This window comes from Amblyomma maculatum, chromosome 2, assembly GCF_055883805.1.
Source record: "Amblyomma maculatum isolate TAMU_Amacu chromosome 2, ASM5588380v1, whole genome shotgun sequence".
Taxonomy (NCBI): Eukaryota; Metazoa; Arthropoda; class Arachnida; order Ixodida; family Ixodidae; genus Amblyomma; species Amblyomma maculatum.
In genome coordinates, this window is record NC_139345.1 from 190,816,550 (window position 1) to 191,104,907 (window position 288,358).

The 288,358-nt window shown below is 47.6% G+C and overlaps 3 protein-coding genes and 3 pseudogenes across 3 annotated transcripts; 4 read left to right on the forward strand and 2 right to left on the reverse strand.

Annotated features, from left to right (window-relative positions):
• The first annotated feature begins 5,853 nt into the window (after nucleotides 1-5,853).
• LOC146200768 (uncharacterized) lies at nucleotides 5,854-231,768 on the forward strand. The gene is made up of 2 exons (XM_084592424.1): nucleotides 5,854-6,394; nucleotides 231,578-231,768. The coding sequence occupies exons 1-2, from the start codon at nucleotides 5,965-5,967 to the stop codon at nucleotides 231,766-231,768; spliced, it is 621 nt and encodes a 206-aa protein (XP_084448550.1). The 5' UTR covers nucleotides 5,854-5,964.
• Nucleotides 8,243-22,018, forward strand: LOC146200769 (ATP-dependent translocase ABCB1-like). Its single transcript, XM_084595903.1, has 7 exons — nucleotides 8,243-8,390; nucleotides 9,532-9,734; nucleotides 10,716-10,807; nucleotides 14,683-14,839; nucleotides 15,088-15,285; nucleotides 18,141-18,518; nucleotides 21,418-22,018. The coding sequence occupies exons 1-7, from the start codon at nucleotides 8,243-8,245 to the stop codon at nucleotides 21,685-21,687; spliced, it is 1,446 nt and encodes a 481-aa protein (XP_084452029.1). The 3' UTR covers nucleotides 21,688-22,018.
• On the forward strand, nucleotides 76,765-77,926 carry LOC146200770 (uncharacterized; annotated as a pseudogene).
• Nucleotides 86,685-91,498, reverse strand: LOC146200771 (uncharacterized; annotated as a pseudogene).
• LOC146200772 (uncharacterized) lies at nucleotides 130,228-132,111 on the forward strand (annotated as a pseudogene).
• Nucleotides 143,311-145,304, reverse strand: LOC146200773 (uncharacterized). Its single transcript, XM_084595594.1, has one exon. The coding sequence runs from the start codon at nucleotides 145,154-145,156 to the stop codon at nucleotides 143,897-143,899; it is 1,260 nt and encodes a 419-aa protein (XP_084451720.1). The 5' UTR covers nucleotides 145,157-145,304; the 3' UTR covers nucleotides 143,311-143,896.
• Nucleotides 231,769-288,358: the final 56,590 nt, after the last annotated feature.

The following is a 288,358-nucleotide window of genomic DNA, read 5'->3' on the forward strand; positions in this document are numbered from 1 at the left end:
TTACGGAGCATATTATTTAATTCCAGGTTGTAGCTTCCCTATCATCCCTTGACTATTTTTCCACACTAATTAGCACGGCTTCCTTTAAGGCAACTCTTGAGAATTCCAGCTTCTGAATCCCAATTGCGTATTCAACCCTTATTCCAAGTGAGAACATTTTTTTACCCAAGACGAGACGCCCAAGTCAAACATTCATTTTTTTGCAGGAAAACGTTGTTTAGATTGGCCACCTTTTTGTATGTTGACTACCCGAAACGAGAGTAATTTTGACAGGTTCAGCTCTATATGTGACATCGGTCACGGGGCGCAAAACGATTAGAGCCTGTCTTAATCATCATCATCATTCTCATCAGCCTGACTATACCCACTGCAGGGCGAAGGCCTCTCCCACATTTCTCCACTTAACCCGGTTCTGTGCTAGCTGCATCCACTTGACCCCCACGAACGTCTTAACCTCATCCGCCCACCTAAATTTCTGCCGCTCCCTGCTACGCTTTCCTTCTCTTGGAATCCAGTTTGTTACCCTAAGAGACCATCGATTATCCTCTCTTCGCACTACATGTTCTGCCGATGCCCATTTCTTCTTAATTTCCACTAGAATGCCCGTAACTTGAGTTATTTGTCTGACCCACTCTGCACGCTTCCTATCTCTTAATGTTACCGCTACCATTTTTCGTTCCATAGCCCTCTGGGTTGTCCTCAACTTAAGTAGAACTCGCTTGGTTAGCCACCACGTTTCAGCCCCATAGTGAGTACTGGTAAGATGCAACTGTTGTATACTTTCCTCTTGAGCGATACCGGTAAGCTGCTAGTCATAATCTGCGAGTGCTTGCCAAATGCGCTCCATCCCAATCTTATTCTTCTTGTTATTTCCTTTTCATGGTCCGGATCTGCGGTTACTACCTGTCCTAAGTACACATAATCGCCTACTACTTCCAGTACTTCGCTACCTAATGTAAACTGTTGTTCCTTCCCGAGGCTGTTGAACATTACCTTAGTCTTCTGCATATTGATTTTCAAGCCTACTGCTGATAGTCAAGTTCGACTCGTCGAAGGCTGGCATTGATAACCGGCCCCTGGCTACCGGCGCATGCGTCGCGCCTTTTCCCCCTCTCGTTTTATCCCTTCTTTCTTTCCAATGCTTTTCTATATATTCGCAAGCCGAGAATAAACGTGCGGTCATTCGCCGGGCGACGCTGTCTGCGGTGGTAGTTTATTGACGCTGTGGCCGGTGGGCCATACGCGTAACACCTACCTTTCTACTTTTCCTGTCTTGGTCATCAATCATTATTTGCAGTTCATCCCCGAGTTGATTAGCAAGGCAATGTCATCAGCAAATCGCAGATTACTGAGGTATTCTCCATCTACCCTTATCCCTAACTGCTCCCATTCCAAGCCTATGAATACTTCCTCTAAGCAAGCTGTGAATAATACTAGGGAGATTGTGTCTCCTTGCCTAACACCTTTCCTTATGGGAATTTTGTTACTTCCTTTATGCAGAACCATGGTTGCTGTGCAGCCACTATATATATATATCTTCCAGCACTTTCACGTACGGCTCGTCTACCGCCTGATTTCGCAATGCCTGCATCACCGCCGATGTTTCAACTGAGCCAATGCTTTTTCGTAATCAATGAATACTATGTATAAGGGCTGGTTATATTCCAAGCATTTTTCTATCACCTGATTGATGGTATGGATATGATCGATAGTAGAGTACCGTTTCCGAAACCCTGCTTGGATCCTTTGCTTGATTGCAATCTAAGGTTTTGTCCTGATTCTATTAGCGATTACTTTAGTAAATACCTTATACGTAACAGACAGTAAGCTGATCGGTCTGTAATAATTAAGGTCCTTAGAGTCCCCTTTCTTATGAATGAGGATAATATTTGCATTCTTCTATAGTTCCGATACCATCGATGACACCAGGCACTGCGTATACAGGGTGGCCAGTTTTTCTAGCACGATATCCCCCCCGCCTTTTAGCAAATCTTTAGTTATCTGATCCTCTCCAGCTGATTTCCCCCTTTTCATAATTTCTAATGCTTTCTTGACCTGTGTAACGGGGCAAACGTTTTTCGCACAACCCCACTCGACGGCACGGGAGCCACAGCAAGACCAGTGATCCAAGTGTAGTGCACATCACGGTGGCGACTGTTGTACTGGCCTTTTCGGGAGTCCTGAGGTGCAGAGAGCTTGGCGCGAGCAATTCGTCGGGCATCATTAGCGCTAGTGACAGCATCACTGGCGTACATACTGATGGCATCTGCCGCATGTAGTGAGGTGTGGAATGGCAGTAACGGGTGTCGGCCGAATAGCAGGTAAAATGGAGAGTGTCCAGCGGTAGAATGGTTAGACGAGTTGTAGCTGAACGTCACAATGGTTAGATGAACGTCCAATCATGGTGGCCGTCAGCCACATGCATGGACAGTATGCCTGCGTGTGTACGGGTTAGACGTTTCATAATGCCGTTACTCTGGAGGTGATAGGCAGTGTGAATTTATGGCAGACTTAGCACGAACGGAAAATTTCGTCAACCACTCGTGAGAGAAGGCAACGGCCACTGTCAGCAGTTCACGAGGGGTACCAGGATGAAGAATCATGGTTTCTAGAAGGAAATCAACGCCGTCGGTGCCGGAGCCGGTCGACATGGCTCGGGTGATAGCGTACCGAGGCGGAAACAGGAAGGGCCCAAGAAGGTCAACGCCAACGTGGTAAAACGGATCAGTCAGTATGGGGATCGGTTGCAAGTAACCTGAAGGCAAAATTGTGGGTTTCGTCCGACGCTGACACCGCTCATATGCAGCAACGTAGTACTGGACGAAGTGGTTGAGGCCTGGCCAGTAGAAACGTCGGCGCAGGCTATCGCAAGTGCGGGAGACACCCAGGTGTCCAGCCGCGGGTGCATCATGGAACTGTTCAAGGTTGGTGGAGCGCAGATTTTGGGCAACGCGAGAAAAAAGTTCAGCGCCATCTAAAAGCATATTACGTCTGTATAGGCTGTTCTCGTGTAGTACAAGCAAGGCGAGTGATGGGTCAGGGCGGTCGGTGGTAAGACAGAGGATAAGGGAATGTAGGGAAGAATCTAATCGCTGTTCGTTGGCAATAATAGAAAAGGCCGAGATAGACAGGACGCATGCGTCATAGCCAGAGTCGAAAGGGCTAGGGGAATCGAAGGGATGACGGGATAAGCAGTCTGCATCTTGGTGAAGTCGGCCGGACTTGTAATGACGGAAAAGGTATATTCTTGCAATAGTGTTTTCTTAGAAAAGCCTCGTCGTTTTCATTTCCAACTTAGTGTGCATCTCCAAACAAGACAGGGCTATGTAAAATGACGAGGCAGCAATGGGTGCAAAATCGTAAGGCCATGTATGAGCAACTTTTATGATTGATTGCTCGGACGCACCGAACGAAACCTCGCTCTTTGCGCTCGTCACCTGAATGCGCCTCTACCCAGCTGAGCGGTACACTCCTTATCTTCTAATAATGCTCCCGTAAGGATTCCACGAACATATCAGGCACGTGCCGTGCTGGGAAAGATATCGCAGTCTTCACAACCTAGCTGGACACAGCAGTAGACTCTTCTTAATCATCTGCTCGTTCGCAAAAATCATCAGCGCGTGCTACTGATGCGTTGTCCATGTTTAGCATAGAAGCCGTTGCGCGAAGCTTTTGCCCCCCCCCCCCAAAAAAAAAGAGACACGCGAATGAACCTTGCGCCGATACTGTCTGATCGTCCCATCATGAGATAGCAGTCCATGAACGGATCGCAGATGACTGTCCCTACTGTTTTGTAGAAGGAAACAGAAGGAACCGTTTCATGGTTCAGCCATGCCTTTTTGTCAATACCTCAATACCTTAGAAACAAACTTCATGTGGTCAAAGTTACGAAAATGCTTCGAGTAGAATGTTTCCTTTGGTCGGCTTGAATTTATCTCTCTTCTCAGCAACACCACATTGCGCTGCGAGCTTTTATTACAATGGACGATCACATCGTCGCGTCCACAGCTGTTCGTGCATCCGAAAACATGCAGAGCTGGGTTGTATATCAGGTGCACAGCACTAAGTTGACGTGTTTTGTACATCTGCAGCGTACGCAAAACGAGGAACAGCGCACGCCGAAAACCCCCTCCGTTGGCTCTGAATGCCTCCGGCTCTTAACGGTGACGTCACGACGGACGGAGAAGCGAGGTTTCTCCCTCCGCTTTCCTCCTCTGTAGCTGTCACGCGGGGCGCGGGCAATTTGAATTGCGCGCTTTTAGTCGATAATTGCGCAGGTGTTTTATGTATAATCGAACAAATAACTTCAAAGGCATGATCAACAAATAATCTACTTCAAAAGCCTATAGTATTGGTGCATTTGAAAACAGCTGCAGTGTCCCTTTAAGGCTCCATGTGGCCGGAAATTCGAAAGCATTGCCAGTTTCGTAGCCAGTTCCGTTATCTCGTTCTGCATTTTGTTGCCTTTTCGAAGTTTGCAATTTTTCTTAAATCTTTATGTATTTTACACTTTCTGATTTTTATTTTGTATTTTCTTCTCTAGTTTAATTCTGCTTTTACACTTAAACTTTGTTTTATTCCCAATAATATGTATTGCCACCACTATGTGACAACCGGTAAAAAAAAAAGTAGAGACTTGGAACAATGGTTCGCGGCATTGCTTCTTCATTATCTTAAATTTTTTCATTTTTAACTTCTTGTTACTCTTTTGTACTATTCTTAATTTTAAATTTTATTATACTGATGTATTTCTTGGGTTGTGCCGAAGGCTGCCGCGTGCCTGCGTTCCTGTGCCAAAGACAGCCGCGCGTGCCTGCGTTCCTGTGCTGAAGGCAACCGCGTGACTGCGTTCCTGTCGCTCACGCTTATCTCCCTATTCTGTAACCCTCTCAGCACGAGAGGTTTAAAATCTCAGCTCTGGGCAATAAATGTTGTTGTTCACTGCCGACCAGCGTTCGTGTTGCAGCGCGTGTTCGCGCTGGCTTTACTACAGTGGCGACGAGTTCGAAAATTACCCATACGGTAAAATTTGAAGCCGACAGCCTGGCGCAACGTGAAGCACCGACGAGAGCTATGACCAGCCTGCAGCTCCCGACTTTCGACGACACATCAGATAAGTGGAAAGCGTACCATACAAGGGCTGAAGCATATTTTGAAGCCAATGCTATTACCGACCCAAGACGGCAGCGAGCCATGCTTGTGGCAGCACTCAGCACGCAGACTGTTCAAGTGTTAGCGGGACAAATTGCACCTCGGACGCCGAATTTCCTCACTGATCACGAAACAGTCCCAGCTTTAAACAGCTACTACGACCCGAAGCGTCACGAGATAGCGGAGAGCTATAAATGGTTCACCCGTTGTCAACAAGAGGGTGAGGCAATGCAGGCATTTCTGGTCGAAATACGGCGCATAGCAGACGGCTGCAATTTTGGGACAGCGCTAGACCGAATGCTGAGAGATAGAATTGTTTGCGGTGTACGCTCAACTAACCTACGCAAGCAGTTACTGGCGAAGAAAGACTTGATGCTGGAGGAGGCTGAAACGCTGGCAATAGCAGCAGAAACAGCCGAGAATGATGCAAACGATATTAATGCAGAATAACCGACGGTGCTAAGAATGCAAGCCAGTCATCGTTCTTCATCGCGAGATAATCATACCAGCGGCGCAGTGCAAGAGTGCGGACGATGTGGAAGCGCAACACACGGTGACAACGCCTGCCGCTGGGCTAACGCACGATGTTTCTGCTGCAGGCAACGCGGTCATTTGGCAAATAAATGTTGCAAGGCCAGAACAGATGAAAATGCTCTTCGGCGAACTGCGCGTGTCAAGGCACTGACAGTTGAAACACCGTCTGGCAACGAGAGCACGGATGAGGCACACGTCTGGACGTTAATTTCGGAAAGTAAAAACGGGTTGGAACCACCGTTTCGCCGCACATTTCGGTGGGGGGAAATAGATCTGGAAATGGAAGTGGACACAGGATCCCCGGTGTGCGTCATATCACGGAACGTTTACGACCGACACCGAACGCACTGGCCACGCTTGAAAACGCCATATGTGAAGTTGTCATGTTACACGGGACAACTGCCGGTGCTTGGCGAACTCGAACTTCCGGTGCGATACAAAAATGTGTCGGTAACCTGTACAGTTATTGTGCTTGACTGTTCAGGACCGAGCCTGTGCGGTCGCGATCTGATTGCGGCACTTGGCAGGACGGGCGTTCCGATGACAGAACTCACTGCGCCGGATTTGGCAACAAGAAACGCGCCAAGCGACCACATGGTGAACAGACTGCTCGTTGAGTATAAAGATGTCTTTTCTACAGACCAGGAGCTCATCAAGGGACCGCCAGCCATCCTAAAGCTCAAGGAGACTGCGACGCCGAAGTTCTGTAAGGCCAGATCACTTCATTACGCCTTCCGTGATAAGGTCTCGTGAAATTGATCGGCTATTGTACTTTGGTGTCTTATCACCCGGTGCAACATTCAGAATGGGCTACGCCCATCGTAGTTGTCCTGAAAAAAGATGGCACCGTAAGAATATGCGGAGACTTTAAATTCACGTTTAACCCGGCTTGTGATATATAGCATTACCCACTTCCAGTGGTCGAAGACATATTCGCGAACTTGAATGGAGGTGAATACTTTAGTACCTTAAATTTGAAGGACGCGTACAAGTGCCCCTTGACAAAGTGTCACGCAGACTTCGGCGAATTCCTGACCTGTGAATGGTGTGCCACTATCGGACACGATTCTGCGTGGCACGCCAAACCGGCAAAACATGTTCCTTAGGCATCGGATTGTACTAGCTTCTGCCCCAGCTATATTCAAAAGAAAGATGAACGCTGTAGTCAGCGGGCTACCAGGCGTCCGAGCCTACCTTAATGATGCGTTAGTGTCCGAAGGCACAAGAACGCAGGCACGCGGCTGCCTTCGGCACAACCCAATAAATACATTTCTCCTCCTTTAAAATTGAAACCGCTGTACCGTTTTGTTTTTATTCTGATGGATCGTCTGAGCGTGGGCTGCAAGGGTTCAGTCAATTCCGACGGAACCAGTGGGCGCTCCGTTGTTGCTGAAGATGGTACTTCACTCTGGTCCGCTGCTGATACTTGAGGGCTTTGTTCTTGCTCCGATTCAGTGGTCCTGGGTGTATGCACTGGTGGCAGATCCGCACTGGTCGCCTTGTTAGGACCGCCTTCCAACTGCGCGCTTGCCGTGGCTTCTACAAACGCAGTCCCTGGCATAAACTCTTGACGGCGGCGGACTTGGTCGACGTGGCGCTGCACTACTCCGGTTGGCGTATTCACTGTTATCATTCTCGCCCCCGACGTGGTCTGTACTCCCAGGCACCCATCTTTGGCCGGCGCCGTAGTTCCGCACGTATACGCAGCTGTCTGGCGTGATGGTCCAGTCGTGAGCGTCCGCCAACGAGTCCGCATCTCTGGGTGGCAGACATGTGTCTAGCCGGGAACGTAGCTGATAGCCGAGAAGCATCTCGGAAGGTGACCCTCCTTCTCTTTGGGGGGTCCGCCTGTAGCTGAATAACAAACGCATGAGGTTGTCTTCCAGCTGTCCGTCTCCCATTTTCCGCAACCCGTCCTTCACGGTCCGAACCGCTCTTTCTGCTGCTCCGTTAGACTGGGGGTGAAAAGGCGCAGTGCGCAGGTGCACGATATTGTTTCTAGATACGAAAGTGGCGAATTCCTGACTTGTGAATTGTTTGCCATTATCGGACACGATTGTGCGTGGCACGCCAAACCGGCAGAACATGCTCCTTAGGCATCGGATCGTACTGGCGGTATTCGCGTGCTTCAAAGGTGCTGCTTCAATCCACTTCGTGTGGGCATCAACCACTATCAGTATCATCTTGCCGCCTAACGACCCTGCAAAATCGATGTGAATACGAGACCACCGGTCCGCGGTCTTCGGCCAACTCACTAGTGGGGCTGCCATAGGCAATGGCAGGTTTTGCGCGCAGTTGCGGCACTGCGCAGACAAGGTTTGAATGTCCCTGTCCAGGCCTGGCCACCAAAACAATGAACGCGCGACTGATTTCATTGCCGAGGAGCCCTGATAGGTTTGATGTAGCAGCTGCAACATCCGTTCCTGCGCTTTCCGCGGTATCACCACTCTGTTGCCCCAGTAGATAAGACGGTGAGCCCACGATAGCTCCAGCTGACGATCAAAAAACGGCAACAAGTCTCGCCATTCTTTTAGTCGTTTTAGGCCATCCATGCAACATGTACTGCGTGACACTGGCTAACCTCGAGTCTTTGGCCGTCAGCTCTTGCAATTCGCGCGTCGTCACTATACCTTCTTCCAGGGATTCCAATGAAAGGACATACTCCGGCGGTTCACCCTCGGTCCCCGGTTCCGTAGTCGGCGCTGGTAGCCTGCAGAGGGCATCTGCTGTCAGCAGCTGTTTCCCTGGCACGTACTGTAACTTGTACTGGTAGCCACCCAAGAATAGTGCCCACCGTTGAATTCGCGTGGCATCCATCGGCGGCGTTTGGCGGTCAGGCCTGAGCAGTCCCAGCAGTGGTTGATGGTCGGTCACCAGGGTAAACTGCCGACCCAGAAGATAGTCACGAAAACGAGAAACGCCAAAGATGAGGACTAGTGCTGAGTGAACCCCTGCAGCCCACGCTCAGACGATCCATCAGAATAGGAAAACCGCTACAGCGGTTTCAATTTTAAGGGAGGAGAAATGTTGTATTTATTCGGTTGTGCCGAAGGCAGCCGCGTGCCTGCGTTCCTGCGCCAAAGACAGCCGCGCGTGCCTGCGTTCCTGTGCTGAAGGCAGCCGCGTGACTGCGTTCCTGTCGCTCACGCTTCTTTCCCTCTCCTGTAACCCTCTCAGCACGAGAGGTTTTAAATCTCGGCTCTGGGCAATAAATGTTGTTGTTCACTGCCGACCAGCGTTCGTGTTGCAGCGGGTGTTCGCGCTGGTTTTACTACATATACGATTAACGTTTCAGCTTGTTTTCATCTAATAATTTATCCTATGTTGTGATACGTGATTGGGAGCATTTCCGGCTGTAACATTTCACGGACAACTTCCGCTCTTAGTTTTGATGCCTTTGTGAGCCCTATAATTCTTTAACAGGCCATATTCTTTGTGAATGCCCCATATACAGTGCGTAAAGACAGTGTCTCTGGTGTAAGCTGAAGTGTCTAGATGGACACCCACTCTATGAAATCAAGAACCTAGGTCACCGGCCGCGGCGATAATCGACGGTGAAAGCCTCCCAGGTACTTTTCCGCTTCATGAAAACCACGGGCCTGATCGATAGGCTTCAAGTTTGCTGTTATGTGACGTGATATGCCACTGACATGATGCGATTTGACGTGATATGGCGGTGATGTGACTATACCGACTTGACCCATCCGTCTTTTAACCAAGTTTTATCCACTCATCCCCTTCCCCCAGTGCAGTGTAGCAAACCGATTTCTTCAACAGGTTAACCTCCCTGCCTTTCCTCTTCCTGCTCTTCCTCCTCCTTCCTCTTTAATTTCTCCCTGTTCCCAGGGCACGTGCAGCAAGCTGGCAATGCTGCGCAGGCGTGCTCGGCCCTGGTGGCGGGCCTGGTTATGTCCTTCTATTGGGACTGGCACCTCGGCTTCCTCGTGCTCGCCTTCGTGCCCCTGCTCTTGCTCGCCACCTACCTGGAGAGCCGTATGTTGCGCGGGAAGCTGGTCGCCACCAAGCAGGCACTCGAAAACTCCACGAAGGTACGCCACTGACGTGTAATGGGACCGCGGATTAGGGTGGAAAGGACTATCTTACATTGTTGCCATGCCCATACTATGGCACTTTGGTTGAAGGGCATGGCGTAACTCCAAGCTTCAGCGCTGAGGTTAGTGCCGAATTCCTCCAATTGCCTGCTTCACAGCAAGGAGGAATATAAAGGGATTTTTTTGAACAAAGATCAGAATATTCTACACCTTCAACTACAAACACAAACTCGATATTAGGCGGTTGTTGGAAAGCAACAGGGCTCATGAAAAAGAAGCATGAGTGTAGAATAATAATAATATCATTAATAATCATAATATTAATATAATACTTGGTTCCCAGGAATTGAAAGACGCAGTACCTGTCACACTTGTTTCTGTGGACACCTGACCCGCGCCGTAAGAGAAGGGAGGAAGGTGGGAGTAAAAGTGGAAAAAGAGAAAGAGGAGCCGTAGTGGAGGGCTTCGGAGTAATTTAGACCACCTGAGGATCTCTAACGTGCGCTGGAATCGCACAGCACAAGAAAACATTTTCTGAAGACGCTGGCGGACCTTTCTTCTGACGTACTAAATGCCTTGTAAATTCAAACCTTCAAGGGACGATTCAGTTAAGTGTCCACGACTGTGCGCTTTCTCTGGGCACGTCATTTTACGCCTAGGGCAACCAGGAAAAATGATTTTGGCTTACTGTTTCCTCATATGTTTTATGCAGAATTTTTTTTAGTTGTCCTTCATCTACGCACTGCTCTTTTATTGGCTGGAACACGGAGGAAGTTCAGAACTTCGTAGCGCCACATTACCATAGGTAATCACACTGTTGAATGAAATCCAGTTATTAGGATATTTTAGTGCGTCCTTGAGCGACTCATGCAGATGAAGCTGGTCTTTTGGATGAACTGAGCGAATAGAACATTCTTCTGGATGATTGGTTCGTATTGGAACAGTGTGAGACAGACAGAGGATGTCCTCCCAACGCAGGTCGCAGTGGAAGCAATCCACACGGTAGCATCTCTGCACCAGGAGGAAGTCTTCTGCGCAAACTACGTGCTGTCACTGGCAGAGCCGCAGAGGTATGGAATAAAGCGTCGCTATCTGAAATAAACCGTTATAGACTGTGCGCCTTTCAGGAGTCTGCTGTGCTCAAGAAAAATCTGAGAGCTTGATTGCGAAGCCCGTTGATGTTAACTACTCTGATATTTTGTTCTCATACACGCGCTTCAAAGTTTTGTGCTTGGGATGCGAAGCGGGAAGAAAACAGCCTTCAATCAAGGTGTGATGTCGTATGCTGTGGTGACGCGCCTGGCGCGTTGTGCTGATCGCAGGATCATGATGCGCAAGGCCATCGTGCGCGGCTTCACGTTCGGCGTTGCACAATGCATCCCGTCCATGGCTTACGCGACGTCGCTCCTGTATGGCAGTTTCCTCATCGGACACTGTGACCTCCAGTTCGGGAACCTCTTCAAGTAAGGACCCACTCTACTATACCGCCGAATGCGTCGTTCTGGCCATTCATAAAACAAATGAAACTGCTAACTTCCCGATACTCGCCGCCTAAAAAGGGACTAACATATTTTAATCTAACGTGAAATGGAGATACATGTCTACCATGGCTTACGTCTTAGATGCGCATTATTGTAGATTGTTCCACACATCACAGTTTTCACGTATTTAAGGAATCTATTGCACAAAAATTCAGTAGGTGCGAACAGGCCCAGGTGCGCAGAAAGTCAATGTCAGCCTCATTTTTGAGCAACCAAGGGACAGGGCAAACTAAACCTTTCCCTTCGTGCTTCACTGTGATATATAGGACTCGAACGGATGCTTCCGTATCATGGGTTACGAAGTCGCACTAAGCAAGCTAAGTATCTTTTGAATTATTCTGGGTAAATAAAATATTAACACCCATGTTTAGGACGTTTTGTTAATAAGATAGATCAGGTGTATTTCTTTTCGGTCGTGCTCTTTGAAGCCTTTTATTGTGAAAGCATTTCTAGTGTCATGAGTGGCGTCACCTGAGATTGCCAGCCCGGAGGGTCACCAAAGGGGGTCCTCACGGGATGATAATGAAGAAAAACATAGTTTCCGTGGCAGGACCTAAACTACAATCCGTCGATGTGCCAGCCGAGCACGCTAACTACTACTCTACACTGACTTCCTTCGCATGAGTACATAAATCTCCTTGTCTAGCGCAAGGACGCTATTGGCCTCGAGATCGAGCAGAGTCGCCACCTTGCGGCTCAGCGGCGAAACCTACTCAGTGTGGATGCGTTTTCTCGTCGCGTGCCAGCCCGCAGTGATTTACGCGCGCGCATGCGGTGTGTACAGGAGTGTTTTTGTTTGTTTCGCAGTTCCTGTGTGCTTTTGCTTGCCTATATGCCTCTTGCAAGATAAATATGAACAGTCTATAACCCCACGCTTCATTAAATATATATATATATATATATATATATATATATATATATATATATATATATATATATATATATATATATATATATATATATACTTGTCCGTATCGAGCATGTCATGCTTGGGTAAGGACATCATCCATCGCGGTCTTCGGCAGTTGAGATCCTTTGACATGCAATGTCTCAAACGAAGTAGTTCTGTCGTTACCGCCGTGTGAAAGCAAAACAGGTCGTTGCCATCAATAAAAGTTAATGCAAACGCTCAGAAATCGCATATTCCCGTTTCTGCTCGGAATACCGCAGCTACTGTATGCCACCGCAGACTGCTTCATATAGCAGAATGCAGTTTGAACAGACCACTCTATGCCTACTGTGCCGTCTGTATGCACGATAGATTTGTGTGAGTACTTCTGTTTTTTTTTTTTTTTTGCTTTTAAACCTCTGTCGCGGTGTCTCAATGGTAAGGGCGCTCCAAAGCTGATTTCGAGAACGGGGGATTCAATCACAACCGTTTCGGAAGGCGTCCTCTGCTGTGGGATTTGACTGCACAATAAACAATCCCACATGGTAAATGTGGCGTTATTAATGAAAAAAAAAAAACGACACCAAAACCAGCCTCTGCAATCATCCGTCATAGCCGATGCCGCTTTCATGCGTTAAACCCGGGCCAATATGCATTTGTTTTCTTTTCTTTTTTTTGTGTTGTTGAAGGCTTCTGTGCATCCGTAAAAGTTTTAGTGAGTACATTTTGCTTCAGAGAAATGCTCGAATATTTGGGAAACATATTCCTTGCACCTAATTGTTACCCTAAATATTACATAATACATCTAGATCAATGTACTTTTCTGGTAGCCTATTATAATCATCCCTTTTCGTCCAAGTGCTGTCTTCCGACAAAACGCATTTCTGACGAGGGGAGTACAACAGCTTCATGCGGGCTTAGATACATTTTTATAGTCGCAGGATAAGATGACCTCCATTGCTTTCGGAATAGTTTTATATCCGGCACCTGTTTTGGAAGCAACCCTAATATTTTACTTCGCATAAGATTTAGTGACTGCTAAATAATTAGTGACAAAGAAATTTTCAGCCTGTAAAATTGCTTCCCAGAACGTGACAGTGCCCACGCGCAGTTTATAATGATGTCTTCGCAGCGAGTAATTCGTAGCTTGCACTTTAACGTTACTGAAAATTATTCGCTGATAATTGTAAATTCTGTCAAGTGTGTAAAAGTTCTCTCACACGGTGAAATTTATTCGCTTTGCAAAACAAAAAAATTATACTAAGTTACCGTTATCTATTAACATCACACACATCAGAACTCCCTTATACTTTCCTGGGTTTAAGGAAATCATTTACAGTTAGTGGCGCATGCATTAATACACTATCACATTCTATGACAGTGGCTGCAAAAAGCATCTCGGCAAATTCAATCCACTCAGCGCTGTACACGTGAACAATCGGCTTTCCTGTGCGGCGAGGTTTCCTGTATAGTGTCGGCGTGATCTCATTTTTGGGGAATACTTGTGCGCGGTTGTCTGCGCCAGAGTTGATGTGCACTCAGTCTAAAGCAACTCGCCATGCAGTGCGCTGTCAATGCTACATTTCACCTGCTTAATCCTCGAGTCAAGTACGATATAATGAACCAGGCTTTCTCGATTCAATCTAAAGTATTGCCGGTCCTTGTATCTTCGTGGGATTGACTATAAATTCGCCGGTCTCACTCGCATGAGACACGCGCAAACTGTTTAAAAGTCGATAAGAAAAAAAAAACTGTCATTAGGCAGGCTCAAGCATTAGGCGCGTGAGCGCGGTACTGCGCAAGAAACGTGCAAAGTAAATCTAGAAGACTGGTGGTTGCGTTCTTATTGTTTTCCTAAAATCCGCTCTTCTTCTGCTGCATTGGCGAAATCTTTGTTTTTTTTTCTGCAATATTGCAGAAATACTGCAGAAGACATGTTTTCATCACCAACAAATCCGCCGTAAACTCGGACGCAGACCTACGCAGCGTGCGTTTCTGCGAGCGCCGCCGGCTGCCGATCCACACTACCGGAGTGACGGTGGTGCCACCTCAAGGTCGATCTCGCGGTGAATAGGTAGTTGAAAGAAATGAGAATCAATAAAAGTAATGAGAATGAGGTAAACATCAAGTAAAAGTGATGAAAAACAGAATACATTAGAATGACATGTATATACATCGCTACGACACCAGGAACAACGCTTACTCTTTCGGATCTCTCTAGCGAAGGTTCTGCAGGTACGTCAAAATATTTAGTAAACGCACTCACAGCGCACAGCTTCGGACAGCAGTTGTCCTTTAAATTCTGCGGTTGTTCTCGTCAATGCGTTAAACCTGAGCACATCCTGGTGGAATGAACGGTAGAATGAGTGGGTATGTTACAATTTAAGCATGTGTGGATTTCGGTATTCTTGCCGCAGACACCTTTGGCCTTTTAGGAAAAATGGCTGAAGCCGGCACCCCGATTCCAGTGAGTAGCCCATACGATTTCAGCGTTCATCTGTATCCCTTTGCGCAGAGTTGTGGAGGGCGTGATTCTCGGCACGGCCATCGTGGGCCAGGCGATGTCCTACTCGCCTGACTACCACAAGGCCAAGGCGGCCGCCCAGAAGCTATTCCGCCTCATCGAGAGAGTGCCGGCCATCGACTTCCTCGACACGAGCGGACTCACGCTGGTTGGTACTACCGCCCCTTTCTCGGCTTCCTCTATGCAGTCGCTTCCTGCAGGTGTGATGCCTTGTAGGATGCCGAGTGGTCGTGGCTCACGAGAGACTGCCCACAAATAATGTGTGTCTGCTCCTCTGGGATCTGTAACTAGTGTACATATTCAAGAAGCTAGGCCACTCTTGTTATTGGGGTCGCCCCTATTACTATGGAGTGTGAGCTCTGCTTTGAACCTACAGTCAAGTCTTTATTATTGCAGGAAACGGTCCGAGGCTTCGTGACGCTGAACGAGGTGTCCTTCGCGTACCCGAACGAGCCGGAGATGAAGATCATCGACCGCGTTACGTTCTCTGTGGAGCCAGGCCAGCACGTGGCCATTGTGGGTGCGCCGGGCTCCGGTCGTACCACGACATTTCACCTTATTGAGCGCTTCTATGACGTCGCCGATGGCGAGATCGTAAGTTGCATATGGCTGCAATAGAACCTGCATAGCATTGTACATTAAAAGCCTAAACGGAAAAGTCATTTGTAGACTGGATGAGTTGACATTCCCATTAGTTCTTCAAACTGAAACTATTACTGCAGTTAAGAACAAATGAGCGTTATTCAATGGAAATGTACAAGTGTAAATTGTTTTACACGAAAGGAAAAGTGCTGTATCTGTCACACATCTCCGTGAAAACCTTAACCGCCCGTAAGGGGAGGGAGAAAGGTGTGAGTAAAAGTAGAGAGAAAGTTATACCGTAGTGAAGTACCGTAGTTGTACCGGACAGTGAAAAATTTGGGTCCCTTGGGGATCTTCAAAGAGCGCCGACATTGATCATCATCGGACGCCTTTGCGCTTCTCCTCCACCAAAGCACAGCCGCCATGGCTTGGTTTGAACCCAGGAACTCTGGTTCAGCAGGCGAGCATTTTGACCACTGAGCCCGCGCCGGTGCTGTGAACTGATCTTTTTTCAGAGCTTGCGAATGTTCCAACCATTTATGCTGAAGGCTATAAAGTGCTACACACTATTAGTTCACCTGGATTGGCAAATTATGCCACCTGTTCTCTGTATGATTGCTACACTCATGAATGCAGATATCAGCGTCGAAATATTCAGGACTGCCTTAGATGCTGGAAGCATGCACTGAGCGCTATACTTTGAGTAGCGGGGGAACTGTGGGATGCCGTCATCTGCTCCTTTGTAGTGTCGATGATGTGGCCAGCGATATAATGTGATCATCAGCAGTCGCACTGGAGCAGAATTAAATGTTCAAATTGGCTGGGGTTTACTGGCTTGAAGAAGTTCTCCTTGAAGTATTCTCCTTTCAGTTTTGTCTTCAAATCAAGTTTCTTTCGACATATACTGACCCAATACGGGATTATATTTCTCTCCTATGAGCAAGTGGCAATGACATACCAATGTAGTTATAACCTATTCTAGTTAGGACGTAGTATTTTGCACACGTATTTTCTTGACGATGATGAACCCCATGCTTACATTGAGTAAATTATAGTTCCGTTTCTTATGACGAGACAGCAGACTCCTTATTTATCTTAGTCTGACAAATATCATCGGATTTATGCACTCATTCATGCGGGCAAGTGAATGGTGCAGGTGAGCAAGGAAATAAATTTCTTCAGTGAATATTGATCAGAATCGCGTCATCTTGTTTTGCAATTTCGTCAGTGCGCCAGCTTTTGTTGCAAGCGAACTGCTGGGTACTGGAGCAGCTAACGTTTGGTGCAAATATTTTAAAAACGTTTTCGTCTGCTTACGAGCGTAACGAGATGGACTACTTCGGCCTTGGAAACACTTCGCGATAAGCAGCGGCAAGCAAGTCCCATCAAGCTGAGTTCTCAAATGCTTCGCATTCAGGCATGTCGTTCTCCGTTCGCGAAAAGCAATCATTGATTTGCCCCTCTGTTGTCTATCTATAGTATTTTATTTGTTTATTTATTACCGAATACTGAAGGCATCAGCGCTGCCCAAGCAAGAGAAGGAAAAAATTACATATTTTGGCTCGGCACGACAGCACGCACACACGCAAAGGACTACACGTATGCTGGAGATAAAAGTGCTTGAGGTGTCACTGAGAAATAGTTGCATCGTGTGGCCGATGGTTAGTACCAGGTCTTGCAACAGACGACTTTAGGATGCTGCAAGCAGAATCGTTGCGGACACTTCGCAGTTTGCTTACCTCCAACATTCGATACGGCGTGCGGCTGCTTGAGTGGCTATCAACTTTAGCCACGGAGCTGCCGCTTGAAAAAGAAAAAAGTAGGAATGGCGGAGCTAGTACAGTTTGGCGGTGTTTGTACTATTGGGAGACAAAACAATATGCCGGTGGTTAAATTTCGTCAGCTTCTTGAGGCAAACTTCTTATTGCTTCTAGAACTAATTGCTTGGATTTTCCTACTTTTTCTGCTGCTAACATGGTGAGGCATTGTCACGGCTCTAGAGACCAACGCTTGGTTGCGCTGGCGTCAGTCCAGGCTAGGCGTAGTCGAGTGTTCTGGTTCAGCATGCTGATGTTATACGTGCGTTTAGACGCCGGAGATATAGCATGTCCTCCGAATTCCGCCACTTTCACCATAATCTACCCCTTCTACGGCATCCTCTATGAGGCCTTACCGGGTAGCCACCTTCCGGTATAGCATTAGGCCCATCCCCCATCTGTACTTTGCCATCTGCCAAAGAGGCAGGTGGGAGATTGCGCTGCGGGCGTGCACTACTGCTTTAAACTGATGAATACCTTAAGAACCTGCGCTCTAAACGAACGAACAAGGATTCGTTTCATGCTGGACTAGCTCTGTCAAGTCTCTAATTTCGCATCATCTTTTTGATTTTTGTCTAGAAAGAAGGCAGGTATCCTGATTACTTACAAATTAACAATCAAAATAATTTTACTGGACGTTCTACTACAAATGATACAGCAACGTGTTCGTCAGGTGCGGTTTTGGCGAGCTCCAGTATGCACAACCAGCTACAGAAAGACTCAGAATGAATGAAAGACTTCCAGAATGAGGCCCGGGAAGCTGACCGCTTAATATGCTCAAGGTCAATGCTCAAGGTTAAAATCACGAGAAGAAAGCTAGTTACTTAAAACTGCTTCGCGGTATCACGTTATCTTCTTCCCGCACCTTTTACAACTAATGCTGACAAAGCCACAGGCAAGACGAGGGCGACCTAACTAGCATGTTGGCCGTGTCGTATCTTTGTCTTGTCTTTGGCAGTCTTCAGCCAGCGCTGAGAACCAACTAGCTTGCTCCTCCACGCAATTAAGACGATAAGCGTGCCTCAAGCATGGATCGCCGGCTTGTCGCAGCTCATCGACCACCTCTCGACCAAAACAATGCGGCTGTCGTGGATGCGCGAGCTGCTGGGCTACGTGAGCTCGCAGACCCTCCTGCGCAGTTACAACATCGCCGACAACATAGCGTACGGCGACAACACGCGCGACGTGTCGCGGGAAGAAGTTGTGGCGGCCGCGCGCCGAGCTCACGCGCACGACTTCATCGAGCAGCTGCCGCAGGGATACGACACTGCGCTGCAGCTTGAGGGAGGCGCGGAGCAGCCCACCTCACCTGCGGTGCTCAACGAGAGCCAGGCCAAGCGGGTGGCGCTGGCCCGTGCGCTGGTGCGCGACCCACGCATCCTGCTCGTCGACGATGTCGTGAAGGGACTCGACGAACAAGAGCAGCAGGTGAGCCTATTTGCACGGGTACCATTCGTTCTTGGTTCCTGCCGTAAGAGGAGCTGAAGTTGTTCGAAATGTAACTGCTTCTTTCGGGGGCGCCAACATAGCTACCCTCTGGAACAATAAGGACTAAGTGAGATAAACTGCGGACAAAGCAATGTTGGCCTGGAACGATAGATTATTGGTTGTGTAGGGTAAACAACAGCGCTTGGAGAGTTTTATTAATCTACAAACAAGGTTCATAAATGTAATAGTGCAGACAACGAAGCCGCGCGTCGTTTTTGCGAACTATATCGACATCAAATGCGCGCCGTGAACCTCAGATGCTACACCACAGCAAGCGTTTGTTTCAGGTAGTTATCACGCAGCCTTTTTGTCTATAGTACAGGTTCGGAACTGTGTAAATAAGGAAAATTCAATAAAACATCAGTTTTCTCAGAAACACAATGCGTCCTTCCCAGCCATTAGATGTCTGCGCAGCTAGACGATATTCCTCAGTCAAATTTCACTATCACCAGAAAGCAACCTTGATGCATGTCCTTTTGGCAGGGACGCTTTGCCGCTCTTAAGTGGATCCTGAACTCTGTGTTAAGAGGCTGCGTAGTCTTAATCGTCCTGACTTGTTTCACGTGGAAAACGTTTCCCCATGGCGAGTCGTGAGAGATGCGTGGCCTGCTAGATGCAAGAGGAGATGCCAACGCAGACGGTTAGCTTTGGAGTGTTCCGGAGGCGCCCGACGCAGGTCATGGGCTGACGTACGGAATGCCATGCTAGAAAAAGTAAGGTTAACGTTAGCGGTTTAGCTTAAGAAACTTGTTACAAACCTTCACGTTAACCTTGAAGAATGCAGTGCACAAAAATGTAGTCGAGTGTAACGCCTGCAGCTAACCGTTCATGGAGAGACAATCCAATTCCTGAACTGGTGCCACATCTGCATGAGATCACTCCAAGTTCTGAAGATGCCATTTGCCTCTTCACGGCTTGCATGGGAAATAAACACTTTATTCTTGTACGATAACATTGAACATTTACAAAGCGCAGCGCAGTAAAATCTTGTATCACGAATGTACCGGTGCCGACAAAGATAACCGGAACACGCCATTTCCTTCTAAAACTTTCCACGCGTTGCATTATTGAAATTGGCAGTCGTTGTATGTGCGAACCGGTAGTAAGTGCCAGTACACTTTCACCAGTACACCAGCGCAGAAGGCGTGCATTTGATTCCGAACGAAAAAAAAAACGCGCTCCGTTTACTTATGTCCGCACCTGTACCCAGGCAGAAAGAGCACAGTGTAGCTGAGCCATTTTCAATGCCACCGCTTATGGGCATAGGTGATCTGTGGCCAAAATGTTGTGAATTAAAATGCGCTACCAGACGACGTTTTAAGGCCCGTTGTCTCGCTGACGTTACCATCGGATTCACGTACAATTCAATCCCGAGGCACCTGTATATCTGACTGCTTCAATGCACTGTCAGCTAGTGCTATAATAAAAAAATTAAAGAATGTTAAATAGATACGCTCGTTTCCTGAATTGGTGAAAGTAGCTCATCACAACAAACAAGCTTTTGAGACAAGCTTTTCATTGTTTCAGCAAGTCTTATTACTGTATTTTTCCTCTACATTTTTAGCTACAACAAAAACCTACTGATTACTGTGCTGGAAGTGAATTAGTGATGCTTATCTGATCAGTGCTTCAGACGGTTTTTACTTTTGGAGGGTGAGTCCTGGGGAGTTGCAAACAGCGTTAATTCCAAACCCTTTGTGTAACTGCAGCCCACCAATAAATAACTCCGTAGGTTGTCGCTGTGCAAAATTGCAGGTCCTCGTTACTTGTGTTTAAAAAGACACCCCTTTTAGGTTTCTATGACAGTTCGCGTTGGCACTAGAGAAACTTAACGGGTAAACGTTTGCTCCACATCTTATAACATTCAAAGATGGCTGCACAGTGATCGACAGAAACAAGCCCTTTTGATTGCTGTGATGAAAGCGTAGAGAAAGCTTTGAAACAAATTTCTTTTTCGCTTGTATCGGCAGCTTTCACAGTTTCTAAGAACATGCGTATTATCCCGATGTCACAGCGATAGACCCAGAGTTTGACTTTATGTTCTGTGCACAGCGATATATGTTGCCAGTGATGCTGGGTCTGCAAATATGGTTGTTGTACGATATACCGTAGTGAAAGTGTGTCCCGATGTGACTATATGCTGCCAGTTAACGATGGGAAGGCCGCCTCGTTATTAGGAAATGCCTGTAGCCTTTAGACAAGTTTTGTATATTTTTGTCCCAAATAAACGTTTGTACTAATACTACCAAATGCTTGGCTACAATAAACATGTTTCGCTTCGGAAGCCGGGTAGCAAACTGGAAGCGCTTTGTAGCGCTTGCGCAACCAAACGACCCGCAAGAACACCTTCCGTGCAGAAAGCAGTGGTCGTTTCCGACTGTGTTCCTGACAACTACAATGACTGATTAGGCGGTGCGAAGTTCGTACGTAGGTCGGGACGCTTATGATTCCAAGTATTCCTGTTGGATGCCTGAGGCGTTTATGCTGCTACACTGGCAATGCAGCCTCGGAGATCCAAGGCTGAGATTGCTGAAGCAGCGAATGTTTTGGTTCCACGTGAACGCAATGGCTTGACCTAAAGTGTTTAGTTTGCACTCAGAAGCAGTATTCACAAGGAAACTGTAGATTTCTTTCCTTATTGCTATTGTCTGCCAAGCTTTTGATCCAAGCAGGACTTTGGGACAGGGCAGTTAGGTGATGAGAGGCGGCATGAGCAGAGTGTGGGCAGTCCTACAATCATAGCAACACGTTATCTGTTCAGTTCTCTAGTGCAGTGACCATTGCAGCCAAGAACTCTCGGCCCTTCTAAGTGCACGTCCAATGCCCTTTTTTGGAACAGGTGGTGCGCAACGCCTTTAAGGAGGCGAGCACAGGGCGCACCTGCCTCATCGTGGCGTCCAAGCTGTCCGTCATCAAGGACGTCGATCGCATCTTCGTCATGCAGCGTGGCAAGGTAGTCGAGAAGGGCTCGCACGGGGAACTCATGCGGCGCCAGGGCGTCTACTACAAGCTCTACACCGAGGAGGAGGGAGAGCCGCCAGCAGAGGGCGCCATGTCTGGTGGGTCCCAGAGCACCGACATCGGCAGTAGCCCCAGATCTCCCACATAGATTCGCTCGACTCGGTCATCCGGGCGCGGTCAATTCGTCGCACACGCTCCTTTGGACCCACTAACTGCGTCATACGGCGGCGCTTAGGAGGCGTGTCTTCCCGACAACGGAACGCTGCAAACTCCTGCCGTCGATTACCGCGATTGACGCCCAACAGGTCCAAATGGTCCACGGAATGCCGCGTGCTGGCGTGTCAAGGCGATGACTACTCACTGTGTCAGTGCCCTCATTGTGCATGTCATCCCATCTTGCACATTTATCTCATACCACTGATACCAACTGACTAAGCGCATAAAATGTACTTTATAGAATCACTTGTTCACCGCCGGTCTACGAGATGTTTGAAATGATGCTGTTTCGAGAACTATCAGGACAGACGCACAAGCATGCTGGTATACAGGCAGCGCTGTAGAGCTACACAATCAGAATAACTATAATTAGGCACAAGAGCGTTTGGTAGCCCTATGTTATCGCCTTACGTAATGTGGGATGTCCGTCGTCTTTTTATTCTTATTTCCGCAAAGCATCCTACGCTCCATAGTTGGCATGGGAAAAGACTGTTAGTTTCGGCCTTAAGTATTCGTATAAATAGTTTGATGTTTTGCAATACACTCTATATGCGGTATGGCTTTAAGTTTGAGTTTGACAGTGATTTATGCAGTTAGCGCTCAGTGCTAAAATGTTCATAAATATTCATAAATGTTCAATGAAATTCTGATGCGCGCTTGTCAGTGCTTCATTTTGCAGCTTTGCTTAGAACAAAAATGGCAACCGCATATGTTTTCACTTACACTTTCTATATTGCCAATTTCACACAAGTCCGAAAAAACATAAAAAAAGAGGAAGCCTTACTATAGAATGCATTAAAACTACCTTCAGGAAATCAGCCGAATCAGTAAGATCCGCGCCTTAACTTCGTTCGCTCTAGGTAAAGGCCTGTCCAAAATATTTATTTATTTATTACACACTACCAGTCCTTTCCAGGGCTAAGGTAGGAGTCAGAACAACGTATGCATAGTAAAAAAAAATACCTAGAGAAGCAGGTAACACAAACCCATAACCATAATATGATTGCTAGATACTACACAAATGATCATAAAGCAGAGATGAAAATGTATCGCGATATACTACAGACACCACTTCGGCAGGTAGCCGATTCTAGTCATGGGCGGTAAGCGGAGAAAAGGCGTATTTAAAGGTCCACGGAAACGGCCCCCAAGAAGCCACTGATAAACGTGTTCATGTGTAGAACACAAACTTTTGAGCATTAACGCAAAGTATAACTCCTTGGATCAAAGCCAGCGATTTATTATTAATTTTTAAAAACAGCGTTTTTTGAAATTCGCGGGCAGAGAGAATGTCGCTTGGCGGTGTCGCATGGAACTATTTCCTTGACCGGTGACGTCACGGGTCAGTTGACTGGTAAGGCTTGAAAGAAGCTGACATTCGCTGCGGTCACTGCAACCATGACGTCAAGGACACACTTCCCGTAGCCGCGAAAGTCGTCTGCTCGTGCGCTGCTCGAACTCTGTGCGGGCTGTTACACAGCTCGCTGCCCTTATCGGTTAGGTGACCATTGCCCATTAAGTGCAACAACCGATGCGACGCAGAGATCGGCAGAATGAAGCTGCATTTACAAATATCTTATTTATATAACGTTGTTTTATGGGTGTAAGGTCCGGCGCGTTGCCGTTTTTTTTTTTTTTTTTTTTGGTACACTTGGCTGTGAAGGAATGTCTCGGCGGGGTGCCGTAGTGTGAACTGCGCGTCTGGTCTCTTTTCAAACACTTATTTCCTAGAAGGAGACCATTTCCTAGAAGGAGACGCAGGCTCTTCGTTCGGACTCCCGCCACACGTGTCCCTTTGTTACGGGAGACGGGAGAGACCCTCCGCTTCCCTTGAGCCGGACCTCATTAACGCGGCCCCCCGCGGTCCCGTCGCCCGAGTGAGAACGGCCGGGGGCCATTATTCCGGCGAGAGGGGTCTGGCTTTTGTTCCGCTGCATAATGTGTAGCTTGCTAGTGCACGACTGTCAGTAAGCGAAACGGTCGGACAGGCTGCGACGAGTGGCCCACATACGAGGGAAAGAGCTACAGTTACTGTGTTTTTATGTTTTTACGTGTGGAAAGGGGCGCGCTCTCGACTCACCTCTGGAGCGCGGGACGGCCCCCGAGTGTCTTTTGCTGGAGCTACTCCTTGCGTTAGGACGCCCACGCTGGCGAGCGCTTTGAGTAGATAGTGGTTGCTTTGGAGCTGGGGCAAGAGGCGCCAGCTTGACTGCGGGGACGCGGAGTCCCTTGTCGCTCTGTTTAACGGTCGGCGCGGCCGACCGCGGCTAGGTTTCTTTTGTTAGTCTCTTGTATCACCTCTTGTTCTTTTGTATAAAGTTCTCCGGTTGTTTACCAAGTTGCTCCACCAACTTACTGGCTCGCTCCACCATCCAGTCACCCATCAACATCCGAACCAAAAACTTTACTGACGCAGTCGCGACAGGATTGGTGTGCTGCAGCTCAACCGAGAGACAAGGTGCGTGAAGCACCGGGCGTCGATACGCCGAAGACAACGAACAGGTACAAGAGGGTGCGTCAAGGCGCCGAAGACGAGGACGTCAACGAGCAGCGATCTGAGCGACACAGAAGCTTGCAAGCGCAAGTGGACGCGGCCGTCGACGGACGCGAGCGGAGCCCTCGAGTAGCGACAACAGCGGACGACTTCAAGCGGCGCCACTCTGACGATCGACGCCAATCCAGTCCGAAAAGAGGACCCGGCGGGCAGCGCAGAGTGAGTGCCCTGGTCCGTTTGTTTTCTTGGCGTTCACTGTTTGATGTGGCTGGTGCAGTTAATGCTGACCAGATTTAGGCATCTTAACCCCGACAATGCACTGACAATGGATGGTGATGGTGACGGGGGGACGGTGGCGACAAGGGCAGCACAGAGGCGCCGAGACCTCAGTGTGGCCGAAACATTGAAAAGGAGCTAGAGTTGTATGAAAAGAAGATAAGGGCTTTAGAGCTCCAGATGCAACTCATACTGGCTAACGGGCAAAGTGCGGCGCCTTCGGAGAACGATCGTCTGAGGCAGTACGCTAAGCTACTCGCCGGCGCGTTCCCCAAATTACCAGCGGATGGTGAAGTGCCGGTCTGGTTTGAGTCGGTGGAATGCTCGCTCGAGGCTTACAGCGTTCCGAAGGAACACTGGGCACAGCTCGTGTTCCCGATGCTGGCCTAGCGAGTGACCTACTTGTCAACTCAGTTCACCGCCGAGCAGCACCGGGACTACGACAAGCTGAAGGCGCTGGTCCTAGAGGAGCTAAAACTTTCAGCCGCAGAGTACAAAAGGCGGTTTTCTGGGGCCACCAAGCACCGCGAAGAAACCTGGAAGGCATTTGTCACCCGCCTCCAGAGTTATCTAAATTTTTATTTAAAGTCTCGATGCGTGTCATGATTCGATGAACTTGTAAGGTTATTGGTAGCCGATCAGCTCAAGGCGGGGCTGTCAGAGGAAGCCAACAAATATGTAAAGCGGCGCGAAGGAGAGAAGTGGCTGAAGGCGGACGAGATAGCCGCGCTGCTACAATTATATGAGGAAGCCGCTGAAAAGGGCAGCGCTCAGAGGAAGAACGACAGCTGTAAAGCCCCTGACACACGTCCAGGGGCCAGAACCGATTCCGCACTTTTGCAGAATTCAGGGTCGGAGCGAGCAGAGAGAACTGGAGGCAGGACAGGGGGAGAAAGGAAAAGGCCATCGCGATCGAGTGGCTGTTTCCGATGCGGGAGCTGGAGACATTGGGTTGCGAATTGCCCATACAGTGGCGAGAACCCAGCCGACAAGCGAGATGATCCGCCACGCGAGGATAAGTTAACAGCAGGCGTGTCGACCCACGATGAGCAAACCACGCGTCCTGCTCTCAGGGACATTAAACTCAGCTGTCGGGAAGCTGTTATCAGCGCCATGGTAGACACTGGCGCTGACATCACTGTCTAGCGTGAGAGCATGGTGCCTGAGGAGTTTGTAACCGCGCGGGGGACAATCGATCTCATTTCTGCTTTCGGAGAGAAGGTAGAGGCGAAGCTGGCCATCGTCCCGTTGAGTTTGTATCGTGGTAATTCGTTATTCAAAGCCGTGGAATATTCGACACCGGTGAAGTGCGCGCTCACCGACAAGCTCACGCATACAGATTGCCAAATCTCCGCAGATGCCTGGGAACAGCTGCAGGACTCGGGCGAAATTGGCAGCGAGAGTCGCGTGCAGGCAGTGGTAACGGTGCCGACACCGGATGAAATACCAGATGAATCTGGGCTAGATGCTGGCGCGGAGCCCGTCTTAGTGTCAGAGAATAAAATGCTGCCGGATCAGACAGTTGACATTAATGCGGTGTAGGAATCACAAGATGACAACGTGATTACTGAGCGTAGCGGGGTGCCGAGGTTTCGGGAGGAGCAGCACGAGGATGAGACCCTGCGTCGGGCCTGGCAGAATGCTAGGCAAGGGAAGGCTGACATGTCAATTGTAGAGGGAGTCTTGTGTGATAGAGACCAGGTGTTAGGTCAGGGGGTGCAGCAGTTAGTACTGCCAAAATCACGACGCGAGGCCGCACTGAGCCTGGCAGTTGAGTCTTATTGGGGCGGACACATTGGCTTTCGGAAAACTAAAGCTCGCCTAAGGTTAAGTTTCTATTAGCCTGGCATGGAGGTGGACATCCACAAACAATGCGACAGCTGGCACCGTTGTAAAGTTCGGTCCGACCGCTGGCAAACCGACAGGGTACCGATAGCGCCTCCCCCACGCAAACAGACCTGGACAGGAGATATCGAGGTACCTGGCGAGCTAGCGGAGGGCATCACTGACTACTTGAAAAACCTTAAAGCGCAGCTCGAGATCGCGGCCGACATCGCGGAGCTAACGAGCAGCAAACAGCAAGAGGGGTACAGTTCTCACTACAACAAGCCCGCGATGGCGAAAACCTTTCGTGAAGGTGAGGTGGTTCTTGTCTTTGATGACAAGAGGTGAGGGAAATTGTACCAGAAGTGGCTCGAGCCGGCGGCAGTGAAAAACAGATACCGCGAGCACTCATATTATTTAGAGGTGAGGGACGGTCGCCGCATGCTAGTGCATGCAAATAAGTTACGTCCCTACATCGGCAGGGTAGACTCAGTGAGAGTCGTATTTCAGGATTACAGCGACTTTGGTGAAGTCGAGTATACTCCGCAAGGGTATGTTCTCAATTTTGCAGATATCGCTCTGTCACTGACACGCCTAACGGGGAAAGGCTCAGGGAATAAGATACCGTGGCCAGATGATGCGGACAGAGCCTTCAGCGCCTTAAAGAGGGCTCTATGCGAGGGTGTTTTGGTGACTACTACGGACCCGCGAAAGCCGTATCTGCTTTTAACGAACGCGTCGGCAGTAGCTGCCGGTGCCTGTTTGGCGCTGCTTTCTGACGACGACACGGAGGCACCCATAGCCTTCGCAAGTCACACGTTCGCTCTAATGCGATGGGCTGCAATCGAAAGGGAGGTTTACGCCGTAACATCGGCGTTAAAGAAGTTTGAGACGTGGGTGTTTGCAGCCACCGTACCCGTTTTCACCGATAGCAATACTCTCTCATTCTTTTCGGGTAGCATGCGCCAAAGCGCGAAGCTTACTTGCCTTGTCTGAAAGCCTTGTCTGAAACACCCGACGCTTGTTGGAACAGGCCACCGGCTGACATCCCGCAGTGACCGCTGGGGACAGTGGGCCAGGGAATGGTGCGCGAGCAGCAAACTGGAATCATTGGATTCGAAGTGTGCACGCCAAGGCCGAACTCAGTAATCCTGTGGACCATCTGTGTGTGTTTATTTTTTTTTTTCACATCATGTGTTTGTGGATGTATGTGATGAAGGGTCGCGCATGCCATGCTCACCGGCTTCCATGGCTGGCGTGAGCTTCAGGACGCAACCGCCACTTCCGGAACCTTTTTCTTGTTGTTTTGTCTCGGCTTATCTTGCAATAGATCACCCGAGTCTTGGGGGGAAGGTGTAAGCTCCGGCGCGTTGCCATTTCTTTTTTTTTTGGTACACTTGGCTGTGCAGAAATGTCTCGGCGGGGTGTCGTAGTGTGAACTGCGCGTCTGGTCTCTTTTCAAACACTTATTTCCTAGAAGGAGACCATTAGCTCAAGAGCGCAGGCTCTTCGTTCGGACTCCCGCCACACGTGTCCCTTTGTTACGGGAGACGGGAGAGACCCTCCGCTTCCGTCGAGCCGGACCTCATTAACGCGGCCCCCAGCGGTCCCGTCGCCCGAGTGAGAACGGCCGGGGGCCATTAATCCCGCGAGAGGGGTCTGGCTTTCGTCCCGCTGCATAATGTGTAGCTTGCTAGTGCACGACTGTCAGTAAGCGAAACGGTCGGACATGCTGCGACGAGTGGCCCACATACGCGGGAAAGAGCTACAGTTAATGTGATTTTATATTTTTACGTGTGGAAATGGGCGCGCTCTCGGCTCACCTCTGGAGCGCGGGACTGACCCCGAGTGTCTTTTGCTGGAGCTACTCCTTGCGTTAGGACGCTCGCGCTGGCGAGCGCTGGGAGCAGCTAGTGGTTGCTTTGGAGCTGAGGCAAGAGGCGCCAGCTTGACTGCGGGGACGCGGAGTCTCTTGTCGCTCTGTTTAACGGTCGGCGTGGCCGACCGCGGCTAGTTTTTTTTTTGTTAGTCTCTTGTATCACCTCTTGTTCTTTTGTATAAAGTTCTCCGGTTGTTTACCAAGTTGCTCCAACTTACTGGCTTGCTCCACCATCCAGTCACCCATCAACATCCGAACCAAAAACTTTACTAGGGGTATCGGAGTGTCGTCCCACGAGGCGTCAACAGCACGGTCCAGCACCGCACGATGGCAGCACCTCTTCGACCGCCGTAAACACCGCCGCTGTGGCCCCTCCTCCCGCATACCGTTCGCGAACGAAACAGCGGATCGTTAGCACCGATGTCCGAAATAAAGCGCGCTAAAATTTGTTGGCGTCTGGAATACTGAGCCGAATATCAAGTATGAAGCCCTCGTGAGGATCGCTGACCAGCAGCAAATTGCTGGTAAGAGCGATAGCCGTGATACAAGCTAGTTTCTGCTCAAGCCAGCTGCCGCTGGTGCATTTCGGTTGATCCGATCTACTCGTACTAGCTCTGCGATTAATGCGTCGGCAGAGTTAATCCTATAATTATTTTACTATGGCAGGATAGGAGTCACTATAAGGCGGTTTCATAAGTAGACGATTCACGACAGCATTGATCATGTTCCAAAGCGTCGAACGCCGCGGCTTCGAAGCGAAACAATTTAGGCCTAGCGACGACTAGGGACGGTCACGCACGGCGCCGTCGTTCGCCGCGCTCGCATGTTCCACCCCCGCGGTAATTGTGTAACGTACCTCAGCCTGCTCGCGGCATCCCGTGCTGCAAGCGTTGCAAACTCGTGTACTTTCATAGCTAAGGCCGCGTATTTTTTGACGTTCTGCTCAGCAACAAGCCGTTCAAACGATACTGTAGGCAAGACAAGGCATCAGTACGCAGTCACTGCGCTGTCGGCCGTAATCGAAGACGTCGGGCGGCACCATAATCTATACATCGATCTTTAAACGTGATACAGTGGGCAAATGAATAACTTCGTGAAGCAGACCCGCTCGTACGTTTCGCGCGCTTGGGCGCCGACGAGTAGCTTCCGTCAACAGACGCCGTCATAACCTCGGTTAACGACGCAAACCGAGGTCGTCAAGCTCGGTTTGCGGTAACAGCGGTTAGTGGTGCAACCATGGTTTGGTCCGCCGTGTAACATAGGATAACCACGGGTTCGCGGTTACACTAACCGTCGCTGCGCGATCTGGCGAACTCCACAGGCGTGTGCGATCGAGGACGGGTTGGCGCGAGTACGCCAGCGAGCGAGCGCGCGGCAACCGGAAGTTCGTCGAAGTGACGTATGTCTGGCCGGAGCTTTGAACTTGCTTGTATTCTTTGTTTTTTTTTATGGCTCCCTTCGGCGCACGAGTTTAGAGGGAAAATTGGAAGGGTCATTTTTAATCGCCGATATATCTGGTGTTGCAGAAGCTACATCGAAAATTTTTGCGGGAGAATGATGGGTGGTTCAATAACTATCAGTGTTATGGCGTTGTTTACCCTTCTTTGTGACCCCTTTCAGGGGACCTTTAACGCTTTCTTTAGCAGTAATTAATTCTTTAAAATGTCGAGTGTGTTTATTACGAGTTATACGAGATGTGCACTCTTTGATGTAACATTGGTAATCAATCTCAACAGTTTCATTCATTATGTCATGAAAGAGACAGATGTTTGTGCTTTCGTCTAGCAGAAAGGAACTTTAAATTTACTCTACTGTACAATGGAGTTACTGAATCTTTTCTCCTGGAACGGGAAAAATTTGAAACCTAATGCGCTTCCCTGTACATGCTCCAATTCCTGTACTAAGACGTTGCTTTTCCAGTCCCACACATCACATGCATACTCTAGTAATGGGCGCAACAACGTTTTGTATGCGGTTAGTTTTATTGCACTTGAAACAAACTTTAATGTGCTCATGAGGTAGCCTAACTTCTTATTAGTTTTACCAAACAATGCAAATGGTGCGTAGCCTCCCCCTAAGGTTCGACGTAATGGTCACCCCAAAGTATCGAACTTCATTTGTGTGTCGGAGCGTGTTTCCTTGTACCGACTACCCAAACTCCAGGGTGTGTGATATCCTCATGCATGCCAATGTATTGGGGTTTAATGACATTTGCCACAATTTAAACCACTCATTGATTTTATCCAAGCATTGATTTAGTCTAATTTGTTCATCTGCACTCTAAATAGTAGTGTAAATGATGCAATGGTCTACAAGCAATATTATTTAAATCACTTGTCCGTCACAATATTATTGATGTATAACAGGAACAATAAAAGTCCGAGTATTCAACCTTGCGGTACATCTGCTGTACTTCGTATGTGGTTCTTTGGATGAATACGAACGGTCGTCAATAAGCTTTCATTCCATTGTAACAGTGAACTATTAAGAACGCGCCATATCAAGTAAGTTTTCTGTGGTTCACTTTGTCGAAGGCCTTCGAGAAAAATGTCAACCGGTTCCTTGAGGTTAGTAATTTCACAAAAATCGTGCATTGCTTCAACTAATTGTGTTACGGTTGATACGCCCTATTGAAGTACATGATGATGATATATCGTGTTGTTACCACTGCCGAATATGCCTAGAAATGATCTACTCTAATAAATTTGCAAGCTGTGCAAGTCACAGCGATTGGCCTATACTTAACGCTAGTTTTTGGTCACCTCCTTTAGGTAGCGATATTGTCTTACTGACTTTCAAATCATCTGGAAGACATCCCGTTGTGAGAGATTTCTCGAAAATTAATAATAGATAACTCGCTGTCAACTCTACATATCTTTTCAAAAATTTGGAGGACGTTTAAGCTTCGCCTTCAAGAGTGGAACGCGATAGCGTTATTGCACCTCGTCGAGAAAACTTATTAAACGCAAGGGTATTGCGGCATCCTCGCACCGGTACCCGCGCGGCCCGAAGGGGAGAAGCAGGTGAGCGAAAATAGTGATCTAAAGAAAGGAAAGACGCTTGATTCTTCAACCCGTGAGGGTGCACGGCGAAACGTCAGGGGCGAGTGGCGCGCCACGTGTCGGGGTAGCACCGCACATTGCGAGGAGGGGTTCTGTGTTTGCCGCAAGATGGCTCTGCATGTGCGCAGAGCGCAGAAGAAATGTAGCGGAAACGTACTTCGCTACTCGTGTAACTGCGACTTCTGTAAGTAACATGCTCACAATTACCGATATACACCGCAGTATAACGTTCTACGACATGTTTCTAAGGCAACATCGCATTCACTAGAAGCGCTTTTTTACCGCTTGCAAGCATCGCTTCTTCGAGCATTATCGTCAGCAGTTCGCACGATGTGCAGTTGATATCGAGAGTTTCAAGAGAGGTTATTTGCCTTTAATGCCACAACTCGACGAAAAGACTACACGTGTGCTAGAGACCCCCATCACGGAGGACGAAGTGAAATGCGCTATTGGGAATTTGAACCCCGGCAAATCGCCTGGCCCTGATAGACTTAGCGCCGCATTTTATAAAGCTTTCCAGGATTTTCTCTCGCCGGTACTAGAAAAAGTGTATAATGAAGCATATGACCTTAATGTGCTGCCGCCGTCCTTTGCATCTTCTCATACTGTGCTAATTCCCAAAACGGAGGACCGAGGTCAATTACGCAGTGTTACCTCTTACCGGCCGATTAGTTTAACCAATGTCGACTATAAAATTTTTATGAAAATAATAGCTAAAAGACTGCAAACAGTTATTAAAGATATTGTTGGAGACCACCAAACATGCGGTATTAAAGACAGGTCCATTTTTACGAACATTCACATCGCGAGGGCCATTCTTGAATGTTGCGATGCTGGTGGACTTGGAGTAGCAATGCTCCAAATAGATCTTGAAAAGGCTTTTGATAGAGTGCCCCACGACTTGCTTTTGTGTATATTAGACTATGTCAAGGTCGGATGCGTCATCAGAGAAGGAGTGGCTATGGCTTACAGTGCTTGTACAACTAGACTAATTGTGAACAAATCTGTCGGTGACAGTATTGCTGTCCAACGCTCAGTTCGTCAAGGTTGCCCCCTTTCACCTCTTCTCTTTTGTGTCTATCTTGAACCCTTATGTTTAAGCATTATCAAGCATGAGAAAATGCGGGGCTTCAAGCTGCATCAAGCAGAAGTGAAGCTTTTGGCTTATGCCGATGATGTCGCGATGTTTTGTGTAGACTACGAAGGCATCGTAGAAGTTGTGAAAACTGTAAAAGATTTTTGCGCTGTAAGCGGCAGTGCTGTTAACTGGGGCAAGTGCCTGGGCTTCTGGCACGGTGACTGGCCAGCGACCCCAGGCATTTTTGCTAACATGAAATTCGTTACCAACCCTGTCAGCTACCTTGGTGCCCCTCTTGAATCGTATCGGGACAGTGACCCATACTGGAAAAACCAAGTCGGTAAATTGAAAGATAGAGTGGACAAATGGAATGGATGGAAGTGGTCGGTGTTTGCGAAGGCCACGATTTGTAATTTGTTTTTAGTGACAAAAGTTTGGTACGTGCTTCAAGTGTTATATTGTTCAAGAGCTAATGTCCAAAAGATGCATCGTATCTTTGCCGTCTTTGTGTGGGGGTCTTCGTGGGAACGGACAAGTCGGACAAATCTCTTCCGCCGGGTGAAGGACGGCGGGCTTGGTTTGGCACATCTGTTTCTGCGCCAGTTAGTCAATCGTTTCATGTTTTTGAGGAATGTGAAAAATCCATTTCTTCGTACGGTCTGTCAGTTACGCCTGGGTCAAGCTCTCCCGGGAATTGTCGTTTCTTCTGACCGCATGTCAGGAGGTGTCCACGGGTATCTAAGGGAAGTGGTCTTGGCGTACAGGTTCTTGATGGTGCGGTTTACTTTAGACTATTTGTGGAGTGTAAACCGGAAAAAAACTGTATAAAGACTTGTGCGATGTGGTGCTTCCAGAACCGTTGTACAGAGCTGTGTACTCGTCTACCGGGGGCAAAAATGTTCTTAAAAGAGTGAAGAGGATGATGGTGCCGGCAGGGATGAAAACGTTCTTTTTTAAGCTGCACACTGGAACATTGGAGGTAAAGAAATGGAAGGAACAGAAAGGGCTTTTTGTACCCTGGGGTGTCAACTGCATAATATGCAGGAAAGAGGAGACGATTGAACACGTGTTTCTCGAATGCTGGGACGCCGTATTTTTATGGGACGTGCTCCAGAGGACGCTTAAAAAGGAACTACCCATAAGCCCACATGGTATTCGATTCTTGCCAGTAGAAGCGAACAATGATACACCGTTGGATCTTTTGATGCTACTGGCTCTCACACACAGCATATGGAAAAGCAGAATGGCTGTAGAGCATGGTGACGTCGATGCACGTTCAGCGAGACAGCTCTTTAGAGAGAGCATACGGGCATATGTGGATGAACAGAAAGCGTTAAAACTAGAGTCAGAATGGTTGGTTAGTTTTGAAGGGTTGTCACATATGAGGGATTTTTAATCCGACAACTTCAGCTAAGGAAGGCCGAAGCTTTAAGTCAATGCTTGATCTTTTATTTTGTCATGTTATTGATGTCACATGTGTCTTTTTTGTGTACGTCCTCGGTCAGGAAATAAAGAAAAAAAAACTCGTGGCTGAGTGGTATCGTCTCCGTCTTACACTCCGGATACCCTGGTTCGATTCCCACCCAGCCCATCTTGGAAGTTGCTTTTTATTTATGAAGTGCATGCCGGGATTTATCGCTCATGGCCAACGCCGCCGACGCCGACGACACCGGCTTTTCTGCGACACGAGCTCCTTAACGCTACCGCGTTAAAAATGCATTCGGAATATCGTCAGCGCTGAACGAGTTTTTTACACTGATGTGAAGTATTAACTTGGCAATGTTTTCCACTGAGAGTTCCAGATTTGCTATGCAGGAATGTTTAACGGCACTGCAAGATCGACTGGTTGGTATCATCGCTTCTAATGACACTTCCAAAGTAATCTTTTATTCGACTGACGATCTCTAGCTATTCAGTTACCATGCCTTTAACTGTGCTTCCGTAATTGGCTCCTTCGTTGGTGCCAAGTGCCCCCAGACACCTTTGCGGTAAATCACGAAGTATCTTTTGCAGTGTTCCTTTTCGCTTGGACTAATTTATCATTAGCTTAAGTTCCTGGCTAAGTGCAGTTATTTCGTCAGAGATATCCGCGCTAGGTTTTCTTCAGTATTTCGTTTTCCATATTCTTAGATTTATTTTTAGCTGTAGACTATTCATTGTCCAAGGATCCGAGGATTTAGAAAACGCTTTGCTCTAACGTTTACTGGAACATAACGGGATATGTATATTGGAACCAAAGTTTTGAGGTACATCCAAAGCTCATTTATGCCGACAGTCTTTAGGGCATACTTCTTCAAAAGGAGCAAAGTGATAGCCAACTCTTCAACTATTGCGGTGTAATCAGGCTGACCAAAGTCCCTATAGAACGAGACAGATTTCTTTTACGAAATTATTGATGGGCATAAAAAACTAACTATTCTGTGATCACATATTCCAGGCAGCACATGTACTTCGTAAGGTCTCGAAATTATGCTGTCAGTAAGGAAGACAAGATCTAGAATTGCACTGCAACTGCCTTGAATACTCGTATTGTCACTATTTGGCTCAGTTCGTGGTGAAAGCATAATTCAAAAAGCGCACGGGATACCTCTTGGTATCGCGGACCTGCAATAATTTCATCTCAGTACGCTAAAGAACAGGCTTATCTTGTGCACGTAGTGCTAATAGAAAGTCATTTAGTTTTTCTACAAATGTAGGTTTGGTACCAGATGGGAGATAGACGGCTGCAATTATTATTTAAATACAGCATTGGATTATTTTGCTCTACACCGATTCTGTTCCAGTAATGGCAGAGGGTCTTATACGATCAATAAAAATAACGACACCATCGCCTCTGCCAGCCCAATCTGTTCTTAGAACATTGCAACGAGGAGGACAAATTTCATGGTCTAAGATGTCCGGGTTTAGGACGGTCAAATATTTCGGGTCAAATTACTCCCTTATTAGTATATTTCTAATAAGGGAGTAATTACTCATTGACATCCACACAAGTGCAGCCATACGGCTACCGAGAAAAGCTATACAATGTTCTAATAAACTTCGTTGTTAAAGAAAAATTCGTCCTGATCCGGGGATCGAACCCGACACCACCGCCTGCCTGAGTTTAGCCAAGTTTCTGTAACTACCACTATGTCGGGGTCAAATTCAATCAAAATTCAATCAAAAGTCAGATACCTTAATCACTATGCTACGCGCGTTAATATTAAGCAAGTCAAACCTTTTATTACTTGGATGTAAGCCCTGTCTTAGGCATGGTAACGTGGGCTGTTCACTCGCGTGCATCTTAGTACACAGGATAGCATTGGTTGGCGGTATCATCACAAGCGTACAAGACAATCTAAGGTTATCGAAAATCAAGAATGCTTTTGTCCGTTTTGTTTTGTTGCGGAAACAGCACTACGCTAGTCGCTGAGCCATTTCGCGGAGCTCCAGATGAGCCAAGCTGTGTATGCGCGAGGAGCGAGGTACGTCACACGGAGCATATCTGGAGAGCCGCGTCAGAGTAACACCCTCTAGACTAAAGGGTGTTGGTCGGAGCCGCCGCCGACTCTTCCGCTGCGCGAGGGACTCAAGATAGGCCACCGCCGCGTCAGCTGCGCATCCGCCAGGATGGAAGGACGTCACACGGTACACAGCTGACGCGCCGGGGCCACCGCCGACTCTATCGCGGCGCGATGACTCAGAGGTGCCGCCGCCGCCGCGTTCGCCGCAGATGTTGCTTCCGCAATTTTACTCGGGATGGCCATTGGTCAAACCATAGCCAATTTTCGTTTTCGTTTCTCTGAACTGCGATTCTAGATTGTTTCTGTTTCGAATTATATCAGAGAAATCTTCATAGATAGAAATATCCGTCCCCTTTAACGTCTTTGCTATACGGAGTATCTCTGTTTTCGGAAAGGCTCCCAAGTCGTAGGATAATGGGCTCATCTTGTTGTGGCACCACAGGGACGAGGACAGATACGGAGAAACCCTTATGGAAATCCCATATCGGCTCCAGATATGGAACATATGCTGCCAGATAAAATTTATAAGGCAGCAAATAAGACCTTATCTGGGCCAGATAAGGTCATATATGTGGAAAATGTTGCCCTTATATGGCTCAGATTTGGCCATATCATGCAACATATCCATATCTGAATGGGTAACGGGACCTTATATGGCTTGATCAGGGGCATATCTCGTATCCTCGCGACCTTATGTGGCCTGATAAAGGGCATATATGGCATCGTCATGACCTTATATAGACAGACCAGGGCCATATATGCCTGGCATCAACAGAACTTATAACCTATATAACCTTATAACCTTATATAACCTTATAACCTTATCAACAGAATATAACCTCATCGGATCCTTAATTATGTAGGCGCCATAGATATTGTATATTAGCTACATATGGCCTTTGTTTACCTTCTGCAAATATCCAATATTGGCATCATGGGGTCTAGCTTCAATTTTTCTACACTTAGCATGGCCTGCATGTTATAGTGTTAATTGTATCCAATTTAGAAAATAGCTACGACTCCTAATATTTCAAATATTCTGCAGATTTCGCTGCACTATAATTATTACACCATGTGTTCCTTAATGTAGGAGGGCGCTGGGTTATAGCTACATGCTCCTCTTTCCGCCTGCTAACTCGCATTTTCATTTAAAATGCGGCCGCAGTCCGGTGCACAAAAGCATGGTCGGTTAAGTTGAGCGATTCAAAATATCAAGAAAATGATGGCAGTTCAGTATACGGCCCCCTCCGCGCTGTCAGACGGTGACTCACCCTCAGAGACAGCTGGCGGTTGCTTCGTCGAGGGCCAGTGGCTAGACAGTGACTCCTCCTCTCCCGCGTTCCCCTCTTCCCTCTCAGACAGCGGCGGCCCCTGCGTCGCTGGCTCGCATTTCATCTCTCCTCGCTGCCACGCTCTATACCGCGTAGGCCGCGAGCTCTCCGTTTTGTATGTGCTTGCTTCTTTCCCCTCCTCCTTTCAACTCCGTGCGCCTAAGCACTTGGTATCTCGTTCCTTTTCGGTGGCAGACATCGGCGTTCGGTGCGGCTGGCGGGCGTGCTGCATATTGTGTATGCTGGTGTGTGTGTGCGTGCCAGCGCCTGTTCGCTATTAGCTGTGTGCATGTAACAAAAATGCGACAGCAAACCTACAAGAGCTTCAGTCTGACCATCCGCACAGAGGAAATTACTGTGTCCTACAGCGGGTGGAAGCTGCCTCTCCAGCCTTGGCAGCGAACCTGATGGTCGATGGAGCTTTTCGGGGCTTCTGCCCTGGGTGGCCCGGCCAAATCTTCACCATTGTGTTGGATCGCACCCTCATCGTGCCGCCTCATCTTCACGCCCGATCACCAAAACCGTGAGCGTGAGACTTCTTGTCGGGAACTAGCACTTGCCAGCCTCAGGATATTGTTCACTTTATTATTTTCATGGAAAATTAATTTTCCAATCAGTAAATTGGATGGTAATTGCCAGTATGTGATATTTTTCCGTACATTTCGTTGCGAATTTGTCTTTCGCTCCAGCAATTTTGACAAATTTCAGTGGGTGGATAGGGTCCTTCGTTGTTTATTATTATTATTTGCACTACCTAAGTAGCTTCATGCTTGATTTGGTTTAGGGGCAGAGCTGTCGCTGTCATGACAAATGCCATCGGACATGCCTTTTTTGTTGTCTCTCCGAAAGCAACCACGAGTTAGGCGCGTTCGCTCAATTTTGCACTGCAGTCTCTGTTTAAGGTATCAGTACTTCCTGCAGCCTATATGTACTTTGCTGAGGTTTAGGTATTATCAGCAGTCCCAGCAGTGTGTGTTTTATCGCCCTACGGTTTAGCGGTACCTTTTCCGGGTGTCGACAAACCTTTAAATTCTATTTTAATAGTCTAGTTCTATTATTAGCCGTTTATTTTATTTAGCTTCGCAAGTAAACCAGCTCAAACTAAAAGCATTTACTGGTTAAAGCTCTGCGTGTAAAAGAGTAGAATAAAATGTAATATCTAATTTAATAGGTTAATGTATTTCACTTTAGCTTCTCATGTAGACATTATTCTATTCAGATATCTCATTAGTTTGTTATAGTATTGCGTAAATGAGTAGAATCTTAATATTTACTAACGGATGAGCATGTCTTAGACCCTAGGTATACACACGTAATTCAGGATCATCTTTGAGCGATTCCATACAGGCAGGGAAAAAAGAAAACCTGCGGTTTGAAAGCTATTTTTCTGTAAGGTTTGAAATAAGAGGGGAAATTCAGGTTTTCCTTGGCAAACTTGGCTGAGCGTGCGTTTAGCGGGAATACTAAAATTATTTTGTGTGTGTTGTAATAAAGTGTTATGTTGATATATGCAGATATATAGATCTATAGTTCAAAACCTACCTGCCATGCGGGCTAGGTCTTTAAATCAGGAATTGGGTAGATAAGGCATATATGACCAGATATGCCTTATCTGGTACTCGAAATCAGGAATTGGGCAGATCAGGCATATACAACCTGATATGCCTTATCTGGTACTCGAAATCAGGAATTGGGCAGATAGGCCTTATCTGGCCTAGATCTGTCCTAATATACCATATCTGCCCAATTCCTGATATACCTGATCTGGATTTTTTTATAACTCCAGATATGGCATTTCCGTAAGGGAAGACAGGTCTGTCTTTCTCCGTACCTGTCTTCGTCCCTGTGGTGCCACAGGACGCATACTTACCAACTTGCCCAGTTTCCACTCTCGGATAATGGGACTCTGGTAGTCAGTATAGCTGTAACGAAGTAGATGTGTGCCATCCATGACGCAAGGTTTCAACTTTTCCTGTTCCCTTTCTTTATTCTTTAATACTTCGAATGACCAGATTATTTTGATGACTTCAGTGTTCGAGGTTACCGATCTGTCTTACTGAGCCGGCTACGGTTGATCGTAGATATGCAATTTCCATCCCTTTGAACATTTTTTGACTGCTCGATCAACTGGGACATTGTTGTTTCTGCGCGAGCAAGTTTGCCCTTCATCTGCGATATATCAGCCTTGATTTTGTTCTGCTATTCTCGAAGAATTGGCAGTGTTCAACCGTATTTGAATCTGGACCGGCATTTCTTTCGACTAAGCTAGAGCACAGCAACAAGAAAGAGAGAGAGAAATATTTATATTGTGCAAAAAAGTAATGTAGAGCTCCCGTGGTTGGATCCTCATTCCAGGACTCCAGCGGTCTTTGGTTCTCGACTGGTCGGCGTACAACCAGCCAAAGCTGGTCTTTCGATTCCGAACTGGACAGCGAAGCCTGCCACAGCTCCGGCGTGGCGTTGTGAATTATAGGCACTGAATCTGTTTTCTGGCAGGCCCATGTAATGTAGTAAAGTGTCGGCTTCTGTCTACACTAGAGATATGTGTCTGTGTACGGTCGGATGTATCTTGCTGTATAAAGACAGGTATGAATAAGAATTTGTTTGCAGCTGCAGACAAGATACCGACTGCTCCCTGTTTAAAAACGTGTGGGGCGGAGGATACCGTCTGCTGGTCCCCAGGAAGAGCGCAAAATATCTGAGTAGGTATGGGTCATTGCCTTGGTCACCTAGGCCTCTGGCCTCCCTCGGTTTGCATAACATCTAGCTATGAGATTGGCCTGGATGTTGCCGACAATGCCGTCGTGCCCCAGAGCGCAAACTATGAGTTGTTTTTCGTCGCTTATCCCACTGGCCTTCAAGATGGCGGCCACTTTTTTGCCAATCCTGCCGTTGGTGAGTGCCCGGCAAGGGAACCCTGTAAGCACCCGGACCTATTGCCTTCAGCGACCGCGAGAACAACAGTGGCCTCCTCGGCTTCAGACATGGTGCAACTCCGCAGCGAGGCGCTAATTTTTTCCTTTAGCTGGAAATCTATAACAGTGACCACCGCATCTCTTTCGTTTGAGTACATTGCCTAATCTACATAGACGGGGTTCTTCTTATTCTGATAAGTCTTGGTCAAGGCTTCCACCCTGGCCCTACGCCTGCCCTGATGAGCGACAGGATGCATGTTCTTGTGAACGGGCGCTACTTGAAACGAACAAAGGATCGCAGCCGGTATGTCTATTGTGGCGATGATAGCCCATTCTCCAGAGGAGAGCTCGTCCCGCATAGTGCGTTGTAGCGTCATCTTGTGAGACAAGCTGCGCGTCCTTGTGCTCTTGGTATGTGCTTGTTAAGCCAAGGGCCATTAAATTTGCGTTTGTCGTTCTTATTCGCAGCGCCAGCGCTGTCTTGTACGCCTTCCTGAGAATAGCTTCCACTTGCTCTTTCTCTGTTTGACTCAGGTATTGATAGGGAGCCTGTACGTGGTTCTGCTTACCACAAGCGCTAGCACTAACTCGAAAATGTCTTCCTCCTTCATCCCCTTTCTTCTATAGGTCACTCGCCTAATCACTCGTTATCTGGGCTGCAGATCCAGATAGCAATCTTAGCGTGGTCCGACATCTGATTAGACTGAATTCACATTCCCAACGCTCAGCACGTGCACTTCTGGTATGCACAGCAACAAGAGAGAAACATCCCAACATTCACCGGCACTGTTAGCTTGGCACCACCAATGTACTGTGACTGTCATCTCTGAAAGATTTAAAGGAATTCTTTCCACCTACCAGGGCGAAGGTGAGCGGGCTCGTCATTCCGGTCGCTGCGGTGCCGGGAAGTCCACTGCACGGGAAGCGTCGACCTCGAAGGAACCGCCCCCTTTGTTTATAACACTGATGTCAATGTTGGCAGTGCTCTTGTTTCCGCAGCGTAGTCTATGGTGTTCGGTAGTCCAGTGCGCAGTTGGTACATGTCAGTAGCGTTGAATATTCTAGGTGAACTAGCATTTCTTGAGTCAGCCTTATCACCTTATCACTCCAAACTTCCTAGCCGCAACCACCGACCTCGCCTTCTGCCACCCCCTGTGCATAGTGTGATGCAAGCAGTGCGGAATCGCTGCGCTGCTTGAGTTCAATGCAAAAGCCCCACATTGTGCAAAGCATATGCCTAGATATACTCAAACTACATTATGCATATAGGCGTTCCCGCTTGTCGAGGCGTGGTTACAGTACCGCCTTTATTCCCTTCCGCTTTCAATGTGCTTTGCACTCAGCCCCAGCCACAATGCAGTCGATGGCTGGAACTAGCACACAGAGAAACTTTCAGTTAAGGCTTTGAACTTTTTTCTGGCGGCGCAACATTAGGTTGAAAATATTGATTACAAATAAGATTTGACCCACCACAAGCTCAGCAATGGTGCAGGAATTGCAAAGTCAGGGTGTAGATCACTAATGTGCGAAACATGATGTAGTTAATGCCAAAATGAAGGACCAAGGCTGGAGAACGACACAACACGAGCGCTATTGCGCGACTAACGTCCCACGTCCGGTTTATGAGGTCCGCGCCAGGTCCGCGGAAAGGAGCGGGCGAAAATGGCGTTTGATTTTTCTCGCACCGCGGGCCACGGACCTGGCGGCGTTCGTGAACGGAGGAGGCGCGTTTGCGCCCGATTAAAGCGTATAAGCTAGGCGTTCCCGCTTGTCGAGGCGTGGTGACAGTACCGCCTTTATTCCCGTCCGCTTTCAATGTGCTTTGCACTCAGCCCCAGTCACAATGCAGTCGATGGCTGAAACTAGCACACAGAGAAACTTTCAGTTAAGGCTTGGAACTTTTTTCTGGCGGCGCAACATTAGGTTGGAGATATTGATTACAAATAAGCATTTGACCCACCACAAGCTTAACTTGACAGAAACACACATGGTTTATACACGAAAGATACACGGTGACATCAAGAAAAGCGTAGGATACGATGCATTTACGGGAGGGCTGAGTAACATGATACATGGTGAAAAAGCTGAAATTATTAGTCGCAAGCGCGGAAAACGAAACAAAAACAAACAAAAAGAGGGGAATAAGAAATTGGTTGGTTTGTTGGGTTTAACGTCCCAAAGTAACTCAGGCTATGAGAGACGCTGTAGTGGAGGACTCTAGAAATTTCGACCACCTGGGGTTTTTTAACGTGCACTGACATCGCACAGCACAAGGACGCCTTTGCTTTTCGCCTCCAGGAGAATAAAATTCGGTCCACATGTTGTTCAGTTATGCCAGTTATTTTGCTTTTATAAAAATTAACGGCACGCTTATGCATTTATTTCTGTCTTTAGAAACAATTACCAGCACTAATTCACTAAGGAATGTCATAATGCTTTTAGAAAAGGAATTACTAGGATCACAGTTGTCGTGATTACTATATAATTTCGTACTGTGTACAGCCTGTAATAGGAAATACGTCCATGATTTATTCTACGTCTTGTATTCTACTGAAATTAAAGCCTTCGACATGCGCGTAGCTTATAAAGGTTTCTACTGCTGAGTGTATAATGTTCGCTAACCGTTAGCCTTTTGTTTATTGTGTTGTAAATGCAGCCTCTACCTCTATAAATTAAACCATGTATCACTTTCTGTCCTGCATATTAGTTTGAAATTGTCGCATTTATTTTAATTTGTGTTACGTGGCTTTGACACTTCCCAAGTAGCACACATTACGTGGCCCACCTGGGGCCCGTATGAGCAAGTTGGGCATGGGTAACTACGATAACACCCATGAGGGCCCCATTTAGGGATCAAGCGGGCAAGCCCGAATTGGGCTAGCCCCTGCCTTTTATATACGGGCATCATATAGGCGTGGAAAGGGTTAACTAAGTACATATTCCCACATCTGGCCCCCAACGGTCACGCTTGGGAGATTTTAGGGCCGATGAAAAGAAAATTAAGGCTTTGTGTAGAAAAAGCCTGGGCTAATCTAATTTGGGCTGCCCATTCAAAAGCGCAATAGGTCCCGCATGGACCGCGGCGGGGCTAAATACGGGTACGCCCGCGCATTGCCTACATGGGATCCTTGAGGGATTCTCGAGGGAAGGTGAAACGGAAATGTAGGTTTTATGCAGAAAATTCCTGGGCTGCCCCAAATGGGGCTGCCCACCAAAAACCTAGATAATTTCCGTATGACCTGCAGCGGGGCAGGAAAGGGCTCTACCCCTCTTCTGCCCGCGTCGGTCTCTTGCGGGGAACTTTAGGGCACATCCGATGCAAATGTGAACCTAAAGCGAATAGTAGATGGGCTAGCCCAAATGGGGCTGCCCACTCAAAAACTGAATAGGTCCTGCATTATTTGCATCAGGGCTGAAAAGCTCGCATGCGTCCACGCTGCCCACGCGGGTATTTCTTGGGTTAATTGCGGGAAAATGCAACATATATTCGTGCTCCATGCGGTAAAAAAAAGATAAGCCCAATTGGGGCTGCTCATGAAAGGCCACAGTGGGCCCCAAATTGGCCGTAGGCGGGCTGACCGCTTTTAAACGCCTTCACCCTATCTTTCAGGCATCATTTTATTTGTGTAATTCATCTTATACCGGCCGCTAATGGCACCTTCTAGATTTTTCACAACACTGTTTTATGCATATTCATGCAATGAATAAAGACTATCTAAGTTTACTCTAAAAACTACGTTAATTATGCAGTATTGGCAGAAAATATGCAGCAGTAACTGTTCTGCTTTACGAGTATGCACCAAACTGCCCCAAATGTTTCCTGCGCCATTTTTACTATTACAGAGTATCCCCTGATGGGGCTGGGATAGGCAGGTCACCGCCGCTTGCGGTGGGGGCTAGCCTGCCACTGAATTTGGATCTGTCGTTGGCCGTCACTGCACCCGCCACAGCTTCGGTGGTTGACGACGACTATAGTTGCGGCGCGCGTATTTCTCTCCCTCTTTCTTTTCTTTCTTCTCTATTTTCTCTTCTGTCTGCACGAGGCAGCGGAGGTGGCTCAGCTACAGAGCCAGTAGCAGGCCCGAGAAGTTTCTTTTCTTACTTCCTACAGCCACAACAACAGCATTATTATTCTACGCACACTACTGAAATAAATATTCAGACCAGCATTTAGGGGGTGATGTTGGCCAGCCCACATTATTGTAGTGTTGGAAATAAATTTCTCTTATGTTACTCAGTGTCAAATACAATTCAGGTAAAGAAATAGCGCTGAATGTTTTGCACTTTTTGATTAATGCAACTTGGGCAGCCCCAAAAATGCCAGATTCAACCCATGAGCGCAGCACATGCGCCAGTTCGAAACGAACTGGTCTCCGTAAAGCCCGCGCTGATATATTTCGGGGATTGCAGGGAATAATCGACTTAAAAATAAACCTTGATCAATGGGGCGGCACTGCATTCATAAACGCAGGACCCATTAATGATTCTGGTATGCTGCCCTCACTCGGCTATCTGGGCTGAATGCGGGCAGGCCTATTTGGGTTATCCACGCGGGTGCAGATTGGGACCAATCGCGGTGAAATTGGGCAGCCCACGCGGTGCCCCTCTGGGTACGTATTGCAAATCCCGCATGGTGCCCGTATAGGCTGCCCCCACGGGCCAAACGCGGGCCCCCAAGTCATAGCCCGCTTTGTGCTACCTGGGTTAGTTAATACGTGTGATTGATATGATGCTCATACTGAGGTGCCTCAAATAACACTGCTTTGTATCCGGCATTTTGTTATTGTTTTTTTTCCTCTTTAAACTTTTCATTCCAGTTTGTATGTATTACATGTATGTATTATACTCTCCTGCGACTAACTAACATAAAATAAATAAATAAAACTAAAAAATTTCAGTTTGCGCATAAAGGGGATTACACTTTTTTCTTACACACCGGCTTACGTTCAGGACACATAATCTCGCTTATGTTTACATTCCCGACAAGAGTCAGTAAAAGGCTGTAAATTTACGCAACGTCCTGTCTGACCTATTTAGGCCTTGCAAATAGTAAGCAAGGCCTAAATCTTATCTGTACTCACCTATGGGGCTGAAACGTGGAGGCTAACCAAGAGAGTTCTACTTAAGTTGAGGACCACTCAGAGGGCTATGGAACGAAAAATGGTAGGTGTATAAGAGGTAGGAAGCGTGCAGAGTGGGTCAGAGAAATAACTCAGGTTACCGACATCCTAATGAAAATTAAGAAGAAATGGGCACGGGCAGGACATGTAGTGCGAAGAGAGGATAACCGATGGTCGCTTAGGGTAACGAACTGGATTCCAAGGGAAGGAAAGCGTAGAAGGGGGCGGCAGAAAGTTAGGTGGGCGGATGAGGTTAAGAAGTTCGCAGGGGTCAAGTGGATGCAGCTAGCACAGAACCGGGTTAAGTGGAGAAATATGGGAGAGGCCTTCGCCCTGCAGTGGGCAAAGTCAGGCTGATGATGATGATAGTTTGCACGGGTTGAATCGCGAAGCATGGCACTCCTTAGACCTTTTCGTGTTTTTAGTTCGTCCTCTCTGATTACCTATTATTCTGCTTACCAGATGGCACACGTTCTTGAGCTTGTTTGGAGCCAAAGAAATTACCTGAACTCCAGAAAGCCTGATCACGTTGCTATTATTGCGTGAAATCAGGTGCTTGTATGACATCACCTTTTTCCTAACCTGGTGCATTGCAGTCTTTGTTGCGATGCCTTTTACCCAGCAGATAGGTTTTTCGCATGAAAAACTGATTGCGCTGTCAGTATAGCCTGACGACTTTTTTCGGTTCACCGGTTCGTGACATCGTTCAGCCATGTCAGTTGTGCAGGCCTTTACCAAGACTGACCGTAGGCATGACAGTACAATGCCATTTTTTAAGACTTTCGAGTGGCCGGAGGCGCTATGTAGTAAGGGTTTGACTGATCGAGGATGATAGCGCCAACAAACATCGGTCTGGTCGAAAGATAGCAGCCCGCCTAGAAACTACAATTTAATTCCCACTAGTAATTCAAAACTGAATACGAGATCATGCCCACGTTCTCGGAAGACCTTTAAAAGATTCACAATGTTGTCTGTGAAGCATGCGTCACCCCCAAACACCAGGTAATCATCCACGTATCCAGGGCCGGCCTTACCCCAGCCCACACCACTCCCCACCCCCTCTGGTCATTCTTTTTCCTCCACCTATATTCGCGGCTGAAATGTATTGCGATAGCAATAATGCGCCAGGTTTCAGCCCGTCGCGTCGTCCCGGAAAGGGCCACATTTGACTTTGAATAGCTCTGAAGAAAAAGGACGGTCGATCACCGGCAACTAATGCTTTCGCTCCACATTTTGGTTCAGCAGCATTGAACCTTTTGCATTTATATGTGGGCTGGTACCACACGCTCTCGCGTCATAATCCTAAAGAATGAGCTTAAGTGTTCCCGATAATGCAGCACCTTACACTGATAGGGCTTGATAGGAGAATAATGTAGCAGGCAAAACAAGCTTCCGCCGTTGCTATCGCAATTCAGCTAGAGTTAACCAGAGTTAAGCCACACCTAATGTTTTTTCTTGGCAGTTTCCAGGAAGGAGCGTAATAGTACAACAAAACTCTTTGACATTGCATGAGAGCGAGCGATATATTAGGATTACAGATGTATTCGGCGGAAAAACACCGGAAATAAAGCGGAAAGCTCTGATTTTTTTTGTTTCTTCGGTTCACAATAATCTATGGGAATGTAATGATTGAGTTCGATGCGTCGAAGCCGGAGGTAAACGTTTATTAAAACAAGCATACAAGAACGTATATAGCCAAATAAGAAAAGAAAGATTTGATGTTGGGAAAGGTTGAGGGCCACCGGAGAAGGGGTAGGCAGCGAACGCGGTGGTTAAATGGCATCCTCGAGGCGCTGAAGGTGAAATTATGTGATGTTAGAAAGATAGAGACCGAAAAGCGTGGCGTGATATGGTCTATAGTGTCACGAAGAGTCGGACACGACTGAACGACTGAACTTAACGGAACACACTCGATGATCTTATCGGCACGTGGTAGAAATACGGTATAGGGGACCCAAGCATCGCAGGTGGCGCTGCGGCGGCAGTGATAAGCGCCCTTTCCGGCCAACGCCATGCAATTGGTCGGGCAGAGTGAATACCTCGCCTGTAGACTTTCGTGTCTTTGCGGCTTCTGCACGCGGAAGCAACGCGCTTGGCGCGCACGCGTTTTTTGTCGCTTGCGTTGTTGAAAGCTGCTTGCGCGCGCGTGCGCCCTAACCGCAGTCAACTCGCTTTGCGCGCGCTTTTGGAAAGCTGTCTTGCGCGCGCACGCTCCCGCTTCTACTTTTCAAACTCGCTCTTGGACGAAGTGTTATTTGAAGCGAGTGTGCAGCAATGTACACGCTTCGATGTGGTTTTGAGAAAATAGCCCACAGATGTGGCTATTTTCGAAGCGCAAATGTCAAAAAGGGAGAGCTGTTAGTCAGCCATGTGCATTATGTTGAGCAGATTGTAGAAGACAATACTGTTATCGTGAAGTCTAAGTGTGTGTCGCGGGTCAGCGACCCCATCGTCTACGACGTTGGATTTAAGGCCAGTATTTAATTTTTATTATACCCATTTAATTAAGGCCCACATTTGTAAGGAGCATGCAGCCATTTTATGCGCTGTTTGCTTTAATTTCTGATGAGCTTGCAGATGTAATCTAGTTGGTGCCTATGAACTTAATAAAAGATACGTGGGTTCGTTCGTATCTTAGGCGCGCCTTTCGTTATATGCCAAAATGTTAATTTTGATGCCTATTTTCGTGCAATTGTACACTCAGAACATTTTATACGTATCTTCCACCTAAATAGAATCTGAATTAACATGTATACAAAGAAACATCAACCCTTCTGCTGCAAACGAGATATTTTCGCGTTTTGATTTCGTGAATCGCATTCAGCTCCTAGTAACTGGTCCCGCAATTTATCGAGTAATTTCAATCGCACAGAATAAATGAGACCGTTTTGGACAATATCTAGAAAAACAAATTTTCGCTGCGTGGGTATTACTTCATTGTTACTATAGCATTTATATTGGTATATAACTGTTTTATTCGATCACTCGCCCCGCCGCGGTGGCTTACGCGTTAGGGACTGCTGGTCATGGTGACGCGGGTTTGATCCCGGCCGCTGCTCGCTGAAGGCGAACTGCTTGGAGGTCTTTAGAGATATACGTGCTCGTTAAATAACCAGAAAAGGCGGGGGGGGGGGATTGAAAGTTTTACAGTTCTCCAATACAGCACCCCTCGTAGCCTTGTCGCACTGAAGTGTACGTTAAACACTGTAAACCTAAACGAACATGTTCACTGAATTGTATCCTTGCTTAGAGGTCATTTTATATATCCTGCCTTGGAGCTTCAGTTTCTACTTTCTAAAGAAGAAACTATCTGCGTCTGAGCATGAGTTGCGAGGCAGCATCCTTGTTCTATTTTGTTAGTTTTTCTCCTTACGGCGTGGGTTCGAAATGAACCAAACGGCCCGTCTCTGTTATGTGACATGTTTCCTTGCAGCTAGCATGGGCATGCCCTGGAAAGCGCCAGCTTGCGAATTCCCATGAAAAGTGTACCTGTAAGGCAGGAATTCAGGGGCGCTGCAAGCATGCTGCTGCAGTGTGCTGTTTCATAAACTTCCATGAAGATGAGTCCTGCACAAGCCAGGCGCAACAATGGGGCAGCACAGTGGCAAAAATCCGAAGCCCTCTTTAGAGAGCATCTGGGCTTTAATGAAATGGGTATAATAAAAATGAAATACTTGCCTCAAATCCCACGTCGTACACGATGTGGTCGCTGACCTGCGACGCACACCTAGCCTTCACGATAAAAGCATTGTCGTGTACAATCTGCTCAACAGAATGCACATAGTTGACTAACAGCTCTCCCTTTTTTACATTTGCGCTGCGAAAATAGCCACCGCTGTCGGCTATTTTCATAAAACCACATCGAAGTGTGTACATTGCTGCACACTCGCTTCAAACACCGCTTTGTCCAAGCGCGAGTTTGAAAAGTAAAAGCAGGAGCGCGCGTGCAAGACAGCTTTCAGCACGGAAATCTAAGCGCGCCAAAAGCGCGCGCAAAGCGTGTAGACTGCGGTCAGGTTTAGCAACGCGAGCGACAGAGAACGCGCGCAAAGCGACTTGCTGTCGCGTGCAGAAGCCGAAAAGACACGAACGTCTACAGGCGAGCTGTTGTGATAGCCAACAACACAACAATACACTTCCCCACATTTCGAGTGTCGCGGAAGCACTCCTGCCATGCTTTAAACTCAGCTGTGACACCTGTTTGCACGCCTTCGAATTCAGCCACGGCGGCGGGCCGGTGCGAGCACTCACAAAGAGAGGTAATGCGAGTGACGCGAGCAGCACACGAAGCCGCCAAAACACGTTCGGTCAAGCGCCGCGTCAGCGCCGCGCCCGACCGATGCTTCAAAATTTTGCCGCTTGCGGAGGAGCGCGCGCTGCAGTCGCGCAGCCAAACTTGAGGTTGGGTTCCCTATACGGAATAACCACATCAGCATGTTATCACGTTATCACACCCCTTCCCCTCAGTTAATGCCGTAGCGCTGCACAGGTCGTCGTACACGGGTAGACCGTCTAAGAACCAGTGGTGCCTCAGCGCTGGGCAGTTCGGGTTCTGTATTTGTAGTCGGTAGGAATCTAAAGAAATAACCGGTTGCAGTAGCTGGAGTTGCCGCGGTTACGACACCTATGCCTTTCGCAGATGGTCCCGATGACGTCTATGCACATTTCCTTTAGACGTCTGAACTTTGGAATGACGTGGACAAGACGGCGGAACACCCGAGCGGCTAGCTATGTATAGCCCTCGGCTAAAATTTCGCACGTACATAGCATTCCCACAGTCAAAAACCATTGACAGCACACGTTGACACAAGTCCGTGCTTTCCATGTCGGGGTAAAACCTTCACAGGGCAGAGCGGAAGTTTCGTCCGAACGGGAACTCTGCTGGTGCCTTTCCGGTCTCAGATTGAGGGGTGGAGTGCTGCTTGAACAAGAAGCGAAAAACTTTACATGTCAGCATATTTTGTCTCTGCATCTTGAGTGCACACCTGAGCTCGCGAACCATCCTTTCGGCTCATCCATTGCTTCAGCTCTGGGCAGCAGCAGAATATGCAACAAGGAAGATCCGGAGGAAAGTCACGAGTGCGAACCCCAATGCGCTCTCTGTGGAGGAGCACATGAGACTGGAGCCACCGGCTGCCGAAGCAAGCTCAAGGAGATATCCCAAAGAAGACAAAGGAGCATCCAAAGTCACGTCAGAGCCGCCCAGAAGCGAGGGGCATCATGAAGAAGTATCAGAGGTGGTTCAGTTCGGACGGGGAGGAGGAGACATCGCGTGAGCGGTCCAGGTCCCAGTCCAGGTCGGAGGCCAACGCGGAACACAAGAAGCCAGCGAAGAAAAACAAGCCAGGCGCCTGGGAGAAGAAGAAAGAAGAGAAGAAAGAAGACCTTGATCAGGTGAGCTGGCCAGCATTGCCCTCCCAAAAACAGCTAGAAGAGGAAAGAACAGAAATTCTAGCCGAGCTGAAAGGGATAAGAAAGGAGAACGCAATGATTAAGCAACGATTAGATCACATGCACAACCAAATTAACATTACACAAAACAAGTTCGAAAACTCCACACCATCGGTTAATCAGACACCCCCTTTGACTGCCGAAGACGTAGGAAGAATAGTAGAGGAAAGCTAGCACAGCTGCTCCCACACATCATTGAGCAAATCACAAAGAAAGCCATGGAACAACTCACAGGCTATATAGAGCAAAAGTTTCAGGCGATGCAAATCGAGATGACCAAACTGATTAGGAAGCAAACAGCAGCCACCACAGTAAGAGAAAGGGCTGAGAAGCCGTATCCCAGGCCCGGACTGACCAGCTTGCAATCTGAGACCGATCATGACTAGACACCAGAAGGCGAAGCAAGACCGCCTAGAGATTTAGCAGTGGAATTGTAGAAGCATCAGACGCAAGAACGGGATGCTGTCACAGCTGCTGGCCTCACAAGCGGAACCACCGGCTGTGATAGCCTTACATGAGGTTGGCAGTTCCCCTTCAATTAGCGAGTACGAGGTCTTTGCTGCCGATGACGAAAGCTGGAAGGTGGCGACAATGGTGGAGACGACCATTACAACAATTCGGCATGACAAATATGAAGGGATTGAAACACCCCATATCCTTGTGGAGGTGGTCCAAAAGAGTGACAGAAACAGGGCACGTTTATCCTAAATGTGTACAGCCCCCCCTCCCAACGAAAGGTCGACTTCGACAGGCTTCTCGGAGAAACATTAAACATGGTAAGAGGAAATCAGCTAATTATATTAAGCGACTTTATTTCAAAAGACCTGGCCTGGGGATACACGCGACAGGACGAGAGGCCGCATTATTAGAGAGCTAATAGACAGACATGAATTAACACTGGCAACGGACCCGGGAGTGCCCACGAGAACGGGCAACAGTGTGAGCAAGGACTCTACCCCGGACCTTGCGATGGTCAAGAACTGCGGCGATGTTGAGTGGATAAACATGCCTAACGATCTGGGCAGTGCTCACTTTATAGCGAGCACGACCATCCACACCTACAAGATCAGGCGTCAGGTTGGCGCAGCCAGGATTACCAACTGGCACAAGTTTAGAGAAGCGCAGGAGGAGGACCAAGGCGAGATTGAGGATCTTGATAGCTGGTGCGGGTCGCTGCGGAAAAACAAGCAGAGATTTACGCAAGAACTGACACGCACAAATGAGACACCAGAAATAGACGCCCATCTACTCCACCTGTGGGAAGCGAGAAGGGGACTGTTAAGAGGATGGAAGAAACAGAGGCACAATCGAAAGCTTAGGAAGAAAATCGTGGAGATCACAAAGGAGGCGGCGGAGTACGCTAAACAACTGACGAGAGCCAACTGGGGCAAATTCTGCGACTCTCTGCAGGGGACGCTCAGCACTTCCAAAACATGGCGAATCCTAAAAGCCATCATGGACCCCACCAAGACCAAGCGAGAGGGGCAGAAGTCACTGGAGCGGTTGCTACACACATTCCCAGGCACGAAGGAAGATGTGATCAAGGCCGTCCACGACAATGCTATGGAATAGAGCTAGAGGATCCATATCCATACGCATAAGATTACAAAGGCGACACAAATCCGAAAATAGACGAGCCGATCATGGAGGAAGCAGTCTGAACGGCAATAGCAAGTGCCACTCGAAACACAGCGGCTGGTGGCGACAAGATCACTAATGGCATAATTCGGAACATGAGCAACACCAATATCAAAGCACTGGCGCATTTCATGAACAAGCATTGGGAAGCAGGAACGGTGACATCGCAGTGGAAACACTCGGTGGTCATCATGATCCAGAAACCCGGGAAAAAATTGGCAGTAGAGAATTTGCGGCTCACCTCTTTAGCTTCGTGCCTGGGAAAGGTTTTCGAGAGAGTTGTCAATAATAGACTGCAAAATTACTTAGATGATAGCGCTAAGATGCCGGACACTGTGTTTGGCTTCAGAGAAAAGATATCAGCCCAGGACGTTCTCCTGCAGATCAAAGAAGAGGTCTTGGGTATCCCACGCTCGGCAGAACACGTAGTTTCGGCAGTGGACGTTAAAGGTGCATTTGATAATGTTAGTCACAAGGCGATCTTAGATGGTCTGGTAGAACCGAATTGTGGAACCAGAGTCTACGAGTACGTTAGGAGCTTTCTGAGTAACCGGACGGCCGAAATCAAGACTCGTAATATAGAAACAGAGACCTTCTCGCCACCCAACAAAGGGACACCTCAAGGAGCAGTCATTTCGCCCACGCTGTTCAACGTGGCAATGATTGGCCTGGCCAGGCGCCTCGAGAAGGTGGAGGACATACAGCACGCTATGTATGCTGATGACGTCCCCATCTGGACGACCACAGGATCACTCGGGGAGAAGGAAGCGAAATTGCAAGAAGCAGAATCTGTCATCGAAAAATATCTAAAGCAGAGCGGCTTGGAGTGCTCATCAAGAAAATCAGAACTGATCAGATTCTGGCGATGGAAGGGCAACCGCTTTGCTCCCAGAGATCAAGTCCACAAGCTCGAGATCTGGCTGCAAGGGGAGACAGTACCCCAAAAGACAACCGTGAGGATCCTGGGGATGTGGCTCCAATCGAATCAAAGGTGTCAACACACACTTAATCTGCTCAAGACCTCGTACCAGCAGGTCGCCCGAATGATAGCACAGGTGACCAGCAAAAAGATGGGGATGAAGGAGCCCGACACACTCAAACTTGTCCGGAGCCTCGTTATTAGCAGAGTAGCGTATGCTCTGCCCTACTTCAATATGACCAAAGGAGAAGAAGACAGAGCGGACGCCATCATCAAAATGGCGATCAAGACCGCACTCAAGCTCCCCAAGAACACACCGAACCACAAGCTAGCAGCTCTGGGTCTGCACAATACAATACAAGAATTAGTAGAAGCCCAAATCAAGTCACAGCTAAACAGACTTCTACAAACGAGGACGGGAAGACGGGCGTTGGAAAGACTGGGATATACCACACATACAGGCTTATAACAAGACAAGAGAGGTATCGCGGGAAGTCAGAAATTGGTATCGAGTTCGGCCCATACCAAGAAACATGGACCCCCACCTACACCCGGGAAGGAGGCAGGCAAGGGCACAGTACTATGAAAAAAATATTAGGCCAACAATACACGTCAGGGTTCACCGCGCAGCCTTATACGAAACCAACGCAAAGAGGGCGATAGCCACAGTCACAGACTGCGAAAGCCGGGAGGTAGTTAGCGCCTCGATCTAAAACTGTACAGTCGCGGAGGCAGAGGAAGTGGCTATCGCACTGGCCATTAGGCAAGGAAGAGAAACGGGAGAGAGTCTGACGATACTGTTAGACACTCAATCCGCGTGCAGCAATTTTCAACGGGGTAAATTATCTAAGGTAGCGCACCAAATGCTTACTTCCACAAGCGAGCCAACAAAACAATACACTCAAACACTAGTGTAGATTCCGGGGCATGCAGGGATCACGGGGAATTTGTACGCAGACAGGGTAGCCCGAGGAACCTACCGTGCGTCGAACAGTCTCGCGACAGAGGACCTGATTCCGCTTGACCCTGACTACACCACAATACTACAGCACTACAGAGGCTTGCGGAAAGTATATCTGGAGCCGCATAAAAAGCTCAGCAACGAGGAGGCCATAAATCTGAGGCGGCTACAGACGGGCACCTTCATTAATTTACACATACTACACATGATGCATCCCACGACATTCAGAGACGAGTGCCCGTGGTGCGGGAAGACCCCTACTCTGTACCACATAACATGGGAATGAAGCTGACATCAACTACAAAAAATTGAAAACCCAAATGAAAGACAGTGGGAGGTTCGCTGGCCAGCTCTGACCCGGAGGCTCAGATCTACCTGGACACAAGAGCTCGCAAACTGGCGAAAGCCAGTGGTGCCCTGGACTGGGGGCGCCAACCGCTCGTCAGCCTCGGTTGAAGAGGCGAAGAAAAAGGTCCCCGAGCAGTTAATAAAGTTCACTCACTCACTCACTGGCCGCTACGTGTACCCCCTGACCTCCCCTCCCCCTTCCTCGTGTTCTCCGGTTGCTGCGTGTGCTCCTCTCGCCACCAGTCGCTGCTGCGTGTAACCCCCCCCCTCTCCCCCCTCTTCCTGTGTGGCAGCAATGGGGCTATGGTTGCCGAAGCGCCGGCTTGACGTCAGCTGATAACGGTGCATGCATCCCACGCCGAAACGCAGAGCTACGTTGACATCACTCGTTAGCGGAAACAGCGGCATCCGTTGTTGTGGCTGCCGAAAGAAGGAAAAGAAAATGCACGGGGCTGCTACTGCCTCTGTAGCTGAGCCACCTCCTCTGCCTTGTGCAGACAGAAGAGAGAAATTCGAAAAAAAATTTGGAGGAAGCTTAAGCTTTGCCTTCAAGAATGAAACGCGATAGCGTTATGGCGCCCCGTTTCGCACCGTCTACTCATTTGCTTGTCGCGCTTTTGAGTGACACAAAGACGTAGTTCACATGATACAACATTCGTTAGCTTGTCCGAAGTTACTTATTTTTATTTATTAATCCATCCGGGACGTAGAAGCGCTGCCAGCCACCTTCCCGAAACGCGCGGGCCTCAAGTTGCAGTCGTAGTTCGTCGGCAACACTGTTGCCGATCCGAGCTGGCGCCATGAAGATCTCGGAGGCCATGCCCTGTCAATCTCATTGCGTGCGCCACGCGCATGCTGGCGCTACATGCACGCCAAGCGAAGAGGAAGTACAGCGGAAAAGTAATTTGCCACTCGCTTAACTGCGTGTTCAGTAATTCTGTAATTTACATGCTCATAATTATTATTTTACGCCACAATCCACTTCTCTAAGGGACATACAACACCGGAATCAATAGACGCGCCTTTGTCCATTTCAAACCATCTAGCTGGCGTGACGGAGGGCCCAGGGCAGGGCGTTTTGAATAGAGTAAAGAAGATGCTCGTGAGGCCATCTGCTAAAACGTTTCTTTTCAAACTTCACTCTAATACGCTCCCTGTTAAAACCTTGCTGAATGATAAAGGTATCTTCGTGCCATTGACAACAAACTGCCTATTGTGCAAAAAACCGGAAGCAATTGAGCACGTTTCCTTACAATGTTGGGATATTGTCTTCATATGGGACGTCCTCCAACGGACAATTAAAAAGGAGCTTCCCTTAACTCCTTATGGTATCAGATTCCTACCAGTGCACAAAGATGATGCACCTTATGATTTAATATGCTTCTTGGCCTCAATAGTTTGCGGAAAACACGATTCCAGGTGCGTCACGCAGATAAAAATACAAGATCTGCGCGTGAAAACTTCATTGAAAGTGCGTTGTATATACGCGAAACTTTCAGAATGCAGCAGGATCCACCTCAATGGCATTGTCTGTTCGATGAGTTGGTGCACTTGAAAGATTTTAGCCGCGTACGCGTTAGCTGAAGTGTAGTTGAGGTGTTTTATCTTGTGTATTTTCGGTGTTTCACGGCAATAAAGAAAAAAAAGCTGGCGTGACAGAGTGGTTAGCGTGCTCGTCTCGCAACCCGGAGGCTCGCGTTCGATTCCTCAGGTCGGCGATTTTTCCAACTCGTTTTTATTTATTAATACTTCTGGATTTTGCGCTCACGGCCAACGCGGGACGACGCGGGATGGCGGCCGCCAACGACAACACCGACGTTTCTGCGACATGGGGCCCTTAACGCTATCGCGTTAAGAAGAAAAAGAAGAGGAAGAGAAAGACGCGTGCCTAACAGCCGTCATCCATGCTATCTCTTCGCCGCGCAACGTTTCTATGGGCCCACGCGCCGCCCACCGCGACCTCCCGATCCACAAAGCTTTCTTCATGACAGTCAAGAACAGTTAGTGGAGTGTTTCTTGAAGGAAAATATGCAAAAAATAAAAACTTGTCAGTGATTGTACACACATGTCTTGTTCGAATTATTTGCCTCAATGTATCGAAAAGCTGAAACACCTACTGTGCTGCGCTCAAATTTTGCATTAGGAAGTAACGCAATCGTCGGCAATTTTTCAGTAGCAAATTACGAGCGCTGCGACGGAGAACAACAACGAGAGAGTAATGACAAGGACAGGCGCTGTATTACTGCAATTTTTCAGTAGCCTACCAGCTACCTTTGTTTACCTTGCCTTGTCAGATGGAAGGAAGGATGCACTAGGTGCGATCCTACTGTGAGGGTTTGGACCTCAACCTGCGACCATCATCATCCTACGGCTACCCCAGGCAAGGCTTCCCGCACCATAAGGTTTGGGTTTTTTTTGTTTCGTTGAGCGGGCTTTTCCCAGCCAAGGGGCTCATGCAATCCGGCCTGTACCCACCGGGGCGGGGTCGCAGTATATATTGTCAAGGAAGCCAGTGAAACTGGTTCAGCAGGTTTAATTAAAGCTAAGTAAAAGTACCGGCAAGATCAGGCACGGAACCGACTCGCGGGCGAGCACCGAGAGCGAAGAAGAGCGCGTGCCAGTCTCCCGAGCTCGCCACATGGCGGCGCCAGTAAGATAACATTGTGGCAATATGCACCACATCCGCACCACCCCGGTGGGTCGAAGCCTGACGCGAGAAAGTCTCTGAATATCTCACTTCTAGTTTTACGTTTTCTTCTTTGAAGATCACCATGGGGTGTCCCCATTCTTCAAAAAACTTCTCCCTAAGTGGCACCTCTCTCTCTCTCTCTCTCTCTCCAGGTGGAACCGTAGTTCTTTTCTGATTTTGGCCTTCAGTTAATGGAGGCTCGGAGTCTTGTTGTTCGAGTAGGCCGCTTTGCAGCGGGCCAACCACACCTGATAGTTGACCTCTGCCAGTGTAAAGACAAACTGCTTGCGCCCTTCCTTTGGAAGCGGGTTGTAGTAGCGCACGATGGGGTATGGGATCCCGGGGAGGCTGAACATATCTCTCAGACGCTCTAAAAGTGCTGCGGGAATTTGCCAGTCAAGAAAGATGTTCTCCGCTGTCTCTCGGGTCAAGAGGGGAGGGGTGATCATATTGATTATATCTTTCAGGTGCATGGTTCGTGAGTCAACGTCAGACGAGTTTTCTTTAGGTACTCTAAGTCCGCGGCTGCGGTTCGGTAAAATGATAGGGGTGACCCTGCATGCGGGTTGCTGTGGTGTAGGGCCTTCTCAGTGAATGTTCGCAGCCGTGTCGACAGATAGTACGAAACCATCGTTTTTGTTAGCGACATGTTGCATTAGACGGCTTTGAATGTCCATTTGATGTGCACAGCTCTTGCGAGAATATCCAAATCGGGCAGCCCCAGGCCACCTTTGAATCTGAGCAGGCAGACAATGGCTCGCTTTACCTTATCGGGGGCTCCCTGCCATAAAAAGCGGTATATGTTTTTGGAGCTGTTTTTTGCTTGTCTGGGGGAATGTCAAGAATGCTGGCCACAAAGCTAAGGGTAGAAATCAGCATTGTCTTGATGATGGTGGCCTGCGCACTCAGGGGACATTTTAGAGCAACAAGATTGTGGGTTTTGATGTTTAGTTGTTCTTCAGCCCTATTCCAATTTCTAGGCGTTGGTCCAGCGGAATCGAAGAAATATCCGAGGATTCGTGTCTCGCGAGCAACAGAGATCGACTGGATAGCGGTAGGGCAGGGGGCCGTGTTCAAGGCCATAACAGTGGACATCTTGTGATTGAGGCGAGCCCCAGTCGCTTGGCAGTACTTCGCAGTTAGTTCAAGTAGTCTCTCCCCTGATGCTGTGTTTGGCACCATCACAGAAACTGTCATCCGCGTAGGGGAACACTGGAGTGCAGGGAGAGCCCACTGGCAATGGTGTTTTGCGGATGCGCCATCACTAACAATATTTTGCATTAGGGGTTCAATCACTATGACATGGAGCAACGGGGAGAGGGGGCAACCTTGTCGGACACCCCTTTCTACGGGGAAGGGCACTGAGATGCGCCCCTGTACAATGACTGCTGCTTGTGGTGCGGCATAAAGCGCCTTGCGCATATTATTGTATTGTACGGGATTGCGCACGAGCTCAAGTGTCCTAAACAGGCACTCGTGACTCTGGCGGTCGAATGCCTTCTCTTGATCCAGGGAGCAAAGAAAGCCATTGAGGCTGCGCGATTCCATCCATGTCAAGATGTATCTCAGAGCCAACCCAGGTAGCACAGAACGTGGGGCCCCAGTAGGTCCGATGTAGGCAAGTGGGGCTGGGGCAACCATCATAAAACCTGCATCGGTCCCCGATGGGGCAAATGTGGGCAAGCCCCATTTGGGCTTGCCCCTGCTCCTCCTGCATGGGTCCCATAGCGGCGTTTCTTGGGCTAATGCAGAGCACATTCCTGCATCCAGACCACAAGGGTTCCTTGCCGGATATTTGAGGGCAATCCAACCTAAATGTGGGCTTTTTATGGGAAAGCCCTCATAGATCCGAAGTGAGGCCGCCCCCATTAAATCTTTGTGGGACCAACATCGGCCGTAGTGGGGCAAGAAAACGGACATACCCACATGCTGCCCAAATCGGCCCCTTGTAGGTTACTTGAGGGCAGGTGAAATATGAATAAGGGCTCAATTTGGGCAAGCCCTCGTGAAGCCCAAATGAGGCAGCCTTAGCTAAACCGCTTTAGGTCCCACATAGGCTGTAATGGGGCTGGAAGGCGGGCGTGCCCGCATGGTACCAAAATCGGTCCTTTGTGGGGGCTTTGAAGGCCCGTGCAACAGCAGGTGGGCTCTAGGTTCAAAAACAACGTCCAGCCCAACTGGGGCTGCCCACATAAAACTGCTTTATATCCCACATGGGCTGTAATGGGGCTGGAAGGCGGGAGGGCCCGCATGATACCAAAATTGGTCCCTTGTGGGGAATTTGAAGGCACGTGCAATAGCAAGTGGGCTTTAGGTTCAAAACCAACACCCAGCCCAAGTGGGGCTGCCCACACAAAACCGCTGTAGGTCCCACATCGGTCGTAATGGGGCTAGAAGGCGTGCGTGCAATTGCGTAATCGTTGTTTCCAACTTTTATTTGCATTAGATGCTGCCCTAAATTACTGTTATAGATGATTTGTATAACAGTTGTGGCCATGTTTAGTCGATTAGAAATTTACATGGCTTTAGTTCTCGCGCTCGTGCAAATTGCGCTACATATACTAAAACAAACTGATTGCTATCTGTTGCCTCTTATGTGGTTGCTTTGGACAGCCTGCAACTCGCGGTACAATATTACTGTTCAGAACACACATCTCCATAGCCTGAACAAGATGTACATGAAGTCATTTCAGCTAGATGAATGTTATGAATTATTGTAAAATTTAATATCGTGGCTGTTTAGAAAGTGCAGACAACTATAATGTAATTACTTAATTATGTGCCTAAATATTGATTTGGAAAACTTAGACTAGGGCTTTCCATCAATTTCCTACGTCGGATCCCTATGAGAATAATGTGGCAAGCCCAAGTGTGGCTAGCGCTATAGAACCCGCATTGGTCCTATGTCATTTTCTGAGGGGCTAACTGAAATAAAAAAAAATGTTCCTCCAAAGCGGCTGCCCAAATCGGTCCAAAGTAGGACCATCGCGGGGAGTTGGCGGGATGTGCCCTTTTAACAATGCCGGAAAAATGTGGGCAGCCCCGCAAGGGCTGCCTGCATCGGCCCCTAGTGGGGCCAATTGGGGCTTTGTCGACAGCCCGCTTCGGGCCTACGTCGGCCCCTCTTGCAGCACCCACATTGAGCCCACCGGGGCTGTCCTGCATTGCCTACATCGGGCCCACCGGGGCCCACCCTTCATAGCCCACTTTGTGCTACCTGGGAAGCCATGGAGTTCTACCGAGCGGCCTGGGACACAGCAAGCCTGGCGCGGGCGTACTATTGACGATAGAGCAGGCGTCAGGCGTAAGGAGAGACATTTGGCAATTGCCTTGTAGTCCGTATTTAGAAGGGTTATTGGCCTCCAAGCTTTAAGGTCACTGCTCCTGGAGGTGTCTTTGCACAGGAGTGTGAGGCCTTCGTTCATATATGGAGTTAGTTCCCTTCGCTCTAGAGCGTCGTTTGCTAAGTTGGTGAAAGCGGTCTTAAGCGACGGCCAAAACTTTATGTAAAAGGCTGGCGGGAATCCGTCCATACCCGGGCTTCTGTTTGGCTTCATCGTTTTAGGGCTGTGTGTAGCTCTTCAGACAACAGCCATGTGTCGTCAAGGTTAAGTGCGTCAGTTGCTGCCTGCAGCTGGAACGATGTGGGGGTGCAGGGCTCAGCAGCATAAAGTTCGATGTAGAAATCGCGTGCTAAACTCAATACCTGCTCAGGGTTCGTAACAATATGACCGGTGAATGGATCTTCGACTGCAGATAGGGTTTCGTTCTTTCTGGCAAGGCGACGGCGTAGCAGATGACGGGAACAACATGCCTCAGTTTCCCATCGTTCAGCGCGTGCTGTTGCGCGAAGTCTGTCAAAGCGCCGATTTAGAAGACGATGGAGCTCCTTACGCATGGTGGCCAACGTCGCGGGGATGCTTGGTCCCTGAGAAAATGGGGCCGATAGCGCGATGATGGCCCGAGACTATTCGTATTTCTTCTCTCTCTTCCCGCACCATCTTTTTCCCCCGCTCTTGGAGGCAAATCTTGATGAAGGTTTTCATATCACAGCTTTCTGAATCCATGCAATTGTGACAGAGAGGTTGGTTCGGCATTTCTATTTCAGTGTCAGAGCTGCTTTCGCTTATTGGTGGAGGGTATTTCACAAACGCACGCTTCGTCAAAGGCGCGTCGGTGGAAGGTTCCGATGATGTTGATGGTGCTGATTTTTTGGTTTTCGTTTTTCTGGGACTGGGCTTGCGTTTGGGGCGCGCTATCCGTGTCCCTGTCTTCATCTTCTTCAGTTTCAACCGATCGGTCTTTTGTTGCAGCAGCGACGCCGGCTGCACACTCTTGCTCCTCTACCGTGGCGGCCACCGAGGGCACCTGGCAGTGTCCAGTTTTAGTTATCTTTTCGAGGCTCTGTTCGGGCGCTGTAGATGGTGCGGCAATGTCCGTAACCGTATTCCCGGCAGCGGACGTTGGGGGCACCTCGTGGTTCTCTAATTCTTCAGATGGCGGAGCCGCAGCCGTCGCCTCCTTGCTATCTTCCTCGGTGATGGCGTTTGTAGACGCGTCACCCTGCGTCCGGGTTTCTTTCGAGTTCTCAGGGGTTTCCAGCGCGATTGCTGGTGCGGGCTGCTCCCAATAATCGGCTGGCTGTTCATTCACTTCTTCATTCCCTAACACAGACGCAAATGTCCTCTTCTTACATTCCTTTACAGTGTGGTCCTCACCACACTTAGGGCACACGGCATCACACATTGCATACCCATGCGTACCGGAACGCTCACAATGTGGCGTGTTGCAACTCGCGTCCATGTGGCCTTCGCATCCGCACTTGCGACATACCCTCTTGACCAGCTACCTTCGCTTTCCTAGCCCGAAACCGGAGTAGGCAGCTAATTAGGCTAATACATACAGCAGATCCATTCAAATGTCCTGGCAGGACAATACATAACACGAATGCGATAGTTGTTGTTATGCATGGGCCTGCTAATGGCTCTGTAGCTGAGCAACCTCCGCTGAATCTTTTTAACGCCATTCAAAGCTTCTTAATAGAAACAAAACGTATACCTTGTTAATATGCTTTGAAGTTTTAGTCTGTACATATAAATCTTACTATTCTCCTACTGCGTGCGTTAGTATTTACTCTCTTATATTTTGGTTTTTCATATTTACAATTCCTTCTCTATTCCCTAGCACATATTTTATTTATTTTTGCGATGTAGTCATACATCTCAAAATCTAATATCTCTGCACCCCAATTCTTGGCCGATCCCCCTGTGTGGGTATGTGCCATCACATTAGAGGAAAACAACAACAACAACAGCCGCCGTCCACCACTGAAGCGGTGGCGGGTGCAATGACGGCCTACAACAGATGAAAATTCGGTGGCAGGCTAGCCCCCGCCGTAAGCTGCGGTGACCTGCCTGCCCCAGCCCCATCAGGGCAGGGAATGTGACACCCACCAAGACTTCCGGTACCGCCTTGCGTGGAGTGCGGACGCGCTTCACGTCGGCTCCGTGCGAAGACGGCGAAACTCGCCAGTAGCCCGAACCAGTGGCCTAGTTTTCGCCATCAAGAGCCCTGTGAAGGTGAGCGCCACGCCCATACCAATTTTCGTCCTGATTTGACCAGTTTCCGGGCCAACACGGCCCATTTCGCCTTGAGCCGCCGCGTCGCCCGAGCTAGGCCTCGCTCCGCTGGGAGCTAGGCCTACTCCGAACGCGACCTCCAAGCACAAAGCCATCGTGATGGTGCAAGTGCCAGGCGAAGCTATTGACCCTCGGGACTTCAATCCGTGGGACTGGGCTCACATCCTCAGCGTTCCCGCCCGCACCCAGGAGCAACAGCAGATTCACCAGATCTCCGCCATGCAGACCGATCAGGCAGACAAGCGTACCACAGACGCTGGAGCGGCATCATCTGCCACCCCAAACACTATCAAGGCCCAGGCATCCGAGCAGCTGCGCGCCGCCCGCGCTGCCGCAGAAAGGTCGCGACAGCAGCCGCCACTACCGATTGAAGATTACAAGGTGATTTTCCGCTCCCGTGGAGGGTTTTACCTCACCTTAGTACCGCCACGACAGCTGCGCGTCTCGATCTTGAACGCCACTGCTTCACTCGAGGAGCCCACCCGCACCCAGCTACGCGTTCATCCCACCAATAACACGTGTGCAATGAGCACGCCACACCAGACCGACGCACTTATGCTGGTACAAATCGCAAAATTAATTACCAAGACACCGACTACGCCGTAGCAGCCTACATCGCTCGCACGGACGGCGCGGTGAGAGGAGTAATCTCGAACGCTTACTGGAAAAAAACCCGAAGGAGCTACTCGAGGATCTCGTGAACAGCAATCTCCGTGCTCCAATAGTGGACGCTCTATGCATGGGTGCCACTCGATCAATATTAATTACTTTTAGAGAAGGACCGGTTCCTCGCACAGTTGTTTACGGCGGGGGACTCCACAGGTGCACCCCTTACAGACCTTAAAATTTGGAGGAAGCTTAAGCTTTGCCTTTAAGAATGAAACGCGACAGCGTTATTGCGCGCCGTTTCGCACCGTCTACTCATTTGCTTGTCGCGCTTTTGAGTGACACAAAGACGTAGTTCACATGATACAACACTCGTTAACTTGTCCGAAGTTACTTATTTTTATTTATTAATCCTTCCGGGACGTAGAAGCGCTGCCAGCCACCTTCCCGAAACGCGCGGGCCTCAAGTTTCAGTCGTAGTTCGTCGGCAACATTGTTGCCGACCCGAGCTGGCGCCATGAAGATCTCGGAGGCCATTCATTCATTCATAAACCTTTATTCATGAGGATGACCTGAGGCCTAGAGGGGAAGGGGGTGGGTTAGGTGAGGTTGAGGGCGCCAGACTCCGACATGAAGTCTAGCAGGGCACTAAGCTTGCGCTTGGCGTTGGTATTGGGGGCTGTCCAGTCTTCGTAGCTCTGAATGTGGTGAGCAGATGTGTAGCGTGCGCGGAGGCCAGCCGTGCCAGGACAGGTCCAGACCAAGGGCTGCAGGTCAACGGATTCAGCAGGGCAGTTGGGGCAGCTGATCTTGGTTCGGCGCCATTCACTCAGGATGTGCGGTGTGTACGCTGCACCGGCTCGCGCCTTGTGAGTTAGAACTTGGGCTGGACGAGAGAGGCCGGAAGGGATCGGAGGATTAATACCGGGGACAAGGTCCCGCAACAAACCCCTCCGCTCATGTTTAAGCCGCGTGATGACAGAGTCCGGTATGATGAAGGAGACGGGAGAACAGTAAGGGTGGTCCGAGTTGGACGGGCCCACATCAAGGCTATGCCGGCGGTCTTCCTCTAGCTGCGCGCCAGCGGCCTCGTGGGCCATTCTGTTCCCAGTCCCTTGTGCGTGATGTCCAGGTGTCCAATGTATTCGTACCGAGACTTGTGAGGTCTCTCGCAGGTATCGGCAGCGCTCTTTGATGCTGTGTTGTACAGAGGTCTTGTAAGAACGGGCTTTCAGGGTTTTTATAGCCTCTTGGCTGTCGGTGTAGATGTGGATGAAACGATCTGTTCCTTTGGTGCAGTGTTGAAGGGCCTCGTCGATGGCTGTTAATTCGAGTTCAGTTGCGGACCAGTACCTGCGACCACTGTGGCTAGTGGCGTGCAGCTGTGAACCCTCTTGGTAGTAAGCAGTGGTTGCAAACGTGATGCCGGTGTCATCGTCATGATATAGGGCGGCGTCGGTATAAATGCGGAGACCGATGTGCTGGTCTTGTGTATCAATTATGTGGCGTTGTCGGTGATCTCTTCCTGGTCCTTTGGTGTTGGTTGGAATGGGTTTTGGATCTGTTACCAATGTTTCTGTCCATGGTGCTGTAAGGTGGCCCAATATGGGCAAGTGTAGGTTAGCTTCGTCAAAGATTCGAGTGAGGAGGCGATGCCCGTTGGGTGTGTGACGCAGGCGAGTTTCATGATTGGCTCGGTGCGTAGCAATAAGTGCATCCACTGGTGGGAGCTGAGCGAATCTGTGGAGCTCCGTGATGCGCGTGTGTACGGGTAGACCAGTTATAACCCTCAAGGCAGAGTTATAAAGTAAGCCAAGTGTCTTGTAATTGGCTGCGGTCAAGTCAAAGTAAGGGGCACCGTAGCGGAGCTTAGCGAGCAGAATAGCGACGGTGAGGCGACGCGCTACCTCCGTCCCTGCGCCCCCACTCTTGCTGCTGAGCCGTTTGATTAAGTAGAGCTTGGCCTCCATTGAGATTTTAGCTGAAGGATCCAATCCTTAGCAGTACCATGCTGATTAATGGGAACGCCAAGTATCCGGAGATAACCTTCGGGGGGTAGTGCGATGTTTTGACCGCCGAAGTGAAGGTTGACGTCCACGCCGCCAGGCGGTGGATGTATGACCAGAAATTTAGTTTTTTCTGGGGATGGACGCATGCCTGTAGAATGAAGTTCAATCTCGATTGTATCTAGTGCTAGTTGCAGCGTCTCCGTTTGTTCTCGAGCCGTATTACGGTACGTGGTGCAGAGCGTGATGTCGTCCGCATATATTGTGAACCATAGGCCATCAATTTTGTCTAGTTGCCATGCGATTTTCGCCATGACGATGTTAAATAAGGTGGGGGAAATGACTGAGCCCTGAGGCACGCCCGTGCGGTTTGTAAAATGTTGTGCCGTGTGATTGGTATCGATTTGAATTTCATAGGTTCTATTGCTCAGGAAGGATTTCACAAAGTTGATGACGCGGGCTCCAACTCCAGTGTGGATTAGCGCGTCGACAATGGCTTGATGGCTGATGGTATCGAACGCCTTGTGTAAATCGACAGCTACGAGTATGTCAGGACGGCCTTTGCACCATCGGCGTGCTCTGTTCAGGTTGGTGTTTAGAAGATAAAGGCTGTCCTGTGTTCCTAGCTGAGGGCGGAAGCCAGTCTGGAACGGGTGAAAGTAATTTGAGGTCTCAAGGTAATGTGTAAGTCGATTGGTGACCATGCGTTCCATTAGGTTACAGACGGTTGATGTTAGAGAGATTGGTCGCAAGTTGGCAAGTTGCGTGGGGTGTTTTCTAGGCTTGGGAATGGGGACGACTACCGAGTGTTTCCAATGTGGTGGTAGGCAGCCCGTATCCCAGTGGTGGTGGATGAGGTCAAGCAATTTTTCCTTAGTAGGTGTGCTCGAGTTCCGGAGCATGCTCCAAGTGATGCCATCTTTGCCGGGAGCGCTGTTCTTTTTAACTTGTGAAAGAGCATATTCGAATTCAAATGTGTTAAAGGGGGCGTTAATGCCAGTAGAGTCTGTGGATGGATCAGGTGCATAGGTGTCAGGTGGGGGTGGTGAGGCGGGTTGCGGAAAGAAAGTGCGGGCTGCCTCCTGTTCAAGCTCGGTAGCAGTCTGACTAGTGCGGAGGAGAAGGGTTTCTCCGGTATTTGCGGATTTGCTCTTGCCGTTCATGGCCCGGAATACTCTCCACAGCTTGCTGGTGTTGGTCTTATAGGATAAAGGGCTACAAAAGTCAAGCCATCGACTTCTGCTAAGGCGTTTGCTATAGCGGCGTGCCTCAGCAGTGAGGCGACGAAGTTTTAGAAGCTTTTTGTATAATCTTCCAGATTGGAGATAATCGATTTCGGCTTGTTTTCTGCTTTCCCATAGATTAAGCAAGTGAGGGTCGGGCACAGGAACGTCTTCTGTTACTTGTGTGATTGCAGTGGCTGAATCACGGGCGCGTTGAAGGAGTGTTTCGACTGGCAGTTCGGCGAGATGATCGTCTAAAGCCTGTCGGAAGTTTTTCCAATTGATGGTACGAGTATTTCGTTTGCGGCGGCGTAGATTGGACTGGAGCTGTATCCATATAGGGTAATGATCACTGCCCATTGTTTCAGGGCCACATCGCCAATCTTGGATAATGTTGTTGGAGTGCCAGGTCAGATCCGGAGACGTATCATGTTGACCAGGATGCATGCCTCGTCGTGTCGGATAATCGGTGTCATTGCCAAGGTATAGTCCCGCTACCTCTGTGGATGTGATGTGCAGACGCGTTCCGAGAAGACTGGAGCGTCTGTAACCCCATGTTTGATGCTGCGCGTTGAAGTCCCCGCCAATGAGCATCTCGTCTTTAGGATGAGCGTCGCGAAGTTTCCGTATCCAGACAAAACTGACTTCGTGAGGCTTTGCGTGGGGTCTGACGTATGCGCTGACAACTACAAGATGTTTGCGGTTGTATCGCACTCGCGCTGCTACGATTTCTTGGTGCGGTGAGCAGAACGCGGATGTGTCAAGTTGGGCATGGGGAGTATTTTTATGAATAAATATAGCAGCCTGAGCGCGGATTACAGGGGCGTTTTGGTAACGAGGCGTATGCATAATACTTGGAGAATAAAGTGCCTTATAGTGACGGATTCCAGGGGATGTTCCGTTTGTTTCTTGAAGAAGGAGAATTGGGGGGCAGCCTATGCGCTCAAACAAGAGATTGAGTTCGTGCGCACAGGTTGCTAGGCTTCGGCAGTTCCACTGAAGGACATCAGGTACGATTTCGATTGAGGCGGTAGCCATGTTAATCGGTGGGGCGAGGCGGAAGTTTATCGACCGCAGCTATGTTGGGACGCTTTGGAGCGGGAGGGCCGTTTTCTAGAGCGTCTAGGCGTTGTGCGAGGTGAGCCTGGTCATTCCGTATAAGCTGTTGTTCTGCTGTGAGTTGCGTTTGAGCATTATTCAGTTGCTTAAGTTGGCTGCTAATAGTGTCGAGGACGGTAAGCTACGTCATGACAGTTGCAAGTTGTGCTAAAATCTTTTCTTGTGCGGCTTGCTGTGCTTCGTAAGCGTCAACTCGTTTCGTGAGAGCGGCCAGTGCTGCAGATACTGTGTCGACTGATGTGGTGGTGGGCGAATCACAATTGATCTGCGTTGCGGAAAGAGGTGCTGCCTGGTTTTGCGGTGCGCTAGGAGGCGCTGTCTGATTTTGCGGGGCGTCTGGCACTGGAGAGGCTGTTGAAGAAAACTGAGAAGGTGGGGGTGTGCCAGTCAAAGGGGCAGATTTTTTAAACCATACTGAGGCTTGACGAAGTTTCGCCTCATTGTCTTTGACCTGTTTGGCCTCGAGGAGCTGTTGGAACGCTAACTGCTTGTCCAGCATGAGGGAACGCGCGCGTTCGAGATCAGCTTGTGCTTTGGCGAGTGCCTTGTCTAGATCAGACGCGACCTGTAGATCCAATGGTTGTAATTTCTGTTGCGAGTTGCTTGAGGCGGATTCTTCGCTGTTTTTTTTACTGTTATGTGACGCTTTGAGAGTTTTTTGGGTGAGTTGTAGTTGTGATGTAGAACAGGTAATCTCAGATGAGCCGGTGTCATTGCCGAGGTTATTGCTGTGTGACCGGGCCTGCGTCGGCGGCGGGACTGACGATTTCTTAGAGGGGCATGTTGTGCTGGTAGCAAGATGACCCTGTACTTTACACCTAACACAGTATGGCAAGGTGCAGGCCGCGTCTCCAGTATGTGCAGTTCCCCAACGGCCGCATACAGCGGCGTTCGGACCGAACGCTTGCATGTGTCCTGCTTCGTGACAATGAAGGCACACAACAGGTCGATGTTCGAACGGGTATGCCTTTACAGGACAGTTGTAATAATAAACACGTTTCGGTATGCTCGGGGCTTCCATTGTAATTAGGGCAGTGTTCGATTTCCCAAGCATGCGTGCGGCAAGTATGGTTCCATGCGGCGAAAAAATATTGGCAATCAAATCTTTGCTGGAGCTGCCTGGCTCGATGGAATGCAACACAAAGCGTACAGTGTTTTTAGGCGGTGCCATGTAGCTGGTAACTCCAACTCAGCCTCATGTGGGGTCGCAAAGCGTCCGAAGATGGCGGGTTTTGTTTACAGCATGCTCCGATTCTTTCACGATTGCCGTTATTGTATTGCTGCGACTGTCACGTCGGTACACTGCAAGTTTGGCAAGGCTGGGGTCTATGGCGTGCTGGTTGAGTAATGTTGCTAGTCGGGCACGTGGGAATGATGAGATGTCGGCGTTCCGTGGGTTTAATAACTACCACATGGTAAGGCATGTCTCTCAACATTTGAAAATTGGCTTGCTTACGTTGCTGCAGAAGACGTTTCTTGCCGGGCACAGTCTGCCACTGGTGCGGGTTGTTGGCCTTTGTGTCGTCATCTACGTAGGAGCTCCATTTCGCCTGTAGATCGGTGCGGTAGGTGGTAACTGTTTGCAGGTTCTCGGGCGTCAAGTAGCTGGCGTTCGTACTGGCACAGGGGGGTTGCTGGGCGTCAGTGTCCATCGGGTCAGTGAACTCTGCATCAGCCGAGACATCCGGCATAGCGTTGTAGTGAGGGCTGCTAGGCCTAACTGGCCTAGCGTCGTCTTTTTCGAGCGTGCGGCTGTATATGTAAAAAGCCGTCTAAAACATACCCGGGATTGCTGCCGATGTCAGTTGAGCACAAGAACTCTGTTATTAGTTCCGGGTTAAGAGTTAGAGATGCCATGCCCTGTCAATCTCATTGCGTGCGCCACACGCATGATGGCGCTACATGCATGCCAAGCGAAGAGGAAGTACAGCGGAAAAGTAATTTGCCACTCGCTTAACCGCGTGTTCAGTAATTCTGTAATTTACATGCTCATAATTATTATTATATGCCACAGTCCACTTCTCTAAGGGACATAAAGCACCGCACTCAGTAGACGCGCCTTTGTCCATTTCAAACCATCTAGCTGGCGTAACGGAGGGCCCAGGGCAGGGCGTTTTGAAAAGAGTAAAGGAGATGCCCGGGAGGCCATCTGCTAAAACGTTCCTTTTCAAACTTCACTCTAATACGCTCCCTGTTAAAACCTGGCTTAATGATAAAGGTATCTTCGTGCCATTGACAACAAATTGCCTATTGTGCAAAAAACCGGAAGCAATTGAGCACGTTTCCTTACAATGTTGGGATACTGTCTTCATATGGACGTCCTCCAACGGACAATTAAAAAGGAACTTCCCTTAACTCCTTATGGTATCAGATTCCTACCAGTGCACAAAGATGATGCACTTTATAATTTAAATAAGCTTCTTGGCCTCCATAGTTTGTGGAAAACACGAATCCAGGTGCGTCACTCAGATATAAATACAAGATCTGCGCGGTGTATATACGCGAAACTTTCAGAATGCAGCAGGATCCACTACAATGGCATTGTCTGTTTAATGAATCGGTGCACTTCAAAGATTTTAGCCTCGTACGCGTTAGCTGAAGTGTAGTTGACGTGTTTTATCTTGTGTATTTTTTGTGTTTCACAGCAATAAAGAAAAAAAAAAAAGCTGGCGTGACGGAGTGGTTAACGTGCTCGTCTCGCAACCCGGAGGCTCACGTTCGATTCCTCAGGTCGGTGATATTTCCTACTCGTTTTTATTTAATAATGCTTCTGGATTTTGCGCTCACGGCCAACGCCGGACGACGCGGAATGGCGGCCGCCAACGACAACACCGACTTTTCTGCGACACAGGGCCCTTAACGCTATCGCGTTAAAAAGAAAAAAGTGCAGGAAGAGAAAGACACGTGCCTCAACAGCTGTCATTCATGCTATCTCTTCGCCGCGCAACGTTTCTATGGGCCCACGCGCCGCCCCCCGCGACCTCCCGATCCACAAAGCTTCCTTCATGACAGTCAAGAACTGTTAGTGGAGTGTTTCGTGAAGGAAAATATGCGAAAAATAAAAACTTGTCAGTGATTGTACACACATGCCTTGTTCGAATTATTTGCCTCAATGTATCGAAAAGCTGAAGCATCTACTGTGGTGCGCTCAAATTTTGCATTAGGAAGTAACGCAATCGTCGGCAATTTTACAATAGCCTACCAGCTACCTTTGCTTACTTTGCCTTGTCAGATGGAAGGAAGGGTGCACTAGGTGCGATCCTTCTGTGAGGGTTTAGACCTCGACCTGCGACCATCATCATCCTACGGCTACCCCAGGCAAGGCTTCCCGCACCATAAGGTTAGGGTTTTTTTTTTTGTTTCGGTGAGCGGGCTTTTCCCAGCCAAGGGGCTCATGCAATCCGGCCTGTTCCCACCGGGGCGGGGTCGCAGTATATATTGTCACAGAAGCCAGTGAAACTGGTTCAGCAGGTTTACTTAAAGCTAAGTAAAAGTACCGGCAAGATCAGGCACGGAACCGACTGGCGGGCGAGCACCGAGAGCGAAGAAGACGAGCGCGTGCCAGTCTCCCGAGCTCGCCACATGGCGGCGCCAGTAAGATAACATTGCGGCAATATGCACCACGTCCGCACCACCCCGGTGGGTCGAAGACTGACGCGAGAAAGTCCTTGAATATCTCACTTCTAGTTTTACGTTTTCTTCTTTGAAGATCACCATGGGGTGTCCCCATTCTTCAAAAAACTTCTCCCTAAGTGGCACCTCTCTCTCTCTCTCTCTCTCCAGGTGGAACCAGAGTTCTTTTCTGATTTTGGCCTTCAGTTAATGGAGGCTTGGAGTCTTGTTGTTCGAGTAGGCCGCTTTGCAGCGGGCCAACCACACCTGATAGTTGACCTCTGCCAGTGTAGAGGCAAACTGCTTGCGCCCTTCCTTTGGAAGCGGGTTGTAGTAGCGCACGGTGGAGTATGGGATCCCGGGGAGGCTGAACATATCTCTCAGACGCTCTAAAAGTGCTGCGGGAATTTGCCAGTCAAGAAAGATGTGCTCCGCTGTCTCTCGGGTCAAGCAGAAGGGACACAGGTCAATAATTCTCGACGTTGCAGGGACGAAGGCACGCCTTCTGATTGGTAAGATGTCTTTTGCGAACCTCCACATCAGGGATGCTCGGCGTGCATCAAGGAAGTGGACGGTTATATACTGTTAACTGGATCTTTCTGCACGTAGCATGTAGCTTGATAGGCGGGCAGAGAGGGGAGGGGTGATCATATTTATAATATCTTTCAGGTGCATGGTTCGTGAGTCAACGTCAGACGAGTTTTCTTTCAGGTACTCTAAGTCCGCGGCTGCGGTTCGGTAAAATGATAGGGGTGTCCCTGCATGCGGGTTGTGGTGTAGGGCCTTCTCAGTGAATGTTCGCAGCCGTGTCGACAGATAGTACGAAACCATCGTTTTTGTTAGCGGCATGTTGCATTAGACGGCTTTGAATGTCCATTTGATGTGCACAGCTCTTGCGAGAATATCCAAATCGGGCAGCCCCAGGCCACCTTTGAATCTGAGCAGGCAGACAATGGCTCGCTTTACCTTATCGGGGGCTCCCTGCCACAAAAAGCGGTATATGTTTTTGGAGCTATTTTTTGCTTGTCTGGGGGAATGTCAGGAATGCTGGCCACAAAGCTAAGGGTAGAAATCAGCATTGTCTTGATGATGGTGGCTTGCGCACTCAGTGGACATTTTAGAGCAACAAGATTGTGGGTTTTGATGCTTATTTGCTCTTCAGCCTTATTCCAATTTCTAGGCGTTGATCCAGCGGAATCGAAGAAATATCCGAGGAATCGTGTCTCGCGAGTAACAGAGATCGACTGGATAGCGGTGAGGGGGTCGTGTTCAAGGCCATAACAGTGGACATCTTGTAATCGAGGCGAGCCCCACTTGCTTGGCGGTACTTCGTAGTTAGTTCAAGTAGTCTCTCCACTGATGCTGTGTCTGGCACCATCACAGAAACGTCATCCGCGTAGGCGAACACTGGAGTGCAGGGAGAGCCCACTGGCAATGGTGTTTTGCGGATGCCGCCATCACTAATAATCTTTTGCAGGAGGGGTTCAGTCGCTATGACATAGAGCAACGGGGAGAGGGGGTAACCTTGTCGGACACCCCTTTCTACGGGGAAGGGCACTGAGATGCGCCCCTGTACAAGGACTGCTGCTTGTGGTGCGGCATAAAGCGCCTTGCACATATTAATGTATTGTACAGGATTGCGCACGAGCTCAAGTGTCCTAAACAGGTATTCGTGACTCAGGCGGTCGAATGCCCTCTCTTAATCCAGGGAGCAAAGAAAGCCATTGAGGCTGCGCGATTTCATCCATGTCAAAATGTATCTCAGAGCCAAGCCATGGAGTTCTACCGAGCGGCCTGGGACACTGCAAGCCTGGTGCGGGCCTACTATTGACTAGAAAGCAGGCGTCAGGCGTAAGGAGAGAAATTTGGCAATTGCCTTGTAGTCCGTATTTAGAAGGGTTATTTGGCCTCCAAGCTTTAAGGTCACCCTCTCCTGGAGGTGTCCTTGCACAGGAGTGTGAGGCCTTCGTTCATACATGGAGTTAGTTCCCCTCGCTCTAGGGCGTCGTTTGCTAAGTTGGCGAAAGCGGTGTTTAGCGACGGCCAAAACTTTATGTAAAAGGCTGGCGGGAGTCCGTCCATACCCGGGCTTCTGTTTGGCTTCATCTGTTTTAGGGCTGTGTGTAGCTCTTCAGACGACAGCCATGTGTCGTCCAGGTTAGGTGCGTCAGTTTCTGCCTGCAGCTGGAACGATGTGGGGGTGCAGGGCTCAGCAGCATAAAGTTCGAAGTAGAAATCGCGTGCTAAACTCAATACCTGCTCAGGGTCCGTAACAATATGGCCGGTGAGTGGATCTTCGACTGCAGAGAAGGTTTCGTTCTTTCTGGAAAGGCGACGGCGTAGCAGATGTCGGGAACAACATGCCTCAGTTTCCCATCATTCAGCGCGTGCTGTTGCGCGAAGTCTGTCAAAGCGCCGATTTAGAAGACGATGGAGCTCCTTACGCAGGTGGCCAACGTCGCGGGGATGCTTGGTCCCTGAGAAAATGGGGCCGATAGCGCGATGATGGCATCCGAGACTATTCGGATTTCTTCTCTCTCTTCCCGCGCCATCTTCTTCCCCCACTCTTGGAGCAAATCTTGATGAAGGTTTTCATCTTCTGAATCCATGCAAATGTGACAGGGAGGTTGGCTCGACATTTCTGTTTCATGTCAGAGCTGCTTTCGCTTATTGGTGGAGGGTTTTTAAGAAACGCACGCTTCGTCAATGGCGCGTCGGCCGAAGGTTGCGATGATGTTGATGGCACTGATTTTTGTTTTTCTTTTTTCCGGGACTGCGCTTGCATTTTTGGCGCGCTGTCGTCGTATCCGTGTCCCTCTCTTTATCTTCTTCAGTTTCAACCGATCGGTCTTTTGTTGTGGCAGCGACGCCGGCTGCACACTCTTGCTCCTCTACCGTGGCGGCCACCGAGGGCACCTGGCAGTGTCCAGTTTCAGTTATCTTTTCGAGGTTCTGTTCGGGCGCTGTAGATGGTGCGGCAATGTCCGTAACCGCTTTCCCGGCAGCGGACGTTGGGGGCACCTCGTGGTCCTCTAATGCTTCAGATGGCGCAGCCGCAGCCGTCGCCTCCTTGCTATCTTCCTCGGTGATGGCGTTTGTAGACGCGTCACCCTGCGTGCCGGCTTCTTTCGGGTTCTCAGGGGTTGCCAGCGCGATTGCTGGTGCGGGCTGCTCCCAATAATCGGCTGGCTGTTCATTCACGTCTTCATTCCCTAACACAGACGCAAATTTCCTCTTCTTACATTCCTTTACAGCGTGGTCCTCGCCACACTTAGGGCACACGGCATCACCCATTTCATACCCATGCGCACCGCAACGCTCGCACTGTGGCATGTTGCAACTCGCATCCATGTGGCCTTCGCATCCGCACTTGCGACATACCCTCTTGACCAGCTACCTTTGCTTACCTAGCCTCAGACTGGAGTAGGCAGCTAATTAGGCTAATACATACTTCAGATCCATTCAAATGTCCTGGCTGGACTATACATAACACGAACGCGATAGCTGTTGTTATGCATGGGCCTGCTAATGGCTCTTTAGCTGAGCCACCTGCGCTGCCTGATTTAGCAGAGCTGATTGATTTATATGAAGGGAAAGGCGCGGTAACTGTCTCACTTGTTTTCTGTGGACACCTCAACCGCGCCGTAAGGGAAGGGAGGAACGTGGAAGGAGCCGTAGTGGAGGGCTACGGAGTAATTTCGACCACCTGGGGATCTTTAACATGCGCTGACATCGCACAGCACACGGACGCCTGATCGAACTGATCGATTTAAACTGATCGATTTATAGGAAGGGAAAGGCGCGGTAACTGTCTCGCTTGTTATCTGTGGAGACCTCAACCGCGCCGTAAGGGAGAGAAGAAGGTGGGAGTGAAAGTGGAAAGTGAGAAAGAGGGGCCGTAGTGGAGGTCTACGGAGTAATTTCGACCACCTGGGGATCTTTAACGTGCGCTGACGTCGCACAGCACCAACAGCACACGGACGCCTCTTCGTTTCGCTTTCATCGAAACGCAGCCGCCGAGGTCGGGTTCGAACCCGGGTACTCCAGCGCAGTAGTCGGGCGTCTTACCACTGCACCACCCCGGCGGGGCACACGGACGCCTCGTGCAGACAGAAGAGAAAATAGAGAAGAATGAAATGGAAGAGGGAAAGAAAGACGCGCGCCGCAACAACAGCCGTCGTCCGCCACTGAAGCGGTGGCGGGTGCAATGGCGGTCTACAACAGAAGAAAATTCGGTGGCAGGCTGGCCTCCGCCGTAAGCGGCGGTGACCTGCCTACCCCAGCCCCATCAGGGCAGGGAATGCGATACCCACCAACATTAAGATGCCATGCTAAAAAACACGTGAAGCTGCAAAGTAGTTCTGTGCCTGCTCTAGCGAGAAAATAGTCAGCTAAGTTTACAGTGTGGTCAGCAAAGAAACTATAACCTCTCAGGTATTGCCTACATCCCGTTCTCACTCGCTTCACTCGCTAGCGGCGTCAGCGGCATCAGTCGATAATAATAATAATAATAATAATAATAATAATAATAATAATAATAATAATAATAATAATAATAATAATAATAATAATAATAATAATAATAATAATAATTGGTTCACAGGAAAGTAAAGGCGCAGTAGCTGTCATATTTGGGTCTGTGGACACCTGAACGGCGCCGTGGAAGTTAAAGTTGCAAGAGAGAAAGAGGAGCCGTAGTGGAGGGCTATGGAGTGAGATGTTGCTGGGTGCACCCAAAAGCCGCCGAAAAAGGCCAATAACAGCAGATGTCGACGTGGCAGCATCTTCACTCCTCGGCGCCACCTGGCGAGATGGTCGAAATTGCTTCTCACCCCTCAACGCCTATCCTACTACCGACCCGTTTCCCCTGAGTGCACACTCTGTGGAGAGTTGCACGCCACTTTGGACCACATTCTTTTCGGCTGCCCTGCCGATCCTCCCCCGCAGGGACAGCCCGCGATCGGATCATGGGAGGAATGGGAGGCCCTCCTTATGTCGCAGGACCTAGACATACAACTTTGCTGTGTGGACCGGGGTGCCAGTGCCATGGCCCTACGTGACCTGGACACATGCGCGTAATGTGAGGGCCGTGCGGTGGCCCTGGGCAACCCCTCCTAGACAGCTTTCAAGGCCTGCGCGCTCTGACGTGACGTCACTTCCTGCCGGCCTACTCCCTGCGTCCCGGCGCCGGGGACCAGTCAGCCGCGCGCCATATATGCTTTGTGCCGTGTGCGAGCGGGCTGCTGTTCTGCGCGTGTTTTCTTGCCCTATTTGGTTGCTGTGCGCCCATATTTTGCGGCATATGCTGGTTTTGACATGCCGAACAAGTGTTGTGTACCGCCATGTTCAAGCAATTACCGAACAGGGGAAAAGCCCAAGTGTTTTCCTTCCCGAAGGACGAAGTGCAACGCACGAAGTGGCTGCGGGCGATACCGAGGAAGAATTTTATTCCTACAGAGAATAACAAGGTAAGAGATTTGTTTGTTACACTGCGCTTCTAGGCTACGTTTGAAGCGCAATCCGATTATTCTTTTTTATCGAACGAGAACAGTATACAGCAGGTATTTCGCTCTAGCAGTCGCATATTATCAGTATGCCTTCGCTTTTGTTTGCATGCAGGTATGCGCACTGCACTTTGAGGAGTCATGTCTTGAACGGAAGACTTCGCACACGGATCCCAGGACCGGGCGAGTGCTTGAGGTTTCATTGAAAGTACCCCGGCTTCGAAAAGGATCAGTGCCTGCTCTCTTTCCTGGATGCCCATCCTACTTGTCAAAGCAACACGCCTGCCCTTCCAGAATATCACCAGATAGCAAGCGAACACGCGCGCCGAGAAGCATCAGACCTTGCTCGTGCGATTTCTGAATCCGCAGCTTCCTAGCACAGTGAAGAAATTAAGCGTAGTTTTTTCTCGCTTCCTGAACTGAAAGAACGATTGAAGACAGTATGTGTACCTGATGTGTGGGCAGTCATTCATCGCCCTAACTGTGCGCTGTTCTTGAACATAGTGAACGAGAGTGCACCTGTTTTGCAGTCATCCGTGACCATCTCCGTTGATATGGAGTTAAGCGTTTGTTTCCCGGGCAAACGTTTGAAGCGTTTTGGAAATTACTTGGTGCCAAATATGGTCATGGATGTCAATGTTCTCCTGGAACTATTGAATCAAATGCAACGCATTGAGAGCGACGAGTGTCCCTCTGATGGCCTTCCAGATATTTTTTGTGCTCTTCTGGAAAAAAATTGAGGTACACAACACAGACAGCAAAAGGGATATGATTAGATTTTTGAAAGAACAGGTGACATTGCTTGTAAAGGAACGCATCCAATATTCATCAGAGATTATGGTGCTTGCTTGTATTTTGCCCACCATATCCCCTCACGCATACAAGTTCCTTAGGTCATCTTGTGTTCTTGTCTTGCCACATCCGAGTACAATAAAAAATGTGTGCTCTTCATTTCAGTTGTCACCGCAAAATGAATCTGGGGATGGTAATTTTCTGAAATACATTGCCCACAGATCCAAACAACTGAAGCAATATGAAAAAGATATTGTTCTGATGGTAGATGAAATCCATATCCAACCATTTTTTTATTATAAAGGTGGCAATATCAGTGGAGCAGCGGCAAACTCCAGTGTGGCCGCTACATCCGCGCATGTGTTTATGTTGCAGAGCATGCTCAGCTCTTTTCGAGAAGTTGCACACATTCTTCCTGTGCGAACGCTGAATGCCGAGTCTCTGCACAAAGTGCTGAAGGAAGTCATCCTCGGGCTTGAAAAAATTGGATTCAGAGTGCTAGCTGTTGTGTCGGATAACAATTCGATCAACAGGAAAGCCCTTAGTATGTTTTCAAGTCCCCCCAAGCTGAAAATAGCTTATCCGAATCCGGCTGACGCATCACGGCCTTTATTTTATGTTGTTGATGCCGTGCATCTGCTCAAGTGCATTAGAAACAAATGGATAAATAAAAAAAATCCTGGAACTAACCTTTATTTCCCACTGTTTGACCTTTCAAATAACACAGTGCATCATGACGCCATACAGTGGGCTTCTTTCAAGGAACTACGTGAGCTTCATAAGCACGAAGCTTCGCAGCTCCTAAAATACAGCTACCACCTCTCCTCAAAAGCACTGAACCCCAGCAACTTAGACAGACAGAATGTCAAGCTCGCTTTACAGGTATTCAATGAATTTGTGGCTGAAGCATTAGATGCCCACAGTGACTTGCCAGCATTTCAACATGCTAAGCAGACTGCAAATTTTGTTAGAGTAATCGTTAGATGGTGGAAAATTATAAATGTTAAAACACCGCACAAAGGGTATCACCATCGGGATGTTTACGAGCAGCCAGCTTCATCAAGGACAGATGACCCTAAGCTGACCTTGGGTGCCTTGGTGACTTGGTTGGACGTGTGGGAGTTTTATAAGCATGACAATGGTACACTCACAAGAGCAACTCTTACTGCTTGGAGGCATTCAGCCTACGCTTTGCTGGAGTTCACAAAGTACTGTACTGTTGAACTTGGTTATAAGTACGTACTTCTTGGAAAGGTGCAGACAGATGGTCTCGAACACAGGTTCGGTCAGTACAGGCAAATGGCAGGAGGCCACTATCAAATTAGCATCCGACAACTTTATGAATGTGAAGGCAGGCTGCGACTGCAGAGCACCCTTCCGGCATTAAGCGATGATGATCTACTAGACACTGCTTCTTCACAAAGTGCCCCACATAAAGCGTCTTTCGACATTACCGTAGAGTCTGAAGACTTAGACAAGTTGAGTTCACGTGTTGCTGTGTTTGGCTACGTTGCAGGATTTTGCGCGCACTCTGTCTTGAAAGTTTTGAAGTGCGACACCTGCAAGGAAAAGCTTGTTGTTGAGAGAGATGACGAGAGAGACACGGATATGTACTCAGTAACAGCGAACCTCAGTCGAGGGGGCTTAAAATTTCCCAGTGCGTGTGTTGTTACCAGCGTTATGCACGCCGAAGTTGAAGTAAAAAAATTGCTGCAGCCCGAAAATGCCACGAACTTCTTACAGATGTCTAATCACAGGGACATTGTGAAGCACCTTGTGATTGAAAGCCTGCCAGAGATCGAAGAACTGTGCACATGTGAAAACGGCCATGAGCCTGAACTTGTAATTAACATGGCAGCAAAATGTGCTACAAATATAATACTGAACAATTATTGTAAAGACAGGAACGATACTGCCACTGCTGCTGCAAAAGCTGATGCAAAAGCACGCAAATAAAGACAGTCACCAAAAAGTGATAATGAAAGCAATTGTTGTCTGTTGATTGTGTTTCATCATGAGTGTCGAAAATAAATTTTGTCCCCATTTGTAAAGCTTTTAAGCATTTTGCATTTATAAAGCCCATATGTTTACCTGGAGCGAACGTCACGACATGCTATTTGTCAAACGTTCTCATTCTTTTCTATTTTTTATTTTAACTCTTCCTACATCTCAACAATAATGTGCTACATCTACACGTGACTTCTTGCGCACCAACCACGCGTAGCTTCGTGGAAAGCCTGAGCGCGGCTACGCAGCAAGCGCCAGCCAGCAGGGGAGATTTGGAAGCGACGCGTCGCCTGGGACGGGCAGTGGTGACGTAGCTGACGTCGAGGCACGTGACGCGCAGGCCTGCAACAAGTCTAGGAGGTTTTGCCCTGGTCCCTTGAAGGGTCCAAACTCGCTCGTTTAATAAAGTTTTTTCCGCCTCCTCCTACTACATTGTGGAGGGTTGGTTGGTTGGTTGGTGAACCAACCAATCAACTAACGACGGGGCTGGTACAGGTGGGTTACCGCCGCTTGCGGCGGAGGTTAGCCTGGCACCGAATTTTTTATCTGTTGTAAGCCGTTATTGCGCACGCCACCGCTGGTGGCGGACGACGGCTGTTGTCGCGGCGCGCGTCTTTCTCTCCCTCTTCCCTTTCTTTCTTCTCTATTTTCTGTTCTGTCTGCACGAGGCAGCGGAGGTGCGAAACGAAGAGGCGTCCGTGTGCTGTGCGATGTCAGCGCACGTTAAAGGTCCGCAGGTGGTCGAAATTACTCCGTAGCCCTCCACTACGGCTCCTCTTTCACTCTTTCCACTTTCACTCCCACCTTCCTACCTTCCCTTACGGTGCGGTTGCGGTGTCCACAGAAAACAGGTGAGACAGTTACCGCGCCTTTCCCTTCCTATAAATAAATCAGTTTTTAAATAAATCAATAAATCAGGCAGCGGAGGTGGCTCAGCTACAGAGCCAGTTGCAGACCCGTGCATTTTCATTTCCTTCTTCTTACAGCCACAACAACAACTTTAACGTGCGCTGACATCGCACAGCACACGGACGCCTCTTCGTTTTGCCTCCATCGAAACGCAGCCGCCGAGGCCGACTACGGACCCGGGTACTCCGGCACAGTAGTCGGGCGTCTTACCACTGCACCACCCCGGCGTCCGATAAATCACAAACGATGAGAAGTAAATGATAGGAGAGGAAAGGTAGGCTTCCGCCATTCTCCTCTTAAGTGACATCTTAGTGGTGGCGGTGGTGGCAAAACTATTTGAGCCACGTTGGTGGCTCGGCGAGAGTGGGTAAAGGGGAAGGGGAGGGTCATTATGGTGAAAGACCCTCAGGCCGCTCTAGATTTAGTCCTAGGCGACATTCAAGACCCAGTACTCGATGCGGAGCTTAGCTCCGGTTGTGAGCTGCCAGAGCGGCCTCCCATCGTCCTCTGATTCTGCTCCTTTTAAAAGGACTTTAGGTTTATTAGGGAAATGTTAGTAGGTGCGCCTAAAGGATGTTGAGAAAAAGTTTATTTACACAAGAGAGGTGCGTATGGCTGTGGCGCTGGGTGCACTGACCCTATTCCGGGACGCCATTCGCCGCCGCCGCTGCCCGAACTCTCTGGACCAGGGCACGCTGGGCCTCCATGTCCGAGCTGGACAGAGCCGCCTCCCAGCCCTCCATAGTTGCCCGTTTTATACCTTTTTTATTTGTATTTTGCTGGCAGGTCCATACTATTTGGTATAGGTCAGCATACCGCCCGCAGAATTTGCACCTACCTGTGAATGTTGGGTCCATGTGTTTTACTGTGGTGAGGTTTAGAAAACACCCGGTTTGGTAGCACTCCTTATATCTGTCACTTCCTTTGCCGGGTCCAGGGAATGCCCTCCTGTAGAGGCGTAAATGATTTGTAATCTCCGCTTAAGGTATGAGTGGGGTGGTGTCGTTGAATGGATAGAACCGGAGGAACGCTCGTGCAGCCGCGTGAGCGGTCTGTTTCCCCTCCACCCCCTGGTTACCGGGCACCAATAAATGTGGTTTTTATTAGTAGCCGATTCTGAACTGCTTGTATGTGCCAATAATATTCTGCGGGTGATGGCGCTATCCTACCACGCAAGTAATTTCATCAGGCCTGTGGCGAGTCTGACATTATGTACGCTGCGTTGGAGTTGGTCGCGGCCAGTGCAATCGCCACTTCCTCCAACATTAGTGCGTAGTTAGTTTTTACCGATATCCCGTTCCCCTGCTTTCCTTCTTGCACAACAGCAATGGTGCAGATGCTGTCCTCGCTGGGACTCGCTACATCCACGTAATATGTGGCTGTCTTACTGCCATAGTTATTTTGTATACATTGTGCCCTGGCTTCACCCCTCAGCTGATTATACTCCCAATTAAATTTCTGGTGAGCGGCCCAACCGTCAAAGTATTTTTCCACACATCTGGGATGTCCACTCCGTGTCATGAGTTCGGCACTTGGGCACACAGGTCGGTGGACTCACTCATGGTCGACTCACTCGGGCTCATTCAGGCTCACACTCAGATCATGATCTGAGTCGTGAGTGCACACTCATACTCAGATCATGATCTGAGTCGTTAGTGAGTCTGGACTCACACTCAGATCGTGATCTGAGCCGTGAGCCCGGTTTCACTCAAATTACGATCTGAGTTTGAGTCCAGACTCACACTCAGATCATGATCTGAGTCGTGAGTCCGGACTCACATTTCGATCGTGATCGGAGTCATCAGTGAGCCCGGACTCGCATTCAGATTATGATCTAAGTCTTGCAGAGTCCGGCCTAGAGAGTTCCTATGAAATCAAATGAAATCTTGATCAGAGGTTGAAAAATCATGATCTTCAGTGATCGAGTGAGTAATGGGCACAAGTCGCTAATTAGATCCTAGCAGACTCGAATTGCCTGTGTAATTCTAATAATGTGTAAGCTTCTTGGTGAGCTGATAATGTAGAGCAATTTCGTTTTTCGTTACGCAATTATTTGGACTCTGGCGATTAATGCAGGTAATTTGTTCTTAATGGAGTGTTGTATTGCGGTGGCTATATATATCTTTCTTTGCTGTTTATATACATCGGAATATCTCGCGAATGAAATCACGGTTTAGCTGCTCATTGGTGCACAGCGATGTGAACGAGCCAGCCTAGTCGTGCATAGCCATAGGCCGGCAAAATCATGTGTGCTCACGCAGGCTCACTCAGAAAAATTTGTTCTATTTGCGGGCTCACTCTCACTCAGACTCACTCAGACACACAAGGCCGGACTCACTCACATCATTAACTCAAACATACGTAAACTGGCGACTCACTCGGGCTCACTCAGACTCATGAACTCAAACTCACGCATGAGGACGACACACTAGCGCTCACTCAGACTCATAGCTAATCTGGACTGACTCACTCATTACAACTCTCGACTCATTTGAACTCATTCATCTCGACTAATTTTTGACGCGTGACTCATCTTCAATCACTCACCTCGACTCACAACTTATCTGAACTCACTCATCATGAACTCACTCATTTCAATTCACGACTCATCTGAACTCACTCATCTCGACTCACACATTTTTGGCTCGCGACTCATCTGAAATCAGACTCATCAGGACTCACTCATTTGAACTCAAGACCCATTTGAGCTTACTCATTTCGACATCATCGGGACTCACTCATCACGGACTCACTCATTTCCACTCTCGACAAGCAGAGTGACGGTCCTAAAGCTTGTATAGGTAAGAGAAAGCAAGTACAGAGAAAAACGCGGGATATAAATAGAAAAAAAGTGTAACATTACGTGATTAAGCTGTTTTCTTCAGTAATGAACGAGTTGAAAGGTTACCGGAAAAGGAAAAAATATTCTAGGGATTATCTCTTTTAAGTTGATTATAGTACGAAAGCACGTTCTTTTTTAGCTATAGCACGGGCCAAATTTTGGAAATGGCTATGACCGATTGCCGTCATGTCGGGCAAGGTCAATAATGGTTGGATACGGATTGTAAAAGTGAAACTTCGAAGGTTGCCCGAGTCAAATTCTGGAAATGGTCATGCCCAACATTATAGGTAACCATAGTGTCGAGGATGGTCAATGCAATTAGGAATTGATCACTTCTGATGTAAATTGGCCACAATCAAATTTCGAGGGTTTGTAAACCGTACGTGACCCGAACCAAATTTTGGAGGTCACCATCGTGTTCGCCGTAATCGAATTATGTTGTACGTTCATTTTGGTCCGAAATCGACAGATGTCAATCTACTGGGGTGAGTGAACCAAATTTGAGGGTGAGACCGGTCAAATTTGGAGGCCACCACCTTGTTCGCAATAGTCATATTAAATTGGACAGATTTTTGCCCAAATCAGTTGAGGTCAAATTTCGGCGGTGGGTGGACAAAATTTAAGGGGGCCCTGGAGGTCACCATGATGGTCGCCGTAGCCGAATTATGTTGGACAGCGTAAGACGCCCGACTACTGTCCGGAATACCCGGGTTCGAACCCGACCTCGGCGGCTGCGTTTCGATGGAGGTGAAACGAAGTGGCGTCCGTGTGCTGTGCGATGTCAGCGCACGTTAAATATCCCCAGGTGGTCGAAATTTCCGGAGTCCTCCACTACGGTGTCTCTCATAGCCTCAGTCGCTTTGGGACGTTAAACCCCACAAACCAACCAACCAACCAACCAACCAACCAGCTTTTAGACCAAAGCAACCGAAGCAAAATTCACTCCTCCCCCCTCCCTTCAAAACAATTTTCAGGGCCCTAAGTGTTTTGGATACATTCTTCTTCATCGGTTCTTATAATTCCCCCATGAACACTTTTCTTCTGAGTATGCCCTGCTTGGCAGGTTGGGATCACTGATTTACTGCATTTTCATTTGTTTAATTGTCCGCCTCTCTTCCTTCTTTTACTTATTCTCCTGTCTAGCACATTTTTCCTATGCTAGTACTTCAGAACTTCTGGAAATCTCTAGAGAATTATTCCGATATAGATTTATTTGATCAGCTCCGTTGGGAATGCCTGTCCTTTTTCCAGAAATACGTGGAAGCGCAGAACCTGCAGGAGATGTTGACTCATCATATACCTCGCATTGTAGCTTTCTCTACTGCAGCCGCGTTTTGATTTTCTTTATCACTGGCCTCCGGTTCGATGTCATTCCTACCTAAGGAAGCTTTCTATCTTTCCTTACCCTGCTTTCATTCCCTCCGTTCCCGGCTTTTCTTCGTCGTAAGCAAAAGCGCATTTAAACCTTCCTCGTGATGCTCATCCTGCCCAAAGAAGAGATGCCCCCTGGTCGAAACTTTCGCTTGGTTTGAGACATAAGACCACCCCTCAATACGTGTTCAGTTCTCTTTCATACTCTCTAGTTATCGTATTCCTCTCGATTTATACCTACACACATGGTACTAATTTTGTGCAATGTGTGACCTTTCTCTCGAAGAGTTCCGTCGTCGGTCTTGCATAACCGACACTGGAGAGTAATGCGCACTGAAGAAATCATTGTGCGTTCACTTTTTTCTCGGTTTCTATGCGGACAGCTCTCTGCCTGTGCCTTGTTCCAGCGCTCTGAATTCGACAAGCCTATGCTGCACGCGGTATAAGCAAGGCAAGGGATTCGGAGCTTCCCTTCAGATGTCAGTACTGGAAATTTTTTAAGGACCGATAAGAAGTGTCACCATAAAATTATCAGCGGCCCTTTCAAATATTCTCACTGAAGGCTCCCTTTGAAGATACTGGTGTACTACCTCAATATCAAAATGAAAGGAGACAACACGAAAAGGGTGTCAAGTAGGGCAGGGGCCTGCACTTGGATTTATTTAATTTATTTTACCCCTAGGGTACGGTGTACATTAGAGAAGGGAGGGTTCAATACAACTCGAAAGGTCTGAAATAACTTGCAAGAATAAACGATGCAAATGAAAAAAGAATGCATGATATTGAGCTACAGCTGATGATAAGCAGGGAAAAATAAAATACAAAGTACACGATGGTAACTTTACATACGTAATGAATAAGCAGTTCAACCTTCTTCTTTAACTTCTTGCTAACATGTTAAGACGCAAACAAAAATGTGGATTGAAAACGTGAATAAGAATGAAAATAAACGTTCGAAATACATCAATGCAAAGCATTTTCAAGTGCGCTTCTCAACTTATTGGGATTAGTTATAGTTGTCATAAAGGCGATAACTTGTTCCAGTTCTTGTTAGTTCTGGAAAAAAGGAGATAGAACCCATGACAGTGTTAAAATATTATAGGCTAGCTTTCTGATTATGGTCTCGCCGCGAAGAAACAAACGGTGCTGAGGTAATATACAGCGTGTGTAGATTCTACTTAAGAGCTCACTCGGCCTGAAGAGATCTTTAAAAGAAGGCGGCATACATTTCACATATACTTCATAAATGGTTTCATTCACAACATGAACCGCTCAATAAGAGTGGATGCACCTTCTGGCGGGAATAGTGTACAGCTAACATACGTTATTTTATCGGACATTGCACTTATTTTTCACGAAGTTCACACAAATTTCACCTTACTCGTATTTCACAAAACGGCGTTTACATCCCAGTAAAGAAGATAGGCTGGCGTAGCAACACAAGCATTGTGACTGGCGGCAGATAGGTAAGCTAGTTTCGTGGAGTGTTAAAGAGGTCGACTAATGACACGCAGTTTTGAACATTGCGAAGAAGTGAGAAGTAGCGGTTTCGTTTACAACGTGCCCTCCTAATTCCTTAAATCCACAGGCACGGCCGAAAACAATTTTTCCCGTAGCAGAAAAAGAACCTTTTTTAAAATTCTAGGCCCCATAGTATCTCAACCGCGTTATTTTCTATCACGCACTACCTTTTGTTCCACATGTGCATCTCTCCACGCAGCAGTAAAGGAAGAAGCATCTGAAGCTTCTGGACGCCGCCGGTTGCTCCTGTAGAAGCCCAAGAAATCGAAATGGCTGACAGGCAGCATACTTCAGGATAATCCCCGGCGCAGGCATAAGTCCTCCTCTCGCTCCCACAGTGGACCCACAGGCTCAAAGGTTCCCCGTTGCTGCTGTCGGTGCGGAAGCCGAGAAAGCCCAGGCCGGGGTGCAGGCACCACCGCCACAACTGCAGGCCGCAGACACCAAGGGCGCTCTGCAGCGGGCTAGGCCTTCTAAGCGGAAGACTCGGGGCCGGGACGAAGCAGCGGCAGACAAGCATCCCAAAGCTGCGCTCAGTGCTGAGAGCAACGAGTTATTTGACGACCGGCTGCCGGTGTCAGCCAGAGACGTACCTGTCGCACAATCCGATTGCCGCTGCAGGTCAGGCCGCAAGAGGAGTGAGTTGGTTCTTCTTCGCACGCGCGTACGTGAAATATAATGCTTCCAATCATACGATTGCATACACGTGTTAGTAGTGCCGTGCCTGTAAAATTACAATGTGTTCTCTATTAAATTTGCTTGTTTTCTCTACGGATTCACGCGAACGTTTTTATATCTGCTCCTGAGTACAAATCTAATTACGTCTCCCTACCCGCAGCCAACCCCGAGTCTTGGTCGCGGCAGACTATTGCGTCCTTCTTCCACAGCCTACCGCCCTCTTCCGCCCCTGTGGCGATATCAACTCCCAGTGCGTGGCCAGCAGTCCCTGTGGGCACCCAGGATGATTGGTCCTGTTGCGTGGCGCAGCCACATTTCGCCTGCCGGTCCCAGCCTAGTAGTGGTGCATGACTACTTGTGGCCACCCGCACCGGAGGATGACGAAAGTGGCTTATCCCGGGGCCTCATTTTTGTCACCTGCGTACTTATTTTGGTGGGCATCTTTTTGATTTTGTTCTTCCTGGCCACCAGCCAGAGCAATAGGAAGAAGGGACGAATCCCGCCAGCAGCGGAACACATCACGCTGGACAGCGACGAAGCGGAGCTAGAAAGAGTACTTGCCGCCATCGACACGGCCTTCTCGGTGCCCGCTGGCCTTCACATTGCAGTGAACTTGTCAGGGCATTACGCATTTTAGTTTCATTAATATAATATGTGTTTCATAAATTATAAACACACTGTCCTCGGTTGTCAATAAAATATTTGATACCGATTCATCTTAATTATTTTCAAGACACGCTTTACAGTGCTAGTTTCGAGTACAACTTAATCTGACCATCGCATTTATTTTGTTTTTAAAGCAAAGATCAATAATCGCAATCGTGTCACACCTTCATACCAAATCTACAGCATTTGTGTAATCTCTTGAAGCATGCTAGCATCGTTTGCAGCGCACCTCTTGCGGAAATAAACGGACAGCAAACTTCTTTCCGGCAATGTCGCATTTTGTGGTCACATAAAACCAGAATGAAACTTTTTGCAGCAAGAATTAGGAAGGCTGACGTCCTTTATGCGAGATACATTTCCATAAACTGCATTGAAAGATCTCAAAGCCGACAATCACTAAAGTCCTGTTAATAATTTAGCAAACACATCCGGACGAAACAGGTATTTCCTGACCCACTGTCCTGTATGCCTAGTGGCAAATAAATATTAAACGGTAAATCTAGCAGTGTATTGCGTTCATGTTAGTGATATTGCCCGTAGCCCTGTTTGCATATTTCTAAACTTATCCTCTAAACCTTAGAGCTCTCGGGAAGATAAACGCGTGCTATTCGTTGTAAGCTTGGCTCACGGGTCAACTGTGGAATGCTGATCTTCCGGACAAAATTCAATCCTCTAAAATAAAAGAGACATCACTTAGCGTCTGAATACAACTGTAAACCATATAATATCAGGAATGCGTCAGAGTTCTGTCTGCGTTTATTTCATTTATTTTTGAGGCACTAACTAGAGACCAAATTGCCAACCTTCGCTGGAACATGAAAAAAGTAAGAGAGTTCCAGAAACCCATCTACTTCTGCTTTATTGATTATGCGAAAGCACTTGACTGCGTAGATCACAGCAGATTGTGGCAAGCTCTCCAAGAGATGGGAGTTCCAATTCACCTCATCTGTCTCCTCAGGAACCTGTATGAAGGGCAAGAGGCCACAGTCAGAACTGGACATGGTCTTACTGATTGGTTTCCAATTGAGAAAGGAGTGAGGCAAGGCTGCATACTGCCGCCCTGCCTATTTAACCTATATGCAGGGTGCATCATGAGGAAGGCCGGTCTGGACGAGTCTTCAGCTGGAGTGAAGATTGCTGGAAAACGTTTCAACAACCTTAGATATGCGGATGACACCACTTTAATGGCAGAAAGTGAAGTGGAACTCAAGAGGCTTCTGATGCGCGTACAAGAAGAGAGTGAGAAGTTAGGGCTTAAACTGAACATTAAAAAGACAAAGATCATGGCGTCTTGCCCTATCAGGTCCTGGAGCATCAATGAACAAGAAGTGGATGCTGTGACAGATTTTCTGTTCTTGGGCTCCAAGATTACCTCGGAAGGAGACTGCAGCCATGAAATTAGGAGACGCCTGCTTCTGGGAAAGAGAGCAATGGTTAGCCTTGACCGCCTAGTAAAGAGCAGAGACATTAGTCTGCCAACCAAGATCCGTATAACTCGTGCTATGGTCTTTCCAGTTGTGATGTATGGATGCGAGAGTTGGACTGTGAAAAAGGCTGACCGCCGAAAAATTGACGCGTTTGAATTGTGGTGCTGGCGAAGACTCTTGAGAGTTCCTTGGACTGCCAGAAGATCAAATCAGTCGATATTGTCGACCATAAACCCTGACTGCTCATTGGAGGGTCAAATTTTAAAGTTAAAGCTCAGCTACTTTGGTCATCTGATGAGAAGAGAGGAGTCGCTGGAGAAAGATTTGATATTGGGATATGTTGAGGGTCGCCGGAGAAGGGGTAGGCAGTGAACGCGATGGTTAGATGGCATCCTCGAGGCACTGCAGATGAAGTTATGTGATGTTAGGAAGATAGTGAGAGACCGGAAAGCGTGGCGTGACATGGTCCATAGGGTCACGAAGAGTCGGACACGACTGAACGACTGAACTGAACTGATCAGGGAGAAAGGCTATGAAGACTGGAGCGGCTAGAATAAAAAATACAAAAATACTGGCATCAATGGTTCATTAATAACTCAAAAATGTTTACAAGCTATATTACGTTCCTAATTACACAATGTTAGTGAACACATCACGAAAAAACCGCTGATTGACAACTGAAGTTAGCGATACCTCTGGAGCAATACTTCTGGAACAATTTCTGGAGGCGCGCGAAGCTGTTGTGATGCTGTCGTATCGTCGGGAATGACTTCATAGTTGAACGAATGAAAAAAATTTTTCAGCCAAAAGGGAATTCGGCCGACGTGGATGGGGCCCACAGTCCAGGGCCCCAGTGGCCTTGGTCGTCTTGCGCGCTTTGTCGATCAGTTTCAGCATGCCATCAGGTGTCGGGCAGGAGAGCGGAGCCTCCCACTGCTCCGGGGTTGATGTGGTGTTTATTGGCGCTACCTGTGTTTCTTTACACGCCCATGTAACATGGTAGAGTGTGGGGGTTCACCGCATAGTTGGAATTTATTGTCATATGTCGTGGGGTGGATTTTACTGAGTAGACTGAGGGTGGGGTATGTATTAGGCTGTAGCTGTCTCCAGGCAACCGACTGCTCTCTAGTAAGGTTTTCGTGGGGAGGTGGGTACATCCTCCTTAATGCTCTTTGATGTTCAAGGATGGCTCCATAGCGTCTAGTGACTGCGTCCAGTTCCCAGTCGTTGTGCGCCTCCCGGTTGCCGTATGCTCGGGCATTGGAGTCGGCACGTTGGTTACCATTGACAGTCTCATGGCCTGGTGTCCACGTTATGAAGCATCTCGAAAACGTAATTTTTCTTCCCTTTAGTATGCGAATGGTCACAGTGGATATGCGTCCGCTGCTATACCTTCTGTATGCTTCTTGCGAGTCCGTAATTATTAGTGCAGTAGCCTTCTCACCCTGGTCGGTGATAACGAGAGCGATTGCTGCTTCCACAGCCTTGAGAATGTTGTTGCTCTTGATCGAGTCGCAGTTGATTTCCCTAAGCTGTTGATCAACCACGATGGCTACCGCTCCGTATTGTTCCTTGTATGTGGTCGCGTCAACGTACAATAGTATTTTTTCTCCGGCGTGAAGGCCTAGGCAGTGCTCCGCTTTATGAAGAGCACAGGACAGATCGAAAGGCTATGATTTTTTTTTATGTTACGTGATATCTGTGACGTGATGTGATGTGACATGTCTGTGATGTGACTGTACTGTCTTCACCCATCCCTCTCTCACCCACAACTTTTATACCCACCTACCCCTCTTCCCCGAGCAGGGTAGCAAACCAGTTCCTTTACCAGCTAACCTCCCTGCCTTTCCTCCTCCTCTTCCTCCTCCTCCTCCTCCTCCTCCTCCCCTGCGAAGCTTCTTTCGTGTGCCTCTGATCTTGCCTCTCTTTTGGCCTTGTATATTTTCGGATGCACGTTTTTTCGGAATCGGGTTGACCTTAATGATCTCTCTTTTCTCCTTCGGTATGCTCCCCGTGCTATTTATTTCTGTGCAAGCATCTCTAATGCACAGTATATTAAGCGTGTTCCTTCCCGCTTGCGTCTGCATGAGTCTCATTTTCTGCGCGAGAAGGTGGGCCTCGATGTGCTCTTGCACTGTGTTGTTTATACCTAGTTTAGAGAATATTTCTGTCTACGTGTTGACCGGTAGTCCAAGAGCGCATTTGTATGCTTTACTCGGGACTGCTTCCAGTTGTTGCTTTTCCTGTTCGAGCGCAATTTGCTAGGGGACACTATATACAATGCGACTTATAACGAGGGCCTGAACCAGCCTACATGTGTCCTCCTCGGACATTCTTCGTCTTCTGTCGGAGATTCTTGCGATTATTCGCGTGATCTGGGCTGCGGTATTTGCTAGCCGCCTGATTGTTTGACCTATACGGCAGTTGCTTTGTATCCGCACGCCTAGCAATTTGATTTGCAACACTTCCGGAATCTTCTTCGCCCCAATGTAGACGTCGATGGAGTTGTGCAGATTGTACCCTCTTCTGTAGACTCTGGGCACCTCATGCACTCTGAGCACCTCATATTTCTCCGGGGGACATTCAAATCCGCAATGTCGGGCGTATGCGTGGACAGTATCTGCTGCTCTCTGCAGACAGTCTTGTTTTTCTCCTAAGGATCCTCTGGTCACCCAGATCGTTATATCATCAGCGTAGATAGCATGCCTGGCTCCTTCAATATCTTCGAGGTTTTTTGCTAAGTCGATCATAACCATGTTAGAGAGCATAGGGGATATCGCTGAGCCTCGCGGTTATCCCTTTTTGGGGGTGTGGAAGGTGTCTGCCCTGATGCCTCCTATTCCAATGGTGGCTGTTCTGTTACTCAGGAAGGCTTTCACGTAGCTGTGTATTCTCTGCCCGCAATCTAAGCTGCAGAGCCCGTCTATCACTGCCCTGTGACTGACGTTGTCGAATGCCGCTTTAAGGTCGAGCGCGAGCACGATGTTTTCTCCGTATTTCTGGACAGTGTTAAGAACCTCCTCCTTGATCTACAGGAGAACGTCCTGTGCTGAGAGGTGTTTTCGGTATCCGAACATAGCGTGCGTTATGAGGTCGTTTTCCTCCAGGCGGGTCTGCAACCTCTGAAGCGCACTTCTTTCGTATACCTTTCCCAAACATGACGTTAATGTAAAGGGTCGTAGATTTTCCAGGCTGAGAGTTGCTCCGGATTTAGGAATAATTACTATTACCGCACGAGATCAGTCTTTCGGGATGGTCCCCTGCTCCCAGTGTGTGTTAATGAATTCAGTAAATTTGTTGATTGAATTCTCGTCCAGGTACCTCATTATGGCGTTTTTAATGCCATCCTTGCCTGGCGTGGTGTCTTTTGTGGCAGACAGCACAGTGTGTCTGACTTCTTTTATGGTAATGGGTTTGTCTAGAGCGGGATTTGCTTCGCCCGTGTACGGCGAGCTGTAGTCGGCGTCCGTTTTGTCGCCGACGTATCGCTGCTTGATGTTCGACTCTAGCAGTTCCCGGTCTGTACCTTGGAATTGGTGCGCTATCCTTGGATCGTCTTATGGTTTTCGCATTTGATCTTACTTGGGTGTATGAGAGCCCTGAGCAAAGCCCACGTCTCTTCCACGGCTAGGGTGCCCTGTAGCTCGTTGCATTTCTGGCCCCAGTCCCGTTTTGAGAGCTCCGTCGCATGTTTTGTGACCTCGGCGATCTTATGCGTAAGCTTTCTATTGTGCTGCTGTCTTTTCAATCTCTTTAGCAACCCCCTCCTAGCATCTCAGAGGTATAAGAGATGTTTATCTACTTTGGGCGTGTTGGTGGTAACGTTTCTAGTCACATTTTCTCAGTTCGATTTGATACCCGCGACTCAGTCCTTAATGTACGTGATTTGTTTATCTTCGGACTCCACCCTAGTGCTCTATAGGCTTCCCAGTGTGTGAGTCTAGCTTGGCCATATTTTTTCCTGATAGGAATAGTTTCTATCTGGATGCGCAATATCTCCCCGCCGTTTTCTCATCTCGCCGGCCTTATTCCTTTGACGAACGCTAATTTTGCGACCGAACCGCGGTTGTTCCTATTTCCCACTAGCGTTGGCTGGATATGATCTGTGATTAGGCTGAGCCTTCTGCGATCAGCTTCTCTGGCTATATCCTTGCCTTTCTGAGTTTCTCTGATATAACCACAGCTTTTATGCCAGGAATTAAAGTTCCCCAGGATGAGAAGACCTCTCTTTCCTGCTGCTTGTTCTACCTTGCCCAGGAGGTTACTGAAGCCAGCGTTCCTTTGGCTGGGCGGGCTGTATACGTCAAGCAGGAAGATGCTTTCTTGGCTTCTCTTTTGGGCACTAACTTCGATAAGAGCGTGGTCAATGTCCGTTCCGTCGATATCGTGTCTTATTGCGGTGACAGTTTTGGCAACCAGCGTGGCGACCTTGCTTTCCCCCTGCCCCTCATATGCTGACTAGACCGGGAGAGTGGGTGAGCAGCCGGTTTCCTCTCGGACGATTATGTCTGGTGGTACTCTGCAATTTGTGATGTGTTGCTTAAGAACACCCTGCTCTTTGCGGATCCCGCGGCAGTTCTTCTGCCATATTTCAAGGGTTTCCAACTTGACTGAGCTCTTACTGTTCCTCGACATGCTCGGCCAATGGCCTATTATAGGGTTTCCCTCTGGATGTCACGCTCGTAAATTGTACTAGGCGTTCTCTATCTCCAAGCACCTCGGTTTGGATGTTAGAAATGAGTTACTAAGATTTGCTAGAGGAGGTGCTCATGGCTGCCATGGCAGTTGCGAATTCTTGCCGCTCTATGGTGGCTGGCTGAGTTTCATCTGTTTGCGCGTAGGTGTCGGTCTGCCCTGTTCTCTGGGCCTTGAGCTCTTCTATAAGGTCGTTAAGGTTTCGTCTCAGTTCAGCATTTTTCGCCTTGAGTGTCTGAATGATGTCCTTTAGTTCTTGCACTTCAGTCGGTTGCTCACTAGCATTTTTATGAAATGTGTCTGCGCATTCGTGTTCTTTGGAGCAGTGGGAGGAGTGGAGAAAAGCTGAGCTGCTCAGCTCAACTTACTCTGTTTCTCCTTTTTTGTCTTCTGTTGCTTCTTTTTTGTTTCTGGGGCATCCCTGGTCCTTGATATCGAGCGTGACACCGATGTGGACCCGGATGGCGAAGTAGAATCTGTGCTTAACAAGCGCTTCCGCCCGTGCCGCCGTCGCCCTTCTGCTGTCGGTTTCTTCTTTAGTTCTGGTTCGTGGACGACTCGGTTTTCTTAGGCGTAGCTTGCACTCCTTTGCCCCTGTGAGACGGGCTTCCTCGCACAGCGTACACCTTGACTCACACGAATGGCCGTCCTCGATGGCTGGCTCACCGCAGTTCAAACAGAGAATGGCGTCAGGTGTAGGGCATACGTCTGCCCTGTGCCTAGGCTAGAAGCATATGTAGCAAACTTGCCGCGAGGATCAGTAGAGGTAGCAACGCGTCTCGCCGCCATTGTAATAAAAGTAGCGGGGGGCAATCTCGTCTTCGAATGTTACGACGGCGCTTTGAGATTTTACAAGCATTCTTGCATAAAGGATATTCACTCCTTGAGTACGTACCCTAAGATGGGATATCAATTTGGTAGATGTTGTCCCAACGTCCAGGCAGTGGATCACTCCTTTGCATGAATTGTCCTGTGCGGCAACGTAAGCCGTCACAGCGTAGTCTTTTGAACTGAAGCGTACACTCGGAGTGTTCAGTACAACGCTTGCAGTCTCCTTGCTTGGCGTGCTGATTATGGCGATGTTAGATTCGTTGCGCAGACGTATAAATAGGTTTCCTTCGTTACAGATGTCTGGGTTTCCACATGCTTTGGTTATAGCCCGGGTCATCTGATTCGTGCTCAACTGGCTGATGTTGAGTGCATTCTTTGGTCTAATAATGACTTTGAAATTGGCTTTCGGCAGTGAAGGTAGCTTGTCTCTGCGAATAAGATTCTTATTTTGTGGAGAATCGTATTCCTCTTGGTGAAGGTGTCACTGTTGATCGCGGCGTCAGCCTACGCTCGACGGAACTCCGCAGCGGCCGTCTGCTTTCCTGCCCAACGATGCCTCAATATGCCGTCCCCACAGAAAGGGGGGCCTTGCCATCGATCATCCTTGCCCACCCGGGCAATCCTGGCTTTTTTATGGGTACGGGCACTGCCAACGTGGACGAATGGCTACGCAAGTACACCTATAATTGCTGGGACCCCACCCTCATGCTAGCGAATGTTGCTTTTTACCTCAATGACACTGCGCTCGCCTGGTACGAGGCTCATGAAGACCAGCTGACCACTTGGGATACTTGCAAAGAGAAGCTCCGCAAACTCTTTGGAAAACCCCTTGGTCGAGAGCTTACCGCACAGCGAACCCTCAAGACCCGTCTCCAGACAGCTACCGAATCATACGTGGCCTAAATCCAGGACGTCCTCGCCCCTTGCTACAAAGTGGATCGCAACATGTCCGAGTCCGAAACAGTTGGTCATGTCTTGAAGGGCATCGCAGAGGATGCATCCAATCTGCTTGTGTACAAAGACTGCAGTACAGTTGATACCATCATCGAAGAATGCCGCTGTTTTGAAGATAAAGAAAGCCGTCGTATAGCCCATTTATTTGCCCGCCTTCCTAATACTGCTCCGACTTCGTCGTGCTAAGATTTGCTGCCCCAACACCAGCCAACGTCGACCGAAAATGTGACAAGTATCGTCCGCCACGAACTTGAGGCCATCGCTCCCGCTACCTTGCCACATTTGGCAGACGGCCACCACCGTGACGTTCTCCTAATTCCGGCCGTTGTCCGCCAATAGCTCGCCGCCTTGGGACTCAACTCCGTTGCTGCCGTCAGCCCGCTCCTTGTCGCCGACGTTCGCTCAGTTTATCCTGGCCGACCTTCTTATGATAACGACGTTCACACAGTTTATTGTGGCTGCCTTGCTTATAACCCCGACATTCGCAACCTTTATTCCGTCCTACCTGCCTATGTTACCCAGCATCGACGTAATCAAGACGAATGGCGCTCATCCTATAACCGACCTATTTGTTTTACCTGCTCCTGCGTCAGCCATATCGCCCATTATTGCTGGAATCATTGGTTTCAGCCACAACGGTCCCGCTTACCACCCTCCTCTATCTACGATGACCACTCTCGTCCCTTCTCACCTCGTCACGACCCTTCAAACACAGCCGTCGAAACCGTGTTTTCACGCCTCAACCGATCACCCTCCCCCCACCACCGTCAGCCCCGTTCACCCCAACGCCGTCGCTTTTCATCTCTCAGTTGCTATGGCCGCTCCCCGACGCTGAAACGTCTAGAGGTGATACTGCAGTAGGGACCACGATCTCCAATCCTCGTATAGCTCTTCGCGCGTGCCGCAATTTGCTCACCGCGCTCGTGGATGGCACAGCCGTTCAAGCGCTTATTGATACCGGCGCGCAAGTTTCTGTTATGAGCCCAAACTCCGTTCTCGTTTGCGAAAAGTGCTAACCCCTGGCCCTGTACAGGTTATACGTGTTACAAATGGAGCAACGTCAAAGGTTATTGGCTTGTGCTCTGCCCGCGTAACAATTTCTGACCGCCATACTACCGTCCCCTTCAGAGTTCTGCAGCTTTGTCCTCACGACTTTATTCTTGGGCTCGACTTTCTTTTGACTATGCAGCCATCATAGACTATGCTACAAGTGTCGTTGAACTTAACCTTCCCACTCCTTTCGACCCACCCTCTCCTGTTCGGCACCGCCTTTGTAGTGTCGACTTCGTCCGTCTACCACGTGAAGCCACAACATACCTCACCTTCTGCTCTGTACTCCATATACCCGATGAACTATATATCGTTACCCCAACCCCTGATTGGCTTGGTTTGTTTGGTTTGTGGGGTGTAACGTCTCAAAGCAACTCAGGCTTTGAGAGACGGCTTAGTGGAAGACTCCGGGAATTTCGTCCACCTGGGGTTCTTTTACGTGCACTGACATCGCACAGCACACGGGCGCCTTGCTTTTCGCCTCCATCGAAAAGCAGCCGCCGAGGTCGTGATTCTATCCCGCCTCCTCGGGAACAGCAGTCCAGCGTCGTAACCACTGCGCCACCCCGGCGGGGGCCCACCCTTTGATGTTCTCCTCACACGAAGTGTTGCTCTTGCTCATACCGTCGTCACTATGATCGCGAACCAAACATGCCTCCCTGTTCCTGAACTTTGCGTCGCAAGTCCAGCCTCTCCCTCAGGGCATCTCGCTCGTCACTCTGTGTCCGATAAATGAATGTGATCTTTCTGCTGTAACCACCGATTTACCGTCCTCTGCTAACTGCTCAATCTTTGAAGTTTCCAGGCTCCAAGACTAAGCTAAGATGATCGCTAGAGATCTTTCTCGTCCACAAGCTCAAACACTTTGCCATCTGCTGGCATCTTTAAGAGACATTTTTTATTTTGATCAGCGCCCATTGTCTCGAACTGCTCTTGTGCAACATCGCATACACACCGGCGACGCTGCTCCTATTCATCGCCGTCCTTATCACGTATCCGGTGCTGAACGCCAGACAATTCAAAACGAGGTTGACAAGATGCTTGCTCAGGATATCATCAAACCCTCGACGAGCCCGTGGCGTCCCCAGTCGTTCTGGTCAAAAAGAAAGACGGCAGCCTACGCTTTTGTGTAGATTATCGCCATCTCACAAGTATCACTAAAAAAGATGTGCACCCTCTTCCCAGAATCGATGATGCCTTAGATTGCCTTCATGGACCTTTCTTCCATCGATTTACGGTCCGGGTATTGGCAGATCGCTGTTGACGAGCAGGACCATGAAAAATCTTTTGTTACACCAGACAGCTAGTACCGCTTTAAAGTCATAGCACCGGCGACCTTTGAACGAATGATGCACTCTTTTCTTCGCGGATGTAAATGGACAACCTGCCTGTGCTACCTCGACGACGACGTAGTTTTCTCGCCGACCTTTTCTTCGCACCTTGAACGCCTTACCACTATACTCAATCTACTCCGTACAGCCGGCCTCCAGCTCAATCATCGAAATGCCAATTTGGTCGCAGCTAACGCCCCATTCTAGGACACATGGTTGAAGCTTCCGAAGTACGACTTGATCCTGCTCTAATTCAAGCCGTCAAAGACTCCGCGTCCCCAGTCTTCAAAAAATGTGCGCAGCTTTGTCGGAATCTGCTCTTAATGTCGCCGCTTTATCAAAGAGTTTGCCCGTATCGCTCGTCCTCTCACCGACCTACTTAAGAAAGACACCGCTTTCACGTGGGGCCCTGACCAGCAAGGTGCGTTTTCAAAGCTTTTAAGCTTACTGACATCTGCCCCCGTGTTGGCTCATTTCGATCCCTCACCTTCCACTGAAGTTCGAAAAGACGCCTGCGGATATGGCATCGTTGCAGTGCTGGCTCATCGCCAACATGGCAATGACGGCATCATGGCATATGCTAGCCGCCACCTCTCCAACGCAGAACGCAATTATTCGATTACTGAGCGCCTGTCTCGCTCTTGTATGAGCTGTCGCTAAATTCCGACCTTACTTATTCGGCCATTCTTTCTCAGTTGTCACTGACCACCACGCGCTTTGTAGCTTGTTATCTCTGAGAGATCCCTTCGGTCGTCTTGGTCGCTGGGCTTTGCGCCTTCAATAATACTCCTGCAACTTCGTTTACAAGTCGGTGCGCCTTCATCAAGATACCGATTGTTTGTCTCGCTATGATGTAGAGAACCCTGATCTTGGTGACTCAGAGGAGATTCCCTGTGTCTTCGCCCTCTTCAATCTCGCCAACATAGCAGGCGAGCAGCGCAACGACCATCTTTAAGAGCCATCATTGAAGGCCTGGCATCTGGAAGAACAGATTCTTCTCTGCAGCTTTTTTGTTGTACAGGATGGTGTCCTCTATCGCTGTAACTTTCATAATGATGGTTCTCCCCTCCTGTTGGTGATTCCCAAAAAGTTCCGCTGCTCTTTTATTGAAGAACTCCACGACCTGCCCACAGCTGGCCATCTCGATGTGTCTCGCACATATGACCGGGTACAGCGTCGGTTTTTGGGGCCGGGACTATACCGCAGCAAGCAGCACTACATCGCAGCCTGCGACACGTGCCAGCGGAGGAAAAAACTAACGCGGTCACCAGCTGGCCTTCTCCAAACTATTGACGTGCACCTGGAACCATTTTATCTTGTTGGGCTTGATCTTCATGGCCCTTCGCGACGTCACGGTCGGGTCACAAATAGAGCACAGTGGCAAGCTATTATGCAACACGCTATGCCATCACCCGAGCTTAAACCACGAGCTGTGCTACGGATTTCACTGACTTTCTGTTACACAGCGTCATTCTCCATCACGGCGCTCCTCGTCAGTTAATCACCGACCGCGGTCGCTACTTTTTGTCCCTACTTATTGAAGATATCCTGCGTTCATGTTCTGCGAAGTATAAGCTCGCGACCGCGCACCATCTCCAAACCAACGGCCTTACCGAGCGCTTCAACCGTACACTTACGGACATGCTATCTATATATGTATGAAAGGAAGAAGTGGAGATTTCCGAACGCCTGAAGCTAGCGCTCTTCCATTTTTTCTGAATTTTCTATCGCTGTGAGTTATTTGTGACCTCGTCATCCTTCGGGATGGCGGGCGCACGACCCCTGCACCCACCCGCCACCATCGAACATGCTGCTTCGTACTCGACGGGTCACCTCAACGTCGCGGACGTGGAGCTTCCAGACTCGGCAGATGACTCCACAGTGACTGAGATGGATTCTGACATCTGACAGCAGCTACACGCCTGTACAGTCGCGTCGCCTGAAAAGAAAGCTGCGCCGAACATCAATTATGAGTGAGACATCAAAGAAGAATGCTGAAAAGCAAGGGATCTTTTCTGTGGCCTTCGTACCAACAACGGCAACGGCGAATCTGAATGTTATAAACAGACAGCACCTGACCCAGTTTTTCGACCAGCTGTTTCCCGGTGAAGTTGACGAAGTCAGAATTAATCCCTGGAAGAATGTCCTGACAGTGGATGTCAAATCCCAGGCTACAGTGGACAAGCTGAAAGGAATTGGAGCGCTTGGCAACATGCCGGTCCGTTCCTTTCTTGCACATGGGAAAAAGACTACTGCGGGTGTAATCACCGACGTTGACCCTGATATCAGTGAAAGCGATCTCTGCACGCTGATCAAATCTACGGCGCGCATTGCGGATGTTCATCGTTTCGGCCGCTCAAAGTGCGTTAAATTAGTCTTTGAAATTGAATCCCTCCCGTCCCACGTTAAAGTGGGCTAAGTGAGACACCCAGTTCGGATGTACGTTCCAAGACCTGTTCAGTGCCAAAAATGCCACAAGATCGGACATGTGAGTGCCGTTTGTTGAAACGAGGTATCCTGCCGTTGATGCGGCGGTACGCATCCTCATGGCACATGCCAGACGGAGACTATCAAGTGTGTGAACTGCTCGGGTGCACATGAAGCAACGGCTAAGGACTGTCCTAAAATTAGGAACGAAAGACGTATGCTAAAGCAGATGGTGCGAGACAACTCGACTCACCAAGAAGCGGCTGCATCTATTCGTCGTAGCAAACACCGTTCCCGACGCCGACACAAGGAATCGGAAGGCAAGCCTAGCCTGGATAAGTCAACTTCAAAGTTAACATCAGCTCAGGTGCCACAACAGATTGAGTCTAATCCCGTTAAGAATACTCTTGCGGTAATGTCACAGGCAATGTCACAGGCCAAGGATCAGACAGAAGCTGTTGTATTACCTGCCGCATCTGATGTTGAGTGGTCTGCTCTACCATCAAAGGCCATCGCCAGGCCTCATCCCAGTTTGGTTGCCACACGTACTGAAAATTCCGACAGCCTCTACAGCCAGCAGGTGAAAGAAATGCTGAAACAGCTGGTTCGTTCAATGTGGGTGCTGCTCTCCAGCATCAACGCGCAAACAGCAAAGTTTGCTGTTTAGTTTTTTGACGCATTTTAGCCGCTCTTGGCGGCATTGCAATAATTCACAATGGCGCAACAAACTAACACCACCTCTGTGACGATGCCCTTGTGCCGCAGTGTAGTGATTCAATGGAATCCCCGAGGCCTGCGTGGTCGGCTGAGTGACTTCCGGCAGCGGGTACAGAAGTACCGCTTTCCCGTGATTGTGATCTATCAGCCCAACATGCCGGCTGCTTTCCGCCTTTCTGGATATGTTCTGCTGTGGTCTCGAGAAGCAGACGAAACAAGCAAAGTGCTGGTGTGTGTACGCCCGGACATTGCGCACGTCTGCCATGCTCTGCAGAGGCACAGCACGAACCACTACATTTGTTTGACATTAACCCTGAAAGGACGAGTATGTTCTGTAATTAGCGCCTATATTCCACCGAGAGATGGCTTGGACAAGTCATATCTATTTTCAACGATCCAGTGCTGTACAGCTCATCGTATTATTGTGGGGGACTTTAATGCTCACGACCCTCAGTGGGGTAGTGTCATAATGAGCAATCGAGAAAGAGACCTGGCAGACTTTATGCATACGCAAGATCTCGTCAATATAAACGACGGCTCACCGACGTTTCTACGCGGAACAACCTACAGCAGCTGCTTGGATGTGGCGTTTGTTTCCAGAAGCCTCCATCCCTCTGTTTCTTGGTGTAGTGATGTGGAAACACATGGGAGTGATCACATACCAACGTACGTATGCATCAAGTGGTTTGCACCTGTCACTTCGCCTCGTGTGCAATACACAGACTGGGCCGCCTTTAGGGCATCGATGGAGATTTCTAACGTGGACCTCTGGTCACCATCTCAAATAGAGGGCCTCATTACTTCCTCTCTAAGTGAGAACACTCGCTATGTTTGTGTGCCGATGTCAGTGTCCAGCATCGACGTGGAATTCGAGCGACTTCGCGCGATCCGTCGGCGAGCTGAAAGTACAGGAGAACCAAATCCGCGCAAGATCTCACACTTTCTCGCAAAGCGAAACGACACGTTCTACGCCACCTGGAGAGATTAGGACGACAACGTTGGAGGCAGTTCTGCTCATCACTGGATCCCCGTAAGCCCCTGTCGCGTATCTGGCATGTTGCAAGAAGCTTGCGCACACCTCCGCGAGAAAGGCACCCTTTTCGTGCCTGGCCCTTTATCAAAGCCGCAATGAAGTTGACGTAGCTGAAGATGTTTGTTGGTTATGGGCACGAACCAGGCACAGTTACCAATTTCAGAGGTTTTCGCGCCACCTTTGCCGAATGATCAATACGACGTGCCCTTTACAATACCTGAATTAGACGCCGCTCTTGCTTCTTGTCAGCATTCATCTGCACCTGGTCCTGACGGGATTACTTATACAACCTTATCAAACCTAGGAAAGGATGGCAGAACTGCACTACTTAATTATTGCAATGATATATGGGCTTCTAGTACTGTTCCTGAACACTGGAAGATTAGCCGCCTGGTTGCTCTTTTGAAGCCTGGAAAGGCTTCTCTATAACTTATATCATACCGGCCAGTTGCCCTAGCCAGCTGTGTTGGAAAAGTTATGGAGCGAATGGTGCTGACAAGACTGCAGTGGTATCTAGAAAGTAATGGTCTTTATCCGAATATGATGACTGGATTTCGCCGCGCACGCTCTTCCATTGATAGCGTCATCGACCTTGTGGCGACAGTAGAACACGAAAAGCGTCACCGTCGACTAGTAGCTGTTGTCTTTTTAATATAAAGGGAGCTTACGACAACATCCTACATGATGCTATTCTTGATGCACTTGACGACGTGGGAGTTGGTGGCCGGCTTTACAGATGGACTGTAAGCTATCTCAGTGTCCGCTATGTTTACATTACTACGCCTGAAGGAGATACTACCTGCTTTCAGGTTGGTCATGGAGTTCCACAGGAAGGAGTCCTCAGCCCAACTTTATTTAACTTTACGGTAATTGGCCTGGTGAGTGAACTGCCAGCTAACATCCACATAAGTGCATATGCTGACGACATCTGCATCTGGGCCTCTGGTTCGACGCGCCCACAACTACGTGCGAGATGGCAACGAGCTGTGTCATCGACATCGATGTACTTACGGCGTCAAGGTTTATACTTAGCGGCAGAAAAGTGTGCAGTGATTGCGTTTATGGGGAAATGTGTCAGCCGCTACCCGATTACCCTTCATGGAGTCGTAATACCATAAGTCTCCAGGCACAGAGTCTTGGGAGTAATTATTGACCACCAAATATCTTGGTCGAAACATGTTACTATGGTGAAGAAAAGGCTAATTAATTTTTGCCATGTACTTCGTTACATAGCTGGCTTCAAATGGGGTCCAACTGAGCGCTCCTTAACACGGCTTTACAAGACCCTGTTTGCTGGCTACATCCGGTACAGTCTTCCTGTACTCTCTAGTATGAGCATTTCATGCTTGCGGACTTTAGAGAGCGTACAATCGCAGGCACTGAAAATATGCCTTGGACTGCCTAGATGCACCTCTAACAAATGTACAATTGAAGAGGCACGTGCTCGCCCATTATCGATATAGTTGTCACACGAACCACTTCGTGTATATTTACGAGCACTTACAAGACACAGTTTTCACCCACTGAGCAAGATTCTGGATGAAAGGCCGGTCTACAGTTTTACAAGTGTACTCCGCTGCCATCAGTCGCAAGTACCGACAGGATATGCCCTCCCATATCGTCCCGCCCAACCATCTTGGACGATGGATAAACCTTTGGTGCACCTTCGTGTTCCGGAATACTAAAGAAATTAGTGGTACCAATTAGTCGACTCAAACTTACTCTGGCGCACATTTGGTCAAAATATCCTCATTATATTCACGTACACACCGATGGATCTGTGTCAGCACAGGCATCCGCTGCAGCTGTGGTCATACCAACTCTGAAAACGACTCTGCATTTCCTTTTGGGACATACGTCTACATCAATCGCTGCTGAACTTGTAGCCATTCGGGAAGCTATTCGCTACACGTGTGGTGAACAGCCTCAAAAATGGCGTTTATTCACGGACTCAAAAACGGAATTACAAATTTTGGAGCACTTCTTATGTCACACTGCCTATCAGTCCCTGGCACTAAACATTATGGAGCTCCGCTCATCTACCCAGCTGCAAGGCCACAGGATAATGTTTCAATGGATCCCTGCCCACTGCGGGCTCCATGTGAATGAACAGGCCGATGTTGAAGCGAAAAACGCACTCATCAATGGCCTCCAAACAGCTGTGCCTTTTTTAAGAGGTGACACGACGTGCCTTCTTACGAGTTGTATGAATAATGCTACAGCAGCCTACTGGGCCCAGACAGACGCCCGACACATTCGTCTAAGAAGGCTCGATAAAACATTAAAAGTTTATGTTCCGCGTGATATTCCGCGTCATCAGGCACGCTTACTACATACACTTCGTTTAAACGTGGCTTTCACGCACAAGTGCTTACATTTATTTGTACAGATGGACTCGCCGGAATGTTCAACTTGCGGCATCCCAGAGTCTGTGGACCATATATTATTGGTGTGCCCAGCGTATGCGCGCGAAAGAGGTGTGCTAGCGGCTTCCTTGAAGCGTTTAGACAAGAGGCCTCTGTCGGAGGAACTGCTGCTGGGCGCTTGGCAGGACAAGGGGAAGGGTGTCCAGACAGTGCGTGCTCTTTGTCGTTTTTGGTGCGCCAGCGGACTTGATTCGCGCTTGTAAAACAAGCTGCTCTGTCTGTATATGTCTTTCGTATGCATTCTCCCACATCGTCACCCATCATGACCTTCTTTCTTCTCTCCTTTCCCATCCCCAGTGCAGAGTAACAGGCCAGATTTTAAATATTTCGGCCAACCTCTTTGCCTTTTCCTTTCAATAAATACATCTATCTATCTATCTATCTAGGAATGTATCACCTGATTACCACGACTGGGATCTCGCGCTGCCATATGTGGCTTTTGCTTTCAATTCTTCCAAGAACGAATTGACGGATTATTCACCCTTCTTCCTGCTCTGTGGCAGGTACCCCGCTTTACCTTTGGACACGCTGGTTTCGCCTGCTGTACGCCCCATAACTACCTACGCACGTGACGCCATTGCGCAAGCCCCTGAAGCACGCCAAGTAGCCCGTAGTCGGCTCCCCGCCTCTGATACTTCTCAGAAGTTTGCCTACGATAGGCGACATCACCCCGTAACCTATGACACTGGGTATTTGGTTCTTTTATGGTCTCCTGCACACCGCATTGGTCTCTCGGAGAAACGTTTGTTCCCCTATACTGGCCCTTATCGGGTGGTCACTAATGTGACGTATAAAACTGGCCCTCTTGTGCCGGCGTCTTCCTCTTCTCGCCCCTCTACTGACATTGTCCATGTTTCATGCCTGAAGGCATACGAACTCATGACATCTTTGCAGTTTAGCGCCAGGATGGCACTTACACCTGCGGGGGGGGGGGGGGCTATGTTGCTGGATGACGACGACGAAGTGCCTCCTTCTCTTGCCTAGCGGAAGGGACAAGGTGATGACGACGAAGCGGGACTGGTTCCGTGTTGCTGCTCGCTGCTATGCCACTTCAAGCTGTGCTGTAAATATACTGTAAATATATCGAGTTTCCACGTAACTATTTTTAAAATGAATTAGTTTATTATTTCGCGAACAGTTTGCTGTTGCGCAATGGTGCATTATCTGCTGACCTCATAACGGCACGTCGTCGCTATTCGCGATGGCGGCTACACTCTTACATGCATGCCGTGGACTGTGGTCGCTGAGTATTGTAGCGAAACCTACACCGCGGTTGGTTTTCGAGCCATCGGCGTGGCCGTGTTCACGGGGGAGACGAAGAAGAATAAGGAAAAGAACAAGAAGAAAACGAAGAAGAAGGAGTAAAACAGAAGACAGACGCTCGGTAATTGGTAGAGGCGAAAGACAACAGTTAGTTGCTAGGACAAAAGGTTCATTCAAATGTTGTGGCGGCGATGTGCCTCGGAGTTCGGCGTAGAGGCGACGTCATACCGCCAGAAGTCTTCTACATCTGAATGAGAATGATCAACGACGAGAGGCAAGGATGCTCATACGTGAAGTGGCTCCCCTATGGAATATATAAAGCTGAATTCATATATTAAATTACTATGTGCCAAACTCATGCCCATACTTTGAAGCCGAACCTAAGCGTAGCCATGCAGATTGCTTTCGCTTAACTCTAGATTAAACCACAAGATAATGTTCTTGGCGCCAGACAAGCGTTCGAGCACTGTGCAAAGCGCACGCAACTAATCCGAAAATGAGATACACTGATGCAGCAAAATACCCGGGAAGACAAGCCCACTTAATGAGCGTCATGAATTCCCCATTTACAGAAAAGACCTCTGCAACTAATCCAATAAATGACACTGACGTAGCCGAAAAGCCGCAATTGCCTTAGCAGTCTCGACGAGCAAAGAACATGTCATTCTCCCTGATTCACAGTCTGCATGCAGAAAATACCAAAAGAGAAGAATTTCCAGCATAGCCCTTGAAATCCTCCGTCGGACCACAACTTCCACCTCCCAGACTCCTACATCATACGGACTCCGGGTCACACTCACTTGGAAGGAAACGAGGCCGCCAACACCTCAGCCCGAGGATATGCTAACCGGGCACTACTTCGAGAGAGATTTTGGAGAACACAGGATGTACCCAAGAAATATACTGACATCCTCCTGCATTACAGACTTGACAGAAGAAAATATTTCCCACCCCACAAGAAACTAACAAAAAAAAAAGCAGTCACTTTCCGAAAAATTCAAACCAACAGCAACGTCCCACGGCACCTTACTACACATAATCTCGCCCAGAACCTAAAAATTTAAATGCGCATTTTGCAACGTACCAAACACCCTATAATATATGATGTGGGGATGCAATTGAGGGAAGAAATGGTACTATAACCCCATGCCCTTAACTGAAGAGCAGTGGGAGACAGCTGCCAAGCCCCAGCCTGGATGATCAGCCTAGTCTGGTCAACCGGACCCGAGAAATGGCTCGGGTGCACGGCTTCCTGGACTGAGGAGGCTGCCCACTTCGGGCTGAATATTTAACGACTGCTCCGACTAAATATTTGTCTCTCTCCCTCTCCGCAAAAAAAAAAACAAACATTTCATTGCGGATTCTTTTTTTTTTCCTTGAGGAGCATTCACTATAAAATGCCATATTGGTGATCCTTGGACAACTGGACTTGTTTTGGGCTTCCGTCTCGAGATTTCACAGGAGCGCATACAGAAATCGAAGTGCAAAATAAACATTTATGTTCATTTCACTCAAATTTGAAAAGGCTTTCTTGTTTTTAATTCTTGATTAATTTAGCTGGGACACTGCATGCGTATGTCAAACTTTGCCTTTTTAGCCTTGCATAAACAAGTCCTGATTAAGGAGCCCATCCAACTCCTGTATCATGGTACACAAGACCTATCAGAACTCCGATAACTCCTAATATACATCCCACGTGTGATATAGAGGAGTGAACGGACTCTTGAAAGGAGAAACAGGACCTATATGCATATCCTGAGTGTCCACCTACTAGTCCTGCATGCTCCTTTATGGGTCCTTTATGCCCCATTTCGGCTTCTGCATACTCCCATATCATTTCATAGAGGACCTATTAAAACCCAGAATAGGTTTTTACAATAGGGTTCCGAGGAGGCCTAAATCGATGGGCCTATGCTGTGGTATTCAGCATAGAATCAGAAGCATAATTTTCGTTTGTCCTGAGAGTTAGCTTGCTTAACAATAAGTGCTCCCGCATATAAAAAGCGACATCTCCAACGTTTCATGCCGCTATGTGCGCCGCGAAAGGAGGGACGGATTAGCGCTGCGTTGCTGATTGCTGAGCTACTTCCCGTCGTTGTAAAAACTAAGAGGGAAACCCAAACATGCATACGTAAGCTCGAGAGCATAGCTTGCGACATAGAAGGAGCAGACAAAACTTTTGAACGAAGCCGTACCTCTTAAGATGTTGTATGCGCGTGCTAGTAGGATTAATTTATTTTCGGCTCGTACAGGTTTTGTGCAAAACTGTATCCAGTCTAGCCACGGCCAGCGCACGAAAACATGCGCCGCCGCCGCTTTACTCCGTCATTGCAAAACCCAATGAGATTCGAATTCGCTTCACTGCCCGCTCCAACAAGAGCCTCCTAGCCGTCGCCGTCCCAAGCAGCACACCAACAATGGACCAGCGCTGGCGTTACATTGGTAAAAAACGGCACGAAAGTCGGACCGTCATTGGCATTTAGGCCAAAAGAGACTTTTTCCAACCTTGGGCCGACGTTCATGCCACGATTGGACCGCTCTCCAGCCTACATTTGTCCGACATTATGCCATGATTGAACCACTGTACTGCCCATATATTCATGTTGGCCCGCCGTTCACCCATGATTGAACCACTGTACTGCCCATATATTCATGTTGGCCCGCCGTTCACCCATGATTAGACCAGTGTTATGCCGATGTGATAACATTGGCCCGACATTCATGCCATGATTGAACCTGCATTCAGCCAGTCTACCAAAAGTGGACATGCCACAATTAGACAATTGTTTAGCCTATCTGTTAAAGCTGGCCCAGAATTCAGGCCATGAATTTTCAGTGCATTCCAGCTAATATTTGCATTATACAAGCCACATGCTTTACTACTGCCAAACTGCACCCTTTATATGCACATGCATAAAATGAGGCGCAACAAAAATCAAAGTGTTATCATTTATTTAAAAATAACATATTGTTAGGGTTTATTTAAAGAGCGATTCTGCACCTTAGCCTGATGTGCTAAGTAACAGATGGTGAGCTTCTTCTTCTTTCTCTATCCCGGAGAGCCTCTTTTTGCACTTCCTTCTCCTCTTCTGTGCGCATCCCTGACATTTCCCCCTTGGCAGACGAAGCCCCTGGGCTGTCAGAGTCCCGAGCGAGAGTGGCAGCGCTTCATTCTTGCGACATGAACTACCTGTGTACATTCTTGCGACATGAACTACCTGTGAACTACATGAACTACTTCCTCTTTGCATCATATCACGGACCTGTTCGTCAATTATCTTACGTTCTGAAGGTGAAACACGGTATGGTGTCTGTCTAATCGGGTGTGCAGATCCAGTGTCGATCATGTGATGGGTGCGGGAAGGCGGAATCGGTGGTGGCTGATCTCGAGCAAAGTCGAACACGTCCGCATGTTTCATAAGAACCTCCATCAATATTCGCTGGTCGTTGGTGGGTAGCGATTCATTTATCATAGACTTAAACTGGGAATCAGCATGATCGGGACGTCTAGTTGAACGAGCAACGCCTTCATTGAACGCGGCGATGTGCATAGAAAGGCGTTCTTCAAAGTCGGCGAGTTTGAAACCACGCGGCAATACGGCGGGTTCATTGGTATGGTTGACAGTCCAAAGCGTGGTACGGCCCTCGTTCACTCGAACAACGCTGCGGGGCACCAACACACTCTCTTTGGCACCGGAAAGGGAAGTGGGTTCCACCAGAGCGTCGAAGGCATTGGGAACCGCACCCGAAGACACAACTGGGACGAAGATGGCGGACATATCGCCGGAATGACGGTATCTTCGAAGACAGAAAACACTTGGACCGCCCGCGGCGATTCTTCTATGAGGGCCGATCGAAGGCTGGGGCTTATTGATATCTCGCCACTGTTGAAGTCGAGAGTTGCGCCACACTGCTGTAAAAAGTCAACTCCTAGAATAACGTCGTGCGTAAAGCGAGGGAGCACCGTAAATTCAGTTCTAAACTCGTGTCCAGCCATCGCTACATTTACATAACAAATACCAAGCGGAACCAACGATTCTCCCCCTACACCTCGAAATATGACAGTTCTATCCCAGCCAAACATAATTTTGCGGCCGAGACGGTTCTTAAAATCTAAGCTCATCACGGAAACTGTAGCACCAGTATCCACTAAGGCCATAACACAAACACCATCCACTGACACTTCCAAGCGGTTCTTCAGCATAACGACCGGTAGAGGAATTGGCAATATCGATGACCTGGCGACCGCACCTCCATCGGCCGCACACGCTAGTTTCCCGGTGGCGGAGAAGAACGGCGGGGAGAAGGCGATTGTCGGGAGCGGCGGGCAGGAGGAGTCAGGCTGCGATCAGAAACTGGCGAGTCGTTGCGTGGTGGTACGTAGCGGTAGGAGCCCGAAGGAGGGGGATAGGTCGGGTCATGGACTTCTGGGCTCACAGTAGAACGGCGATTTGTCCATTGGCACTGGTAGCGTGGTGGCGGGTACCGGCGGCGGCAGAAGCTGGATATGTGGCCAAGCATACCACAGCGGTAACAGACGGGTGGTTCACGAGCACGGTCCAAATAATAGCCCTCGGTAACAGGATCGCAGCGATCAGCAAAGTCCAGCGGCTGGGGTTGTTGCGGAGGAGGTGGCGCCCTGTAGTGGGAACGAGCTAGGGGAGCAGGGCCATATGAGTCGTTTCGGTGGTCACGGACGGGAGGAGGAGCGGTAGAACACCAAGAAGAGCGCTGGCACACTGGGTAGAGGCAACTCATGAGCAGCCTCAGGTGCCAGCAGGGCCCTGCAGGGCAGCACTGGAGGTGTGGGCCGGGTGAGGCAGTGAGGGTGCCGTACTGGACGTCGCCGAAGCACAGGGGTTCGGTGTGGTTGCCAGGCTGGCGGCAGAACTTGTATTTAGTGTTTCGGCAAGCGCCGCTTTCTACCGCCACCACGGTCCACTGACCCTGGCAACCACTTCTTAATAAAGCCGTGCGCTTCAGCAACATCCACGCCTGTCTTTTGGCAGATGACATCTGCACAAGATAAATGGACATTTTAGGCCAACAGGAACACTTTGTTGGCTCACAGAAATCAAGCTTATTTCACTGAAAGAAGAACAGAAGAATAAAAGGTAGTGCAAAAGGACGAGGAACCAGCCCAGCAACAAGTTTTATTGAAAAAAAAAACAGAAGAGGACACACAAGTAAATGTTACACGAAATGGGCCTCATAATTCAAGGACTATAGGCAACCAAATGCAACTTTAGAAAAAGCTCTCGCAAGAAAGCTCTTCTAACCAACTGTATATAGCTACTATGACACTATGGTCCACCTTTCAAGGACTAGAGGGGGAACACAAATAGCTGGCCAGTGCAACATGACTGCAATGCTGCGAGAAAAGATGGACTTGAGTGGTTTGAGGGCTTTTTCAAAATACATCTGCTGTTCATTCTTTAGATGCCCACTGAGGAAAACTGCAACCAGCCCCACAAACAATTGCAGTAACAAAATATTCATCTGTTATAAAAAAGAAGTCGTAAGCTGGGTAAAGTGGTAACAGATTTTACAGATGGAAACAAAGTGCAGCAAAGCCTGTTACATGTGCTTTCGCTCATGTTTTAAAATTAAAAGCTACTGTAATTAATAAAAAAATATACCTGTGACCACGCTGCACAATCTAAGGCCGATAAAGGAAAGTTTTCCTTTCCGGCCGTGCAGACTGTACAGGCGTTGTACGGACACCCCCATGATGGCCGTCATGGCGTTGGCCGCCACCTCCTTTAGCCCTTTTCCCCCCAGGCGGAGCAGCTGCTATCGCTGAAAAGAAAGAAAATCATAGTTGCGCAAATGCTATTAGACATAAAATAACAAGTACTGTTAGTTTATTTCTGAATAGAATAACTGAGATAACTGTGTGACCAATTGTCAGCAGCTCATACAATTGTGCCTGCTATTTAATGCATCATTCTTGTATGATGCAACAGCTCTCTACCACTGCAAACAAAGACATTTTTTTTTCTAATTTGCTAGGAGCAGACAAATTTAGGTGCTGAGCAAAAGTGGTCGCTCTTATCATGTTATAACTTGAGGCTTTTAGCAGATATGTGTGCTGGATGTATTTGGGCTGCAGTCCCTAAGGAATTCGGGCTAAGAGCATGCTGTAGAAGAGGGGTTTGCAAATTTTAACCATCTGGAATTCTTAACGTGCACTGACATCACACAGCACACGTGCACCTTGCTTTTCACCTCCATGGAAAAGTGGTTGCTGCAGCCAGGTTTGAACTCTTTTTGGGTTCAGCAGTTTAGTGACTGAGCCGCTGCCACGGGGCCCATTATCCCGAAACTGAGCATGATCTAATATTATGTACCCCAAGCACATGAATAAAGCTGCATGCCTAGCAGCCACTTTTCTTTAAGCAGTCTTAACATTCCTGTTTTTGGCAGCAGATCAAGTAATGAAAGAAAGCATGATATGGGCAAGAGAGGAAAAAGTGGGGATAAAAAACAGCTCGAAAACAAGGACTTGACACCACAACATAAACAAAACACAGGGCTGTGAACTCATGGGCTGTGCATGAGCTCCTACATGAAGACAGCATACAGTTCCGTGACCTAAGAATTTCAATTTTGAAAGGGCACATATGTTGGATGTATAATCCTAGATCACAAAAGGCACTCCTCCCCTATAGTAGTGCTCATTGGAAGGTAGTAAAATGAGCAGTTGCCATGAATTGCCTCAATTACACGTTGGAAAAATCATGTTGTCATCAAATATCTCAGAGCGTTAAAATACAAGCACAGCGTTTGCACATGTCCGGCTCTCCTCCAGATACTTAGCAGTTGCAGACAGCCTGCTAAAAAAGAAAAAGATCAGTAAAAAGCAAGATAAGCAAGATCAGAGGCTGACAACACAAGTCATTCCGTGCATTCGCAAAGTATCCCATAATTTAAGAAGGTTGCAAAAAGATACAATGTAAACATGCTCTTCTCTGCATCAAGTAAGCTCTAAAAAATTTGTCCAATGATGATGAAAGAGCAAAAGCCGCATTGTAGTATCAAGCACCAACTCTGGTTCACCCGGTGCACTACAAAGGTAGTTTACAGTGTTCCACTCACTTGTAATAGAGTTTACATTGGTCAAACAGGACACTGTTTTAATGAGAGAGCCAGGGAGCAATATGATTAAGTCAAAGACGGTAAAGGGAGTAATCTTGCCGCTGAATGCAGAAACTGTAAGTGTAAGCTAATTTTTCGAAAAACCAAGTTTCTTGGGTGCGAGAAAGATCAGACCGGAAGAGATATTGTTGAGGTATATCATATCAGAAAAGCGGGAGATCAATGTGTCAGCCCCCCTCATTGTTTCTGTATGATAATGAAATGGCCTTTCAGGACAAACACGGTGGACTACCACATGGCAATAACAGCACCATACTTAAGCTTGTTTTTATTTTATATAAAATTTAGTTGGAAGTTCGTCCTGTTGTGTGTTTCTTCATGTCCTCATTTTTTTCGTGCTGTGAGCACTATACGTTGATGAATCAACATCAACGGGCCCAAACATCAGTGTTGTTGCACAGTTTGGTGGTATAGTGTCAAAAGCGGTTTGAGACCATATACAAGACCATGTAGTAGTATCAATTCCTGAAATGAAAATGTAATTGCCAAAAGCCCTGCGCACGAGCAATTGTAATGCTTCCTGAAGCAAAACTGAAAGTTTATGCATTAGACATGCAGGAGTGTCGCTGCAGATGTGACACCCACTGCGGACATGTTGCAGTGCTCAGTTCAAACTGCAGGCACTTTTGCATCAGATTTACATGGAAAGAAAAGGACAGTAATAGCCAAATGTGTAGACGTTACTTTCTTAGAGCAATAAAGAGAAATAAAGCACAGTTCGAATTTAGTGCCATGGTCACTGCAACAAGCCTCAGCAAACGTTGCCATCCTCACTGAGCTTCCACGCCTCTTATAATAATTTCCATTTTCAAGTGAAAAAGTGTGTAATTTCCTCATGCTGCAGTGCTTTTGAAACTTGTTTATTGAAAACAAGTATGGCACGATTGATGGAATTGAACTCCCCACTGCCACTAACCACCAAATCGCAATTAAATTAAAGATTTAATAACTGAGTTTAGTTAACCATGTAATTACTAAAGTTTAGCCGTACATTGTGCCTGTTGCATCAGGAAATGCGTTCCTACAATCTATTTTTTCTAGCCTCCCCTTATTCAGAATTTTTGAAAATGTTCACTGAAGCACCCAGTAATCTGTATATGCAGCTTTCATGCACAAGATATTTACATTAATAAAACATGCAGAAGTGACAACATACTCAAGCAAATCAGTAAGAATTATGAATATGATCAGCATGTTATCCACAGAGCATGGCATGCACCTTTTTCACAAACATCTGAATTACTTTATATTGCAAACCCTGACTAGGTAATCATTTTTCTCAGTTAAGAATTATTAAAAAGCATTAGATTACCAGTGCAGCTGCCACACCATCATCTTGCAAGGCAGCGTCGGCTGCCTCCAGCTCCTCTGTAGTGTAGGCGGGCAGAGCAAGGGCGGGAGGAGGTGCTGGTGGGGAGACTGGCTGCGCAGTGCCTGGGCCTGGCTCTCGGTCCGACCGCAGCAGCAGGCTATCTTCAATGCGCTGCACGCGCTGGATCAGCTCCCGCTGCTGCTGTCGGACCTCAAGCAAAATCCTCAGCACCCTGAGCACTGCAGCTGTAATTGAAGCAATTAATAATAAATTCAGTGAGAGTACAGCTTCCTAAGGCCGATAGCATCACTTATGCCCTAGGCACCAATAAAACAGTATGAGTGTAAACAGCAAGAAGCAACATGCTGCTTATGCTCCTAACTTTCTACAGCTTTCACAGAGACACTCATAACACATGCATCTATTCCTTGCCAGCCTAATGTAAAAGTTATAAATGTCATCACACTGATGAACACTTAGGTCAAACAGAGCTCCTCTACGTGTGACAGATAGCAAAAGAGCTGCGATATTGTTCTGCAAATGCCTCCTCAGTGTGGGCTTCTGCCAATGGTTATGGCACTTCAGAGGCATTTCCACTGCTACTGCATTGCAGAAAGGATTAATGTATTCTTCTACTCTCATGAGAAGCACATGCTAATAGGGAGTCAGAAAGCAGAGCAGGCCTTCGCCTGTAATTTAGCTTTGCATCATTTGAAAAGTGTTTTTCATGGCAAGATGATATTAGAAAAATTCTGGAGGTAGGAGTCTGTTCTGTGTAACTACCAGTACTTTTGGGAGCTAATGCATTACACTTGCTGCAGCAAAGATCTCTATTGCACTGTTGTCCTTGGCTGATAAACAAAATGCAACAAAAAGGTGAATCATGTGTCAAGTTCCACATCAGAGGACAAAGTAAAGATTAAATCCAAGATGAGCCCACCACCATGTGGACGTAAATAAATACAGGAAATATATAAGATACAATAACATTAGCTCTTGGGCCAGTTGGTGCATGTTGAACATAATTACAGGGGTGCCAGCGGAAACACAAAGGTGCGTACACAAGAACGAAGAGGTAGCTACAGACGGATGCTGGACTATCAACTGTGGTTTATTGAAGAAGCATTGCCACACAAAAATACACATCCGACACATGCGCATCTGCAGCACCACCGCAGATGCGCATGCGTCAGATGTGTGTTTTTGTGCTGTAGCTACCTCTTCGTTCTTGTGTACGCATCTTTGTGTTTCCGCTGGCACCCCTATAATATGTTCAATATTTCAGATAGGCTTTCTTCATACATCTCTGCACTATCGAACTGCAGACACTGCACACAGTTGCCTATTGCTTATGACAAAAAGGAACAACACAGAATTCTGAAAAAGGAACGCTAAGAAAAATTTGCCACAGTAATTCATCACATTCCAATGCAAAATGCAGTGCATAAAGGGTGATGCACAGTAACATGTTTCAAAGGCTAGGAGCTACACTATAGTCATCTGCAATATCACTAAACAGAAAATTTAGTTCTGATCAGACCTCTAAGCAGGTAATCTTGTTTTGCATACCTTTTACAAAGTAACTGCGCAAGCTGCAAGGTACCACTCCTAGGCTTTCTTTTTGTTTATGCACTAATCAGGGGTTCTCAAACTGGGTTCTGCAGAGCTCAGGGGTTCCACGAGCTTCTACTGCCAAAGAGCAAAAGTATGCCTATGCCGCACTGATGCCGAAGCAGGGGGCAGCCAATAACCTGTGAGCTGCTGCGTGATTCTATGCACAGTCCAGCTGGGTTGGACACGAGAATTGAATGTAGTGCTGGTCTTGTGACTAGTTTACTGTTTCTAGTTTTGCCATCTGGATTTTGCTTATAGTTTCCAGTATAAGTGAGAGGTAGGCATTGAATAAAAAGGTAGTTGCCAAAAGCAAGAATACAAACAAGTGCTTACAAAAGTGAACTAAACAACAAAAAAACCAGGGTGGGTTCATGATCAAGCAACACCAGATGAATGCGATTTGAGAAGGAGGTGGGGGGGGGGCAAATATATTGCATGCCAACTGGGATTTGCGAAGACTCCCTTTTAATATCTCCTGTTCCACGAACATGCTGGCAACATTTAAATGAAGTATTCCATCACAATGGCATAAAGCAGACATATGCCTCAAACGATGCCCAAATATTAATCCACAAGCTAACTGGCTGGAAAATCAGCTTGAAACAACTGCCTCTTTCAAACAGCAAACTTTTGCCAGCATATATGTCAAACATGATCATCTAGTGACTCATTGTTGGCATCTGTCAGCAAGATAAACATGACGTCATACATGGCATACAGTCCTATGTGAGACGCTCTGAGAGTATTAGAATAAATAGTGCAAGCATTTTTGTGTGCACTAAATGAAAGCATTTTGTGGTAAACACTGTTCAGCTTATTGCCACTTTAAGTTGAAGTATGCAAATAAAAATGGAATTTTAAGTCAGAAAATGTGGCACCATCTCTATAAAGCGGGCTGTTTTTTGCCGACCAACAGACATTTCTTGCTAGGCACAGGCGAATGTTTGAGAAATAAAAAAGGTCGTAATTATTGCTTATCACACATAAATCTTGCAGTATGCAAGAAAAGATGAATGGCAGCGGATGCTGCAGAAGGTGGTTAGACTGCTGAGATCTTTCCTAAATGAGAGCGTGCCACCCTGTTGGTTTTGGGTACCTTATAAGGGAGTGCACAGGGGCTGCATGATGTCCAAATTAATTTTCTTCCACATTTTACACTCCATCTGAGGCACTGCATTCGCTTCCAGCTAATGAACTTTTAAGATACTATCAAAGACAACAAAAGTTAAAATATGAGCCCCTTTGACCTGTATGCCCCTGGAAGTGAATAAATTATTCTGCAAGAAGAAAAAGCACAGAACATGGGACCACTGCACGCAGTACATTAATGGTGATGGCTTTCTGGTGATCGTAGGCAGAGAGAGGCAGCAGCAATGCCAGGATCCAAAAGATGACAACAAAAGTTACTAACTACAGCAGCCAGTGCAGTATGAATGACAAAAGCTGAAAGCGAATCGAAATACTAGGTTGTATGTTTTAGCATTACTTTGGTTCAGTAGGGACTGTCTTTGAAGAATACCAGTAAACATTTTCAGAGTTATCACTTTCAAAGAACATAATTTCAGTCTGATCGTGAACTCCGTGTAATACCTTCCTAAATATTTATTCTCTAGATATTTCTGGCAATGCCAACTTCAGTTCACTAGCATAGGATATACTGAGGAAAATAAAATTTGCTGCTTTTTTTAAGGCTAAACAGGTCTAACCTCTAGCTGAGAGCATTACTTGATAGCAGAGAAATAGGAGTAAAAATCAGACAGGGAAAAATTGGTAAGACAGGACAAACATTTGTCCCATCCTCTCACATTGTCCCCATGTTTGGCTAGCATTCCTGTTTTTTTTGCTCTAGGTTATTTTACATTAAAAAAAGAAAACAAAGTGAAAATTTCACCTTCAACAGTCCCACTTTCATTGGCAGCCTCCTCGGAGCTCAGGGCTGCACTTTCCCTGCCGACAGCTTCAGAAAGTGTCACTGCTGGCACTTCAGCGCCTTCATTCAGAGGTGCTGGAACACGAACATCATTAGTGGTAATGCAGGAGGCACAAAAAATAATAAACAAACTGTCCAGATTAAAGGTAGAACGAGAGGAAGAAGATGGTTTACACGGTATGAACGAGCACTGAACAAGGGTAAGTGGAGTACGCCTCAGTTCGCAGGTCGATCCAACGTTTCGATAAGTGGACTTGTCTTCGTATAGGCGGAGACAAATTCACTTGTCGAGACTTTGGCTCGACCTGCAAACTGAGGTGTACCCCATTTACCCTGTTCAGTGCTCCTTCATACTGTCCAGATTAAAGTGAGGTGGTGCTTTTGTTTGACCATTCTTTGCCAGGTAACAGTAAAAGGCACCTATTTCAAATTCCAAGTTGTGTTAATTTATGCAACCCAGAAAGACAGCAATTCCTAAAATAGACCTCCCAGCTTGAGTCGCATGGAACAGTGGCGCCCGTGCACACGCATCAATCATGCACACTATAGCAGAAGAGTGACTAGGATAAAAATTCCCCCGTCTGTCAAATATATCCCAGCAGCACTGTTTCACTTTTGTTAAATTCACAACATTCTGCCGCTGCCATCAAGAGCCATGGTCCATGCAAGCATTTTTGAAACACAGCAGTGCCATTTGTGAAGAGGCATTACTGCTACTGTACTGCAATGTGAAAAGGGCTATGCAGGCATCATATTATAGCAATTCTTCAACACTCCTGACATTGTGCACAAAGCAAAGTACTTGATGTAGCCATGGAAAATGATCAATGTTAATAAGTTTTTACCTCTCAAGTACAGACAACCATATTTCTGGCATTCATCACAAAAAACTACTGTGATGCAGGAGGTTTTTGGCAGTATATAGTATCATTCAATAATTCGAAAATTTTTCTTGATCCCTTGAAGGCCAAATTAACAAGATATTACTACTTTTTTCCTTATTCAAGGAGCCAAAATCACTCAATACTTAATGAGCATGTGACACGTGTACATCTGGCCATGCTTGCCTAACTCAAGAAATTTAATCATTCCAATTTCAAGCAGTCTACTAGAAATTTCAACACTGCATCTTTACCTCTTGAGTAAACTAAAATTACCCTAGAACTGCGGGCAACTGGCAGTTTGCCAAGAAATGGTTACTGACATCTGTATACTGACATGAGAATATACGGTAAATGTGTTCTATTTCTCTGAGAGTGCAATGAGCTACAGTTTTTTTTTTTTGCAGCTCTTGCAAGCACCTACTGCCATATATTCACAATCTGAACTAAAATCAAGCTTATAGATTAAATGTCGATGACAATTCATAACATACGAGGTGATGGCAGCTCCACTTCCACGGGCCAATCTTCATGGCCCTCGTTTCCTAAAGAAAGAATTGCACATTAGTATCATCTTCAGTATGCAAATAATTTTTTGTTAATTATAACTCCAGGAATTATAATTACCAGAAACTGCCGACGTCTCCACAGCAGATGTGAATTCATATTTTCGCATCTTTTTTTCGGCGCTCTTGTAAGAGCCTGCAAAGAATTAATATGAAATGAATGAAATTTGTACTACACCTGCACTACACCCATGGTGATTAGACAACACAGGAACTGGTTGAGGATTTATATATTGGACCAAGATAACTGCGTAGGCAAAAAAAGTTTTCTAAGTGACAGGGAGATTGCCTTTCTTGAGAATTCTTGGAGGTTGCATACATATCTGAGTGGGCTTTAGTGTTGTGTTATATGGTTTATCTGCATCAACACTTTCACACCTTTGAGTGTTTCTTTATATACCAAATCATTGGTAAAGAAAACCCTTAATTGTAAGTCAGCGCTTGTCCCGTGTTTTCCTTTCTCTGATCCCTGTTTCTTTTCTTACGCTGTAGTATCATGACCATAGGTTGGTATACAGCTAGTTGGTATAGCTGTGCCAACTAGCATGGCCAACTCAATGTTTTGCTAGGTTTACCTGTTGTAGAACTGGCCATGTTGACTGAAATTTCTGGCAAAGCTCACTGCTCATAAACGTTAAAGTTTGAACATTGAAGTGCTGTTTATTTCATTTTCTTAAATGGTTAAGGCACAGACAAGTGCAACTACTTAGGCCATTGCCTCAACGAAGTGGTTTTCGATCAGCCTATGACAGATCAAGCAACCATCTGCTGATCAGCTTGATTGGCATTGCGGGTCTGAAAGCACTAGACTGCTGATAGTGCTGCTGTAGCTGCCGGTATGACGCGGCAGATTGCCGCATAATAAGCTATATGTAAGACATCTATTGCCCAGCCCAACTGATCATGCCTTTATGCCGGCAAAAACACATATTACATTTATTGTTTGCTTGGTAGCAATGTTCGTCAAGCACTCCCCTAAGATGCACACTGCTAATATGGCTAGTCATGTATAAAAATAAAAGAAATCTGTTCTTTGACATATTACCTCATTGCTGACGCTCTGCTGTCTGTCATGACATCTTGTCAGCATTTAATTATGGCGGTCACTCTTAATGGAAGGGGCTTCCTGATCACAATTACATATCGCATTTTTTAAAATATGCAACAACCCCGGTCATCGAAACTTGGAAGTAGGATCATAGACTTCCATAGAAGCACAAACATGCAATTGGTTGAACGACCTGCCCTTCTTTATAAATTTCATTGATATCATTCCTCAACGCTTGGCCATAACACATACACATCCGAAAGTGCATGATACTGCTGTATGTAAAAGAAGTTCTAGGCTACTTTGCCGAATTGACGCCTGTTCAGCTGCCGTTGTAACTGCAGTCACCAGTCAGTTCAGCCAACAGACTCCATCCATGTTTGAATGCCATTGAAACACTCATGTGGCAGAGGCATTCTTTTATATTTACAATTAAAACGTGTTTCCAATTTCTAGGGTTTAAAAACTATGCAACACATGGCTACGGAGGAGATGGCAGAGAGCCTTCTTCCCAGGCGGTGTTATAGAGGTTGAGAAGGTACTCTTTTGCGTTATCTTTTGCGTTAGCAAAGTAAGTGATTCCATCTTCACCAGGAGCCGACCGAGTGGCGTTAGCAAGAAGTGCAGCTTCAAGCTCGTGTAGTGTAAAAGGGGCATCAAGGTCAATGCTTGCACAGAAGGACAACATTGTGAAAGAACACTAATTTACATCAAGTGGGATAGTTTAACAAGCACTGATACTATATTGCACAAGCACATTCTGCACTGCTTCATTTCACTGCATGCACGTAACACAGGGACTCGTCCCAGCAGCAAAGTGCCTGACGCTTAGCTGCTGCAGCACGCTTACTTAAAACTGGAAGAAAAAAAAAACTGAACCGCATTAAACTTTTCTGTCTTAACTGTAATTATTTTGCATGTTGACTCTAGCAGTTACGCTGAAAACTGTAGGACTTCAAGAATAAGGCACTAGTATGTTTCAAAAGTCGCCTTCGATCGGCTTACAGAGAACAGTTCATTCCTCTTTGTTTTTTGATAACTGGGTAAGTGGCTGCTAAATTACAACTTCTTAGTCGTAATTTAGTCACATAGAGTTGAAGGCTAAAAGAATTTCTTAAAGAGCTCTTTACGATTGCTAGCCAGATCATCATCATCTTTACATAGTCTACAATGTGACTATACTTACGGCAAGAGGCAACCACTGTCACTGGGCACCGTGTCCATTGGTGCGCGCTGGCATTTCTATCAGCCTGGCTCTTTGCCAGGCGAATCACTGCCGTTGGGCTGGCCATAGGCCAGAAGCAATGGCTGTCGCCATCAAGCCAGCCCACCGGCACAGCTGCCAAGCTGTCCTCCTCATCTGGGAACTTCACCAATGCGAATGGTTTCGACATGCTGCGTGGAGAAAACAGGACAAAATATTAATAGAGAAGTGTAAAAAACTTTTTGCAGCCCAGTGTCTAAGCCCTACAGCCAAGAGAATTATTGTGATATTCTCTAAGTACTCCTGTTAGGCTAGCCATAAACTATAGTGCCCCTCTACAAATGACGTCGCTACTCTCACATCCACCTCGTTCTGTGCCGCACCACACTCCTGAACTTTCATCAAAAGCAAGTTGACAGTTACGTGTGTCACAAGTGCTTGCAATCTGGGATTTATTTAAGCAATCTTTCTGCCTGTCGTCATGCGAACGAAATGCACATATCACAGCCAGCATCATAGCATAGAACTTGAATATTGCACTGAGTGCATTTTACCAGGAGCACGGGGATGAAAAAAAAAAGCAAAATGCAAGAAAAGGCCAAACGAGCAAGAGAGACAGGAAACACATTGCTTGAGATTTTCACCCAGTATTTCATGTCACATGTATCCTAACCATGAAAATCAGGTGAAAATTTCCTGCTCGTTTCGTGCTGGCTGGGAGCTACTGGTTTGTACTGGTGTCTGCTGAAACCAGCAGACGACCCGACGATCTTCAGTTGGCTTGAAGGTGTACAAAAGCATGCATTTGAGTTTATGCAGTCCCATACAAAAGCTTGTTGCATACAGTTACCGCATTTTTACGAATTTCACTAAAAAAAAAATAACGGAAACTATGTACCAATATTTAAAACATGGTTCTGGTAAGTCTAGGTTACATTATAAGAATTATAGTGGGCTGAAATACAATGGTAGACGATCAAAGAACAGGCAATTTTCCAAACAAGCTAAGCATATGTCTTGTTTTTTTTTTTCTCTCGAGCAGTAGCCACATAGTGGAATATCGCTATGAGGTATTCCAAGCGTCAGGGACACAAGAAGTTTTATCATTTAGAAGAAACATTTCCTTTATTATAGCATAGTGCACGTTACTGTTTACTTCTGCTGTCTGCTAGCGCAGCAGACGACGCACGCGTCTTATGACAAATCGGCATTAACTCTCTAAGTGCAGCGAATACAATTATGTACAAGAAGTTATTTTTTAAATAATGTAAATAATTTTTATTATGTCACGTATTTCTTGCATTACAGTTTGACAATTGCAGGTTTCTAGCACCTATGACCACGTCCTACGGCTTGAGCCATAGACTTGAGCCACTTGAGCCTCCACAAGCCAAAAGTGGCTGTCCTGAAGTCTACGCAGTGTAATATCTTGAGGGAGTGCCGAATTTGGCGACAGATGTTCGTGCCTGTGTACCAATGCGTGTTTACGAGCGCGATGCACCGCGAGTATTTTGCGCTTTTAACATGTTTGGTATGAATTATTTTAGAGCATTTCTACGTAAATTTGAGCGATATGACAATCTGGCAAGACGCAAAAATGTAAAACGACTCTTCTACAAGGCCTAGCACCGCGCTGCAATTGTGAGTAAAAGCTTATTTCTCTCTCGTGTTGTGGGTCTTCACGACTTGTGTAACGCGTTAGGGCTCAGGTCCGGCGGTTTTGCTAAGACTCATTTAAATGAATGGAAAACAGCAACGCAAACGGGCACAGCGGTTCTCAGGCACGTAAGCCCGGCAATGATGACCGCCGCTGATCAAAATCGAGTGAACTACCAAGTGAGGTGATCACTTTTGTTGGCCCGTAGTTCTGCCTAAGTATATTTGACTTATCTGTGACCCGTAAAAACACATGTCCGATTGGATTGTTGCTACCTGGCAGATTTGCGAGGACTAATTTATGACACTGGGGAAGACCAACAGTAACGCAAGCATGTCCGGCAGGGATGGCCACTACTGATGAAAACGGAGTGAACTACCGAAGTGAGGTGGTATGACCCCGTAATTCCAAATGGGCCGTATTTTTGTACGCAAGTAAAAAAAAAAGAAAAAATAATAATAAAACGTGACCTTAAAAGACTCTGATTGTTAGTGCTGCCCGTGAAGCGGTACTATAATAGTTACGTTTAAACTACGAAGCAAGCCTGGAGTTAGTGCTGCCCGTGAAGCGGTACTATAAGAGTTACGTTTAAACTACGAAGCAAGCCTGGAGATATATAAACAGGCAAGAAAGAAAAAAAAAAGCAGGAGCTCCGGCCGAGCTAATGCGCTACGCCGCAGTAGCAGTAGAGTACGATGTTCGTTTTCAAAACTAAGTTATGCTTGCCTTTACTGGTAATGGTTATAGTTCGAGGAGCTACATCGCAGTGCAGCTTTGCGAGAAAAAAGCTCAGCATGCTCAGAGGAAAGTTACTTTCGCCGGCAGTTTCGCGGGAGGCAGAACGCGCAGTACTGATATTAATGCTATAGTCGATATATTTAATTTATTTTCACCGCTTACCTTGGTACAAAAAGGAGTACTGCGCTCAGAGCGGCAAGGACGAGAACAGAGCAAAGCACAGACAAAGGGATTTTGTGAATACTTCTATGTTAATACGTCAATGTAGCACATCTAAAACAATCCAGAAAATCTTTTTTTTTCTTCAGTGCTTTGCTGTTGCTGTTCTGCATATGGCAATTTGTTATGATGAGAGCATTGTTGTTTTCGTTGTGTTGCTACCTTAAACTGCACTCTCACATCAAAAATTGTTACAAGTTGTTTTTTTGAAAATGGATTTTTATGAAAATTTTAGATGCTAATCACAAGCAACTCTTCCGGGTGTGATAACCTTCAATGAAATGTGTACTATTGTGTAACATGTTTCAGATTTGCAAAGTAATGTAGGGAGGGGCTTCGTTATGACAGACAACAAAGGAGCCAATAGCCATTGAAACAAAGGAAAGCATAAGGGATTTTTTTTTTACCATTCTCCTATGCCTCCCTCTGTGTCTGTTGGCTTCTTTGTTATCTATTGTTTAGATTGGCAGCACGAACATTGCATCAGGCACTGCGTTTGAAACTAGAAGCTTGGTGGAAAGCTGAATATTTCCCTAATCTGCTTATTGGTGCCTGTTTCGACATGCACTGTGGAAGCTATGTCTTGGACTTGGTCATGGTGTCTGTGATGCCACCTGAATCCAATGTACAGAAAGGTTATTACAGACTTGCTTGCAGAGTACTGGTGACCGTGAACTCTTGCTAGCTTTCCGGTAATGTGCACCACAATAATTTTAATGGCATACACTGTGTAGCAGCATTTGGATACTCGATCTGTTGCATACACTGCGATACTATGTGGGCTGTTCTCAGAAGCAATTAGGTAATATAATCCTTGCGACACTTGCTGCAGTGTCACACAAGTGCCCCACTTCATCACTTGGTTATTGACTGCACTGTTTACAGTAATGCCAATCGAAGCCCAAGTAGGCTAGCTTTCAATGATAATTCGTTTTTGGATGTCTTGATACTACTATAGCTACTGCAGCGTATAGGTGTGTCTTGTGTGGCATTCCATACAAGACAAAAGCATTCAGCACTGAGCAGCCAGGTCTGGCTAACGGTGTGTATACCTGTAACCTCACTGGTAGCACCAGCACTTACGGCCTCATGCTAAGGCCATGTACTTACACTGCTCCTAGAAATGGTGTTCTCAGTGTTGAGTGAACACAGTTGGTATGTGTGGGTTTAGGTTCAATATGCACTAGTGCACACAATGTGTGACCCACCTTCACCCTTTCTCAAGTTCTGGTGGAGCACCATTCATGAAAAATGTTCATTAAAGGCTATGTGATTATACAGTCAAGCCCACTTATAACAATCGCACTGATGTTGTTCGTTGTATCCAAAGTTCATGTGAAGTGGACTCCCCTTATTTCAGCCAAGAGAATGCAAACTTCTACAAAAGTGGCATTTGTTTTTTTTTCCAAGAGTCGTTTTTGGACATCTGTTTATTCAAATCGGACACTATCAAGCTGCCTTCTAAGCTTTGCATCGTGATCATATGCTCCTGCCCGAAACAGTCTGCGGACCAGCTGCTTGATGAACGCGGAATAGCGATAGCTAATGAGGCGCTTATGCTATTTCGTAGTTTGCCTCCCAACTCTTCGATTCTCCACAAGATAGCAGTGCCCAAGCTACTACAGTGCATGTGTGCACAGGACATACTACACATCTGTTTTCTTGTGTGCCGCCTCCACGTGGCAGCAGTGCAGAAGCTCGAGATTCGACTCTGTCGATGACACACACGCCGGTCTTGGTGGGCGAGCACCGCATACCTCGACTATTATTCATAACTCAAATCGGAGATGGTGGTTTTTGACTGGTCCTTTTACGTGATTGCCACTCATTTGCTTTTACATTAGGTTCTTTACCCATCCAGGGTACACGTGCACCGACAGACCTTGTAACCTGTCCTATGGTAGGTGGACACTAGATGCGCCAATACCTGGGATGTGCTCGTTGTTCTCCGCATTCGCAGCAAGCGTGCGGCTTTCAACTGCAGTGGTGTGGCGGGTCACCAGGCTTCCCCTTTCTTTTTATTGTAACAAAGTGGTATGGTCACGGTTGTTCATTTAATCTGAGACAGTTTCGTAGCCCTAATGCATATTTTGACTGAGCGTTCATTATAAGTGCATCTGTTATAAGTAGACTTGACTGTACTACACTTGACCTGATCCCGTGTGGATTCTCACCACATGTGTGGTTCATGAGTGGCTGCTTTCAAAATGTAAATAACAGTAGCATGGTGTTGCTAGCATGTTTTTCGGAACAAGTCCTTTTCTGTGCAGCTAACTTCATGGCGCCATCTGATTTGGAGCTGGAGCACACCTGCGGTAGTACCACAATCTCAAACTAAGGGGTGGCCAAGCGAACTGCAGAGCTTATGTAGGCATAAGTAATAATAAAGCATGATTCATGAAATAAAACCTCTGCCGTCATCATTGTTTTGGTTGTATGGCCCAAGGTAGCTGCTGCACCATGATTCCTAGGCCAAAAGGACCCCATGAAAACAATGCACCAAAGTCTGACTTTCTGCAGCTCACGACAGAAACCCAGCTGCTACACATTCCATCAGCTACTGTTACTAGTTGCTGCTGGTGGTTCTAATACTTCTCGAACCAGTAGGATGCCAGCAGGAAACGAGTGGGAAAATTTTTACCGTGGTTTGCGATAGAAAACTCAGTTAAGTGGGAGGGGACAAAAAGTTACTTTCTTGCTTTTAGCAACTGTACTGTGCTGTTAAGTTTTTTTTTCATGTTTATTGAATACATGTTTTCTTCCAGTTGTCACCTCCCCCCCCTCCCCACTTCAGCAGTAATGCCCTTGAGGTGCTGCAGGCACCTGTATAAATAAATTAACGAATAAATGAATAGATAAATAAATAAACTCCTTCTGGAACAGATAACTGGCAGGTTTTGCATTGCTTCTGGCAGCGCTGAAAAAGAATTGTGTTCGCTCATCTGTTCTGCTCACATTTGTCTCATCATACAAGGACTCGCAACGAAACAAAGCACTGCCGTGGAAACATTCGTCATTCAAGCACAAGACATGTAGGCTGGTTTCTATGACAGCGCATATATTAAATAGCGATTAGCGTTACAAACGCGAAAATTGCGATGAAAAGCTGTCGACTACTTCGCACTTGCCTGTCATCGCAACCATGACAAGCAGTAGTAGCATAACATTCGTTTAGCGCCAAAAATTATAGGCTTGTTATAATATCCATCCACACACCCGATATAAACGAAACCTCTCAGAAGCGATGCACAGAGACGCTTAATCAAAATACAACCAATGATGTCTACGGACAGATAAGGGCTACTTGCGAGTCGGGCTCATTGTTTCTCGTGGCATTAAGTTCACGAGTAATTAGCTGTTAATTGACCACTAATATGCAAGGGGATGAAGATCAACATGCATACTTACGTAAAAAGTTCCTTCGTGCTCCTGTGGGTCACCCAGACGAGTCGCCACGCCAAAGTTCAGCCTAAAACAAAGCAAGCGCTTCCGTAGCCGACGGAGACGAACCACGAAATGACCGGGGGAATAATGGGATAACGGGTTTGCGCGCTAAAGGGATGCCCAGGGATGCCTACAGGGATAGTGCGTAAAGCAGTGGAGAACAGCTCTTTGAAGCTGAGTGCTGACAACGGCACCATGATTTTTTTTTATGTTCTTACTGCACTTCAATTTTTTTTAAAGAGCTACACATCGTGTTTTTTTTTTTGCAAGTTACGAAAGCAAACACACGCGTGTTTACCTAATGCCGTAGTGCTGAAGTAGATGAAGTTGTAAACGAATGGATGTTATAAAGGAAATATGCAATATTTATGCTCATGGGTAAAATTGCTGTGGCTATATCTAATTTACGTACCGCTCGTAACGTTAAATCATTTTACTTTTTTCTGCACAATGTTGGCTTTCTTTCATGACAACTGTTTACTGTTTGCAAGCCTTTTTTTTTTTTTTCTTCTGCACAGTGTTGGCGCTTTTTCGTGACAACTTGCATCCGGGTATTTCTTTTTCTTTCTCTCTCTCTCTCTCCATGCGTCCGGATCGAGGAGGTTCTTTGCATAGTGTAAGAGAGTAGTGCTTCGAAGCCTGGGCCGCGAAAAAGCTCGGCTGGTGTGCTCGGAAGAGGCCGCCAGAGTCAGTGGACGGAGCAGCGGCAGGCGCGCTGAAATTTTGTAACCTCAATTAGCATTCAGGCACCTCTAAAATGATATATGCTTCTTTTCGTTATGTAAAAACCTAATTCTGAGCTGGTATAAATTTTCACACTGCCTTCTGCGCAAATAAACTGTATTTGCTATTCCTGTATGGGAAACGTCTGTGCTCGAGCAGAAGACGCCTGGCGCGCGCGGGGCATCGGAAGCGCATACAGTGATATGCAATTAAAGTTCCATCCCGTTATAGTGCGCCGCCAACAGTCTTTCTTGTACTTTTTGTATCGGCATCAGATGTTTCGTAGACAGCTTATACCTACGGCGTATATGTATACTCATACGTGCTTGCCGATAGTTGATATGCATCCCAAGCTTACATCAATCACATGCGCAGTCGTTTTCCTGCGCTTCATCGCTTATACTTTCTTTGTATCTTACGTGGTGTTTTAGAAGTATCCTGGTATAGATGGATGCTGCTTTTCACAAACGAAAACTCTGAAATCAATTATTACACCATTTAACATGTGCCGTAACACGATATACGCGTGAAAGCAGCGCCAAACCGCAAATTCTATATGTTCTCAGCTCAGTACCGTTATATAAGCAGTTGCTCTAGCTGTTAAAGTATACATTGAAATCTAGCCAAGCGCGAAGGAGACAGTTGTTTCGAGAATTAGGGGTCTAATTGTTGAGTGGAATGCGAAAGTAGTAGTTTCATGCAAGCGAACATCATACGCGTCGAAATGAAGCGCCTGTGGCAGGTTCGCCCAGTTAGAAGCGCCAGCAAAACGAGCGACCCTCAGCACCGGCACTGCCCTTGGCGGCCGCTCCGTGCGGAACAGTACAGTTATGGTGACCATAGTTCAGTGCACTGGCGCCCACACTAAGTGGCTGCTTCAGCTCCGCACGGCGCCTTCGGAGCACCTCTTTCTTCCAACGTGGTTCCGAGCGCGCGGTCGCTTGTCATCGCTGTGTTTTTGTGGCGTAGAGGTGCGGCCTGTATCCATCTGTTGTCTTTTTGTGCACCTGTTTCGGTCCTCGTCTCTCACCGCTGAGCGTTGCGTTTCGTCATGAGCGCAAAAAGGCGTAAGTACCGCATCGTCGAGAAAGAATACCGGGAGATCTTGCAAGAGCTCGGTATTCCGGGGCGGCCGGTCGATTCTGCGTCGTCACGCTTAGAACGCGGGGACAGAAAACAATCGCAGAGTGAAGCACCGTTACTCGACGTTCGCACCCTGCCACCGTCCGAAGCAACCACGCGTCGGAGAATCGGAGTCTGCGCCGACGACGCTTGCACCAGTAGAAGCGGGCCACCTGCAGATCCACCAGCACCATTTGTGCGCGAGTGTGATAATGCATCAGGGAGCAGCACATTGAGCACAGCCAGCAGGCTAAGTGATGAGGCTTCAAGCTCAGACCTTTCTATGGATGATTCATATGCTGCAGAACATTCACGAAATGATCATGCCACAAGCTCGGAAGAGTCAAGTGATGAGACATCTAGCAGTCCAGCGGCTGAGAATGTGGGTCAGCCTGATGAAAATTTTCTTCATAGTCTCTCGGCGACTGAGGAGTTGGCTATCATAGCTAACAAGCACATCACACATGCTTTGCTTAATGATATGCTCGACTTTTGCCGTCGTCGCGGGATTCCGGAGCTCCCAAAAGATGCAAGGACCGTGCTGCGGACGCAAAGGAGATCACAGCTGGAGCAGAATGACACATTTGCTCATTTCGGCCTTGCCAAAGGCATCCAGCAAGCGATTGGGCAAGGAGCTGTGCCCGAGAACATCAGGCTGCATGCTAACATAGATGGCCTGCCGTTGTATAAAAGCAGCCAGACTGATTTGTGGCCAATACTTTGCCGCATAACGAACTTCAAGAACTCTGCACCATTTATGGTCAGTGTGTACTGTGGTGCAGGGAAGCCACCTTGTCTGGAGCAATTTCTCGCTCCATTCCTAGACGAAGTCTACAGTCTGAGCAGCAGCGGTTTACTTGTGAAAGGGACTAGTGCCACTGTGACACTGACAGCTGTGATCTGCGATGCCCCAGCAAGGAGCTTTTTAAAGGCAATTATAGGACACGGAGGCTACCATGCTTGTGAAAGATGCAGCCAAAAGGGTCGCTATTTGGAAAACAGGCTAACATTTCCTGACCATCATGCACCGCAGCGAAGTGATGTATCATTTCGTGCACAAGAAGATAAGCGGCACCACACTGGTGTTTCCCCTTTCACCAAGTTGGATATTGATATGGTGGCATGCTTTCCTACGGAATACATGCACCTTGTCTGTCTGGGTGTAATGCGGCGGCTGTTAAGAAATTAGGTCTCGCAAGGGCACGCTGCCCGACTGAGCAGAGATGAGCGAAGTGAACTCAACAACAGGTTGCGAGAAACAGCTAAAGCCTTTCCAAGTTCCTTCCAGCGAAAACCCAGAGGAACAGAGGAGTTGGATCGTTGGAAAGCGACTGAATTCAGAACATTTCTGCTCTACCTAGGACCTGTTGTTCTGAAATCTCTCTTGCCCAAAGAAAAGTATGAACACTTCCTACAGTTACATGTGGCTTTGCGAATACTCGCTGCACCTGAATACCATGTAGTTCTGAACAGCTTTGCCCGGGACTTGCTGAGGTATTTTGTTCAGCAGTTCGGTGTACTATATGGGGTGAAGCAGCTGGTGTACAACGTACACAGTTTGGTGCACTTGGCAGAGCAGTGTCTTCAGCATGGGCCTGTGGATGATTTCAGTGCTTTTCCTTTCGAAAGTTACTTAGGAGAGGTTAAGAAGAAGCTGAGAACTACGAACAAGCCACTGGCACAGCTCAGCCGCAGAATGTCAGAAGCGAGGGAGTGCACACAGACTTGTACAAGAGTTGACCGACATGTGAAAGTGGGCGACTGCTTCTTAATAGACAACTGTGCTGTTCTCATTGTTGAAGTGCATGAAGATAATGTCAAGGCTGGCATCTTGCCAAATGGCAGAGATTTCTTCAAAACACCAATTGAGAGCTCTCGGCTACACATAAGGCGTTACAGCGCTCTCAGTCAAGAGGCTAAGATGTGGCCTCTCTCGTATATCAGGAACCAAGTTCAATGCTTGAAGCTTAAATACAAGCGAGGGCACATTATTTTTCCTCTTCTCCACTTGCAGTGAAATCTCTTATTGCTGTTGGTTTGCTTTCATGCCCAAAAGCAACTTAGGCTATGAGAACCACCATAGAGGAAGTTTGTTTTGGTTTGTGGGTTTAACGTCCCAAAGCGACTCAGGCTATGAGAGACGCCACAGTGGAGAACTCCGGAAATTTCGACCACCTGGGGTTCTTTAACGTGCACTGACATCGCACAGCACACGGACGCCTTGCTTTTCGGCTCCATCGAAAAGCGGCCGCCGATACCGAGATTCGATCCTGCATCCTTGGGAACAGTAGTCAAGCGCCGTAACCACTGCGCCATCCCGGCGGGTACCATACAGGAATTGTCTGGGAAGCTCTTCCACTTTGGGGTTCTTTGATATGCACTGACATCACACACTACATGGGCTCCTTGCTTTTTGCGTCCATTGAAAAAAGGCCGCAAGATAAAACTCACTTCCTTGGGTTCAGCAGCCAAGCGCCCTAACCATTAAGTCACTGCGACGGGTCAGATGGCTATTTCAGCATGAAAAAATATGTACCTCTATCAAGAGGGAACAGCATGGTATGCCTCCGTGTCTTTTGCCTTCATCGAAATGCTGCTGAGAATCGGACTGCAGCCTCATATTCAGATGCAGGCCACAGTTATTGGTGCCAAGGACAGCAACTTGTAGATCATCATTTCTTACAGCCTCACATTGGAGCTTGGACTTCGAAGATAACGGCTCTTTTCAGAGCCACCCAAACGTGCTGGCAGGGCTGCAGTTGGGCCTTCGACTGCTCCCCATTTCCACCAAAATCTCTCATTCTATTTAATAAAATAGACATACAGAATAAAACAATGAAGGATTGAGCACACAAGGCTATATTAATGTGGATTGATAAGTTTTGGGTGAGAGAAATTGGTATATGCGACATAACTGCATGAAGTGGTGCACAATGGACATTATTACAAAACATTAATGTAATAGGAGGATGTAACTTAATAGACCTCATAGCTCTAGTGTCCCTTTGAGATGTTAAACTTCACAGATCACAAATTTGTTCACCTGTTTGATATATTACTCCATTTTCATGACAGGTTACTTTCACTGAAGATAGGGCTTTTATATGCTAGATTGCATACAGATATTTACAGGCATTTCTGGCAGCATGTGCTCTCACAACTAAAGTGCAGTGAAGATGTATAGGGTGACACATTGCATTTCATTCCTAAAAACTGCAAGAATAACATTAAAATAACACTGGCTTCTGCAAATAAAGGGAAAATCGACTGATCATAAGAATATAACATTGATTCAAAAATAGAGGGGTTTGGCATTTATCACATTACCACAACCAAATAAGTCCTGTGCTCTGACATCAACCAGTTTGGCTCCGTGCTCCACGTACAAAGCATATTGTGCACAAAAGGATAAGTGAAGTTAACTGGTCATTGATGATGGTCAAGTGGAAATGTCAGCTTCCTTCCTCTAAACTGTGAATAGTCGTAACACTCCCAAACCAGCATTCATTTTTGACTACAGCCCCATCAGCAACCATGGTTAATGAAGTTCCTGGCTGGACAGTATCCCAGGATACCTAAGGCTTTTTTTTCCACTGCTTTTTCGCTACAGGAAACACTCGTGAAGGAACTCTTTTCAAGTGTGTATTTTTGTCAGTCTCATTTGCACGCTTTAAAAAGTTGAGAGGGCTCATATTTCCTTTTGTACCATACACATTGCTGTGGAAGGAAATGACGTGTTCATGAAGTTATCGTAGTCATGCAAGTTTCTTTGGCCATACGTTTTTGGTCCTGAAAGGGTCATAAACCCCCGTGCCCAGTATAATAGATGTGTTTGCAGTGACCAGGAAAGCAGATCTGAACTGCTGTAATGACACACATGTGGGTCATGCAACACTTCAGTTTGCAATAGTACTCACCATTTAATCAAATATTTATTTCGGCTTTTTTTTTTAAACTTAGGTCATTCAAGGGTACTGCCTGATTGCCACAGATGCAATGCTAAAAATTATGAGTAACAACCTCAGAACCTAATGATCGGTTAATCAGGAGTCAATCATTTCAACTGTGAAGAAAACAAATAGCTTTCAATTACGGCTGAGAAACTCCATTTGTCTTTCTAACTGTCATGCCTAGCTACCTTGAAAAGAAAGTCTGCAGATTCACAGTACTTAAAAAATGCTCACATTCAGTTATGTGGGCCAGCTGCATAATGAAAGTCTCAAATAAATAACGTGATGAGTCAGAAAATAAAAAATGTCCATGTTCCTAGCACTGTTTTAATATAATGCCCAACCAACTCTCTCAACAAGCCACTTTGCAGAAAATAAAGTTTAGTACAAAAAGATTCATCGTCGTCATCGTCCTCATCGTCATCAGCCTGACTATACCCACTGCAGGGCAAAGGCCTCTCCCATATTTCTCCAATTAACCCGGTTCTGTGCAAGCTACATCCACTTGACCCCTGCGAACTTCTTAACCTCATCCGCCCACCTAACTTTCTGCCACCCTCTGCTACGCTTTCCTTCCCTTGGAATCTAGTTTGTTACCCTAAGCGACCACCGGTTATCCTCTCATAGCACTACGTGTCCTGCCCATGCCCATTTCTTCTTCGTAATTTCCACTAGAATGTCAGTAACTTGAGTTATTTCTCTGACCCACTTTGCAGCTTCCTATCTCTTAATGTTACCCCTACCATTTTTCGTCCCATAGCCCTCTGAGTTGTCCTCAACTTAAGTTGAACCCTTTTGGTTAGCCTCCACGTTTCAGCCCCATAGGTGAGTACAGGTAAGATGCAACTGTTGTGTACTTTCCTCTTGAGCAATACCGGTAAGCTGCTAGTCATAATCTGCGAGTGCTTACCAAATGCGCTCCATCCCAATCTTATTCTTCTTGTTATTTCCTTTTCATGGTCTGGATCTGCAGTTACTACCTGTCCTAAGTAGACATAATCGCCTACCACTTCCAGTGCTTCGCTACCTAACGTAAACTGCTGTTCCTTCCCGAGGCTGTTGAACATTACCTTAGTGTTCTGCATATTGATTTTTAAGCTTACCTTTCTACTTGTCTAGGTCATCGATCTTTATTTGCAGTTCATCCCCCAAGTTACTTTAGCAAGGCAATGTCATCAGCAAATCGCAAATTACAGAGATATTCTCCATCTACCCTTATCCCTAACTGCTCCCATTACAAATCTCTGAACACTTCCTCTAAGCAAGCTGTCAATAGTACTGGGGAGATCGTGTCTCCTTGCCTAACACCTTTCTTTGTGCAGAACTATGGTTGCTGTGCAGCCACTATATATAGTATCTTCCAGCACTTTGACGTACGGCTCGTCTACCTCCTGATTTCGCAATGCCTGCATCACCGCCGAGGTTTCAACTGAGTCAAATGCTTTTTCATAATCAATGAATGCTATGTATGAGGTCTGGTTATATTCCGAGCATTTTTCTATCACCTGGTTGATGATATCGATATGATCAATAGTAGAGTACCGTTTCCGAAAACCTGCTTGATCCTTTGCTTGATTGCAGTCTGAGGTTGTCTGATTCTATTAGCGATTATCTTAGTAAATACCTTATACGTAACAGACAGTAAGCTGATTGGTCTGTAATGTTTAAGGTCCTTAGAGTCCCCTTTCTTATGAATGAGGATAATGTTTGCATTCTTCCATGGTTCCGGTACCGTCGATGACACCAGGCACTTCACCAGGATAGTCACCAACTATTGTGTCCTCTGCCATCGCACAAGTACTGCTAAGGGCTTGGAGGATTGATTGCCGTCATATCCTTAGCGGACGTGGCAACGTTCCCCAAACTGCTTTCTGTTGACCAAATCATGCACTCATGGACTCCTCGTCCCTGCGTTGAAGATTCGTTAAAAACAGTGATCTAAATTGTTAAATCCTCACTTGTTTTATGGGTGACCAGTTTTTCTAGCACGATATCCCCACGCCCTTTAACAAATCTGTAGTTATCTGATCCTCTCCAGCTGATTTCCCCCTTTTCATAGTTTCTAATGCTTTCTTGACCTCGTCCTTCATCACTGAAGGAATGTCTGACTATTTTTCCCTACCGCCAATCTCATAACGGTCCTGACTACTTTGGCTACTGTAAAGATCTATATAGAACTCCTTGGCTACTTTGACTATCTTGTCCTATTCGTGATGACGTTGCCCGCCTTGTCCCTTATCGCATGCATCTGGCTTTTGCCTATGCCCAATTTCTTTTTTACCGCTTTAAGGCTCCCCCCATTCTTCACAGCTTGCACAATTTTCTTTATGTTATACTTCCTTATATCGGCCACCTTGCGCTTATTGATTAGCTTTGATATCTCGGCCAATTCTATCTGGTTTGTTGGATTTGAAGCTTTCATATTCTGGCATTTCTTAATCAAATCTTTCATCTCCTTAGACAGCTTAACGGTATCCTCTCTAACTATCCTGCCGCCTAATTCTACAGCGCACTCAGTAATGATATCTCTGAAGTCACTGTTCATTGCTTCCAGGGTAATGTCGCCATCCTCGGTTAGAGCTGAATATCTATTCTATAGCGAGATCCTGAACTCTTCTGCCCTCACCGCTAATTCGTTGGTGGGTTTCTTTCTTACTAATCTGCTGCGTTCCTTATTCACATTTAGGCTAATTCGGGACCTCACCATCCTGTGGTCACTGCATCTCACTTTCCCAATTGCCTCTACATCTTGCATAATGGTGGGGGTTGAACATAGTATGAAGTGAATTTCATTTTTAGTCTCCCCATTTGGACTTTTCCATGTCCATTTCTGGTTCTTCCGTTTGCTGAAGAAGGTATTCATGATTCTTAAGTTATTGTGCTCTGCAAACTCAACTAGTAACTCCCCCCTGCTATTCCTAGAGCCAATGCCATAGTCACCTACTGCCTGGTCTTCTGCCTGCTTTTTCCCTACTTTGGCATTGAAGTCGCCCATTAGTACAGTATACTGCGTCTTTACTTTTTGCATTGCCGATTCTACATCTTCATAAAAGCTTTCAACTGCCTGGTCATCATAACTACATGTGGGTGCATAGGCCTGTACAACCTTCAGTTTATACCGCTTATTAAGCTACTATGCCTGCCACCCTCTCATTAATACTATAGAATTCATCTATATTGCCCGCTATGCACTTATTGACAAGGAAACCTACTCCTAGATCTCGCCCCTCCGGTAAACCTCGATAACACAGTACATGCCCATCCTTCAGTACGGTATATGCCTCATTCGGCCTCCTAACCTCACTAAGCCCTATGACATCCTATTGCTGCATACTCTCTAGTTCCTCTAACAGCACTGCTAGACTTGCTTCACTAGCTGGGGTTCTAACGTTAAACGTTTCCAGGGTCAGTTTCTAATGGCGGCCTGTCCAGCGGAGCCAGAAATTCTTAGCACCCCCTGCTGCGTCACAGGTCTGACCGCCGCCGTGGTCAATTGTTTCGCAGTCGCTGGGGACTGAGGGCCGGGGTTTTATAGTAATTCAAGTAATACATAAATAGAGGTTCTTGGGGAGCCCTATAAACACTCCAAGGAACCCTCAGGCTCCATGGAAACAATTTATAGAATATATTAGGTTAAAGGAACTAAAGCAGTGCCCCGTAAACCAGCATCCTGCTATAACTAGAGTGAAATAAGCTTGTAACTGCTGTACTATGCCATAAACAAGAATGCGATCAAGAGGAGTTACACAAAGGCAATCAATGATGAATAATACAAGGCAAAAGATGACCTGCCAATCTTTAGCTTGCTGAAATTTCTAGCCTACGCGAGAAAGTGCACTGGTCTTGCATGTAAAACGTGCTTTCCAGCTCAGTGCTCTTTAGGAACTTTTTAGCATTTCGGTAAGGAAACCACAATACTAGTTACAGCACCTTAAAGGTTATTGATTTCGTGAAGGATGCTCCAACGAATATTTACTCAATGTGAAAAATATTAAAATAACGGTTGCATTTTAATGCAATACCCTGAAGTGAGCAACTGCAAATAAGACCATGTGCAAATAAATATATGGTGAATATATGCCACCAATTCATGACTTATGCAAATGATAGTATGTATGAGTGCAGAGGTGCAAACATTATAGTACACATTAAATAAAGCTTAAGACATGCGCTTGAACATGATGATCTAAGTGGAAAACTGTATAGTTTATATAATGAAATTTATTATTGGCACCATTCCTGGCACGGTTATGCAAACTGCAGGGGCATATAGACTCTTGGTGTTGTGCAGCTGGCCAAGTCTTGTGATATCCATTGCTACTGTATGCTTGCATCATTCCAGATTTCATTTAATTACCTATAATGTTTGCACCTCTGCACTCATACATACTATCATTTGCATAAGTCATGAATTGGTGGCATATATTCACCATATATTTATTTGCACATGGTCTTATTTGCAGTTGCTCACTTCGGGGTATTGCATTAAAATGCAACCGTTATTTTAATATTTTTCACATTGAGTAAATATTCGTTGGAGCATCCTTCACGAAATCAATAACCTTTAAGGTGCTGTAACTAGTATTGTGGTTTCCTTACCGAAATGCTAAAAAGTTCCTAAAGAGCACTGAGCTGGAAAGCACGTTTTACATGCAAGACCAGTGCACTTTCTCGCGCAGGCTAGAAATTTCAGCAAGCTAAAGATTGGCAGGTCATCTTTTGGCTTGTATTATTCATCATTGATTGCCTTTGTGTAACTCCTCTTGATCGCATTCTTGTTTATGGCATAGTACAGCAGTTACAAGCTTATTTCACTCTAGTTATAGCAGGATGCTGGTTTACGGGGCACTGCTTTAGTTCCTTTAACCTAATATATTCTATAAATTGTTTCCATGGAGCCTGAGGGTTCCTTGGAGTGTTTATAGGGCTCCCCAAGAACCTCTATTTATGTATTACTTGAATTACTATAAAACCCCGGCCCTCAGTCCCCAGCGACTGCGAAACAATTGACCACGGCGGCGGTCAGACCTGTGACGCAGCAGGGGGTGCTAAGAATTTCTGGCTCCGCTGGACAGGCCGCCATTAGAAACTGACCCTGGAAACGTTTAACGTTAGAACCCCAGCTAGTGAAGCAAGTCTAGCAGTGCTGTTAGAGGAACTAGAGAGTATGCAGCAATAGGATGTCATAGGGCTTAGTGAGGTTAGGAGGCCGAATGAGGCATATACCGTACTGAAGGATGGGCATGTACTGTGTTATCGAGGTTTACCGGAGGGGCGAGATCTAGGAGTAGGTTTCCTTGTCAATAAGTGCATAGCGGGCAATATAGATGAATTCTATAGTATTAATGAGAGGGTGGCAGGCATAGTAGCTTAATAAGCGGTATAAACTGAAGGTTGTACAGGCCTATGCACCCACATGTAGTTATGATGACCAGGCAGTTGAAAGCTTTTATGAAGATGTAGAATCGGCAATGCAAAAAGTAAAGACGCAGTATACTGTACTAATGGGCGACTTCAATGCCAAAGTAGGGAAAAAGCAGGCAGAAGACCAGGCAGTAGGTGACTATGGCATTGGCTCTAGGAATAGCAGGGGGGAGTTACTAGTTGAGTTTGCAGAGCACAATAACTTAAGAATCATGAATACCTTCTTCAGCAAACGGAAGAACCAGAAATGGACATGGAAAAGTCCAAATGGGGAGACTAAAAATGAAATTCACTTCATACTATGTTCAACCCCCACCATTATGCAAGATGTAGAGGCAATTGGGAAAGTGAGATGCAGTGACCACAGGATGGTGAGGTCCCGAATTAGCCTAAATGTGAATAAGGAACGCAGCAGATTAGTAAGAAAGAAACCCACCAACGAATTAGCGGTGAGGGCAGAAGAGTTCAGGATCTCGCTATAGAATAGATATTCAGCTCTAACCGAGGATGGCGACATTACCCTGGAAGCAATGAACAGTGACTTCAGAGATATCATTACTGAGTGCGCTGTAGAATTAGGCGGCAGGATAGTTAGAGAGGATACCGTTAAGCTGTCTAAGGAGATGAAAGATTTGATTAAGAAATGCCAGAATATGAAAGCTTCAAATCCAACAAACCAGAGAGAATTGGCCGAGATATCAAAGCTAATCAATAAGCGCAAGGTGGCCGATATAAGGAAGTATAACATAAAGAAAATTGTGCAAGCTGTGAAGAATGGGGGAAGCCTTAAAGCGGTAAAAAAGAAATTGGGCATAGGCAAAAGCCAGATGCATGCGATAAGGGACAAGGCGGGCAACGTCATCACGAATAGGACAAGATAGTCAAAGTAGCCAAGGAGTTCTATATAGATCTTTACAGTAGCCGAAGTAGTCAGGACCGTTATGAGATTGGCGGTAGGGAAAAATAGTCAGACATTCCTTCAGTGATGAAGGACGAGGTCAAGAAAGCATTAGAAACTATGAAAAGGGGGAAATCAGCTGGAGAGGATCAGATAACTACAGATTTGTTAAAGGGCGTGGGGATATCGTGCTAGAAAAACTGGTCACCCATAAAACAAGTGAGGATTTAACAATTTAGATCACTGTTTTTAACGAATCTTCAACGCAGGGACGAGGAGTCCATGAGTGCATGATTTGGTCAACAGAAAGCAGTTTGGGGAACGTTGCCACGTCCGCTAAGGATATGACGGCAATCAATCCTCCAAGCCCTTAGCAGTACTTGTGCGATGGCAGAGGACACAATAGTTGGTGACTATCCTGGTGAAGTGCCTGGTGTCATCGACGGTACCGGAACCATGGAAGAATGCAAACATTATCCTCATTCATAAGAAAGGGGACTCTAAGGACCTTAAACATTACAGACCAATCAGCTTACTGTCTGTTACGTATAAGGTATTTACTAAGATAATCGCTAATAGAATCAGACAACCTCAGACTGCAATCAAGCAAAGGATCAAGCAGGTTTTCGGAAACGGTACTCTACTATTGATCATATCGATACCATCAACCAGGTGATAGAAAAATGCTCGGAATATAACCAGACCTCATACATAGCATTCATTGATTATGAAAAAGCATTTGACTCAGTTGAAACCTCGGCGGTGATGCAGGCATTGCGAAATCAGGAGGTAGACGAGCCGTACGTCAAAGTGCTGGAAGATACTATATATAGTGGCTGCACAGCAACCATAGTTCTGCACAAAGAAAGGTGTTAGGCAAGGAGACACGATCTCCCCAGTACTATTGACAGCTTGCTTAGAGGAAGTGTTCAGAGATTTGTAATGGGAGCAGTTAGGGATAAGGGTAGATGGAGAATATCTCTGTAATTTGCGATTTGCTGATGACATTGCCTTGCTAAAGTAACTTGGGGGATGAACTGCAAATAAAGATCGATGACCTAGACAAGTAGAAAGGTAAGCTTAAAAATCAATATGCAGAACACTAAGGTAATGTTCAACAGCCTCGGGAAGGAACAGCAGTTTACGTTAGGTAGCGAAGCACTGGAAGTGGTAGGCGATTATGTCTACTTAGGACAGGTAGTAACTGCAGATCCAGACCATGAAAAGGAAATAACAAGAAGAATAAGATTGGGATGGAGCGCATTTGGTAAGCACTCGCAGATTATGACTAGCAGCTTACCGGTATTGCTCAAGAGGAAAGTACACAACAGTTGCATCTTACCTGTACTCACCTATGGGGCTGAAACGTGGAGGCTAACCAAAAGGGTTCAACTTAAGTTGAGGACAACTCAGAGGGCTATGGGACGAAAAATGGTAGGGGTAACATTAAGAGATAGGAAGCTGCAAAGTGGGTCAGAGAAATAACTCAAGTTACTGACATTCTAGTGGAAATTACGAAGAAGAAATGGGCATGGGCAGGACACGTAGTGCTATGAGAGGATAACCGGTGGTCGCTTAGGGTAACAAACTAGATTCCAAGGGAAGGAAAGCGTAGCAGAGGGTGGCAGAAAGTTAGGTGGGCGGATGAGGTTAAGAAGTTCGCAGGGGTCAAGTGGATGTAGCTTGCACAGAACCGGGTTAATTGGAGAAATATGGGAGAGGCCTTTGCCCTGCAGTGGGTATAGTCAGGCTGATGACGATGAGGACGATGACGACGATGAATCTTTTTGTACTAAACTTTATTTTCTGCAAAGTGGCTTGGTGAGAGAGTTGGTTGGGCATTATATTAAAACAGTGCTAGGAACATGGACATTTTTTATTTTCTGACTCATCACGTTATTTATTTGAGACTTTCATTATGCAGCTGGCCCACATAACTGAATGTGAGCATTTTTTAAGTACTGTGAATCTGCAGACTTTCTTTTCAAGGTAGCTAGGCATGACAGTTAGAAAGACAAATGGAGTTTCTCAGCCGTAATTGAAAGCTATTTGTTTTCTTCACAGTTGAAATGATTGACTCCTGATTAACCGATCATTAGGTTCTGAGGTTGTTACTCATAATTTTTAGCATTGCATCTGTGGCAATCAGGCAGTACCCTTGAATGACCTAAGTTTAAAAAAAAAAGCCGAAATAAATATTTGATTAAATGGTGAGTACTATTGCAAACTGAAGTGTTGCATGACCCACATGTGAGTCATTACAGCAGTTCAGATCTGCTTTCCTGGTCACTGCAAACACATCTATTATACTGGGCACGGGGGTTTATGACCCTCTCAGGACCAAAAACGTATGGCCAAAGAAACTTGCATGACTACGATAACTTCATGAACACGTCCTTTCCTTCCACAGCAATGTGTATGGTACAAAAGGAAATATGAGCCCTCTCAACTTTTTAAAGCGTGCAAATGAGACTGACAAAAATACACACTTGCAAAAAAGGGCTCCTTCACGAGTGTTTCCTGTAGCGAAAAAGCAGTGGAAAAAAAAAAGCCTTAAGTATCCTGGGATACTGTCCAGCCAGGAACTTCATTAACCATGGTTGCTGATGGGGCTGTAGTCAGAAATGAATGCTGGTTTGGGAGTGTTACGACTATTCACAGCTTAGAGGAAGGAAGCTGACATTTCCACTTGACCATCATCAATGACCAGTTAACTTCACTTATCCTTTTGTGCACAATATGCTTTGTATGTGGAGCACGGAGCCAAACTGGTTGATGTCAGAGCACAGGACTTATTTGGCATGTGGTAATGTGATAAATGCCAAACCCCTCTATTTTTGAATCAATGTTATATTCTTATGATCAGTCGATTTTCCCTTTATTTGCAGAAGCCAGTGTTATTTTAATGTTATTCTTGCAGTTTTTAGGAATGAAATGCAATGTGTCACCCTATACATCTTCACTGCACTTTAGTTGTGAGAGCACATGCTGCCAGAAATGCCTGTAAATATCTGTATGCAATCTAGCATATAAAAGCCCTATCTTCAGTGAAAGTAACCTGTCATGAAAATGGAGTAATATATCAAACAGGTGAACAAATTTGTGATCTGTGAAGTTTAACATCTCAAAGGGACACTAGAGCTATGAGGTCTATTAAGTTACATCCTCCTATTACATTAATTTTTTGTAATAATGTCCATTGTGCACCACTTCATGCAGTTATGCCGCATATACCAATTTCTCTCACCCAAAACTTATCAATCCACATTAATATAGCCTTGTGTGCTCAATCCTTCATTGTTTTATTCTGTATGTCTATTTTATTAAATAGAATGAGAGATTTTGGTGGAAATGGGGAGCAGTCGAAGGCCCAACTGCAGCCCTGCCAGCACGTTTGGGTGGCTCTGAAAAGAGCCGTTATCTTCGAAGTCCAAGCTCCAATGTGAGGCTGTAAGAAATGATGATCTACAAGTTGCTGTCCTTGGCACCAATAACTGTGGCCTGCATCTGAATATGAGGCTGCAGTCCGATTCTCAGCAGCATTTCGATGAAGGCAAAAGACACGGAGGCATACCATGCTGTTCCCTCTTGATAGAGGTACATATTTTTTCATGCTGAAATAGCCATCTGACCCGTCGCAGTGACTTAATGGTTAGGGCGCTTGGCTGCTGAACCCAAGGAAGTGAGTTTTATCTTGCGGCCTTTTTTCAATGGACGCAAAAAGCAAGGAGCCCATGTAGTGTGTGATGTCAGTGCATATCAAAGAACCCCAAAGTGGAAGAGCTTCCCAGACAATTCCTGTATGGTACCCGCCGGGATGGCGCAGTGGTTACGGCGCTTGACTACTGTTCCCAAGGATGCAGGATCGAATCTCGGTATCGGCGGCCGCTTTTCGATGGAGCCGAAAAGCAAGGCGTCCGTGTGCTGTGCGATGTCAGTGCACGTTAAAGAACCCCAGGTGGTCGAAATTTCCGGAGTTCTCCACTGTGGCGTCTCTCATAGCCTGAGTCGCTTTGGGACGTTAAACCCACAAACCAAAACAAACTTCCTCTATGGTGGTTCTCATAGCCTAAGTTGCTTTTGGGCATGAAAGCAAACCAACAGCAATAAGAGATTTCACTGCAAGTGGAGAAGAGGAAAAATAATGTGCCCTCGCTTGTATTTAAGCTTCAAGCATTGAACTTGGTTCCTGATATACGAGAGAGGCCACATCTTAGCCTCTTGACTGAGAGCGCTGTAACGCCTTATGTGTAGCCGAGAGCTCTCAATTGGTGTTTTGAAGAAATCTCTGCCATTTGGCAAGATGCCAGCCTTGACATTATCTTCATGCACTTCAACAATGAGAACAGCACAGTTGTCTATTAAGAAGCAGTCGCCCACTTTCACATGTCGGTCAACTCTTGTACAAGTCTGTGTGCACTCCCTTGCTTCTGACATTCTGCGGCTGAGCTGTGCCAGTGGCTTGTTCGTAGTTCTCAGCTTCTTCTTAACCTTTCCTAAGTAACTTTCGAAAGGAAAAGCACTGAAATCATCCACAGGCCCATGCTGAAGACACTGCTCTGCCAAGTGCACCAAACTGTGTACGTTGTACACCAGCTGCTTCACCCCATATAGTACACCGAACTGCTGAACAAAATACCTCAGCAAGTCCCGGGCAAAGCTGTTCAGAACTACATGGTATTCAGGTGCAGCGAGTATTCGCAAAGCCACATGTAACTGTAGGAAGTGTTCATACTTTTCTTTGGGCAAGAGAGATTTCAGAACAACAGGTCCTAGGTAGAGCAGAAATGTTCTGAATTCAGTCGCTTTCCAACGATCCAACTCCTCTGTTCCTCTGGGTTTTCGCTGGAAGGAACTTGGAAAGGCTTTAGCTGTTTCTCGCAACCTGTTGTTGAGTTCACTTAGCTCATCTCTGCTCAGTCGGGCAGCGTGCCCTTGCGAGACCCAATTTCTTAACAGCCGCCGCATTACACCCAGACAGACAAGGTGCATGTATTCCGTAGGAAAGCATGCCACCATATCAATATCCAACTTGGTGAAAGGGGAAACACCAGTGTGGTGCCGCTTATCTTCTTGTGCACGAAATGATACATCACTTCGCTGCGGTGCATGAAGGTCAGGAAATGTCAGCCTGTTTTCCACATAGCGACCCTTTTGGCTGCATCTTTCACAAGCATGGTAGCCTCCGTGTCCTATAATTGCCTTTACAAAGCTCCTTGCTGGGGCATCGCAGATCACAGCTGTCAGTGTCACAGTGGCACTAGTCCCTTTCACAAGTAAACCGCTGCTGCTCAGACTGTAGACTTCGTCTAGGAATGGAGCGAGAAATTGCTCCAGACAAGGTGGCTTCCCTGCACCACAGTACACACTGACCATAAATGGTGCAGAGTTCTTGAAGTTCGTTATGCGGCAAAGTATTGGCCACAAACCAGTCTGGCTGCTTTTATACAACGGCAGGCCATCTATGTTAGCATGCAGCCTGATGTTCTCGGGCACAGGTCCTTGCCCAATCGCTTGCTGGATGCCTTTGGCAAGGCCGAAATGAGCAAATGTGTCTTTCTGCTCCAGCTGTGATCTCCTTTGCGTCCGCAGCACGGTCCTTGCATCTTTTGGGAGCTCCGGAATCCCGCGACGACGGCAAAAGTCGAGCATATCATTAAGCAAAGCATGTGTGATGTGCTTGTTAGCTATGATAGCCAACTCCTCAGTCGCCGAGAGACTATGAAGAAAATTTTCATCAGGCTGACCCACATTCTCAGCCGCTGGACTGCTAGATGTCTCATCACTTGACTCTTCCGAGCTTGTGGCATGATCATTTCGTGAATGTTCTGCAGCATATGAATCATCCATAGAAAGGTCTGAGCTTGAAGCCTCATCACTTAGCCTGCTGGCTGTGCTCAATGTGCTGCTCCCTGATGCATTATCACACTCGCGCACAAATGGTGCTGGTGGATCTGCAGGTGGCCCGCTTCTACTGGTGCAAGCGTCGTCGGCGCAGACTCCGATTCTCCGACGCGTGGTTGCTTCGGACGGTGGCAGGGTGCGAACGTCGAGTAACGGTGCTTCACTCTGCGATTGTTTTCTGTCCCCGCGTTCTAAGCGTGACGACGCAGAATCGACCGGCCGCCCCGGAATACCGAGCTCTTGCAAGATCTCCCGGTATTCTTTCTCGACGATGCGGTACTTACGCCTTTTTGCGCTCATGACGAAACGCAACGCTCAGCGGTGAGAGACGAGGACCGAAACAGGTGCACAAAAAGACAACAGATGGATACGGGCCGCACCTCTACGCCACAAAAACACAGCGATGACAAGCGACCGCGCGCTCGGAACCACGTTGGAAGAAAGAGGTGCTCCGAAGGCGCCGTGCGGAGCCGAAGCAGCCACTTAGTGTGGGCGCCAGTGCACTGAACTATGGTCACCATAACTGTACTGTTCCGCACGGAGCGGCCGCCAAGGGCAGTGCCGGTGCTGAGGGTCGCTCGTTTTGCTGGCGCTTCTAACTGGGCGAACCTGCCACAGGCGCTTCATTTCGACGCGTATGATGTTCGCTTGCATGAAACTACTACTTTCGCATTCCACTCAACAATTAGACCCCTAATTCTCGAAACAACTGTCTCCTTCGCGCTTGGCTAGATTTCAATGTATACTTTAACAGCTAGAGCAACTGCTTATATAACGGTACTGAGCTGAGAACATATAGAATTTGCGGTTTGGCGCTGCTTTCACGCGTATATCGTGTTACGGCACATGTTAAATGGTGTAATAATTGATTTCAGAGTTTTCGTTTGTGAAAAGCAGCATCCATCTATACCAGGATACTTCTAAAACACCACGTAAGATACAAAAAAAGTATAAGCGATGAAGCGCAGGAAAACGACTGCGCATGTGATTGATGTAAGCTTGGGATGCATATCAACTATCGGCAAGCACGTATGAGTATACATATACGCCGTAGGTATAAGCTGTCTACGAAACATCTGATGCCGATACAAAAAGTACAAGAAAGACTGTTGGCGGCGCACTATAACGGGATGGCACTTTAATTGCATATCACTGTATGCGCTTCCGATGCCCCGCGCGCCCCAGGCGTCTTCTGCTCGAGCACAGACGTTTCCCATACAGGAATAGCAAATACAGTTTATTTGCGCAGAAGGCAGTGTGAAAATTTATACCAGCTCAGAATTAGGTGTTTACATAACGAAAAGAAGCATATATCATGTTAGAGGTGCCTGAATGCTAACTGAGGTTACAAAATTTCAGCGCGCCTGCCGCTGCTCCGTCCACTGACTCTGGCGGCCTCTTCCGAGCACACCAGCCGAGCTTTTTCGCGGCCCAGGCTTCGAAGCACTACTCTCTTACACTATGCAAAGAACCTCCTCGATCCGGACGCATGGAGAGAGAGAGAGAGAGAAAGAAAAAGAAATACCCGGATGCAAGTTGTCACGAAAAAGCGCCAACACTGTGCAGAAGAAGAAAAAAAAAAGGCTTGCAAACAGTAAACAGTTGTCATGAAAGAAAGCCAACATTGTGCACAAAAAAGTAAAATGATTTAACGTTACGAGCGGTACGTAAATTAGATATAGCCACAGCAATTTTACCCATGAGCATAAATAATGCATATTTCCTTTATAACATCCATTCGTTTACAACTTCTTCTACTTCAGCACTACGGCATTAGGTAAACACGCGTGTGTTTGCTTTCGTAACTTGCAAAAAAAAAAAAAAACACGATGTGTAGCTCTTTAAAAAAAAATTGAAGTGCAGTAAGAACATAAAAACAAATCATGGTGCCGTTGTCAGCACTCAGCTTCAAAGAGCTGTTCTCCACTGCTTAACGCACTATCCCTGTAGGCATCCCTGGGCATCCCTTTAGCGCGCAAACCCGTTATCCCATTATTCCCCCGGTCATTTCGTGGTTCGTCTCCGTCGGCTACGGAAGCGCTTGCTTTGTTTTAGGCTGAACTTTGGCGTGGCGACTCGTCTGGGTGACCCACCGGAGCACGAAGGAACTTTTTACGTAAGTATGCATGTTGATCTTCATCCCCTTGCATATTAGTGGTCAATTAACAGCTAATTACTCGTGAACTTAATGCCACGAGAAACAATGAGCCCGACTCGCAAGTAGCCCTTATCTGTCCGTAGACATCATTGGTTGTATTTTGATTAAGCGTCTCTGTGCATCGCTTCTGAGAGGTTTCGTTTATATCGGGTGTGTGGATGGATATTATAACAAGCCTATAATTTTTGGCGCTAAACGAATGTTATGCTACTACTGCTTGTCATGGTTGCGATGACAGGCAAGTGCGAAGTAGTCGACAGCTTTTCATCGCAATTTTCGCGTTTGTAACGCTAATCGCTATTTAATATATGCGCTGTCATAGAAACCAGCCTACATGTCTTGTGCTTGAATGACGAATGTTTCCACGGCAGTGCTTTGTTTCGTTGCGAGTCCTTGTATGATGAGACAAATGTGAGCAGAACAGATGAGCGAACACAATTCTTTTTCAGCGCTGCCAGAAGCAATGCAAAACCTGCCAGTTATCTGTTCCAGAAGGAGTTTATTTATTTATCTATTCATTTATTCGTTAATTTATTTATACAGGTGCCTGCAACACCTCAAGGGCATTACTGCTGAAGTGGGGAGGGGGGGGAGGTGACAACTGGAAGAAAACATGTATTCAATAAACATGAAAAAAAAAAACTTAACAGCACAGTACAGTTGCTAAAAGCAAGAAAGTAACTTTTTGTCCCCTCCCACTTAACTGAGTTTTCTATCGCAAACCACGGTAAAAATTTTCCCACTCGTTTCCTGCTGGCATCCTACTGGTTCGAGAAGTATTAGAACCACCAGCAGCAACTAGTAACAGTAGCTGATGGAATGTGTAGCAGCTGGGTTTCTGTCGTGAGCTGCAGAAAGTCAGACTTTGGTGCATTGTTTTCATGGGGTCCTTTTGGCCTAGGAATCATGGTGCAGCAGCTACCTTGGGCCATACAACCAAAACAATGATGACGGCAGAGGTTTTATTTCATGAATCATGCTTTATTATTACTTATGCCTACATAAGCTCTGCAGTTCGCTTGGCCACCCCTTAGTTTGAGATTGTGGTACTACCGCAGGTGTGCTCCAGCTCCAAATCAGATGGCGCCATGAAGTTAGCTGCACAGAAAAGGACTTGTTCCGAAAAACATGCTAGCAACACCATGCTACTGTTATTTACATTTTGAAAGCAGCCACTCATGAACCACACATCTGGTGAGAATCCACACGGGATCAGGTCAAGTGTAGTACAGTCAAGTCTACTTATAACAGATGCACTTATAATGAACGCTCACTCGTTATGAACGAGGGTCGGGGTACCGTCAAAATATGCATTAGGGCTACGAAACTGTCTCAGATTAAATGAACAACCGTGACCATACCACTTTGTTACAATAAAAAGAAAGGGGAAGCCTGGTGACCCGCCACACCACTGCAGTTGAAAGCCGCACGCTTGCTGCGAATGCGGAGAACAACGAGCACATCCCAGGTATTGGCGCATCTAGTGTCCACCTACCATAGGACAGGTTACAAGGTCTGTCGGTGCACGTGTACCCTGGATGGGTAAAGAACCTAATGTAAAAGCAAATGAGTGGCAATCACGTAAAAGGACCAGTCAAAAACCACCATCTCCGATTTGAGTTATGAATAATAGTCGAGGTATGCGGTGCTCGCCCACCAAGACCGGCGTGTGTGTCATTGACAGAGTCGAATCTCGAGCTTCTGCACTGCTGCCACGTGGAGGCGGCACACAAGAAAACAGATGTGTAGTATGTCCTGTGCACACATGCACTGTAGTAGCTTGGGCACTGCTATCTTGTGGAGAATCGAAGAGTTGGGAGGCAAACTACGAAATAGCATAAGCGCCTCATTAGCTATCGCTATTCCGCGTTGATCAAGCAGCTGGTCCGCAGACTGTTTCGGGCAGGAGCATATGATCACGATGCAAAGCTTAGAAGGCAGCTTGATAGTGTCCGATTTGAATCAACAGATGTCCAAAAACGACTCTTGGAAAAAGAAAACAAATGCCACTTTTGTAGAAGTTTGCATTCTTTTGGCTGAAATAAGGGGAGTCCACTTCACATGAACTTTGGATACAACGAACAACATCAGTGCGATTGTTATAAGTGGGCTTGACTGTATAATCACATAGCCTTTAATGAACATTTTTCATGAATGGTGCTCCACCAGAACTTGAGAAAGGGTGAAGGTGGGTCACACATTGTGTGCACTAGTGCATATTGAACCTAAACCCACACATACCAACTGTGTTCACTCAACACTGAGAACACCATTTCTAGGAGCAGTGTAAGTACATGGCCTTAGCATGAGGCCGTAAGTGCTGGTGCTACCAGTGAGGTTACAGGTATACACACCGTTAGCCAGACCTGGCTGCTCAGTGCTGAATGCTTTTGTCTTGTATGGAATGCCACACAAGACACACCTATACGCTGCAGTAGCTATAGTAGTATCAAGACATCCAAAAACGAATTATCATTGAAAGCTAGCCTACTTGGGCTTCGATTGGCATTACTGTAAACAGTGCAGTCAATAACCAAGTGATGAAGTGGGGCACTTGTGTGACACTGCAGCAAGTGTCGCAAGGATTATATTACCTAATTGCTTCTGAGAACAGCCCACATAGTATCGCAGTGTATGCAACAGATCGAGCATCCAAATGCTGCTACACAGTGTATGCCATTAAAATTATTGTGGTGCACATTACCGGAAAGCTAGCAAGAGTTCACGGTCACCAGTACTCTGCAAGCAAGTCTGTAATAACCTTTCTGTACATTGGATTCAGGTGGCATCACAGACACCATGACCAAGTCCAAGACATAGCTTCCACAGTGCATGTCGAAACAGGCACCAATAAGCAGATTAGGGAAATATTCAGCTTTCCACCAAGCTTCTAGTTTCAAACGCAGTGCCTGATGCAATGTTCGTGCTGCCAATCTAAACAATAGATAACAAAGAAGCCAACAGACACAGAGGGAGGCATAGGAGAATGGTAAAAAAATATCCCTTATGCTTTCCTTTGTTTCAATGGCTGTTGGCTCCTTTGTTGTCTGTCATAACGAAGCCCCTCCCTACATTACTTTGCAAATCTGAAACATGTTACACAATAGTACACATTTCATTGAAGGTTATCACACCCGGAAGAGTTGCTTGTGATTAGCATCTAAAATTTTCATAAAAATCCATTTTCAAAAAAACAACTTGTAACAATTTTTGATGTGAGAGTGCAGTTTAAGGTAGCAACACAACGAAAACAACAATGCTCTCATCATAACAAATTGCCATATGCAGAACAGCAACAGCAAAGCACTGAAGAAAAAAAAAAGATTTTCTGGATTGTTTTAGATGTGCTACATTGACGTATTAACATAGAAGTATTCACAAAATCCCTTTGTCTGTGCTTTGCTCTGTTCTCGTCCTTGCCGCTCTGAGCGCAGTACTCCTTTTTGTACCAAGGTAAGCGGTGAAAATAAATTAAATATATCGACTATAGCATTAATATCAGTACTGCGCGTTCTGCCTCCCGCGAAACTGCCGGCGAAAGTAACTTTCCTCTGAGCATGCTGAGCTTTTTTCTCGCAAAGCTGCACTGCGATGTAGCTCCTCGAACTATAACCATTACCAGTAAAGGCAAGCATAACTTAGTTTTGAAAACGAACATCGTACTCTACTGCTACTGCGGCGTAGCGCATTAGCTCGGCCGGAGCTCCTGCTTTTTTTTTCTTTCTTGCCTGTTTATATATCTCCAGGCTTGCTTCGTAGTTTAAACGTAACTCTTATAGTACCGCTTCACGGGCAGCACTAACTCCAGGCTTGCTTCGTAGTTTAAACGTAACTATTATAGTACCGCTTCACGGGCAGCACTAACAATCAGAGTCTTTTAAGGTCACGTTTTATTATTATTTTTTCTTTTTTTTTTACTTGCGTACAAAAATACGGCCCATTTGGAATTACGGGGTCATACCACCTCACTTCGGTAGTTCACTCCGTTTTCATCAGTAGTGGCCATCACTGCCGGACATGCTTGCGTTACTGTTGGTCTTCCCCAGTGTCATAAATTAGTCCTCGCAAATCTGCCAGGTAGCAACAGTCCAATCGGACATGTGTTTTTACGGGTCACAGATAAGTCAAATATACTTAGGCAGAACTACGGGCCAACAAAAGTGATCACCTCACTTGGTAGTTCACTCGATTTTGATCAGCGGCGGTCATCATTGCCGGGCTTACGTGCCTGAGAACCGCTGTGCCCGTTTGCGTTGCTGTTTTCCATTCATTTAAATGAGTCTTAGCAAAACCGCCGGACCTGAGCCCTAACGCGTTACACAAGTCGTGAAGACCCACAACACGAGAGAGAAATAAGCTTTTACTCACAATTGCAGCGCGGTGCTAGGCCTTGTAGAAGAGTCGTTTTACATTTTTGCGTCTTGCCAGATTGTCATATCGCTCAAATTTACGTAGAAATGCTCTAAAATAATTCATACCAAACATGTTAAAAGCGCAAAAAACCGGTCGCCTTATGATGGCCCCGGATGGCATCTTAACTGTGCACGAACGCACATGTCCATCTCGTCCATTAAAGACCTCTACCACGCGAGCAGTCTGCCACATATGCTTCGGCGCCTTTTCTTGATGCACGATAACCAAGTCGTCTACTGTGATCGCACTCGCAGGGCTGGAAGCGGACAAGTGGACCGAGCGTAACTGAAGCAGGTACTCCTTCAGCCATCGCTTCCAAAACGAGTCCATGACCGTTTGTCGGTATTTACACCTTCGACCTAAGTCAATTGCACTGGCCGAAGGAACGGAGGCTGCTTTCGCTTCGGGCAAGGCGATCAACCGTTTCCCAGTGAGCAGATGGGAAGACGTGAGAACCGATGTTTCTTCTGGTGCTGAGGAGACGTAGGCTAGTGGCCGAGAATTAATCGTAGCCTCGACGTCTGCAAGCACTACGCGCTTCGACGCGGCTCCGCTAGTTAATGAGCTGATCACACTGGCCAGGGATATTGCCATCTTGTTAGCTGCGTTCAATTTAATTCCCAGGATCTTCTGTTCACCGTTCGAAGATGTACTTTCGTCGTCCCCAAACGCCGCGCGGACTGCATCGGAATTCGAGGACCATTTCCTTAAGCGTATGTCGGCGTCGCTCATTATGTCGATGGCTTCAGTGGCCATTTTCAACGCCTCGTTTACTGTAGCCGCCCCCGTCACTAGATCGTCCACGTAAAAGGAGTCCTTCATGAGGCTCGCCGTTTTCGAAACTTCCTTTGTCGTGCATTCAAGGTGGTGGAGGAGGGCAGCGGTCAGCAAATACGGGCTGGTTGTTGTACCGAACGGTAGCCGAGTCATTCTCCATTCTTCGATATCCGGCAATGCTGACGGGTCAAGCGGCGGGCTACTGTACCAGAAGGACCGCAGGGCGTCTTTATCCTCAGGCCGCACGCTTATCTGCAGAAATGCTTTTTCGATGTCTGCTACGAGAGCGACCTTGTGTAGGCGGAACCGCAAGAGAATCTGCACCAAATCACTGACGAGGTTAGGTCCTTTTTCCAAGTGGTCGTTTAGTGACCGTTTCTTCGGAGCGTGTGATGATGCGCCGAACACGACACGCAGCTTCGTTGTAGTTGCCTCACTACGTACGACTGGCTGATGTGGCATGTAATAAACTTTCCCAGATGCTACTTCTTCGGTCACCCGCTCCGCATGCCCTGCCTCGAAATAACTCCTGATGGCGCCGTCGTATTGCTAAGCGAGTTCTGGATTGCGGCATAGTCGCTTTGTCAGGTTGTCGAGTCGCCGAATTGCCATATTTTTGTTGTCGTTGAGTTCTTTGGATGCGTCTTTCCATGGCAAGGCAACTTCATAGCGCTGACCTTTCTTTTCCAACTTTACCTTGCTCAGTGCTCTTTCGTCGTGTGTCTCTGGGGAATCTTTTATGTCGATGGCGTCTAGTTCCCGGAAATTCTGCAGCGTAGTGTGGACCTTGTCTGCAGTTTCCAAGCCTATTCTTAGTATGCAAACATTGTTTGCGATTGCGAGGCTTGAAGTCGCACTGAACGGTCCCTGAATCGTCCAACCAAACTTTGTATTCACCGCTGCTAATCCTTTATTTTCGTTGCATCTTCGCCCCTCTCCAGTTTGAAATTTCCAAAGGTGGCCGGCTCCAATTAGTAATCCAATACCTGGCACTGAAGACATGCCCGGATGGATCGGTCTGTCTGCGAGCAGTGCTCCTCGAACTTCCATATTTTGCACAAAACTGTGATCTGTGGGCACCTGCTTGACGTCCTTGCATATGAAGGGCACCTCAATAGCCTCTATTACTATTTCGTGATCTCCGTATTGGCTTCGGAGGCGAACTTCTACCAGCCGGCAGCTTTGGACTTGCGCGGCCGCAGCACCAAAAGTGTTTAGGCGGAAGTCGGCCTTTCCTAATACCTTCAAATCAAGTGCTTTTGAGATATCTGCTCGAATGAACGTTTTTTGACTTCCACCGTCCATTACGCCCCGGATGTAGCCGTATTTGGTGCTCCCCAACGCAAAGACACGGAAAGTATGCAGTGCCGTCTCTTGCGTTTCTTCTGTTTTGGCGTCTGCATGCACATTAGTGGCGGTGATCTTTGTTGGTACGTCAGTTTTGATCGCTGCCCAGTTGGGGTTTCACATTGAGGTAGCGTGCCTTTTCTCACAATTCCCGCATTTTATCTTTCGTCTGCAGTCTTTTGCTCGGTGTCCCCACCTTGTGCATCGAAAGCACCTTTTCGTCCTGGCAAGTTTTTCGATTTTTTCTTTGCTCGTCAGTGCAGCCGTACAGATCTCTGTATCGTGCCTGTTCGAATCGATTTTTCTGCCTTCTCTGATTGTGCATAAAGAACAGCGGCACTCGGAGTCGGCTGCCTGGCGCGTTTGCCGAGGTTTTCCTTGTAAGAAGGCGTCTCAAAGGCGGGACCTTGCCTACATCGCTCTCGACACTCGGTTTCTACCAGCAGAAAATGTAGTACCTCCTCTAGCCTTCTCTCTGATCTGTCTGCTGCCTGCGTCGAGGCGGACTGCTGCGCTGGTGACGCGGGACTACTATCGGGCGGCGACAATACATCTGTCTTGGTCGCTCGGCTTACCAGGCGGAGAAACTCCACCACCATGTCTCGCGGCAGCGCCGTCAGGATAATATCGCCAAGCATTGCGTAGTAAGCATGCTTGGTCACTCCGAGAGCCGTTAACCCGCAAATGTGGGCTTGAACATGATCGTAGAGCAGGCGGAGTCCTCTGACATCTCCTGATGACGATACGGGCGGTAGCGTCCTTAATTCGGTCAGGTGTTCTTGTTCGATTAGCCCCTTGTCTCCGAAACAGCGCTGCAGTATCTGTATAGCGTCTTCATAGCAGGCCTCAGTCGCTTATAACCCTTCAACTTCCGACGCGGCAGGCCCAGTGAGGAGGCTCTTTAAGTAATGAAATTTCTCCGCTTTGAACAGGGCCTGATTATCATGCACCGCTTCGCGGAAACATTCCCAAAACGATTGCCAGTTAGCAAGCTCAACTTTGAAAGACTGGAGCTGCAGCTTCGGAAGCCTGATTGCAGTGAGTCTGGGCGTCGGCACGGACGTTTGCGTCGATTCGGCGTTCTGTTCAGACGCAGTCTGTTGTGAAGCTGCGATTCGAGCCCTCAGTTGGCCGATGAGGTTGATGGCCCGGTCGTCGTATTCGACGCTTTCTGTAAACTCGGTCTCGAACGCTTCCTCCGGTAGATAGTTCAACTCGTCGTTGATCTTCCGCAGCTCATCGTTGCTCACTTCCAGTCTGTGAAGCAGAGCTGTCAACTGTTGGACGTTGGCTGTCGGCAGTGCTGTTGTGGCCTCGTTGATGATAATCGTGTTCTGCCCTCGTCGACTTCGCCTCTTCGCTTTGAGATTTTCCATTTTGGACCGTCGCGGTCTTTTCGGATTTCGCCACTATCTTCTCATCCCGGGTTTCGGCACCATGTAGTAGTTGTTGATTTGATATTAGACTGAACTTTGTAACTACAACTTTGAACTTTAGGGGATTCGAATAAAAGTGAAGAAATCACACGCGGACAAAAACTGTTTAACGGTAACAAAAACGATATATTCAGCAAAGTTTACACGCGTCTTTCTCCGACGAAGGGTGCGTTCCACACTCTCTCGTCCCCTCTTCTCTCCGCCAGTCGTTCCCAGCAGCACTCGCACCCTGCACGTGCGCACAGCCTCCTCGTCGCCGGCCCAGGCCCCTCCTTCTCCTCAGCGGGGTGCCACGCCGACCCTTGTTCCCAATCGCGCGTTCCCCGGTCGTTCCGGGAAAGTGGACCATGCCTATACCTAGGAACGCGCTGACCTTTGCTGGCTGCTCTTTCGGGAGCAAGAGCTCGGTATTTCTTCTCTTTCTTTATAAATTCTTTACATAGCATTCATTGATTACGAAAAAGCATTTGACTCAGTTGAAACTTCGGCTGTGATGCGGGCGTTGCGAAGTCAGGGGGTAGACGAGCCGTACGTGAAAGTGCTGGGAGATATATATAGTGGCTGCACAGCAACCATAGTTCTGCATAAAGAAAGTAACAAAATTCAAATAAAGAAAGGTGTTAGGCAAGAAGACGCAATCTCCCCAGTACTATTCACAGCTTGATTAGAGAAAGTATTCAGAGATCTAGAATGGAAGCAGTTAGGGATAAGGTTAGATGGAGAATACCTCAGCAATTTGCAGTTTGCTGATGACATTGCCTTGCTGCGCAACTCGAGGGATGAACTGCAAATAACGATTGATGACCTAGACAGGAAAAGTAGAAAGTAGAAAGGTAGGCTTAAAAATCAATATGCAGAAGACTAAGGTAATGTTCAACAGCCTCAGGAAGGAACAGCAGCTTACGTTAGGTAGCGAAGCACTGGAAGTAGTAGGCGAATATGTCTACTTAGGACAGGTAGTAACAGCAGATCCGGACCATGAAAAGGAAATAACAAGAAGAACAAGATTGGGATGGAGCGCATTTGGCAAGCACTCGCAGATTATGACTAGCAGCTTACCGGTATCGCTTAAAAGGAAAGTATACAACAGTTGCATCTTACCTGTACTCACCTATGGGGCTGAAACTTGGAGGCTAACCAAGGGGGTCTACTTAAGTTGAGGACAACTCAGAGGGCTATGGAACGAAAAATGGTAGAGGTAACATTAAGAGATATGAAGTGTGCAGAGTGGGTCAGAGAAATAACTCAAGTTACTGACATTCTAGTGAAAATTAAGAAGAAGTGGGCATGGGCAGGTCATGTAGTGCGAAGAGAGGATAACGGATGGTCGCTTAGGGTAATAAACTGGATTCCAAGGAAAGGAAAGCGTAGCAGGGGGCGGCAGAAAGTTAGGTGGGCGGATGAAGTTAGGAAGTTCACAGGGGTCAAATGGATGCAGCTAGCACAGAACCGGGTTAATTGGAGAAATATGGGAGCGGCCTTCGCCCTGCAGTGGGTAATAACAGGCTGATGATGATGATTATGATGATGATGATGATGCTTCCTCGTTGATGCGATATCCGAGGATTGTAAACCACGTAGGTTACCAACTAGAAATCACTGTTTATACACAGAAATTCGTCGAATTCTATTTTTCGGCGGTGACACCCTTTAAATCTAGCATATAGCAAGTTTCTGACTTTTTATTTTGTTCATGAGAATACATATTTTTTTCTGCCTCCATACAGTGAGACGTAACGGAGCGGCGAGCTTCGCTCTGAAGGTTGCCTAGAAAAAACGTGTTTCGGCTTTGCCTTCCTTTATCGTTCCTTTACGGCAATGTAAACAAGATACCAGCAATTCAAATTGTTTTCGTATTTCAAAGCGACGTTAGCGTGCTAAACGGTTGAGTGCCATATCTAACAAAGACGCATGAAATAAAGATGATTTTGTCACATAACATGACAATGACCCAAACGGCTGCGCAGCGATTTCACACTTACTAACAGCTTCAAAATAAAAGATACTCGTCTTCTGGGTGCAGAAGTCGCGATAGCTGACTAGTGTGCTTTATTCTAGTTTTCATACAAATAGCGAAATGGTTTGTTGTGTCCCGCACTGGTTGCTTAGTGGTTACGGCTCTTCACGAAGACGAAGCGAAGGGCACCCGTGTAGTTTGCGATGTCAGCGCATGTTAAAGAAGCCCAGATGGCTGAAGTTTTTGGACCACTTCGTTACGGCTACCTCGAATTTGATGCCACTTTGGTGCTCCAAACCCAATACTCCATATGGAAACTGGATTGTTATGCTCCGGCCAGCATTCCGATACTGCTGTTTCTTTGGCATGTACGACAAGTACGTGTTGGATTTAAAACGATGTTTCATGCGTGATATACAGGGGTGAAAGTTTTACAGTCGCTATGATATTTCAGGCATTAAAAGGAACGATCATATTACGGCGGTGTTTTTAAATAAAGCACAACAAAACTTTCCTGATGTAATCTAAGCAACTCAGATACCCAGAGAGCGATAATTGTTTTATGTCACAGGCGCACCACCAGGCAGGCGACAACACAAAGTAAACGATGAGGTTTGTTCTGGCTCGCCGTAGTGATTAAAAGCACATTGGGAGTGGAATTATATGTGAGCCGTAAACAATAGTGATGCTCGTAATTGTTCAAAAACGTTCTCTCGGCTGTAGCGTGCCGAAGGGACAGCAATAGCGCAGGCTGGGTGCTGAGGGTCAGCACAATTTAAGTGACGTTCAAGGTAAGTTGCATAAATTGCGCGTTAACTGTAACTCTAAGACCTTGCAGATAAACTTGCTCCAAATCAAAAGTTCGGTCAGGATATATTGCGCAATATTCTCTAGCGCTCGAAGATTGTCTAATCGTAGTTACCCTGATGGCGCGGCCATAAAGATGCCGCAGCTCTGCAGTCCCCAAGTAAAAGGCAGTGCGGCGCCTAACTACTCGGCAAAAAATGGTCGCTCCTGAGAACGGTTAAAGAACGTGGTCTTTATATGAATGTGCATCTGAGAAGAAGGCTGAGAATCTCGTCTTTCCTGCTGTGCGTCAATGCCGGGTTGATGTCAAATGTGGGCTGACGGAATTGGTCCGGTGGGTCTTCCAGGGTTTGGTCTTGGAAGGCGAATACATATTTGAGGTCCGCTAATTCGTCGAGAAAAGCGATCGTCGTGCCCTTGTTGAGATGCCGGTATTCTTCGGTGAACATTGTTACCAGCACCTGAGTTTGACCTCTCCGGAATTTTGCAATGCCTCTTGCGATGCCGACACCTCTTTCCAAGAGCAATTGGTTATTTCCTTCGACGATGCCCTCAGCGGTTTCGATGTTTGCGCTACCTACGCAGACTGCGACGCTTGATCGAGGTGGTACGGTCAATTCTTCATCGAGGACGTTTAGAACGATGTGTCGCGTCGAAGTCGTCGTAGCAGAAATGGCTTTGTCTGCAGAGAGTTTAATGAGCTTGGATCGGAGGTGGATGACAGCCCTATGTTCATTTTGGAAGTCCATGCCTAAAATCACGTCGCGGGAGCACTGCTGCAAGACCACAAAGCTGGTGGGGTCAGTGCGCCCATTTACGGTTATTCTTGAAGTACATCGTCCCGATGGAGTAATCAGGTGGCGACCTGCGGTGAGAATCAGCGGGTCATCCCGAGCCGTTGTAATTTTCCTGAGATGCGAGGCTAACGGTCCACTCATGACTGAATAGTCAGCTCCGGTGTCTACTAGGGCAGTGACTCTGTGACCGTCGACATCAACTTCAAGATCACTTGTTCGCGTCCTCGCTTGCACGTGGGCCTTGACGTTCGATCTCGGCTCCATCGTTTCTTCAGGTCATGGCCTGGGCATACCGTTGTTACTTCGCTAGGCGGCGGTGTCGACTTGCACTCTGGTCGTGTTGTCGTCGATGTCATCGTGTAGAGCGGCGGTGAAAGGGCTGTGTCGTCGTTAGTGGTCGTCGGGGGCGAGGATGTTCGTCTTTTCGCCGTTGAGCAACCTCACCTCCAAAGGTTGCTCTAATCAATTTCTCCTCCGCCGCTCACAGACCTTCCGCGCACACTCTCATCGTAGTTACGGCTTGGCGGCGCAAAGCGGGCCCTGTACGGCGATGGAGACCTGAACCGACCGCTTGGTGGCGCAATCTCACCGCTAGTCAAATAGTTGTCGATTTCTTGCGGTCGTTCACCTGGACGTGGTCGTGGAACATCGACTGCAAATCCGCGGAGACCGATTCGTCGCTACGGGCAGTGGCGCAGAATGTAGCCGGCCTCACCGCAGTGGAAGCATAATGGCCGGTTGTTTGCTGTCCTCCAGGCGTTGCACTTCCTGGGGCTTGGGGGTCGTTGGTAGGCTTGGCGGGCGGGGCCAAAGGGCGGCTTTCAGGTTCAGGACGGTAGCGGCGAGGGCTTGGAAAGTCATCACGTCGGAGCGCAGGGCGACGTAATGCAGCAGCGTAGTTTGTCACTGTTGCCTCTTGTGCTGGAACAGTCGCAGTCGTCGCTTGAGGAACGCTCAGCGCCTGCTGGACTTCTTCACGGACGACGTCCGCGAACGTCGCCACCTAGGGTTGTTGCGATGATGGCATCAATCGGCGGAGCTCCTTTCGTACGATCTCCCGGATGAGGTCCCGAAGGTTCTCTCCGCTTTCAGATGCGCTGGGGTAGTAGCTTGAGTAGTCTGGCTGAAGCGGTCGCTCGTAATGGCGCATCCGGGTGTCCAACGTCTTCTCGATGGTAGACGCTTCCGTTTCAAATTCCACCACGGTTTTTGACTAGTTTCGGACACCTGCAAAAAGCGATTCCTTAACGCCTCGCATTAAAAATTTGACTCTCTCACCTTCGGTCATGTTAGGGTTGGCGAGGCGAAAGAGGCGCTTCCTCTCCTCTATGTAGACACGGACGGGCTCGGTTGGGAATTGAAGTCTTGATTGAGGGCCTGAGCTCTTTGCTTTCGGACAGAACTTGCAAAGGCAATCAAAAACGTTTTCTTGAAAATCCCCCGATCCTTCATAGTTTCCTCATGATTTTCCAACCAAACTCGGGCACGTCCTTGAAGAACAAAGTAGACTTGCCAGAGTTTCGCGGCGTCATTCCAGCCGTTGATTTCTACCACATGGTTGAGAAGGTCCATCCAGTCTTCCGCATCTTCACTGGGCAGTCCTTGGAAGATGGGGGCTCCCGGGGCTGCACGAAGACGACTGGTGCTGTTGACTAGGCCATTTCCAAAGTTGATGTCTTCCGGAGTCGAACGGGGTCAGGCAGCAGACCGTGTTCGGGTTGTAGGCCTTGGAGTCGGCGGCTGGCTCGGTGGTCTGTAGGCTGGTCTTCCAGGGCGATTGAAAAAGGCTGAGGTCTTCGCCTGAAGGATCAAGAACAGCCACCAGATGTCACGTGGTGGTGACCAAGGTCGCTGACACAAATGAAGAGCCGGTGATTGTAGTGAAGAAACTCTTTATTGGGCTGACTTGCGCTCGCAAACGAACTAAACAACTCGGCGGCGGCGATAGCAACAAACGTGCCCGTCGATTGTCGAACAAAGATTGCCCGTCATTCTAGTCAACGCTCAATTTAAAGGCGGCTCAGAACAATCTAGAAAACGTCGCAAACTGCTGCCAGCACAAGCTGAAACATAGTAGAAAGACACACGAGCGGCCGGAATCTTCGAGACAGATTTCGGTGCGTCTTCCGCTAAACGGAACTGATAAAGGTGCGACTCGCGCGACATCGAGCATTAACAAACAAAGAATACAGAACTGATACGCGATTCAGCCAGAGTGATAAGGCCGTGTGCCGGCGGCTGTTAGAAAACAACAAGTAAAATTTAGAAGGTTTGGCGGCAATATGCCTATTTTCGACGTTAGCCCCTACAAACGCGCTGCTCTGCCAAATATGGCTCGGGTTTAGAATGTTGTTGTAGTTGTCTTGGGTTTTTCGGCCCATAAGCAAACTAAGTCTATCAGTTTTGCAAAAAAATGGGAAAATGAGTGTGTTAAAAACTAATTTGGTTAAAAAGTCTCCTTTTAAAAACTTGGGTTGTGTTAGATTCAATGGCGCTTAAGCTGCAAACACCATGATGTGCCTAGCACAAGGTTTCAGTTTCTCTTAGTGAAGTATGTCTCCTTTTTCTACGGTTTGCGTAAATCATTTGCTTCCCTTATGAAACTGAAAACACAACATAAATCAACAAGTCCATCACCTTTTAAAATCAGTTTAGGGTGAAAAGGAATGTATTCTTTGCAAAATTTTGCAAAAAGTTTTTTTATAATCCTTTCAAGACTTGCGCATGTGAATAAAATGGGGTTAATAGTTAGTTCCTCTACGCATTTTTCGCATCGTGGTTTCTCTTCTTTTTTCAACAAAACTTGTGTGTCAGGTGTGTGTGTCCAATGCGTAGACGGCATAGGATTACTTCTATAAAATGTTCCTGATGCCGGCACGACCTCCATTCTCCCAAAATGGGCTTTACTAAGTGTAGTTTATTTCCCACTTCACTGTCCCAGGCAGACTGCCATTTTTCTTTTAATTTGAGATGTACAAGTTTCGTACAGTCTTTGTAACGAATGCTTATACTCTTTATTTGCATGTCGCGGGCTTTAGCAGCACATGTGTCTGCTCTCTCATTCCCTTTAATGCCCACGTGACTCGGGACCCAGCAGAATTTTACGTTGTTTCCTTGACCTATCATCATCATCATCAGCCTGACTATACCCACTGTAGGGCGAAGGCCTCTCTCATATTTCTCCACTTAACCCGGTTCTGTGCTGGTTGCATCCACTTTACCCCTGCGAACTTCTTAATCTCATACGCCCACCTAACTTTCTGCCGCCCCCTGCTGCGCACTCCTGGCCATGCTGGTGGCCAGGAAAGCGCAGGTGGAAAGGTGGTGACGAGTTGACCACCCTAGTGCAGTAATTGGCCGCAACCTCTCATGATAAGCTCCACAGAACCCCGGCCCTCAGTCACCAGCGGCTGCCGAACAACTGACCACGGCGGTGGTCAGACCTGTGACGCAGCAGGGGGTGCTAAGAATCTCTGGTTCCGCTGGACAGGCCGCCATTGGAAACTGACCCTGGTAACGTTTATTGCTAGAACCCTAGCTAGTGAAGCTAGTTTAGCAGTGCTGTTAGAGGAACTAGAGGGTATGAAATGGGATGTCATGGGGCTTAGTGAGGTTAGAAGGCCGAATGAGGCATATACTGTACTGAAGGATGGGCATGTACTGTGTTATTTAGGTTTACCAGCGAGGCGACAACTAGGAGCAGGTTTCCTTGACAATAAGTATATAGCGGGTAATATAGATGAATTCTATAGTATTGATAAGAGGGTGGCAGGCATCGTAATTAGGCTTATTAAGTGGTATAAACTGAAGGTTGTACAGGCCTCGAGATATGGCTGTTGTTATAGTGTGTATTATGTTGCCAAGTAAAGGAGCGGCTGCATTTCTGAAATTTAGAGCTGTGAGAACACTTAGGGAGTCTGTAAATATAATGCTGTTTATGACATTCTCTTTTAATATTTTCTCTACGGCAACAGAAATGGCATGGGATTCAGCAGGGAAAATAGATGCACAGTGTGGAAGTCTTATGATTTCCACAGAATGTCCTTGCACAACTGCACTTCCAGTGTACACAGCAGTTTTAGATCCATTGGTATAAACGTCTGTGTAGTTTTTGCACTTTTCCTGCATATTTAGGAATTCCTGAATGATGTGCTCTTGTGGGGTTTTAGTTTTTGGAAACTGTGTGAGGTTTTGGAAACTGTGTCTGTCACAGATTGCAGGAAGACTGTACCATGGAGGTAGACGGCTGTTGTTCTGTGCGACATCAGGCAAGGTGTCCAGGATCTGCAGCTCACTGCGCATGATCACTGGCCTTGCTGCTTTGGGTTTATTTGTGAAAATTAATTGAGAGGGGCAAGTTGTGACAACTGGATAACAGAGGTGCTTTTTTTCTTTTTCTGTGACCTTATTCTTAGAATGTAAGCACATGTGAGGGCTATTCGTCTGTCTTCCAGTGAAGGCTCATTTGTTTCTACATACAGGCTGCTTACAGGAGATGTTCTGTATGCCCCTCATGCAAGGCGCAGGCCTAAGTTATGTACAGGGTCCAGTTTTTTTAGATAGGAAGGCCTAGCTGAGCCGTACACTATACTCCCATAGTCCACGCGGGAGCGTACAACAGAACGGTATACATGTAAAAAACTTGCCCTGTCGGAACCCCAATGTTTCCGCGAAAGAACTTTCAGTATGTTAAGAGATTTTGAGGCTTTTTTTTTTAGTGTGTTTATGCGAGGTAGAAATGTGAGTTTTTTATCGAAAGTAATGCCTAGGAATTTGTGCTCTTTTTTTACTGGTAATTCGGTTCTATTTAAGTGCAAGACAGGGTTGTTCTGAATACCCCGTTTGAGTGAAAACATAACTGCCACCGTCTTGTGTGGGGAAAACTGAACCCCATTTGTGTCGGCCCATGCCACTAGTTTATTTATTGTTATTTGTATTTGTCTCTCACATGTTGATATATTGGAAGAGGTGTAGGCTATCTGGAGGCCATCTACGAAAAGTGAACACATAATGCAATTTGGGATTTCATTGGTAATAGAATTGATTTTTACGACAAAAAGCTTTGTGCTTACAATGCACCACTGAGGTACCCCATTCTCCTGAATGAAGCTTCTTGACAAGGTGGTACCGAGGCACACTTGGAATGAACGATGTGAAAAAAAGTCTTTTAAAACACTGAGCATTCGACCACGGATGCCAAAGCTGCTAGATCACGTAGGATGCCGAATCTCCAAGTTGTATCATATGCCTTTTCTAGATCGAAGAAAACAGCGAGACAATGCTGTCTATGTATAAACGATTCGCGGACAGTGTTTTCGAGGCGCACTAAGTAGTCTGTAGTTGAGCATCCTTTTTTAAAACCGCACTGATGAATATTAAGAAGTTTACATGATTCTAAAATAAAGGTTAATCTAGTGTTTAAAATACTTTCAAAAACTTTTGCTAAACAACTAGTTAGGGCTATAGGCCTGTAACTCCCAGGACAGGTCGGCGGCTTGCCGGGTTTTAGGAACGGCACAATTATGGCTCTTTTCCAAGCCTCCGGTATTTTAGCTAGTACCCAGATTTTGTTAAAAACCTCAGAAGCGCTTCTACAGACGCTTCTTATAGATGGGCGAGCATCTCATAATGAATCTCATCAGGACCAGGTGCAGTTTTTTTACCGCGAGCGAGAACATCCTTCAATTCTTGCAGCGTAATCAACCTATTGTATGGTGTGTTCGTGCTGCCCCTCGTCGGAAGCCTATATTTTTCAACCCTGTCCTCGTACTTTAAGAATGTTTCTGCATAGTGTGCAGAACTCGAAATTTTGTGCAAATGCTCCCCTAGTATATTAACTTGCTCTTCGATGCTTGTCTGTGTATTAGGAGCTCTGAGGATTGGAATTGTGAATGGGGAGAAGCTGCCATTTAGTTTATGAATTTGTTCCCACGTTTTTTTTTTATGTTGTGGAGCTGTTTATAGATGTGACATACTTCTGCCATGATTTGTTTTCGGCATTACGACGAATATATGGAGCTTTAGCTCTTGCTTTTTTAAAAACTGTCAGACTTTCATGGGTTGGGTATCTCCGAAAAATACCCCAGGCTTTATTTTGTTCTTTGTTGGCCTCTTTACAGTCCTGTGTCGACTTTGTGGTTTTGGTGCACTACTCCTGTGGATTGGGGAATAGATAGACGTGCTGCCACAAGAATGCATACTGTAAACATTTAATTCATTTTGTCTATATCACTTTTATCTAAAGCTATTTCATTTAGACTGGCTTGCTGTCTGAACAAAGTCCAGTCAGCTAAATGCAGTTTCCACCGCCTGGGGTTTGTTGGGATGACTGATGGTGAGAATGATAAGCTTATCATGACAGGAAAATGGTCGCTTCCGTATGGATTATTTAAAACTTCCCATTTAAAATCGGTAAAAATAGACGGTCAACTAAAAGACAGATCTAAACCACTCGCTTTGCCTGTGGCTGGGGAGTAGTATGTTGGATTGCAAGAGTTTAGGAGACACACATTGCTGCATAAAATAAAATCTTCTTTAAGCTGACCACGAGTATCTGTTTGCTCGCTGCCTCAAAGACATGAATGAGCATTAAAATCACCAAATAAAAGATATGGCTCGGGAAGCTGTTGTAAAAGGTCTTTTAAATCATCTAGTTCTATCTTGAGGTGTGGTTGGAGGTATACTGAACATACTGTGAGGGTTTTATGTGTTAATAATGTGGCTGCTACCGCTTCAAGTCTGGTATTAAGAGTCAGCTCCTGAGCAGCGACTCCAGTTTTCACTACGATGGCTGCACCACCCGAGGGTCTGCTGGACAGCTCCCGGTCCTGGCGGATGATTTTATAATTCTTAAGGAAATTTTTGTTCTGAGGACCTAAGTTGGTTTCCTGGAGACATAAAGCCAATGGGGAGAATGTATTCAGGATGTCCTTTATGTCGCTTTAATTATTTAGTAGTCCTCTACCATTCCAATGTATTATACACGACATCTTATTTTATGAAAATGTTAAAACTAGCTTAGGTTTTTTTTTTTTTTGGCCCAACGACTCGGGGCCTGTCTTTTTTTTTGACGGTCTAAGCTGTGCCGCCGTCCGTCTGACGTCTAATGCACAGCCCTACCAGGGCTCGTGTCCATTGCCTCCTCTTCAGAGGCAGCGGAGGAGCGCGCCCCAGATAAGTGTTCTTTCGTGATAGGCCTCGCCTCATGAGGAGAGACCTTCAGGCCTGTCAACCCGGAGGGCTACATAGCCTTCTTTTGAGATGGAGGTGGGGGAGCAGCATGAGGCACTTCCACCTGGAGCGCGGGTAGCCCTGCCCGAGGCTCATTCTGTGTGGCCTGGGCAGGTGCTAAATGCTGGTGTGGCACTCCCAAACTCCAATTAACCAATAAACGTTTCCACCACCACCACCACCCCGCACCGTTGTGCCATACCAGAATAAGTTGGTTTTGCAGTGAACTGAAAAGCAGGAGTAGTAGCCAGTTTTTGTCGCGCTTCTTTATATGACAAGTTTTCTTTTGTTTTGATAGTGATTACTTCTTTTTCAGTTTTCCACGTGGGGCAAGACCTTGAATAAGCAGGGTGTTCTCCTTCACAGTTAGCACACTGCAATGTGGTTTCGGTGCTTTTATCAGTTGAGTGTTCTTTTGAAGCGCATTTCTCAAAAGTTCGGTGACCGCGACAACTCTGTGCGCCGTGGTCGAATTTCTGGCATTTGAAGCATCGTCTAGGATTCGGTATATAGTGTATTACACTTATCTTCAGGTAGCCTACTTCAAGGGTGTCAGGGAGAGCACTGGAAGCAAATGTAAGGACAATGTGCTTCGTCGGGATTTCTTTGTTTTCTTTTCTTATCTTAATCCTGTGGACATTTAGAACGTACTGATCAGCAAGTCCTTCTAACAGTTCTTTTTCTGTCAAGTGTATGAAATCATTTTCTGAAATCACACCTCGGACAGTATTCAGTGATCGATGAGCAGTGATCGAGAGGTATGTCCCCTATAGACTCAAGGTTGGACAGTTTCGAGTATTGCACGTAGTCTTTCAATGCTAGCAGTAGGTCTCCACTTGCCAGTTTTTTCCCCCTGTAACCTGCACCTAGTGCACTTGTCAGTGATTTCTCAACTATGAATGGGGAGGTAATTCTGGCTGATTTTTGCTCTTCTTCAGTATGTATCACATAGTACTTTGGGAAAACATTGTTGTTTCTTGGAAAAATTCATGGGTTACATCGGTCCGCCCTCTTTTGAGAGGGTGATCAGTTCCAGAAATAGAAGCAGCCATAAAATGTGTTATTTTTCGGCCAAAGGGGCAGCCACCCACCATGGAGCCCAACAAGGGGACGGGAAAGGAGTTTGTACAAAGAGTCCTGGCCACATCAGCTGTACACTCTGACTATAACCAAATACGGCGTAACGCAGGGTGGTTAGCCACACAAGGTTAACCCTCGCCGCCAGGAAAAATGAAAAAAACGAGAAGAGAGAAGACAGGAAAGTTCTGAGAAAGAAAATAGCAAAGTGAAAGATGGAGGGGAAAGGGGGGGATGGAGGGGGGGGGGATGGAGGGGAGGGGGGATGAGGGGGGGAAAGGCGACTGCCGATTTCTACCGGGTGGGCCAGCCCGAAGGTGCCGTCTATGGAAAGCGTGGACCAAAGTGGTGTGTTGCCTCCGCCGAGGGGCCCTAAGGGTCCAAACTTTTGGCATCGGCTCAACCACCAGGATCCCCTTTTCCCCGGACACGACGATGCCACGCACGGCTAAGCGTGGGTGCTCGGGGTCCGTGGTGTCGCACAAAACACACAAACACCTGCTTTAACAGATGCCCCCTGCGGGGGGTTTAGAATACCAGCCATGTGAGGAGAAATACTGAGCAGCCATGCTCCAGTGTTTTGGCATTTTATCTTCGCATCTTGTACAATTTGGTTGGTAAAGTGGTAATGAACCGAATAGCGCCTTGTTTAGAAAAGTACTGGAAGTGATGTTACAAATTTGTCCGAGCAATTTAGTTTATACTGAAACCTATTGGGAATTCTCACATGACCATCTCATTTGCGCATGTAATTTCAAGCACGTTTTGAGATATACTAATTTAGAATCAAAATTGATAAAACATTTTTTGACAATTTTGCCTACAATCACACCTTTTGGTTTCAGCTTGACAAAGACTCGTTACCTTTTCTAGTGCGAAGAAGCTCGAAGTAGAAAATGCATATCACACAATATACGCGGATGATATCACGATCCAAGTCAACCGTGGCAGTGACGGCTAGCTCGAATCTTCGCTGCAGGAAGCGATAGACGTCGTATAAAAATATCTGAGTAACAGAACGGGGCTCCCCAAGAAGTCTGAGCTCCTGCTATACCACCCCAAGCAGAAGGGACGACCGCCCAGGGGATCAAAGAAGACAGAATACGAAGAAACCAGGTAAAACAAGAGTGACGGCGGAACGATCCCTATCGTAACAGAATCAAAGCTCTAGGCATGATAATAAAATCCAACGGCGGAAATTGTGAGACGGTCAATAAGCCTACACACAAGACTACCGATGCAATGAGATTACTAAAGAGAGTCACCAATACGAGAACTGGCATGAGGGAGGAGAACCTGATACGACTCGTGCAATCCTTTGTCATATGCCACATAACCTATAGCTACCTTTCACAACTGGTACAAGGCGGAGAAGAACAAAATAGACGTAAATGTACGCAGGGTATACAAGACGGCGCATGGACTGCCAGATTCGACTAGAACCAAGTTCCTGCTACAACTAATAATCCACAACACTTTGGACGAACTCACAAAAATCGCAGAACATATCGAAGCTATAAAGACTGACGACCACCGCAGCTCGACGACACATACTAGAGCGGCTGAGCATTGGCTACCACTGTCAACACGGGGGAGATAAGTAATCCCGCGGAACGTAAGGGAGGGCATTCGAGTCGCAAAAGTTCCGAGAAATGTACACCCGACGCATAATCAAGGCAGGAGAATGGCTAAAGCCGCGGCCCTGCTGCGGAGATTTCAAACAGCGAGGGAAGCGTGCTTCATGGATGCTGCCGGATATCTAGACGATCAACGATACGCTGTCGCGGTCGTTGACACTGCCGGAACGCTTGTCCACTCCGTCAGCATAAAGGCCCGAGACGCTGAAGTGGCCGAAGAATTAGCCATCGACTTGCCATATCTGATCCCGATTGCGGGATGGTTGTCAGCGACTCGCGCACGGCAATAAAGATTTATGCCGAGGGGATAATATCCATGGAAGCCTGCCCAATAATCAAGAACTGGAAACTATCACCGAGCAACGAGGTCAAGCTAGTTTGGTTCACGGTACGTATGGGGAATGCCTCTCCGCATATCACCAACTTCAACGAAGTCGCTCACTCCGTAGCACGAAGTCTCGCTTACCGTGCCGGAGTGAGTCATGGCGAAGAAGGGGAGAGCGAGAAAATGATGAGCTTTATTAACTTAACCAAAGCCTGCTACCTAGCCCCGCCGGACCTTCCCTCCGCCTAGCAGCAAACTATACAGATTCAGGCAGTCATGTGGAGGCATGCACAAACAAATATATATCTGAACCCTTTTCAGTACAACAGAATTTACCCTAAAATATATGACACCAACACATGCAAGGTATGCAAGACAAACATAGCAACACAGAAGCACATACTCTGGGAGTGCAAAGCACGATTGTAAGGCGTTAATCCTTAAACCCTCTCGTCGAGCTGGTTAGCCGCTCTTCGCAGCCCCAGCTTCAGCGACCAACTCTGGGTCATACAGGAGGCCCTTATGATGGCGAAGAGACAAGATCTAGAGTTTCCCACGTGGTAGACCTAGGCCTGGTTGCGTTAAACCCCGTCGGGCATAAAATAAAGTTATTCCTGCTCCTCCAGACGCATGTTCTCTTTGGATAATTACATTTGACGGCAACATTATCGGAGCGAATCTCACTGGAACGTTGTTAGTAGTACGTACGTATGACGATACATTCTTTCCTCCCATAAGCAAAGCTTAACATGACTAGTCTAATGCTTTTATGAAGACCACTGTTTTGCCGTCTGGCAGATGTCATATCCCCTCGAATGTTCTAATGGACCGGTTCCCTCGATCTTCATAAGATGGCGTAGCGTTCATTTAAAAGCAATGCTAACTCAAACAGATCTGATTGTGCTAGTGCAGCGGCGCTCACAATCCGCGCCTCCTTATTTTCATAATTTGCTAGGGATACCTACTTCGGTCACTAGGCATGTCAAAACGAAATACCTCCAAATACGAATTTGTATGACAGCGGACTACTGCGACTTCATTCTACACTCATCGTCATTACCCATGCAAGCATCTCCCATACAGCTTCAAATAACCCATTGCTGTGCAAGCGGCACCTACTTCACCCTGCAAACGTCTTAACCTCATTCGCTCACATAACGCCCTGCTTCCCCATGCGGCGCTTTCTTTCCCTTAATTATCCACTTTATAACCTTTAGAGACCATCGGTTATTTTCTCTCCGGACTACAAGTCTTGCCGATGCCCAGTTGTTTTGGTATCCAATAGAATGCATGTTGCGTGTTATCTCTCTATACGCTTTCAATCTCAACGTTACAGCTACCATTTTCTGTTCCATAGCTCTGTACGATGTCATCAACCTTAACGCCAACTCAAATGAAACTTCATTTTATTTTGGACACCAGCAGAAGTTTTCACACGAATCTACATGCCCGGCTTTAAACCTATTTCTAAACTGTTACAGAATCGGTCATCGTACAAGCACAAAAAAAAAAGACAGCATCAAAATTATCACCTTTGACTGCTAGGGAAAAGCTCTGGAAACCACGTGTCCCAGCCTCGCAATCCGTAACCTACAAAAGGAGGGACAAGCAGCACCGGCTTTTATATTTTAGGCACAACACTTGCAGTGACACGGATCTGCATGTCCAGCTTTAAATGTATTTTCAAAATGTTACAGGTGAGTGAAAGTTGAATTACTTATTACTATTTTTTTGTCATAGTCTTACCGCTGCTGCCGTTCTCCTTGATGAACTGCTCTTTCATGGTTAGTCCTTAGCTCAGCTGGTAGTGAACAGTGTCCATCTTGTCACGAAGTTATTGACGATGACGAGCTAACGTGATCATGCATACATTACAGTTCTGTTTTTCGTCTTGGAAAATGCTGTGGTATCCAGGAGCGTTCGTTCAAAACTAGGAATAGATCTACAGAAAACACGCAAAATTGTGCAACGTGAGAAATTGTCACAAGTCACGGGAAAAGTCCAGCAATATGTTCAAACTGCGACCAGAATGAATCGAGATAAACAAGAACCTATCCGAAATGTCAGCGCTCGAAGCAAAATTTGAACGTGGCATAGTGGACTCGCATACATTAACATCAGGATATGTTCGGCAAGCTGATTGGGCGAGCTCTAGCAGCCAAAAAAGCCTTGGCTGCTCGTGCTCAATCGTCAACCGAATCACACCTCGCCTACATATTGGACGTCCTCGCCCTGTGTCGAAGGTGAAAACCTTCATGACCGAAGATGATAAAGTGGGCCATATACTTAAGGGTATCGCTGATGATGCATTTAACATACTTCTCTGCAAAGACTGCTGTACGGTGCACTCAGTCCTTTACGTCTGTCGCTGTTTCCAACAGGCGAAACAACGCCGCATCGTCTATCGGTTTTCGCGCCTTCCCAACACCGCGACTGCATCCTCACGTGACGATGTGCCCACTTTGCAGCAGAATTTAAGACAGAATAACCTCACTACCATCGTCCGCATGGAAATCGAGGCCTTGACTCCTGTTTCACTTACATCACCTTCTCCAGAGGCAACAATAGCTTTGATACAAGCTGTCGACCGCCACGAATTCGCGCTTGCGGGCCTCGTCTCCAATCCTACCACGCCACCCCCTGCACCACAGCCAATACCAGTGGTTGCTGCTGCTGCCACAAGCCCGCCCTACACACCGCGCTACCCTACCCGCAATCCTTCGGAGTATATGACGATAGGCCTATTTGCTTCGTCTGCTGTCGGGCTGCCCATACGTCCCGTTATTGACGCAGCCGCTCTGTTCCCCCATCTCGCCCCTATTACAGTCCTGTCCGCCATGATTACTATGCACCACGGCGCGTTTCTGTCACCCCAGCACAGCTTCGTACCATGAACATTGAGCAAGCCCGTCGTGCTGGCCATTCGCCATCGCCTCAAGCCCACCGTTCCCGATCGCCTACTCCTCGCCGCAGCTTGTCCACAACGTACCAAGGCCCCTACTCGGGAAACTAGGCAACCCAGCACCCGGACGTGACGCTGCATTACCAACCCGGACAGCAAACTGTGTATCGACCATCGCAACACGCCGCAACCTGATCAATGTCCTTGTAGATAGATTCCTGTGCCCGCTCAGTGACACTGGAGCCCATATTTCAGTCCTTATTTCGTCGTTCCGCCAGCGCCTCAAAAACGTTCTTACGCCCACTAACACCTCTACAGTTCGTGTTGATGATGGCAACACTGCTACCATCATCGGAATGTCCACTGGGCGCGTTAGCATAGCCGGCCACCACGTCCCTGTGCTCTTCGCTGTCCTTACTACTTGTCCTCAAGACGTCATTTTAGGCCTGGACTTTTAAACTGCCCATTCCGCTCTCATTGACTGTTCCTTTGGACTTCTGCGCCTAGCCCTGCCCCATTCTGATCACGACCCTAGTGCTGACCACTCCCAGCCTCGCCTCCGCTCCAGTATATTTACACGCCTACCTCCCGAGGAGGCAGTATACGTGCCCATGTCACCTTTTCCTTCCCTTCCTGACGGCGACTATGTTGTCAACCCCATCACCGACGACACTACACCGCAACATCGTCCTACTTCATAACAGTCTACACGTCGAGAATAATGTCACCTACATTCTCGTACTAAACTTCAGCATGTCTTCGCAAGTTTACCCGCAGGGCATTTTTCTTGCCGAGCTGTTACCTTTGTCCAGCTCAACTATATCTGCAGTGGTGTCCGTCCGTCACGCCGAGATTGGTTGGTTGGTTGTACCACTTTTAATTCCATCGGAAACGGGAGTCGTGCGCCCGCGCATTAGAAGCTGGCAGGTAGCCCTTGGCTTGTTGCGGCGTCACGTCGAGATGTCCAACCTGTCCTGTCACATAGTCCGGAGGACCGCGTCTCAGCCGTGGTTGCCTCTGACTTGCATCCTGAACATGCCAATGCCCTTGCCGGCATTTTGCGGTCATGCAGCGGTATTTTTGATTTCGGTCACGGATCCCTGTGGCCAAACGTCCGTTGTCACACATCGCATCACTACTGGAGATGCCCGCCCTACTCACCGACGGCCTTACAGAGTTGCTCTTTCGGTACGCCTGATCATTCAGGAAAAAGTATAGAAAATGTTGGCCAGCAACATTATTCAGCCGTCGAGCAGCCCCTGGGCGTCTCCGGTCGTACTCGTCAAAAAGAAAGACAACCGCTGGAGGTTTTGCGTAGATTATCGACACCTAAACAAGGTAACAAAGAAAGACGTGTACCCTCTTCCAAGAATCGATGACGCCCTCGACTGCCAGCATGGTGCCAAATACTTCTCCATCAATCTCCATTCTGGATATTGGCAGATCTCTGTTGACGAAAGAGACCGTGAAAAACAGCTTTTGTCACCCCGAATGGCCTCTACCAATTCAAGGTGATGCCTTTCGGCTTATGTAACACCCCTGCGACCTTCGAGCGCATGATGGACTCCTTACTACGCGGGTTCAAATGGACCACATGTCTGTGTTACCTCGATGACGTCATCCTATTTTCATCAACCTTTGAGGGCCGCATCCACCATGTTTCGGCTATTCTTGACATCTTCTGATGAGCTGGCATTCAGTTGAACTCAAAGAAGTGTAGCTTTCGTCGCCTGGAACTCAAGGTCCTAGGACAATTGGTCAACACATATGGCATCCAGCCGGACCCCGACAAAATTCGCGCTCTAAGTGGTTTTGATATACCGATATCTCGCAGCGACGTGCGTAACTTCCTCGGACATGCTCATATTTCCGGCGATTTGTACCAAACTTCGCGGAAATCGCCCGTCCACTTACATAGCGTCTGAGAAAAGAGGTCGCCTTTTCCTAGGGCTACGAACGATCGGCCGCCTTCGCCGCTCTTATTGGCCACCTCACCGGTCCGCCAGTGTTCGCTCACTTCAATCCGGCAGCGCCCACAGAAGTACGCACCGACGCAAGTGGTAGTGAAATAGCTGCCATTCTCGCACAACGTCAGTTCGGTTCCCCTAGCTTCATCGTCTATTGCAGCCGACTCCCCTCTGCGGCCGAACAGAATTATTCCGTAACAGAACGTGAGGACTTAGCCCTAGTTTGGGCCATTACGAAGTTCCGTCCTTACGTGTATCGCCGGCCATTCACTGTAGTCACTGACCACCACGCATTGTGTTGTCTTCCTACACTCAAAGACCCTACTGGCCGCCTTGGATGTTGGGCCTTGCGCCTTCAGGAGTACAATTTTTCAGTGGTCTATAAGTCCAGCCAATTGCATCGAGACGCCGATTGCCTGTCCCGTAATCCTGCCGACCCGCCAAGCCAAACTGAATGTGAAAATGACGCTTGCATGTTATTTCTGACATTTCCATCATTCGCCGTGAGCAACGCCAGGACCCTCAACTTCGTGGAATTATCAATCGCCTCAGCGCCGATCGCCATGATCCTTTCCTTCGTTTGTTTGTGCTCCACAACGGCACATAATACCGGCACAATATGCGAACTGATAGCCCCGACCTTCTACTAGTAGTCCCTCAGCCCCTACGCGCAGCCGTCCTTGAACAGCTTCACGACGTTCCCACAGCGGGTCATCTGGGCGTCTCTCGCATATACGACCATGTGTGCCGTCGGTTCTTTCCACCAGGCCTATACCGCGCAGTCCGCCGCTACGTGGCTGCTTGTGACCGCTGTCAACGCCGGAAAAAGCCATCTGTCTTACCAGGTGGACTTCTGCAGGCGACTGATATCCCCCTAGACCCATTTTCTCGAGTGGGTATGGATCTTTTAGGGTCTTTTGCACCGGCCGCATCGGGGAACAAATGGATTGCAGTGGCCACTGATTACACCACACGCTACGCGGTCACACGAGCAATACCAAACAGTTGTGCAACTGATATCGCTGCTTTTATCCTCTACGACGTTATACTCGTCCATGGAGCTCCCCGCCAACTGCTCACCGACCGTGGTCGTTTGTTTCTTGCGCATATAGTCGACGAGATTCTACGGTTGTGCAACGTTCGTCATTCTTTCAGGACTGCCTACCGTCCACAGACGAACGGGCTTACCGAACGCCTTAACCGGACACTGAATGACATGCTGTCTATATACGTTTCTGATGACCACCGCGACTGGGGCATAACGCTACCGATTGTGACATTTGCGTGCAATTCGTCGCGTCACGACACTACCGGCTACTCCCCCTTCTATCATCTATACCGACGTGAACCCCTGCTCTCTTTTGACAGCCTGCTTCCTTCTGTCGCCACTGCCATCTCACGAGTCTCAGTATGCTCGTGACGTCATAGCCCGAGCTGATGCTGCCCGCGTTGTTGCTCGCAACCGACTCACAGCCTCCCAGCACTCTCAGAATCGTCGCTATGATTCATGTCATCGCAACAGCCAGAATTCTTGCGGCTCTCTCGTGCTGCTGTGGACCCCAGCTCGCCGCGTTGGCCTCTCAGAAAAACTTTTGCCCCGTTATACAGCACCCTACTGTATTTTATGACAAGTGACTCCAGTGACATTGCCTGTACGGACGCATCAATTATAGAAAATGGCGGTAGAACAGCAGCTACTAGTCCAACATACAGCGAACTAAAGGTACATAAAGAATATTTTTTAGAATACCCGGACCCGCTTGTGATGGAACTCTATGCAATCCGCGATGCTATGGAGGCCATAAATAAAGTAGATTCGATACCAGAAGCCCACATCTATACAGACTCAGCCGCCATAAAACAACTGAAGAAAGTGACGAAGACGCTATGTGTTACCCAGGAAATCCACACACTCAATAAAAAATCAAAGATAAGCATCCAGATACATTGGACACAAGACAATGCTGAGAACGCTGAGCAGTGAAACGTTGACCACCTCACACACGAAGTTCCATACACTAATGCGCCCCCCACCAGGCTCCCTTTCGATGCCCGCTCCGCTGTTTCCATTTTAGCATCCTCTTTAAGGAAAAGTACACGTGCCCTCATTCCCCCGTGTACATTCCCACTCCCTCGTAAATTAACGAGATTGGAGGAGGTTTCCCTTAGAAGGATAAGAGCTGGGGCGGCCCTTACCCCGTCGGTAAAATGCCGATGGGAATCGCAAGCTGGCATCGGACCAACCACATGCCCAAAGTGTTCCACACCAGCTGCAGAAGTGGATGTTGGCCACCTGCTATGGACTTGTGCAGGGACAAGGGAATCAAGGACACAGATTCTGCGCGAAGTGGGTCTAACCACAACAAGGGAAGAGGACTTTTCTAAATGGCTCACCGACAACGCTAAGAGCGGGAGCCTGCTCCGGTTCCTCACGGAAAACCATTTACATGAGTTTATATAATATGCCTTATGACAAGTTTGCGTACAAAAAAAAAGACTCCAGTGACATAAGAAATTGCTTCCTTGCATCCCGCATGACATACGCACCAAGACGGCCCATGTAGCCAGCCTAAAGCCGTACTACACGGACCCTGGTTTGGACGCTGGTACGCATCAGGACGCTGCTTTTCAGCCGGCGGGGTAGTGTTACGTTAGACGGTGCATGCACTGATATGCGCATAAGAAGGAAAAAGCAGAATCTCGGGAGTTTTGGTAAATACGACGACGACGTTCGAGCAGTGTCGGCTGGTGCCTGCAGGAAAGGCCTGTTGTGTTGTTACATGTATGTAAATTCAAAAGCACAAAAAAACGCTATAAAACAGTGTAAAGAAATAAATATTTTAATGCCACGTTTTATAAAATAGCTAAACTATTTCAGCAAAACATCACGCCGCATTTTTAATTTTTTGCCACGTTCTTGTTACGCCCCCTGTTGATGAGTGTGCGGTGCATTTGCAGCTTGACTTTGCAGGCCTTGTTTCGGCACCCGGCCACAGTGGCTGCGGGAGCTCACGAATCGGTTTCTTATCGCCAGCTGTCTGCAATAGCGCGCCTGTTAAGCTTATATATTTAGCTCGCCGGTCTCGAAATGCCCCTATTGCGAAGTATACGCGTCGCTTCTCTGTCACCGTTTTGTAAAATTTGTACCCCGCCGCACCGCTGCGGCAGTTTTCTCGGTTTTGTCGTTTCCTTCGACGTGCGGCCAGTGCGAAGTCCTTTTCCGTCTTTGCACGCTTCGTGCAGTTCTTTTGAAGTGCTTAGCGCTTTATTTCAAGATGAGCTTGCGGCGTGTGAAAAAACAATGCGCCGTGGCACATTGCGACAGCATGGACAGTACCGTCGGTGTCAAGCTACACCGCATCCCGCTGGACTTTCACAGGTGAGCTCTTGTCAGTGTCGTCTGCTACAAGGCGTCTGCTCTAGGTATGCTCCGAATGCTTTCGTTTGGCTGTTCGCTTCTGTTTCTGTAACCAGTTCGTGCGCACGTGGCTTCATTTTTTCGGGGATATTTATGTACTACACTACAGGGCACACACTTTAAGTGCTAAGCTGTGCGAAAGAGGCCCACCATTTGTCTGATTTATGGTGAGTTGCATGCAGCCGGCTATCACCAGCGTTAACTTGATTCTGGGCTCTCAGGAGCAACCACGCGCATGCTACTGATCGGAAGGCCAATTTAAAACCAATTGTGCTGCCTGACAAATCTGAGCACAACACTGTTTAGTTTTCCAAAACCGCGAAGCCAATTTGACCCTCGCAACTGGTAGTATCGAAATTCAGCCACGTGTATATGCGCGGCCTTGAGGGTGCGTTAACTGAATTCACTCAGCAGGAGTTACTGCCTGTCTTGTTACTGCTATTCTGCATGTGCATGACAGTTAGGATAACTTTAAACGCACTTCATACTCGTCAATCTTAACCATAGAAAAGTATAGCTACCCGCATGGCATGAGGACGAGCGTACGTAACCGCACTCTTGGGCGCTGAGAGCTTGGGGCGAGCATTTACTACCATAGTTCAGATGTAATGGAAGCATATTTTACTGCAGTTAGCATTGACAGGGATAATGACGCATTGGCGTTTGGTGTATGCTGTATTCCTTACGGTGCAATTGTGAATAATGTGCACGTTGCATCACGTCCAGGTGCCCAGCATGGGTGCAGTTCTGGCACAACGTCAGCCTGGAGAAGACGCCATGGTAGCTGCGTGACTTGCGGGTTTGTTCCAAGCACTTTGAACCGTCTGCGTATCTGTCGTCAAAAAGGCTGCGACCCGTGTTGATGCGCCTACTTATGTTATGTCATGTTTGCCTCAATTGAAGCTGTCTCACTCGTCTATGCTTTTAAATTTCCTACCTGGCAACGTTCGTGGAACTGCAGGGCTTTTTTCTATCCGCACTGTGACCATTGAGATGAATAGCCAGCTTAAAGAAACTACTGCTTGAGCTGCCTGTGACGCGTATTTTTTGTTGGTGTACTTTGTCACTGTATTTGTTTGGTGGCTGTAATAAACCATGAATATGAAAACCATACTTGCCGTACACTGTATTGCAAACTGTGCACTTGAGCCTGTGCTTTGTGCATCATACCTTGCACTCAAAAGTACTAGCACCAGTATTTCCACCAAGGTTTCTACGACGAATCATGCATGATTGCATGCTTAGCCAGCCAAGGTAACCCAGCGTCTGAAAGTGTTGCTGCCTTTCTATGCTGCCTTCTTTACCAGTCACTTTCATTGGGTTGCGAATTGCACATTAACAAGGCCATAACTAGCAGGAACTCGAGCACATTTGACTGGTAGAGGTTGGTGCGCACTGAAAGGCAACCTTCATGAGATACCGGCTTGAAAATGCGGGTTCTATAAAAAGACCACTTTAAAATTCGCGCTAAAAATATACGCATGCGTGACGTCATTCAACGTCACTCATACGTAGTTGCCCCCCAATATGGCGGTGTCCATGAGCCGCCATTTTTTGGACCAATGGGCGTCTATGGAGCCTTCGCTATCATTGTATATCTACCTTGGAGAATATATAAGAAAGCATTGAAAAGAAGAAAGATAAAACGAGAGAAGGAAAAAGGCGCGACGCATGCGCCGGTAGCTGGGGGCCGGATATCAATGCCAGCATTTGCAGAGCCGACTTGACTGTCAGCATTCCTTCCCCCTAGTAACCGTAACGAAGCACTGGTTTCTTTACACGGGTGGACCAACGCAGCACGGGCTCCGGGCCTGTGTCGTCTTCCTGAATTTCCGACTCTGGTGCGCTGTGGCTTGGACCAGGTGACAACCCAGATGTTCCGGCCTCTGACGCAACCGGTTCTTCTCTTTAATGTTTGCGTACTTGGTCAACATGTCGGCGAACCATCTGATGACCTGCCGTCTCGACAGATGCTAGCCGTGGGCCTGCAGTGGACTTCACCTTGCCTGGTGTCAATTTGTCACCAACATCGTAGTTCCTAAAGAAAACGGTATCTCCTGAGGTGGAACTCCAGCCATTTTCGTCCTTAGATCGTTCGTGCTGTGGGGTCTGTTTCCTGGGAGGAAAAGACTCAATTCTCGTGCGCAGTCGATACCTTAAAAGCAGTTATGAAGAACACTGTCCGGATTGCTACGGAGCATTTCTGTATTTGCACAGTACCCTAGCGAGGGCGGCTGCTAGATGTACGCCAGGCATTTTCTTCAGGCCATCCTAATTGCCCATTACTGCAAGCCCTTACTTTGAGGATGATATGGTGGCGTGCGAATATGCACTATGCCATTCCGTTTTATAAAACGAGAAAACTCGAAACTAGTAAATGGTGTGCCGTTGTCTGAAACTACCGTATGAGGCAGGCCAAACTGGCTAAATAAAATACGCAAAGCTTCTACCGTGCTGCTCGACGTGGTTTGAGAGAACGAAATAGCGTTTATCAATTTATTGTGCGAGTCTACAACAATCAGTAACATTTTTTCTTTAACTGGTCCGGCGAAATCAATATCAAGTCGTGACCACCTTTCATTGATAGCAGGTCAGCTGACTGGCGCGCAGTAGGCATTGGTAAAGCCTGGACACAGTTTCGACATTCTGACTCAACCCGGTAGATGTCTTGGTCGATAGCCGGGCAGCAAAAGTTTGACCTCGCAACTTTCTTCATAGTTGCGATACCCTGGCGGGCCTCGTGCAGTAAGTTCAGGAATCGGCCCCTTGCCTCCTTCGGCACTACCACTCGATGCACCTACCGTAATAGTCTCGCCTCAACCGACAGCTCCAGACACTTTTTGTACTAATGGTTCATTTCCAGCCTTCGATGCGAACGGGTGCTGGCCAACCCTCAATGACACACGTGCAGGTCCTGGACAGCACGTCGTATTTTGCAGTGAGCTCCTGCAACTCATTTCGGGAAACCGCCAGCTTATCCCATTCGTCGATTGCCAGGATAAATTCGGGGTCTCCTTTAGGGTCGGCTTCCGTTTGCTGCAACTATTCAGGCAATCCACTTAGTGCATCCGAGTTTAGCATCATTTTGCCTGGCCTACAGAGCAGCTTGTATTTGTAGGCCCCCAGAAGGGGTGCCCATCTTTGAATCCGTGCGGCGGCCATTACGGGAGTCTGGCATTCCGGTTTCAGGAAGCGAAGCAAGGGCCGATGGTCCGTCACCAACGTGAACTCCCCGCCGAGGAGGTAGTCGCGGAAGCGCGGTACGCCGTACACCAAGGCTAAGGCTTCCCGCTCGATCTGCGATTACCCTCTTTCTGCAGCGTTCAGTTCTCTAGAGCGAAATCCAATGGGTCTGTTTTCACCGTGTATGCAGTGAAAAAGTATGGTGCCGATACCATGAGGCGAAGCGTCGCATTCCAACAGCAATTCACACCACGGATCAAAATAAATGAGTACAGGTGTCGCGCACCAACAACTCTGCGCGGTTAATTGATGCCTCTTCTGCCGCACCCCACACCCACTTAGCTCCTTTCGCCAAGAGCCTATACAAAAGAACCAGTATCATGGATATGTTGGGCAAGAACGTGTTGTAGAATGAAATTTGGCCAAGGAAGGCTCGCAACTCAGTAACATTTTGAGGTGCATGTGCCAGCCTGACTGCATCAATATTTTTTTCCAGTGGCTGCAATTGGCGTCCATCAATGCGGTGACCGAGGTACTGTACCGCTTCCTGGCTTACATGACATTTATCCGTGCGCAGCTTGATGCCACTTTCACTGAAGCGCCGCAGGGCTGCCTGCGAATTCGAATCATTGTTCTTCTTGTCCGCTATCAGCACATCATCGAAATATGCTTGCATCCCCCTCAGCCCTTGCAGGACGGATTCTACTTTTCGTTGGAATATGGCTGGCGCTGAAGCGGTGCCAAAATTATGCCCTTTTATAACAGAACAGCCCCTTGCATGTGTTAATGACTGTCAGCATGCGAGAGTCGCTGTCCAGCGCGGCTTGATTATAGGCGTCCCGAAGGTCTAAAATACTAAACTGCTCTCCTCCGGCTAAGCTGGCGAAAAAGTCTACTGTTCGATCTCGCACATCGAGTTTAGCGTGACTTTGAAATCTCCGTAGATGCGCACTGAGCCATCCTTTTTAGGACAGGAACCATAGGCGTAGCCCATTCCGAGTAAGGTACCGAGGATATTATACCAGCAGCTTGGAGCCTGTCCAGCTCCTGCGAGACTTTCGCGAAGAGCAAAAGGAACCTTTCTTGCCTTGCAAAATTTTGGAATCGCTCCGCATCTCAGATGTATCCGTGCCGGCGGGCCTTTAATGAGTCCGGTACCTTCTGAGAACAGGTGCACGTGCTGCTGCAGTAGTGTCGATGCAGTTGGCGCGCCGTTTGGGACGCCACGCTTTCTATTTGAGGGTGTAGCACAGCTCGGCCTCTGTCCTTCAGCTTCTGTAATAAATATCGCCCACAAAGGCTTGGGCCTTTGAGCCTGATAAGAAACTTCCATATTGAGGACACCCAGTACCGGCAATGGGTCAAGGTAACAAGATAACTTTATCCCTGCCTTCTCAAGAGGCGGCCAGCACTGCAAAAGCAAAGATTGCTTTTGGAATCACGCAGGCCGGCTATCAAGTATCAATATCCATCTTTAAGTTCACGCCATTCCACGCGAAGTTCTGCTGAATGGGTGGCACGAGCGACAGCGCTGTACTCAAGGACCGAATCTGGGATGCGCTGCTATCGCTGTCTTCGCCGTCCAAGGTTTGAGCTTTTACTGTCATTGTTCTCAGAACACGGTCTTTTGACAGGCACATTTTTGCCAGAGGGACTTGTTGCCCACAATGAAAGCACCGACGCCTTTTAAAGTAGCAAGCCTCGCTTGTGTCCGTAGTTTCCACAACATCGCTATTGTTTCTATGCACCAAGGGTCTGTTTCTTCATATTAGGCTCACTGCGTTGAACGACCGTTTACTTTCCCTTCTTCGGGGTTGCAAGCCATGCATTGGGCATCGACTTCCGCACTTTCTGCAGCTAATGCGAGAGCCTCTGCTTCTTTTAAAATAAGGTCTTTCTTCGCCAGCAGCTGCTTTTGTACGTTCTTCGGCCTGACGCCGCACACAATACGGTCTCTGATCATTCTGTGCAACATTGATGAGAAATTGCAGTTTTGCGCTATTTTTCTTATGGCAATTATAAAATTCCTGCACTAACTCCTCCGCCTTTTGAGACCGGTTGACGAACTTCTAACTCTCCGAGATTTCATGGGACGTTGGGTTGTAGTAGCTGTTTAAAGTATTTACTACGTCTTCATAGTTTAGGGAATTTGGCCTTAACGGTGAAACTTTTCAGTATAACACAGCGACGATCTTTGTGCCTAGAGATGCTATGAGCAATGCCCTTTTCTGTTTATCATCACTGATGGCCTCAAAGTAAGCTTCCACTTTGACGAGGTACTGTCGCGACTTATCTTTCTTATCGTCGAACTCAGGTAGATTGTGGCTCATTGCTGGGGCCGGGCTTCTATCTTTCCCGCTGTCATGTGCTGGGTCTTCCTTCAGTTCCGTACTCGTCACCACTGTTACACGTATGGCCCACTGGCCACAGCGTCAATAAGCAACCACCGCAGACAGCGTCGCCCGGTGAATGAGAACGTGTTTATTCTCGGCTTGAGAATATATTGGAGAGCTTTGGAAAAAGAAAGATAAAACGAGAGGAAGAAAAGGCGCGACGCATGCAGTGGTAGCTGGGGGCCGGATATAAATGCCAGCCTTCGCCGAATTGAACTTGACTATCAGCATGTGTGAAAGCCTTGTCTCCTGTCTACGCTCTCTGTAACCGCAAGCTGAACTACCCCCGTAACAATATATTACTTGCGAGAACCCGTCCTCAAAACATTCGACATCTACATCGAAGAGTAGATGTCGAATCGAAGTTCACACCGACACTAGTGGTGCCGGCGTTGGCGCTGTGCACATACAGCGCCATGGTGGAGCACAGCATGTACTAGCTTATACAAGTCGCTCGCTGAGCAAGTCGGAACGCAATTATTGAGTGACTGAGCAACAGTGCCTTGCAGTAGTTTTTGCTGGGCAAACATTTCGTTCTTATCTGTATGGACATTATTTTACTATCACCGACTACCATTCGCGTGTTGTAAACCTTCATGATCCCTGCGGCCCTATCGTGCGATGGGCTTTGCGCTTCCAACAGTTCACCTTCACTGTGATGTACAAAAGCAGCAGTCAACACGCCGATGCTGACTGCCTCTCGCACTTGCCGCTCCCGACTACTGGTTGCGATGGCGATAGCTTTGAAGACTACCTCGCGCCTATATCACCACGGCCGTTCCCTGACCTTCACCACTTCCGAAATGAACAGGGCAACGACATGATTTTGGGAACGCTCTTCGAAGCTGCTCGTAATTCACCGGATGCCTGTTTTTGCGTTCACATTGGTTTACTTTACAAGCGGAATTTCAACCCCGGAGGTGCGCGTTTTCTTCTCGTCGTCGCCTAAAATCTCCGAATTCCAATTCTTGAAACGATGCGCGACAGTGCCACTTCTGGCCACTTGAGTTTTGACCGGACCCTTCACAGGACACAGGAAACATTTTACTGGTCATGCCATTCAACGCTATCTAGCCAGTCGTGTGCAGTGCCAGCGTTGCATGTTCCCTACATCACACCTTCCGGGGCCGCTAGAACCTGTCGCACCACCGACCTCACCTATCGAGCAAGTGGGCACTGACCTCTTGAATCCTTTTTTATGGTCTTCCAGCGGTAACCGATCGATCACTGTGTGCGTCGACCACATCATGCTATACTCTGAGACCGCTGCACTGCCGTGAGGCGCTGCTTTCGATGTGTCCAAATTTCTTCGGTGGTTCCTTGTTCTTTGACACCGCCCACCTCGAGTTCTAGTTAGTGATTGTGTACGGCAATTTACTGCTGATGTTATCGAAGAACTTCCTCGCCTCTGTGCAAGTGATTTCAGTAATTCAATGCCGTACCACCCTCAAATGAACGCACCAATCGCACTCTGACCATAACGCTGGCTATGTACATCGATTCCGACAATCAAAACTGGGATTACATGCTCCCTTTTATCATGTGCGCATATAATACCGCGAAACATGAGACTACTGACTACATTTTGTTCTACGTCCTTTAAAACACACACCCGCCCAAAACACATGCATTCAAAACGCAACAAAAAATTCATGAAGGTTCGGGCCTTAGCAATGCACAGGCTTATGAAGAGCATTCCAATGTTGTATACACTGATGCTTCGCTATAAACATTAAGCGCAAAGACGCAATATTGCCTGTTCGCAGCGACGGCTGCCGTCACAACAGGAATCATTGCACCTCATCTATTCGCCATGCGCAGCGCCTATAGGGGCGCCACTGAAAGCCGCCTAGCGGCGGCCGTCGGAACCCGAGGCGGGCCTCATGCGGCAAGCCTGGCCGGGGTGCGCGCGGGCGATCTGCCGTTTGTGCGCGTCTCGCGGGCACTTCCGCGGTGACAGTGTGCGCAAGGGGATCGCCCTTTATAATAGTGGACATGTGTTTGATATCACGGCCGTCTAAAACTGCATCTTCACCATATGCATCAAGTGTCTCCTGCAGACTGGCGTAAACAAGGTTCGTATATATACGAAGTGCAGCTCATTTTGGGTGCCACCCTAATTCGTTCATTCCTTGACCTATGAATCAATGTTCTTTCTTTGATTCATGGTACACGCTTGCTTCGTTTACATGCAATAAATTGCTACAGCAAACTAGGTAGCGTCTTCGAAACTGCGAGCGGTTTCGTAGCGGTGCGACCGCAGGAAAAGCCAGTGAGCTAGCAAACCAGCATTCTGAGCTTCAGATAAATAGCGCATATTGGGCTCCTGTAGCAAGAGTTCAGATTTTCCATGCTTGCGCTTTACCACTGCCTGTACAGCATGGATTTCACGTATTCCGTCGTCAAAAAGGCAGATCGGGTAGGTAATTTCATGGGGGAATGAGATATCAACATATCTGAAAAGAAGCATCACAGGTTAGCCAAGAGCATATTAGATTTAAACTTTATATCCTATTTTATTATTGTAATATCATGTTCATTTCATTTGTATCACCATCGCGCCCAACTGCAGAATTACAGTGCGATTTATAACAAGCTCTAGAGCATTTAGATTGAATATCAAGTACAGCGACATGTTATGTTTTCGTAATCTTGCCAGCCAACAGGAACACTGGCTCTGGTCTTCAAAGTAATTGCATGGCAAGTTTCAAAACGCCTATTGGAAATTGTCTGTTCAATAACCTGCCGCAGCGGCTCAGGCTACTGAGGAAGATCGGGTTATCAGGACCGAAGTCGACCGCGCCGCCCACGTAAACGCAAAATGCAACCGTGTGCTGTGCGATGTCAATGCACGCTAAAGATTGTCTGGCTAAGCATTTCATAAATCTAATGCGTATTGTATATTCCCAGCAGCGGAGGCAACGAAGTTTAAACAAGAAGTGTTCATGGAACGTGCAATGACAAGCAGAAAACATTAAAAGCGTAGTTATCAATAGTTATCAGTCAGCCCTGCCACACGGTAAATTTAATACCTTTTCCATCGAATGGCGTTCGTTCAAAATGATATTTGTTTGCTGCACGAGAAAATATAATGACATTCGATGAAAACGACCTTAGGTATCGAATGAGTTTGAGGTACTCATCCGAATGCGATCAACGAGGAAATGTGTCATCTCGACGCCAGAGGCTCGATGAGAAGATACACCCAAATTAAACTACAAACGTGCCACCTGCAATAAATGCTACTGTGCTCCTATAATTGTGCAGCTTGTCATGTTTGTGAAACATACCAAATATCATCGTAAAAAAAAAGGACAAAACTGGCACCCATTGCTGCTAGCCAATCCGCAGCCACCGCACCCAGCGCGGGCGGAACAGGTCGCTCCTGCTGCCGCGGTCTGTCGGCGCCGAGTTGCCGACACGGCGAATTTCTTTCGCCACCTTTAGAAACGCATGCTCTATTGATTATGGATAATAAGCGCCTAATTTGATGAAGGAATAAAAAAAATTACTATTTCCAAAGCGCTTCCAGCTACGGCTTTGATGTGAAACCGTTTAGGCATTTAGGCATAGCTACGACTAGGGCCTAGCACGCGGCCAGAGCGCCGTCGTCGGCTGCTTTCGCGGGAAGCGTCGTTGCGGTAAGCTCGCGGTATCCGATGTGGCAAGCGTTACGAATTTGCCATATGTTTTCTTGATGAGGCCAAGCTCGGGCATTTTTCGACGGGCCTTAATACGCAGAGCGAACGATCCGGTGAAAACGTACGGGAGTCAACGGGGCCGTAGTATGCCTCGTCGTATGGCGATACTCGAATGTTCTATAAAATCACCGTCGGACAGTACTTTAGATACTGCCTGTTTTACGTGTTGCTCTTGACACTTGCTTTAGTGCGCAAAGTGTACGCGTTGTTGAAACTCGTACGCGTTTCGCAGTCGAGCGCAGACGTGTGCACCTTCCGTGCCCTTTCGTAAACAAACGCCGCCGACATTGCCGCTGACTTCGTAATTGATAGTCGTAATCAACAGGTTGGTTGCAACGGTATAAATAAGAAGAACTGAACAAGGGTAAATAGGGTACGCCTCAGGTCGCAGATGAGCCAACGTTTCGACAAGTGGACTTGTCTTCGTCTGGGCGTAGCGATCATCACTGGCAGGGGGTTAAATACGCTTTTGCTTCCGAAGAAGAAAAGCTGGCGAGGGGAAATTGGGTGCGAAAGAGTGGGGAGGAGAGGATGGGGGAGAAGAAAGTGGGTCATGAAGTGGAGAAAAAAAAATTAAAAAAAATCTTGAGTATGTACTTATCAGCCATGGAACCAGGGATTCTGTAGCCTGCAAAAGAAGTAAAAGCGGCAGTACCAGGGGAAAAAAAAAAGGGCATGCAAGACAGGAATGTCAATTTAAAGCCTGCTTTCGTTTACAGCGCAGTGATCTTCGCAACATATTGAAGGCGCACCAACATTTGCATGTCAATCGCAGTTACCATGCTTTGGAAATGGCATTAGCTTTGGTCGTGTAGCAGCGCGTCGAAAAAAAAATGGCATTAACCCGAACAAATGTAATTCGGTGCGATTGCTTGCTTTCTGCGTCGAAAAACCACGATTCACGGCCGCCGTCCTTCTCGTGAAGCATCACTGGAAACTTATACAAACGTGTTCCTGGCAAGGTTTTATGTCTGAAAAACCAACTACGCAACAATTCTTCCCGGACATTGCTAAAGATTGACAGCGGCGTTATATCTGTTAAACCACGACCAAAGACGAAAACGCGACGCGCGCGCACAGAGGCTGACATGAACAGCGCCCGACCGAGCCCGCCTACGCTTTGCGGCTTTGGCGACAGGCGGCGTTGTCGGCGTTTTGCGCATCGCCTATAGCCACGGCTGAGGAGGCGGATATCGCTGTAGCCACCACTTTCTCGGACGCCACCAAAACTATATCTGACTCTCAAACAGCCATCGTAAAATTTAGCTCTGGACGCATCTCTCCGCACGCCAGGGCCATACTCAGGCGCTGGACGGCAACCAGAAACGTAATGCTCATCTCCGGGTAGTAGTTTTCGGTAGTCCATGAGGGACTACCGAAAACGAAGAGGCACACACCCTCGCCCAAGATCTTACTCTTCGGGCGGGAGAGCCCCCTGTCGCCTTCCTCGATGGGGAGTGTCTGCTAAAGTTCAGAGAATTCTTGAATAATATCGCTCCAATAGGCAGATATACGCACCTCCTCACCCATCGCTATCCAACGTGAAATCAGTTTTCTGGCGGCGGCTACAAACGAATACACTCACATACCCCATAGTCATACACGGACGCTTCCCCGACTTTTTCTCGGCCTCCTGCCGACTATGCGACAAGCCGGCCAATTTTTTTCATGTGCTACTCACCTGTTCCACATACCCACATCCTCCCTCCCCAGAAGTAGCACTCGCTTACTGGGAACAGCTCATGTCGAGCTCATTGCTACAGAATCAGCGACTCATGGCCACCAGTGCCACTAAAAGGCTGGCCCTTCAGGGGCTGGCACATCATTTGTAAGTGAGGACCCTCCTCCCATCGGCCTTGAGAGGGGCTCTGCCCAATCTGCATTTTTATGGTCAATAAAGTTACACCACCCACCTGCCTCCTCTACGCTCGCGTTCCCCGCAGCTGTCTGGATACTCTCCTGAACCTTTAACATTCCACAATGATCCTTCTCTCGCAGCTACTCTCTGTCGAGCTGAAGAAGCTCGCCTCTCTTGCTCGTCTCCGCACCACTGAAACACAGGATCGCTCCAAGGAACGTTACGACAAACGACACCCGCGTCTGCTAAGTACCTGGCAATTCAGTGTGGCTGTGCATGCCAGTGCGCAAGTGTGGATTATTCCAGAAGCTCCTGTACTGCCATATTGGTATCTTGTTATCTTGGAGCGTCTGAGTTATGAACTATCTCATACCACGCCGCACTAAAAGCGCGCAATGCTCACCAGACACCAATGTTCCATGTAGCTCGGCTCAAAATATTTCATCCCAGATAACCTGTCTCAATCGCCCTGCGGGCTTAGTTTGGGAGAGAAACGTGTAGAGAGAGAGAGAACAATAATGAGGTAAAAGCGCAGTATCTGTCACACTTGCCTCTGTGGACACCTGCACCGTGCCCTAAGGCAAAGAAGGAATGTGGGAGTGAAAGTGGAAATAGAAAGAAGAGCCGTAGTGGAGGGCTCCGGAATAATTTCGACCACCTGGGGATCTTTAACGTGCGCTGACATCGCACAGTACACGGACGCCTCTTCGTATCGCCTTCATAGAAACGCAGCCGCCGGGGCCGGGGTCGAACACTGGTACTCCGGAACAGTAGACGGGCTTCTTACCACTGCACCACCCCGGCGGGGCAGTGAAACGTGTAACGTGCTAAGGTTCGGAAGGGAAGAAGAGAAAAAAATTGGCTGCATCAGAAGCTGACTGATTGATTGATCGATTTATAGGAAGGGAAAGGCGCGGTAACTGTCTCATTTGTTTTCTACGGACACATCAACCGCGCCGTAAGGGAAGGGAGGAAGGTGGGAGTGAAAGTGGAAAGAGGAGCCGTAGTGGAGGGCTACGGAGTAATTTCGACCACCTGGGAATCTTTAACGTGCGCTGACATCGCACAGCACATGGACGCCTCCTCGTTTCGCCGCCATCGAAACGCAGCCGCCGAGGTCGGGTTAGAACCCGGGTACTCCGGCACAGTAGTCGGGCGTCTTACCACTGCACCACCCCGGCGGGGCCAGCAGAAGCTGATGAGCCCTACACTCTGTTTCCCCAGCTTACAATAAAAGCCCCCTGGCTACGTATATTCGCTATGTCGGAATATATATATATATATATATATATATATATATATATATATATATATATATATATATATATGTGTGTCTGTGTGTGTGTGTGTGTATATATATATGTATATTGTGAAGGAGAACAAGCAGAGACACGGCCGCTCCTTGGAACGCCCTGCTGTATTCTGTCTTCTTCGCTCAATCACTGTTCACTTCGTCGTCGCCTAGGCCATCACACTCGGCCACGACTGCGTTCGTCCTTAATTGGCTTATTGTCTGGTTCAGCGATTGACGCGTTGCTCTCTGTGCGGGACTCTTTGGGCAGTTGCCACTTGGGCGTTCTGCCGAGGCCTTGATAATAGTCATGCTCCTGAATGTTTCTCCAATGCCAGTTATTTGCTGTTGACTTGTTCTCTTTGCGCAGTATTCGATGCTTTTACCTGATCTGGAACTGACTTCGTGAGGTATCCGCAGTGGTGACAATAAATGAAGAAACTTCACCACAATACTTGTTACTGCTGCCATCGTTTCAACCGGAAGCACCGGGCCGTGCACAGCTGCCCTGAGTGCGCCGGTAGGTGTGGGCTCCTACCTTCCCAACGAACTCGCGAAATTTCTGCGCGGACTTCACATCTAGCACACTGGCATTGGCCGCAGTGCGGCCTTTTTTCTCCTGGAATTACTTCACATTCAACTTCCTGCCCTTTCCGGATGCGGCGAAGTTTACGGGAGTGTTGTAACGCGGTGCGGTGGACAAAAATGTTCTCCCCAGTGTCAGCTCGGTTGATGAAGCCGTATCCGCCTACCACGTTAAACCATTTCACAGTTCCACTCATCCGCTCTCGGGAAACAGAGGCTTTCTTTGGGTACTCCACCGCTTTTTGTTGGTGTTGAATGCGGTTAACCTCGCTTTTAGGTGGGCGGATGAGATTAAGAAGTTCGCAGGGGTCAAGTGGATACAGCTAGCACAGAACCGGGTTAAGTGGAGAAATATGGGAGAGGCCTTCGCCCTGCAGTGGGTATAATCAGGCTGATGATGATGATGATGAACCTCGCTTTTAGGATGCTCGTCAACGGGCAGGCTAGAGGCGGTACGGCACGAGCGGAGCTGCACATTACCGTTTTCGATGGACAGAGCCACGTCCCGGACATGAGGTAGTCTGCACCATTATGAGATCAGCAGGCAAGTCCGCAAACACCGGGACGCCTACCAGGACCTTACTGCCAGTCTCAGTATGGATGCAGATATCGACTGCACCAACGGGAACGGCGCTTCCCCCCAAGCCCAGCAGTGGAGATGAGGTCCATTGACTCAGCGGGCCGGGTGCATGACGTTGAAGCAATGCCGTTCGCTGACAGCCGGTGTCAACCAGTGCGGTCAACTCCTCGATGCCGTCGACATGCACCGGCAGGAAGGAAAGAGGGTGATTTTAGAATTGTATACGTGGGCGGGTAATAGCATGAGGACAATCCTTGTACTTGTGGCCATGTTGCTGCACGAAAATCAACCGCGGCGTTGTTGTGGTGCCGCTGCAGATGTCCCTGCGGCAGCAAGGATCCCGCGACGACTGGCGGTGTCGTGCAAGGAGGCCGCTCGTTAGACAAAGATGGGGAGGCTGTCAGTGTCCAATGTGGACATAATCGATGCGTGAGTGGCATTTTGAAGCCCGTTGACAATGTACTGTTTGGCTGCGGACGCGGGCCACTCGATGTTGCAGGCCTGAAAGAGACGGACCTCATCATAAATATAAAGGACGACGTCTTCATCTGGAGCCTGGCGCCGCGATCTCATCATGGTGAGTTTGGCATCGTGCGCACTGGCCAGAGGCGTAAATGCAGCTAGGAGGGCAGAGGTCCAGGCCGACCAAGTGGTGTAGCGGCGGCCTTCATACTGGTGCCAGGCGTGGGCGGCATCAAGGAGATCGTCTTCCGCGACGGCGAGCGTGGTGGCTGGGGACCAGACGGAACGCCTGGCAGCAGCGTCGACAAGTTCTACCCATGCTTCGGCATCATCAGAGAAGCCACGGAACTCCGAAAGCGGTACTGGAGGTACTGGGCACCCAGAGGACATCGAGACGTGGCCAAGCGCTGCGGCGAAAGTGGCGGATCCCTCCCGGAGGGTGGAGAACTCTTCGGGAAGGAGGGCCACCAGAGCCGAATCCGCCGAGGAGACATGGACGCCGTTCTCGCGTGGAATAGGGGTTCCAGGCGCCGAGTGAGCCGGCCGTGTGACTGCCCGGCCGCTTCGAAGGAGGAGCGGCGGGTCGTGAAGGTCCGGATCGGGCCCGAAATTGGTCGTGTGCGCCATTGTGAAGGAGAACAAGCAGAAACACGGCCGCTCCTTGGAACGCCCTGCTTTATCCTGTCTCCACTGTCTTCTTCTTCGCTCAATCACTGTTCACATCGTCATCGCCTAGTCTCAACTATATATATATATATATATATATATAGAATCCCGTGTGTTTACTTTAGGGAGGAGAGCAGGTCCTGGTGGCAGTTCCTAGCCCTACGGGGTTGGGACGGTGGGCCAACGCCGCATCGCGGCGGGGACTAGCCAGCCATCGAATTTGTATCTGTTGTAGGCCGTCATTGCACCCGCCACCGCTTCGGTGATAGTGGACGACGGCCATTGTTGCGGCGCGCGTCTTTCTCTCACTCCTTTTTTTTTCTTCTCTATTTTCGCTTCTGTCCGCACGAGGAAGCTGAGGTGGCTCAGCTACAGAGCCAGTAGCAGGCCCGTGCATTTTTAACGCGGTAGCGTTAAGGAGCTCGTGTCGCAGAAAAGCCGGTGTCGTCGGTGGCGTTGGCTGTGAGCGATAAATCCCGGCAAGCACTTCATAAATATAAAGCAACTTCCAAGATGGGCTGGGTGGGAATCGAACCAGGGTCTCCGGAGTGTGAGACGGAGACGCTACCACTCAGCCACGAGTTCGATGCTTGAAAACGGTACAAAAGCGCTTCTAGTGAACGCGGTGTTGCCTTAGAACGTTATACTGCGGTGTATATCGGTAATTATGAGCATGTTACAGAAGTCGCAGTTACACGAGTAGCGAAGTACGTTTCCGCTACATTTCTTCTGCGCTGGAGATTGGTGTCCAGGTGGTCGAGGAGCGGACGTGCCTTTCATGGGCTCCGCCAATTTCGGTTATTTTGGCCAATTCATCGGCTCGGCGTTTTTGAATTTTGTGTCGAATCGACGGAACGCATCAAGAGGACCACAGGAATACCAGTTTTTCCGAGGTGGGACTTTGTTTCCGATTTTTTAGGACTTTGTTCGGTGGACTACGTGCTGAAGCTAGGCCTAACGTGGCCTAGCGTCTCGCGGCGCCCTGGGATCGCGGCGGCCCCGTCGGGGACCCACCCCTAGCCTCGTGAAGCTGACTAAAGCTTAAAAAAATGGAAATTGTCGAAGGAACGCCGGTAGATCCGGAGGAATTTCAAGTGCCTGGCCAATGGTATACCACCAAGAAGAAGAAATATGTGCCGCTCGAGAAGACCGTGCAACAAGTTGAGAAGCAGCGAGCTGCTGAGAAGAATGCTGGAAGAAAAATGGCTGCGAAATCGGTGGAAAAGCAGCATGCTCGCCTACCCGATGGCGCCGAGAAAATCATTTTGAGGCCACGTGGCGGCCTCGTGCGTCTGCTCAAGTTTGGTAACGCAATCTTGGCTGACGCAGTAATCGTGGCAGCTGGTATCCACCCAGGCGAGGCCGGGGAGGACGTCATCTCGACGAATATTAAGCAGCACTCGATCCTCGTGGCAACTACAAGCGCCGAAAGGAAGAGACGCTACACTGTAAAAACAAAAACACCTTATTAGGTGTTTTCGCATGTCTATAACTAACACCCATGCACCCTTGAAAAAAAGTGGCTTCAAAGTGCCAGTACACCCTCAAAGATGGTGCTTCGGTTGGTCATAACACCCTTCTATGGGGCCAATGCACTGGGGTGTTTTCATCACCTTTACACCCTATTGCAGGGTGGAAGCAGTGGCACTGCACCCTTACACCCCTTTATAAAAATCAGTGCGGATAACGTCCATATATTGCATTCCCTAATTAGGAATTACTTTTGCCACTGCACGTTCCTTAATGCTTTTCCTATGTGCACATTTGCAATCAAGCTTAATGGTATTCCTTTTAACCACCTGTAATGCCAAATGAGCATGTAAAGAGATGCTGCATGCCATTATTTTGACATCTCGAATGGCCCATGCCAGTATGATTGTTTTTTCAAATTCACAGAGCATGTTACAAAAAATGTCACACAGAAGGAAACTGGAAGTCTTTTATTCGGCATAGAAGGGCCAGGGTTCGGGCTAGTGGGTGCTCGGGTGCTGGTGGAGGGGGGGGGGGGGGGCAGGGGGCACTTGTGTTCTGTTTCTTCATTGATGCGCGCTATGGAACCTCATTTATTTAACAATGCTGCCACTCTCCACCGAGAGCCTAGCAGACGGGCAAAAACATACATGGTATGTATGTAAATACCTAAAAAAATGAAAGAAGCAAAACAGTTCCAACAAATGCAGACAACAAAGTATACAATGTTTTTTTCAAAAACAGAACCGAACAATGAACACAACAGCATGGTGACATTTCTGAAAAAACAACAACAAAACGTTTAGTCGTATGCAACAATGATCGCAGTACACAATATTAATACTATGCTTTGTCAGTGTCAGCGCGTGCGCTTGCATAAAATTCGGCCTTAAGCGATGAAATAAAGCGTCGTGCAGCGCATCTTGGCTTCGACACGCAGACGCCCAAAAAGAGGTGCTCTATAAAGCAGCACAAATTGTCGGACCCCTTGTCATATGTCAGATTGAACAGCCAAAATCGACCCATTATTGGAACAATACCCTAAGTAGAGTCGATGACTCGAAGAAGCTTCCGCTGCTGAATGAAGGGGAAATGCTCTTTAGCTTCTTTGATGCTGCTCCCAGTATATCCGACACACGGCGTGGCAGGCTTTTCTTCCTGTTCCTTGATAAAATTGTGAAAGAAGTGCATAACAGAGCAGCTGTATAAATATGCACTGCCCTTGGCAAAAAGCAAATTCAACATATTTTCTACTCTATATTTAGAATACGCCAATGCCCCTTTAGTGTACAGCAGTGTGCTGGAAAAGGGCCCTATCGGAAACCACTGGTGGTTATCTCACAATTAACAATGCAGAGTATACTGTTATGGTTGGTTCAGGAGGCACAAAGCCAGCAGTCTGATCAAGTCATAAATGAGAGCACATAAGGTCAACCCATTTTTATTCATGCAGCATGCTGTTGCATGGTAATTTTAGAATATGCAAGCTATTTTATCAAACAAAAATGGCTACACTCATCAAAAGCACATGCAGCAAACAGAAGGAAACAGCTGAATACTCACGCTTCTTTCTCCTTTCACGCATTCCCTCAGAAGATACTTCGAGCACCCGGGCAATGTCCTTTTTTCTTGCACGAATGGTGTCCTTCAAAACCAAGACAAGCGTCTTGTTAAGGCCGATTTCAACTGCCTGTTTGCCGTCCTTCTTGATCAGCAGGTTGAAGTCATGTAAGAACTGCAAGTTTGTGTGAATGGTAGCTATAAAGAATTCATTTTACTCAATGTTTCAAGTAACTGAATATTAAAAATCATTGTACAAAAGCTAAGGCAACTGATGCCTTTGTACATATCTGAAAAAAAAAAAAAAAAACTGGCATTAGCAAACAGTAAATACAAATATTTACAAAGGTTACAAAACTGCAAAAACCATCAGTATTTTGCCACTCATCGCCAAACTGCAAGCAATATTAAGGAAAGTCTAATATAAAAAATAACTAAGCAAAAATTATGATCCTCCTTCCCTCAACTTGGCACACGGCTGAATGGCAATAAAATATGTAATATATCTCTAAACTAAGGGTCCCCGCTCAGCTTTAAAAAGTAGGCTTCAATGCTTAGAGACAATCTACAGACATGCATCGTTAGCATATGAAAGTCAAATTGTTTTCTGGGCCCTTTAAATCAGTAAACTGCTTTCAACACATACATTACAAATTTTTTAATAACAGTAAGTCACAAATTTGCCTGCAATATGCGCACTGTGATGAGCAAAGAAGGTAAACATATGCGACTAAGGCTATGATAACCGCTTCGTATGTACATTTAAGCAAAAGACAAAAAAAAAGTAAACATCTGGTCAGAATAAAACTCTGTAATAGCAACATCCGGTACAATATTTGGCCACGGAATTCAAGCTGTCGACCTCTACTTGAATGCTGAGGCATCAGTATCGAATATCCATTTATTCTAGTCTAAAGACACTACAAAAATCAAGTAATGCGGTCAAACAGTTATGTTGAAATGTGACCACAAAAATAATGAAAACTGGATGGTTTGAACCACATCAGCTGACTTAGCACGTGTACAAGTGCCTTAATTGAAGTCTTGCTGAAAATAAAATACGTACCTAAATGATTCTTCGAGAGCGAAAGTAAACGCCATAACAAAAGCAGCATAATAAAAATTCAAATTCACACTCCACTCAACCGCAAAATATAGTCCCCGTAAAGTGAAAAATGCTCCCATTGTGATTAAAAAAGGCAAATCCAGACGCGGGGAAGTTAACATAGGCTGATGATAGCGGCATATAGTTTACGCAGTTTGGAATAAACTATTATGCAACCAGGCCGGCCGACCAGCGCACTTCGATGCCGAGAGCACGAGCACAGAGGCGTGCCGCGCTGAACGGCCGCCGAGAACGAACATAGCCTCCTCGAACAAAAAGTTTAAACAGAAGGGCTGCGGGAGGACGCTCCCCGAGCAGCAGGACGGTGCGCGCCTATGCTCCGAGTAAATAAAAAAAAAAGGGGGGGGGGGGGGGTCGCAGCGCTCCGAGTGAAAGAAGACGTCGAAGCATGAAAGAGGTTTCAGGAGAGCGAGCGCGAAGTGTAAGAGATAAGGGAGGAGGGGGGAGGGGGGAGTCGAGAGTGCTAGGAGAATTAAGGTAGTACGCCAACATGACCTTGCCGCACGAACGGAAACGGTAGAACAAAACCGAGTCGTTGCGAACTGAGCGCAAGTATTAAACTGTCAAGAAACGAAAATCGTTTCGTGAACCTCCTGCGCGTACAAAATGCAAGGAAACGTAGCACATACATTATTTCTGTTCAAGAAAGTTGAGACTGATGTTCTTGCGCGAAATCTGCGTAACTCGCCGCGACATCTACCACATGTGCGATGTCATTTTGGCAGCCAGGTGAAAACAAGCGCGTGTCTCACGTTTTCATTTCAGCACATTCTGGAGCGTTCCGGCACAAAGAGACACAGAATGCAGCAATCCGGTAGGACACTGTTCCCACAAAGCGCAATATGCGTGAGAATAGGCTTACCTTTACAGACGATTGCGTCAGCCGCGCAGTACGCTGTCCGCCTTCGTATCACCGGCACCGAACAAACCAGTGCGATTTCAGCGCTAGTGCAATGTAGTCGGCGCATATAACCCTTAGTCACGAGAAAAAAAAATCGTCCATGCCTTCTTCTTTCAAACATCTCAAACATAAAGCGGTGCAGCAGTCCTTCGGCCTGAGCAAAGCAAAAAGAAGCCCGGACACTTGCCGACACGATAAATGCCCGTTTGCGTTAAACACCACATGTAGAAGGCACTTCACAAGCGTACACACTTCTGTAACACATATGCATGGGAAATGCAACACATTTCACGAGGGTACACAATCGAAGAAGCACATTCAGCATTCGCCGAAACGTGGTCGAAACGCACCCCACAATGCTAACGGCCATATTGTGAAATTTGAAAAGAGCGTTCGTAGCTACCGGCGGCCTCCTGGCGGTGAAATTTTGTTTCAGTTTCTGTTTCATTTTTAGAAAGCACTCGTGTGTAATTTTAATTTTAGCGTTACTTTTGGTGCTTTATTTAGGTGTTGGGTTATATTAACAGCGCCGCTTGTGTATAAAAGGCTACGAAGTTACGCAGCCATATACCACCAGCATGTTAGGTGATATTGCTTGCCCGAACACCCTAAGGCATATTCTCCAACCAAAGCACCCCTTTGGCATGCAAGAGGTGATTTCCAATGGCACGAACACCCTAGACTCAGGGTGTAAGGGTGTTTTGAATCAGACAAATGCCCAAAAAGGTGTTTTTGTTTTTACAGTGTACGCGAGCCTAACCCACCTCGTGTTCGAGGGGGAGAAGATTGAATTGACTGCCTACGTGGCAACGCCGGAAGATTGCGGCAAGGGCGTGGTACATGACGTGCCACTTACTTATACTGACGAGATCATCATGGAGAGGCTGAGAATCCACGGCAACCCGCCAGTTTTGGGTGTGCGGAGACTAGGCAAAAATTCCAGAACTGTACTAATTCTCTTTGAAGAGAGAGAAGTACCACGATGGGTTGCCTGAACGATGGGTTCGCCTGACTCCGATGGCGCAGCGGTGTCAACTTTACCGCAAAAAATATGAGGTTTGCAATGCCTGCGGAAGACTCGCTCACAGGGAGGACGTCTGTCCGGACCCGAGCAACCTCAAGTGCAGAAGCTGCGGAATGGAGAGGCCACCGCAAGGTCACCAATGCGAGACAAAATGCCAGCTATGCGGCAAGGGCCACCTGCTTGGTGACCGAAAATGTAAGGAAATGTTCAGGACTCCGTACGAGGTGAAGAAGAAGCAATGGGAGCGAAAAGTCAAGGATAAGCCAGCGCACGACGACAACAGAGGGCGACCGAAAGCCAAGCAAGAAGGAGGAGGAGACTTCCGCGTTAGAGAAGACTCCTTCCCAAGGTTGGAATCCACCGCTAACGAGACGCCACCGCAGCAGTGAGGGCGTTCCAGTTCTCGCTCCATGGGACGCTCCAGGTCTGGGTCCAGGAGACGGTCGAGTTCGAGGGACGCGGCCAACGCATGGACCAAGCGGAACGCCAGCGGAGACCAGAAAAATGTAAGCTTCAACAGCGGGGCCTCCCAGGCTAAACCTAGGAAAGATAAGAAAGGCGAGGAAGTCGAAATTCTTAAAAAAGAAATTGAGGAGCTTAAGGGGGTGATTAAAAAGCTAACGCAAAATCAAAATTCGAAACAGCATGCGGAAAAGCAAGGGCCTCCCACTCCCGCGAAGCAGCTGCCACCTGCACAGCCAGTCGCCCCGCCACAAGCGGCGCCACCGGCGAAAGGGGATGAGCAAATGGCGACTGAGGCGTCTCGCCCGCCCCCGGTGAAGCGCAAAATTAATGAAACCGACCCGTTCCAAGCCCTCGAAAATAGGCTTGACGAAAAATTGAATTCATTCATGAGCCAAATGACCCAATTCATGAACCAAATTCAGAGCCAGGTACAGGCACTTGCAGGGGAAGTGCAAAGAGTTCGAACTGAACTCGTAGCCGTCGACACGTGGCAGCAGAATGTCGAGCAAACGCTAACCCAGCTGCAAAATGGCCAGGCGCGTAAATGAAAACCAAATTTGGCAGTGGAACTGTCGCGGCTTCCAGCGCAAGAGAGCGCTACTGCAGCAATACCTTCCACTCATAACTGAGACCCCCCTCGCAATCGCCCTTCAGGAAACAGGGAAGGGAGCCAAACTAATGGGATACCAGGTGTTCAACAGCGATAGAGGCGTGAAATCGACGGTGGCGACCTTTGTCAAGCGCAATGTAGCGGTGATAGAACAGGATTTGAATTCGAGAGATATCGAGAACGTATTTCTCGAGATATTAACGGGACGAAAGAAGGATCCCAGTCTATTCCTTCTTAACCTTTATAGCTCACCCAAGCAAAATAAAATTAGATTTAGGGCCCTTATGCGCAAAGCCATCAAGGCGGCCGGGAATAATCCCTTGCTGATTGTTGGTGACTTTAATGCCAGACATCAAGAATGGGGCTATGCTTTACAGGACACCAAAGGTAGGCAGCTATGGGAGGACACGCACGAGCTAGGTCTCACCCTACATACGGATCCCGATCATCCAACGAGGACGGGTAACAGCGTATGTGCGGACACATCCCCAGACCTGACATTTTCAAAAAACTTACAGGGTTTAGACTGGCAAAATTCTGAGCAAAATTTTGGCAGTGACCATTTCATTATCGTTTCGGTCCTCAAAGAGGGTGTCAAGACGGACAGGGCGTGCAAACCGGCCGTTACAGAATGGGATCAATTTAGAGAAATCAGGGCAACCGCGCAATTAGAACGAATTGAGAACATTGAGGAATGGACGGAGGCACTCAAACACCACGTTGGTGAGGCGACAAAGACGCTGGTAGGAGACGGCGCTCCTGGTATAGCAGATAGCCGACTGCTCCACATGTGGGACGCTAAACAAAGCATGGAACGCAGGCTGAAGAAACAAAAGTGGAACAAGAATCTTAGAAGACGAATCGCGAGGCATAACAAGGAAATTGAAAGCTACGCGATCAAATTGTGCGAACAAAACTGGCTCAGCAGATGCGACGAAATGGAGGGAGGCATGAATCTCTCCAAAAGGTGGGGCATGCTCCGGCATCTGCTGGACCCAACAAATTCAAAAACTCAATCGGGAATAAGATTGGCAAAAGTCAGGCACACCTTTGAAGGTGACGATGCGGCGTTTATGAATAAGTTAGTGAAAACGTACGTTGCAGACAACCAGCGTTCCCCACTCCCGAGCTACGGTGGCACGCCCAATGAGGCTCTTGACGCCCCCATCACGGAGGCAGAGGTAAGGGCGGAAATTGTAAGACTAAAAACTAAATCAGCTCCCGGCCCCGATGGGATCATCAATAAAATGCTACGGAATCTAGACGATGACTCTATTAGTCTACTAACGGAATTCATTGGAAAAGTTTGGGAAACGAGCCAGTTGCCAGATCAGTGGAAAACGGCAAACATAATACTAATACCCAAACCGGGAAAACCCCCGCAATTGGAAAATTTGAGACCAATTTCCCTAACCTCATGCGTAGGGAAGTTGCTGGAGCACGTATTACAGACGAGATTAACGTGCTTCATGGAGCAAAACAACCTGTGGCCGCATGAAATGGTCGGTTTCCGACCACACTTGTGCACGCAGGACGTAATGCTCCGACTAAAGCATGATATCATAGACTCGCAATCGAGAGACGCCAAAGTGATCCTGGGCCGAGACCTCACCAAGGCCTTCGACAATGTCACGCACGAGGCTATTCTCGAAGGGCTCGAAGTGCTCGGAGTAGGGGAGAGAACGTACAACTACATAAAAGACTTCTTATCGGGCAGAAAAGCCTGCATGATATTTCAAAATTTAGTATCTCCTACGATAGAGTTAGGAAGCAAAGGCACACCGCAGGGCTCAGTGCTATCGCCTTTTCTATTCAACGTGGCAATGAGAGGCCTCCCGGGTAAACTTAACCAAATCAAGAGGCTAAATTTTAGCATGTATGCGGACGATATTAACCTCTGGATTAACCAGGGGAGCGATGCGAGTACGGAGGAACGCCTGCAAGCAGCGACCGACATCATTGTCGATTACGTGGCTAAAAGGGGACTTTCGTGCTCCCCGCATAAATCTGAGGTGTTCGTTTATAAACCAAAGTACCTCCGCTGCAAGAATAGCGGGGAGTTTCATATTCAGGTGGAGGGCAAACCGGTGCCAAAAGTAGATCAGATCAGGATTTTGGGGATGGTCATTCAATCCCACGGTCACAACGGAGAGGTCCTGAAAAAATTAGAAAGTTACGCGATGCAAACCCTCGGGCTCTTGAGGAGGGTCGCCACTAAAGGAAGAGGCCTCAAGGAGAGAAATTTACTAAAACTAATCCAGGCATACGTAATAAGCAGGATCAGTTACGCCACGCCCTACCTGGACATCAAGGCCGGCGAAAAAGAGAAGTTAGACTGCCTGATTCGAAGATGCGTTAAGAAGGCGCTAGGACTGCCCATGGGTACCTCGAGCGAACGACTGCTCGAACTCGGGGTGCATAACACGTGGGCAGAATTGGCGGAGGCAGTGCGAGTCTCCCAATTAGAGAGACTAAGCACGACCGAGACGGGCAGGGTAATCTTTGCAAAAGTAAGCCTCAACCCAGACAGGGGAGTTCAAAAAAAAGTCACAATTAATAGTGAAATCAGGAATGCCTTGGTAGTCCCGCCCTTCCCTAGGAATATGCATCCAGAATTTAATGTCGAAAGAAGGGCCAAACGAGCTGAAGCTCTAGAGCGACGGTTCAAGAACATGGGAACAAAGGAAGTAGTCTATGTTGATGCGGCAAGTGGCAGAACAGGTGCGGCGGTAGCTTCGGTAGTCGATGGCCGAGGGGCACCGGTATCCGCGGCAGCCATCAGAGGCCGCAACATAGAGACTGCGGAGGAAGTTGCGATAGCGCTAGCTTGCGTAGGAACAGAAGCCAAGTTCATAATTAGCGACAGCAAAACTGCCATTCAAAATTTTGGGAAGGGGAGGATATCGCCGGAGGCGGCCAAAATCCTCACCCAAAGAACAATAAATAGGAAAATTCAGTTAATTTGGACACCCGCTCACGCTGCCGTCCCTGGTAACGAGGCGGCTCACGAGCTAGCCCGAGCTCTCTACTTCCGGGTAGCCGTCGAACCCCCCGAACACTGGGCATACGACGAGCGTCTGCAAAATTATGGGGAAATCATCGACCATTATAAATTGGGACGTAGACTGGTACCCCCGCCAGATGTTAGGCTAAATAATAGAGAAGCTGTCGCGTGGAGGCGGCTACAAACTAATACGTTCATGAACCCGGTCTGGGCGTTACACGCGCTACCAGACTTTAGGGACAATGATCTCTGCAAACACTGTGGGGCGAGAGGGACCCTCGACCACATAATTTGGGAGTGCCCACAATCTCCAGGGATAGGGCAAAATATTACAAGTAGAGAAGCCTGGGATACCCTGCTGCGAAGCGCGGACCCTGCGATCCAGCACCGCACCGTCCATCTGGCGGAAGAGGCCGCAAGAGGCCAAGGGCTACCTGCCAGCCTCTAATCCGCGGGCGCACGACTCCCCGTTTCCGATGGAAATGAAAGTTGTACAACCAATCTTCTGCGCTCTGCGCACATGCAGAGCCATCTTGCGGCAAACAGAAGAACACCTCCTCGCAATGTGCGGCGCTGCCCCGACACGAGGCGCGCCACTCGCCCCTGACGTTTCGCCGTGCACCCTCACGGGTTGTAGAATCAAGCGTCTTTCCTTTCTTTAGATCACTATCTTCGCTCGCCCGCTTCTCCCCTTTGGGCCGCGCGGGTACCGGTGCGAGGATGCCCCATTACCCTTGCGTTTAATAAGTTTTCTCGCTCTCTCCCCTTCCAAAATCCAGCGTGCGTCACTCGAACAGTGGTGTTTAGGCGACGCGGCTCCTCTTTCCGCTCACAGCGCGATTGCTAGGTGCAGCGTCTGATGCCGGACGCCTCTGACGTGATCGCTGCGCCGTAGCGCTTCTGCTGGGAAAGCGTCCCCTGCGATGTGGGCCGAGCTACTTCCGAGGAATCATGCTTCTGCGTGGTGCTCAGAAGTGTTGAGTATGAAAACTATGTTTTTGTGTTACTCAAGAGCATACCGAGTGAATGAGTGGGCGGTGCGAACGAGGTGCAATAACGCTATCGCGTTCCACTCTTGAAGGCGAAGCTTAAGCGTCCTCCAAATTTTTCCCTTCTTCCTACAGCCACAACAACAACAACAATACTTCGCCATTGTTAAAGAACGGTCACAGCAAGTGGACTGCGTGGTTAGGTTCCTTAGCTTATCGACGCACTGATTTATCGCATTACAATGACGACGATGACAGCTCGCCCACCGGTCGCCTATCGCCGTCGTGTGAGCTTTTGAACCCTGTGACACCAACGGAACTGATCAGCAGACGGCCACCCAGTCTGTTTTGGCCAGATCGGAGGCCGAGCGAGACCTTCACGCCCGAGGAATTAACAGCCTGAACAGTTTCGCTTGTATTGGTTTAACCGTGTTAGAAAAAACGAAAAACAAGGAGCTAAACTTTATATGTTTCCACTTATCATCAGCACGCACCTTGTCCAGAAATGTCACTCGGCGCCGAACTGCCGGCGGGTTCCGCTACGAGTATGCCTAACGCGAGTAGGCGTGGTTCGGGCCAGCATTATTGGCGATTACGGAGTTCTGCCAATTGTGACCCTAAATCGAGGACATCATAAAACATGTGCACATTGAGCGGGAAGCGTTCATATGACCCTGTCTGGCGAGCAGTACAGCGGGCAGCAGGTAGCTGTCAGCGCCGCTTGTGAATGCCCGGCGCAGGCAGGGGACGTAGCATCCTCGGCGCTTCCTACAGTGGTGTTGTCTTTTGTAAAAGCCAAGATGCAGCTGGTGTACAAAGAATCGAATATTTTTATTGCTATCTCCACGTTATTTCATTTCGTGCGAACAAGCAGTATTATTAGAAGCTATGTAAACAAACGTTTTGGGGGCGCATAGCATCCGCGAATCGGCGCTTTGAATATGCGGGAGTGTAGGGATCACACATGAAATACATGATGAATGCTCAAGTTGGAGCACTCACGAGTCATTTGCTGGACAGGCACCAGGAAAACGCAGTTAGGCTCGGGAGTCGGCCGTAGTCACGCGAGCGCGGCTGCAGGGGAGGCAAGGCGGAGACAGCGACCCCAAGCAGCACATGACGACGGTCCAACGTTGGGCCTGAGCTGGCAAACGTCGGTCCTGTGAAGGCCCCGCGTTGCCTATGTACTCCCAGCCTCGGCTAATCCATCTTTAGAAGTTGGCGTCATTGGACCAATGTCTCGGATGTTTTCCCAGCCTTGGCTCAGCCACTTTTAGAGGATGGCATTATTACACCAGTTTCTCGAATGTGTTCCCAACCTTGGATTAGCCACTTTTAAAAGATGGCATTATTGGACCAGTTTCTCGAATGTGTTCCCAGCCTTGGTTTAGCCACTTTTAGAAGATGGTATTATTGGACCAATTTATCCGATGTATCCCCTATCTTAGCACTGCCATTTTTAGAAGATGGCAATAATGGACCAGTTTCTCGGACATTCTCCCTGCCTTGGATCTGCCATTCTTTGAAGTTGGCAATAACGGACAAGTTTTTCAAAATTTTTCCCTGCACTGACTGTGCCATTTTTGGACGACGGCAGTATACTAGACAATTAATTTTCTACAATCGCTTTCCGAAGTAGGCCGCGCCGCGTTAAAACGTTTGCTACAGAGGAACATCGCTTGCTGCGTCGTTCGACTTTTTCTTACTCTGCGAGATCGACGCGATATTATTTTGCATGGCGTACATGAGCTCGCAGCTTGTGGGATATATACATGTATATCTTCTGCGTTAACTGCAGTAATTATCCATAAAAAAGGATACCTCGATCCGTATACCCATTCGATTCTCGGCAAAAGCAGGCGGACGTCAACACAAGGTAATGCAGCTGAAGTAACGTATGTCCATTTGTTACCTATCTAATCGCTTGCTATAGCGCGTATACCTGACGCCCAGTCTTCGAGACTCTCGTGGAGCTGCTGAAAAGAGTTGTGTACGGCGCGCATTGCTGTCACTTATACGCGCGCGCTGGCTGTAGGCGAAGCTACGTATGTGTACCAGCAGGTACACGCATCACATTCGCGAGCCGTTCAAAATAAAGTGTCATCTCGATCTGCTGCACCGATCGCCGAAGACTGAGCGCCGGCACAACACAAAAAGTTGTGATCTGTGTATGAAACTTCTTTGCTACTTCTTTACGTGCACGCCAAATCTCCTAGAGGCGTTTGGCGATGACCAGCAGGTGGTGGTGGAAAACATTTATATCTGATACAAATACAAGAGCTGACCATGAGCAGGCCGTCGAGGAATGTCGAGGCGAAGACGCGCTGCATCGCAATGCATGCGATTGTGTACAGCAGGTAGCGCGAATGATCGATCTGTTTCCATACGAAGCAGTTTCTCTGGCGAAATTTTCGCGTACAGCAAGCAGCTTAAACCCCTGTAGGTTCAACGTAGCGCGAGGCGATCGAGTGGCGCCCCTCAGCCGTCGTCACACTTCGGTAAATCCCCATATAAATAGCCAGAAATAAATACTACAGTTCAACGCTGCTGTCCAGCGACTTGTGTGAAGCAGTGTATACAAACGGAAGACACGCTGGTTTTCACGCACGCGCGCAGCACAAACTGACAATTTATTGGTGGCACACTCGAACTTCGAATAGGACACCAATCGCCGCATTTCGGGCAGTGTGTAGACACAAGAAAAACAGTCGCTAAAGTTACCCACCACGCGGCTCACATTTGAGCAGTTGTGTCAACTTGGTTTGTCCTATAGTTACTACCAATAGTAGATCGAAGCACATATGTGCAGCATCGTATCTGTCGTACCAAACCTATGCGAAAACCTCAGTTGATATGTCAGATATGCCGAACTTAAAATACTGACGTACCCGGGGTAAATCTTTAGGCTGGTGCGACGCATTTTTAGTTACAGCACCTAAATACAGCCGTATCTGAAAAAAAAAACGCATCAGGTTCTTGCGATGTACCTGTATCCATAGCTCCTTTAACAGTTTTTTTTTTAAGTGAAAATGCGCAAAGTTTCTTCGGAGGCATGCGAGTGCCCCCTTTTGATTGTCTCCTATTCGTCCTTTAAAGCAATGTGCAGTCATACAATTATTGAAGTGACTGTGACATGAGACTGCTCAGCAGTAACAGAAGCATATTTAGCGTGCAGGTTTGATAGAACTTCGCCTTACTGGCTATATTTCATTTTCAACAAATTCAGTCAGATATATGTCTGCAAATTATTTGCCTCCACAACTGATCTTTTGGTTCAAATTTAAATAACTAGGTACAGAAACAAGTTATAGAAGCAACTCGATTATACCGTTAGATTTGCTGTTTGGTCATGCACTTGGATATCACCAACGCTTTTGTCAGTACTTCTATGACATTAGCAAAACTGCACAAGAACACATATACATGGCAGAACTTCGGTGCCAAGACGACATAAGACAGATCGAATTTAGGAAGCAGTAAGCGATACAGCATTACATAATGTGCACTAATTGCTCCTTGATACAACTGCTGAACATGTACTTATACAAGAAAGGAGACATTGGCTTATGACAAAAGGGCCATTTGTTCAACCTAAACCAGCTACACCAGTGTAGGAAATGTCAGATACCTATAATGTATTTTTGCTGCACTGGTGCAGCAGGTGTAGATTTAAAAAAATGGCCCTAAAATGACACCAAATGAAGTGTCCATTCCGCCACACTTTAGTAGCACTTGCAACAGCTAACTTTTCTCTTCATCCTCCAGAATGTGCTACATCTTCCTTGCTATCATCTAATGCTTACATCTGCTCTTGAAGACGAGTAAGGATGGAAGTTCTATATTATTTAGAGTAGCTAACTTCCCACTGCATAATCAAAAGGAAAAAGTGTCTATAGATGTGTCATTTATTGCTGACACGTTGCAATGCTCATAACACGATTGACATTCGTGATGGCACAATTACACAAAATGAAACATCCACAAGTAATTAAGCATTTCCATTGTTTTCTGCTAGCATTGAAGTTACATAAATGCATTTACTTAAACAACATCATTTCAAAAATGGCAGGATGAGCTTGAACACAAATTTGAATGCCAGGCGACTTCCACCAACATGTACAGCTGAGGAAAGAAAAATATAAACCTTGTTTTGGCATTCACATGCTTGTTCCTTTCATGTGCAAGGAGAAAAGCAAACCAGAACCTGTAATATGCACCTAACAAATAATGTTTTCAGAGTAATAGATCACAATATTTTAACCGCTGAAAAGTTCACGCCATCTGAAACTGATGAAAGCCATAGCTCTAGTGTTCTTGAACTTGTAGTGTATTCGGTGTGCAGCAAGAAATTGTATTAGGTGCACCATCAATTTGCCTTCTTCGTACGGCACGGACAGATACATCAAGGCAGCCAATAAAATGCATTATAAAATCATGGTGTATATGCTTCCAATAAAATGCTTGATCGCACGTTCTATGCCGAGATACGCGCAGGTTACTTTGCTCGATATTCGTCAGCATTATGCACGTAGAACCCGTTGTTGCTATCAAAAAGGATGGATACTAATTTCAGATGTGTACGGTCACTGCACGCTATCTAGCAGTTTAATTGTATTCACTTCATCCATCAGATCTGATGGAACAGGGCATTACAGGAAGCTCACAACACGCCTGTGCGAATGAATGTTTACCAAGCTGTATTCTAATATAAGGCACGTTTTCATATATCTTATGTGACTCCAGTAGGTTAGGTATAGAATAACTTGGATAAACTGTATAAGGGCATACACTTGTCAGTTTTGTGATGAGTGTGAGTTGACACTTCAAATGATAAATGTCTCGCTGCAATTAGCTCATGAACACCTATCAAGTTTTTCGTTTTCATTGTAACACTGTCGTCTTGATAAGAAAATTTGCCCACTGAAGAAACTGAATGTATGTTCTTTCATTGAAATAAGTTCATGAACTTTGAATGTCTCGGACTGAGAGAGTAATGAGACGTACTGCACACTTTTATAAAAATTCACTTTTCCCACAGTACACATTTCAGATTGAATTGAGTACAGATCCAAATTGAAGGCAGCATTTATGGCTGCTTCTGAAGATATACCATCACAGACGAGAGAAGTGAATAAGTTTTGCACAGTATAGTTAAGATTCCAGGTCCACACCGATATGAAGACAAAAAGATATTTCCACGTTCTTTTATAAATTTGCCTTCATGTGCAACATTTTGTACTGTACACTGCATTTAGACTCATATGCACCAGGTTAGAGCCACCTTGAAATTCTGACCTCTAGAGCTGCACACTTGTGGAGAACTAATAAATCATTACCTTTCATTTGACATGTAGTTTTACACAGCATCCCATTGATACAAGCCTAGTAATAATACAAGATAACAGCAATCCAGTTTAACCTAGAACAAAAATTATATAGTATGACAGTTCCATATGGCTGGTTGAAATAACTAGCCTGCCTTGTTCAGAATTAGTTGTTACCAGTACAATAACTGCTCAGGACTACATTTCTAACTGATGCTCCACCTGCAGCACTGAAGCCCTCTCATAATTCTCATAATTTCATCCACATGGTAGGAACAGCTCTTCTACTAATTATGATAACCTGAACCAAATGATAGTTGTGCAATATTATCAGCACCACTGGTTCATGGCGAGTATTGCATTTGTGACCATTCAATTCTGCAAAAAAGGCAACATGGTGATTGCATGCATTAACAGCCTCACAAGGAAAATAAAAGGAAGTTAGTCTTTGGATACATCTGTGCCAAGTGACACGCAGAGGCTTGCATGTTATCATTGAAACATCTGTTGCATTCAGCAGATCCTCACTGACATTCACTGACCAATAGTGCTGGATTAAGGAAAACGGGGGCCCTAGGCTAAAGTGCATGTAACTCCCCCACCCCCCATCCCCGTGTTGTTCCTTCCTCAATCCCATACTACACTTCTGCAGTATACTCCGTTTCATTCTAACTGCACAAACATAAAAAAAAATCAAGATGTGATCCCTGTGATTAGTGCAAGAGTGGTGCGTTAGCAGCACACAGAATACAAGCGCAGTAATTAACATTCAGACATAGAAGTAACAAATACTATTCTATCCTATTCTTGGACTCATTCTGACTTTGCCTATTTTCCTCCCCTAAAGTGGCAGAAAAGAACTGAAGGAACTTCGTGAGAGATATGTAGGGTAATAGAAATGCTGGCAGTGGAAATTTTCCTTCTTATTTCCTCTATTATTCCAACTGCATTTTTTGCAGTTGGAATAATAGAGGAAATAAGAAGGAAAATTTCCACTGCCAGCATTTCTATTACCCTACATATCTCTCACGAAGTTCCTTCAGTTCTTTTCTGCCACTTTAGGGGAGGAAAATAGGCAAAGTCAGAATGAGTCCAAGAATAGGATAGAATAGTATTTGTTACTTCTATGTCTGAATGTTAATTACTGCGCTTGTATTCTGTGTGCTGCTAACGCACCACTCTTGCACTAATCACAGGGATCACATCTTGATTTTTTTTTATGTTTGTGCAGTTAGAATGAAACGGAGTATACTGCAGAAGTGTAGTATGGGATTGAGGAAGGAACAACACGGGGATGGGGGGTGGGGGAGTTACATGCACTTTAGCCTAGGGCCCCCGTTTTCCTTAATCCAGCACTATTGGTCAGTGAATGTCAGTGAGGATCTGCTGAATGCAACAGATGTTTCAATGATAACATGCAAGCCTCTGCGTGTCACTTGGCACAGATGTATCCAAAGACTAACTTCCTTTTATTTTCCTTGTGAGGCTGTTAATGCATGCAATCACCATGTTGCCTTTTTTGCAGAATTGAATGGTCACAAATGCAATACTCGCCATGAACCAGTGGTGCTGATAATATTGCACAACTATCATTTGGTTCAGGTTATCATAATTAGTAGAAGAGCTGTTCCTACCATGTGGATGAAATTATGAGAATTATGAGAGGGCTTCAGTGCTGCAGGTGGAGCATCAGTTAGAAATGTAGTCCTGAGCAGTTATTGTACTGGTAACAACTAATTCTGAACAAGGCAGGCTAGTTATTTCAACCAGCCATATGGAACTGTCATACTATATAATTTTTGTTCTAGGTTAAACTGGATTGCTGTTATCTTGTATTATTACTAGGCTTGTATCAATGGGATGCTGTGTAAAACTACATGTCAAATGAAAGGTAATGATTTATTAGTTCTCCACAAGTGTGCAGCTCTAGAGGTCAGAATTTCAAGGTGGCTCTAACCTGGTGCATATGAGTCTAAATGCAGTGTACAGTACAAAATGTTGCACATGAAGGCAAATTTATAAAAGAACGTGGAAATATCTTTTTGTCTTCATATCGGTGTGGACCTGGAATCTTAACTATACTGTGCAAAACTTATTCACTTCTCTCGTCTGTGATGGTATATCTTCAGAAGCAGCCATAAATGCTGCCTTCAATTTGGATCTGTACTCAATTCAATCTGAAATGTGTACTGTGGGAAAAGTGAATTTTTATAAAAGTGTGCAGTACGTCTCATTACTCTCTCAGTCCGAGACATTCAAAGTTCATGAACTTATTTCAATGAAAGAACATACATTCAGTTTCTTCAGTGGGCAAATTTTCTTATCAAGACGACAGTGTTACAATGAAAACGAAAAACTTGATAGGTGTTCATGAGCTAATTGCAGCGAGACATTTATCATTTGAAGTGTCAACTCACACTCATCACAAAACTGACAAGTGTATGCCCTTATACAGTTTATCCAAGTTATTCTATACCTAACCTACTGGAGTCACATAAGATATATGAAAACGTGCCTTATATTAGAATACAGCTTGGTAAACATTCATTCGCACAGGCGTGTTGTGAGCTTCCTGTAATGCCCTGTTCCATCAGATCTGATGGATGAAGTGAATACAATTAAACTGCTAGATAGCGTGCAGTGACCGTACACATCTGAAATTAGTATCCATCCTTTTTGATAGCAACAACGGGTTCTACGTGCATAATGCTGACGAATATCGAGCAAAGTAACCTGCGCGTATCTCGGCATAGAACGTGCGATCAAGCATTTTATTGGAAGCATATACACCATGATTTTATAATGCATTTTATTGGCTGCCTTGATGTATCTGTCCGTGCCGTACGAAGAAGGCAAATTGATGGTGCACCTAATACAATTTCTTGCTGCACACCGAATACACTACAAGTTCAAGAACACTAGAGCTATGGCTTTCATCAGTTTCAGATGGCGTGAACTTTTCAGCGGTTAAAATATTGTGATCTATTACTCTGAAAACATTATTTGTTAGGTGCATATTACAGGTTCTGGTTTGCTTTTCTCCTTGCACATGAAAGGAACAAGCATGTGAATGCCAAAACAAGGTTTATATTTTTCTTTCCTCAGCTGTACATGTTGGTGGAAGTCGCCTGGCATTCAAATTTGTGTTCAAGCTCATCCTGCCATTTTTGAAATGATGTTGTTTAAGTAAATGCATTTATGTAACTTCAATGCTAGCAGAAAACAATGGAAATGCTTAATTACTTGTGGATGTTTCATTTTGTGTAATTGTGCCATCACGAATGTCAATCGTGTTATGAGCATTGCAACGTGTCAGCAATAAATGACACATCTATAGACACTTTTTCCTTTTGATTATGCAGTGGGAAGTTAGCTACTCTAAATAATATAGAACTTCCATCCTTACTCGTCTTCAAGAGCAGATGTAAGCATTAGATGATAGCAAGGAAGATGTAGCACATTCTGGAGGATGAAGAGAAAAGTTAGCTCTTGCATGTGCTACTAAAGTGTGGCGGAATGGACACTTCATTTGGTGTCATTTTAGGGCCATTTTTTTAAATCTACACCTGCTGCACCAGTGCAGCAAAAATACATTATAGGTATCTGACATTTCCTACACTGGTGTAGCTGGTTTAGGTTGAACAAATGGCCCTTTTGTCATAAGCCAATGTCTCCTTTCTTGTATAAGTACATGTTCAGCTGTTGTATCAAGGAGCAATTAGTGCACATTATGTAATGCTGTATCGCTTACTGCTTCCTAAATTCGATCTGTCTTATGTCGTCTTGGCACCGAAGTTCTGCCATGTATACGTGTTCTTGTGCAGTTTTGCTAATGTCATAGAAGTACTGACAAAAGCGTTGGTGATATCCAAGTGCATGACCAAACAGCAAATCTAACGGTATAATCGAGTTGCTTCTATAACTTGTTTCTGTACCTAGTTATTTAAATTTGAACCAAAAGATCAGTTGTGGAGGCAAATAATTTGCAGACATATATCTGACTGAATTTGTTGAAAATGAAATATAGCCAGTAAGGCGAAGTTCTATCAAACCTGCACGCTAAATATGCTTCTGTTACTGCTGAGCAGTCTCATGTCACAGTCACTTCAATAATTGCATGACTACACATTGCTTTAAAGGACGAATAGGAGACAATCAAAAGGGGGCACTCGCATGCCTCCGAAGAAACTTTGCGCATTTTCACTTAAAAAAAAAAACTGTTAAAGGAGCTATGGATACAGGTACATCGCAAGGACCTGATGCGTTTTTTTTTTCAGATACGGCTGTATTTAGGTGCTGTAAATAAAAATGCGTCGCACCAGCCTAAAGATTTACCCCGGGTACGTCAGTATTTTAAGTTCGGCATATCTGACATATCAACTGAGGTTTTCGCATAGGTTTGGTACGACAGATACGATGCTGCACATATGTGCTTCGATCTACTATTGGTAGTAACTATAGGACAAACCAAGTTGACACAACTGCTCAAATGTGAGCCGCGTGGTGGGTAACTTTAGCGACTGTTTTTCTAGTGTCTACACACTGCCCGAAATGCGGCGATTGGTGTCCTATTCGAAGTTCGAGTGTGCCACCAATAAATTGTCAGTTTGTGCTGCGCGCGTGCGTGAAAACCAGCGTGTCTTCCGTTTGTATACACTGCTTCACACAAGTCGCTGGACAGCAGCGTTGAACTGTAGTATTTATTTCTGGCTATTTATATGGGGATTTACCGAAGTGTGACGACGGCTGAGGGGCGCCACTCGATCGACTCGCGCTACGTTGAACCTACAGGGGTTTAAGCTGCCTGCTGTACGCGAAAATTTCGCCAGAGAAACTGCTTCGTATGGAAACAGATCGATCATTCGCGCTACCTGCTGTATACAATCGCATGCATTGCGATGCAGCGCGTCTTCGCCTCGACATTCCTCGACGGCCTGCTCATGGTCAGCTCTTGTATTTGTATCAGATATAAATGTTTTCCACCACCACCTGCTGGTCATCGCCAAACGCCTCTAGGAGATTTGGCGTGCACGTAAAGAAGTAGCAAAGAAGTTTCATACACAGATCACAACTTTTTGTGTTGTGCCGGCGCTCAGTCTTCGGCGATCGGTGCAGCAGATCGAGATGACACTTTATTTTGAACGGCTCGCGAATGTGATGCGTGTACCTGCTGGTACACATACGTAGCTTCGCCTACAGCCAGCGCGCGCGTATAAGTGACAGCAATGCGCGCCGTACACAACTCTTTTCAGCAGCTCCACGAGAGTCTCGAAGACTGGGCGTCAGGTATACGCGCTATAGCAAGCGATTAGATAGGTAACAAATGGACATACGTTACTTCAGCTGCATTACCTTGTGTTGACGTCCGCCTGCTTTTGCCGAGAATCGAATGGGTATACGGATCGAGGTATCCTTTTTTATGGATAATTACTGCAGTTAACGCAGAAGATATACATGTATATATCCCACAAGCTGCGAGCTCATGTACGCCATGCAAAATAATATCGCGTCGATCTCGCAGAGTAAGAAAAAGTCGAACGACGCAGCAAGCGATGTTCCTCTGTAGCAAACGTTTTAACTCGGCGCGGCCTACTTCGGAAAGCGATTGTAGAAAATTAATTGTCTAGTATACTGCCGTCGTCCAAAAATGGCACAGTCAGTGCAGGGAAAAATTTTGAAAAACTTGTCCGTTATTGCCAACTTCAAAGAATGGCAGATCCAAGGCAGGGAGAATGTCCGAGAAACTGGTCCATTATTGCCATCTTCTAAAAATGGCAGTGCTAAGATAGGGGATACATCGGATAAATTGGTCCAATAATACCATCTTCTAAAAGTGGCTAAACCAAGGCTGGGAACACATTCGAGAAACTGGTCCAATAATGCCATCTTTTAAAAGTGGCTAATCCAAGGTTGGGAACACATTCGAGAAACTGGTCCAATAATGCCATCCTCTAAAAGTGGCTGAGCCAAGGCTGGGAAAACATCCGAGACATTGGTCCAATGACGCCAACTTCTAAAGATGGATTAGCCGAGGCTGGGAGTACATAGGCAACGCGGGGCCTTCACAGGACCGACGTTTGCCAGCTCAGACCCAACGTTGGACCGTCGTCATGTGCTGCTTGGGGTCGCTGTCTCCGCCTTGCCTCCCCTGCAGCCGCGCTCGCGTGACTACGGCCGACTCCCGAGCCTAACTGCGTTTTCCTGGTGCCTGTCCAGCAAATGACTCGTGAGTGCTCCAACTTGAGCATTCATCATGTATTTCATGTGTGATCCCTACACTCCCACATATTCAATGCGCCGATTCGCGGATGCTATGCGCCCCCAAAACGTTTGTTTACATAGCTTCTAATAATACTGCTTGTTCGCACGAAATGAAATAACGTGGAGATAGCAATAAAAATATTCGATTCTTTGTACACCAGCTGCATCTTGGCTTTTACAAAAGACAACACCACTGTAGGAAGCGCCGAGGATGCTACGTCCCCTGCCTGCGCCGGGCATTCACAAGCGGCGCTGACAGCTACCTGCTGCCCGCTGTACTGCTCACCAGACAGGGTCATATGAACGCTTCCCGCTCAATGTGCACATGTTTTATGATGTCCTCGATTTAGGGTCACAATTGGCAGAACTCCGTAATCGCCAATAATGCTGGCCCGAACCACGCCTACTCGCGTTAGGCATACTCGTAGCGGAACCCGCCGGCAGTTCGGCGCCGACTGACATTTCTGGACAAGGTGCGTGCTGATGACAAGTGGAAACATATAAAGTTTAGCTCCTTGTTTTTCGTTTTTGCTAACACGGTTAAACCAATACAAGCGAAACTGTTCAGGCTGTTAATTCCTCGGGCGTGAAGGTCTCGCTCGGCCTCCGATCTGGCCAAAACAGACTGGGTGGCCGTCTGCTGATCAGTTCCGTCGGTGTCACAGGGTTCAAAAGCTCACACGACGGCGATAGGCGACCGGTGGGCGAGCTGTCATCGTCGTCATTGTAATGCGATAAATCAGTGCGTCGATAAGCTAAGGAACCTAACCACGCAGTCCACTTGCTGTGACCGTTCTTTAACAATGGCGAAGTATTGTTGTTGTTGTTGTGGCTGTAGGAAGAAGGGAAAAATTTGGAGGACGCTTAAGCTTCGCCTTCAAGAGTGGAACGCGATAGCGTTATTGCACCTCGTTCGCACCGCCCACTCATTCACTCGGTATGCTCTTGAGTAACACAAAAACATAGTTTTCATACTCAACACTTCTGAGCACCACGCAGAAGCATGATTCCTCGGAAGTAGCTCGGCCCACATCGCAGGGGACGCTTTCCCAGCAGAAGCGCTACGGCGCAGCGATCACGTCAGAGGCGTCCGGCATCAGACGCTGCACCTAGCAATCGCGCTGTGAGCGGAAAGAGGAGCCGCGTCGCCTAAACACCACTGTTCGAGTGACGCACGCTGGATTTTGGAAGGGGAGAGAGCGAGAAAACTTATTAAACGCAAGGGTAATGGGGCATCCTCGCACCGGTACCCGCGCGGCCCAAAGGGGAGAAGCGGGCGAGCGAAGATAGTGATCTAAAGAAAGGAAAGACGCTTGATTCTACAACCCGTGAGGGTGCACGGCGAAACGTCAGGGGCGAGTGGCGCGCCTCGTGTCGGGGCAGCGCCGCACATTGCGAGGAGGTGTTCTTCTGTTTGCCGCAAGATGGCTCTGCATGTGCGCAGAGCGCAGAAGATTGGTTGTACAACTTTTATTTCCATCGGAAACGGGGAGTCGTGCGCCCGCGGATTAGAGGCTGGCAGGTAGCCCTTGGCCTCTTGCGGCCTCTTCCGCCAGATGGACGGTGCGGTGCTGGATCGCAGGGTCCACGCTTCTCAGCAGGGTATCCCAGGCTTCTCTACTTGTAATATTTTGCCCTATCCCTGGAGATTGTAGGCACTCCCAAATTATGTGGTCGAGGGTCCCTCTCGCCCCACAGTGTTTGCAGAGATCATTGTCCCTAAAGTCTGGTAGCGCGTGTAACGCCCAGACCGGGTTCATGAACGTATTAGTTTGTAGCCGCCTCCACGCGACAGCTTCTCTATTATTTAGCCTAACATCTGGCGGGGGTACCAGTCTACGTCCCAATTTATAATGGCCGATGATTTCCCCATAATTTTGCAGACGCTCGTCGTATGCCCAGTGTTCGGGGGGCTCGACGGCTACCCGGAAGTAGAGAGCTCGGGCTAGCTCGTGAGCCGCCTCGTTACCAGGGACGGCAGCGTGAGCGGGTGTCCAAATTAACTGAATTTTCCTACTTATTGTTCTTTGGGTGAGGATTTTGGCCGCCTCCGGCGATATCCTCCCCTTCCCAAAATTTTGAATGGCAGTTTTGCTGTCGCTAATTATGAACTTGGCTTCTGTTCCTACGCAAGCTAGCGCTATCGCAACTTCCTCCGCAGTCTCTATGTTGCGGCCTCTGATGGCTGCCGCGGATACCGGTGCCCCTCGGCCATCGACTACCGAAGCTACCGCCGCACCTGTTCTGCCACTTGCCGCATCAACATAGACTACTTCCTTTGTTCCCATGTTCTTGAACCGTCGCTCTAGAGCTTCAGCTCGTTTGGCCCTTCTTTCGACATTAAATTCTGGATGCATATTCCTAGGGAAGGGCGGGACTACCAAGGCATTCCTGATTTCACTATTAATTGTGACTTTTTTTTGAACTCCCCTGTCTGGGTTGAGGCTTACTTTTGCAAAGATTACCCTGCCCGTCTCGGTCGTGCTTAGTCTCTCTAATTGGGAGACTCGCACTGCCTCCGCCAATTCTGCCCACGTGTTATGCACCCCGAGTTCGAGCAGTCGTTCGCTCGAGGTACCCATGGGCAGTCCTAGCGCCTTCTTAACGCATCTTCGAATCAGGCAGTCTAACTTCTCTTTTTCGCCGGCCTTGATGTCCAGGTAGGGCGTGGCGTAACTGATTCTGCTTATTACGTATGCCTGGATTAGTTTTATTAAATTTCTCTCCTTGAGGCCTCTTCCTTTAGTGGCGACCCTCCTCAAGAGCCCGAGGGTTTGCATCGCGTAACTTTCTAATTTTTTCAGGACCTCTCCGTTGTGACCGTGGGATTGAATGACCATCCCCAAAATCCTGATCTGATCTACTTTTGGCACCGGTTTGCCCTCCACCTGAATATGAAACTCCCCGCTATTCTTGCAGCGGAGTTACTTTGGGTTATAAACGAACATCTCAGATTTATGCGGGGAGCACGAAAGTCCCCTTTTAGCCACGTAATCGACAATGATGTCGGTCGCTGCTTGCAGGCGTTCCTCCGTACTCGCATCGCTCCCCTGGTTAATCCAGAGGTTAATATCGTCCGCATACATGCTAAAATTTAGCCTCTTGATTTGGTTAAGTTTACCCGGGAGGCCTCTCATTGCCACGTTGAATAGAAAAGACGACAGCACTGAGCCCTGCGGTGTGCCTTTGCTTCCTAACTCTATCGTAGGAGATTCTAAATTTTGAAATATCATGCAGGCTTTTCTGCCCGATAAGAAGTCTTTTATGTAGTTGTACGTTCTCTCCCCTACTCCGAGCACTTCGAGCCCTTCGAGAATAGCCTCGTGCGTGACATTGTCGAAGGCCTTGGTGAGGTCTAGGCCCAGGATCACTTTGGCGTCTCTCGATTGCGAGTCTATGATATCATGCTTTAGTCGGAGCATTACGTCCTGCATGCACAAGTGTGGTCGGAAACCGACCATTTCATGCGGCCACAGGTTGTTTTGCTCCATGAAGCAGGTTAATCTCGTCTGTATTACGTGCTCCAGCAACTTCCCTACGCATGAGGTTAGGGAAATTGGTCTCAAATTTTCCAATTGCGGGGGTTTTCCCGGTTTGGGTATTAGTATTATGTTTGCCGTTTTCCACTGATCTGGCAACTGGCTCGTTTCCCAAACTTTTCCAATGAATTCCGTTAGTAGACTAACAGAGTCATCGTCTAGATTCCTTAGCATTTTATTGATGATCCCATCGGGGCCCGGAGCTGATTTAGTTTTTAGTCTTACAATTTCCGCCCTTACCTCTGCCTCCGTGATGGGGGCGTCAAGAGCCTCATTGGGCGTGCCACCGTAGCTCGGGAGTGGGGAACGCTGGTTGTCTGCAACGTACGTTTTCACTAACTTATTCATAAACGCCGCATCGTCACCTTCAAAGGTGTGCCTGACTTTTGCCAATCTTATTCCCGATTGAGTTTTTGAATTTGTTGGGTCCAGCAGATGCCGGAGCATGCCCCACGTTTTGGAGAGATTCATGCCTCCCTCCATTTCGTCGCATCTGCTGAGCAAGTTTTGTTCGCACAATTTGATCGCGTAGCTTTCAATTTCCTTGTTATGCCTCGCGATTCGTCTTCTAAGATTCTTGTTCCACTTTTGTTTCTTCAGCCTGCGTTCCATGCTTTGTTTAGCGTCCCACATGTGGAGCAGTCGGCTATCTGCTATACCAGGAGCGTCGTCTCCTACCAGCGTCTTTGTCGCCTCACCAACGTGGTGTTTGAGTGCCTCCGTCCATTCCTCAATGTTCTCAATTCGTTCTAATTGCGCGGTTGCCCTGATTTCTCTAAATTGATCCCATTCTGTAACGGCCGGTTGGCACGCCCTGTCCGTCTTGACACCCTCTTTGAGGACCGAAACGATAATGAAATGGTCACTGCCAAAATTTTGCTCAGAATTTTGCCAGTCTAAACCCTGTAAGTTTTTTGAAAATGTCAGGTCTGGGGATGTGTCCGCACATACGCTGTTACCCGTCCTCGTTGGATGATCGGGATCCGTATGTAGGGTGAGACCTAGCTCGTGCGTGTCCTCCCATAGCTGCCTACCTTTGGTGTCCTGTAAAGCATAGCCCCATTCTTGATGTCTGGCGTTAAAGTCACCAACAATCAGCAAGGGATTATTCCCGGCCGCCTTGATGGCTTTGCGCATAAGGGCCCTAAATCTAATTTTATTTTGCTTGGGTGAGCTATAAAGGTTAAGAAGGAATAGACTGGGATTCTTCTTTCGTCCCGTTAATATCTCGAGAAATACGTTCTCGATATCTCTCGAATTCAAATCGTGTTCTATCACCGCTACATTGCGCTTGACAAAGGTCGCCACCGTCGATTTCACGCCTCTATCGCTGTTGAACACCTGGTATCCCATTAGTTTGGCTCCCTTCCCTGTTTCCTGAAGGGCGATTGCGAGGGGGGTCTCAGTTATGAGTGGAAGGTATTGCTGCAGTAGCGCTCTCTTGCGCTGGAAGCCGCGACAGTTCCACTGCCAAATTTGGTTTTCATTTACGCGCCTGGCCATTTTGCAGCTGGGTTAGCGTTTGCTCGACATTCTGCTGCCACGTGTCGACGGCTACGAGTTCAATTCGAACTCTTTGCACTTCCCCTGCAAGTGCCTGTACCTGGCTCTGAATTTGGTTCATGAATTGGGTCATTTGGCTCATGAATGAATTCAATTTTTCGTCAAGCCTATTTTCGAGGGCTTGGAACGGGTCGGTTTCATTAATTTTGCGCTTCACCGGGGGCGGGCGAGACGCCTCAGTCGCCATTTGCTCATCCCCTTTCGCCGGTGCGCCGCTTGTGGCGGGGCGACTGGCTGAGCAGGTGGCAGCTGCTTCGCGGGAGTGGGAGGCCCTTGCTTTTCCGCATGCTGTTTCGAATTTTGATTTTGCGTTAGCTTTTTAATCACCCCCTTAAGCTCCTCAATTTCTTTTTTAAGAATTTCGACTTCCTCGCCTTTCTTATCTTTCCTAGGTTTAGCCTGGGAGGCCCCGCTGTTGAAGCTTACATTTTTCTGGTCTCCGCTGGCGTTCCGCTTGGTCAATGGGTTGGCCGCGTCCCTCGAACTCGACCGTCTCCTGGACCCAGACCTGGAGCGTCCCATGGAGCGAGAACTGGAACGCCCTCGCTGCTGCGGTGGCGTCTCGTTAGCGGTGGATTCCAACCTTGGGAAGGAGTCTTCTCTAACGCGGAAGTCTCCTCCTCCTTCTTGCTTGGCTTTCGGTCGCCCTCTGTTGTCGTCGTGCGCTGGCTTATCCTTGACTTTTCGCTCCCATTGCTTCTTCTTCACCTCGTACGGAGTCCTGAGCATTTCCTTACATTTTCGGTCACCAAGCAGGTGGCCCTTGCCGCATAGCTGGCATTTTGTCTCGCATTGGTGACCTTGCGGTGGCCTCTCCATTCCGCAGCTTCTGCACTTGAGGTTGCTCGGGTCCGGACAGACGTCCTCCCTGTGACCGAGTCTTCCGCAGGCATTGCAAACCTCATATTTTTTGCGGTAAAGTTGACACCGCTGCGCCATCGGAGTCAGGCGAACCCATCGTTCAGGCAACCCATCGTGGTACTTCTCTCTCTTCAAAGAGAATTAGTACAGTTCTGGAATTTTTGCCTAGTCTCCGCACACCCAAAACTGGCGGGTTGCCGTGGATTCTCAGCCTCTCCATGATGATCTCGTCAGTATAAGTAAGTGGCACGTCATGTACCACGCCCTTGCCGCAATCTTCCGGCGTTGCCACGTAGGCAGTCAATTCAATCTTCTCCCCCTCGAACACGAGGTGGGTTAGGCTCGCGTAGCGTCTCTTCCTTTCGGCGCTTGTAGTTGCCACGAGGATCGAGTGCTGCTTAATATTCGTCGAGATGACGTCCTCCCCGGCCTCGCCTGGGTGGATACCAGCTGCCACGATTATTGCGTCAGCCAAGATTGCGTTACCAAACTTGAGCAGACGCACGAGGCCGCCACGTGGCCTCAAAATGATTTTCTCGGCGCCATCGGGTAGGCGAGTATGCTGCTTTTCCACCGATTTCGCAGCCATTTTTCTTCCAGCATTCTTCTCAGCAGCTCGCTGCTTCTCAACTTGTTGCACGGTCTTCTCGAGCGGCACATATTTCTTCTTCTTGGTGGTATACCATTGGCCAGGCACTTGAAATTCCTCCGGATCTACCGGCGTTCCTTCGACAATTTCCATTTTTTTAAGCTTTAGTCAGCTTCACGAGGCTAGGGGTGGGTCCCCGACGGGGCCGCCGCGATCCCAGGGCGCCGCGAGACGCTAGGCCACGTTAGGCCTAGCTTCAGCACGTAGTCCACCGAACAAAGTCCTAAAAAATCGGAAACAAAGTCCCACCTCGGAAAAACTGGTATTCCTGTGGTCCTCTTGATGCGTTCCGTCGATTCGACACAAAATTCAAAAACGCCGAGCCGATGAATTGGCCAAAATAACCGAAATTGGCGGAGCCCATGAAAGGCACGTCCGCTCCTCGACCACCTGGACACCAATCTCCAGCGCAGAAGAAATGTAGCGGAAACGTACTTCGCTACTCGTGTAACTGCGACTTCTGTAACATGCTCATAATTACCGATATACACCGCAGTATAACGTTCTACGGCACGTTTCTAAGGCAACACCGCGTTCACTAGAAGCGCTTTTGTACCGTTTTCAAGCATCGAACTCGTGGCTGAGTGGTAGCGTCTCCGTCTCACACTCCGGAGACCCTGGTTCGATTCCCACCCAGCCCATCTTGGAAGTTGCTTTATATTTATGAAGTGCTTGCCGGGATTTATCGCTCACAGCCAACGCCACCGACGACACCGGCTTTTCTGCGACACGAGCTCCTTAACGCTACCGCGTTAAAAATGCACGGGCCTGCTACTGGCTCTGTAGCTGAGCCACCTCAGCTTCCTCGTGCGGACAGAAGCGAAAATAGAGAAGAAAAAAAACGAGTGAGAGAAAGACGCGCGCCGCAACAATGGCCGTCGTCCACTATCACCGAAGCGGTGGCGGGTGCAATGACGGCCTACAACAGATACAAATTCGATGGCTGGCTAGTCCCCGCCGCGATGCGGCGTTGGCCCACCGTCCCAACCCCGTAGGGCTAGGAACTGCCACCAGGACCTGCTCTCCTCCCTAAAGTAAACACACGGGATTCTATATATATATATATATATATATATATATTGTTGAGACTAGGCGATGACGATGTGAACAGTGATTGAGCGAAGAAGAAGACAGTGGAGACAGGATAAAGCAGGGCGTTCCAAGGAGCGGCCGTGTTTCTGCTTGTTCTCCTTCACAATGGCGCACACGACCAATTTCGGGCCCGATCCGGACCTTCACGACCCGCCGCTCCTCCTTCGAAGCGGCCGGGCAGTCACACGGCCGGCTCACTCGGCGCCTGGAACCCCTATTCCACGCGAGAACGGCGTCCATGTCTCCTCGGCGGATTCGGCTCTGGTGGCCCTCCTTCCCGAAGAGTTCTCCACCCTCCGGGAGGGATCCGCCACTTTCGCCGCAGCGCTTGGCCACGTCTCGATGTCCTCTGGGTGCCCAGTACCTCCAGTACCGCTTTCGGAGTTCCGTGGCTTCTCTGATGATGCCGAAGCGTGGGTAGAACTTGTCGACGCTGCTGCCAGGCGTTCCGTCTGGTCCCCAGCCACCACGCTCGCCGTCGCGGAAGACGATCTCCTTGATGCCGCCCACGCCTGGCACCAGTATGAAGGCCGCCGCTACACCACTTGGTCGGCCTGGACCTCTGCCCTCCTAGCTGCATTTACGCCTCTGGCCAGTGCGCACGATGCCAAACTCACCATGATGAGATCGCGGCGCCAGGCTCCAGATGAAGACGTCGTCCTTTATATTTATGATGAGGTCCGTCTCTTTCAGGCCTGCAACATCGAGTGGCCCGCGTCCGCAGCCAAACAGTACATTGTCAACGGGCTTCAAAATGCCACTCACGCATCGATTATGTCCACATTGGACACTGACAGCCTCCCCATCTTTGTCTAACGAGCGGCCTCCTTGCACGACACCGCCAGTCGTCGCGGGATCCTTGCTGCCGCAGGGACATCTGCAGCGGCACCACAACAACGCCGCGGTTGATTTTCGTGCAGCAACATGGCCACAAGTACAAGGATTTTCCTCATGCTATTACCCGCCCACGTATACAATTCTAAAATCACCCTCTTTCCTTCCTGCCGGTGCATGTCGACGGCATCGAGGAGTTGACCGCACTGGTTGACACCGGCTGTCAGCGAACGGCATTGCTTCAACGTCATGCACCCGGCCCGCTGAGTCAATGGACCTCATCTCCACTGCTGGGCTTGGGGGGAAGCGCCGTTCCCGTTGGTGCAGTCGATATCTGCATCCATACTGAGACTGGCAGTAAGGTCCTGGTAGGCGTCCCGGTGTTTGCGGACTTGCCTGCTGATCTCATAATGGTGCAGACTACCTCATGTCCGGGACGTGGCTCTGTCCATCGAAAACGGTAATGTGCAGCTCCGCTCGTGCCGTACCGCCTCTAGCCTGCCCGTTGACGAGCATCCTAAAAGCGAGGTTCATCATCATCATCATCAGCCTGATTATACCCACTGCAGGGCGAAGGCCTCTCCCATATTTCTCCACTTAACCCGGTTCTGTGCTAGCTGCATCCACTTGACCCCTGCGAACTTCTTAATCTCATCCGCCCACCTAAAAGCGAGGTTAACCGCATTCAACACCAACAAAAAGCGGTGGAGTACCCAAAGAAAGCCTCTGTTTCCCGAGAGCGGATGAGTGGAACTGTGAAATGGTTTAACGTGGTAGGCGGATACGGCTTCATCAACCGAGCTGACACTGGGGAGAACATTTTTGTCCACCGCACCGCGTTACAACACTCCCGTAAACTTCGCCGCATCCGGAAAGGGCAGGAAGTTGAATGTGAAGTAATTCCAGGAGAAAAAAGGCCGCACTGCGGCCAATGCCAGTGTGCTAGATGTGAAGTCCGCGCAGAAATTTCGCGAGTTCGTTGGGAAGGTAGGAGCCCACACCTACCGGCGCACTCAGGGCAGCTGTGCACGGCCCGGTGCTTCCGGTTGAAACGATGGCAGCAGTAACAAGTATTGTGGTGAAGTTTCTTCATTTATTGTCACCACTGCGGATACCTCACGAAGTCAGTTCCAGATCAGGTAAAAGCATCGAATACTGCGCAAAGAGAACAAGTCAACAGCAAATAACTGGCATTGGAGAAACATTCAGGAGCATGACTATTATCAAGGCCTCGGCAGAACGCCCAAGTGGCAACTGCCCAAAGAGTCCCGCACAGAGAGCAACGCGTCAATCGCTGAACCAGACAATAAGCCAATTAAGGACGAACGCAGTCGTGGCCGAGTGTGATGGCCTAGGCGACGACGAAGTGAACAGTGATTGAGCGAAGAAGACAGAATACAGCAGGGCGTTCCAAGGAGCGGCCGTGTCTCTGCTTGTTCTCCTTCACAATATACATATATATACACACACACACACACAGACACATATATATATATATATATATATATATATATATATATATATATATATATATATATATATATATATATATATATATATTCCGACATAGCGAATATACGTAGCCAGGGGGCTTTTATTGTAAGCTGGGGAAACAGAGTGTAGGGCTCATCAGCTTCTGCTGGCCCCGCCGGGGTGGTGCAGTGGTAAGACGCCCGACTACTGTGCCGGAGTACCCGGGTTCTAACCCGACCTCGGCGGCTGCGTTTCGATGGAGGCGAAACGAGGAGGCGTCCATGTGCTGTGCGATGTCAGCGCACGTTAAAGATTCCCAGGTGGTCGAAATTACTCCGTAGCCCTCCACTACGGCTCCTCTTTCCACTTTCACTCCCACCTTCCTCCCTTCCCTTACGGCGCGGTTGATGTGTCCGTAGAAAACAAATGAGACAGTTACCGCGCCTTTACCTTCCTATAAATCGATCAATCAATCAGTCAACTTCTGATGCAGCCAATTTTTTTCTCTTCTTCCCTTCCGAACCTTAGCACGTTACACGTTTCACTGCCCCGCCGGGGTGGTGCAGTGGTAAGAAGCCCGTCTACTGTTCCGGAGTACCAGTGTTCGACCCCGGCCACGGCGGCTGCGTTTCTATGAAGGCGATACGAAGAGGCGTCCGTGTACTGTGCGATGTCAGCGCACGTTAAAGATCCCCAGGTGGTCGAAATTATTCCGCAGCCCTCCACTACGGCTCTTCTTTCTATTTCCACTTTCACTCCCACCTTCCTTCTTTGCCTTAGGGCACGGTGCAGGTGTCCACAGAGGCAAGTGTGACAGATACTGCGCTTTTACCTCATTATTGTTCTCTCTCTCTCTACACGTTTCTCTCCCAAACTAAGCTCGCAGGGCGATTGAGACAGGTTATCTGGGATGAAATATTTTGAGCCGAGCTACATGGAACATTGGTGTCTGGTGAGCATCGCGCGCTTTTAGTGCGGCGTGGTATGAGATAGTTCATAACTCAGACGCTCCAAGATAACAAGATACCAATATGGCAGTACAGGAGCTTCTGGAATAATCCACACTTGCGCACTGGCATGCACAGCCACACTGAATTGCCAGGTACTTAGCAGACACGCGGGTGTCGTTTGTCGTAACGTTCCTTGGAGCGATCCTGTGTTTCAGTGGTGCGGAGACGAGCAAGAGAGGCGAGCTTCTTCAGCTCGACAGAGAGTAGCTGCGAGAGAAGGATCATTGTGGAATGTTAAAGGTTCAGGAGAGTATCCAGACAGCTGCGGGGAACGCGAGCGTAGAGGAGGCAGGTGGGTGGTGTAACTTTATTGACCATAAAAATGCAGATTGGGCAGAGCCCCTCTCAAGGCCGATGGGAGGAGGGTCCTCACTTACAAATGATGTGCCAGCCCCTGAAGGGCCAGCCTTTTAGTGGCACTGGTGGCCATGAGTCGCTGATTCTGTAGCAATGAGCTCGACATGAGCTGTTCCCAGTAAGCGAGTGCTACTTCTGGGGAGGGAGGATGTGGGTATGTGGAACAGGTGAGTAGCACATGAAAAAAATTGGCCGGCTTGTCGCATAGTCGGCAGGTGGCCGAGAAAAAGTCGGGGAAGCGTCCGTGTATGACTATGGGGTATGTGAGTGTATTCGTTTGTAGCCGCCGCCAGAAAACTGATTTCACGTTGGATAGCGATGGGTGAGGAGGTGCGTATATCTGCCTATTGGAGCGATATTATTCAAGAATTCTCTGAACTTTAGCAGACACTCCCCATCGAGGAAGGCGACAGGGGGCTCTCCCGCCCGAAGAGTAAGATCTTGGGCGAGGGTGTGTGCCTCTTCGTTTTCGGTAGTCCCTCATGGACTACCGAAAACTACTACCCGGAGATGAGCATTACGTTTCTGGTTGCCGTCCAGCGCCTGAGTATGGCCCTGGCGTGCGGAGAGATGCGTCCAGAGCTAAATTTTACGATGGCTGTTTGAGAGTCAGATATAGTTTTGGTGGCGTCCGAGAAAGTGGTGGCTACAGCGATATCCGCCTCCGAGGTGCAATGATTCCTGTTGTGACGGCAGCCGTCGCTGCGAACAGGCAATATTGCGTCTTTGCGCTTAATGTTTATAGCGAAGCATCAGTGTATACAACATTGGAATGCTCTTCATAAGCCTGTGCATTGCTAAGGCCCGAACCTTCATGAATTTTTTGTTGCGTTTTGAATGCATGTGTTTTGGGCGGGTGTGTGTTTTAAAGGACGTAGAACAAAATGTAGTCAGTAGTCTCATGTTTCGCGGTATTATATGCGCACATGATAAAAGGGAGCATGTAATCCCAGTTTTGATTGTCGGAATCGATGTACATAGCCAGCGTTATGGTCAGAGTGCGATTGGTGCGTTCATTTGAGGGTGGTACGGCATTGAATTACTGAAATCACTTGCACAGAGGCGAGGAAGTTCTTCGATAACATCAGCAGTAAATTGCCGTACACAATCACTAACTAGAACTCGAGGTGGGCGGTGTCAAAGAACAAGGAACCACCGAAGAAATTTGGACACATCGAAAGCAGCGCCTCACGGCAGTGCAGCGGTCTCAGAGTATAGCATGATGTGGTCGACGCACACAGTGATCGATCGGTTACCGCTGGAAGACCATAAAAAAGGATTCAAGAGGTCAGTGCCCACTTGCTCGATAGGTGAGGTCGGTGGTGCGACAGGTTCTAGCGGCCCCGGAAGGTGTGATGTAGGGAACATGCAACGCTGGCACTGCACACGACTGGCTAGATAGCGTTGAATGGCATGACCAGTAAAATGTTTCCTGTGTCCTGTGAAGGGTCCGGTCAAAACTCAAGTGGCCAGAAGTGGCACTGTCGCGCATCGTTTCAAGAATTGGAATTCGGAGATTTTAGGCGACGACGAGAAGAAAACGCGCACCTCCGGGGTTGAAATTCCGCTTGTAAAGTAAACCAATGTGAACGCAAAAACAGGCATCCGGTGAATTACGAGCAGCTTCGAAGAGCGTTCCCAAAATCATGTCGTTGCCCTGTTCATTTCGGAAGTGGTGAAGGTCAGGGAACGGCCGTGGTGATATAGGCGCGAGGTAGTCTTCAAAGCTATCGCCATCGCAACCAGTAGTCGGGAGCGGCAAGTGCGAGAGGCAGTCAGCATCGGCGTGTTGACTGCTGCTTTTGTACATCACAGTGAAGGTGAACTGTTGGAAGCGCAAAGCCCATCGCACGATAGGGCCGCAGGGATCATGAAGGTTTACAACACGCGAACGGTAGTCGGTGACGATAGTAAAATAATGTCCATACAGATAAGAACGAAATGTTTGCCCAGCAAAAACTACTGCAAGGCACTGTTGCTCAGTCACTCAATAATTGCGTTCCGACTTGCTCAGCGAGCGACTTGTATAAGCTAGTACATGCTGTGCTCCACCATGGCGCTGTATGTGCACAGCGCCAACGCCGGCACCACTAGTGTCGGTGTGAACTTCGATTCGACATCTACTCTTCGATGTAGATGTCGAATGTTTTGAGGACGGGTTCTCGCAAGTAATATATTGTTACGGGGGTAGTTCAGCTTGCGGTTACAGAGAGCGTAGACAGGAGACAAGGCTTTCACACATGCTGATAGTCAAGTTCAATTCGGCGAAGGCTGGCATTTATATCCGGCCCCTAGCTACCACTGCATGCGTCGCGCCTTTTCTTCCTCTCGTTTTATCTTTCTTTTTCCAAAGCTCTCCAATATATTCTCAAGCCGAGAATAAACACGTTCTCATTCACCGGGCGACGCTGTCTGCGGTGGTTGCTTATTGACGCTGTGGCCAGTGGGCCATACGTGTAACAGTGGTGACGAGTACGGAACTGAAGGAAGACCCAGCACATGACAGCGGGAAAGATAGAAGCCCGGCCCCAGCAATGAGCCACAATCTACCTGAGTTCGACGATAAGAAAGATAAGTCGCGACAGTACCTCGTCAAAGTGGAAGCTTACTTTGAGGCCATCAGTGATGACAAACAGAAAAGGGCATTGCTCATAGCATCTCTAGGCACAAAGATCGTCGCTGTGTTATACTGAAAAGTTTCACCGTTAAGGCCAAATTCCCTAAACTATGAAGACGTAGTAAATACTTTAAACAGCTACTACAACCCAACGTCCCATGAAATCTCGGAGAGTTAGAAGTTCGTCAACCGGTCTCAAAAGGCGGAGGAGTTAGTGCAGGAATTTTATAATTGCCATAAGAAAAATAGCGCAAAACTGCAATTTCTCATCAATGTTGCACAGAATGATCAGAGACCGTATTGTGTGCGGCGTCAGGCCGAAGAACGTACAAAAGCAGCTGCTGGCGAAGAAAGACCTTATTTTAAAAGAAGCAGAGGCTCTCGCATTAGCTGCAGAAAGTGCGGAAGTCGATGCCCAATGCATGGCTTGCAACCCCGAAGAAGGGAAAGTAAACGGTCGTTCAACGCAGTGAGCCTAATATGAAGAAACAGACCCTTGGTGCATAGAAACAATAGCGATGTTGTGGAAACTACGGACACAAGCGAGGCTTGCTACTTTAAAAGGCGTCGGTGCTTTCATTGTGGGCAACAAGTCCCTCTGGCAAAAATGTGCCTGTCAAAAGACCGTGTTCTGAGAACAATGACAGTAAAAGCTCAAACCTTGGACGGCGAAGACAGCGATAGCAGCGCATCCCAGATTCGGTCCTTGAGTACAGCGCTGTCGCTCGTGCCACCCATTCAGCAGAACTTCGCGTGGAATGGCGTGAACTTAAAGATGGATATTGATACTTGATAGCCGGCCTGCGTGATTCCAAAAGCAATCTTTGCTTTTGCAGTGCTGGCCGCCTCTTGAGAAGGCAGGGATAAAGTTATCTTGTTACCTTGACCCATTGCCGGTACTGGGTGTCCTCAATATGGAAGTTTCTTATCAGGCTCAAAGGCCCAAGCCTTTGTGGGCGATATTTATTACAGAAGCTGAAGGACAGAGGCCGAGCTGTGCTACACCCTCAAATAGAAAGCGTGGCGTCCCAAACGGCGCGCCAACTGCATCGACACTACTGCAGCAGCACGTGCACCTGTTCTCAGAAGGTACCGGACTCATTAAAGGCCCGCCGGCACGGATACATCTGAGATGCGGAGCGATTCCAAAATTTTGCAAGGCAAGAAAGGTTCCTTTTGCTCTTCGCGAAAGTCTCGCAGGAGCTGGACAGGCTCCAAGCTGCTGGTATAATATCCTCGGTACCTTACTCGGAATGGGCTACGCCTATGGTTCCTGTCCTAAAAAGGATGGCTCAGTGCGCATCTACGGAGATTTCAAAGTCACGCTAAACTCGATGTGCGAGATCGAACAGTAGACTTTTTCGCCAGCTTAGCCGGAGGAGAGCAGTTTAGTATTTTAGACCTTCGGGACGCCTATAATCAAGCCGCGCTGGACAGCGACTCTCGCATGCTGACAGTCATTAACACATGCAAGGGGCTGTTCTGTTATAAAAGGGCATAATTTTGGCACCGCTTCAGCGCCAGCCATATTCCAACGAAAAGTAGAATCCGTCCTGCAAGGGCTGAGGGGGATGCAAGCATATTTCGATGATGTGCTGATAGCGGACAAGAAGAACAATGATTCGAATTCGCAGGCAGCCCTGCGGCGCTTCAGTGAAAGTGGCATCAAGCTGCGCACGGATAAATGTCATGTAAGCCAGGAAGCGGTACAGTACCTCGGTCACCGCATTGATGGACGCCAATTGCAGCCACTGGAAAAAAATATTGATGCAGTCAGGCTGGCACATGCACCTCAAAATGTTACTGAGTTGCGAGCCTTCCTTGGCCAAATTTCATTCTACAACACGTTCTTGCCCAACATATCCATGATACTGGTTCTTTTGTATAGGCTCTTGGCGAAAGGAGCTAAGTGGGTGTGGGGTGCGGCAGAAGAGGCATCAATTAACCGCGCAGAGTTGTTGGTGCGCGACACCTGTACTCATTTATTTTGATCCGTGGTGTGAATTGCTGTTGGAATGCGACGCTTCGCCTCATGGTATCGGCACCATACTTTTTCACTGCATACACGGTGAAAACAGACCCATTGGATTTCGCTCTAGAGAACTGAACGCTGCAGAAAGAGGGTAATCGCAGATCGAGCGGGAAGCCTTAGCCTTGGTGTACGGCGTACCGCGCTTCCGCGACTACCTCCTCGGCGGGGAGTTCACGTTGGTGACGGACCATCGGCCCTTGCTTCGCTTCCTGAAACCGGAATGCCAGACTCCCGTAATGGCCGCCGCACGGATTCAAAGATGGGCACCCCTTCTGGGGGCCTACAAATACAAGCTGCTCTGTAGGCCAGGCAAAATGATGCTAAACTCGGATGCACTAAGTGGATTGCCTGAATAGTTGCAGCAAACGGAAGCCGACCCTAAAGGAGACCCCGAATTTATCCTGGCAATCGACGAATGGGATAAGCTGGCGGTTTCCCGAAATGAGTTGCAGGAGCTCACTGCAAAATACGACGTGCTGTCCAGGACCTGCACGTGTGTCATTGAGGGTTGGCCAGCACCCGTTCGCATCGAAGGCTGGAAATGAACCATTAGTACAAAAAGTGTCTGGAGCTGTCGGTTGAGGCGAGACTATTACGGTAGGTGCATCGAGTGGTAGTGCCGAAGGAGGCAAGGGGCCGATTCCTGAACTTACTGCACGAGGCCCGCCAGGGTATCGCAACTATGAAGAAAGTTGCGAGGTCAAACTTTTGCTGCCCGGCTATCGACCAAGACATCTACCGGGTTGAGTCAGAATGTCGAAACTGTGTCCAGGCTTTACCAATGCCTACTGCGCGCCAGTCAGCTGACCTGCTATCAATGAAAGGTGGTCACGACTTGATATTGATTTCGCCGGACCAGTTAAAGAAAAAATGTTACTGATTGTTGTAGACTCGCACAATAAATTGATAAACGCTATTTCGTTCTCTCAAACCACGTCGAGCAGCACGGTAGAAGCTTTGCGTATTTTATTTAGCCAGTTTGGCCTGCCTCATACGGTAGTTTCAGACAACGGCACACCATTTACTAGTTTCGAGTTTTCTCGTTTTATAAAACGGAATGGCATAGTGCATATTCGCACGCCACCATATCATCCTCAAAGTAAGGGCTTGCAGTAATGGGCAATTAGGATGGCCTGAAGAAAATGCCTGGCGTACATCTAGCAGCCGCCCTCGCTAGGGTACTGTGCAAATACAGAAATGCTCCGTAGCAATCCGGACAGTGTTCTTCATAACTGCTTTTAAGGTATCGACTGCGCACGAGAATTGAGTCTTTTCCTCCCAGGAAACAGACCCCACAGCACGAACGATCTAAGGACGAAAATGGCTGGAGTTCCACCTCAGGAGATACCGTTTTCTTTCGGAACTACGATGTTGGTGACAAATTGACACCAGGCAAGGTGAAGTCCACTGCAGGCCCACGGCTAGCATCTGTCGAGACGGCAGGTCATCAGATGGTTCGCCGACATGTTGACCAAGTACGCAAACATTAAAGAGAAGAACCGGTTGCGTCAGAGGCCGGAACATCTGGGTTGTCACCTGGTCCAAGCCACAGCGCACCAGAGTCGGAAATTCAGGAAGACGACACAGGCCCGGAGCCCGTGCTGCGTTGGTCCACCCGTGTAAAGAAACCAGTGCTTCGTTACGGTTACTAGGGGGAAGGAATGCTGACAGTCAAGTCGGCTCTGCAAATGCTGGCATTGATATCCGGCCCCCAGCTACCGGCGCATGCGTCGCGCCTTTTTCCTTCTCTCGTTTTATCTTTCTTCTTTTCAATGCTTTCTTATATATTCTCCAAGGTAGATATACAATGATAGCGAAGGCTCCATAGACGCCCATTGGTCCAAAAAATGGCGGCTCATGGACACCGCCATATTGGGGGGCAACTACGTATGAGTGACGTTGAATGACGTCACGCATGCGTATATTTTTAGCGCGAATTTTAAAGTGGTCTTTTTATAGAACCCGCATTTTCAAGCCGGTATCTCATGAAGGTTGCCTTTCAGTGCGCACCAACCTCTACCAGTCAAATGTGCTCGAGTTCCTGCTAGTTATGGCCTTGTTAATGTGCAATTCGCAACCCAATGAAAGTGACTGGTAAAGAAGGCAGCATAGAAAGGCAGCAACACTTTCAGACGCTGGGTTACCTTGGCTGGCTAAGCATGCAATCATGCATGATTCGTCGTAGAAACCTTGGTGGAAATACTGGTGCTAGTACTTTTGAGTGCAAGGTATGATGCACAAAGCACAGGCTCAAGTGCACAGTTTGCAATACAGTGTACGGCAAGTATGGTTTTCATATTCATGGTTTATTACAGCCACCAAACAAATACAGTGACAAAGTACACCAACAAAAAATACGCGTCACAGGCAGCTCAAGCAGTAGTTTCTTTAAGCTGGCTATTCATCTCAATGGTCACAGTGCGGATAGAAAAAAGCCCTGCAGTTCCACGAACGTTGCCAGGTAGGAAATTTAAAAGCATAGACGAGTGAGACAGCTTCAATTGAGGCAAACATGACATAACATAAGTAGGCGCATCAACACGGGTCGCAGCCTTTTTGACGACAGATACGCAGACGGTTCAAAGTGCTTGGAACAAACCCGCAAGTCACGCAGCTACCATGGCGTCTTCTCCAGGCTGACGTTGTGCCAGAACTGCACCCATGCTGGGCACCTGGACGTGATGCAACGTGCACATTATTCACAATTGCACCGTAAGGAATACAGCATACACCAAACGCCAATGCGTCATTATCCCTGTCAATGCTAACTGCAGTAAAATATGCTTCCATTACATCTGAACTATGGTAGTAAATGCTCGCCCCAAGCTCTCAGCGCCCAAGAGTGCGGTTACGTACGCTCGTCCTCATGCCATGCGGGTAGCTATACTTTTCTATGGTTAAGATTGACGAGTATGAAGTGCGTTTAAAGTTATCCTAACTGTCATGCACATGCAGAATAGCAGTAACAAGACAGGCAGTAACTCCTGCTGAGTGAATTCAGTTAACGCACCCTCAAGGCCGCGCATATACACGTGGCTGAATTTCGATACTACCAGTTGCGAGGGTCAAATTGGCTTCGCGGTTTTGGAAAACTAAACAGTGTTGTGCTCAGATTTGTCAGGCAGCACAATTGGTTTTAAATTGGCCTTCCGATCAGTAGCATGCGCGTGGTTGCTCCTGAGAGCCCAGAATCAAGTTAACGCTGGTGATAGCCGGCTGCATGCAACTCACCATAAATCAGACAAATGGTGGGCCTCTTTCGCACAGCTTAGCACTTAAAGTGTGTGCCCTGTAGTGTAGTACATAAATATCCCCGAAAAAATGAAGCCACGTGCGCACGAACTGGTTACAGAAACAGAAGCGAACAGCCAAACGAAAGCATTCGGAGCATACCTAGAGCAGACGCCTTGTAGCAGACGACACTGACAAGAGCTCACCTGTGAAAGTCCAGCGGGATGCGGTGTAGCTTGACACCGACGGTACTGTCCATGCTGTCGCAATGTGCCACGGCGCATTGTTTTTTCACACGCCGCAAGCTCATCTTGAAATAAAGCGCTAAGCACTTCAAAAGAACTGCACGAAGCGTGCAAAGACGGAAAAGGACTTCGCACTGGCCGCACGTCGAAGGAAACGACAAAACCGAGAAAACTGCCGCAGCGGTGCGGCGGGGTACAAATTTTACAAAACGGTGACAGAGAAGCGACGCGTATACTTCGCAATAGGGGCATTTCGAGACCGGCGAGCTAAATATATAAGCTTAACAGGCGCGCTATTGCAGACAGCTGGCGATAAGAAACCGATTCGTGAGCTCCCGCAGCCACTGTGGCCGGGTGCCGAAACAAGGCCTGCAAAGTCAAGCTGCAAATGCACCGCACACTCATCAACAGGGGGCGTAACAAGAACGTGGCAAAAAATTAAAAATGCGGCGTGATGTTTTGCTGAAATAGTTTAGCTATTTTATAAAACGTGGCATTAAAATATTTATTTCTTTACACTGTTTTATAGCGTTTTTTTGTGCTTTTGAATTTACATACATGTAACAACACAACAGGCCTTTCCTGCAGGCACCAGCCGACACTGCTCGAACGTCGTCGTCGTATTTACCAAAACTCCCGAGATTCTGCTTTTTCCTTCTTATGCGCATATCAGTGCATGCACCGTCTAACGTAACACTACCCCGCCGGCTGAAAAGCAGCGTCCTGATGCGTACCAGCGTCCAAACCAGGGTCCGTGTAGTACGGCTTTAGGCTTGCTACATGGGCCGTCTTGGTGCGTATGTCATGCGGGATGCAAGGAAGCAATTTCTTATGTCACTGGAGTCTTTTTTTTGTACGCAAACTTGTCATAAGGCATATTATATAAACTCATGTAAATGGTTTTCCGTGAGGAACCGGAGCAGGCTCCCGCTCTTAGCGTTGTCGGTGAGCCATTTAGAAAAGTCCTCTTCCCTTGTTGTGGTTAGACCCACTTCGCGCAGAATCTGTGTCCTTGATTCCCTTGTCCCTGCACAAGTCCATAGCAGGTGGCCAACATCCACTTCTGCAGCTGGTGTGGAACACTTTGGGCATGTGGTTGGTCCGATGCCAGCTTGCGATTCCCATCGGCATTTTACCGACGGGGTAAGGGCCGCCCCAGCTCTTATCCTTCTAAGGGAAACCTCCTCCAATCTCGTTAATTTACGAGGGAGTGGGAATGTACACGGGGGAATGAGGGCACGTGTACTTTTCCTTAAAGAGGATGCTAAAATGGAAACAGTGGAGCGGGCATCGAAAGGGAGCCTGGTGGGGGGCGCATTAGTGTATGGAACTTCGTGTGTGAGGTGGTCAACGTTTCACTGCTCAGCGTTCTCAGCATTGTCTTGTGTCCAATGTATCTGGATGCTTATCTTTGATTTTTTATTGAGTGTGTGGATTTCCTGGGTAACACATAGCGTCTTCGTCACTTTCTTCAGTTGTTTTATGGCGGCTGAGTCTGTATAGATGTGGGCTTCTGGTATCGAATCTACTTTATTTATGGCCTCCATAGCATCGCGGATTGCATAGAGTTCCATCACAAGCGGGTCCGGGTATTCTAAAAATATTCTTTATGTACCTTTAGTTCGCTGTATGTTGGACTAGTAGCTGCTGTTCTACCGCCATTTTCTATAATTGATGCGTCCGTATAGGCAATGTCACTGGAGTCACTTGTCATAAAATACAGTAGGGTGCTGTATAACGGGGCAAAAGTTTTTCTGAGAGGCCAACGCGGCGAGCTGGGGTCCACAGCAGCACGAGAGAGCCGCAAGAATTCTGGCTGTTGCGATGACATGAATCATAGCGACGATTCTGAGAGTGCTGGGAGGCTGTGAGTCGGTTGCGAGCAACAACGCGGGCAGCATCAGCTCGGGCTATGACGTCACGAGCATACTGAGACTCGTGAGATGGCAGTGGCGACAGAAGGAAGCAGGCTGTCAAAAGAGAGCAGGGGTTCACGTCGGTATAGATGATAGAAGGGGGAGTAGCCGGTAGTGTCGTGACGCGACGAATTGCACGCAAATGTCACAATCGGTAGCGTTATGCCCCAGTCGCGGTGGTCATCAGAAACGTATATAGACAGCATGTCATTCAGTGTCCGGTTAAGGCGTTCGGTAAGCCCGTTCGTCTGTGGACGGTAGGCAGTCCTGAAAGAATGACGAACGTTGCACAACCGTAGGATCTCGTCGACTATATGCGCAAGAAACAAACGACCACGGTCGGTGAGCAGTTGGCGGGGAGCTCCATGGACGAGTATAACGTCGTAGAGGATAAAAGCAGCGATATCAGTTGCACAACTGTTTGGTATTGCTCGTGTGACCGCGTAGCGTGTGGTGTAATCAGTGGCCACTGCAATCCATTTGTTCCCCGATGCGGCCGGTGCAAAAGACCCTAAAAGATCCATACCCACTCGAGAAAGTGGGTCTAGGGGGATATCAGTCGCCTGCAGAAGTCCACCTGGTAAAACAGATGGCTTTTTCCGGCGTTGACAGCGGTCACAAGCAGCCACGTAGCGGCGGACTGCGCGGTATAGGCCTGGTGGAAAGAACCGACGGCACACATGGTCGTATATGCGAGAGACGCCTAGATGACCCGCTGTGGGAACGTCGTGAAGCTGTTCAAGGACGGCTGCGCGTAGGGGCTGAGGGACTACTAGTAGAAGGTCGGGGCTATCAGTTCGCATATTGTGCCGGTATTATGTGCCGTTGTGGAGCACAAACAAACGAAGGAAAGGGTCATGGCGATCGGCGCTGAGGCGATTGATAATTCCACGAAGTTGAGGGTCCTGGCGTTGCTCACGGCGAATGATGGAAATGTCAGAAATAACATGCAAGCGTCATTTTCACATTCAGTTTGGCTTGGCGGGTCGGCAGGATTACGGGACAGGCAATCGGCGTCTCGATGCAATTGGCTGGACTTATAGACCACTGAAAAATTGTACTCCTGAAGGCGCAAGGCCCAACATCCAAGGCGGCCAGTAGGGTCTTTGAGTGTAGGAAGACAACACAATGCGTGGTGGTCAGTGACTACAGTGAATGGCCGGCGATACACGTAAGGACGGAACTTCGTAATGGCCCAAACTAGGGCTAAGTCCTCACGTTCTGTTACGGAATAATTCTGTTCGGCCGCAGACTGGAGTCGGCTGCAATAGACGATGAAGCTAGGGGAACCGAACTGACGTTGTGCGAGAATGGCAGCTATTTCACTACCACTTGCGTCGGTGCGTACTTCTGTGGGCGCTGCCGGATTGAAGTGAGCGAACACTGGCGGACCGGTGAGGTGGCCAATAAGAGCGGCGAAGGCGGCCGATCGTTCGTAGCCCTAGGAAAAGGCGACCTCTTTTCTCAGACGCTATGTAAGTGGACGGGCGATTTCCGCGAAGTTTGGTACAAATCGCCGGAAATATGAGCAATGTCCGAGGAAGTTACGCACGTCGCTGCGAGATATCGGTATATCAAAACCACTTAGAGCGCGAATTTTGTCGGGGTCCGGCTGGATGCCATATGTGTTGACCAATTGTCCTAGGACCTTGAGTTCCAGGCGACGAAAGCTACACTTCTTTGAGTTCAACTGAATGCCAGCTCATCAGAAGATGTCAAGAATAGCCGAAACATGGTGGATGCGGCCCTCAAAGGTTGATGAAAATAGGATGACGTCATCGAGGTAACACAGACATGTGGTCCATTTGAACCCGCGTAGTAAGGAGTCCATCATGCGCTCGAAGGTCGCAGGGGTGTTACATAAGCCGAAAGGCATCACCTTGAATTGGTAGAGGCCATTCGGGGTGACAAAAGCTGTTTTTCACGGTCTCTTTCGTCAACAGAGATCTGCCAATATCCAGAATGGAGATTGATGGAGAAGTATTTGGCACCATGCTGGCAGTCGAGGGCGTCATCGATTCTTGGAAGAGGGTACACGTCTTTCTTTGTTACCTTGTTTAGGTGTCGATAATCTACGCAAAACCTCCAGCGGTTGTCTTTCTTTTTGACGAGTACGACCGGAGACGCCCAGGGGCTGCTCGACGGCTGAATAATGTTGCTGGCCAACATTTTCTATACTTTTTCCTGAATGATCAGGCGTACCGAAAGAGCAACTCTGTAAGGCCGTCGGTGAGTAGGGCGGGCATCTCCAGTAGTGATGCGATGTGTGACAACGGACGTTTGGCCCAGGGATCCGTGACCGAAATCAAAAATACCGCTGCATGACCGCAAAATGCCGGCAAGGGCATTGGCATGTTCAGGATGCAAGTCAGAGGCAACCACAGCTGAGACGCGGTCCTCCGGACTATGTGACAGGACAGGTTGGACATCTCGACGTGACGCCGCAACAAGCCAAGGGCTACCTGCCAGCTTCTAATGCGCGGGCGCACGACTCCCGTTTCCGATGGAATTAAAATAGGTGCAACCAACCAACCAATCTCGGCGTGACGGACGGACACCACTGCAGATATAGTTGAGCTGGACAAAGGTAACAGCTCGGCATGAAAAATGCCCTGCGGGTAAACTTGCGAAGACATGCTGAAGTTTAGTACGAGAATGTAGGTGACATTATTCTCGACGTGTAGACTGTTATGAGGTAGGACGATGTTGCGGTGTAGTGTCGTCGGTGATGGGGTTGACAACATAGTCGCCGTCAGGAAGGGAAGGAAAAGGTGACATGGGCACGTATACTGCCTCCTCGGGAGGTAGGCGTGTAAATATACTGGAGCGGAGGCGAGGCTGGGAGTGGTCAGCACTAGGGTCGTGATCACAATGGGGCAGGGCTAGGCGCAGAAGTCCAAAGGAACAGTCAATGAGAGCGGAATGGGCAGTTTAAAAGTCCAGGCCTAAAATGACGTCTTGAGGACAAGTAGTAAGGACAGCGAAGAGCACAGGGACGTGGTGGCCGGCTATGCTAACGCGCCCAGTGGACATTCCGATGATGGTAGCAGTGTTGCCATCATCAACACGAACTGTAGAGGTGTTAGTGGGCGTAAGAACGTTTTTGAGGCGCTGGCGGAACGACGAAATAAGGACTGAAATATGGGCTCCAGTGTCACTGAGAGCGGGCACAGGAATCTATCTACAAGGACATTGATCAGGTTGCGCCGTGTTGCGATGGTCGATACACAGTTTGCTGTCCGGGTTGGTAATGCAGCGTCACGTCCGGGTGCTGGGTTGCCTAGTTTCCCGAGTAGGGGCCTTGGTACGTTGTGGACAAGCTGCGGCGAGGAGTAGGCGATCGGGAACGGTGGGCTTGAGGCGATGGCGAATGGCCAGCACGACGGGCTTGCTCAATGTTCATGGTACGAAGCTGTGCTGGGGTGACAGAAACGCGCCGTGGTGCATAGTAATCATGGCGGACAGGACTGTAATAGGGGCGAGATGGGGGAACAGAGCGGCTGCGTCAATAACGGGACGTATGGGCAGCCCGACAGCAGACGAAGCAAATAGGCCTATCGTCATATACTCCGAAGGATTGCGGGTAGGGTAGCGCGGTGTGTAGGGCGAGCTTGTGGCAGCAGCAGCAACCACTGGTATTGGCTGTGGTGCAGGGGGTGGCGTGGTAGGATTGGAGACGAGGCCCGCAAGCGCGAATTCGTGGCGGTCGACAGCTTGTATCAAAGCTATTGTTGCCTCTGGAGAAGGTGATGTAAGTGAAACAGGAGTCAAGGCCTCGATTTCCATGCGGACGATGGTAGTGAGGTTATTCTGTCTTAAATTCTGCTGCAAAGTGGGCACATCGTCACGTGAGGATGCAGTCGCGGTGTTGGGAAGGCGCGAAAACCGATAGACGATGCGGCGTTGTTTCACCTGTTGGAAACAGCGACAGACGTAAAGGACTGAGTGCACCGTACAGCAGTCTTTGCAGAGAAGTATGTTAAATGCATCATCAGCGATACCCTTAAGTATATGGCCCACTTTATCATCTTCGGTCATGGAGGTTTTCACCTTCGACACAGGGCGAGAACGTCCAATATGTAGGCGAGGTGTGATTCGGTTGACGATTGAGCACGAGTAGCCAAGGCTTTTTTGGCTGCTAGAGCTCGCCCAATCAGCTTGCCGAACATATCCTGATGTTACTGTATGCGAGTCCACTATGCCACGTTCAAATTTTGCTTCGAGCGCTGAGATTTCGGATAGGTTCTTGTTTATCTCGATTCATTCTGGTCGCAGTTTGAACATATTGCTGGACTTTTCCCGTGACTTGTGACAATTTCTCACGTTGCACAATTTTGCGTGTTTTCTGTAGATCTATTCCTAGTTTTGAACGAACGCTCCTGGATACCACAGCATTTTCCAAGACGAAAAACAGAACTGTAATGTACGCATGATCACGTTAGCTCGTCATCGTCAATAACTTCGTGACAAGATGGACACTGTTCACTACCAGCTGAGCTAAGGACTAACCATGAAAGAGCAGTTCATCAAGGAGAACGGCAGCAGCGGTAAGACTATGACAAAAAAATAGTAATAAGTAATTCAACTTTCACTCACCTGTAACATTTTGAAAATACATTTAAAGCTGGACATGCAGATCCGTGTCACTGCAAGTGTTGTGCCTAAAATATAAAAGCCGGTGCTGCTTGTCCCTCCTTTTGTAGGTTACGGATTGCGAGGCTGGGACACGTGGTTTCCAGAGCTTTTCCCTAGCAGTCAAAGGTGATAATTTTGATGCTGTCTTTTTTTTTGTGCTTGTACGATGACCGATTCTGTAACACTGTAGAAATAGGTTTAAAGCCGGGCATGTAGATTCGTGTGAAAACTTCTGCTGGTGTCCAAAATAAAATGAAGTTTCATTTGAGTTGGCGTTAAGGTTGATGACATCGTACAGAGCTATGGAACAGAAAATGGTAGCTGTAACGTTGAGATTGAAAGCGTATAGAGAGATAACACGCAACATGCATTCTATTGGATACCAAAACAACTGGGCATCGGCAAGACTTGTAGTCCGGAGAGAAAATAACTGATGGTCTCTAAAGGTTATAAAGTGGATAATTAAGGGAAAGAAAGCGCCGCATGGGGAAGCAGAGCGTTATGTGAGCGAATGAGGTGAAGACGTTTGCAGGGTGAAGTAGGTGCCGCTTGCACAGCAATGGGTTATTTGAAGCTGTATGGGAGATGCTTGCATGGGTAATGACGATGAGTGTAGAATGAAGTCGCAGTAGTCCGCTGTCATACAAATTCGTATTTGGAGGTATTTCGTTTTGACATGCCTAGTGACCGAAGTAGGTATCCCTAGCAAATTATGAAAATAAGGAGGCGCGGATTGTGAGCGCCGCTGCACTAGCACAATCAGATCTGTTTGAGTTAGCATTGCTTTTAAATGAACGCTACGCCATCTTATGAAGATCGAGGAAACCGGTCCATTAGAACAATCGAGGGGATATGACATCTGCCAGACAGCAAAACAGTGGTCTTCATAAAAGCATTAGACTAGTCATGTTAAGCTTTGCTTATGGGAGGAAAGAATGTATCGTCATACGTACGTACTACTAACAACGTTCCAGTGAGATTCGCTCCGATAATGTTGCCGTCAAATGTAATTATCCAAAGAGAACATGCGTCTGGAGGAGCAGGAATAACTTTATTTTATGCCCGACGGGGTTTAACGCAACCAGGCCTAGGTCTACCACGTGGGAAACTCTAGATCTTGTCTCTTCGCCATCATAAGGGCCTCCTGTATGACCCAGAGTTGGTCGCTGAAGCTGGGGCTGCGAAGAGCGGCTAACCAGCTCGACGAGAGGGTTTAAGGATTAACGCCTTACAATCGTGCTTTGCACTCCCAGAGTATGTGCTTCTGTGTTGCTATGTTTGTCTTGCATACCTTGCATGTGTTGGTGTCATATATTTTAGGGTAAATTCTGTTGTACTGAAAAGGGTTCAGATATATATTTGTTTGTGCATGCCTCCACATGACTGCCTGAATCTGTATAGTTTGCTGCTAGGCGGAGGGAAGGTCCGGCGGGGCTAGGTAGCAGGCTTTGGTTAAGTTAATAAAGCTCATCATTTTCTCGCTCTCCCCTTCTTCGCCATGACTCACTCCGGCACGGTAAGCGAGACTTCGTGCTACGGAGTGAGCGACTTCGTTGAAGTTGGTGATATGCGGAGAGGCATTCCCCATACGTACCGTGAACCAAACTAGCTTGACCTCGTTGCTCGGTGATAGTTTCCAGTTCTTGATTATTGGGCAGGCTTCCATGGATATTATCCCCTCGGCATAAATCTTTATTGCCGTGCGCGAGTCGCTGACAACCATCCCGCAATCGGGATCAGATATGGCAAGTCGATGGCTAATTCTTCGGCCACTTCAGCGTCTCGGGCCTTTATGCTGACGGAGTGGACAAGCGTTCCGGCAGTGTCAACGACCGCGACAGCGTATCGTTGATCGTCTAGATATCCGGCAGCATCCATGAAGCACGCTTCCCTCGCTGTTTGAAATCTCCGCAGCAGGGCCGCGGCTTTAGCCATTCTCCTGCCTTGATTATGCGTCGGGTGTACATTTCTCGGAACTTTTGCGACTCGAATGCCCTCCCTTACGTTCCGCGGGATTACTTATCTCCCCCGTGTTGACAGTGGTAGCCAATGCTCAGCCGCTCTAGTATGTGTCGTCGAGCTGCGGTGGTCGTCAGTCTTTATAGCTTCGATATGTTCTGCGATTTTTGTGAGTTCGTCCAAAGTGTTGTGGATTATTAGTTGTAGCAGGAACTTGGTTCTAGTCGAATCTGGCAGTCCATGCGCCGTCTTGTATACCCTGCGTACATTTACGTCTATTTTGTTCTTCTCCGCCTTGTACCAGTTGTGAAAGGTAGCTATAGGTTATGTGGCATATGACAAAGGATTGCACGAGTCGTATCAGGTTCTCCTCCCTCATGCCAGTTCTCGTATTGGTGACTCTCTTTAGTAATCTCATTGCATCGGTAGTCTTGTGTGTAGGCTTATTGACCGTCTCACAATTTCCGCCGTTGGATTTTATTATCATGCCTAGAGCTTTGATTCTGTTACGATAGGGATCGTTCCGCCGTCACTCTTGTTTTACCTGGTTTCTTCGTATTCTGTCTTCTTTGATCCCCTGGGCGGTCGTCCCTTCTGCTTGGGGTGGTATAGCAGGAGCTCAGACTTCTTGGGGAGCCCCGTTTTATTACTCAGATATTTTTATACGACGTCTATCGCTTCCTGCAGCGAAGATTCGAGCTAGCCGTCACTGCCACGGTTGACTTGGATCGTGATATCATCCGCGTATATTGTGTGATATGCATTTTCTACTTCGAGCTTCTTCGCACTAGAAAAGGTAACGAGTCTTTGTCAAGCTGAAACCAAAAGGTGTGATTGTAGGCAAAATTGTCAAAAAATGTTTTATCAATTTTGATTCTAAATTAGTATATCTCAAAACGTGCTTGAAATTACATGCGCAAATGAGATGGTCATGTGAGAATTCCCAATAGGTTTCAGTATAAACTAAATTGCTCGGACAAATTTGTAACATCACTTCCAGTACTTTTCTAAACAAGGCGCTATTCGGTTCATTACCACTTTACCAACCAAATTGTACAAGATGCGAAGATAAAATGCCAAAACACTGGAGCATGGCTGCTCAGTATTTCTCCTCACATGGCTGGTATTCTAAACCCCCCGCAGGGGGCATCTGTTAAAGCAGGTGTTTGTGTGTTTTGTGCGACACCACGGACCCCGAGCACCCACGCTTAGCCGTGCGTGGCATCGTCGTGTCCGGGGAAAAGGGGATCCTGGTGGTTGAGCCGATGCCAAAAGTTTGGACCCTTAGGGCCCCTCGGCGGAGGCAACACACCACTTTGGTCCACGCTTCCCATAGACGGCACCTTCGGGCTGACCCACCCGGTGGAAATCGGCAGTCGCCTTTTCCTATCCTCCCCTCCATCTTTCACTTTGCTATTTTCTTTCTCAGAACTTTCCTGTCTTCTCTCTTCTCGTTTTTTCATTTTTCCTGGCGGCGAGGGTTAACCTTGTGTGGCTAACCACCCTGCGTTACGCCGTATTTGGTTATAGTCAGAGTGTACAGCTGATGTGGCCAGGACTCTTTGTACAAACTCCTTTCCCGTCCCCTTGTTGGGCTCCATGGTGGGTGGCTGCCCCTTTGGCCGAAAAATAACACATTTTATGGCTGCTTCTATTTCTGGAACTGATCACCCTCTCAAAAGAGGGCGGACCGATGTAACCCATGAATTTTTCCAAGAAACAACAGTTTTCCCAAAGTACTATGTGATACATACTGAAGAAGAGCAAAAATCAGCCAGAATTACCTCCCCATTCATAGTTGAGAAATCACTGACAAGTGCACTAGGTGCAGGTTACAGGGGGAAAAAACTGGCAAGTGGAGACCTACTGCTAGCATTGAAAGACTACGTGCAATACTCGAAACTGTCCAACCTTGAGTCTATAGGGGACATACCTCTCGATCACTGCTCATCGATCACTGAATACTGTCCGAGGTGTGATTTCAGAAAATGATTTCATACACTTGACAGAAAAAGAACTGTTAGAAGGACTTGCTGATCAGAACGTTCTAAATGTCCACAGGATTAAGATAAGAAAAGAAAACAAAGAAATCCCGACGAAGCACATTGTCCTTACATTTGCTTCCAGTGCTCTCCCTGACACCCTTGAAGTAGGCTACCTGAAGATAAGTGTAATACATTATATACCAAATCCTAGACGATGCTTCAAATGCCAGAAATTCGACCACGGCGCACAGAGTTGTCGCGGTCACCGAACTTTTGCGAAATGCGCTTCAAAAGAACACTCAACTGATAAAAGCACCGAAACCACATTGCAGTGTGCTAACTGTGAAGGAGAACACCCTGCTTATTCAAGGTCTTGCCCCACGTGGAAAACTGAAAAAGAAGTAATCACTATCAAAACAAAAGAAAACTTGTCATATAAAGAAGCGCGACAAAAACTGGCTACTACTCCTGCTTTTCAGTTCACTGCAAAACCAACTTATTCTGGTATGGCACAACGGTGCGGGATGGTGGTGGTGGTGGAAACGTTTATTGGTTAATTGGAGTTTGGGAGTGCCACACCAGCATTTAGCACCTGCCCAGGCCACACAGAGTGAGCCTCGGGCAGGGCTACCCGCGCTCCAGGTGGAAGTGCCTCATGCTGCTCCCGCACCTCCATCTCAAAAGAAGGCTATGTAGTCCTCCGGGTTGACAGGCCTGAAGGTCTCTCCTCATGAGGCGAGGCCTAACACGAAAGAACACTTATCTGGGGCGCGCTCCTCCGCTGCCTCTGAAGAGGAGGCAATGGACACGAGCCCTGGTAGGGCTGTGCATTAGACGTCAGACGGACGGCGGCACAGCTTAGACCGTCAAAAAAAAAAGACAGGCTCCGAGTCGTTGGGCCAAAAAAAAAAAAACCTAAGCTAGTTTTAACATTTTCATAAAATAAGATGTCGTGTATAATACATTGGAATTGTAGAGGACTACTAAATAATTAAAGCGACATAAAGGACATCCTGAATACATTCTCCCCATTGGCTTTATGTCTCCAGGAAACCAACTTAGGTCCTCAGAACAAAAATTTCCTTAAGAATTATAAAATCATCCGCCAGGACCGGGAGCTGTCCAGCAGACCCTCGGGTGGTGCAGCCATCGTAGTGAAAACTGGAGTCGCTGCTCAGGAGCTGACTCTTAATACCAGACTTGAAGCGGTAGCAGCCACATTATTAACACATAAAACCCTCACAGTATGTTCAGTATACCTCCAACCACACCTCAAGATAGAACTAGATGATTTAAAAGACCTTTTACAACAGCTTCCCGAGCCATATCTTTTATTTGGTGATTTTAATGGTCATTCATGTCTTTGAGGCAGCGAGCAAACAGATACTCGTGGTCAGCTTAAAGAAGATTTTATTTTATGCAGCAATGTGTGTCTCCTAAACTCTTGCAATCCAACATACTACTCCCCAGCCACAGGCAAAGCGAGTGGTTTAGATCTGTCTTTTAGTTGACCGTCTATTTTTACCGATTTTAAATGGGAAGTTTTAAATAATCCATACGGAAGCGACCATTTTCCTGTCATGATAAGCTTATCATTCTCACCATCAGTCATCCCAACAAACCCCAGGCGGTGGAAACTGCATTTAGCTGACTGGACTTTGTTCAGACAACAAGCCAGTCTAAATGAAATAGCTTTAGATAAAAGTGATATAGACAAAATGAATTAAATGTTTACAGTATGCATTCTTGTGGCAGCACGTCTATCTATTCCCCAATCCCCAGGAGTAGTGCACCAAAACCACAAAGTCGACACAGGACTGTAAAGAGGCCAACAAAGAACAAAATAAAGCCTGGGGTATTTTTCGGAGATACCCAACCCATGAAAGTCTGACAGTTTTTAAAAAAGCAAGAGCTAAAGCTCCATATATTCGTCGTAATGCCGAAAACAAATCATGGCAGAAGTATGTCACATCTATAAACAGCTCCACAACATAAAAAAAAACGTGGGAACAAATTCATAAACTAAATGGCAGCTTCTCCCCATTCACAATTCCAATCCTCAGAGCTCCTAATACACAGACAAGCATCGAAGAGCAAGTTAATATACTAGGGGAGCATTTGCACAAAATTTCGAGTTCTGCACACTATGCAGAAACATTCTTAAAGTACAAGGACAGGGTTGAAAAATATAGGCTTCCGACGAGGGGCAGCACGAACACACCATACAATAGGTTGATTACGCTGCAAGAATTGAAGGATGTTCTCGCTCGCGGTAAAAAAACTGCACCTGGTCCTGATGAGATTCATTATGAGATGCTCGCCCATCTATAAGAAGCGTCTGTAGAAGCGCTTCTGAGGTTTTTAACAAAATCTGGGTACTAGCTAAAATACCGGAGGCTTGGAAAAGAGCCATAATTGTGCCGTTCCTAAAACCCGGCAAGCCGCCGACCTGTCCTGGGAGTTACAGGCCTATAGCCCTAACTAGTTGTTTAGCAAAAGTTTTTGAAAGTATTTTAAACACTAGATTAACCTTTATTTTAGAATCATGTAAACTTCTTAATATTCATCAGTGCGGTTTTAAAAAAGGATGCTCAACTACAGACTACTTAGTGCGCCTCGAAAACACTGTCCGCGAATCGTTTATACATAGACAGCATTGTCTCGCTGTTTTCTTCGATCTAGAAAAGGCATATGATACAACTTGGAGATTCGGCATCCTACGTGATCTAGCAGCTTTGGCATCCGTGGTCGAATGCTCAGTGTTTTAAAAGACTTTTTTTCACATCGTTCATTCCAAGTGTGCCTCGGTACCACCTTGTCAAGAAGCTTCATTCAGGAGAATGGGGTACCTCAGTGGTGCATTGTAAGCACAAAGCTTTTTGTCGTAAAAATCAATTCTATTACCAATGAAATCCCAAATTGCATTATGTGTTCACTTTTCGTAGATGGCCTCCAGATAGCCTACACCTCTTCCAATATATCAACATGCGAGAGACAAATACAAATAACAATAAATAAACTAGTGGCATGGGCCGACACAAATGGGGTTCAGTTTTCCCCACACAAGACGGTGGCAGTTATGTTTTCACTCAAACGGGGTATTCAGAACAACCCTGTCTTGCACTTAAATAGAACCGAATTACCAGTAAAAAAAGAGCACAAATTCCTAGGCATTACTTTCGATAAAAAACTCACATTTCTACCTCGCATAAACACACTAAAAAAGAAAGCCTCAAAATCTCTTAACATACTGAAAGTTCTTTCGCGGAAACATTGGGGTTCAGACAGGGCAAGTTTTTTACATGTATACCGTTCTGTTGTACGCTCCCGCGTGGACTATGGGAGTATAGTGTACGGCTCAGCTAGGCCTTCCTATCTAAAAAAACTGGACCCTGTACATAACTTAGGCCTGCGCCTTGCATGAGGGGCATACAGAACATCCCCTATAAGCAGCCTGTATGAAGAAACAAATGAGCCTTCACTGGAAGGCAGACGAATAGCCCTCACATGTGCTTACATTCTAAGAATAAGGTCACAGAAAAAGAAAAAAAGCACCTCTGTTATCCAGTTGTCACAACTTGCCCCTCTCAATTAATTTTCACAAATAAACCCAAAGCAGCAAGGCCAGTGATCATGCGCAGTGAGCTGCAGATCCTGGACACCTTGCCTGATGTCGCACAGAACAACAGCCGTCTACCTCCATGGTACAGTCTTCCTGCAATCTGTGACAGACACAGTTTCCAAAACCTCACACAGTTTCCAAAAACTAAAACCCCACAAGAGCACATCATTCAGGAATTCCTAAATATGCAGGAAAAGTGCAAAAACTACACAGACGTTTATACCGATGGATCTAAAACTGCTGTGTACACTGGAAGTGCAGTTGTGCAAGGACATTCTGTGGAAATCATAAGACTTCCACACTGTGCATCTATTTTCCCTGCTGAAACCCATGCCATTTCTGTTGCCGTAGAGAAAATATTAAAAGAGAATGTCATAAACAGCATTATATTTACAGACTCCCTAAGTGTTCTCACAGCTCTAAATTTCAGAAATGCAGCCGCTCCTTTACTTGGCAACATAATACACACTATAACAACAGCCATATCTCGAGGCCTGTACAACCTTCAGTTTATACCACTTAATAAGCCTAATTACGATGCCTGCCACCCTCTTATCAATACTATAGAATTCATCTATATTACCCGCTATATACTTATTGTCAAGGAAACCTGCTCCTAGTTGTCGCCTCGCTGGTAAACCTAAATAACACAGTACATGCCCATCCTTCAGTACAGTATATGCCTCATTCGGCCTTCTAACCTCACTAAGCCCCATGACATCCCATTTCATACCCTCTAGTTCCTCTAACAGCACTGCTAAACTAGCTTCACTAGCTAGGGTTCTAGCATTAAACGTTACCAGGGTCAGTTTCCAATGGCGGCCTGTCCAGCGGAACCAGAGATTCTTAGCACCCCCTGCTGCGTCACAGGTCTGACCTCCGCCGTGGTCAGTTGTTCGGCAGCCGCTGGTGACTGAGGGCCGGGGTTCTGTGGAGCTTATCATGAGAGGTTGCGGCCAATTACTGCACTAGGGTGGCCAACTCGTCACCACCTTTCCACCTGCGCTTTCCTGGCCACCAGCATGGCCAGGAGTGCGCAGCAGGGGGCGGCAGAAAGTTAGGTGGGCGTATGAGATTAAGAAGTTCGCAGGGGTAAAGTGGATGCAACCAGCACAGAACCGGGTTAAGTGGAGAAATATGAGAGAGGCCTTCGCCCTACAGTGGGTATAGTCAGGCTGATGATGGTGATGATAGGTCAAGGAAACAACGTAAAATTCTGCTGGGTCCCGAGTCACGTGGGCATTAAAGGGAATGAGAGAGCAGACACATGTGCTGCTAAAGCCCGCGACATGCAAATAAAGAGTATAAGCATTCGTTACAAAGACTGTACGAGACTTGTACATCTCAAATTAAAAGAAAAATGGCAGTCTGCCTGGGACAGTGAAGTGGGAAATAAACTACACTTAGTAAAGCCCATTTTGAGAGAATGGAGGTCGTGCCGGCATCAGGAACGTTTTATAGAAGTAATCCTATGCCGTCTACGCATTGGACACACACACCTGACACACAAGTTTTGTTGAAAAAAGAAGAGAAACCACGATGCGAAAAATGCGTAGAGGAACTAACTATTAACCCCATTTTATTCACATGCGCAAGTCTTGAAAGGATTATAAAAAAACTTTTTGCAAAATTTTGCAAAGAATACATTCCTTTTGACCCTAAACTGATTTTAAAAGGTGATGGACTTGTTGATTTATCTTGTGTTTTCAGTTTCATAAGGGAAGCAAATGATTTACGCAAACCGTAGAAAAAGGAAACATACTTCACTAAGAGAAACTGAAACCTTGTGCTAGGCACATCATGGTGTTTGCAGCTTAAGCGCCATTGAATCTAACACAACCCAAGTTTTTAAAAGGAGACTTTTTAACCAAATTAGTTTTTAACACACTCATTTTCCCATTTTTTGCAAAACTGATAGACTTAGTTTGCTTATGGGCCGAAAAACCCAAGACAACTACAACAACATTCTAAACCCGAGCCATATTTGGCAGAGCAGCGCGTTTGTAGGCGCTAACGTCGAAAATAGGCATATTGCCGCCAAACCTTCTAAATTTTACTTGTTGTTTTCTAACAGCCGCCGGCACACGGCCTTATCACTCTGGCTGAATCGCGTATCAGTTCTGTATTCTTTGTTTGTTAATGCTCGATGTCGCGCGAGTCGCACCTTTATCAGTTCCGTTTAGCGGAAGACGCACCGAAATCTGTCTCGAAGATTCCGGCCGCTCGTGTGTCTTTCTACTATGTTTCAGCTTGTGCTGGCAGCAGTTTGCGACGTTTTCTAGATTGTTCTGAGCCGCCTTTAAATTGAGCGTTGACTAGAATGACGGGCAATCTTTGTTCGACAATCGACGGGCACGTTTGTTGCTATCGCCGCCGCCGAGTTGTTTAGTTCGTTTGCGAGCGTAAGTCAGCCCAATAAAGAGTTTCTTCACTACAATCACCGGCTCTTCATTTGTGTCAGCGACCTTGGTCACCACCACGTGACATCTGGTGGCTGTTCTTGATCCTTCAGGCGAAGACCTCAGCCTTTTTCAATCGCCCTGGAAGACCAGCCTACAGACCACCGAGCCAGCCGCCGACTCCAAGGCCTACAACCCGAACACGGTCTGCTGCCTGACCCCGTTCGACTCCGGAAGACATCAACTTTGGAAATGGCCTAGTCAACAGCACCAGTCTTCTTCGTGCAGCCCCGGGAGCCCCCATCTTCCAAGGACTGCCCAGTGAAGATGCGGAAGACTGGATGGACCTTCTCAACCATGTGGTACAAATCAACGGCTGGAATGACGCCGCGAAACTCTGGCAAGTCTACTTTGTTCTTCAAGGACATGCCCGAGTTTGGTTGGAAAATCATGAGGAAACTATGAAGGATCGGGGGATTTTCAAGAAAACGTTTTTGATTGCCTTTGCAAGTTCTGTCTGAAAGCAAAGAGCTCAGGCCCTCAATCAAGACTTCAATTCCCAACCGAGCCCGTCCGTGTCTACATAGAGGAGAGGAAGCGCCTCTTTCGCCTCGCCAACCCTAACATGACCGAAGGTGAGAGAGTCAAATTTTTAATGCGAGGCGTTAAGGAATCGCTTTTTGCAGGTGTCCGAAACTAGTCAAAAACCGTGGTGGAATTTGAAACGGAAGCGTCTACCATCGAGAAGACGTTGGACACCCGGATGCGCCATTACGAGCGACCGCTTCAGCCAGACTACTCAAGCTACTACCCCAGCGCATCTGAAAGCGGAGAGAACCTTCGGGACCTCATCCGGGAGATCGTACGAAAGGAGCTCCGCCGATTGATGCCATCATCGCAACAACCCTAGGTGGCGACGTTCGCGGACGTCGTCCGTGAAGAAGTCCAGCAGGCGCTGAGCGTTCCTCAAGCGACGACTGCGACTGTTCCAGCACAAGAGGCAACAGTGACAAACTACGCTGCTGCATTACGTCGCCCTGCGCTCCGACGTGATGACTTTCCAAGCCCTCGCCGCTACCGTCCTGAACCTGAAAGCCGCCCTTTGGCCCCCGCCCGCCAAGCCTACCAACGACCCCCAAGCCCCAGGAAGTGCAACGCCTGGAGGACAGCAAACAACCGGCCATTATGCTTCCACTGCGGTGAGGCCGGCTACATTCTGCGCCACTGCCCGTAGCGACGAATCGGTCTCCGCGGATTTGCAGTCGATGTTCCACGACCACGTCCAGGTGAACGACCGCAAGAAATCGACAACTATTTGACTAGCGGTGAGATTGCGCCACCAAGCGGTCGGTTCAGGTCTCCATCGCCGTACAGGGCCCGCTTTGCGCCGCCAAGCCGTAACTACGATGAGAGTGTGCGCGGAAGGTCTGTGAGCGGCGGAGGAGAAATTGATTAGAGCAACCTTTGGAGGTGAGGTTGCTCAACGGCGAAAAGACGAACATCCTCGCCCCCGACGACCACTAACGACGACACAGCCCTTTCACCGCCGCTCTACACGATGACGTCGACGACAACACGACCAGAGTGCAAGTCGACACCGCCGCCTAGCGAAGTAACAACGGTATGCCCAGGCCATGACCTGAAGAAACGATGGAGCCGAGATCGAACGCCAAGGCCCACGTGCAAGCGAGGACGCGAACAAGTGATCTTGAAGTTGATGTCGACGGTCACAGAGTCACTGCCCTAGTAGACACCGGAGCTGACTATTCAGTCATGAGTGGACCGTTAGCCTCGCATCTCAGGAAAGTTACAACGGCTCGGGATGACCCGCTGATTCTCACCGCAGGTCGCCACCTGATTACTCCATCGGGACGATGTACTGCAAGAATAACCGTAAATGGGCGCACTGACCCCACCAGCTTTGTGGTCTTGCAGCAGTGCTCCCGCGACGTGATTTTAGGCATGGACTTCCAAAATGAACATAGGGCTGTCATCCACCTCCGATCCAAGCTCATTAAACTCTCTGCAGACAAAGCCATTTCTGCTACGACGACTTCGACGCGACACATCGTTCTAAACGTCCTCGATGAAGAATTGACCGTACCACCTCGATCAAGCGTCGCAGTCTGCGTAGGTAGCGCAAACATCGAAACCGCTGAGGGCATCGTCGAAGGAAATAACCAATTGCTCTTGGAACGAGGTGTCGGCATCGCAAGAGGCATTGCAAAATTCCGGAGAGGTCAAACTCAGGTGATGGTAACAATGTTCACCGAAGAATACCGGCATCTCAACAAGGGCACGACGATCGCTTTTCTCGACGAATTAGCGGACCTCAAATATGTATTCGCCTTCCAAGACCAAACCCTGGAAGACCCACCGGACCAATTCCGTCAGCCCACATTTGACATCAACCCGGCATTGACGCACAGCAGGAAAGACGAGATTCTCAACCTTCTTCTCAGATGCTCATTCATAGAAAGACCACGATCTTTAACCGTTCTCAGGAGCGACCATTTTTTGCCGAGTAGTTAGGCGCCGCACTGCCTTTTACTTGGGGACTGCAGAGCTGCGGCATCTTTATGGCCGCGCCATCAGGGTAACTACGATTAGACAATCTTCGAGCGCTAGAGAATATTGCGAAATATATCCTGACCGAACTTTTGATTTGGAGCAAGTTTATCTGCAAGGTCTTAGAGTTACAGTTAACGCGCAATTTATGCAACTTACCTTGAACGTCACTTAAATTGTGCTGACCCTCAGCACCCAGCCTGCGCTATTGCTGTCCCTTCGGCACGCTACAGCCGAGAGAACGTTTTTGAACAATTACGAGCATCACTATTGTTTACGGCTCACATATAATTCCACTCCCAATGTGCTTTTAATCACTACGGCGAGCCAGAACAAACCTCATCGTTTACTTTGTGTTGTCGCCTGCCTGGTGGTGCGCCTGTGACATAAAACAATTATCGCTCTCTGGGTATCTGAGTTGCTTAGATTACATCAGGAAAGTTTTGTTGCGCTTTATTTAAAAACACCGCCGTAATATGATCGTTCCTTTTAATGCCTGAAATATCATAGCGACTGTAAAACTTTCACCCCTGTATATCACGCATGAAACATCGTTTTAAATCCAACACGTACTTGTCGTACATGCCAAAGAACTAGCAGTATCGGAATGCTGAGCATAACAATCCAGTTTCCATATGGAGTATTGGGTTTGGAGCACCAAAGTGGCATCAAATTCGAGGTAGCCGTAACGAAGTGGTCCAAAAACTTCAGCCATCTGGGCTTCTTTAACATGCGCTGACATCGCAAACTACACGGGTGCCCTTCGCTTCGTCTTCGTGAAGAGCCGTAACCACTAAGCAACCAGTGCGGGACACAACAAACCATTTCGCTATTTGTATGAAAACTAGAATAAAGCACACTAGTCAGCTATCGCGACTTCTGCACCCAGAAGACGAGTATCTTTTATTTTGAAGCTGTTAGTAAGTGTGAAATCGCTGCGCAGCCGTTTGGGTCATTGTCATGTTATGTGACAAAATCATCTTTATTTCATGCGTCTTTGTTAGATATGGCACTCAACCGTTTAGCACGCTAACGTCGCTTTGAAATACGAAAACAATTTGAATTGCTGGTATCTTGTTTACATTGCCGTAAAGGAACGATAAAGGAAGGCAAAGCCGAAACACGTTTTTTCTAGGCAACCTTCAGAGCGAAGCTCGCCGCTCCGTTACGTCTCACTGTATGGAGGCAGAAAAAAATATGTATTCTCATGAACAAAATAAAAAGTCAGAAACTTGCTATATGCTAGATTTAAAGGGTGTCACCGCCGAAAAATAGAATTCGACGAATTTCTGTGTATAAACAGTGATTTCTAGTTGGTAACCTACGTGGTTTACAATCCTCGGATATCGCATCAACGAGGAAGCATCATCATCATCATCATAATCATCATCATCAGCCTGTTATTACCCACTGCAGGGCGAAGGCCGCTCCCATATTTCTCCAATTAACCCGGTTCTGTGCTAGCTGCATCCATTTGACCCCTGTGAACTTCCTAACTTCATCCGCCCACCTAACTTTCTGCCGCCCCCTGCTACGCTTTCCTTTCCTTGGAATCCAGTTTATTACCCTAAGCGACCATCCGTTATCCTCTCTTCGCACTACATGACCTGCCCATGCCCACTTCTTCTTAATTTTCACTAGAATGTCAGTAACTTGAGTTATTTCTCTGACCCACTCTGCACACTTCATATCTCTTAATGTTACCTCTACCATTTTTCGTTCCATAGCCCTCTGAGTTGTCCTCAACTTAAGTAGACCCCCTTGGTTAGCCTCCAAGTTTCAGCCCCATAGGTGAGTACAGGTAAGATGCAACTGTTGTATACTTTCCTTTTAAGCGATACCGGTAAGCTGCTAGTCATAATCTGCGAGTGCTTGCCAAATGCGCTCCATCCCAATCTTGTTCTTCTTGTTATTTCCTTTTCATGGTCCGGATCTGCTGTTACTACCTGTCCTAAGTAGACATATTCGCCTACTACTTCCAGTGCTTCGCTACCTAACGTAAGCTGCTGTTCCTTCCTGAGGCTGTTGAACATTACCTTAGTCTTCTGCATATTGATTTTTAAGCCTACCTTTCTACTTTCTACTTTTCCTGTCTAGGTCATCAATCATTATTTGCAGTTCATCCCTCGAGTTGCGCAGCAAGGCAATGTCATCAGCAAACTGCAAATTGCTGAGGTATTCTCCATCTAACCTTATCCCTAACTGCTTCCATTCTAGATCTCTGAATACTTTCTCTAATCAAGCTGTGAATAGTACTGGGGAGATTGCGTCTTCTTGCCTAACACCTTTCTTTATTTGAATTTTGTTACTTTCTTTATGCAGAACTATGGTTGCTGTGCAGCCACTATATATATCTCCCAGCACTTTCACGTACGGCTCGTCTACCCCCTGACTTCGCAACGCCCGCATCACAGCCGAAGTTTCAACTGAGTCAAATGCTTTTTCGTAATCAATGAATGCTATGTAAAGAATTTATAAAGAAAGAGAAGAAATACCGAGCTCTTGCTCCCGAAAGAGCAGCCAGCAAAGGTCAGCGCGTTCCTAGGTATAGGCATGGTCCACTTTCCCGGAACGACCGGGGAACGCGCGATTGGGAACAAGGGTCGGCGTGGCACCCCGCTGAGGAGAAGGAGGGGCCTGGGCCGGCGACGAGGAGGCTGTGCGCACGTGCAGGGTGCGAGTGCTGCTGGGAACGACTGGCGGAGAGAAGAGGGGACGAGAGAGTGTGGAACGCACCCTTCGTCGGAGAAAGACGCGTGTAAACTTTGCTGAATATATCGTTTTTGTTACCGTTAAACAGTTTTTGTCCGCGTGTGATTTCTTCACTTTTATTCGAATCCCCTAAAGTTCAAAGTTGTAGTTACAAAGTTCAGTCTAATATCAAATCAACAACTACTACATGGTGCCGAAACCCGGGATGAGAAGATAGTGGCGAAATCCGAAAAGACCGCGACGGTCCAAAATGGAAAATCTCAAAGCGAAGAGGCGAAGTCGACGAGGGCAGAACACGATTATCATCAACGAGGCCACAACAGCACTGCCGACAGCCAACGTCCAACAGTTGACAGCTCTGCTTCACAGACTGGAAGTGAGCAACGATGAGCTGCGGAAGATCAACGACGAGTTGAACTATCTACCGGAGGAAGCGTTCGAGACCGAGTTTACAGAAAGCGTCGAATACGACGACCGGGCCATCAACCTCATCGGCCAACTGAGGGCTCGAATCGCAGCTTCACAACAGACTGCGTCTGAACAGAACGCCGAATCGACGCAAACGTCCGTGCCGACGCCCAGACTCACTGCAATCAGGCTTCCGAAGCTGCAGCTCCAGTCTTTCAAAGTTGAGCTTGCTAACCGGCAATCGTTTTGGGAATGTTTCCGCGAAGCGGTGCATGATAATCAGGCCCTGTCCAAAGCGGAGAAATTTCATTACTTAAAGAGCCTCCTCACTGGGCCTGCCGCGTCGGAAGTTGAAGGGTTATAAGCGACTGAGGCCTGCTATGAAGACGCTATACAGATACTGCAGCGCTGTTTCGGAGACAAGGGGCTAATCGAACAAGAACACCTGACCGAATTAAGGACGCTACCGCCCGTGTCGTCATCAGGAGATGTCAGAGGACTCCGCCTGCTCTACGATCATGTTCAAGCCCACATTTGCGGGTTAACGGCTCTCGGAGTGACCAAGCATGCTTACTGCGCAATGCTTGGCGATATTATCCTGACGGCGCTGCCGCGAGACATGGTGGTGGAGTTTCTCCGCCTGGTAAGCCGAGCGACCAAGACAGATGTATTGTCGCCGCCCGATAGTAGTCCCGCGTCACCAGCGCAGCAGTCCTCCGCCTCGACGCAGGCAGCAGACAGATCAGAGAGAAGGCTAGAGGAGGTATTACATTTTCTGCTGGTAGAAACCGAGTGTCGAGAGCGATGTAGGCAAGGTCCCGCCTTTGAGACGCCTTCTTACAAGGAAAACCTCGGCAAACGCGCCAGGCAGCCGACTCCGAGTGCCGCTGTTCTTTATGCACAATCAGAGAAGGCAGAAAAATCGATTCGAACAGGCACGATACAGAGATCTGTACGGCTGCACTGACGAGCAAAGAAAAAATCGAAAAACTTGCCAGGACGAAAAGGTGCTTTCGATGCACAAGGTGGGGACACCGAGCAAAAGACTGCAGACGAAAGATAAAATGCGGGAATTGTGAGAAAAGGCACGCTACCTCAATGTGAAACCCCAACTGGGCAGCGATCAAAACTGACGTACCAACAAAGATCACCGCCACTAATGTGCATGCAGACGCCAAAACAGAAGAAACGCAAGAGGCGGCACTGCAGACTTTCCGTGCCTTTGCGTTGGGGAGCACCAAATACGGCTACATCCGGGGCGTAATGGACGGTGGAAGTCAAAAAACGTTCATTCGAGCAGATATCTCAAAAGCACTTGATTTGAAGGTATTAGGAAAGGCCGACTTTCGCCTAAACACTTTTGGTGCTGCGGCCGCGCAAGTCCAAAGCTGCCGGCTGGTAGAAGTTCGCCTCCGAAGCCAATACGGAGATCACGAAATAGTAATAGAGGCTATTGAGGTGCCCTTCATATGCAAGGACGTCAAGCAGGTGCCCACAGATCACAGTTTTGTGCAAAATATGGAAGTTCGAGGAGCACTGCTCGCAGACAGACCGATCCATCCGGGCATGTCTTCAGTGCCAGGTATTGGATTACTAATTGGAGCCGGCCACCTTTGGAAATTTCAAACGGGAGAGGGGCGAAGATGCAACGAAAATAAAGGATTAGCAGCGGTGAATACAAAGTTTGGTTGGACGATTCAGGGACCGTTCAGTGCGACTTCAAGCCTCGCAATCGCAAACAATGTTTGCATTCTAAGAATAGGCTTGGAAACTGCAGACAAGGTCCACACTACGCTGCAGAATTTCCAGGAACTAGACGCCATCGGCATAAAAGATTCCCCAGAGACACACGACGAAAGAGCACTGAGCAAGGTAAAGTTGGAAAAGAAAGGTCAGCGCTATGAAGTTGCCTTGCCATGGAAAGACGCATCCAAAGAACTCAACGACAACAAAAATATGGCAATTCGGCGACTCGACAACCTGACAAAGCGACTATGCCGCAATCCAGAACTCGCTTAGCAATACGACGGCGCCATCAGGAGTTATTTCGAGGCAGGGCATGCGGAGCGGGTGACCGAAGAAGTAGCGTCTGGGAAAGTTTATTACATGCCACATCAGCCAGTCGTACGTAGTGAGGCAACTACAACGAAGCTGCGTGTCGTGTTCGGCGCATCATCACACGCTCCGAAGAAACGGTCACTAAACGACCACTTGGAAAAAGGACCTAACCTCGTCAGTGATTTGGTGCATATTCTCTTGCGGTTCCGCCTACACAAGGTCGCTCTCGTAGCAGACATCGAAAAAGCATTTCTGCAGATAAGCGTGCGGCCTGAGGATAAAGACGCCCTGCGGTCCTTCTGGTACAGTAGCCCGCCGCTTGACTCGTCAGCATTGCCGGATATCGAAGAATGGAGAATGACTCGGCTACCGTTCGGTACAACAACCAGCCCGTATTTGCTGACCGCTGCCCTCCTCCACCACCTTGAATGCACGACAAAGGAAGTTTCGAAAACGGCGAGCCTCATGAAGGACTCCTTTTACGTGGACGATCTAGTGACGGGGGCGGCTACAGTAAACGAGGCGTTGAAAATGGCCACTGAAGCCATCGACATAATGAGCGACGCCGGCATACGCTTAAGGAAATGGTCCTCGAATTCCGATGCAGTCCGCGCGGCGTTTGGGGACGACGAAAGTACATCTTCGAACGGTGAACAGAAGATCCTGGGAATTAAATTGAACGCAGCTAACAAGATGGCAATATCCCTGGCCAGTGTGATCAGCTCATTAACTAGCGGAGCCGCGTCGAAGCGCGTAGTGCTTGCAGACGTCGAGGCTACGATTAATTCTCGGCCACTAGCCTACGTCTCCTCAGCACCAGAAGAAACATCGGTTCTCACGTCTTCCCATCTGCTCACTGGGAAACGGTTGATCGCCTTGCCCGAAGCGAAAGCAGCCTCCGTTCCTTCGGCCAGTGCAATTGACTTAGGTCGAAGGTGTAAATACCGACAAACGGTCATGGACTCGTTTTGGAAGCGATGGCTGAAGGAGTACCTGCTTCAGTTACGCTCGGTCCACTTGTCCGCTTCCAGCCCTGCGAGTGCGATCACAGTAGACGACTTGGTTATCGTGCATCAAGAAAAGGCGCCGAAGCATATGTGGCAGACTGCTCGCGTGGTAGAGGTCTTTAATGGACGAGATGGACATGTGCGTTCGTGCACAGTTAAGATGCCATCCGGGGCCATCATAAGGCGACCGGTTCAGCTCCTCTATCCCTTGGAGACGCGCATAAAATGAGTTGCACTCATTTTGGGGGGGAGGATTAAAGAATTTATAAAGAAAGAGAAGAAATACTGAGCTCTTGCTTCCGAAAGAGCAGCCAGCAAAATTCAGCGCGTTCCTAGGTATAGGCATGGTCCACTTTCCCGGAACGACTGGGGAACGCGCGATTCGGAACAAGGGTCGGCGTGGCACCCCGCTGAGGAGAAGGAGGGGCCTGGGCCGGCGACGAGGAAGCTGTGCGCACGTGCGGGGTGCGAGTGCTGCTGGCAACGACTGACGCAGAGAAGAGGGGACGAGAGAGTGTGGAACGCACCCTTCGTCGGAGAAAGACGCGTGCAATCTTTGCTGAATATATCGTGTTTTTGTTACCGTTAAACAGTTTTTGTCCGCGTGTGATTTCTTCACTTTTATTCGAATCCCCTAAAGTTCAAAGTTGTAGTTACAAATTTCAGTCAAATATCAAATCAACAACTACTACATGCTATGTATAAGGGCAGGTTATATTCCGAGCATTTTTCTATCACTTGGTTAATGGCATAGATATGATCGATAGTAGAGTACCGTTTCCGAAGACCTGCTTGATCCTTTGCTTGATTGCAGTCTAAGGTTGTCCTGATCCTATGAGCGATTACTTTAGTAAATACCTTATACGTAACAGACAGTAAGCTGATTGGTCTGTAATGTTTAAGGTCCTTAGAGTCCCCTTTCTTATGAATGAGGATAATGTTTGCATTCTTCCATGGTTCGGGTACCGTGGATGGCACCAGGCATTGCGTATACAGTGTGGCCAGTTTTCTAGCATGATATCCCCTCCGTCCTTTAACAAATCTGTAGTTATCTGATCCTCTTCAGCTGATTTCCCCCTTTTCATAGTTTCTAATGCTTTCTTGACCTCGTTCTTTGTCACTGGTGGAACGTCTGACTGTTTTTCCCTACCGCCTATCTCATTACGGTCCTGACAACTTTGGCTGCTGTAGAAATGTTTATAGAACTCCTCGGCTACTTTGACTATCTTGTCCATATTCGTGATAACGTTGCCCGCCTTGTCCCTTATCGCTTACATCTGGCTTTTGCCTATGCCCAATTTCCTCTTTACCGCTTTAAGGCTTCCCCCGTTCTTTACAGCATGCTCAATTTTCTCCATGTTATACTTCCTTATATCGGCCACCGTCGCTTATTGATTAGCTTTGATATCTCGGCCAATTCTATCTGGTATGTATCTTTAGAGAGCTTACCGGTATCCTGTCTAACTATCCTACCGCCTACTTCTACAGCGCACTCAGTAATGATATGTCTGAAATTATTGTTCACAGGGAACAATAATTCAGAGAATTATTGACAACGAGGGAACAGTCAGCTTCAAATTGCTGTAGTAATCTCTGGAACAGAAAAAAAAATCTAAGCAGCGATGTACACCATATATATGCGTGAATAGGTAGTAGAGTGCGTTAACGACAGCGATGACGAATATTTGCTCATAGACACATGTATTCTACGTGAGACGCCCTTTCTACCCCCTGTGTCCAGGTCGTGGGCGCCTGACATCAGATGGCGTACGGTGCTGAGAGAAGGAACCCAGGCAGCACATTTCATCGGCCCAATAATGGGGATTGATTGGGGATTACCGGCCCACAAGTGGCCCAATGGTGCCATTGAGCTACCAATAATGTGCAGCCACGCTATACCATAATCATTATTGGCCCAGTGAACTTCACCCATATCCGTTATTGGCATTCAATCGGCTAAGAGCGGTCAATAATGCCCATTCATATTGAACAGTTTGCCATTATTGTATACACAATGAGGCAGCCTGGTCATTATTGGCCAACCAGCTGCAATTATTTGCCAATATTTTCCACACCATGGTATAACCTGGTAAATATTGTCCGGTCAATACCAACGGCTTCTCAGTATTGAATATATCTAGGCATACAGTGGTCAATAATGTCCAACCAACTTTGGCGGCTTCCTAACATTGTAATATCTTGGTTTCTAGTGGTCGATATTGTCTAATGAGGTCTGATGGCTGACCAGCATTGCACATATCATGGCATAGCTTGGCTAATATTGTCCGGCCATTATGGTTGCCTCGTCAACATTGAATATATCTTGGCATACATTGGTCAATATTGCCCCACCAGCTTTGGTGGCATCCTAACATTGTATATATCTTGGATTATAGCGGTCTATATTGCCTAATGAGGTCTGATGGCTGGCCAGCATTGCATATATAATAGCATAAATAGGTTAATATTGTCCGGTCATTATCGTTGTCTTGTCAGCAATAAATAAATCATGGCATATATTGGTCAATAGTGGCCCGCCTTTCATGGCGGCCTGCCAGCAATGTATACATATGCATTATATTGTTCAATATTGTTCGATGGACTGTGATGGTTAGCCAAGATTGCACCCTAATGGCATAGGTTGGGCAATAATGTTCTGCCAATATGGATGGCTTGTCAACATTGCATATATCTTGACATAGATTGGTCAATATTGTCCCATCAGCTTTGATGGCATCCCAACATTGTATATATCATGGTTTCTAGTGGTCGATATTGTCTAACGAGCTTTGATGGCTGGCCACCTTTGCACATTTCAGGCTGCGGCGGCGCTAAAAAAACAGTAGAAGCAGCTCTGACCGACAGAGACATTTCTAATGCTTGCATCTCAATATGACAGTGTGTTGGGGCTAATTTCGTCGCAACTAAATTTTTCACTGGCCCGGACATCAGTTTACGTTCAACTGTAGAACATATTCATACGCCATACGTAATTTGGGCCACCATATATATAATGTTTATTGGGATTAATGTATAGATTGTCCTAAAATTGTTTGACTGAGCTGACCAGACAAAATGAACAGAAGTGCCCATCACGGAAAATGTAGAACATATTTTACTGAATACATTTTTCGTGATTCGCTAATTGTTGTGGATGACCTGCGATTATACTTGACAATTTTGGTAGCGAACTCTTTTATTTACGACTGTAGGCACGATTAATTGTTATGTAAAATTGCGCATATAATATCTTCGAGACAATTCCTGCAGACTAGAGGCCCGGATGTCGATCACGCGTGGACGTAGCTAACACAGATAGTGTTCCAAACTTTAGCCAAGTGTTGAAAAAATTCTGACAGCACGTGGAATCTACACTGCAGAAATTAGCGAAGGCGAGATTAATGCTACTGCGTACGGTGCATTACGTATCATTATCGTTATCAACTAAACGCAGCGTCATTACCATTGATTCTGTCATCATTGTCATTATCACTAATTACAGCGTCATTCTCGTCGCTATCCTCACGGTACAAAATGAGAATTACGTATGGGGCTAGTTTCGCGATCCAGGGTTTAGCGCAGTTGGTTAAAGCGTTAACTAGGCTAGGAATTCGATTCCCGGTGGAGACGATTTGTTTTTCTGATCTCGTCAAATCAGGATGATTGAAAGTGATTGACACATCAGTGCACAGATCCGATGCACAGATATATCCATGCACAGATCTCGAACACATCTCGCGCACAACTCTCGCGCACGGGATTTCGTTCCATGGGCCTATTTATACGCATACGTGAGTACAAGCATGCGCACGCTCGAGCACACATCCGATCTGACAGGCAAATGTTTAATAGATGCGTGTCCGCGAAAAAAATCCTGCCCAGTAAAGAAACGCAAGGTACTCAAATGCAAAGAACGCAACAGAACATGTGTGTCGCTTGAACAAACACCAGGGGTTACGTTTGAATAGTAAACGCAGAAACGATCGAATATATCCGGTGAATCCACATCCTGTAAACGTTTGTCCATGATTGGAAACACGCACGCGTAGCATCATTATTTCCGCCTTTTTTTTACGTGATGGAAAGAAAACCAACATGTTCAAGCTAAGCAAAGGTGGGAGAGATCGATCGCGCTAGCCAATCAAACACGCACTGCATGATTCGCCATTACCCTAGCTGTTTCCGGCATTCAGCATAAGCACCGACTATACCACGCCTCAGTACTAGCTGTTCTTATAGACAGATATGTTGGGCTGCTTTCAGGGCCTTCGAGTTCTAATATCTACTAAACACAAATTTGTACTGTACTCTTTTGCGCTCTGCTGTGGGCTTCAGCAACAAAGACTGAACGACTTTGGCCATCGGTGCAGCTGCGCATAAAATATTTCAGCTCAAAGAAAAAATACAAGCAACATATATTCTACGTTATGTCTAGCTAATTCACTTGACAAGAAAACAAATCTGAACTGTCCTGGAATGGTTCGTATTCTAATGCGACGTAAATCGCACACTGCCAAAAAGTAGTGTACGTGTAAAAGATAATAAAAAAAATCAACAGCACTGCATGGGGCAAGGCAAACGAAAAAAAATAAAAACTTAAAACAATTACCTACAGTGTAATGAATGCGCGCACATGTGTCGCCAGCATATATGGTAACAAAATTGAAATTGCATACGATGTTCTTTACGGAAGTTATTTTTGTTCGAAAGCTGTAATATATGGCTCATAATGATGCATTTGACCACAGCGTTTGACAGCGCTCTCCTAAGCATTGTTCAGAAACTATTCTTCAAACATTCATTGCCTTATTATCCAACCATATAATCACCGCACCGAAGGCGTTTCCCTTCAGAGAACTAAATAATTCTATCCCATCATGTCAATCAGGCAGCTATTTGCAATTCATATATATTAAAAGTAATGCGAGTGCATTACTTTAGCAGTTTTGAGGCATTTTTAGAGAACACCACTCTCGAAGAATTTAACACATGATTGAGAATTAGGGTTGCTTTGTGAAATATTCTGCCGCTTTCACAAGCGCTGCTTCCGCGGGCTGAAAGATTATACCGCGCTTCTTTCTGAGGACAACCTTGTCACAAGTTCGTAGATATAGTTTCAATGTTGACCCTTGCTTTCTTTCTATTTTTTCTTTACTGCCAATTTGGTGCTTCAGATCTTAGCTCGTCGAGTATTTTGTATTCCTTGCTGCTTTATATGCCCACGCTTAGTTCTACGCGCATTTATTCTTGCTCTAAATGTCCACCTGATTTGAAAAAAAAAATAAAAATGAATAACATGGGAATTTTTAACCTTGAAGTACTCGTAGTTATGGTCGTTTTCGCTTTTCTTTTCCTTAATAGGAATACAGCAAGTATACGGGCTGTTGCATCACTCAGTTGCGCGTGATGACGTTTCAAGAGCACTCCGTCATGAACAGCGACCTGCGTGCCATCTTTAATAAAAAAAATATGTCCATTTGTTCGAACCGAGGACGATTCCGTGAAAACTGAAGATTGTTTTACGTATGTGATTATTATTTGAAACTATGAGGTAAAACGTATTTTGCATTAACAAAAAAATATAGCAAAATTATCATTCCACTGAAAATGTTACCGAGCCAACAGTCGAGGCGACCAAAGAGCTCCGAACGCACTCCTCGTTGTTTTAACGAAGCCAAGGGCAAAACTCTGCGCATTCCTCCTCACAAGCTTGGCGCAAAGAACATATGGTTTCCATTCTCTCGTCCTTTTGTCGCCTCTCCGCCCGAGGGCCTTGACTAAAGCAATTCTCCAAACCGCTTTCAACTTCCGGTCTTGTAGCCTTTTCTCCCCGTGAAGCAGTCATCGCGGAAGGACAGCGACCTTCACTGCCCTCTCTTTCCTCCCGGCTAGGCAGGCGTTGCTCACAATGCCCCCCACTCTACTCCCCCTCACTCTTCCCTTCCTTCCCGCCAACTTTCCTGGCCGGCAGCCTTCTGGGCTCACGTGGTCCGGCGGGACCTCTTTCATTTCTCTCACTCCCTTTCGAGCTTTATGCCTACTCTTTCGACAGATCTCAAGCAAAAAAAAGAGAGAGAGAGAAAACACAACCATCCTTCTGCCCCCTTCCAACCGTGCCTCAAAACTCGACACAAGGCGTCTGGTCGGCCACGCAATCCCCACCCGCTCGAGCTGCTTGAGCTCCCGCAGCTTTGGACAGCAGAACCGAAAAACCAAGCCTTGTGAAAGTTCCGATTCGTTTTATGGCCATGCCTGAAAGAGGAAATTTGTGAGTACCACCAGCATTTTAAGTTATTTGTTCATAACTGAGCTCTCTGAGATTATTTCTTGCTGTGTCTCCTTGTAAGATCGCTACTTTTTCTTACCAGGTGTATAAAGCATCAGATCCCTGGGATGTACGTTGCGTGGCAGCATTCATTTTGGATTGTTGCAACTGAGGTCTGCAAATGTGCGCTAGCCGTATGGTAAGATACTTTTTTTTTGCATTATTTGGTGCAGTATGTTGTCAGCCTTGATCATCATGTCAATAACCGATATGCTTGCGAGAACGGAAAGTCATTTATTTCGACCGCACCACGCCAGTCAGTTCTGAACTGTATTTTCAGCGCACTATTTTGTATGCATAAACTCTGGTCATAATGACAAAATTTACGGCGCAGAGGTGGCCAATTTGTATTGCAAAAGAAAAACGTGGTCCTGTAAAACATGACGCGTGTTTTGTGTGATTTTCAGGTTACAACTTCATCGCGCGTGTGTTGTGTGTCTGAAGTGGTCAGTTTCTTTTACAAACTATATTCAACACTCAGAGTTAAGTCTAGCTTTCTGGGAGATGATTTTTAGTTGCGAGCGAATATTTAATATTGTAATTTGCCGTTATGAATGCGCTATTGGAATGGTCTAAACGACGCGTAGCTTATTCACGTGTTTGATCTTTCTCTTGCGCTAATTCCGAGTAGTAGAAGTCTCATAAAATAGCCGCTTAAAATAGGTTATTTACAGTGATGCTAAGTTAGAGATTTCTTTATTTTTTAGTTCGAGTGTATCATACAAACCCCAAAGCATCTGTGTCGTACGTTGTTTTGGCTGCAGCTTTGACAATTTTTAAAACGTTCTGTTTGCAGTAATGATGCGGTGCCCACTAAATTTAGCAGCCGCGGTCGGAGTGCGACTGCCATTTTTTGTGTCTGTTTTTTTTTCCTCTGTAGTTTCTTTTTAGTTCTTGCGGCAATCTATTCAAAGGAAAGCTATTGATTTGAAGCTTCCAGTTATGACGACGTCTTTCTTCTACAGGTGTTCGATCACAAAGGCACTACAAGTATAAGGGGGCAAGCACTGACTACCGTTTAACGAATAGATAACGGCAAATATCATTTTGTTTTATGTATCCAGCGTCAACAACACATCCACATTGGAAGCCGTGCACTGCCAGATGTCGCAACCAATATAACCAAGTTAATATGGCCGGCCTCACTGAGCATGCCACTTATTTCAATCTGAATAAATCAGACAAGAAAGTTGCCTGAGGGCCAGCAGGTAGTGCCTTATTTTGCATTTTTACTCCACGGTCTAGCTGCACTTCTACTTTCCAAAAGTTTTCTGTCTTAATGGGATTTATGAATGTTGCTTTTATTTCCAGGTGCCATCTGCGAAAGGAAATACATTGTTATGCACGCTGCTCAAGTCCATATCTTTAAAGGCTGCATGGAGCTGCTGCCCCTACAACCGACCGCAAAAGAAGCTGCGATGAACGCGGCGCCTTCCTCCAACCTGGGACCTGAGAACACCTTGCCAAGGGACGAAAAGACAGGAGGAGCACTGTAGTCTAAGAGTTCTGCCTAAATGTTTCCATGCCCTGTAACACGTGCACACCTAATAAATCACCATGCAATGAACCTTTCAGCTGTATTATTTTCTGTGCATGGATATCCTCAGCATGCTTTATTTAAATAAAAAGCGGCATGAAAAATATCTGCACTGCATAAGTAGGGGATGGCTTTGCAGGTGCCTATTAGTCATAGCACGAAAAAGCAACTAGCCGGATTGCCAATTGCTCTGGCTGGATGCCAATAATGCAAAACCACTGGGCAAGATTGGATTGGAAATATTGGGTAGCCGATAAATCTGGCTGGATGCCAGTTGTGAATATCCAGTGAATAAGCATGAATACAAGATATTGGATGGCCAGTGGGCTTGGCGGGATGGCCGTGATATAACAACCAGTGAGTGAGCTTGGGTGGAAGATATTGAGTCGCCATTGAGTGCCGTTGAATGCCAGTAAACAAGGTAGTATGCCAATACTGGTTTTGATAGGAGAGCCGATCAAATTGGTTGGCATATATCTTGGCTCTTTGTGCGCCCCAATCAGACGCCAATATTGACCAATATTGGGACCAATATATCCCAATATTGGACCATTGGCGGTCCATTGACGGCGTGCTGCTTGGGAACGCGTTAGCAGCCTGCGCGTGTCGGTAAAAAAACTTGCCGAAAAGTACTACCGCCTAAAATATGAATATATAGGCAGTATAAAACTGCTAATAAATACACTGGGTACACGTAATTCGTGCTTATATAAGCAAATGGCGTACCTACGATGCGCTAAAAAAGCAATTGCCTAAAATCCGGTCTCTAATTATTAATAATCACGTATTGCTTTCTATATGATGACTGAAGATGTGGCCAATGCTACCAGTCTAAAATAATTTTAGAGGGCGCTTTACACAACTAAGTGCGATGAGGCGAAAGCCTTTTAAGGTGACAGGTGGCTGTTCCTGGCCCTATGGAGCTTGAACTAGTAGGTCAACACCGCTTGCGGCGCGGGCTAGCCGGCCACCGAATTTTTATGTTGTACCCCGCCATTGCACCTGCAACCGCTTAGGTGGTGGACGACGGCCGTTGCGGCGCACGTCTTTCTCTCCCTCTTCTTTTTCTTTCTTCTCTATTTTCTCTGATGTCCGCACGAGGCAGCGAAGGTGGCAAAGCTACAGAGCCTGTAGCAGGCCCGTGCATTTTCTTTTCCTTCTTCCTAAAGCCACAACAACAACAAAGCCTTTTAGCGTGGTACGCGATTGCCCTCCACTACGACAGTTCTTTCGCTCGCTCCGCCGGAGTGGCGCAGTGGTTACGGCGCTCGACTATAGTTCCAAAGGATGCGGGATCGCATCCTGCCTTCGGCAGTCGCTTTTCGATGGAGGCGAAAAGCAAGGCACCCGAGTGATGTGCGATGTCAGTGGGTTTTGGCTGTTCCTGGCCCTACGGGGCTGGGACGGTAGGCTAATGCCGCTGGCGGCGGGGGATAGCCAGCCACCGCATTTTTATCCGTTGTAGGCCGTCATTGCAACCGCCACCGCTTAGGTGGTGGACGACGGCTGTTGCGGCGCGCATCTTTTTCTCCCTCTTCTTTCATGTCTATGTCTATAATTTGCTTCTGTCCGCCCCGCCGGGGTGGTGCAGTGGTAAGACGCCCGACTACTGTGCCGAAGTACCCGGGTTCGAACCCGACCTCGGCGGGTGCGTTTCGATGGATGGAAAACGAAGAGGCGTCATGTGCTGTGCGATGTCAGCGCACGTTAAAGATCCCCAGGTGGTCGAAGTTACTCCGTAGCCCTCCACTACGGCTTCTCTTTCTCTCTTTCCACTTTCATTCCCACCTTCCTCCCTTCCCTTACGGCGCGGTTGCTGTGTCCACAGAAAACAAGTGAGACAGTTACCGCGCCTTTCCCTTCCTATAAATAAATCAGTTAAACCTGTCCGCACGAGGCAGCGGAGGTGGCTCAGCTACAGAGCCAGTAGCAGGCCCGTGCATTTTCTTTTCCTTCTTCCTACAGCCCCAACAACAACATGTCAGTGCACGCTAAAGAACCCTCGTAGGATAGGTATTCCCCTGATGGGGCTGTGGTAGCTAGGTCACCGCTGCTTGCGGCTGGGGCTAGCCTGCCACGGAACTTTTATCTGTTGTAGGCCTTCATTGCCCCGCCACCATTTCGATGGTGGACGACGCCTGTTGTTGCGGTGCGCGTCTTTCTTCCCCTGTTCTTTTTCTTTCTTCTCTATTTTCTCTTCTGTCTGCACGAGGCAGCGGAGACGGCTCAGCTACAAAGCCAGTAGCAGGCCCGTGTATTTTCTTTTCCTTCTTCCTACAGCCACAACAACAACAACAACCCCAGATCAAAGTTTCCGAACTCCTCCACTACGGCGTCTCTAATAGCCGAAGTCGCTTCGGAACGTTGAATTCTACAAAGCAAACAACAAAGAAACCTATTTCTCTCTTTCTCCTCTCAATCCCACCTTCCTCATTTTCTTTATAGCTAAATTTTAGATGTTCGCGGAGCTTTATGACAGGAACTGCGCCTTTTCATTCCTGTAGAGCAATTTTAGAACGACGAAGCCAGCCCATGGCAGGCTTATTATATCAATGTCTTGTGTGTGTTTGTTTGTCTTGCAAAATTCAGGCAATAAAGAAAAAAAAGAAACAGTGGTGCAGTGGTTAAGCTGTCCGATTACAGTGTGGGGTACCTGGGTTCAATCCCGACAGCCGGCGGTTGTGTTTCGATGGAGGCGAAACGAAGAGCTGTCCATGGGCGTGCGATGTCAGCGTGGTCTTGTGTCAGCGCCACGGTGCAAGAATACTGAGGTGTTGACACTGCGGCCGCGGGAGCGTCCAGATAATGCTCGGCCGCGGCCACGGTGCAAATATTCTTGCACCGTGGCCGCGGCGGAGCGCGCCTTGCAGTTCGGCTGCAAGTCGACAGATGGCGCGGATGCCAGCGGGCCCAGTTGAGCGGGTCTGGCGCCTTGTGATTCCGGTGCCCAAACTTGATTTTCGCTTTGCTGGCGTAGTTTGAATTCAAAACGCTAAGTAAATTCGTTGCTTGAAATTAAAATCAGCAGTGTGCCAGTCTTAAAACTTTGTTGGAAATTATCTTTGTAAAGCAGTTAATGATATGAACACGGTCGAGCAGCACTTGAATCCCATTCAAGTTTCTCTTCCGCGCTCAATTCTTGTTTCCAACAATTTAATCACACATTTATGCATAATAAATATAAATGGGGGTCCTCGTGTTCCCTTCCTTGCGCTTAAAATGGTTGAAAATTATTGCACAGGAATTTTTTTGCTTCACGCTTATCGTTGCTTCTTCACTCTGTATGAAGACCGTTCAAACATCGTTTCGTTGAGTGGGACAATATTCAAGGCGCAGCGCACTAGTATAGAGCGGCTTTTTACGACTTAAGTTGTGAAGAGGCTGCGTCTTAGGTAAAAACTTTCTCACGCGGGAAATGTGTCACAGGGATGAAAGGGCGCGTCGGATGGACCCAGCAACATGGACCCAACACGAAAACTTAAACGGCATTTTTATTCCGATACAAATTATCATAACGGGTATAATTTTCAATAAGCTCGTTTCTACTGGAGGCTAAATGTATTTTGAAGGACTCAAGTGTGCAGGGCTCAGCGTTCAGCCAAGAACGCTTTCTTGATAAAAAGAAGCCAAAGAAAAAACAAATGCGGTGGCCTTCCGGTAGAGCCTCCGCCTCGCATTCGGGAGGTACCAGGTTCGATCCCCGTTACCGCCGGGTACCCACCGGTTTTTAATGGGTACAAGCTTTGCCCTGGTCTGGTGCTAGGCTCTTAGGTGTGAAATGCTTGGAAAAAGGGTCATAGGCCCAAATAGTTGGGCCGTTGTGACAGAGATCCGTTGTGACCGAGATCCGTTCCGCCATCGGACAACAATAAGTCCGCCTTGCGCGGCAAACGCCCGTTATGTGGCCCTTTTTTATTCTTGAACCAACATTTTTTATTTGTGGCCCCTTTTCCCAAGCATTTCACCCCAGAACAGCCGACAACCAGGCCGGGGGAAATCTTGTACCCATTGCAAACCGGTGGGTGCCCGGCGGCACCGGCGATCGAATCCCGTACCTGCCGAATGAGAGGCGGGTGCTCTCTTTTTTTTTTTTTTTCATTATGAGCCTACACCAACTCGCCCAATTTTCGGCACTACTTAAGTACGTTTTCAAAGTGAACAATGGAGTGAAAAAATACAAGGGAAGCACCACTTCACAAAATTAAACTGTCATGTACTCCCACAATTAAAAGAAACGAAATGAAAACTTACAGAACTTTATTACACACCATATGCCCAGTGCAAACAAAAAATGCAGTCACTGGGCGAAATGTTCAAAATATACACAGCGTCACTGGGCGATAGCAGCAGTTTTTTATCTAATGTACCCAAGAAAAGTCGCAAGAACTGTGGCACATAGGAGCATATAAATAAAAATTGCGACTAAGAGGAACAAAGCTCAGCCATTTTCTTTTTTTCTTGAGCCTCCTTTTTCATGGTCATGTTCATCATCATCATCAGCCTGATTATACCCACTGCAAAATGGCTGACGAGTTCATTGAGGCGACCTTTCTAGACCAGCACCAACGGCTCTCACTAACTTCCGCATGCCGCTCTATTCTCGAACAATTCGCATCGCTTCCCTCTTTACGCAATCCTCGGTAGTCAGTCTCCGACTTGCCATCAGGACCAACTACATGACTCTCTCTCTCTCCCTCGCAACATGCATCCAATTCATCATCAAGATCGCAAAGAAACTCGGCCCACGTCACTCGTGAAACGATATACTGGCCGACTTTGACTGCTGCAACAGAGGTTGCCACACGTGAGAACATGGCTCTTCATGCCTCCTGTTCGTATGCACTTCACACATTACTACAGCGAAGTAGCTATTGCTCGCGCTCTCCACTTTTAAAGCTAAAGTAGTGATAAGTGACTCACAGCGCGCCATTCCTAATTTTACGCATGGACGTATTTCAGTCGAAGCGTTTCGCGTACTCATGTCAAATCCTCCTAAAGCAACCCTCCCGATATGAGCTCCAGCCAATATGGGTCTCAACGGTAATGAAGGAGCACTTGAGCGCGAGGACTCACTTTCCGAGCAGCTTTCCCGCCCCCAACATGCCCGTATTGGTCAGGAAGGACACCATATTCACTTCATGCTACCTGCTCCAACACTATCGCCTTTCTCGCCAACTCTATCCAGGTCCGTACCAAGAACTTACAAGGACAAAGGCCATCATATGGCGCCATCTCCGGACGGACACTTTCCCAATCCGAAAAGATTTAATATATTTCCTGAACGGTATACGCCGCTGTGTGAACACTGCAATATCCCAGCAGACCTCCTTCATATGATCTGGACGTGTCCACGACAACACTCGCCAACACCCACACAACGTACCTGGGAGGCTCGTCTATGCAGCTCTACCTGGACGACGAACGAGCTCTCATAAATCTCGCTCTAGAGGCTGCCAGATTCCAAGGAGTCTTGGCCGTCCCTAAGATCTGGGCCTTCGGCCCCTTGGCTGTTTTTAATAAATGTTTACCAATCAACAAAATCTGCGATTAAGCATGGCGTTGCGCCACAGAAGCCGATCGCGGCGTCGACGTTGCGTGTCAACTCTGCCAGCTATAGTCCTCACCGCTTCCAGACAGAGTCAGCGTTTCATGAAATTCCGGATAGCAGTTTAGCTTCCGTTCCGACGCAATACAGAGACGGCCGCTCCAAGGCCGTCTCTGTGGTGCGGCTGTAAATAGTGGCTGCCGACTTGGAGGCTCCTAGTCATTGACTATTGAAGCATCCGCCCAGCCTGATTTTCCTACAAGCAGTGTGATTCTAGGCGACCTCTTTTTGTCTCATTTTCCGAAGCGTTTAGTAAGCGCTTCCGCTCTTATCTCTGCTCTCGGTAATATGCTCTTCGGGAGTGAGAGTATCATTATTTTCTTCCTGTATTTAGGGGGAGGGGTGTTAGTTTCACGGTGCAGCACACTGCCAGTCTGAAAGCCTGCCATATGCTGGATGGATCTACCCATGGTGGTGTTGCTAAGTCTCTCTAGGTAAAACATGCGAACTGTCACTGCGTATTCTCAGTTCTTATGCAACCTCATGGAGAGGAGTTTCTCCACATAGGTCCACGTAGGGAGTCCTGGGGCTCTATTGATACATCTTCGTATGAGAGGGTCTAATTTCCTCTTAATCTGCTTTAAGAGCTAGGAATTGTGTGGCATGGCACACTCGGTTAAAGACGTAAGCCTGTGATAATCTCAGCATGCTTTTCTATTTTAAGGCCTCTGCCCCTAAGGGATATTTTCCTTAAGATGCCCAGAAATTGCGGCACGTATTCGTCGAAATTTTTTATGACACTGTCATTTTATCCGTTTTTCTTTATAAATATTCCCAGGATTCTTATTTGCACTACTTTAGGAATGGCTGACCCAGTTTAATTTCGAATTTTGAGTCATTGGTTTGAATCGCCTGGAATCGTCATGACCTGTCGTGACGTCATTACCATGCGCTGCTTTTTGATTTAAGGTCATCCTGGCGTCCCTTCTGGTTATTAGACATGAGCGGCTATGAGGCTCAGAGGTTGAGGAGTCATGAGCCACTTAAGGTTTTCGCTTTAACAATCTAGCAATTTTGGCTCACGATATGCGGTTAAGAAATGGGTGCCAACAGCATGTGATCAGGACTATTTCCACAGACGCTCGAAAGCCACGGCTATCTCACCGATCAACAGTGACCCCCGTCCGTTGAATAGCTGGACAAAGGACTTGTAAAAGCACCCTTGGAGAGTAACAAAATTACCACTTGTGTTAGACGAAGGCGCCGCAAGAATGCTAATGTGACCGAATGTGAGTTCGACCGTAGATAAGCGAAACTCACCTGAACACAACAACGCCCTGGAGAACAGAGCATTAGCCACTTTGCTGTTCCATTTTCCACTTCCAACCGTAGACGCGAGCGCACGATTCGACGTGATGAAATTTTTGGGACGCGAATATATTTAGGAGGGCATAGGCTTTGCCTTTATGCTCTGCAACGGGTCCCTTAAACGCGCGGAGCTGCAGCGACATCTTCCTAATTTAATTCGAATCTTTTACCTCCTTGCTGTACCGCTTCTAAGATGGGAGCCGCGGGAGAAGCATAGAGCTGGTAAAAATTATTAGAGATGCTATTGTGCAATCGCGTGTGACCGACCACCGCCGGTCTCAATGCGGGCGCTAGCGCGCGCATTGAGACCGGCCGTGGACCGACACAAGAGACTACGAGCTGTCGGCGCTGTTTCTGCAGAGCGCCGTTGTCGGGGCCGCAGCTATCCGTGACGTCATCATATGAAGCCACGTGACTCTAGATGCGGGAACGCTTAGTGGCCAGAGGTGCCTATGGGAAAGTCTACTTTGTTCGGAGCGGGGGTGGTGGTGGGGTCTAATCAGTCGAATCTCAGCGCTCGGCATAATGAGTCGCTCGAGCATATCCGGTTCAGCGGGCGCGCGTGCATTCGTTTTCGATAACGCTTTGCTGCCACTTGACTGTACTCCAGCAGCTTCGCTGTACCATTTCTGACGTCGCTCGCCCCGGAAAATGCCTTCTATTGCTCTTCCGTGCTGCTCGTCCCGAAAGCCTTCCACCTGGACGTTCTGCTGCAATCTGGAATCTAGGCGCGCCGCCGGCAATGGCGGTATGAAACTCTCCTGCGGTCGTCTTCTGCTGCCGCCTGACTGAGTCACCGCATTTCTCTTACGCTCCACAGGAGCCCCATTCTAGGCCCCCTGGCTGCTGCTCACCAGGCTGTCCCGGCTCCCTTCAGAAGTGGAGAAGTGCAAGCAAGCCGAGCCGGGCTCGCGGTGATTGCAGTAGGCAGCGTTGTGCCGGTCCAGAAGGGTTACAGTTTTGGAACTCATCCTTGGAATCCTGCCCCAAATCATCCATATTCGCCGTGTCAACGCGTTTCTCTGAGGTGCGCCGAGGCCACCATACGTCTCAACCAGACATAGAGTTTCTTACTCTTACCTAGAGGGAAAGCTGTGCTGCCGTCTATGGGCGTTTACATGGAGTTTCCAGACGGCCAGTTCAGCCACCATGGGCGCTCAAAGCATCATGGGCCGGTGAGCTACCGAGTGCAGAACTAAAACTTTTGGCCAAAACTAATGCAAAGATAAACGTTGTTCTACCGTAAATAATCTCCTAAGATTGAATATTGTGACTATAAATTACAAAAAGAGAGAGAAACAGAATGCCAGTGTGAGATTTATCCAATATAAGCGATGGCCCTTTCTCCTATTGGCTTAGTTTTGAGCAGCACAAATACCAATATTTCGCACTTAATAGACAAACTTTGAAATAAAAAAATGTTATGAAAATATTTATCGTTGTGCAATCACTTAAGGAAGTTTTTAGTGACATTTCGGGAAACAGAAACCATTTATTGGCGCCGTCTGCTTTTGCGCTTTCGCTACTATGGCTTTGGCGGGCTATGTACGCACCTTCAGACGATGATGATAACAAAAAATAAACATTGCAGTAACGCCACTCCACGTACCCGAGAAAAACCGACTGTCCCGCAACAAGTAGCACACCGGCCCATGATTCTTAGCGCTCCCATGGTGGCTGAAGTGCAGCGCCCTCAGCTTTCCCTCTAGTTAGTGTAAGGAACTCTATGCGACCAGGTAGCATCCGCCCTTAAGGATACCCCATATATTCTACCGCCACCACTGCTTTGAGCTACCGATCCTTATCTCATCGTTGAAACCTTTTTGTTGTGACTCTTCTGTGTTTATCTTGTGCGGACGTCCCCAGAACGTAGGAGCAAGTATATTTCGATAGCATAGTGCGGAAAGTATGCATCCGGAAAATTTCGCATCATTGATGTACAGGGTGGTCCACTCTAAGTGCGAACACGGCTCCGCGTGGCCGCGCTCCGCGGAGCGCCAGCGGATCCGGCGGCGTATATCCGATCCCAACAAACGGATGCGGCGCGAGGGGAAAAACGAAGATGGAGGGGGAGAAGAGGCCTTCGGCTGGCTGTTACGAGCTGCGGCCGGCACCCCCATTCCACGCTAGCGACTCAAGGCATGGGCCTCGGCGCTCGTGTTGTTGTGGCAGCGTGCGATGCGCGTTGTTGCGTGGATGTGTGTGCGCGCTCTCGTGCTATACTTGTGCCGCGAGTCTTCTCCAAAGACCGCATGAGGCTAGTCGTCTTGTCTTGCCCCGGATGAACTAAATGTGATTTGTGCATTGATTCAATCGCTGGCGCACGGCCGCTCCACGAAGCCCTTCGTGGCTCAGACGCAGGTTTGTTACATACCGCTTACATGCAAATCGGCCCCGAAATGCGATCTATTTTATGAGGGAACGCAAGCCTTGTATTTCCGCAAGATCCCTTGTGCTGACTGCTAGAGTTTGTTCTAGTAACGTTGCTGCTAGCCGTTGGTTGTGCGTGCGTGATGTGCCGCGAGACTACCCCAAAGACTGCATGAGGCTAGTGCTCTAGTGGCTAGTCTTGCCACGAATCAATTAAATGCGGTTTGTTTGTGCATGTATTCAATCGCTGGCGCACGACCGCGTCATGAAACCCGTCGTGGCGCTCAGACGCAGGTTTGTGTTACATATCGTTAACATATGCAAATCGGCTCCGAAATGCTATCGCACGCCTTGTATTTATGTGAGAACCCCACCTAAACCGTCCAGTGAAGCAAAGGCCTGCATCAAAAAAAGAAAAAAGGTGACCGTCCGTAGCTGTGCTTCAACCCCAAAAGCTGATACATTACTTTTCTGAGTGCCTGTACTGCGTGCAAACACCTTCCGCCGTGCATGTAGTGAAAATGATTTGTGTATTTTGCAAGTGGCTTTAAACAGCTCGTGCAGCTGTTGCTTAGGTATTGCTGTTGCTTAGGTATTAGCTGTTCAAAGCTATCTTGTTTGCTTCTTAGTTTCGCAGGGTAGTAGATAAGAGTGAAAGGGTGCTCACAGTGTCATAAATGGCAATATAGCATCAACAAAACCTGCAGATGTCGCCCTTCATCAACAATTTTCCTTCTAGAGGTTTACTTTCAGATTAAAACAAGCATTCATTGAATATCCATGCTCAGGTGGAAATTGCCACCACCAGCTGCTGCCTCTGAATACACTTTCTTTCCTTCAACATCAGGGTTAAAGGCCAGGGCAATCGCGAGTTTCGTTTCTTTTTCACTTATTTGGTCAGTAAAGAAAGTGTTGTTCCTTATTCGGTGTGGTATATGGTGTTTAACTTCCATAAGTGATATAGAAAAACTGCCTATAAGAGACGTCATAGTGGACAGCTCTGCATTAATGCCATTGATTTGAGGTTCTTCGTGTGCACTGGCATTGCAAGTGTGTCTTGCATTTCACCTTCATTGATATGTAACGACCACTATGGCTGGAACTGAACCCAGGTCCTCGGCCTAGCATGTCTTAATATGAGTACTATTTTCTTTTGCAAATGTAATCCTTAGAAATGTAGTTTGTTGATTGCAGACAGCAGCAGAAACAAAGCCTAGCACAAACACAGACTAGAAATCACTTTTTTCACTGGTACACACTATGTTACTTTATCTGTGTCAATGGGATGTGGGCATTAACAAAGTCAGCCTTGCATGTTACACACATATGCAAAAATGTTTTTTTTTTCTTGCTAACAAAGTGGTAAAAGTTTAATAATAATTTATTGGTACAATATATTAATCCATTTATTTCTGCTACCAGCTCGAAGTGCAATGTCTGGTGAAGGTATGTGTCTAATACTGATCAGTTAAACGAGGCAAAATGCATGAAACAAAGTCTATTACTGTTTTCACATAGAGGAGAAGTAATTCATTTGTAGTCGGTGTGCACGAAGCAAGAAAAGTATTAACTTTGGCATGTTGCGCTCTTGCTGCCCATGCAGTCATGAGGGAGCTGCACTAGTTGCTACTGTTATCATATGGGCAAACTGTCCCGATGAACTAAAATGCTGGCAGGGGCATGTCGCTGTAGGTCGCTGTATGTGAGCAATTCTTCCATTTCAAGTTCCTCGGCATTAGGTCTCACCGCTCGGCCGACAAAACCTCGAGCGTGTTGATGAGCAGCCGCATTGCCTCGGTACCCTAAGTGGGCAGGTGGTTCTATCTCTCTGTCGAGTCTGATATCCGCGAGGTTGTTTCTGGCAGTATTTGATATTTTGCAACGCGAGAAGTTACGTATGGCAGTTTTTGAATCAGTGACAATTATGTCCGCATCTGCTGTAGTGATGGCTAAAGCGATTGCGGCTTCTTCCTCCTGGTCCGAGTAGCGGACTTTGACCGAAGCAGCTGATACGCATTTACTTACTGTACTGCTTAATTACAAAGATAGCAACGGCACCGTCAGCCATATAGTAATCCAAGGCGTCGGTATGCACCACCCCATCGTGATTTCGGTATTTTCTGTTTAGGGCCCTAGCTCTAGCTTTCCTCCTGCCTTCATGGAAGGAGGGATGCATGTTTTTGGGCACAGGTTTGGAGATAATTTTGTCGCCAGCTCCTCTTGGTAGTGGTCCTAGTGGTTGGCTAGTGGTTCGGCATTAATTCTCATGCGGTTGAGAATTTGCCTGCCTGCTTTAGAGTTTGTTAGTCTTTGTAGCTGCAATCAGGTCCTCTACATTGTTGTCTATCCCAAGTGAGAGAAGTATTTCGGTTGCAGTGTTTCTGGGTAGACCTAGCCCAACCTTGTAGGTGCTTCTAATGAGTGACTAATTTCTCCTTGTCAGATTGAATGAGGCGGAGATAAGGGACAGAGTATGTGAATCAACTTAGTACAAATGCATGGATAAGACGACAAATGCCAGCCTCTTTCTTGCCGTTACTCTGTGTATCAGTCTAGTGATTTATCGCACAGTCATTTCCAGCCTGTTGATAGTAACATTGTTCTTCCTATTGCTCTGGATGTAGAGCCCGAGCACTCTAATAGTATCGACTGTGGGTATGGGTAGTCCGTGCAGGCAGACTTTTATCTCTACTTTGTCTTGCGTTTTCCTTCTCACTGCTAGTAGTTCAGACTTATGTTGTGAGCATTTCAGCCCAATCTGGTTAGTGCATGACTGGACTACATTCACTGCTTCTTGAAGCGTTTCCTCTATGTGAGCGTCCGAACCTTTTGCTACCCACAAGGTGCCATCGTCAGCATATAGGGAGTGTTGAAGATCTTGGATTTCTTCAAGTTTGGGAGGCAGACCTATCATTGCTAGGTTGAACAAGAGAGAGAGGACTGATCCTTGCGGGGTTCCTCTGTCTCCTATTGCTATTTTGTCCGATGAAAGTCCTGCGATACTTAGCTCCGCCCGCAGTCCTTCCCGAGAGAAAGGAAGGAATGTAATTAAAGGTTTTGTTCCCTGCGTTTATGTTGGCGAGGGTTTGGAGAATGGCTTCATGAGAGACATTGTCGAAGGCTTTTTCCAGATCCAAGGCAAAAATCGCTTTGGTTCCGGTTTTGTTAGGGGGATCTATCACTTCTGCATGCAACTGAAGCATTACGTCCTGAGTAGAGAGTTGAGTTTTGAACCCAATCATTGAGCTGGGCAGAAGGTCATTCTCTTCTGCGTAGTTCTAAAGCCTATTTAGAATAACATGTTCCATAAGTTTACCTAAGCACGACGTAAGAGAGATGGGCCTTAAGTTCTCTATGCTTAGTTTCTTTTTGTGTTTAGGAATAAAGACAACCTTCACGTGTTTCCACATCTGCGAAAGTTCACCTTAGTTCGAATATTCATTCATTAAGTCGTTAATTGCTGAGAGGTAGTATGTAAATGGCCAATTGCGGCCCAAATTTCCGCTTCCGCGATCTCTCTGTCGAAGTCTTCATTAGGAACCCCTTTGTACTCATAGGTAGCATTGGGGTTGCTACCGGTATTGAGATATCTGCTTCGGAGTTCGCTTAGCAGATCTACATCTGTACTTGGGTATTCGTGTATGATTTGATTCATAATAGCATAATAATAACATATTAGCAGCGAAATGGCTGAACACAATCACTATAATATTTGGCTTCTGCTGTGCCTTGGTTGTATAGTCCTTCCCCTTAGCAATAGCAACACACTTTCACCACTAGTGCAGTCGTCGGCACGTCTACAATGCTGGAGAGGTGTGCTGCGGAGCGAACAAAGTGAAATTTTGTCTGGGCTGCTCTATTAGTGGTAAAGTGTAGCTGTCAGTGCAAGTAGTATGCCTATGCACCTTCAGTATAGCGCCATTATTGTTCCTAGAATTGGGCCTCTGCTCAAAAATTTCATTTTCTTTGTGCGACAGGTTGGTGTTCGAGCACTCCGGGCAGACTTGCTGACGTCTGTACATCAGTCTGTACGTCAAAAGTTGCTGGTTTACCTCGTGCCCCCCACAGTACCAACCTTGTGCCATTGAACTTCTAGCTGCTTCCTAGAATAAATTTAATCATCAAATGCTGTTCACTGATAGTTTAGTCAACAGATGCATCAGTCACAGTTAGCGTGCTGCCACCAGTGAAAACTGAATCAAAATGTGTGAAGTAGGACTGAGCTCATTTCTAAGCGTTATTTTAAATGTAAATTCTTTCAGTTCCATCATGTAATGAGTTACAGGACAAAAAGCAAAACGTTTTTTAATGCACACTGTATTAGGAACAAAAGTGTTCCTGTGACACAAACAGCCAGTGGTTAATAAAGCCATTCGGAGCTGCCTAGCTGTGTCATCGTGCGGAAGAGCTAGACTTTTTTCTATGGCTACAGTGGAGAATATGATGAGCTTTCGAGTTTTTCCTCCTCAGCTAATTATATCTCTCATTTTTTTTGTTTACACCTTAGTGAATTTACGTCCTACGAAAACTGCAGATTGCAAACTTTTTATGGCTGCAACGTGCAACAACAATGGCTTTGCAAAATGAGTACATTTCTCACACCTTATAAAAGTTTAAACACCTAATCTTTTCGGCACAATGAAAAACTACTTCTAAGGTAATCATTCCATGAAATTTTTGTTAGAAATGCTGTAGAAAAGTTTTTACCAAGAATATTTTCATCAGTTGATGTTACTGATGTCTTTTGTTTGTATGAAGAAGCTGGAAACCATGATAAATGAGCAAAATGTCAATCACAGGCGGGCAAAAAGGATGTATTGAAAGCTAATATAAAAAGAAAGCTCTGCTGCCAGACATTCATCTTTTTTTACAGAAGAGGATAATATATATATGAGTTCCCGCACCCGGCCGTTATGGCACTTTGACAAACGCCTAAGTCTATGCAAGCATTAAATGACCGTGGTCGCCATTGCAGCCAAGAAATGCAAAACATTGTGGTTTCACTGAGTGACAGAAGCTAGACGCACTTCACTGGCGAAGTGAAGGGAGCATTTATAATCAGCAGAGTGATTGCCAGAGAGTGCATAAACTAAAATAGAACATGAACACTCGTGAAAGAAAAAGAAAAATCATGTGCACTCTAATACTTCACCGAGATGTGGCCATATGGTGGGATGCACCGGTAACGGCAAGGTTTCACAGCAATGTAACACTCTAGCTCATTTGATAAGATTTTCGGTGATAAATGAATCCTTTTGCTTCCTGTACTGCTGTCCTCAATTGCAAGGCAAGAGCTTTCCATTTCAATCATAATTTATTACACATTTTGGTCTGTTAGTCTCTTGAATGTGAATGGGAAGAAACCACCTACACATATTTCCGCCACTTTGTGATTCTGCCAAAAACAAATTCCTAAATGAAGATTACAATCAGTTTGCCACTGCGTTTAAGATAGTTAGTGTATAGTGAGAACTCGGTATTTTTCTGTATTTCTACCCAAGCATGCTTCGTGAATGTGCGGACAAACCCAATCATTATCCGAAACTTATCTACATCAACTCAGCTGCGTTTTCAACTGTTGAGGACAGTATAAAAAAAAATTCGGAGTGAAAAAAGCATAACAGAGAGATTGCTGGCAACACTCCCAGGCTTTCCACATTAGGTGTACTGTAGATGCAAGATGTGTAGTGCTGAATGACCCTATAATTCGTCTCTTGTGCTTGATTGTACAAGTGCAGAACTAAAGGAAGTGCGAGTTGCTTTAAGGTCACTCACAAGGCAAAGCCACTTGCCTATGTCGCAAGGAACCCATCACAGAAAGAGCACAATACAGGAGCCTCGAGGCACAACATACACTGACACGTGACCAAGATGATGATGATGATGGACTGATTTTTTATGGCGCAAGGGCATCTTTGGCCAAAGAGCGCCAAAACACAAGCTGAAGTCACAACTGAATTTAATAAAATGTCCGAGGTGAGGTGTTTAATGAAGTACTTAAATACGATAGTGTATAGGGCCTAAAAGTTTTCCGGAGTGTGTAGTCTAAAAGCAGTGGTGTATAGGGCCTAAAAACATTGAGTTGAGGTGTTTAGTGGTCTGAGTAAAACTGCAAAGGGTGAAAAGTACGTGTTAAAAGAATAAGTTGCCTCAGCAACAATTTCTTTAAAAGAAAGCCATTTAATTAAAAGAAATGGGCTGCCGCCCATGTTGATAAATGACTCCGTATAAAAAGCCTACTTTTAATAAATATTTAAAAAGTCTTTCTAAAGGAAACATTGGATGGTCGCCAAGAAAGATGGATGGATGTGGCGGTATTTGTTTCGTGTGTAATTCAGGGAAGTGACGTCTCCTATGCTGTTCCAGTCTTTGACATTCAATTAAAATATGGAGTACTGTGAGCCGGCAACCACATCTCGAACAACGTGGTGCAGGAGAGTTTGTTAAAATGTATGAATGTGTCGTGTATGTGTGACCTATTCTCATCCTGCACAGAGCTACTTCTTTGAATCTGTTTTGTTTTTCTGTGGTGTATCTGCCTATCCTTGGTTTTATTGTGTGTAGTTTATTCTCCGTTGCCATGTCCCACTCCTCTTGCCATTGTTGTCTGATCGTGTTTTTGATGTGAGGCTTGAGATCCTGATATGATATGTTGTCAGTGTCTGTAGTGTTTCGAAGGGCAGCTGATGCAGCAAGCCTATCTGCTGCCTCGTTTCCTGGTATACAGCGGTGGCCTGGCACCCAACACAGTGTAATAGTAAGTTCTAGTTTATGGGCAAACATAAGGGAGTTATAAAGGGAATTCAGGACTGGGTTCTTATTGTGCCACTTTAGAAAGGATAGGGACATTAAAACACTGAGGGAGTCTGTGTAGATGATCGATGTCTGTATTTTCTTTTCTATAATGTGTCTCACAGCTAGCAGGATTCCATGGCATTCAGCGGTAAATATACTTGTATGTCTGTTCAGTGTTTTTGAAAGTGAAAAGTGTGGTCCATGTTCTGCACAGGACACTTGAACAGACTTCGAAGCATCGGTGTAATATTCATCACAAGTGTACTTCGCCTGAAATAACATGAAGTGCCGCTGTATGGCAATAGAGGATGCGTGCTTCCCCACTGCAAGAAACGACAGGACACAATTAACAGCATGCATTTCCCAAGGGGCAATTAAGTCTTTTGGTGAAGTTGTATGAAGGCTGTTAATCGGAATGTCAAGTTGTTCAATATGCGTGGCAACTCTGACTGGATATGGCGGTGTTAGAGATGGTTTTCTTGAGAAGAGTGCTGTGCTAGTTTTGTCAAGCAGGAGGCGGCGACATGGATGGTTCAGTTGGCATAGTACCTTCATAGCATAAGTTAGAGAACTAAATTGTCTCCTTCGTTGCAGTGACCATCGGTTCGCCTCGACATAAAGGCTAGCAATTGGGCTAGTTCGAAAAGCGCCCGTAGCGAGGCGAAGGCCGAGGTGGTGCACTGGATCGAGTAATTTTAGTGCAGAGGATGATGCTGACCCATAGACCATTGAGCCATAGTCTATGCGTGATAGAACTACACTATTCAGAAGGCTCAGAAGGCAGTCGCGATCTGTACCCCATGACCGGTGAGAGAGAATTTTTAGCAGATTCATTGCTTTGAGACACTTCAGTCGCAACTGTTTTATGTGGGCAATGAAGGAGAGTTTTTCGTCAACAACTACGCCAAGAAATTTATGTTCCTTTTTAAAGGCAAGGCTCTGACCATTCAGTGTAATGTTGGGGTCAGGTCTGACGCCACGCTGCTTAGAGAAAAGTACACAAACACTTTTTTCAGAGTTAAATTTAAACCCATTGTCATCAGCCCACCTGGACAGTTTGTTAACACCTAGCTGAATCTGTCTTTCACAGATGGCCAAGTTGCAAGATTTGAAGCTTATCTGGATGTCATCAACATATACAGAGCAAGAAATGGTTTTTGGCAACACACTTTTTAAAGAGTTCATTTTGACTATAAAAAGTGTGCAACTGAGAACACCACCTTGAGGGACACCATTTTCCTGTATGTACTGCTTTGAGTATGCATTGCCAACACGAACTTTGAAGGCCCGCTCAGACAAGTAACTTCGAATTGTATTCAACATGTTCCCTGTGATGCCACGAGAGTAGAGGTCGCGGATGATACCATAGCGCCAAGTGGTATCATATGCTTTTTCGAGATCGAAAAAGACAGATAAACAATGCTGTTTATGTACAAAAGCATCCCTTGCGTAAGACTCGAATGCAATGAGCTGATCAGCAGTTGACCGCCCAGCTCTAAAACCAGCTTGGTTTGGATGAAGAAGACCATTGTATTCAAGGAAATGTAGGAGGCGGCGATTTACCATTTTTTTCAAAAAGCTTGCATAAGCAGCTGGTTAGAGCAATAGGCCGATAACTGGCAGCAAGAGTGGGTTCTTTTCCGGGTTTTAATATCGGGATAATGATCGCTTCCTTCCATGCTTTAGGAAAGCGTCCTGTGGCCCATATTTTATTATACAGGCAAAGTAGGGTTTCAAGCGTGCCCGTATGCAGGTGTTTAAGCATTCCATATGTGACCCTGTCAGGACCTGGTGCTGTGTTCCCACATGTGCCAAGTGCAATCTTCAGCTCCTGCATGGTGAAAGGGCTATTGTACCCTCCTGTGCACGTTCTTTTATCACATATAGGCTTCCTCTCCTCAGTTACCTTGTGCCGCAAAAAAGAATCTGTATAGTGCGCTGAGCTGAATACATATTCGAAGTGTTGCCCTAGTGTGTCTGCTTGGTGTTCAAGAGAGTCACCACTAGTGCTGACAAGGGGTGTTGGGAGAGTGTTATTTCCTTTGAGTGCTCTTATTCTGTTGTATACTTTGTGAGAATCAGAATAAGAGTTCACAGAAGAAAGGAATGATGACCAGCTTTCTCGCTTGGAGATGCGTCGAACACGTTTGCCATTTGCCTTTGCGCGCTTAAATTCTATTAGGTTTTCAGCCGTGGGGTATCGGCGTAACTTCGACCATGCCTTGTTTTGCGTTTCACGTGCAGTTTTACATTCTGCATTCCACCACGGCCTTCGTTTGTTTCGTGGCTTACTTGATGTTTGTGGAATGTGTTTTTCTGCAGCATCTATAATGTGCAGCGCGATCAAGAGTTGAGATTCGTCAACGCCTAAGCCAGTAACTGATGAACAGGGCAGAGCTGAGTGTTCCCTGAACATCTCCCAGTTGGCCACATATTCTTTAAATTTCCTGGGACTAGATGCATTTACATTTTTATTCCCTGTGTACTTCACAGAGATGGGAAAATGGTCGCTTCCATATAGATTGTCAATAACAACCCACTCTGTAGCTGCCAAGAGCATCGGAGAGCCAATGGCTAAGTCAATGGCTGTGTACGTATTATGAGCTGAGCTGTAGTATGTTGGCTGTTTTGAGTTGAGTAAACATGATCCTGAGGACAACAAGAACTTTTCAATTAGTGCACCTCGGAAGTCCGTTCTTGTGCATCCCCATAATGGGTGGTGGGCATTAAAGTCTCCGACCAGCAGCCATGGTTCTGGGAGTTGATCAATCAGCTTTTCAAAATTTTTGTTGCATAGCCTATGATCTGGCGGAATATACAGCGAACATACCGTTGTTATTTTACCGAATATTAAGGCTTGTATTGCCACTGCCTCTAAGTCTGTGTTAATCGAGATGTTTCGACAAGCGATTGACTTTTGTGTTATAATGGCAACGCCACCGGAGGGGTGAGTACTGCCTTTCCTATCTTTCCTGAATATACGATACTGTTTGAGAAAACTTGTGTCTGTTGGTTTCAGATGCGTTTCTTGCAGACGAACTATGTTTGGTTGGTGTTCGGCGAGGATTTCATATACGTCATCCAGGTTTTTTAGGAGTCCTCGACAGTTCCAATAAATGATACTCTCGGTAGTCATTTTGGTAGGTGTGGAAGGAATATAGAGTAGGGTTAGGACTCGCCGCCCTTATCAGGGGGCTTAACTGGTGTATGTTTTTTTGATTTGAGACGGTCCAGCAGGCCCCGCCTCTCATTGGCGGACTCCCTAGGCGCCGCTGACGCTGCGGAGTCCGTGCTCACCTCCATCGCCTCTGGTGAAGGCACGGAGGCAGGAGGTTTTTCAAGAGGAACAAAGTCCCTCTCAGATGTCTTTGGTGTCCCGGACGTCTGGGGGAAAGTGACCTCCGGGATTGCAAAGATTGGTGCAGCCGGTGGCTGCTTAGTGAGGAGCCGTGGTGGGAGCACGTCAGCAGCATTGCACTGCGTGCCCACCGTTACTAGACGCGGCCTGGCCCCTCTGCGGGCTGCGTTAGCATAGGGAGCTGAGGAAAGCATTCTGTGCTTTTTTCGGGCCTCTCCGTATGTTATCTTCTCAGTTATCTGTATATTGATTACTTCTTTTTCGGCCTGAAAGGCTGCACAGGACCGTGAGTATGCAGGGTGGGTGCCCTCACAGTTCACACATTTGTAGTCAGTTGCACTGCATTTATCGGTTGCATGGTCATGCGCGCTGCATTTTGCACAGGTAAGGCGTCCTCGACATGTCTGGCTACCATGCCCGTACCGCTGACACTTGAAGCACCTGCGGGGGCTTGGTATGTACGGGCTAACTTTGCATCGGATAAATTCCACATTGACAAATTCAGGAAGTGTGCTTCGGTTGAAGGTGAGAACAATATAGGGAACCCAAGCTCAAGTTTCGCCGCGCTACGGCAGCGCCGCATTCCTGGCGTGGTGGCGAAATGTGAAACTATGGGGCTTCGCCGGAGCAGACGCTCCGCTAGATTCCTGTGCACGCGCGGCGATCGCGTTGCGCCTGGCGGTTATTTGGCGATACAAAAACGCTTCCGCTGATGCGGAACGGATGTACTAAGTAGCATTGTGCCATGGGAAGCCACAATAGTAGGCGAAGCACCCAAATTCGAGGCTCACATGTGAAACTTTGCAGATTCCTTTGGAAGCGTGTCCGCAAGACCTGTTTTCCAACCCCATGACAGCGTTCTGAGAAGTCTCGCGTTCTTTGTGGAAACGAAAAGAGCCAATT

Excerpts from the sequence above, each read along its gene's own strand:
- LOC146200768 (XM_084592424.1), top strand. The coding sequence starts at position 5,965 with ATGGAAGTGGACACAGGATCCCCGGTGTGCGTCATATCACGGAACGTT. Across the intron at positions 6,395-231,577 it reads TGCGACGCCGAAGTTCTGTA|GGGAGTTCACGTTGGTGACG; the intron begins AGGCCAGATCAC and ends ACCTCCTCGGCG.
- LOC146200769 (XM_084595903.1), top strand. The coding sequence starts at position 8,243 with ATGTACTGCGTGACACTGGCTAACCTCGAGTCTTTGGCCGTCAGCTCT. Across the intron at positions 10,808-14,682 it reads TCACTGGCAGAGCCGCAGAG|AGTTGTGGAGGGCGTGATTC; the intron begins GTATGGAATAAA and ends CCCTTTGCGCAG. Across the intron at positions 18,519-21,417 it reads TCGACGAACAAGAGCAGCAG|GTGGTGCGCAACGCCTTTAA; the intron begins GTGAGCCTATTT and ends TTTTTGGAACAG.
- LOC146200773 (XM_084595594.1), bottom strand. The coding sequence starts at position 145,156 with ATGGTCAGTGTGTACTGTGGTGCAGGGAAGCCACCTTGTCTGGAGCAA.